The following is a 241,642-nucleotide window of genomic DNA, read 5'->3' on the forward strand; positions in this document are numbered from 1 at the left end:
GAAGGCTTTCTGAATCTTATAATATTCTCACAAAAATTCCACAAAGTGTGGATGAAGCTGAAACTAGAATCTTAGGAAGTTTAAGTGACTCGTTCAAGTGTATATAAATCATAAAGAGGCTACACCAGAGTTCAGATTCAAATCTGCATCATTTTAGAGTCTTGAGTTTTTAACCACCGTATGTACTATCTTTGTTTAGTGGTATGTACTCAGTAAATATTTGTTGAATAGTAAGATTGCTCTAAGAGTCTGGCTGGTCTCTATGGTGTCACTAATACTGACGGTGATAGCAGCCAATATATTTTGATCACTTACAGTGCTAGGCTCTGAACTAAGTAGTGTACGTAAATTAACTCATTTTTACAGCTCGATGAGGATGGTTATCTCCATTTTGGGCAAATTAGGAAACTGAGACTCAGAGAGTCTGAGTAACTTGTCCAAGTTCACACAACTAAATCATAATAAGATTTGGATGAAGGTTATCTTTGAAACAGTAGGCGTCTGTACTCTTGATCACTATATTGTAGTCTCCAAAAAATGAGACTCATTTTTATTTCTGTCCCTTTCTTTGTGCTCTCTCTTTCCTTAACTTGTGATGCTTTTCTTTGTCTATTTCTGCACATCCTGTTCTTTCTGAGAAGCCCAGGCTGAGCTCCTCCTCTCAGACACTGCTAGTTCACACTGAGCTCAATTTGCCGTAATGCTTTTTCCTCTTTTATGTACCACACTATTGGCTCTTCCATTTATATTTTCATAAACTTTATTTGTAGGCAGATCCTCATGTTAAAAGCATCTGATTTAAGATTAGTACTCTGTACTCACAACAATAGACCTGTTTGTCTCTCTTATTTCTGACCAGAGGAGTGGAACAAGGAGCCCAGAAACAGACCCGTACATTTCTGGACACCTAATTTATGACAAAGATGGCCCTGCTGAACAGTGGGGAATAGATGGTTGTTTTAATAAACTGTGCTGGATCAACTGTATATCCACATGGAAAGATGTGACTCTCAACCACTGTCTCATGTCAATACACAAAAATAGGTTCTGTAAAGATCATTAATCCAAATGTTAAAATTAAAACCAGATAGAACTTCATCTAGAAGGTGACAGGAGAATATCTTCATAACCTTGGGACAGCCAAACATTTTCTAAACAGGACACAGAAAGTACTGGGTGAAAAGGAAAAGATCAGTGAGCTGGACTACATTAAAATTAGGAACTTCTGATCATGAAAAGAGAATATATAAGGGAAGAGGGCAAGTTGAGTAGAGAAAGTCCATGAAGTACCTGTAACTGGCAGATGGATTTGTATGCAGAATATATAAAGAACTCCAACAAACCCAGGAGAAAAAGGACCCCTCCCTGCCAAACGGGCAAAAAAAATGTCCCAGATGTAAAAATTGTGAGCTGTATATAGTTTCCTTCTCCCAGTTTCAAATTTTAACTGATTTGTCCTGGATCATTGGCACAACCTGGTGGCTGGCCTTGGGAACTGTCTAATCTGGTGACTCTTGTAGTTTTCTTTTATATGTGGACTGTGTGCCCTTCCTGTCCTATGTCTTCTTCCCTCAGGTGTTTTCTTCTGCCACAGGTGCCTGCTTTCTCATGAACACATGTGTAGCCTTCTTTTCTTTGGGTTTTTAAACTTTAGGTCACTGGCTTAAGACTTTCTCTCTGGCTCTGCGTCTCCTCCCCCCCCCTCCACCGCCCCTTTCCTTTTTCATTTTCCTTTTGTCGCCTCCTTGTTTAACCTGAAAATTTATCATTGTAAAAGCTATCCTAAAGTATCTCCAATTCTTTGGGGAGCATGCTTATCCTGTATGGCTGCAGAGGCAGAATGAAGCCCTGAAGGCTGGAAGTTACCTAGAGAGATAGGGTGACTCAGTTACTTTCCACTTGTCTTATTCTCCATAGGTGACATGCGAGGCAACAAATCAAGTAGAGGCTAGACTGTGACTTGGTCATAGTGTTTATAGAGGGGCCAATCCTTGGGTGAGCGGCTGGATTATGATAATCCCTTCCAATCCCATCACCAAAGCCCCACACAGGCCCTTTGAGGATGTCCAGGGCAGCAGCTCTCGTTGGAAGAGGGAACTAGTGTAATGGACTGACTCTTCCTGTCCTTCCAGTGGGTCAGGGTGGGGCACAAATCTTTAATTTTAATGGTATTGTGTATTTTTAATTTTGATACTCCCCCCTCCCCCTTTGCCACCTGCAGCTCTCAACATGGGGCTGATTGACAGCTGTTGTCCTGAAGGTGTAAATTTCCCTTGTGGCCATTCCTATGTGCCATTCTTTCTCTCAAACAACACCTGCGGTAAAGCTTTTCTCTTCAGCTATAGTCTTTTTTATTTGTTTATTTTATTTTATTCCTTATTCTGGCAGCACTTGCTCCCATTTTTTTCATTGGATATCTATTGTATTTTGAACCTAGCAGGACAGCGAAAACAAACTGGAAGCTCTGCAGGTTTGTTCTGATTTTTTAAAAATGTTGACGATGTTTAAAAATCAAGAGTTTAACATAATAAATCTAGATTTCTGGCTTCTGAAGAACTGGATGATCTGGGCTCTTTGGGTCTTCCTTCGTTCCCATACGGCCCCAAGCAGGCAGAGCTGGCAAGGGGCTGCTTCCCGACGGAGTGGCATGTTTCTTCCACTTGGCACATCCCCTTCCCAGGCTACCCCACTTCTTTATTACCTGCCTGGCCCCTGAAGTCATTTAAATTTGTGATGTCATAAAGTGGATAAAATAGGCTTTTTGGTGGGCTAGCCTAGGAACCCAACCAGTGTGTTTAATATTATTCCAGTGGGGAAGTATTCTCCAACTTTGAATGAATTATCAGTCTTTGCAAATTTGGGAATGCTTATAGGGCACCCAACTAGGATCTGTGTGCCTTGAGTTGCTGGCTGGTGTCTTACACTTCTGTGCTGTCCATTGGCTTAGCACTTAGTAGATGCTTAATAAATGAGATACCTCATGGGTCACTAAGGGCCAGTTACCTGCCTCCCTCCCAGATAGTAAACTGAAACACCATCTCATTGTGGATCAGGCCTTGTCAGTTCCACCTGAGCCTGGATTGCTGCCTGGCTGATCTAGAACACCCACTCTAGTTTGTGGGTCCTATAGAGTTTGGGATCAGTCCTCCCCACAGCTCCCCTGTCTTGAGAGAAACTTTCATGATTAAAGATCTCATCACTGTGGAGTAGGCCGTAATGAGGAAATGAGAGGCCTGCCCTAAGCTTGCTTTCCTGGTTGATGACCGCTGGACTCAAGTTTGTGGCAATTACAGACTGCTTGCATTCCAAACCCTGGATGAGGGTTGGGTAAAAGTTCAGTTCATTCCCTTTAGAGAAAAAACAATTCTTTGTCGTTGGCATTTCAGAGTTGTGACCCAGATCAGTCAGAGGCCATTGAGAGCTCGCGATGTCTGGAGAGTTTGTTTAGTTCCTGAGGCCTGTGGCTCCAGAGGCTAAAGAGAGCCAGTGACCTCCTGGGCTTGAGCTAAAGCCCAGCATTTTCAAGTTTGCCCTGCTTTGGCCTCCCCAGGCCTCAGAAGGTGGATGGAAGGAGCCAGCACCTGCTTTTCACTCCGAAGTTATCTTTACCCCCTGAAATGAAACACTGCACACAGCACCCTGTAAAACTGCTTCCTCATAGGCTCCAGCATGCTTGCTAAGTAAACATCCTCCCATGTTTTTGGAACTGAATTCATTTCTGCTTCCTGGTCATCCCATTCGGGTTTTTCTGTTCTCAGTTGCATGCAAAATCAGGTTAATAGAAGGAAGACCTAGAATTGGGCTGAGGCACCTAAAATGACTATTTTAGTCTTAGTAAAATTGCGAGAAGAGGAACGGGGTGGGGTGGGTGGGGGTTGGGGTCTTGGGAAGAAAAAGTATGCAGATTTAGATGAAAAGTGAAACGAAACAAAGCCTAACAAAACATGGTGTCATCAGCCTAGTTTGCCAATCAGAGTTGATCTGTGCCGGAGCCCTGAGACAGAGCCTTTCCCCAGCACGTTCTTAAGCATGGCTTTGCTGCGATTGTATGACACCGTCAGCCTCTCTCCGTAAATTCCATGGCCGTGTGGGTCCCTCTTCTGACTCTACCTTGCTCTCTCTCCATCTCTCATGATTTACTTGTCTCTTTTCTCTCACTACCACCCACCCGTGACACCTCCATCTCCATGGCACTGAGCAGCCACGTCATTCACCAAGTTCACAGGGTGATCGGCCAACTCCGGGCCGAGATCTACTTCCCTCCATTTCTCCCTCCTGAGGCAGGAGGCTCCCTGGCAGAGCTCAAAGCCCTTTGTTTATTTGATCCTGGGCTCTTGGATAAATCAGGAATGTCCTGACATGAACTTAGGCATGTTTTTCTTCCATGGAGAAGGAAACGACGGCAAGTGGGATTTAAGTAGGCAGAGGACCATTCTGGGGGACTTGCTGTTGTGCCATCAAGGCCACATTCCTTTGGTCATCAGACCAGTAGGTAACTTCTTTATTGGCATGCTTGACCCTGGAGCCCAGAAGGTGTGAATTTGAAGCATTTTCCCCCCTGCTGGGAGCCTGGCACGGACGCTCTGAACTTCTTTTGAAACCATGTGGTGCTATGGTTGTCTTCCAAGTGGTCCTTCTTTCTGCCGGGTGAAACCTTGGCCCAGAGTAGTTGCTTGAAGAAGGCTGCTGGGGACGCAGGATACAAGATCAGGTGGCTGCCTGGCCTCTTTTTCTCAAGTCATCTCCCTGGAAGTTACAAGGTTCTTGATGTGATATACCTTATGAGGAAACTGCCCTGGGACCTGAACATATCTGTCACTTCTAGCCAGGCCTCACATGATACAACTGGTTGTCAGAAAGGTTTGTGGGTCTGTGTTCTTTTGCTGTAGTGACGTGAGAACCCTAGCCTCCCTGGGTCGGTCTGGGTGTAACAGGGACCAATAAATTCATTTCTGAGCCGTTCTCAGAAACATTTCCAGTTCTGGGGGAAGGAAAATGTTGAGAGCGATGTGCTCTGCCGCAGCAGAGACCTGTCAGTGTCCAAAAGCAACCCCAATCAGTCTCCAGAGCATTGCTCGCCCCCGCACCCCCCTCCCAGGTGTGCAGATGTCCGTGTATTACTGTCTCAGGGGCACAGGCGAGGGGGGTTGGAGGATGCTCATCTTACTTGGCTGCCCACCCTGGGGAGAAGAACCCAGTCATTGGTTGCTTCAGGTCCAGGCTTGGCTGTTTCTCTGTTTTGCTGCTTTTCATGTTGTCAGAAGGATCTTCTTGGGAACAAATGACTCAGCAACCTGAATCTCTGGGACTGAGTGGCCTGCGTGCCTTTTGAGAAGTGATTGAAGTGTACACCTAGGACCTAAATTTCTGAGCCCTGGAAGAATGGAGATCCTGACTGGTTTTGTTCTGGATTCCTCGGGCTGCTGTTCAGTTTGGTTTCTGAAATTCCTGCCCTGATAGAGGGATCTCACTCATGGGGTAAGCAGGCAATGTTTTAATTACAGTTTTTGTACTTAGGAAATTCCAGGGAGAAAAAGGCTCTGGTTTGTGGCCAAAAAAGCAAAAAACAATATTTAAAAAATCAGCCACGGTTGTTAAAAACTGGATTTGTCTGTGGCAGAGATGAGATGGTGGTCTCAGGGTGAGGACCATTTCTTTTCTGAATGGCTGGGAGAAGCTCAGATGGCTCAAGAAAAGGTGATGCAACCTTTAGCATGGGATGGCCGTGCCTGGGCTTTGGAGGCTGTCACTCAGAGAGTTAAGCTAGTCTTGTGGCTGCATGGTCCTCAGGGAAAGAGCGAGCCTGTAGGGACCAGGGCCACTAAGCCCCAGAGTGGTGAGGTGTGGGGTAAAAAAACGGGCCGGCTGAAAAGTGTGACCAAAGAAGTAAGACTGTAGGCCCAACTTTTTTTTGCCTTGTTTGACCAGCCTTGGCACTGCCCTCCGGCTCTCCAGGGGAAAAGCTGCAGTTCTGCTCTTGCAACACAAGGAGCAGACTGGAGAATTTAGATCTGCGTCACAGAGCTCAGAGAGAGAGAGAGAGAGAGAGAGAGAGAGCTAGCGAGCTCCGTCGATAGGTCTGCTAGCAACAGCCGTGCTGCAGCAGAGAGAGAGAAATCAAGAAACAAGTCATAGCAACACCGGGCACCAGGTTCTGCCAGCTCACTTGCCAAGCTTTCAGAAATCTGTCGGGGGCCAGAGGCCTTTGGGTAGCCCAGGTTAAGGAGATGACACGCAAGGTGGCACGGGTGGTTCCCGCGGGGAGGATGTGGGGTGGTGGTGGGGGCAGGGGTGGGAGCAAGAGGTTGCGGGGCGACGGTGGAAGGTTTAATGGGACCGAATTCTGGAACATTCGGGACTGCGGCATCTTACGGCTGGACAGAGATTTGGGTCTGCGCAGGCAACAGTGGGTAGTCCGATGGGCTTCAGGACTTGATGGCGTAACCCCCTTCTTCCCCCACGTACGTATTTGCTGGGATTAGGGGCGATGTCTCTGCGTATGTGGGTGCTCTGTCTTTCTCACCTTCTTTCTCGCTTTTTTGCTATTTTTTTCTCCGAAGGAGGATTTTTTTCCACTTTAATTTCTTTTCTCTTAGTGTCAGCTGCTCAAGCCTGACCAGGGTAGAGGAGAGAGGAATGAACTGTCCCGGGCTTCCCACCTGACCTCCCAGCCTTTACCCCATTTCCCTCCGTGGACAAAAAGACAGACAGACAGGTTTTCCAGGTTGTTTGGATGACAAAGTCTATCTATCCACGCAGTTCTTATGGTAAAGGTAGGGAGTAAGGAGGAGAAGTGCCGAGAGGAAGGCAAAAGGGACAGTTTTCCAGGGTTGCTTTATGTAAAGGTTGACCCTCAGACCCAGGCTCTGGTGGGGAGCCAGAAGATAGGATGGGGTGTGGGCTGCGAGAAGTGGGGTGAAGGCGGTGGGTTTGTCACTGCGTAGTTGGGGAAAGTGGTAACTGGTGACGCAGTCACTGTTGCATCTTGTTAGGAGCTCTGGAAGGACAGGTAGTGAGACTCCCGGCGCTTGAGGGGCCAGCTGAGAGGGGTTAAGGATGAGTTGAGAAGGGAAGCTAGCATTTGGAGATTAAATGTCATCCTTTTGGCGTTGGAAAGTTGTTTACCTTGCGCTCTCTGTGTCTCCATGTTGGCACCCTTCCAGTTCACATGTGATGGCCTTCCCTGTACTGCTGCATCATTAACTAAGTGACTGAGCTGGCCTTCTATTGGCCAGGGGAGGGCTCTCACTCCAGACACTTCCTCCGATTGGTGGGTGGGCCAGTGGCAGGTGAAAACCTTTTTTTGATTGGCTAAGGGCAGGGTATCAAATCTGAATTTGCATTTCACTTGGTTAAAGGGGAGGGGGGAGAAGCCCAGCAGCTTTCTAAAATCTCTTTAGGGGTGTGCGTATGCTTGTGTCTGTGCCTGCTTTTGACTGACCAGTAGAAGCCTCTTCCCATGCCTTTTCCTATTTCAGGCACTGTAAGGAAGAAGAGCCAACGGCTCTGCAAACTTTTTTGGGGGTAAGGAGGGGGTGGTTTGGGGTTGATGGGTATGCAGGGGCCTGACCAAATTGGAAGAAAATATTTTTATCCTTTAGTTTGGTGTCAGAAAAGGGAATTTTCCAATCAGCCACACCTCAGTGTTGCGGCAAAATAATTCTTGGCTCCCCTGGAAACGCACAGGCAAGGTAGGGGAGAGCTGCTGCCGCTGCTATTGCACCCTGGGCTTCCTGCTGACTCTGGGCTACTCCCCCGGGACCACAGATTTGCATTGACGTCTGGGCTGTCCAGAGGCCCCCAGGAGCCAGTCGTGAGCTGAGCCCAGTATGGGAAGGACCTGCCTTCTGGAAGCTGCTGCTACCTGGTGCTTGGAAAGGTGAGGATGGGGATCAACCCCAAGAAATTGATCAGAAACTACATCTTTGGGAGGATTTCCAAAAAAGTCAATGGGTGACAAGAGGTTTGGAGGTCCCAGGTTAGAAAGGCTTGTCTGTCTGGGGAAGGAGGAGCGTGAGAGTAAAACTAGGGCAGCCGGCTGTTTGCCTCTGGTTGGGGGAGGGAGGCCTGGAAAAATTGGGGTCCCTGGCTCCCCGGCCTGTCCTTGTTGCAGGTCTCACGTTGGTGGGGAGGGGGTTTCTGGAGCCCTGCACCATGCCCGGTGGCCCCCGCCCATGACTGCGCATCTGGAAGCGCAGTGCGCCCCGGGTCTCTGGCCTAGGACGAGCACCGCCTTCTGGTTACATAACGGAGGGCTCCGCGTGTGCCTTCTCGGCCCTTCCTTGCAACCTTACCTCCTCACTCCCCGGGGCCACAGAGCTGGGGAGGGTCTCGCTGGGGAGCAGTGAAAGATTCTACTCCCTTGGAGGGTAGCTCTCGTTCAGTTAGTGACAGGAGCTAGGTTTGAGGCCAGACGGGACATGCTGTCCCTCTCGGGTGTGGAGTGCAGGCTGTCCTTCCCAACGCCCTGTGTCACAGTGGCTCCCTGGGGGGTCTCCCTGGAGGACGGGATAGTGCCCTTCTTTCCCTCCTGTCTTCTCATCTTTGAGAGGAAGTTTCTGAAGGAAAAGACATAACGTGATCCTTGTGAGAGTAAGGAAAGGTGTGGGGGCCTGGTTGGGAGGTGGTTGACACTCCACTCATCTGGTCTGTGGCTTCCCTCTCCCTGGGTGGGATTAGAATCTTTTCAGACTCCTTTCAACAGCTGCCATTTTGGAAGCATTTCTTTTGGTCTCCGACATGGTGGCGTTGGTTTTTCTGGTCCTGCTGTGCCAGTTCCGCAGAGGGGGCGGGGGGCGGGGGCTGTGACGGAGGAGGGGAAGGGGGGGCAAAAGCGCAGCAGAGGCGGGCACAGTGGTGGCTGCCGCAGTGAGAGGAGGCCCCGGGGCGGGACCGCCCGGTCCCACCCTCAGGCACAGCCCTGGGCAGGGTTCAGGTAGAAGGCTCCCCTGTAGGGGTTCCACTACCTGGGGCCCCGGCTTTGCCAGAGCATGAGCTTTGCAATCCGAAGGCCCGGGTGTCACGCTCCCTCATCAGCCTGGGGCTTAAGGCAGTTCAGGGAAGAGCTGAGTGTGTTGGGGGAGAGTGGAGGCACAGCCATGGCAGCTCACCTCGGACGTGTCGGACCTGTGGTGTGTGTTCTCCAAATGGGCTCTGGGACGGGCAGTCTCCCCACAGGGATGGGGTGTGGGGTCCATGGCAGTTCTGAGGATCTGCTCTGATGGCCCTTCCTCTTTACCATTTTCCTCCTCATTTTTTCCTCCGTCCCCACTGCCAGTTCCAGCTGTAGTCCTCTAGTGAGGCTCCCTGCTGCCTGTCCCTCTTCTCTCCAGTCCCTTCTGCGTGCTGCGGCCATCTTGTCTTTCTTGCTTGGAAATTTAAAATGGTCTCTCATCGTTTTCAGAATAAAAATCCCCTTCCTTCAGGATGACGTTCAGAGCTGTCTGTGTCTGACCCTCGCTTTCCTGTAGTCTTCGCTCCCTCAGTTTCGTCAGATGGATCTTGTATTCCAACAAAACTGGGTGACTTTTTCTGGCTTTTCCTCTGTTTCTCCTAATGCTGTTTGTTTTTCACGCCTCCTCTCCACCTCAACCCCACCTGTGGCAGCCCGCCTCCCTCCAGGAGCCTTTCCTGATCAGCCTAGCAAGAAGCGGTCCTCTTCATCACCCCTGTCCCCTTCAGCCAAACGCCCCTACATCTTGTTCCCCTTTTAGGGAGTTCTGTCATGCTATGGTTCCTGGTAAGTTTTATGTCATCTATGAGATTGTGAGCTCCAAGAGGCTTGGGGAAGAAGAAAGAAAGCAGATACCTATTTGGTGCCTTCTGGTTGCCAGGTACCACGTTAGACTCTCTGATGGTGGCTGTTTCATTTATTCCTCCCCACAGCCCGGCGAGGAGGGTCCCACTTGTGGCTGGTAGGTGGCCTAATCAGGAGTAGAGTCCTGGTCTCTCAAGGCCCTTGTGTTGTTTTCCTCCCCCTCTGAAGCCTCGGTGTCTGCAAAATGCCTATTATGAAGTGGCTCCCCAAAATGTGTCTGAGGGATTTTGTAAGTCCCTAATGCCATCTGGGATTCTAGTGGCTCATCTTATGTCCATGGCCTGGGTCATTACCTGTTCCATGCCATCCGAACACCTCATTAACTCTTCTTCTTTTGCGGCCAGGCTCAGCCAAGATGATGGCTTTTTGTAGCTGAAATTGGTGGATTAAAAAGCTCCGTTATCCTAGTTGCCTTCCTCCTAGAAGAGGAGATAGATTTGGGGTGCATTGTAGCATCTTTGGAGCAGTAAAAGGTCCAGAACACAGAAATCAGTGGAGACAGCAGAGTAGAGGGCAGTGAGCATAGCCATTGGAGTTGGACAGACCTAGGTTTGCATCTTGGCCCTGCCTCTTCTTAGCTGGCTGATCTAACTTCTCTCAGTCCTGGTATCCTCAGTCAGTGAGATGGAGCTGCTACAACCTACTACCCAGAAATGCCTAATTTACTGCCAGGCAAATAAGTTCTCAAGAGATTCTGATGCATTGCTCTTACCCCTGCCCAGTTGTTTATCAAGGACAAAAAAGGAATATGGCAAGTGGCTGGAGAAGGAATGGGGAGAGGGGAGCTTGTGTGCCTTCAGGTGTCATAAGCATGGGCAGGGGAGGAGGTAACAAGGGCCCAAGCTGGTGAGGTAGTGCCTCTCCCCCACCTGGAGTAAATACCTCTTTAACGTCTGCAGCAGGAAAATGCAGAAGAAACGTTGTTTGAGGATAGTGGTGGTGGCAGAGTGAGGGTTAACCAGTGAGCCTTGCTGGGAGTATTTTGATGCCAGGTTAGTTTCCCTTCTTTCTGAATCCCAGCCTTGGCCGACTGGGTCCTGATGACATGGAGTCCCATGGGAGGAGAGCTGGGCACCCTGAAGCCCCTCATCTCCAATTCTGGGGCTGTAGAGCAGAAAGTGACGACAGCCAGTGAGTCGTCAGTTGACGGCAGTGGGGACCCTGGTGATGGCTGCTTTCTTGTTTTTTTCCTCTTTGGAAGATGACTCAGTGTATCGTGAGCCGGGAGATGGAGCTCTCAGCTGAGTGGCCGGGATGTTCTGTCAACACGAAAGCAGCAAAAACAGCTCGCTAGGGCTCTGAGCTGATCATTTGACTGGGGTCATTTTCAGGGAGGACTGGGCAGCACAGGAGGCCACTGCCGGGCGTCGGGGTGGGGGCAACACCAGGTAACTCATCAGGGCTCTGTGGGCCCTTGAATTTTAGATTCTTTAAAAAAAAAATACAGCTGTGTGTGTTACTAAAAGGTTTGGCAACCGGGGTCATTTCTAGTGCTCATCTCACTGGCCCAAATGAGAATCCCTTTGGGATTTCCCCCTGTGGTGCTGTTGGTGACAGGCTTGGTGGTCATTGTCTTGGCTGGAGGCCAAGTCCCTTCTCAGGGTGCAGGTGGTACAGCCAGTCCTTGTGAACGTGGCCCCCTGGACCCCAGGAACGAGTGTGCATCACGGGGAAGTGCTGTCTTAGCAATCCTCGGCTGCCTTCTCCGATGGTGGAGCCATGTCCCCGGCCTTAACTGTAGGCAGCTAAAGGTCAGCCCTTGGGCAGTTGGCTTCAGCCTCCCCTTTCCTTATTTGTTTTAGGTCAAAGCTTATCTCCCCTTCGTCTTCCTCACTGCCTTCTTAGGCAAAGTAGTGGGCCTTGAGTTCTTTACCTTTTGTTTCTTGCTTTTTGCGTCATCATGGCAGCTCAGCGTTCTAGGCTTTTCTTGAATCTGCCGCATTGCGCTACAGGCGCGTGATCCCCCCAAGCCCCGCCCTGCCCCGCCATACCTCCTTGGGAGCAAGAGAGAAGATGGGCCTCTACTGCCACTGAATCTTGGCCAAACCATTACCCCGGCACCTGGCTTCCCTTCCTCTCCTGTAGCTCCCTCAGGCAGTATCTGGAGGCTGGGGATTAAACAACTCGTGTGTGGGGATCGAGGGGCCAGCCTGGCCCGGGAGCTCCCCCTCTGCTTTCCCGAAGTGCCATTTTCCAGTCTCATGCTTTCCCGTAGATGATGCTAACACTGACATTTGTCACTGGGCACCTCCTCCTCTCCCCAAGGACCTCTGAGGGTGACTCATTTGGGATTTCTGGGAGGAGTGGCTCCTGGGCCTTCAGAGCCAGAGGGAGCAGAGAGACCTAACCGAGGTCACAGCAGAGAGCAACGCTGAGCAAGGGCCGGGAGCCAGCCGCCCCACCCAGAGCACAAAGGCAGCCATGGCCCCTCCTCATGTCTCCATGAGCCTGAGCGGAGAGCAACTTGACCTAAAAAAATTGCGTGTATGTGGGTGTTGGATCGTTTTGTGCCTCATAGTTCTCTGATCAGAGCTGTGTCTATCACAAGAGCCTCAATTCTGTACTTCGGAGAGCTGCGTTGGCTCAGGTTTGTTTTCTGGAAGACGTGACAGACAGGCCCTCCTGCATTAGACCCCGTGCCCCCTGGAGCTGGCCTTTCTCCCCAGCCCTGGGTCCCCCTCAGTTTGCCCAGTATTGTCTTGCTTCTGTCATTGGGTGAGGAGCAGCCTCTTAGGAGGGCCCTGATGGGGGTCTTCAGATAAATCGCTTGGCCCTGTGAGCCGAGCCCACCTGTCTCCTTGTCTCTTCCTCCCCACAGGGAACTTGGGAGAGTTTAGCTCCACGAGTAGGTGGCAGCCTCTTTGAGACTCAGACCCAGCTGAGGATGGGGCCGTATGCCGAAGACAGTCGTCATCCTGGCGGAGAGAATAGGCCGTTTGCGTTTATTTGGAACCAAAAAAAAGAAGAAGAAGAAGGTGCCTGGCAGCCCTGGTGCTTTGCGGTAAGTATTTGTGTGCATTCTTTTACATTCTTCTCTTTCTTCAGACATCTGAAGTGGATGGATGTCTATTGAACCCAGTCAGCTGCTGTGCCATCTCCATTCTTATGCACACCCCCGCCCTTCTTCCCCCGGAAGAGAGGACTAGATTGATTTCCTAGTGCTACTGGGGAGCTGCAGAGAGGCTAGAATTCAGTGTTCAGCCCACACACATCCCCCTCGCATTCAGGAGAAGTCGATTTCCCCTTAAAATGGAGCCAGCAGCCCTTGTCCCTGGGCGCAGAGCATTAATGGCCCGAATGGAAGGGCTGTTTGCCCTCACTGCCCCCATCCTGGAGGGGAGGCTCTCAGTTGGCTGGCTGTGGGAGGATAGTCCTTGCCAGCACCTAGCATGGTTCTCTGCCAAGTTCTAGCTCCAAATCTCTGGGCTGGTAGGAACCTAGACTATATATAGCATTGTGCTAAGCAATTCTTATCGGACGTGTCTGCCCTCCCCTGCAGGAGAGGAGCACTTGTATCAGACAACCGGAACCCAGTGTGAGGCATTTCCAAGGGGCCTTTTATTCTGGGAAGGTGTGTGTGTGTGTGTGTGTGGTTCAGAACTACCAAGCTTTTTTCCCTTTCCCCTATTTCAGATGCTGATGGAAAGGTCATGCTGGTCAAGGGCTCTCACGTGGGATGAGGGCCAGGAGGGGCTGGTAGTTCTCCGATGGATATTGGGCTTGGAGGAGGAGAGGTGAGGGACACAGGATGTGTGACTGAAGGCACAATTTTGCCCCACAATAAAGGCCAGCCTCCAGTTTCTCTTCTGAGTCTCCTGTTTGCCTTGCTGTACCTAAGGTTGCCTTTTGCCCTCTCTTCCTATGTTGACCCCTTGCTTTCCCTGTTGTCTGTCATCTCTTCTAGTGCTTCTCTCCAGGACCTATGAGGAGAAGCTCAACCTTGGGCATCCAGAGCTAGGTCTTTTCTCCACCTTCACTCCCATTTGGGGTTTCTGGAAATCTGGCTTTGGGCAGGCAGAGAGGAGTCAGCTCTCAGGAGGAAATAGTGTGGTGAATGAGAGTGAATGAGGGCATGGTCGCTGGGTGGTGTTTACAGGGTGGGGTGGGTTGGATATCTTCCTCTTCCCTCACCTAGGTGCAGTTGAGCCACCAATTTGCGTGGTTCTGTGACCACAAGTGCTGATTGATGTGACGTGATCCCAGCCTTGTCAGAGAATCACCACTGGGCTGCTTATTGGAAACCAGATGCAGCGAGGAAAATAGGATTTAACTCCTTCCCTGCCTCCCAGGTAAGTCAAGTGTGGTCTGGCTCCCCGCTGGCCTTTCCCCACTCCCACTGCCATCTCATGAAGACCATTTTCCTTGGTTAGCAGGGAATCCTCAGACTTCTCCATTCAGAATCTCACAAACAATTGCTCTCTTCTTTCCATTCTCCTATTCCTGACTTTTCTGTGAATGGGGTTAGTAACCAAGAAAGGGGAGGGGGAAGGGTGGCCAGCTGAAGTGATCAGCCTGCTAGGATGTGTGGGAGATATCTGGGGCGCATTGCTGGGTTTGGCCATCAGCAGAGTGCTTGGGCTCCCGGGGTGACTGAATGGAAACTCTCCTTGGCCCCTGACATCTGTAGCCTGAGTTCCTCTGGCCTTAACCCTTCAGTGGCCCTGGGAGCCTGCCTGGAGCCTGGGCACCTCCTTCCCTGGGTGGTCTTGGTGGACCTTCCTTCTTACCCTAGACACCTTTAGCCTTGCTGACAGCCAGTCTAGAGGCTGTGGTCTGGAGTTCAGACCACAGAGTGGGCAGTAGATTTCAGGGCTCTTTCTTGGCTTGGGGGGTTTCTTTTGAGTGAATCACTGTTTTCTTCTAGGCCCTCACCTCCCATTTACAAAGAAAACTCCTGGCAATGGTAAGCCATCATAGAGGCAGCTAAGGTCGAAATGTTTTTTCGCTGCCCCACTTGATGCTGGCCACAGTAATAGCAACAGAGATTAAAAATGACGATGGCCTGCAGAACTGGGGAGATTGGTCGCATTAGAGAAACAATCCAGAAAGCAGACTCTAGGCGCTTGCCACGTCACCGGGAAATCTCTCTCCTATCAGTAGATTACCGCAATGTTCTTGGCCAGGAGGGTCAGTTGGAATTAGCCGTCAGCGGATTTGTCTGGGGCCTAAAGCTAAAAGGAAGGGTGCTGAGTAGGACATTCTGGGCACCTGTGGGATCCCACCACCAGCACATGCTGGTCACCACTGTCTGCTCATATTTAGTGGATGTGAGTGCTTCTGCCCCCCCTCCCCCAACTCCCACCACTACCTGGGGAAAACCGGTACATCCTGCCTCCCAGGATTCCTTCTTCTTTCTCCTCTTCCCAGCTGAGATGAGCTTTTGAGTTGGGTGTCAGCAGCTCTGAGATCCTTGCCGAATGAGGAATCTGGGGCTGTTTGAAAGAGCCCGATGTCTCTTCCTTCAAGGAAGGTGACAAGTCTCAGCTGTGGCTAGGGATGGCTGGTGGTGGTGGGGGGTGGGTTGTACCCGGAAAACAGATAAAGATGAGAGATTCACTTTGGTGCATCTGGGGAGATGAAGAGGAGTGAGCCAAGTCTCTCAAGATGTGCTGTCTAGAGTCTCTCCAGGGGGGCTGTAGAGCTGGAGCCACACAGAGCTACTGACATCCTTAGGGGCCTCGGCCCCCAGGTATGTGGCAGGTCCCAGGCTCTGGACAGCTGCCTCTCCCACTGACACGGCCTTGCCCTTGGCCAGATCATTGACCAGATTTGTAAGCAAAGGGGAAGTTGGTTTTGCTCCTTGTGACACAGTTGTCTCTGGCATCTGGTATTTCCAGAATTGGAGTTGGTGCTTCCCTGGTGATTTTCCTGTTTTTGTCCTCCATCTCATGCTCCTGCCCTCTCTGCCCACCAGCCTGGCCTCTACTGACATGGGCATTATATGTTGCAAGTCAGCCTAGTAGAATAGTTGGCATTGCCCGAGAGGAGGGGCCAGGCGGATCAGGTGCTTTTTTCTTGACCTTTTAATCCCTGAGGTCTGGGAGCCAGGAAGCAGTGTTGGGCCTTTCCATCCGGGATCCAGCAAAGGTTAACAGAGCTGGGGGGTGGGGGTAGAACAGGGCCACTGTGGTTTGGCTAGGAGGTAGGGGGAGGGGCCCTGCCAGGGGCCCTGATTGGTGTGTCCTATTGAGTCCTGGTTTGGTCAGGGCTGTGAATTGTTTAATGCATATTTTGGCTCTGTCCCCTGGCATAAGTACCCCCGAGGCTGCCGCCGCAGCTCTGGAGAGGAACAGTCCTGCGTGCTTGTCACTCTTTTGGGGCACGTTCCATCCCTCTGAGATCCATAAGCCCTTTTGTGCTAGCTGGCTGGCTGTGGGAGGCCCCCATATTGCTTTGCTTTGCTGGGAATTGGAGGAAAGCGTAGATTGGATTTGTTTCTTGCTGGCTCCCTCCACAGGAGCAGTTCGTGGGCTGATAAAGTCAGAGAACCCCTTCCAGGAGCCTGGTGAATACAGTGTCAGGCCTGGGTGGGGTTGGAGTGGGGAGCCAGGATGGAGAGAGCCACCTAGGATTTTCGTGTGTCATCAGACCATGGAAGCAGAGCCAGGAGGATGTGGGTGCTATGCCCAGTGCTCATCCAGGACCGCCCGCTGTGGCCCAGGGTGGCTGTGAGTGTGTCCCCTGTGAGGGAGCCATGTCTGAATGCCTGGAACTGAAGGCGGCGTGGGGGCTAGGTCAGGGTCTGCAGCAAAGCAGGAAGGTATGAGATGGGCCTCTGAATTCTTAGTCACAGCATGTAGTCCAGGGAGAGGGAAACTAACCTTTATTAAGGACCGTGATGTCAGGTGCTCTTGCTGTTTCCCCGCTTTGGGTTTCGCCCCACGGGGTTTCATCCTCAGAACCCTATGAAGTGGGTGTTATCTCCCTTTTATGGTTAAAGAAACTGATTATTAAGTGACTTAACCAAGGCCGCTGCTCTTGGGGAGTGGGGATGTTGAGATTTGAATTGGGTATGTGATTCCAAAGCCTGTGCTTTTTCTGCTGTCTCCATGCCTGCTTAGGCTGAACTCAGACATTCTGGGGAACTAAACCCCCTAGGGGATAGGCAACCGGGAGAAGTGACGTGAACAAGAGTGAAGGAAGGACCCAATACCCAGGGGAGATTTTCAGTGAGCGGGAAAGGCTAGGCCACATTCCTTTTTGGGGTGGCAGGGCAGACAGATACCCTTTGGTATCTGTAGAGAAGCAGGGCTGAGCAAGGCAAATGTATTCCTTCTACAAATATGTATCAAGCCCCTACTATATGCCAGGAACAGTAGTAGCTGCTGGGGATGCAGAACTCAACACAACAAAAATTTCTTTTCTCGTGGGACATATGTCTTAGTTTGGGAGAAGTCACTAAAATAAAATAATTTAAAAGTATATAAAGTAGACACTTATGGAGAATGTGTGGAAATGAAGCACGGAAACACCCATGCATAAGAAGGAGGTCCAGATGATGGTCGAGGCTAAGACGATAGGGTGGGGGAGATCGAAGAGACTGAAGACGGTAAACCACCTGGGGAGTGGTAGAGATACGATCCTCCTCTTTCTTCTTAATAGAGAGGAAAATCCATGGCCCCCGTAGCTTACTGGGACCTGCCCAAAGTCACCTAGAGATCAAGGTGGGAGGAGACATCAAGCTATTGGTCACTAGCAGTTCTTTCCATTAGTCATGGCTGCCCTTGGCCTCTGTATTCCCCACCTTACAAGGTGCCAGCTGGCTTCTCTGCCTCATCCTGGTCACGGTGCTCCTCTCTTGTCCATGCTGCCCAGGGGAGCATTTGGGTTAAGTGTTTGCCGAGTCACTGATAAAATATGTCCCTGCAGGAGGCAGGGCTCTGAGCTCAGCCTCTCCTGCCAGAACGGGTGGTTCAAGAGCTGATTATCGTGATAGGAAGGGCCAAGCCCAGGGTAAGAGAGGAAAAGTCATGTTGTGCCCAAGGCTTGGGCATGCTTTGTGCTTTGAGAGGTTGAGGTAGGTTGGTTGTATTGGAGGTGGGCAGGGGAGGGGGATGTTTTCACTGGTGCAGCCACAGAGCTCAGGGCTTGTTTACTTGATAGAAGAGGTGGCCGGGCCCACGGTGAGTCAGGCCACGTAATGCTGCCCTCCTCACCCCGTCTTTGATGCATGGTCCACCCAGACCCCGGAGACTGTCATCTGCTGTCAGAGTGTCTGATGCTGCCCTGGGCCAAGGTAGGGTGGCAGCAGGATAAGGTGGGTGGGTTCTGGGGGCTCAGGGAGAGGTGGGCAAGGGAAAGTGGGTTTTAGGTGGCTTGGGGTACTGGAGTTGCCAGATCTGGATTGCAGTTCTGGCTCCATTGGTAAACACTCACCTGCTTCCTCGAGGAGCTTTCCTCTTTGGACCTCAGTTTCATACCTCTCCAGCGAGAAGGTTGAACCAGAATCTTTCCTGAGGTTCCTGCCAACTCTGACATTGGGTTTCTCTGGCCATTCGTGGGGCTGTTTATTAGAAGTGCAGGACAAGGAAAACTCGACCCAGGTTATAAGAACAGAGGGATCTTGGCGACCCATTTGAGAGCAACTGGGATCCTTTTTTCCTGAAGAGATGCGGTCTGCCTGAATAGGGTCAGTGGGTAGAGACCATTTTTGAGGGCACCCTAGATGGGGGATAAAGGAGCTGGAGGTTGCGTGGAGGTGGTGGGGCCACCTGGTCCGTGGGGATCCAGACACCAGAGGGCGTGAACTTAGTGCCCCCCAAGGGGCCTGTCTGGACTTGGCCATGGGGGAAGCTGCTGGGGGCACTTGCCATGCAGCAGAGGGTGGCTTGATATATTGTTCTCTAGGATCTGCCCTTTGTTACTCTAAACTATGGAGAGAAAATGGGGCCATGGAGTTGGGGAGGGCAGGTCTGTACATCTGTTCCAGGGTTTGTGCTCCTTTGTCAGGATGTTTTTCTTTATACTTAGCTTCCTTTTCTCATGCAGTTGTTCAAGCCCTTCTAGTTAAAAAGAAAGAAAAAAAAAAAAAAAGAAAAAAATACCTTAGAGCCAGCATTTCCATTTTGGTTTTTTAGTCTTTAGTCACTCTTAATAAAATAGCAAAATTAAAACACACTTTTGGGAAAGCCTGGGGTCCCAAGGCAGTTGTGCTACAGCCAGGCAAGGCCAGGTTGGGGGCTCCTCCATCATGGTAGCCTCGGTTCCAAATAACCACCCCTTCTCCAAGGCCATGTGGCTAGGAGCCCCTGGGCCAAGGGGCTACATCATGTCTTGATAGAGCACAGCTTTTTAAAAGTGGCTGCATTTCTCCAAGCACTATTTGCGTGTGGCTTTGCCAGACTTTTATCTGAGATTTGTAATAACCTGTGAGCCCCCAACCACCCCACAGCTCTTCCCCGATACGGTATAGTGAACAGTGATTGGGGCTAGGATGCAGGCAAGAGAGGCATTGATTAGTAACAATCTTACCACACTTTACTGTGTGATGTTTTACAGTTCTTTTCACATTTGCTAGCTCATTTGCTTCTCATACCACCCTGAGAGGGTAGGTGGTATTGTCCCATAGTGGTTGAAGCTGAACCGGAAAGAGTCTTGCCAAGATCTGACTGCTGGTGCCTATTTTGGGTCTCTCACCCAGGCACCCTGACTCCAGTTGTCATTTCCTTGGGCTCTGGTGGCACCTGCCACTGACCTGTGGGACACGAGTAGGGAGAGTGGGGTCTTGGACGGTTCACTTGATCCCTGTGTGCTTGGATCCCTCCTCCATACATTGAAGGAGGTCAGCAACCTCAGGATGTCCTGGTTCTTGTGTTCTGTGGTTCTTTAGACTTCTTGGGGTGCCTGTCAGACTGGCTTGTACTTTTTGGCTGGGAAGCCAGCCACACAGCATGTGTTCCTGGAGAGGTTTCCTACACATGGAAGCTTCTGGACTATGGCATGAGGTGTGGTGAAAAAGTAATCCCTTGAAAATGCGATGCTTCAAACCATTCCGACACATCTGTGCGGCACTTGCTGCCTGTGCTTTTAGGAGTGTTTCTTCACTTAGAGGCGAGGCCTTGTGGTGCACTCATTGAGACTTTCCAACAGATTTGTAAGGGATGCCCTGAGCTTTGCCCGGTGTGCATGTCGTGCGTGCATTACCTGTTTGCTGGCTAATGTACAGTACCTGCTGGAAGGATTGGCTTGTGTACAATGTAAGGTAAGATACTGGAAACATTGGCATCAGCTCTGAATGTTTGCTTCACGATTGGCTTGAAAAAGTCTGCCTTTCCCATGGAGAGGAAGGTGGGTAAAAGAGTTCTTGGGTGTAAGTTTTATCTGAATACTGATGTAAGGGGCACTGAGGGAGAGCATTGGGCGGGCCTTCTTGGCCGTGTAGCCCTGTGCATGACCTCCATGTGAATAGACCCAGAACTTTTAGAAAGAGAAAAGAAAAGAACTGTTTACCTTTATTTAAAACAGATTTAGCCACGGTGCTTTTGGCTTTGTTTGAAGGCATTCCTTAAAGAAGGATTGGTACTGGACAAGGGGCCAGCCTATGGGGGAGCAGAAAAGAAAATGGATTGAATTTGCAGGAGGGCGGTTTAGGCTGGACGTCAGTGAGAACTGTAGCATTGGTTTTGCTGAAGGTTGCCAAGGAAAGATGAAGCCTGTGTATCTGAGAAGGGGGGCCCTGAATGTCCTAGAAAGGGCCCTTCCAGTCCTGGGCCTGTAGGACTTGAGGTTTGGGTGCCAGGATCTGGGGTGAGCTCTGTGTCTCTACTCTCCGTCTGTCCTTTCTGCCTTTGAGGAAGGCCTGAGCCAGGGGGGCCACAGGGGCATCGTATCTGGAGCTGTAATCTCGTTTACCCTGGCAGAGAGAACTTTTTGGAAGTGACCCTATAGAAACTGAGTTGTTGGCAAATAAAAAGGAGGAGAAAGGTATGTTGCCTCTTATCCCTTCCAGGAGAGGGCCCAGAGCTTGTCAGATCCTGTATTTGTGCTGCCTCCCATTCCCCCAGGACAGTTCCCCTGGCCCCAGGTTGCTTTGCTGGACATTGGAGACTGAAGTGAGTGTGTGTGTGGGCGCTGAGGTGGGAGGTTGTGGAAGCGGCAGGGCCAGGCCTGGTTTGCTGGGAACAAGGCAGGAGAGCGGAGAGGAATAAATATCTCAGGGTAGGCCCACAGCTCTGGGAGCTGCGGGTATTACCTGCTCTGCCAAAGGCACACATGTGTGTTCAGACAGGCGTGCTATTTAGAGGCAAGCCGAAGTCAGGAATAAATCAGTTACTGGCTAAATGTGAATTCCATCAAATATGGAAAATTATATATCCTTTTGTGTTCTTACTACCTATAGAGTCAGCATCGAAAAGCCTGATAGGCTGGGGGCTTTAGGTGGGCCCTGTCTCTAAGCTCATGCTTATTTTAAATTTACTTTTTGCCTCCTGTCTGTGGGATTGCCCACTCTCCTCCTCCCTTAGGCACATGTGAATATCTGTCCTTGCATTTTTGTTATTTATTTCCTGGGGCCACAGTTCTTCCTGTGTCTCCGACATCATTGAATCTATTACTTTTATTTGAAATGTAAACAAGCCATAAGCTCACTCCAGACATGAACATCTCTGAAGCGGAGGCCCTAGCGGCTGCCCACAGAAGCCCCCTTCCCCAGGGTCCTGTGAGTCAGCCAGACCCCTAGGAGATGAGTTCACGGGCGTCCTTGCTGGGTTCCACTTGGCCCCATGTCATGTCTTCTCTTTGGGGTGGGAGTACTCAGGTATGCATCCCCCATACCCTCTTAGCTGTTACTTCCTTTCAGCTTGAACCCTGAATTGTGGCCTTGAGAGTCTGAGGCCACGTGTCACCCTACTAGGTGAGGAGGGGGTGGGGCAGAGAAAGAAAGGGACAGACGGAGAAGAAGGAAACATAGACTCCTGGCTACTGGCCTCTCTCCAAGGCAGGTGAACTCTGTGTTCGAAAAGGAACTCACTTAATCTTCTGGCCCTAATGGAAGTTACTTGTATTTTTCTCTCCCACTCTCTTTTCCCTGCTCTCTCCCTCACCCCCCCTCCCCCAGCCTCCAAAGAATTTAATCTGCTGGACAACAAACAATACTGTTATAAAACTTTGAAAACAAGAGGGCGAGGCCTCCCTGACAAGGAGAAGGGCATGCCGGGTAACAGCCCCAGGGAGCGCGCCAGGCCCGGGATGGAGCCAGGCAAGAGCCCAGTTGGCTGGGTACCTGGCGCCTGCCGCTGCCCAGCCTACCGGGAGTGTCGTCCCCAGTCCAGAGGGGAAGGAACCGAAACAAAAGGGGAAGCAGAGACACGCTCGAAAAAGGGAAGTCGTGTGTGTTCCCCTCTCTCTGATCTGATGAGAATGCACTAGACTGTGAAACTTCCTCCTCCCCCTCCTCCTCCCTCCTCTTCCCTCCCTCCCTCCCTCCTCCTCCCCCTCCTCCCCCTCCTCCCTCCTCCTCCTGCTACTCACTGTTCCTGGTCTCAAGACTGGCAAGCAGAGGTCCTGATAACAGGCTGGAATAGCGATGCAGGCTGTGCAGCCACCAACTAGGCCAGCTAAAGAGGAAGCGGGGAGAGAAGCATGCTCAGAGTGGGCTTTGGACTCTGGACCTACCCTCTGGCCCAACCTCCCTCCTCCCCAGCCAGGGAAGTGGAACATCGTCACGGGGTGTGCCCCAGCCCATGTGCTCCGCCAGGTGTGTGCCCAGGTACTGGGTAGGCTGCCCCTCGGAGGTCAGTGGATGCGCCCCAGGTTTTCCAGTGCGGGCTGGGGGCTGTGCTCTGGGGGGGACATCTGACTTGTCGAGATGCCCCCTTCTTTGCAGGGCGGAGTGGAGGCTGTGCTGCAGAGGCTGGGGCATACCTCTGGAGGGGCTCCTGGGAACAGGAACATGCTTCTCCCAGCAAGCAGGGATGCAGTCCTGTGGAGTGTGGCAAGAGGGCCTAGACCGCCTGGTAGGATACCGTATCTGCTAGTTATTTCCTGGCAGCTGAAGGAAGGGGTGGCCCAACTCGGCCGGAGATGGGGTGGGGAAGCTGGGCTCGGCACCTTCTCTCCTGCCATCCCAGAGTTAGATTTCCCCTGGGACTGAAGCTTCCCTTCTGAGTCCATCTTCACTGAGTCAAGTAGATGGTTTGGGGGTGGTGAGGGAGCAGCATTGGTGGTTTTCTCTAGGATCTGTGTTGGTTTGGACCCATAACTTTGCAGAGGACAGTGTGTCTGTGTAATAAACCATATGCGTGCTCGCATTTCCTTTTGTGGCCCTAGCTTCCTGGAGAGGAGATTGGGGCCCTGCCCATCTTCCTCTGCCAGGGCTGGGCCACTCTACCAGGAGCACCTGGAGGTACCCATGCTCCAGTCTTCACATCAGCCCTCCTTCTCTTAGCTCCCACTGTCTCTTGCTGCCCCCACACCCCATCTCATCCAGGGGGCAAGATGGCCACGGTGCATCCTCCCATCCAGCCAGTGATCCTGACCCAGGGCTTCTGTGCCCTGTACAGGAAGGTTTTGAGACCCAGGATTATGCTGGTAGTGTAGAGGAAGAGACAGAGAATATAACTTTTAAGAAAGCAGCTGCTAAGCCACGTAGACCTGAGAGAAAGCAGAAGAGCTGATGCTGGGCCCCTATGAGCTTGGAGGCAGTTACTCCTTGCCATGTTCCCTGAACGGGCATTGGAGGGACTAATAGGGCCAGGGCATATTATTCCCACTTTGGGATTTAGGGCTGGCCCAGTCACCGAGGCCTTCTGGGAAGTGCAGTGGTCCCTGGATACCGAGCCCTCCGTTTCAGGGACAAAACTGCCAGAAAGGGAGAGGCAGATGGAGGTTTTTGAGGGGCTTTGGGCTAGCACCATGTCCCTTCCCCAACCCCCCCCCCCCCCCACGCCCCTTCATTGTATCACCCTTTCCTCTGATTCATTAACCACTCAAGACAAAATGTTCAGGATCTGGGCCTGGGCTAGAGCTGGGAGTAACAGGAAACTGGCCTGGGCCTTTCAGTTCATACATACAATGGTCTCGAGGGCAGGACCTTCCCCGTCTTTCCCAGGGCCTTCCCCAGGACCCCCGCTCATCAAGCTCTCCCTCACTGCCAGGAGCCCTAAAACCAGCGTTGTCAGTGACAAGAAGATGGATGATCGGGGCTCAGCTTCCGGCACCCCACCCCCACTCTGGCTCGAACTTGCGTCAGTCATGTAAGTAGCTGTGACTCAGCACCCAGCACTGCTGGGTCAGGAGGGAGAAGCCGCTGCCTTGGCAGGAACTTTCTCTGCTGGATTTAAATACATTGTGGTAGTACAGAACCCAGCAAGCAGGATTAGGTTCCTGGGGGGCACATGTCTGTCTGTTCAGTGGGTTTGCTTGTGGATTTCATCAGCAAGCTTCCTCTCCTTCCCATTTTCCTTCTGTGCTCTTTTCTGGGTGTCAACCACGTGCATCTTTGCAGTCTCTGGAACGTAATTTAACCGACAGTGCTTGGGAATCGTATTTAACCCTCAGATGTGTTTTGTTTGGTCTGCACAGGATTGTTTATGGATCTGGTTTTGCATGCCTTTAGGCCAAATGCAGCCCCTCCAGGTCACAGAGTTTCTGCTGCATGCAGTGGCTTCTTTTAAGTTTCCTGCCCAAGCCCTCTAAGCAATTGAATATGCTTTGGCCAGCCTTCCCCAGCCTACTGTCTTTACAGATGAAGACACTAAGGCCCAGACAGGGGGATTGTCAGGCCCGAATCTGAGCGTTTGGGCTTGCAGGAATTACAGCCACGGTGTTCTGATTCACTGTATGGTGACCTCTCCTTACCCTCGGGTCCCGCCCAGGCTCAGGAGTGTCCTGGGCATGAAAGGCCAGAAAAGCCTCCAAATAGAATGGACTGAGTGGACTGGGGCTCCTAGGCCCTCCTTCCCTGCATGTGGCACTCCGCAGAGCTGCCATAACCACTCCTCTGGGTAAGTGGTTTTCCTCCCCTGGTATCCCTGCCAAGCCCTTCTCCATCGGCCAGTTTCCTTGGTGCCACTGGGCCAAGATGGGAGAATCCCATCACCCTTAATCCATGGCCAAATCCTCAGCAGTCTGGGGCTTTCATGAGCTGCCTTCTTAGGGATCTAGGTGGATCCCAGGCTTGGAGCTAGTAGAGCAAGCCCCCTCTAGACCCATCATAAACCACCCTGTTATGTCCAATCAGGGAAAAAATTCCAGCTTGTTTCAGGTTAGAGTCACTGCTCAGCTGACAGAGAGAGAGAACCCTGGTGGTTCTGTTGGGAAGACTGAGACCTGAACAGACCCTTTTTCCCAGTGGGATTGAAAAGATGAAAGATTTGGGGACAAGATGACTCCTTCCCCCTTTCTTCTTTTAGGGTGTATAAAGTGATGCATTGTTAATGATTTCTTATCTCTGCTTCCTGAGAATTAACAGTATTTTAAAATTCATGAGTCGGGGAGCCCAGACTGATTTGTATCTGTTGGTTTCCTCTGTGACAGTTGCTTCCCTGCTATGTAGAGCCACCCTGCCCAACTTTGGGATGGTGCTTAGTGGTGCTTAGAGATGTTAATTCAGTCATCACACTAATAGCCAAAAGAGGAACAGAACTTGAGTCAAGCAGAAGCCAAGCCTAGACCCAGCAGAGGCATTCCTGGGGCAGGGATTCTTGAGCTGAGACCTGAAGGATGATTAGGAGTTACCTGGGGGGGGGGCTGGAAGGGGCCTGTGGAGGGGTTGGGGATGGGAGGTATGGGATTGTTGAGAGTATTCCAGCAGGAGGGGACAAACGTGCAGGGTCTTGTGGGCAGAAGCATGATTTCTAAAAGGACATTTGAGTGACACACCACACTGGGAAGGGGTTTTGTGGCTGTTGGCAATCAAAAGTTGCAAAGGAAGAGTTTGGCTGAAGTAAAAAGCAGAAAAGTGGAGAATTACTAAATGCAGATCTCATCTAACCCCCTCATTTAAAATGATTTGGACCCCAAGGTAACAGTTGCCATTTAATATTCACTCCTGACCTTGCAGCCCTCACAGTTACCTGGTCAGCAAGTCCAGCTGCTGACTGCAGGCAGATTTGGCTCTCAGCTCTCCCCTCTGTGACTGAGACCTTGGAGAGTCCCCGGGCAGCAGAGCCTGGTGGTACTGTGTCAGAACCCATCTGAAATCCATTCCAGGCAGGGCAGGGCAGGTTCACCTTCAGCGTCTTCCCCACGGCCACAGCCATCCTGTGGCCAACAAGGCGCCAAAGATGCAGGGAAGCAAAGCAGTCTACCCCAAACCATTCAGCCCCTTGCAGAAACAAAGCCGTGTTCCCTTCTCTACCCAAGTGTAACGTATGGGCAGCATTATCCATTTCCATGCAGAAGCACTGCCTAGGAATTTCCCCCCTCAGTCTTGCTGACAGTTAAGTTCAAGAACAAAATGAGATGATAGTCAAGCTGTGGAGCAGGCAGCAGTGGGCAGAAGGGAAGGAGCCCAGACTTCTGGAATCAGCCCTGGGATCTACACCATTGATAGTCATGTGACTGTGCCATGTGACAAGCTATTCAACCTCATGAAGGATCCATTTCTTCTGCATAAATGGAAGAAATACCTGCTTAAACAGCAGAACTCTTGGTGTTCAAATTTTATTTCCTTCCCTTTCCTATAGCAACAGATAGTGTTAATTTCCAGAAGCCACCAAAAATATATATATATATATATAAAGTAGGTCTAGATCTAAGGCCTAAAGAATTGGCAGGGAACCTAGATACAGATTCTACTGTGTCTGTTCTTTCTCTTGGTTATGGTATCAGAGGAAATACATATTTTCTTAGCGTCAAACAACCAAAAATGATGGTGCCAATAGGAAAGGAAAAATCTAATTTGAAATATAGTTTGCAAATCTTATTTTCAGCCACATTTTGAAAATAAAACTCAATTCTTGTGTCAGAGGATTGTCTACTTAATGCATTTTTATCTGTTAGATTTTAGAGGCATACAGAGGGTCAAATAAGACCAGATTGCCAGTCAGTGGGGTTGTGTTGTAATGTTCTGACAAGCAGGAGATGGGAAGGGGGGCCCATGTTCTTTCTGGAATGGGACACATGGAAGACTTGCCCTGGTCTGGATGAAACACACCCTTCTGCAGTGGTAGAGCCTTAGAGGCAGATAGGGTGGGTGCTTCCTGAAGTGTCATGAGGTATCTGAAAACATTTGCATACTGTGAAATACTGTACAAATGCAGGGTGGTACTGGTGTAAATATTGATGTGTTTTAATGATGCTTTGGCTATTTTATTTCATCATACATATATAGTAATTTGTAGTAACTGTTTTTGAAATTAAACAACCTGGAATTGATGAGTTTTGTATCGCTGTCATCTGTTTGACGCATCAGCCATGACTTTCATGTTGCTTTGAGCATCACTGTGTAAATCTCCTTTATACCCTCCTAACGGATCATTTTATTATGTCCTGTCACAAGTAGAACTGCAAGAAGGCATTTCTTCTCGGGGCAGAGGCTGGGTCTCCACTGGCCTCTCCTTTCTTCGGTGAGATCCTCTTCTTCTGGAAGCTGGTTTCACATGGTGGCTTAGATTTTTCCATCTTTGTATCTAGCACCATTTGAAATCAGTGTTTTAGGAGTAAGAATTGCAGCACAGCAGAGGGCGGACTACAAAGGAGCCGCGGCTCACGGGACTGGCTCCCCTCCTCTTGCCACCTGAGCTGATTCGAGAAGTCCAGGGGAGAACTTAAAATCAGAATAACCTCCTGAGGATGTTGGGTTTTTGGCAGGATGACAGTGGGGAGGGGTTGTGTTTAAAAGCAGGAGCAGAGGTTCTGATGCTCTGATCACTGGCATGTTGGGGAGGGGTGGGGCATGGGGATTGTACTAATCAATTGGGTAATGGCCATTGGGTATTTGATTGTAATGGAGGAGGGGGCTGTATCCCTGGAGGACATTTCACCCACATCAAACTGTCCACCTACTTCCGGAGGGTGCCCCACAGCATTCAGCTGCTGAAGACAGACTCACCACCCGCATGGCCGAGGTGCAGCCCCAGGAGCGCTCCGGACCCATCTCTTACACAGGCTGACCGATTTCTCCTGGTGTTCAGAGTCTGTTTTTGTCTAGCACCATTTGAAATCGGTTATGATGTAGGGGGAAAAGCAGCAGCAGCCTGGAAGCCTCAAGCCAAGTCTCGTCGGCCGTAGCCTATGGTTTCCTCACAGATGGGTGGGCACAGAGCAGTGATGGAAAAGCACACTTTTTCCTCCTAACTTCTTTAACTGCATTTATGATACTTTATTGCAGAGGTGAGAGATGATTGAATGGGTTTTTAAAAACAAATCATTGTAATTTATCTGATTTCCTCACTTGCCTTTTGCTCAAATGTAGGGCTGTAAATTCTATGAATTGATTGTTGTTGAATTCTGTTAAGAAATACCTGTCTATTCCTGACCTTAATAAACATCTTCCTGTATTCAAATTATCATGCCTGTGTTTTTCCTCTATTTCCCAATCGTAATTCTGTGATAAGTGGGCCCCGTAAAATTAATTTGCTATGCAGATCCTACCTACTTCATAAAGAATTTGAAGTAGGTTATGATAGAAGACAGATTTTAGAAATGAAGCCCATTAAGACAAGAATGAAATTCTGTGAGCCAAGAACTAAAATGAAAGAATAGGGAGGAGAAAAAATGTAGAAGAAAATCTAGGCCAAGGGATGCTGCTTATTGAATGGGAAAACTGACTTTGGTTCCAAATGGGTTGTAGACCTGGCACCCTGCCTGCAAGTCAGTGTTCCTGTGAGAAACTTTTGCTTAACTGAACTTATTGTCATGTGGGCTTTGCAAAGGGAGCAGCACTGACGATTTCTGTTGCTTTATAAAAATACAGGCGTTCTAATTTTGGCTGCTTTTATCAATGCTTGAAGACTGGGTGAGTTGGTTCTGTAAAGGTATTTATTCATCGCTTAGCCATATTTTGACTTGAGAGGGGATCAAGCTTGGGGAATCTTGGGGAATGAGGGCTGTGGCCCCTAAGTTGGACATTTGCACAGGAGGGGCATGGCAATCTTTGAACTACCCAAAGTACAATTATTTCAAGCCAGTGGTTCTCACAGGTGTTTTGCAAGTCAACCACCTGGAACACTCTTCTGAGTCCACAAACAGATGGCAGCTCTGCTCAGTGGGGTGGAGATGCGGGCTGGGGCGAGCGAAACATTTGTTGGGAAAACTCCGCAGTGAATCTGATGCGTGCCCTCACTGTAGCTGCATGCTATTCTAGGCCTATGGATTGAAGAATCCGTATTCTAGTCCCAGGATGTGGTGGGGAGGGGGGCTAATTAAGAACCTAAACTGTATTGCTGTATTCACTTTCCCATCGAGGTAGGCTACAGTAGTATCTACAGGTATGACACCTTTGGGTCTTTATATTACTTAACTACAAATTAAATACTTTTTGATTCAGCTACCATGTCCCAGGCGCCAGCTTAGGTGTTGCAAATATAAAGACATGGATGCTGCCTTTGGAAGGTGAGGTGCAATGATTCTAGTGATTAGATGAGGAAGTGTTAGAAGCTAGAGTATGGCATCAGAGCACAAAAACAATGATTTCAGACATCTATTCCATAAAAAGTTTATGAAGCACCCACTGAATGCTTAAATTTTGAAGAGCACCTCAGTATTAAATCAAGAAAAGCAAAATGCATGCCCCAGGAACTGAGATGACCTCTCAACTAGGATTATTTTGCTTTAGCCCACTGGATGCTGAGAGCCGTCTGCCGAAAATTGCTTTTCCAAGGTGGTTTTTCCTAATTGGTCAGCACAATGTTTATTCAGGAGACCACATCTTGAATCTGGTTTAGGGGGCCATGTCATCAACCTAGATAGATAGTGCTTTGTCAGGCATGGATCCAGCTTACCTAAGTTTTAACAGATTTTTTAGTTGTACATTTAAAAGTGCAGTGGTAATTGATGTGTAGTTTTATTTAGACTGAAGGCACCCTTGAGCCACATGTAGGTTGTACTGGCAAATAATTCCCATCTGTGGAAGTAAATGCTGATGAGTCTTTAGCAAATATAAGACATATCAGATCTTTAACCACTTAGGTGAAACAGAAATGATTAAGTCTAATAGCTGGTAATTCTTATGTAAGATGTGGACTCATGCTTGCAGTTCGAGAAGCTGCTGTATTGTTTTATACTCTAGTAGAGTATCTGTTCTTTTGGGGAGTATAAAAGTTTTTCTTAAACACAAGAAAATTTGTTGTGGATTTATTCTAATATCTAGTGATCCACCTTGGTTCCATATTAGAGTCACCCAATCCTTTAAAATGGTGATTTTTGGGTCCCACCCCTACAGATTCTAATTTAACTGGTCTAGGAATGGGGCATAGACTTTTTAAAAAAAAAAAACATTTCCTCAGGTTCTAATGTGCAACTGGAGTTGAGATCCACTGGTACTGTGGTCTTGCTGGTCTGAGTAGTAACAAATTACCACAAACCAGGTGGCTTAAAACAACACATATTGATTCTCTTACAGTTCTGGAAGCTGGAAGTCTGAAACTAGTTTCATTGGGCCACCCTCCCTCCCGAGGCCTGCAGGGAGAATCACTTTCCTTTTCTTTTCCAGCTTCTAGATCTGCACTGCTTGGCTCGTGACCCATTCCTCTCTCTTCTTCTAAACCAGCAGCAGAGCATCTTGCTTCCACATCGCTGTCTGCTGTAGGATCTTCTCTGCCTCCAATTTATAAGGAGACAGTTGTGATTTTTAGGGTACTACCTTGGTAACCTGGATCATCTTCCCATCTCAAGATCCTTAATCTCATCTGCAAAATCCCTTTGCCATATAAGGTAATAGTCACAGGTTCCAGGGATTGGGGCTTGGATATCCTGTGGGGGCTGTTACACAGCCTACCACAATTACATCACCTGAGAACTCACTGGAAAATTTGAGCATGGTTCAATGGGATCCCACCAGAGGAGTTCCAATAATTGCCCCCCCCCCAACCCAAATACAAATTTAAGGCATTATTTTTCCTAGGAAACTTTTCAGGTAGAGGTGGATAATCAGGTGATGGGTAATTTTACTGAACCCATAAATAAGTGCTCATCTAAGTATCACTAAGAATTTGTCTCCAGAATTCTTGACCCCACAAGCCCTAAACACAGGATGCCAAACCTTTTGCTTGATTTGTTTCCACTGGTTCAGCACAGGGCTTGTCACTGTGACAATACTTCAATTTTAAAAAAATACACAAGAGCTAAATTTTGTAAACCTAAGTGGCTTATCTTACCTACATCATCAGTTTTACTACGCCTATTCAGGTTTTCTTGGGCTATCGGCAGGAATGGGGCAGAAGGGGGGGGGCGGCTCTTTCCTTGTTATCCATACTTGTGGCAATTTGTTCATCTTCGGTGTGTAAATGAAGGAAAAGGGAAAATGGTTTCTTGAATGCAGAAAGTATTTTTGCCTATGAGTGCTGAAGCCCTCAGTTTTCCCAGCTGACCCAAATTCCCCAATATTAAGCAATAAGGAACAGAATTTAACCTTTTTTAAAAATATCTGTTTCACAGAAGTAAAGCATAAAAGAGCTAGTTAATACCAGATCCAAAATGAAGTTTAAAATGGCTTCTGGGAACTCAGGAACGACTGAGACTTCTGATTAAAAATGGTTTGAACAGAGACGAGTCAAATTCCCTCACACTCCACAAGAGGGCAGCAGTGCTACTATTTACAAAGGCTACCACTTCATCTTGTGAGCATCACCTTTTCTGCATGAGCCCAGAATTTGGATGAGCCCAGAAACTGATGAAGGCAAAATTGCTTAGAAAAAAAATACTCACGTACAGTCACTCAGCTTTGCATAGTTTCTGTAAGTTAGTAGGCAAAGTTAAATCCTGTTCTTGAGTATAGGCAAATTTTAAAAATATACAAAAAAGTTCATTCTTGGTTAAGATGTTAGCTGAATTTTCTTTACCCATGCAAAATCATATTCTTGCCTCTCCTAGTTCTCTTGAGCCTTCTTGCAGATGACTTTTGTTGTTAGACACCTTAAAAGCTCTCCTTGTATATCTTATGCTGATGTAAAAAACACACTATAGTCTAAGTCAAGTCAAATGAAGTTTGCTAAAATGCCTTCTTTATTCATTATCAATGTAATTTTCATCCAGTGTCTGCAGTAAACAAACAGGAAGACTGCTTCTCTATTTTTAAACAACAGTGTTTGTTCAGACAGCCAGGGACCAATGCCTTAATTTAAGTATGGGAAATTTCGATGATTTCTTCAGTAGGCCGAATTAATAAAACCACTGTTTTCTTTGGTAAATAAATATGTTTTTACCTTCTATCTATGTACATAAATGGACCGTGAGCCCCGGGAATCACAAATCCAGAGGTTCTCAACCTTAGCTGCACATTAGAATCACTTGGGAAGCTTTAAAAAAACCAGCCATGCCCTGACCATATCATAGGAAAATTACTTAGCAATCTCCTGGGGTGGGACCTGGGCAATAGTAAAGCTCCCTAGGAATTCCAGCGTGCAGCCATGTTGAGAACCTCTGAGGCCCGACTTGAGGGATTGTACAACCCAATTAAAAGTGAAAAGAGCAAATTTTTTTTTTTTTATAGCATAAACAAAACATTATATTAGTTACATAAATTGAATTTTATACTTTCATTGCTGGGGCTTGCTTTTTTTATGTACTTAGCCCTAACCATGCATTAAAAGGATGTGAGAGATACATCTTCTATTAGACACATGTATACAGATGTCTTAAATGTGGCTAATTCAAGGGCAGTTAATAATGAAAGCCTATGAGAGATGGGCAGAAATTAGGAAAAGCTTCACGGAACAGGAAGTAGTTAAGCTGGGCCTTGGGAGATGCATAGGATCTGGACAGGACAGTAAAAGTGTTTCAGCCAACAGTGAAGTAGGAATACAGCAGAAAGCACAGGGCTAAATGGTCTGGCCTGCCTGAGACTAACTTACCAGAAGAAGTGTAACAAAGATAAAACTTGGGAAGAAAAGTTGGGATTTAATTGTAGGAGGTCCTGAAGTATGCAAAGAAATCTGGACTTAATTATCGATTATGTGGTGTCACTGAACATCTCTGAGCAGGAGAGACATGGGAGTAGAGAGGCCGGGAGATACTGAAGTGTAACAGTTAAGAATTAATAAATGATTATGATTACTGAATCATTATATAGATATTTTTAACTTTTAGTTTATTGTAGAATAGCCACAAGTAATACCTGGAATTACTGAACTAGTCCCAGCCCTTGTTTATACTTGCTATTGGAATGGTAACCACTCCACCTTCCCTTGTTTGAATCCATAAAAACCCTAAACTCCTTAGATTCGGGGAGACAGATTTTTAGGCTCATAGGCCATCTGATCTCCAGTTTAGACTCAGTTCCTTACCTTGTGTAATTCTCTTTAAGAAAACTACCACAGGTACAGTGTTCACTTCATACCTCCTAGCAACAAACTCTTTTTCTCTTTGAAATCCCAGTCTCAGGAATTGGTCATTTGAGCACATTGGGCAGAGAACCCCCCGCTTTTGTTCAGTAACGTAAGAGCCTGAGGTGTGGTGAAGGACAGCAATAACAATTATGGGAGTGGGATAGTCAGACTGTCTAATGCCCCAATTAGACAGTCTGATATGAGATGGAACACACTGGAAGTAAGAATAAGCACATCATGACAACTGAAGCATCTCTCAGTGTACAATTTTATTTTTTACCAAATTTGATGAACCAGTTTTCAAAAAGTGATCAATAAAGACCCCTATATCGGGGACTTCTAGCTTCACTGTATATATATATTTGTAGCTTTCTTTTTTTAAACTTTGAATTGTAGTAACATATATACAACCCAAAATTTCCCAGGTGCTTTTCCGTGGCATTTAATAAACTTTCCCCACATTTTTGACAACTTATTTTACAAAGATAATATATATTCACACATATATATCAATCTCAAATATAAATATACTAAATTGAAAAAACTCAAGTTTGAAGCAGAAATTTCTATAAAAGTCAATTTATTAAGCATATATATCATTGCTTGAATAATACTACAATTAAGTTTAAAAAAAAAAATAGTACAGCCATCCCTTGCTTCTTGAAAAGTATGTGAAAATGGGTGTAGTAAAATTTCCATTCGGCATGTACTTAATTCAGAACTACTGTTTATTTCTGCTCAGATTTTATCTTCCTAAAGTATCTCACCAGAGATTACAAAGGGAAGGAAAACTTACAGTGAGCTATAAACATATCTTTATAGAGTGAAACAATATTTATTCTGACCTACTCTTGTTTACCTAATAATATCCTTGTTAAGGTAATGTTCCTTTGACCCAATTTGTGCTTCTAAATATAAAAGTTTGAGACAAAACCCTTACATATATAATTTGAATTAGAAAGGCTGAGTCTTTCTCTTTGCCCACTAACTTATTTCAGTGAGAATCTGCCTGGCTAGTAAAGACTCAGCAGGGGCAGAGGTCCACTGGTGAAGTACTGTCTGAGCTATGCTTACTTTTTTTGTTGCTTAATACAACAAACAACAAATAGGCAAATTAAGTTGCCTTCTCTGAAATACATGCCTTAATTATGACTCTGCCTTTCAGGTTACGTGGAGAGACGTACACAGAGAAAGGTAAGAGGGTTCTCCTAGCGAGGACAACTTACATGGACTAAGTTCCTGATACAATTTGAGGTCATCTGATAAATTTATACCCTACAAAACTGCCTATTTTTAGACGACATGATTAAAGTATGACATCTCTAATCAAGCAGGGAAAGAAAACCACCTATGGCTCAGCTTAGACTCAGTTCTTACCTTGTGGAATTCTCTTTAAGAAAACTACCACAGGTACAATGTTCACTTCACACCGTGAACTGGCATTCCGGGCATGGCTGCCAGAGCCCCCTAACTTTTGACAGAAGTATGCAACCCATTCTGAATTCTTACTGATTTCTTAAGACAGGTTTACTGAACCTGTTTGACACCCAAACAAAAGGTGAAAAACAAATATGATACATAAATTTATTTTTGTATCACCACAGAAGTTATAAAAAAGAATTTTACCTGATAAAGAGAATTTTCCAATAATATCCTTAGTTAAGGAAGTCAAACTTGTCCAAATTGTCAATTTTTAGTATTCTTGTTTTTAATGTTTAAGAGGTGCAGTAGTATATACACATTTGTAAGGATTTTTATAATAATATATAAAGTACATCATAGAGTTCTTAAAAGAATGAATCTTAAGGGTTGGCATTAATCTTTAAGCAAACAAGATTTCAAAGTCACTTTCTTGCCCTATATATACAGTGTTATTTAAGGGAAAATAGGCAGGATGTTTATTCCCAAATGCATATACATTTCAAGGAAGCATCAAAGGATGGTAACTGTATTCAAGCCTCATGAAAAGGTGAGCATGAAAACGTCACAGCTGCACTCAAGAGAGTGAAAAAAAACTACAGAATCATTCTTGTAGGTCTTTACATTTAAACCAAAGCAAAAGATAAATTGATGTACTGGTCTGTAGAAACCATTCAGCTCTTCTCATCTGCTGGCGTGGTTGTATTCTGGCAAGTGGTGTACTCAGCTTTAATCTCTCTTTTCCTATGAGGCAAGGTACAAAGATAGCAAAGACAAACATAATTAAGTACAGAAATTAAATTTCAGAAGCCATTTAGAAAATGGGCAATTAAAAAAAATGGGTTTATAGTATTAGGAGTACCCAGACTAGAAAATAAATGATTATTTTAAAATAATTTCAAATATTCAAACTCGTCTCACTCTAAAAACCCTTTTATCCCTGTATCATGTTTTTGTTTCCCTTCAAAACAATAAACAGAACAGTAGCATATGACATATTTAGTAAACAATTCTTCATTTTGATTTAGGGTCAATGGGAAAGACTGGAGAAAAACAAGTATCTTCTTAAGATCACAATTTTAAATCTGTGGCTCTGAGACAAAACTTAAAAAGAGGTAGAGATTCTAAGAGGATTCAAGTTCACTGATGTCTCATTTATCCCTCACTGTTTAGGAAATCATGTATTCTGGGTAAGAGATTCTTCTAAGTAATAAAGTTTATATCCCACTTTTATTGTTAACAACAGACAGCTTTCTAAAGTCTATTATTCTAGTCCAGCACTGTCCAACAGGAATAAAATACAAGCCACACATGTAATTTTAAATTTTCTAGAAGCCACATTAAAAAAGTAATGGGACAGGAAACATTACTTTTAATTATAACTTAAAAATATGTATATAATTCTAATTTTATATTTTAATACCATATAGCCAAAATATTATCATTTTGACATGTATTTTACATTTTTTCATCTTAAGTCTTGGAAATCTGGTGTGTGTTTTACACTTACAGCGCATCTCCAGTAGCACTAGGTACTTTTGCAGTTCTCAGTAGCCACACAGGGTTATTGGCTATCGCATTGGACAGGGCAGTTCTAGTCCCTGCCTTAGTAAACTAACCATAATAAACAGACTCAAGTCACATCTGGACCAGTATTTACCAGTATGTTCGCCACAGCAAACACTTCAGGGATGCCTCCCCAATGTAAGAGCTAACCGTTTTAATTTTGGATACTTGAATATTTCTCTTTGTTGGGGAGGCCACTGTCACAATAATACACTTGAATTATACCAGTTTTCTAAAGATTAATGTGGTGAGTGAATTAATAGCTTGGCCTGTCACTGAATCCCCGAAGACAAGTGTATTTTTCTAGGCTAATACTTTTTTTCCTGTACTAGTAAAATCCTTTTTCTTTAAATAGAATTTTACACAGAAATCCAATATATAAAAAAGATAAGCATTAACATAAATTTAAAGAAATATTTGATAAAACAATGAAGCTATTTTGAAGATGACAGAAATTTGAAAATGAATTACTAGTTCGTTATATTACATTAACTTTAGCATTTCTTCAATTAACTTCCAATGTTAAGACCCCTTGAAGCTAGACAGTTTGAAAAGTACTTTTCTAGTTGGCTGTGGCCATCAAGATATCTTGAGGCACTAAGGAGATCCATAGGATGGACGGACCCAGGCTATTCAAGTTAGTATGTTTTGCCTCCCCCTTTGCCCCTGTGATCAGAGACACCACTTTGCTTCTACCAGGAAACTGCTCTTCCCATTGGCCTTTGTAGACCCTGCTCCAAACTCTTGATTATAACCTAGGGCAGGACCTTTTCCCAGCTATGCAGACACATATTCTAGTACAAATAGAGGAACACTTCTAATTCATTCCAATTCAAAGACAAAGGTGGCTAAGGGTCTAGTGACTTAAATGCAATGCAATTTATAATTTTTCAAAATCCAAGGATTTTTTCTTGAATATTCTAAAAATATGCTGGTCAAGAAAAACAGATAAATGCCTTTACAGAGTTATTTAAAAGTTTGAATTGAATAAATGTACAAAATTAAGTAAAATATATTTTAATTCTGTAAAAGGGCATTTCTCCCCTGAAACTAAAATTAACTGATTCTGTGATTATTTCTCACAGGGCTCAAAAATTCCCTTATTATTAGATTCACAGTGGCTCTAGACGGTGGAGGAAGCTAGATAGTCTGATAAAAGGACAAGGGAGCCATGACTCTATTTAAGCCTATGTCAAAGCAAAAGTCTGTCTATACATGTTATTTTAAACTTCAAAGAATGGTTTAAGGAGACAATAATTTAAATAAAGGGAACAGGAATCAAACTTTCCTCTTTGATGTGTACTGCCAACATCTTAGCACAGGTTACTGACATCTCAATATCAACCGAATTTTTTTCAAAAGAAAGGATATCAAATGGAAAGAAACAACAGAAACAGATACCTTTTAATGATAAAAACAAACCTTTCTTTCATCTACTTTCTTCTCCGAGATAAATAAATTTTACTTCTCTGTGGTTCTCATCAGTTAAGTATGTGCTGAACAGAGGAAGGGAAAAGGGCTGAATAAAATAGTGACTTCAAATCAAGGAGGGAGTATAGCATCATAAATGGGATAAAATCAATTCTAGAGGAGAATGGAAGTAAAACTGAGAACTTAGGTTCTTAAATTAAGAATAGTGAAACAGAAATTCTGCATAAGAAGCTACTTTAACTTTGAAATCTTACAGCTTACCCAGCAGATGAACAGATTTTAAATTTCTGTTCAGTCTGCTTCCTTTGAAGCCATTTTGCAAGAAGCGAGTTAACAGATTGTTTTAAAGAATAACAAATTACATGAGGAGACATGATCCTGTCTCTAGCATCCTGGATTTTGACGGGATACCGAGTATAAAGTACATCCATGCAATATTGTCTTAGAACTAAATTTTATGACAACTCATACATTTTAAGATGCACATCAACTTCTGCATTGAGTGGTTTCTTCCCACAGAAAATTTAATTTCAACCTGAGGGAAGAACCTTGTAAAATTTACTATATGTATTTCTGGGTTAGATCTAAAAGTCATAAATGTGCTCTCTAAACTAATTACAGAATCTTGTTATGTATTATTTTGGCTAGACAATTTCTGAAGAGTTTGCTGAATGCTCAAGAATTTGAGAGTCAAGTAGAAAAATGTTCAAGTTGATTTGATCCTTAAGTTTTTTTGCTCTATGTCATTATACTCAACCATATGAACTGACCACTATATAGAGGAAATCCAAAACACTTTTGTTACATTTATTTAAGCACAGACAGCTTTAACATTATAAAGTCATTGGATCAGTCACTATTACTATAACATTTTAAAAATAGGTTTAAGGCATACCAAATGAATATCCGTAATGGAAAAAAACAACTATTTTGGCAGCGGTAATAAAAGATGCCAACTATGCAAATAATTCTAATTAACTTAGAATTATCACTGGGTAAGTGAGTAATTCATCTCACTTATCCAGGGATGAATTAATTGGAATAAGGAAAATCATGCATTTACGAAAAAAGAAAATCACTACAAATAATTGAAAACATTTATGTAAACCAAAGGCATCTGCTGGGTGGAACCACACAGTGATGACATGCAATACAGGACTCAAGCAGTAGCCAAGGACAGGGCAAGGGCTGTGGATTCCAAGACCAGAAGGTAGGGGAGAAGGATTAGTTAAGCAAGGAAATGGGAAAGGAAAAGGAAGGGAGCATGTAGATGGACCTGTTTCAGACCAATCTGGATGCTATTCTTTTCTGAGCTGAAAGCAGATTACTTTTTTTAACCTTTTGGTCAGTTTTTCGTCAAGTCATTAAGGATGCTAAATGACCTTAAAAAATGACCGCTTATACTATATTTGTGCTTTGGGATGAAGGCTATAGAAAGGTAATTGTGTTCCCAAAGCATCACAAATACAAGTTTACATGAAATCCATTTGTACCAAGCTTTAACAGCAATTTGGGATTATTTGTAGCATTCCCCCTAGAAATACACAAGTAACTCCATACATTTTACAGTTTTACATAAGGAGTTTCTATGTCAACATTAGCCAATTCGGGGGAAGAGATTATAGAACTCAGCAGTGCAAGAAATGTAATTGAAATCTTCACTTTTTCTTTTTTAACCGCAAAGAAAGCCAAGTATTATCACACACACACCCCTTTTTTAAACACACACACAAATGAAGAGACTTAAAACAATCCAATTTTCCTGAACATGAGAAAAACTTGCCAATAAACTTGATGGTTTTTCTTCAGATTTCAAAAATATGGGTACATCAATAATAGTCTAAGTTACTCAAAGTGTGGTCCACAGCAAAATAGCATCTTCACTTGGGAACTTACTAGAATGCAAGATCTCAGGCACCACCCCAGAATGAATCAGAATCTGCATTTTAACAAGATCCCTAGGTAGTTAATGTGCATATGAAACTCTGAGGAGCACTGCTCTAGACCATAAAGAAGAAAGGCATACTACTCCCACATTAGAGTAACTTCAGCCATTAAAATAATATAGGACCTGAAGAGTTAGATAGGACTTCAATGTCTTGAAGCCAAACAATTCACAAGGAGAAATTTAAATTCAATTCACCCATTACATGTTATGCTGAATTCTAATTGAATATGTTCCTGTCATGGAAAGGGCAATATATCCTAAAAGATTCCAATACAGTTTGTATTTTAGCTCAAAGGTAAGTATGACTTACCCTCCCACCCCATTTTTTATAAACTTCTCTTTTCCAAGTTGTGTTACTGTATACAGGATTAATTAGGTTGCACTGGTTAAAGATATCTCTTCCCAAAATATTAAAAAAAAGTTAACACTGCAATTTTGTTTTGTTTACAAAGAATATGAGGACCCTATGCTGTAAAATGTATGCTTTTTAAAAATCACAAAAAAAATTATTTTTGGAAGCTCAGATTACTATTGCTGTCTAACCCTTAACTGGGGGTAAAATGCTAAGATAGTTGTTCAGCTTTAAAAGACCCAGTAACTGGTAGCTTGAGAGAGTTCGATTAACACTTACTTGGGAATTTTTAAAAATTCTGATGCAGTGATATTTTAAACAAAGGAAACATAAGGATCTGAGCACCATATCTAATTGTGTTTTGCTTTCATTAGACATTATTTCTACACAAACCTTTGGGGCTTGGAAATCAAATTTGCATATCATGTGTTCCATAAATATAAGATATAAGATTAAAAAATAAGGCTTTGTGGGTATTTTAAAAAGATAACCACATAATATGAAAAAAGTTTGAGCTCTTTGTGAGTGAAGAATGTACTTTTATTACATAGCCCAAAACCTGATGATTAATATAAAAGGAAAATGTGTTATAAAACCACAAACATCAAAAGTCGTAAAATTAATAGGTTTGATCTATTTCCTAAGCCCCAGAAGGAAAAAATAAATAAATAAAAAAGCATATGATCTTTCAAAAATTCCAAAGCACTTAATCTTGGGTTATGCTCTATCATTTATTCTAAGTCGCTCATTAAATCGTAAATTCGTTCATTAACATTTAAATTTGGTGTTTAGAAACCCTATTTTCCTTAGAAGATACTTATTTGTACTATGCATATTTGCTCTTCTAAAGCCCCCCATTTTTCATTTTTATAGATCAAAAGCCTTGTAAATCTTACCCCTCTCAGCAACTTTAAGTTTAACCCCATCAGTTTTACTCCAACCTAGTAAATTAAGAGAACATAAGAGGGAAATCAAATAGTGTTGCTTTTAATCCCCCAGCTTAACATGTATAAATAATAACTGTAAATGAGAAGAAATCAAATTGGGTATTTGAATGATATACCTACATAGCTCCTTACATCTAGCTTAGTTATATAGCCAAATGGAAACTTTCTTCATAAAAATTCCAGTGAATGCAAGTGTCGAAAGTCTCCACAGTGAAATACTTTAAACTCAATCTTGGCCCTTAGTCCAACTTAGGAAATAGGGTATGCATAGGGTAGAAAAGGCTCCATAGTGGTCTGTGATTTGAAGAACTTAAACCTCACATGCCACAGATATTTTTCATACACTTATAATAGCTGAAGCACTCCAAGATCATTCTTGTTGCCATGATGTTAAAAGTGGTTGAAAATATATTTGGCAAAGAAATGGAATTCTGAGGGCACACTAATGCAGGCACATTTAAAGAGACTGCATGCAACACAGAGCCAAACATAAGCTGAGCAAAAGCCTGTCAAGGGTGAGAAGGACCAATAAGTCAGAAGAAACATGCTTCAGCTTACCCTCTCTTCTGTCTTCGAAGAAATATGTACACTACGGTGACAATTATCGTAACTCCAACAACTACAAGAAACCAGGAAACAAAAGACTTGTGACTCTGAAAATTAGTTCCCAAGATTCAAAATCTAGCAGAGGAAATGTTGATTACAATTGTAAGAAAGGAATAAGTTTCGTTTTCACATAGAGACAGCATGGAATAAGGGAAATGGAGGCAAAACCAGTTTAAACAAGCCCCAGACAAAGAGAAGAGAGAATCTGCCTGATGTAAAGAGACATGAGGTAGTATCAGAGGCGGGAACTCACAGCAAAAAAATAAAAATTTGGGGGGGCATTGGCTAATCAGTTCAAAATCTCAATAATGAGCTAGTTGGCTCTCTGGGATTGGCTGTACAAATTAAAATCTCAAAAGATGAATTAGTTAGTGTTCTCGGATAGGCTGTAACCTCTGTAGTACCCAGTCAATGGGGAAACAGGGGAGGGACTTGCGAATTAGGAGTAGGAGATTTAAACATCGCCATTCTCTTCCTCTGGCGCGCCAGCCTTCCGCGTGTTTGGCTGGACGCCCCATCTTACAAGATCGTAAATAAATTCTTTTCTCCTCCAGAACCGAGAGAGCGTTTATTCCCTTACAGGTACCACTTTATTTCCGACAACAATTCAGTAGTCAGTAAATGTTTGTTTATTTAAGCACATATACATTTATTTATATTCCATCTGGACCCTTTACTACCTAAATCCAATTCCCTAGACTCATATAAACATTGCAAAATGAGTCAGAGAAGAATCATTGCTCAATTTAGAAAATCACAAGAATATTTGGGAAGTAACTTCATATTACTAAGCACCTTGAAAATACGCACTACTTAGGGTATGTTCTTTAGTGGATCTGTAGAGTATCAAAAGAATATGAAATCACAAACACAAGGTAGTAGTATATCATAAAAAGCCAGGTTTTTTTTTTTCAGATTGGTTTACTTAATCTCAAGCTATAAAAAGTATAGAAATTAAAAACTATGAAAACAAATAATGCACTTTTTCACAGTAATATATGGGGATTTTGATTTAAGTTGTAGCAAGGTTTGGGATACTTACTTGTAGTTATAACGATCACAGCAATGAGGTCCGCACCTGAGAAAAAATAAAAGATATTGAGCATGTATGCATCTCTAGATGGCAGGTGCATTTTTATGTCAATCAGGTCATCTAAAAGTTACAACAAAAAAGAATTTATCGACCTAATTTTAACATGACTACTAATGCAGCCAATTCTTTTTAATGACAGAACCCTTCTAACCCGTTTCCAGGTTCAGGGTCCAAAAATGGATTGGAGGGAGGTGGGGCAAGATGGCGGAGTGGTGAGGAGCAGAATTTCGTTTCTCCCCTAGAGCAGCTGGCAATTACCCAGGAGCTGTGTGAAGCAGTATTTTTGGGGTCTCCAGTAACCAGTCACACATTGGACACAAGTTTGGAATTGGAGGAAAAGCTGAGATTGCAGCGAACATTGTAAGTTTCCCGGACCAGGGGTCTGGCGCCCCTCCCCACCCAGACTTCACAGACTGTCTTGCTGCCAGCTCCCTGAAAGGGGGGAAAAAAAACCCCAAAAAAACAGCAATCTGCTGAGGGCAAGAAGGGAGGCTCAAACCAGCCTCAACTGCAGAATTAATTAACAAATTAATTAACTAACTTTGGGAGCTGGGGTGCTAAAGAAGGGCTGGGCTCCAAGAAGTGGGGGCACGTAAAAGCGGGCACCCATTCCCAGACTCCAAAAAAGCCATTTTTTTTTTCCCTTACATTTTGTCCCTTCTGGCTTCTCACTGATCCCTTATCTTTTTGCATTTCAATAGCCCCCGGCAGGGATGGAACTGAAGCGGTTGGAGAGTAATTATCAGACAATAGCCCAAAGCATATCTTTAAATGCTCTATTCTGACACTGACAAAACTTCCAGGCTGGGGAAAAACGTTTAAAAAGAGACTTTTTTTTTTTTTTCCTTTTTTTCTTTTTCTTGATTTCTACTTTTTTTTTTTTTTTTTTAATATAAAAGTAATATATGTAGTTATTTTCTATCAGAAACCCCAGGTTGAGGGACTAGGCTGGGCTTGGGGGAGACAGAGTACCCACAGTGTCTTTGAATTCCGTATTCACTACTGAAGGCCTCCACCCCCGTCTTTAATTGGCAACTCAGGCTGACCAAGGAATCTACCTGGAGAGGACCCAAAGAAGAGAGAGGAGAAGGGCATAGTGCCCCTGAGAGACAACTGGAGTTCTGAGGATTGGGAGAGTGGAGGGAGGCCCAGCTCAACTGGCAGTCCTCCTTCTGGGAACTCAGACCCCAGGGGCTGGAATTCAGATTCCAGCTTCAGTCAGCCACGCCCCTGACAGAATCAGAGTCACCAGGAGAACTAAAGGCTCCATACCTCCTTACACTGGTGGGGGAGCTGCGGGCTGGCCAGCGCCACCTGCTGGACAGGAGAGGAAAAGCACCAATTCTAAAGGCCTCATAGGAGGGTCTCATTCTTAGGAAAACTCCATACCCTCCCAATGAGACCTGGGCCTCACTAGACTGGAAAAATATGAGTAGGGTCGACCATATCTGAGGAGACCCACTCACAAAAAGGTTACATAGAGGCAGAGCAAGAAACAGAAAAAACAAGAGGGGAAAAATTCCGATCAACTAAATAGAACCTAAGTTAGAGGTCTAGAATAAGTTGAACTGAATAATAGAGGCCAGAAAACAAAGCTAACCAACAAGAAAACCACTAAGTAAAAGACAGAAAACAAGCTCCAAATAAACTAATCAAGAGAATCAGATGCCTAGACAACTTAAGATAACAAGCCATACCAGGAAACACGAAAACATGGAGCAGCCAAAGGAACAAACTAATAGCTCAGCTGAGACACAGGAGTGGAGGCAACTAATGCTAAATAAATTTGATGAAATGAAGGAAGATATAGCAAAAGAGCTGAAGGATATAAAGAAGACACTGGCTGACCATAAAGAAGAATTCATAAACTTAAAAAAACAAATGGCAGAACTCATGGGAATGAAGGCCACAATGGAGGAGATGAAAAACACAATGGAGGGACACAACAGTAGATTTGAACAGGCAGAAGAAAGGATCAGTGAACTGGAAGACGGGTCATTCGAATTCATACACACAAAAGAACAGATGGTGAAAAAAATGGAAAAATATGAGCAGGGTCTTAGGGAGCTGAGCGACAACATGAAACACACAAATATACGTGTTACGGGTATCCCAGAAGGAGAAGAGAGGGGAAAGGGGGCAGAAAGAGTAATAGAAGACATATTCACTGAAAATTTCCCAAGTCTTATAAAAGACAGAAAATTAGAGATTCAAGAAGTACAACGTACCCCAAATAGAACAGATCCCAATAGACCTACTCCAAGACACTTACTGGTCAGATTGTCCAATGTCAAAGACAAAGAGAGGATTCTGAAAGCAGCAAGAGAAAAGCAATCCATCACATACAAGGGAAAGTCAATAAGACTATGTACAGATTTCTCTGCAGAAACCATGGAGGCAAGAAGACAGTGGCATGATATATCTAAGATACTGAAAGAGAAAAACTGCCAACCAAGAATTCTATATCCAGCAAAACTTTCCTTCAAAAATGAGGGACAGATTAAAACATTTTCAGACAAACAGACACTGAGAGAGTTTGTGAATAAGAGACCAGCACTACAAGAAATACTAAAGGGAGTGCGACGGGCTGATAGGAAAAGACAGGAGAGAGAGAGTTGGAGAAGAGTGCAGAAATGAAGATTATCAGGAAAGGTAAAAGGAGAGGAAAAAATAAGATATGACATATAAATTCCAAAAAACAAAATGGTAGTAGAAAGTACTGCCCTTACAGTAATAACACTAAATGTAAATGGATTAAACTCCCCAATAAAAAGACACAGACTGGCAGAATGGATTAAAAAACAGGACCCATCTATATGCTGTCTACAAGAAACTCACTTTAGACACAAGGACAAACATAGACTGAAAGTGAAAGGTTGGAAAAAGATATTTCATGCAAGCAACAACCAGAAAAAAGTGGGAGTAGCTATATTAATATCAGACAAGTTAGACTTCAAAAGCAAAACAATTAAAAGAGACAAAGAAGGACACTATATATTAATAAAAGGGTCAATTCATCAGGAAAACATAACAGTCATAAATATTTATGCACCAAACCAGAATGCCCCAAAATTCATGGGGCAAACACTGCGATCACTGAAAGGAGAAATAGATACCTCTACAATAATAGTTGGAGACTTCAATACACCACTCTCATCAATGGATAGAACATCTAGACAGAGGATCACTAAAGAAACAGAGATGTTGAATTGTATGATAAATGAACTAGACTTGACAGACATTGATAGAACACTACATCCAACAACAGCAGGATACACTTTTTTCTCAAGTGCTCATGGAACATTCTCTAGGATAGACCACATGTTGGGTCACAAAGCAAGTCTCAACAAATTTAAAAATATTGATATTATACAAAACACTTTCTCAGACCACAATGGAATGAAGTTGGAAATAAATAAAAGGCAGAAGGTCAGAAAATTCACAAACATATGGAGGCTAAACAACACCCTCTTAGAAAACCAGTGGGTAAAGGAAGAAATTACAAGAGAAATTAGTAAATACCTCGAGGCAAATGACAATGAAAACACAACTTATCAAAACTTATGGGATGCAGCAAAGGCGGTGCTGAGAGGGAAATTTATTGCCCTAAATGCCTATATTAAAAGAGAAGAGAGAGCAAAAATTGAAGAGTTAACTGCTCACCTGGAGGAATTAGAGAAAGAACAGCAAACTAACCCCAAAGCAAGCAGAAGGGAAGAAATAACACAGATTAGAGCAGAAATAAATGCAATTGAGAACAGGAAAACAATAGAGAGAATCAACGAAACCAGAAGTTGGTTCTTTGAGAAAATCAATAAAATCGATGGACCACTGGCTAGGCTAACAAAAAAAAAGAGAGAGCAGATGCAAATAAATGCAATCAGAAATGGGAAAGGGAATATAACTACCGACCCTGCAGAAATTAAGGAGATAATGCGAAGATACTATGAGCAACTATATGCTAATAAACTAGACAACTTAGATGAAATGGACAACTTCCTAGAAAAGCATAAACAACCAACATTAACTCAAGAAGAAATAGATGACCTCAACAAACCAATCACAAGTAAAGAGATAGAATCAGTCATCAAAAAGCTCCCAAAAAAAGAAAAGCCCAGGACCAGATGGTTTCACATGTGAATTCTACCAAGCATTCAAGAACGAATTAGTACCAGTCCTGCTCAATCTCTTCAAAAAAACTGAAGAAGAGGGAAAGCTACCTAACTCTTTCTATGAAGCCATCATCACCCTAATACCAAAACCAGGCAAAGATACTACAAAAAAAGAAAATTACAGACCAATTTCTTTAATGAATATAGATGCAAAAATCCTCAACAAAATACTCGCAAATCGAATCCAGCAGCACATTAAAAGAGTTATACACCACAATCAGGTGGGATTTATTCCAGGAATGCAAGGCTGGTTCAACACAAGAAAATCAATTAATGTAATACACCACATCAATAAATCAAAGCAGAAGAACCACATGATCATCTCGATTGATGCAGAAAAGGCATTTGACAAAATTCAACATCCTTTCCTGATGAAAACACTTCAAAGGATAGGAATAGAAGGGAACTTTTTCAATATGATAAAGACAATATATGAAAAACCCACAGCTAACATCACACTCAATGGGGAGAGACTGAAAGCTTTTCCTCTAAGATCAGGAACAAGACAGGGATGCCCACTATCACCATTGTTATTCAACATTGTGCTGGAAGTTCTAGCTAGAGCAATTAGGCAAGAAAAAGAAATAAAAGGCATCCAGATTGGAGAGGAAGAAGTAAAACTTTCACTATTTGCAGATGACATGATTCTATATGTAGGAAGTCCAGAAAAATCTACAGCAAAGCTACTAGAACTAGTCAATGAATACAGCAAAGTAGCAGGCTACAAGATCAACACGCAAAAATCTGTAGTGTTCCTATACACAAGTATACACTTGTTGCACAAGAGGAGGAAATCAAGAAAAAAATCCCGTTTACAATAGCAACCAAAAGAATCAAGTATTTAGGAATAAACTTAAGCAAGGACACAAAAGACCTTTACATAGAAAACTATAAGAAACTGCAAAAAGAAATTGAACAAGACCTGAAAAAATGGAAGAACATACCATGTTCATGGATTGGAAGACTAAATATAGTTAAGATGGCAATTTTACCTAAACTGATTTACAGATTCAATGCAATACCAATTCAAATCCCAACAACTTAGTTTACAGAAATAGAAAAACCAATAACTAAATTTATTTGGAAGGGGAAGATGCCCCGAATAGCCAAAAATGTCTTGAGAAAGAGGAGTGAAGTGGGAGGTCTCACACTACCTGACTTTGAAGCATATTACAAAGCTACAGTGCTCAAAACAGCATGGTACTGGCATAAGGACAGATATACTGATCAATGGAATCGAATTGAGTGTTCAGAAGTAGACCCTCACATCTATGGACAACTGATCTTTGATAAGGCAGTGAAGCCGAAGCAACCAGGAAAGAGCAGCCTGTTCAACAAATGGTGTTTGGAGAACTGGATATCCATTTCCAAAAGAATGAAAGAGGATGTCCATCTCACACCTTATACCAAAATTAACTCAAAGTGGATCAGAGACCTAAACATTAGCACCAAGACCATAAAACTCTTAGAAGAAAATGTAGGGCAATATCTTAAAGATCTTGTGAAAGGAGGTGGTTTCTTAGACCTCACACCCAAGGCACGAGCAACCAAAGAACAAATAGACAAATGGGATCTCCTCAAAATTAAACACTTTTGTACATCAAAGGACTTTGTCAGAAAAGTCAAAAGGCAACCTACACAATGGGAGATGATATTTGGAAACCACATATCAGATAAGGGTTTAATATCCCGAATATATAAAGGAATCCTGCATCTCAATAACAGAAAGACAAACAATCCAATTAAAAAATGGGCAAAGACATGAACAGACATTTTTCTGAAGAGGAAATACAAATGGCTCAAAAGCATATGAAAAAATGCTCAACTTCACTGTCTATTAAGGAAATGCAAATCAAAACCACAATGAGATATCATCTCACACCTACCAGAATGGCCATTATCCAAAAAACAGAAAATGACAAGTGCTAGAGAGGATGTGGAGAAAGAGGCACACTTATTCATTGTTGGTGGGAATGTAGAATGGTGCAACCACTCTGGAAGACAGTATGGAGGTTCCTCAGGAAGCTAAATATAGATTTGCCATATGACCCAGCTATTCCATTGCTGGGTATATACTCAGAGGAACTGAAACTTAAGACACAGACATTTGTAAACCAATGTTTACTGCAGCATTATTCACAATTGCCAAGAGATGGAAACAGCCCAAATGTCCATCAAAGGACGAGTGGATAAACAAACTGTGGTATATACACATGATGGAATATTATGCAGCTGTAAGACAGAACAAAGACATGGATCATGTAATAATGTGGATGAACCTTGAGGACATTATGCTGAGTGAAGTTAGCCAGAAACAAAAGGACAGATTCTGTATGGTCTCACTAATATAAACAGACATTAATGAACAAACTTTGGGAGTTAAAAGCTGACAACACAGGCGACCAGGAGATAGAAAGAGGGCAGAGATCTGCCATATGATGCTGAAGGACTACAGAATGTTTAGGATTGATTGCATAGATCCAGATATAGATAGCATAATACTGTGTGATGGTAGCACAGTATTGTAAGTACACTGAACAAAGATTTCTGTGAATAAAGCTGAAAGAGGTGGGATAGGAGAATGTATGACACCAGAGGTAAAGATAGATGATAAAGACTGGGACTGTATAACGTGGCAAAAACTGGAGTGGCCAATGACTGTTACTAAATATACAAATATGAAAATGTTTTTGCATGTGGGAAAGCAAATGAATGTCAACCATGTAGAAATTTGAAAAAGGGATGGTATTTAGGAAAAAACATAATCAAAGCAAACTGGAGTCTATGGTCAACAGTAGCATTGTAATATACCTCCATTAAATGTAACAAAGGCAATACGCCAATGCTAAATGTATATGAGAGGGGGATATAGGGGAGGAATATGGGATTCTTGGTAGTGGTGTTATTTGCTGTCCTTAGTAGTATATTGTATTGTATAACATGTTATTTTTCTTTTTATCATTTTTTCTTATTGCTAAAAAAAAAAAAAATTTTTTTTCTTGTAGTAATCAGTATGTTCAAATGCTGATTGTGGTGATAAATGTACAACTTTATGATGATACCATGAACAACTGATTGTACACTGTGGATAAATGTATGGTATGTGACTATAACTCTATAATATTGTAGGAAAATATATGTATAGGAGTAAAAGTGTTGGAGAAAACATGGTGAGAGGGATGATGCCTCACTAATATGGACTAACTACAATGTGTAAACTCAGAATTGAATCTTAGAACATAGCCTAACGTGGACACAATAATTGTAATAGTCCCTAGATTGTAAGCTCTTACAGCAGTTAACTCTATCCCTGAATTGTAAGGCCTATCTCTAAACTTTAAGATGCTGATCCCCTAGCGTATGTTGTCACAAACATTGGGACTGGTAGTTTGATGTGCTGAGCCCTCAAGCATGGGACTTGCCCTTATGAAGCTCATTACCACAAAGGAAAGTCTAAAGTTGTATGTAATGGTGCCTAAGAGTCTCCCCCTGAGTACCTCTTTGTTGCTCAGATGTGGCCCTCTCTCTCTCTAACTGAGCCATCTCGACAGGTGAACTCGCTGCCCTCCCCCCTACGTGGGACCCAACTCCCAGGGTTGTAAATCTCCCTGGCAACGCAGAGTATGACTCCCGAGGATGAATGTGGACCCAGCATCGTGGGACTGAGAGTATCTTCTTGACCAAAAGGGGGATGCAAAATAAGACGAAATGGTTTCAGTGGCTGAGAGATTCCAAATGGAGTCGAGAGGTCACTCTGGTGGACATTTTTATGCACTATATAGATAACACCTCTTAGGCTTTAATGTATTGGAATAGCTAGAAGCAAATACCTGAAACTACCAAACTCCAACCCAGCAGTCTGGACTCCTGAAGACAATTATATAATAATGTAGATTACAAGGGGTGACAGTGTGATTGTGAAGACCTTGTGGATCACACCCCCTTTAGCTAGTGTATGGATGAGTGGAGGAATGGGAATAAAAACTAAAGGACAAATGGGGTGGGATGGGGGGATGATTTGGGTGTTTTTTTTCACTTTTATTTTTATTCTTGTTCTGGTTCTTTCTGATGCAAGGCAAATGTTCAGAGATAGACTGTGGTGATGAACGCATAACTATGTTATCATACTGTGGACAGTGGATTGTATATCATGGATGATTGTATGGTGTGTGAATGTATTTCAATAAAACTGAATTTAATTTAAAAAAAAAAAAAAGGATTGGATACAAAACCTCACTTTTCATTGTTCTGTGCTATATCTACCACACCAGGTAGGTAAAAGTCATTAGAACAATAAGAAATCATCAGATTAAAGGAAAATAAATTTTAAAAATCTATTAACCTCATCCTAGCTGGTTTAGTTCAGAGTTCAGTCTATTATTTCTTAGGATTTGGTAAGAATTTTCTATTTTCTTCCCCAAAAGTGGATTTTGTAGAATAAGTTATAAATAAACTTCTATTCATCTATCATACAGATACTATTTGCAGAGTCTTCAAAAAGAATACACTATCTTATCATCAACCTCCTTCCCACCCCACCTCCCCCAACCAAGTTAAGACATAGTTCTGGTTACCAAGGAGAGTCCCTCTAAAATTTTAAGTGAAACAACAGGGCACATCTATAAAAATTATGCAGAGAAACTTAAACATGCATTTTTGATTGTCCAGAGAATGTTAAATAATTCTATAAAATCGTAATTCTTAAATGTTTCTGACAATAGAACCTCTTCTAAACTGCTGTTACTTTTACTAAACTGCTACAGGGCAAAGCATAAAGTATCGTGTTGAACTCTGTTCTTATTTTATAAACAAGCATCAAGTGTTTAACATTCTAAGATGGCACTGAATTTACTGGCACACTGACAGTCTGACCACAAGTGTTCAGAGCTAAAGTACATATTAAAAAATTAGCCTAAGGTACATTTATAAAAAGATTAACCATTACTAAACTAGTCCAATAATTAAAAAGTAACAGACTTTTGTATATATCATGAACTTTCACTGTCACCACCCCACCTCCTCATTTTCTTTAACATATAGTATGCAAATTGTGTAAGCCTACATAACAGTGCCCATTGGAGGTTAAAAACTAACTCAACTTATAGTACTTCAAGGCTCATGTGTACAAGATATGAATAGAGAATTTATCTACAAATTATGATCGCAAAATAACAACTATCACGTAGAAAGCAAACGGTGTTTTATGAATTCTAAGCTATAATAACCAGAACATTTAAGAAAGCTACCTCACCCTTGTAGGAATCCTATATTGGGGCACTGGTTACATGCTGCTACACACATACTAACACATCTGTCATAGTATCCGCACTACTTAAAATAACTATATAAATGTCAATTATCAATAATTTGGGACATCATCTCTAACTGCAGATGGCTGGAATATGATATTTTCACGTAGAACTCTAAGGTTTCATCCTGCAGAGTTACTAGTAACCAAAGAATACTAAACCTAGAGGTTTTGAAGATGGTGGTTCTACAGAAGGAGGCACAAATCCTAGAAAAAAAAGGAGAAAAACGGATTAAGTGGAAAAAAAAATAAAGTTTGAAAACCTCTAAATTCATAGGCTTTTTTGATAGTGCCCTTACATCAATCCCCTTATAGTTTATTAATTATATTAATGTTTGTCATCAAAAGTAGCATCATACAATTTTATAAATTTATATTCAACATCATCTTTCTTTTTCCAGCCCACTGACATTTCCTGTGACAATATTCTGTGGTATAGGAAGCAAATTTATCCATATAATAGCCTACGAATTCAATGTGACTCTAAAATGTAAAGATAAAGGAAGGCTTGATAAACGATTTAAAGTTGATCTGGAAAATAGCATGAGTGGACCGGAAATTTCAGAAAAGGAAGTGTTCTGCCTGATATTAAAACATTATAGTACTACAGTAATTAAAACTGTCCGGCATTGGCTCAGGAACAGACAGAGTTCAAAGGAACAGAAAGGAGGCTAGAACACTTACGAATTTAATATATTACTAAAAAGTGGCATTTCAAATCATTGGGGGAGAAAACAACTCACTCAACAAATGGTACAGCTGAGCTTTGAATGTGGTTGTGTGGGATAGGGAGGAACCACCCGTTTCCACATCCCATAATGAATTTCAGATGCACCAAAGATTTAAATGCAAAGAATGAAGTCAGAACAATGGGTAAAATCTCTATATAACTTTAACATGGCGAAGACCTACAGCCTTTATAAGATACGAAACTCACAGGTATTTGAGAAAAGATCAGTACATCCAACTTCCTAATGTAAAACTTCTGCACATATAAATGACCACTGGTAGGTAGCTAGTTAATAAAATATGACATATATTCATGTTGTTATTAAAAAAGGATGGGAACAAATCTAAATATGCACACAATTAAGATCTAAAGTGGAAAAAGTGCAAACTGCAGATAAATATGTACAGATTGATCCCGTATTTGTTTAAAAAAAAGGAAAGAAAAATTTCCAAACTATGTGTTTAACTACATACCTAAGGATGCTGATGCACATGAAACAGATAAAAAGAAAGCCTAAACTATTAACAGTGAATAGCTTGGGTAACGGACTAGAAGGAGAAATGTATGTAATGTTCAAAATTTTGTAAGAATTCATAACTACTTATGTATTTAAAAGTTATAGAAAGAAACCTATACACAGTAGTATAAATAACTTAAAAATGGCTAGCAAAAATGAAGCAAAAAAGAAACTGGAATAAATGTTCACTTCGTAATCAAAGGGCTTTAATTTATAATGAACTCTCACAAATCAACAAGATTTTAGTAACCTAATAGAAAAATGGGCAAAGGACATAAATAACAGCTTATAGAAAATAGAATATCTGCAAAGAAATGTAGGGGAATTTTGTTCAGCCTTGTTGATAATTAAAGAAACGCAAATCAAAACAAGACATCATTTTCACCCATCACCTTATAAAGACCTTGACAATACATAAGTAAGATCAAGAATACTAAACCTGGAGGAGTTGAAACTGGAGGTTTGTGACTCGGAGGAACAGAACCTAGGACAATAAAAGGATCAACTTGATTCTGTCAGTCACCAGCCTTAACAGTATGAACTCATAGCTTTAATTTTGATTTTTAAAAAAGGCTCATTATTTATCAAAATTTAAAATGCGCATACTCTCCAAACTTAAAAATTCTACTTCTGGTTATTTAACCTAAATATATATTTGTACAAGTAAGCAAAGTTGTATGCATAAGAATGTTCACTACAGTTTTGTATTTTATAATGGAAATCCTGGAAATCAATAAATCATGAAAGTAATGTTTCAAGATAAACGTAATTTTTTTTTTTAAACATTGAAGTGGGGCCATACTTCATAATCTGCATCTTATTCTTTTCCACTTGATAGTTCTTGGACATTTTTTCATATTATGGTATTTAGATACACCTTAATACAATTATATGTGTCTATTGATATTTTTTATATATTCTTTCCCTAATGTGATGGTAAGAAATGACTGACACGCTCTACGACGAATTTTGATTTTTGCTATTTTAAAAAAGGTTCCCGTAGTTTCTCTTCTTTATAAACTCTTTCTCACCATGAATCCTCTTCTAAAATCCTCTTCTTTCAAACAATGAACTACATCAGTGTTTCATAAATCTTTAATGAAATACTTATGGGAACTCATTTAAACAGCTTATCAATAAATTTAGTATACCACAGTGTATAATCCCACTAGGTGCAAGTGAGTAAAGATGGATGGGGTCTATTAGTGCAAATTTCACATGCAATCTTAGTTTTATTCACCTATCCCTCTACCAAAAAATAGCTCTTTCTCCCCAAATCCCACAGCACTTAACCACGGTATTTAAGTAGGCTACCAGGTAAAATTTTAGTACAAGATTTATCAAAAGGTATTCTAATTACCATGTTAATATGCATAATTCCTCTCCATTTTTAATGACTAATGTAAATATTGGGGAGATGGGAAACGTATCAACAAATCAGAATCCAGTAACTGACATCTGTTTGACTTTACCACCTTTATCAAACCAATGGGAAACTTAAGCCCATAGGAATGACATTATTTGAGTAACCAGAGCCAAGCTAGGACCCTGAACAGGGACTGCCTCATCTAATGCTCTACATAATATCCTAAAACCCAGGTGAAGAGAGAGACACAGCACTGAAATCAAGAAGATAATTCCTTCCACCGTTATTTGAAGTCTTCAGCAGAGCAGCTGATCAGTAGTCCCTGCAAGAAATCTTCCATTTCATTTCATTAAGAAAGGACTTGTTCTGCCTTTTCAGCTGCTGTGAAATTGGGTTTCTGTTACCAAATAAAATTGCTCAGTAAAGAGAAAAAGAACAACTGTATGAGGCAGGAGGGGTGGGAGAGGGGAGTGCAGACAAACAGGTATGTTCTGGCAATTACAGAACATTCCGGTTTAACGTACATATCAGTTAAAAGGAAAGAAACTGGGTGCACTCTAGGGAATGAAAAGTTCTGAACCAGGAAGATACTCAGTGAAGGTATCAACAGACTGCTTTTTTTAAAAAAAAGTAACTAAAATAGCAAAGCTGATGACCCTGAAAATATACACATTGAAAACAGAAGCCAGATTCTAACTTGCCTCTTCACTAATATTAATTCAAGCAGTGATGTAAATTGTAAAAGCTATTAAGATCTTCCTGTGTGCCAGCCATGGTGCTATGTACCTTACATGCATCCCATTTAAACCTTACTGTCCCTGAGCGAGGAAGGTACTAAATCATTTTACCTGTGAGGAAACACATTTAAAGTTTACGTAAGTTGCCAGAGGTCGCACATCTGTTCTTATCTGCAGATTATGGCAAATAATTTTAGAATCAATATGTGTAACACTAAAATGGCTGTAACAAATTTTCCTTCTCTGCTCATTATCAAAAAAGATAAATGAGTGCAAGATAAATGATTCCTAGTGCAAATCACGAGGAATTTGATTTTTTTTTTTTTTTTTAAATATAAGTAGGATGTTACAAAACCTGGACGACTTGGAATTGGAGTTTTAGTACTGGAAGGAGTCGACAGAGGAGGAGTCGACACTGGAAAACAAAAGAATAACACAGGATCAAATACTTGGGAGTTACTACTGGCACTTTCACCAGAAATTTAAAGGATTTCTGAAAACTGTTAGTAGGATGTTACAAAACCTGAGAGACTTGGAATTGGAGTTTTAGTACTGGAAGGAGTCGACAAAGGAGGAGTCAACACTGGAAAACAAAAGAATAACTTAGATAGGATCAAATATTTGGGAGTTACTACTGGCATTTTTACTGGAAATTTAGAGGATTTTTGAAAAAGATAAGCAGGAAGCTACTAAACCAGAATTATTCAAAAGTGCAGGTTTTGTACTAGGAGGCATCAACAATAGAAAACAAAACAATGGCAAACAAAACAAAACAACAGAAAACAAAACAATGGCAAACAAAACAAATCAAACATTTGGGAGTTATACTCATTTCAAATATATGAAGTATGGCATTAATTCTTGACTTATTTAGATAAAAATTCCCATATTTCAATTTAGTCTGAAAACATGTTATCTACTTTTTATACATAAAGATATTGAACAGAAATTTATATACCTATGTGATGTACATAACATGCTGAAACCCCTATGAAAACATACAAGATCCAACAGCAGAATTCCATATAAATTTTATGTCACACATCTGACATGGAAATGAATACCAGACAGAGTTAAATACTAAAACTGCTTCTTTTCAGTTATTCTGTATCGATGATATTTAATGTCAAAGAAAAGTCTACAAAAAGGAGGAGGAGGAAGAAAGCCATCTTTGTACCTGGAACACACGTTGGAAGTGGGGGTTGCCAAGTAGCATTCGCTCCACAGGTGACTGTGCTGCTGCCTTGAAGGACAAAGTTCTTGTCACATTCAAATGTAACCCTCGCTTTGTAGTGATATGTTGTTCCAAATCCTGATGTCTGTTTTCCATTACTGACTATTGGATAGCTACATCTCACCACTAAAAAATAGAGAAACCCCCAAATTAATGGAAAGTTGCTTTAATGTAGGAAAAAGTAGTGTAAAGTAGAAATTTCCAGTGGGAACAAAGAGAAGGAATGGAAGGCAAGATGTAAGAAAAAAAAATCATGAGTTTAAAATATAAAATATAAAGCACTTAAAGTCCAGTAAATGGATTTAGAAAAATAAAATAACACCCCCATCCAAAAGAACAAATTGTCATTATATTTTGTTGGCTTTCCTAATTTTTTCCCCCTCATCACTGACGGGTTTTGAGAAAGGGCTCAGTACAAGATACAAATGCAAAGTAAGTTCATAAGAAACTTTTAATAGTGTTTAGCTCTAGGGACTTTCTTAAGGTCATGCAGCCATAGATACAACAGTATCCCACTGTTTTAGAAAGGTAGAATTGCTTTTCTGAGAAGGTAACACTCAAGCTCAAATTTAAAAGTTGAGAAGCTAGCCATGGAAAGACATACAAAAATCAAGTTCTCGGCTAGAAACAACAAGCACAGCTGGGATGTTCAAGGATCAGAAAGGCCAATGGAGTTGGGGCAATGTTCTCCAAACCTTTTTATTGCAACCCCAAGTTAGACCCATTTTAGGTTGCAAATTAGTACACATGTATATAAGCCTGACATAAGTTTCAGTTAAATACTTAAGACTTCACATTAAGTGTGCCAGTATTTCCCATTTACTCTATTTCTTAAAAAAGTAAAAATCTGGTCATGACCACTAGATTGATTTCACAATCCATTAATGGGTTTGGGGTGAATCTGGAAAACAACCAACCAACCAAAAACACTGGAGTAGGGTATAGTGAGTGCAAGAGAACATGTTATGGCATCAAATCTAAGCAATACATAAGGGCCAGATAAAATACAGCCTTTTGAGCCATAAGAATGATGCTCTTCCTTCTTTCCTGTGAATCTGAATATCCATCTGTTAGCTTTCTTCATCCTGAAACTTTTAGCAATTTTTATAGTGCAGATCTGCTAGTGACAAATTCTCTCAGCTTTCATGTATCTGAAAATGTTATTTCACCGTGAGTTTTGAATGATTTTTCTTTGATACAGAATTTTAGGGTTAGGAGTTTAGTTTTTCTTTCCATACCTTAACAGACATTATTCCATTGTCATCTAGCTGCCACAGTTTCTTTTGAGAAGTGTCAGTTTTACTTGCCTGCACTAACCATGCCCCGCCCCACCCCTACCTCCCCCTCCCAAATGTAATATGATTTTTTTTTCTCCAATTGGCTTCTTCTATTCTGGTCTTTTGTTTTGAAGTGATATTTTTAGTTTTGTGGGTTTGTTTGTTTTTTAGCTTTTATAATTTATTTATCCTGCTTGGGGTTCACTGATTTTCCTGATCTGTGGGTTGTTGTTTGGGGTCTACTTTGGATAATTTTTGTCAATATTTATTCAAATAATTTTCTACCCTATTCTCTCTCTCCTCTCTTTCTGAAACTCCAATTACATGTATGTTCAACTGCTTGATACTCTCTCATGGAGCTGTAATGTTCTCTCTCTTTTTTTTAAAGTTAGCTTACTGGATGTAACTTACATAGTAAAATTCACCCTTTTAAGTGTATAGCTGTATGAGTATTGACAAATGCAAAAAATCATGTTACTACCACTACAATAAATAAATAGAATAAATAATAAATAAATAGGCTCACTAGCCTCCAAAATTCCCTCATATACTTGTGATCAACCTTCCCTTCCTCATCTCCACCCCCAGCAACTATTGATCTGTTTTCTATCCCTATAGTGTTGCCTTTTCTAGAATGTCACATAAATGGAACCATAGCCTTCTGAGCATGGCTTATTTCACTGAGGTTATAATGCATTTGATTTTCATTCATGTTGTTGCATCAATCAGTAATTCATACATTTTTATTGCTGAGTATTATTCCGTAACACTTTGAATTCTCACCAGTAATGTATGGGATTCCAAACTGCTCTGTACCTTTGCTAGTACTTGGTATTTTTGTTTGTTGGCTTTTTTTTTTTTTTTTTTTTTTTTAATTTTGGCCATTCTGATAGGTATTTATTGGTATCTCATTATGGTTTTAATTGCACTTCTGTAATTGCTAATGATGGTGAGCATCATTTTATGTACTTGTTTGCCATGTATATACCCTTGTTGGTGAAATGTCTCTTCGAATCTTTTGCCCACTTTTTAATTGCATTTTTATTGAGTTTTGAGAGTTTATATATTCTAGATACAATTCCATTATCACAGAAGTGCTTTGCAAATATTTTCTCCCAGTCTATAAGCTCATCTTTTCATTCTCTTAACAGTATCTTTTGTGGAGCAGAAGTTTTCAATTTGTTGATTATTTTCTTTAATGGATCACACTCTTGGGGTCATATTTAAGAAATATTTTGCTAGGTCACAAATATTTTCTTATATATTTTTTTTAAAGTCTTATGGTTTTAGTTTTTACATTTAAGTGAATGATCCATTTCATTAAATTTAGTATGGGTCAAGGTTCATGCATATGCAATTGTGCCAGTATCGTTTGTTGAAAAGATTACTCCTGAAATGCCCGGGCACTGTTGAAAAATCAACTGAATGTATATATGTGGGTCTATTTCTGGACTTTACGGCAGTCCACTGAGTCTGAATGTCTCTCCTTTCACCAGTACCACACTGTCTTGATTATATACTTTATAGTAAACTTCACAGTAAATCTTGAAATCAGGTACTGTGAAACTTCCAACTTTTTTCAAAATTGTTTCTGGCCATTCTATTTTTTGCCCTTTCCATATAAATTTTAGAAACACTTTGTCAATTTCTATAACAAATTCTGTGGGAATTTTGACTGGGATTGAGCTGAATTTATAGATCAATTTGAGGAAAACTGAACATCTTTGTAAAACTGAGTCTTCCAATTCATGAACAGTATACTCCTCTATTTACTAAGGTCATTTTTTATTTCTTTTAGTAATTTTTAGCCTTCATATCTTATGTGTGTTGTTTGTATATAAGTAGTTCATATGTTCTGGTGCAACTATAAATAGTACTCTTAAAAATTTCAATTTCTCATGGTTCATTGGTAGTAAACATACAATTGATTTCTGTATCATGATCTCATACCTTACAACCTTGCTAAAGATTTTAGAATCTTCCTATCTAATGTGTCTGTCTTTTATTTCTTTCTCTTACCTTACTGCATTGGCTAGGACCTCCAGAATAATGTTGAGTAAGAGTGGCGAGAATTGAAATACTTGCCTTGTACATGATCTTTTACCACAAAGTATAATGTTAGATGTGAGATTTTTGTAGGTGCCTTTTATCAGGTTGAGGTATGTGGTTCTCTTTTATTCCCAGTTATATTTATATATATGTTATATTTCATAAGGAAATAACTGAAACTGGAATTGTAACCTATAATATTCTTAGAAATTTGCTAACTACTTGTTAAATTGCACTTGGAAAGTTATCACTGTACTATCTTTCAAAGTATGATTTAACTAGTAGATATACAGGAAATTTCCAAAGTTATTATGAGTTAGAGTACCATAGTTTCAGTCATTTCCTTACAGTGAAATCTAACATATATACAAAAAGGTATAGCTTTCAAATTGCAATTTAACAAGTAGTTATACAACAAATTTCAAGAATGCTATGGGTTATAGTTCCACTATTTCAATTTTTTCCTTCTAACTGTTCTAATGCCCTAGGAACTAAGGAAAAAAAAAATTATATAAAGATTCAGTATTCATAACCCTTTGTTAAATTCCATCTTGTCTGTTGCTATCCCTTCCTCTAGTTTACTCACTTTCCTGAACTTCAGAGATGTCTAGGCAGTGATCACCCTAACCTGTTCATGCTGAAAAGGGGTGTCAACTTTTGGAGAAAAGGGGACATATCTAATTGATGTTCCTGAAGAGGCTATTGCCTCTGGGTTTTGGAACTTAGCAGGCATAGGGGCACTCTGAAGGATTTAAGTTTCTGACGAATAAACTTAGTGAGTGAAATATAGAGTATGGTATTCCTATTAATTATAGTCCCTAGTACACAATGTGTAGATTTTTCCCATGTACCCTTCTGTTGTCAACTCTCTGTGCCAGTGTCATACCTTAGAAGTATATCATGCAAGCACCTATCTATGTTTGTGGTGCTGATCTGTGGGAAACATGCCTTTAAACAATCCCTTTCATTCTTATTCACCTTCAATACATCTCTGATACTTATAATCCCATTAACAAATAATCGTCACCCCTATCTATTACACACCTTTGAATTCACCATCATTAACATATCTGGACATATTAGATTACTCCCCCTCACTAGCTACTGTCTATCACTAGATCCCTAATATTCTTACATTATAAGACTGATTTTACATTGTTCAAATGATTCATTGAAGTGGTAACATATAATATCTCTCCTTTAGCGTCTGAGTTATTTCACTCAGAATTATATCTTCGAGTTTCATCATGTTGCTGTATGTTTTAAGACCTTGTTGCTTCTTACTACTGCACAGTATTCCCTCATACACACACACACACACACCACATTTTATTTTTCCACTCTACTGTCACAGAACACTTGGGTTGTTTCCATCTCTTGGCAAATGCTGCTGTGAATATTGGTGTACAAATCTCTGTTCATGTCACTGCTTTCAAGTACTCTGGGTATATACTGAGAAGTGGAATTGCCGAATCATAGGGTAATTCAGTATCTAGTTTTCCAACAAACTGTCCAAGTGCCTTCCAGAGTGGCTGTATCACTCATTATACAATCCTACCAGCAATGAATAAGAGTTCCAATTTCTCCACATCCTCTCCAGCATTTGTACTTTCTTGTTTGTTAGATGGCAGCCTTTCTTACTGATGTGAAATGATATCTTAGGGTGGTCTTGATTGGCATCTCCCTAATAGCTAATGAAGATAAATATTTTTTCATGTGACTTTTAGCCAATTGTATTTCGTTTTCAGAGAAATGTCTTTTCATATCTGTTCTAATTTGCTAATGCTGCCGGAGATGGATTGGCCTTTATAAAAGGGGGTTTCCTTGGTTACACAGTTACAGTCTTAAGGCCATAAAGTGTCCAAGGTAACACATCAGCAATCGGGTACCTTCACTGAAGGATGGCCAATGGTGTCCAGAAAACCTCTGTTAGCTGGGAAGGCATGTGGCTGGTGTCTGCTCCAAAGTTCTGGTTTCAAAATGGCTTTCTCCCAGGATGTTCCTCTCTAGGCTGCAGTTCCTCAAAAACGTCACTCTTAGTTGCACTTGGGATATTTGTCCTCTCTTAGCTTCTCTGGAGCAAGAGTCTGCTTTCAACGACTGTCTTCAAACTGTCTCTCATCTGCAGCTCCTGTGCTTTCTTCAAAGTGTCCCTCTTGGCTGTAGCTCCTCTTCAAAACGTCACTTACAGCTGCACTGAGTTTTCTCTGCCTGTCAGCTCATTTATATGGCTCCACTGATCAAGGCCCACCCTGAATGGGTGGGGCCATGCCTCCATGGAAATACCTCATCAGAGATATCACCTACAGTTGGGTGGGGCACATTTCCATGCCAATCTAATCAGCACCAAAACATGTGCCCCACAAGACTGCATCAAAGAATATGGCTTTTTCTGGGGGACATAATACATTCAAACCAGCACAATATCTTTTGCCCATTTTAAAATTGGGCTGTTTGTACTACTGTTGTTGAGCTGTAGAATTTCTTTATATACGCAAGATAATAGTCTTTTCTCAGATACATGGTTTCCAAATATTTTCGCCCATTGAGTTGGCTGCCTCTTCACCTTTTTGACAAATTCCCTTGAGGTACAGAAGCTTTTGATTTTGAGGAGTTCCCATTTATCTGTTTTTACTTTTGTTGCTTGTGCTTTGGGTATAAGGTCTAAGAAGCGACCTCCTAATACTAGGTCTTGAAGATGTTTCCCCACATTTTATGGTACTGTCTCTTATATTGAGGTCTTTGATCCACTTTGGGTTAATTTTTCTACAGGATGTGAGGTAGCTATCCTCTTTCCTTCTTTTTCTTATGGCTAACCAGTTCTCCCAGCCCCATTTGTTAAAGAGACTGTTCTGTCCCAGTTCAGTTGATTTGGGAGTCTTATCAAAAATCAGTTGACCATGTATCAGGGGGTCTACTTCCGAACTCTCAATTCGATTCCATTGATTAATATGTCTATCTTTTTGCCAATACCATGCTCTTTTGACCACTGTAGCTTTATAGTAGGCTTCAAAGTCTGGAAGTGAGAGTCCTCCCACTTCGTTTTTCTTTTTTAGGGTGTTTTTTGGCAATTTGAGGCCTCTTTCCCTTCCAAATAAATTTGATATCTAGCTTTTCCAAGTCTGCAAAGTAGGTTGTTGGAATTTAGATTGGGATTGCATTGAATCTGTAGATCAGTTTGGGTAGAACTGACATCTTAACAATATTTAGCATGAAATATTTTTCTACCTATTTAGGTCCTTTTTTATTTCTTTCAGTAAAACTTTGTCATTTTCTGTGTAGAGGTCTTTTACGTCCTTGATTACGTTTCTTCCTGAGTGCTTGATTTTTTTAGTTGCTATAGTGAATGGAATTTTTTTTTTATTGCCTCTTCAGTTAGGTCATTACTAATCTATAGGAACATTACTGACTTACGTGCATTAATCTTATATCCCACCACTCTGCTGGATTTATTAGCTCAAGTAGCTCTGTGGTCGAATTATCAGGATTTTTCAAATTTAAGATCATATCATCTGCAAATAATGACAGTTTTTCTTCTTCCTTTCCAATTTGGATACCTTTTATATCTTTAACTTGGCAAAATGTTCTCGCTAGAACTTCTAGCACAATTGAATAACAGAGGTGACAGCGGGCATCCTTGTCTTGTTCCCAATCTTACGGGGAAGGCTTTCAGCCTCTCACCATTGAGTACTATGCTGGTTGTGGGTTTTTTCATATATGCTCTTTATCATATTGAGGAAGTCTCCTTCAGTTCCTACCTTTTGAATTATTATCAAAAAGGGATGTTGAATTTTGTCAAATGCTTTTTCAGCATCTATCTAGATGATCATTTGATTTTTCCCTTTTGATTTGTTAATGTGTTGAATTACATTAATTGATTTTCTTCTGTTGAACCACCCTTGCATTCCCGGAATGAACCCCATTTGGTCATGGTGTATAATTCTTTTAATGTGCCTTTGAATTTGATTTACAAGTATTTTGTTGAGAATTTTTGCATCTATATTCATTAAGGGAGCTTGGCCTATATTTTTCGTTTTTTGTAGTGTCTTTTTCTGGTTTAGGCATCAGAATATTAGCCTCATAAAATGAGTTAGGTAGTGTTCCTTTTTCTTCAGTTTTTTAAAGAGTTTGAGCAGGAATGGTGTCATTTCTTTTTGGAAAGTTTGGTAAAATTCCCATGTAAAACCATCTGGCCCTGGGCCTCTTTGCTTATGATTGGTTTGTTGAGGTCTTCTATTTCTTCTTGGGTCGGTCTAGGTTGTTCATGTGTTTCCAGGAAATTGTCCATTTCCTCTAAATTGTCTAGAGTGTTGGCGTAACAGTTGTTCATAGTATCCTCTTATGATCTTTTTTTTTATTTCTTTGGGATCTGTAGTAATTATTCCCTTCTCATTTCTGATTCTGTTTATTTAGGTCTTCTCTGTTTTACTTTGTCAGTCTAGCTAAGGGGCGATCAATCCTGTAGATCTCAAAGAACCAACTTTTGGTTTTATTTATTCTATTAAATAGGTTTTTGTTCTCCAGCTCATTTATTTCTGCTTTAATCTTTGTTATTTCTTTTTGTCTACTTGCTTTAGGGTTAGTTTCCTGATCATTCTCTAGCCTCTTCAGTTATTCAGCTAGGTCTTTAGTTTTAGCTCTTTCTTGCTCTTTGACATATGTATTTAGAGCTATAAATTTCCTACACAGCACAGCTTTCACTACGTCCCACAGGTTTTGATATGTTGTGTTCTCATTTTCATTTGTCTCTAGATATTCAGCAATTTTTTCTTTGACCCACTGGTTGTTTAGGAGTGTGTTGCTTAACCTCCATATATTTCTGGAAGATCTGGTTCTTTGGTGGTTGTTGATTTCTAGTTTCATTTCCCTGTGATAAGAGAATGTGCTTTGAATAATTCCAATCATTTTAAATTTATTAAGACTTGTTCTGTGCCCCAACATATGATCTGTCTTGGAAAATGTTCCATGGGCACTAGAGAAGAATGTGTATCCTGGTACTTTGGGATGTAATGATCTATATATGTAAATTAAGTCTAATTCATTATCCTATTGTTTAGGGTCTCAATTTCCTTATTGGTCCTCTGTCTAGTTGTTCTATCTACAGAGTGAGTGGTGTATTGAAGTCTCCCAGTATTATTGTAGATGTGTCTGTTGCTCCCTTCAGTTTAGCCAATGTTTGTCTCATGTTTTTTGGAGCCCCTTGATTGGGTATATAAACATTTATGATTATTATTCCTTCTTGGTGAATTATCCCTTTTACTAATAAATAATGTCCTTCTTTATTTCTTATGACATCTTTCCATTTAAAGTCTATTTATATTAGTATAGCTACCCCAGCTTTCTTTTGATTGCAGTTTGCATGGAACATTTTTTTCCATCGTTTCACTTTCAGTCTGTGTCACAGGGTCTAAAATGAGTCTCTTGTAAACAGCAGATTACTGGGTTATATTTTTTAATCCATTCTACAAGTTTGAATCTTTTCATTGGAGAAGCCCACCCATATCACCTACTCCGCTGTCTTCCCCTGCATCTTTACACTGATTAAGTTTTTTGTTTTGATGGGTTTTTTTTAATTCATATTTATTGAAATATATTCACATATGATGCAGTCGTACAAAACAAAGCGTACATTCAGTTGTTTACAGTACCATTATATAGCTGTGCATTCATCACCAAAATTAATTTTTGAACATTTTCATTACCACACATACAAAAATAATAAGAATAAAAATTAAAGTGAAAAAGAAAAATTAAAGTAAAAAAGAACACCGGGTGTCTTTTTTTCTTCTCCCATTTTTCTACTCATCCATCCATAAACGAGACAAAGGGGAGTGTGGTCCATATGGCTTTCCCAATCACATTGTCAGCACTCATAAGCTACATTTTTATACAATTGTCTTCAAGATTCATGGGTTCTGGGTTGTAGTTTGATAGTTTCAGGTATTTACTGCTAGCTATTCCAATTCATTAGAACCTCAAAAGGGATGTCTATATTGTGTGTAAAAGTGCCCACCAGAATGACCTCTCGGCTCCTTTTGGAATCTCTCTGCTCCTGAAGCTTATTTCATTTCCTTTCACATCCCCCTTTTGGTCAAGAAGATGTTCTCAATTCCACAATGCCGGGTCCAGATTCATCCCCGGGAGTTATATCCTGCATTGCCAAGGAGACTGACACCCCTGGGAGTCAGATCCCACGTAGGGGGGAGGGCAGTGATTTCACCTGCCGAGCTGGCTTAGCTAGAGAGAGAGGGCCACATCTGAGCAACAAAGAGGCATTCGGGAGGAGGCTCTTAGGCACAGTTATAGGCAGGCCTAGCCTCTCCTTTGCAGCAACAGTCTTCCCAAGGGCAAATCCTGTGGTAGAGGGATCAGCCCATCAAACCATCAGTCCCCTATGTCTGAGCACATCAGCAACCATCGAGGTGGGGGAGCCCAACACCCCTGCATTCTCCATCAGCTCCTCAAGGGGGCTCTGCATATTTTTTTCATTGTTTTTTTTTTTTTAATTAACTTATTTTTAAAAATCAACTATATCCAAAAAAAAAATTTTAAAAACATACAATAAAAAAAAAAAAAACATTTCAAACAAACCATAACAAGGGAGTCTAACATGTTCCTACTCTACCCCAAGAAAATAACCTAATATAGCAACATTTCTGTGAACTTGTTCCTACCATACCCATCAGAAATTAACAAACCATAGTCATTCCTGGGCATTCTCAGAATGTTAAATTTACCCACAGTAGCTTATCTGTTCTTACTGGGTTATTGTTTCCCCTTCATTCATTGTTCTCTATTGCTAGTTCCCCTACATTCTACATTATAAACCATTATTTTAGGAGTGTGTTGTTTAACCTCCAGGTGTTTGTGAATTTTCCAAGTCTCTGACGGTTATTGACTTCTAATTATATTCCACTGTGGTCAGAGAATGTGCTTTGAATAATTTCAATTTTTTAAAATTTACTGAGGCTTGTTTTATGTCCCAGCATATGGTCTATTCTGGAGAAAGTTCTGTGATCACTAGAGAAGAATGCGTATGCTAGGATTTGGGATGTCATGTTCTATGCATGTCCGTTAAATCAAATTCATTTATCTGATTGTTAGGGTTTTCAATTCCTTATTGGCCTTCTGTCTGGTTGATCTATCTATAGGAGAGAGTGATGTGTTGAAGTCTCCCATAATTATTGTGGAAATATCCATTGCTTCCTTTAGTTTTGTCAGTGTTTGTATCATGTATTTTGTGGCACCATGATTGGGTGCATAAACATTTATGACTGTTATTTCTTCTTGTTGAATTGCCCCTTTATTATTAGTATGTAGTGGCCTTCTTTGTCTCTCATAACATCCTTGCATTTAAAGTCTATTTTATCTGAGATTAATATTGCTACTCCTGCTTTCTTTTGGCTGTAGCTTGCATGAAATATTTTTTCCATCCTTTCACTTTCAATTTCTTTGTGCCCCTATGTCTAAGATGAGTCTCTTGTATGCAACATATTGATAGTTCATATTTTTTGATCCATTTAGCCAATCTATATCTTTTAATTGGGGAGTTTAATCCATTTACATTCAACGTTATTACTGTGAAGGCATTTCTTAACTCAGCCATCCTATCCTTTGGTTTATCTTTGTCAGATATATTTTTTCCCTCTCTCTCTTGTTGTCCTTTAATGAACCAATATTGAATCTCTTTAGTACTGAAACTTTCTCCATATCTCTCTCCCCTTTCTTTGTTTCTCTGTCGGTAGGGCTCCCTTTAGTATCTGAAGTAGGGCAGGTCTTTTATTAGCAAAATCTCTCAGCACTTGTTTGTCCGTGAAAAATTAAGCTCTCCCTCAAATCTGAAGGAGAGCTTTGCTGGATAAAGTATTTGTGGTTGGAAATTTTTCTGTCTCAGAATTTTAAGTATGTCATGCCACTGCCTTCTCGCCTCCATGGTGGCCGCTGAGTAGTCACTACTTAGTCTCATGTCATTTCCTTTGTGGTGAATTGCTTTTCTCTTGCTGCTTTCAGAACTTGCTCCTTCTCCTCAGTATTTGACAGTCTGATCAGAATATGCCTCAAGAGTGGGTTTATTTGGATTTATTCTATTTGGAGTTCTCTGGGCATTTACGCTTTATGTATTTATATTGTGTAGAAGGTTTGGGAAGTTTTCCCCAACAATTTCTTTGATTACTTTTTCTAGACCTTTACCCTTTTCTTCCCCTTCTGGAACACCAGTGAGTCTTATATTGGAACGTTTTATTTTATTTATCATATTCCTGAGGTCCATTTCGATTTTTTTCCCCATTCTTTTATTCGTTCATTTTCCATTCTGTGGCCCTCAAGGTCGCTGATTCGTTGTTCAGCTTCCTCTAGTCTTGTACTATGAGTATCCAGAATCTTTTTAATTTCGTCAACAGTTTATTTCTGTAAGATCATCTGTTTTTTTATTTACTCTTGCAATTTCTTCTTTATGTTCTTTTAGGGTCTTCTTCATGTCCTTTATATCCTGTGCCATGCTCTTCTTCATGTCCTTTATATCCCGTGCCATACTCTCATTGTTTGTCTTTAGTTCTTTGATTAATTGCTCCAAGTACTGTGTCTCCTCCAAACTTTTGATTTGGGTGATGGGGTTTGGGTTATCCATATCATCTAGTTCTCTCATATGCTTTAAAATTTTCTGTGGTTTCTGGCCTCTTGGCATTTGCTTTACTTGATAGGGTTGTTTCAGAATATGTAGGATGATTCAAAGACTAATCTCTAATTTGTCAAATCTACAGCTTGGTGGAGTGCACTTTCTCTAACTAACCAGCAGATGGCATACACAAGTCACCTATTCCCCTCAAGTCAGTTCTCTCCAACTTTCTCTTTGTGGTGTGTGGGGTCTGATTCTTCTGGGCTCCAACTGGTGCACCAAGTTTGGATGTGTTGTTGGTGCTGTCTGCCCTGAATGTGGGGCACGTGTTTGAGCAGTTAGGGAGGGAGGGCAGCTTTAATAATCAAACCTCCCAGTTGTTCCTGGAGACTTCAGGCTGTTCCAAGAGTCTAAACCTTCATTTCAGTCTCACCACAGATTGTCTCTGCCACTCTCTGCCGTTGACCCACAAGTCCCTGGTATTGGCATATGGTCCCTGGGATTTCCGAGTGCATCCCTCATCCAAGCCGTGCCCTTCTAAGGTCTCTGCTGAGGGAAGGTTGTGCTACGTAACAAGTGCGCATCGTCCCTCAAGGGAAGTTCTGGGCCACTGGGCTGTGTAGGGGTGTTCCCAGCCTGCTGTAAGGATGGCTGTATGGGGCGTGTTAATTTCCCCCTTTCCGCACAGCTCCGCCTTCCCAGCTCTGGGACAATTAGCTGTGGGTGTGCGAAAGGCTACTGTCCACACCCAATATTGTGGCATGTGCACATGTTGCTGGAAACACTTCCCGTCGCACTGAGTTTTTTGGCGCAGCTCTGGGCTGTGGCTCTGGTGCCAGGCAGGAGCATTCCCAGCAAGCCGGGAAGATGGCTGCAAGGGGCGTGGGTTTTTTTCCCATTTAGGCTCACCTCTGCCTTCCTCACTCTGAGACGATTAGCAGCGGGTGTGCGTAAGGCTATCTTCCATGCCAGATATTGAGGCGATCACACAGCCCGTTCCTGCCACATTTCACTGTGCGGTTCTCGCTGCCGTACCTGCAACTGCTTTTGGGTTTTTTAAAAAATAACTAGTCCACCTCCAAATGCCAACCCACGGTTTCCCCACACCGCAGCTTGGCTGCCAGACATTCAGCAGGCTCACTCACTCGTTTCAGAATGCAAACTTCCAGTTTCACCAAGTGCACGGTCCCTGTGGATTTAGCAAAACTTGTCCAGCTGTTGCACTGCTGGAACTGGTGTTCTGGGTCACTTTCTGGCTTTTATCTAGTATTTTTCACAGAGGTGTTTTTTTGCCTTGTCTCTCCTAGCCGCCATCTTAGGTTCTCTGATTACACTGATTAACTTTTGAATGTTGAACCAACTTTGCATTCATGAGGAAAATCCCACTCTGTATATATCACTGGATTTCATTTGCTAATATATTGTTGAGGATTTGGGTACTAAGTTCATGAAAGATATTGCCTGTAATTTTCTAAGCAATGAGTTAAGCTGTATCCCACAAATTTTGCTCTTTTTATTTGTTATGTTTTCATTCAACTCAAAATTTTTTCAAATTTCCCTCCTGAATTCCTTTTTGATCCTTTCATAATATACAATATCTTTGCTATTGACTCTACTTTCATTCTACTGTGATCAGAGAACATTCTCTGAATGATTTCAGTTCTTTGAAATTTTGCTGAAAATTGTTTTATGGCCTAGAATATGGTCTATCTTAAAGAATGTCCCATGTTGAAAAGAATGTATTTCAGTGGTTCTCTTCTTTCAAGGGTCAAATCCCCTTCAGCGTCCCAATGCTTGTGGTCACTCTCCAGTGCCTTAAACAATTGTCCTTTTATACATTTTGCCCAGAATTTATCATTGCTATAGGTAAGAAAGTTAGTCTGATTCAAGCTATTCCATTCGTTACCTGAAGCCAAAACTCTTAGAATTCTTGTGATACAAGATAAAACTTTTGCATTTTTAAGCCAATGTGTGTTGTGACTTTTGTTTCTACTTCAAGCAAAAAAATCCTAACTCATACAAAAACACAGTTCATAACGTATAAACTCAAATGACAGGAACATGTTGTGGGGGTATCTCTTCAACTGGAACTATTTTCTAATTTGCTTGATACACGTTAAATTAAATTAGAAACTAATTTTACTGGAGGAGGATGTACATAATAAGACTGTTTTGTTTACTTACAGGTAAAATTATTTACAAAATATTTTCATAGTATTTACAAGTGAAGACAGAAATAAATTTAAAGGCTATTACCTTTACACTGAGGAGGATCACTGCTCCATTCTCCATTGTTAGAACAAACAAGTTGGCTATTTCCAATCAGTGAAAGTTTATCTGCTCCACTTACAATCTTACAACTGTAAATTACGACTTCACCATATTGATATATATCCTTTCCATTTGAGTATTGTCCATTTTCTATAGTCGCAGGTGGTAAACACAAAATCACTTAAAAGGGGAAAAAAAGAGGATATTATTTTTATATATTTGTCTATATTTATATATCAGAAATAGGACATGAAAGGTCAAAAGGGAAAGTAAAAGATTACGACAGTATTAAAGTTCTATGAACTGCCTTCAATAAACTCACCAATATGATTTCTACAAGCTAGTTGTGACTCTAATAACCATTTAGAAGAGGGTTCTTTGAGAAAATAAATGTATTATTCCAAAGTCATCCATTAATTTTGACATGAACTTTCAGAACAAAACTCATTTTCTTAAGGTATGAAATGCCTATATTTACTGAAAGGCCATACTAAGTTTTGTTCCAGTCAACATAAGAGATACTGACAATTTAATGAAAACTTATGCAAGTGATTAAAAATAAAACTGAGTGTCAGCTGAGAAATGCTTTATAATTTACAAATATATCCAGTCTCTAAATTGATGGTTCACAATAATACTAAGAAATTATGGTATTTTTTACCCTCATTATCATGGGCGTATGTGAAATTTTCCAGAGGCTACTAATTGTGTGATAGCACAAAAACTGAATGCAGAAGGAAATAGAAGAATCATTCCTCTAAACCAGATATTAAATAGATTAGCAAAAATGTAAAACAACAATACTATTCTAATTTTTTTGCTTTGGGAAATTCTTATTTTTCATAAAAAAATATGTCATGTAAAGCACATAAAGAAAAGGCCTTTGTGGTCCTGGTTAATTTAAAAGTGTAAAGGAGCCCCAAGCCCAGAAAGTCTGAGAAATTTTAAAAGTAGAATTTACTTACCTTCACATAGTGGAGGGTCATCACTCCAAGCAACTGTACTTCCAGAAATATCACAATACAGAATTTTGGTACCAATTAAGCGAAAACTAAATGAGAAAAGAAATGATTACTGATTTCTTTATTCATTAACAAGATACACATAATGATGCAGGAAAATTTTCATGGTTGTTTTTCTATACTATGGTAGTTTTAGGGAGAGATTTCTTAAATGACCTATAATGAAAGTGCTTAACTATATTTAAACAAATAAAGAATATCTCCATCTGAACACACACAAGACAAAATCTGTCAGGCTGGCCTATTTGCTGTCTCCTGAAATCACATTACACCTTCATTTCTGTGCCTCTTCTCATGCCATTCTGCTCAATAAGGGCAAGGGCTAAGCAGGGAGATCAGGTTCTAGAGCTGAACTGCCTGGATTTAAGTCCCAGCTCTGTAACTTCCCAGTTATTTGAACTTGGGCAAAGTCACTAAGTGTTTCTCTTCCTCACTCTCTCCATCTATAAACAGGGGATAACAGTGCACACTTCACAGGGTGTTTTTTTAAAATTGTATTTATTTATTTTTTTCATGTAATTTTATTGAGTTATATTCACATATCATACAATCCATTCAAAGTATACAATCAATGGTTCACTGTATCACCACGTATTTTTGTATTCATCACTGATCATTTTTAGAACATTCGCATTACTCCAGGAAAAGAAATAAAAAGAAAAAAGAAGACCTCAAACATCCCATACCCCTTACCCCTCCCTCTGCTTGACCCCTAGTATTGCACTCTACCCAATTTTAAGACTTTCAGTAGAGGTAGGTTAACTAAGACAGTGTAGTATTGTCCCAGATAGATATATAGATCAGTGGAACAGAACAAAACATCCAAAAGTAGATCCATACAAACATGGATGACTATTTTACTTATTTTTTTTTTTGCTATATAGTTATACAATCGTTATCAAAAATCAGGGCTACTGGAATACAGTTCAACAACTTCAAGTATTTCCTTCTGGTTATTCTAAAACACTAGACACTAAAAAGAAATATCTATATAATGAGTCGGTAGTCACCAGTCATTTGTTAAATCCTAAATTTCTCATTTCCACCTCCTCCCTCTTGTTTGATCTTTCTCTCAATCTTCAGGTTTATCCAGGAAGTGACCATTTTAACATTTTCGTGCTGGCAAGGGGTGTTGCCCTCATGGGGCAGAGACATGAAACTGGCTGATGTTCTTGGAGAGACTGCTACGTCTGGGTTTTAGGGCTTATATGGCATAGGATCCATCTGGAGGCCTTAAGTTTCTGAAGAAATAAACTTACTAAGAAAAACTTTTAAAGACACTTAGAGCCCAGTGCACTTTTTCCAGTTTTCAGGAATACTGTTGGTTGGGGCTTGGCATACTGTGGTAGTTTGCAGTATCTGGATAAAGCTTGCATAAGAGCAACCTCCAGAATGACCTCATGACTCTATTTTAAATCTCTTAGCCACTGAAACTCTACTTTTTTCCATTTCTTTTTCCCCTTTTGATTAAGAAGGCATTCTCAGTCTCATGATGCCAGATCCAGGCTCACTCTGGGAGTCACGTCCCACGTTACCAGGGAGACTTATACCCCTGGTAGTCATGTCCCATGTAGGGGGGAGTGTCAAGAATTTATTTGCAGAGTTGGCTTAAAGAAAGAGGCCACACCTGAGCAGCAAAAGAAGTTTTCTGGGGGTGACTCTTACATGCAGGCCTAGCTTCACCATTGCAGAAATAAGTGTCATATGGGCAAGCCTCAAGATCAAGGGCTTGGCTTTTTAAATTGTGAGTCCCCAGTGCCTGAGAGAATATCAGGAATTCCCCATTCGGGAAGTTTAGTAGCGCCACATTTTTCACCAGTCCGTCAAGGAGACTTTGCAAATACTTTTTAATTTTCTGCCCAAAATACTCTGGAATGTATCCAGGTAATACTTTAATCTGTACCGAATAATAAGATCTCATTCCCTATTCTAGGTTCCATGAATTTAGGTTGTTTTAAATGAACTGACCAGACGGGTTATATTAGATAATGTACAACAGAAAATTTAAATTTTGGACAAAATAAATGTCTCGTCCTTTGGTCTCACAAAGAAGTTGAAGTTTTAAAGTACAGGCAATATCATCCTTTACCTCACAGGGTTGTTTTAAGGATTAAACACATTAGCATCTGGTGTACAGTGTGTGCTATGTAAGTATTAGCTCTTACTAGTATTCTTTATATCAGAACATCTTTATAGGCATAGCTCAAGAATACCCCTACAACTGTGAAACCTTCCCTCATGACTTAAATTCACAGTAATCTCTCCTCCTTCTGGACTCTCATAATTATCATGAATATGTCTATTCATTTGCTACTTCTCATTCACTATTATACCTTGATAGCTCTATGTATATGTTGTGTTTCTCAATAAGCCTACAACTTCCTTGAGAAGGTTCTATGTGTTAAACTTTTGTCATCCCTCAAAGTGCCTAGCAGGATCTCTCTATATGACAACTGAATAAATGTCTCAATATTTTAACTTGATGACATTAAAAAATAGTCCTTCACACTACTTGCATATAGTCACAGCTGGCTTTTCCAACAAGGATCACTCCTTTTTTAAATATATACATTATAGTGGATTCCATTTACTCTCTACACATTTTTCATAAATGTCCAGTGTCCCCAATATATAATCTTAAAACTTTATAGAACAAGGGCTAGTATTACGTGCTCAGTGCATCGTTCGAGGTACTTCACTCTCAAAGACAAGTTTTCCAAGAGAGGGATCCTGATTAATATGATGGTCAAGGTTAGCCAGGATAATTTAGTCTGGTAACATCTTACAGAGTTACCTGGATATAAGAATATGTTTGGTTGGCAATTCCACCTCCCACTTCTGTGAGCCCGACTTCAACTCTGAGAGTTGGCATTTTTTAAATAGGGTGTACTTGATTAAGTCACCAGACAAAGTGTCTCTGGATAAAGTCACCAGAGACAACTGCATTCCTAATGCACACAATAGGCTTATTATCACATATAACAAGTATATAATTTTGCTTCCCTTCAATTCAAATTTCTTTCTATTTATTACACCTCTTCCCAGATTCCATAAACAGCTGAGGAGTAGTTTGGCTCCAAGTACAACTTTTCACATAGAAAGCAAAATGAAATAAAATTTATGTGGGTGCAGAGAAGCAAAATAAAGGGGAGTTAGAAACATTTACCTTATTTCTTCTAAGGAGCAACTTACTTACCCCTCATCACAAACATATTCAACCTGTGAACCAAACTCGAGTGTTCCATTTAGCATGTTTACCCTGCCATTGAGAGGTTCTGCTGGAGGTCTACATGATTTTTCTAAAAGAAATAATTTTGAAATTTGGGTTTTTTAAAAACAAAACACATTTTACTAAAAACCAAAATTCTGTATCACTCTTTTGAATTAATGAGAATGTTAAAAAATTTAACTATTATAAGGTCAAACTGAAGATTCACATTTACTCAAGGCAACCAATTACTAAGAAAAAGATTCCCTGCAGAGTTCTCAAATCCTGAAAACATAGTTGCTATCTAACACCTAGTTTTGCATGAGAAAATCGACATTGCAATAGTGGATGATGCACCCTAAAATGTGCAAAAATTTCTAAAGTGAGCAAAAAAAATAAAAACGTTTTGTTTACTTACTCCTACAAGCCTCTTGAAGAGGTGTCCATGTGTTATCATCCTGACAAACAGTAAAGAGGGGTGAACCAGTATTATGACTGTATCCTAGGTGGCAGGTATAAACTATTTTAGCCCCAGGAGCATAACTGTCTGCAGATACATTCACCATCATCATAGTTGTAAATCTTGGTGGAGCACCACAGGAATCTAGAGATAAGAAAACAAGAATGCAAAAATGAAGTTCTGGTATCACTTTAACCAGCCAGGGACTGTTGTGTGGCAGCAGGTAGATCTGACTGCTTAATAAATAGAAAGGTCCTTGGCAAGATGTTAAAGAACTGTTCAGTGCTTTTACCCGAGTGGTGGTAGTTGTGGAGTAATGTGTCTTGATTGCTTCAAACAGCATCCTACTTACTTTAGATTTGTTTAGGATAAACTGAACTTTCATACAACAGTAAATAAGAGAGGCAGCATCAATGTTTCTGATCTTAAAAAATATACATAAGCATGCATTCTTACCCACTTCCAAAACTCATTTCAAAACTCATTGCTAGAGAATTGTGGGAAGATGGTGGAGCAGGAAGCTCCAGGAATGAGTCCCTCCACCAAAACAACTACTGACCAGGCAGGAACTGTCTGAATCAACTACTGTGAAAATCTGGAGTCTAATGGAACAATGTGCAGCATCACATGGAGAAGCGGGAAGAAGAGGCTGGTAAAACGAGGTAAATTCCGGCAAGTTTCACCCTCCCTGCAGTGGCTACCATTTCCCTTCTCCTAGCCTAGTGGCAGGGAGTAGTGGGGACTGGGTATCCTTGCAGCTTGCTCCTGCCAGGGTGAGTTTTAAATACCTAGTCCTCCAAACTCCAGGGGTGTGTGATCTGCTCACAGATCTCTACCTTTGATCAGCCACTTCAGATTGCTGGGGGCCAGCAATGAGGGAGGCCACTGCTCCAACCCCCCACCCCAGGCAAAGGCAGCAGAGGAATCTTAAAGATAGTAAACTTCATCAAAACTAAGAAAAGCAGTTAGAGGGCTGCATTAACCAGGCAAGTGCTAAATTAAGAAAGCACAGCTTTAAAAGCTACAGAAGAAGTTCCTGGTGCCCTTGGTGGCCTCTTCCCCACCCCCTCAATGCAAGATGGAGTGGTTGGCGCACCCACTGTGGGTCCCTGGTACTGTTCCAGCGGAAGCAGAGTGGCCCCTGTGAGTTGCATGTATGTCAGTGCCAGTCTATCAGGTAGATGTATGAGACTGAGCTGGGGAATTTTGTCTTAGGCTTGCCTTCCCAGAGTTTGTCCTGAAAGCAGAGAAGCAGCTTGCAGACAGCTGGGACAGTGTGAGAAACAATTAAGTTGAAGCAGCCTAGGGCAAAGGACTACTTGCTCTAAGTCACTCAAGAGAGCACCCAGGAGGGGAAGGAGTTCGATGTCAAAGGGAGAAGAAGGGATACTCACTTGGACTCCTGTAAACTGTAACCAAGCACAAGTCAAGGAAAAGAAGGAGGCTTTAGGGCTCTGACTCCACTTAGGCTCAGATAAAACAGAGAAGACACTGCACTTCCCATTTTGTCTCAGGTTGATTTTCTTAATGGGAGAGCTAAACTCCCAAGGAAGCCACCAGCTAAAGTACAGCCAATTTACACAGACAGTGAAAGGTGCTTTTTGCCATGGTTTGTTTGTTTTGATTAACTCTTGGAAGAAAATCTCTGTCCTGTCACTAGCTGGACAAAAACTTAAGAAGCAGACAGGAAAGGGACTAAATCTCAAAGTGAATACTTTAAAATATTAAAATGTACAGTATGCAAAAAAAGATTATGAGACGAAGAAATAAGAAATGATGGCCCATCCAAAGGAAAAAAGACAAAAATCCAGAAACCATCAATGAATAGGAGCAGACTTTGGAATTACCCAACAAAGACTTAAAACACACACACACACACACACACACACACATTATTAATATGCTCAAGGAAATTTTTAAAAAAAGAGAAAGAACTAAAGGATATGAAGAAAACAATGAATGAATGATAATGGGAATCTCTCCAGAGAAATACTGGAATAGAAGCACACCAAAATTGAAAAGAAAACTTTCCTAGACAGTTTCAAGATCAGATTGGAGGTAGCTGAAGAAAGAATCAGTGATCTTGAAGACAGGATAACAGAATTGATTCAGGCTGAGGAACAGAAAGAAAAAAGAATAAAAAAGAACAAGCAAAGCCTAAGAGACCTGTGGGACACCATCAAGAATAAGAATATACATATTATGGGAGTCTCAAAAGGAGAAGAATGAAACAGAAGGCATATTCAGAGAAATAATGGCAGAAAACTTCCCAAATTTAATGAAAGCAACAAATGTACATGTTCAAGAAGCCTTAACTGGATAAACTCAAAGAGAACCGGGCCCAGACACATAGTAATCAAATAGTTCAACAGGACAAGGGCAGAGTTCTGAAAGCTTCAAGAGAAAAGCAACTAGTTATGTACAAGGAAATCCCAATAAGATTACGTGCTGATTTCTCATAAGAAACCATGGAGGCAAGAAGGCAGTATTACAAAATATTTAAAATGCTAGAAAAAAAATTACCCATCAACAATTTTATATCCAAGATTTTCTTTCAAAATGGAGGGAGATTTATACATTCTCAGATAAAAGCTGAGGGAGTTCATTACCGATAGACATGCCCTACAAGTAATACTAAAGGGAGCTCTTCAGACTGAAAGGAAAGGACACTAGATGGTAGATCAAAGCAGCCTAAAGAAAGAAAAAAACTCCACTAAAGGTACCATATGGGTAATTGTAAATACCAGTTCTATTGCATTGTATTTTTTGTTATGTAACTCTACCTCTTACTTCTGACAGATGAAAAATGCAAATGCACAAAAATAAATGAAAAATTAATGGTTTTGGACATACAATGTTTACAGATATGATTTCTTACAAGTACAAAAGAAAGGTGGGGGTTGTAGGGGTATAGGAACAGTGTATGTGTATGCTATTAAAGATAAGTTGGCATCAAACCAATATGATTGTTTCTTATGTAACCACAAAGAAAATATGCGAAAAATATGTTCAGAAAGAAATGAGAAGGGACTCAAAGTGGTACAATACAAATATCTCTCTCTCTCTCTCTCTCTCTCTATATATATATATATATATATATATATATATATATATATATATATGGAAATAAGCATTGATGAAAGAATTGAAGGTCAAAAAAATCCAAGAAGAACAGATATGCTATTTAATGTTTTAACGTTCTGGGGATGCCCAGGAATGACTATGGTCTGTTAATTTCTGATGGATATAGTAGGAGCAAGTTCACAGAAATGTTGCTATATTATGTACCTTTCTTGGGGTAAAGTAGGAACAGGTTGGAAGTAAAGCAGTTATCTTAGGTTAGTTGTCTTTTTCTTATTCCCTTGTTATGGTCTCTTTGAAATGTTCTTTTATTGTATGTTTGTTTTTTGTGTTTTTTTTTTTAATTTTTTTTTCATACACTTGATTTAAAAAAGAAAAAAAAAGTTAAAAAAAAAAACAAACAAGGAAAAAAATATGTATTGCCCCCTTGAGGAGCCTGTGGAGAATGCAGGGGTATTGGCCTACCCCACCTCGATGGTTGTTAACATGACAACAGACATAGGGGACTGGTGGTTTGATGGGCTGAGCCCTCTACCATAGGTTTTACCCTTGGGAAGATGGTTGCTGTAAAGGAGAGGCTAGGCCTCCCTATAACTGTGTCTAAGAGCCTCTTCCCGAATGCCTCTTTGTTGCTCAGATGTGGCCCTCTCTCTCTAGCTAAGCCAACTTGAAAGGTGAAATCACTGCCCTCCCCACTACGTGGGATCAGACACCCAGGGGAGTGAATCTCCCTGGCAACGTGGAATATGACTCCCAGGGAGGAATGTAGACCCGGCATCGTGGGGCGGAGAACATCTTCTGGACCAAAAGAGGGATGTGAAAGGAAATGAAATAAGCTTCAGTAGCAGAGAGATTCCAAAAGGAACTGAGAGGTCACTCTGGTGGGCACTCTTACGCACAATTTAGACAACCCTTTTTAGGTTCTAAAGAATTGGGGTAGCTGGTGGTGGATACCTGAAACTATCAAACTACAACCCAGAACCCGTGACTCTCGAAGACAATTGTATAAAAATGTAGCTTATGAGGGGTGACAATGGGATTGGGAAAACCATAAGGACCACACTCCACTTTGTCTAGTTTATGGATGGATGAGTAGAAAAATAGGGGAAGGAAACAAACAAACAGACAAAGGTACCCAGTGTTCTTTTTTACTTCAGTTGCTCTTTTTCACTTTAATTATTATTCTTATTATTTTTTGTGTGTGTGCTAATGAAGGTGTCAGGGATTGATTTAGGTGATGAATGTACAACTATGTAATGGTACTGTGAACAATCGAATGTACGATTTGTTTTGTATGACTGTGTGGTATGTGAATATATCTCAATAAAATGAAGATAAAAAAACACAAACAGTTACAAAAGAAAAAAAAAATATATGAGTTGACTCTTTTATGTGATTTTAGGGAGGTTTAAGGTCACTGCTTGTACCTTAATCAAGATAGCAGGGACAAAAGACAAGACAAAGTAAGGCAGGACAGAAGAAAGTATGCAAAAAAAAATTTTTTTTCTAGAAATAATACCCATGGATACTCAAAATACGCACCATTCTGGTGATTGGATAAGTTTCCTAAAGTAATCTCCCTGTTTATAGAGATTGTTTGAAATGCACATATTGAGTATCTAATTCACCCATTCAACAAATACATATTAAGCATCTAATGGGTATCAGACAAATCTCCAAGAAGATGTACAAATCCCTGCCCTCAGAAAACTTACAGTCTGGGGCAGATAGGCAAAGACTAAACGAAATCATTTCAGAACATGATAAGTACCATAGAAGAAATAAACAGTGAATGGGGAGAAAAAAAAAAGAAAGAAATGAGAAGGGACTTAAAGTGGTACAATACAAATATATCTATATCTATATCTATATAGATATAGATATATATGGAAATAAGCATTGATGAAAGAATTGAAGGTCAAAAAAAACTATAGGACTGACAGACAAAACAGCAAAAATGGCAGTTACTTTAAATGTAAATGGATTAAAGTCTCCAGTCAAAAGGCAGAGATTTAGTATCTTTTTAGGACCCAACTACATGCTGTTTACTAAACTCACTTTAAATTCAAAGACATAAGTAGGTCGAGACTGAAAGGATATAAAAATATCTACACCATGCAAGCTGTAACCAAAAGTGAGCTGAGATACCTACTAATATCAGATAAAGTATGCTTTAAGTAAAAACTGTTAAAAGGAACAAAGAAGGTCATTATATATTAATAAGGGCTGTAATTCAACAAGACATACGATTATAAATATATATGCACACAGGAGAAAGAGAGTTGGAGGAGACTACAGAACTGAAGACTGTCAGTCAGAGTAAAGAAAAGGGTCCAAAGAGAGACAAAAACAAGATATGACATACAAAAGCCAAAGGATAAAATGGTGGAAGAAAGTATTGCCTTTACAATAATAATGTTAGTGGCTTAAATGCCTCAATCTAAAGACACAGGTTGGCAGAATGAATAAAAATATATGATCAATCTACATCCTGTCTGCAAGAGACTCACCTTAAACCAAGGAATACAAATAGGTTGAAAGTGAAAGGCTGGAAAAAGATATTCCACACAAACAGTAACCAAAAAGGAGCTAAGGTAGCTATACTAATATCAGACAAAATAGACCTGAAATGCAAAAATGTTTTAAGATATGAAGGACATTATGTATTAATAAAAGGCAATCCACCAAGAAAAATAACAATCATATATATTCATGCACCTAAACAAGATGCCCTGAAATACATAAGGCAAACACTGGCCAAACTGAAGGGAGTAATAGACGTCACAACAATAATAGTTGGAACTTCAATACCCGACTCTCATCAATAGTTACAATATCCTGACAAAGGATCAATAGGCAAAGACAGAACTTGAGTATGATAAATTAACTAGACCTAATAGACATATACAGAACATTTCACCCCCAAACAGCAGGATATACATTGTTCTCAAGTGCTCATGGATCATTCTCTAGGATAGAACACACGTTGAGTCATAAAATAGGTCTCATAATGGAATGAAGCTGGAAATTGATAACAGGCAGAAAACTGGAAAATTCACAAATATATGGAGGTTAAACAACACACTCTTAAACACTCAGTGGGTCAAAGAAGGAACTGCAAGAGAAATAAGTAAATATCTCGAGACAAATGAAAATGAGAACAAACACCACATATCAAAACTTATGGGATGCAGTGAAGGCAGTGCACCTGGATGAACCTTGAGGACATTACGTTGAGCGAAATAAGCCAGACATAAAAGAACAAATATTGTATGGTCTCACTAATATGAACTAATTATAATGATCAAACTCTGGGAGTTAAAATCTAGAGTACTGGTCACCAGGAGATAGAAAGAGGGTAGAGAAAGGGCAGATGATGCTTCAGGTGTACAGAATTTTCAGTAACTTTGATTGTGAATGTTTGGAAATGGATGGAGGTGATGGTAGCACAATACTATAAATGTAATTAACAGTGTTGAATGTCAGTGTGGTTGGAAGTCTAGGATTGTGTTTGTCACTAGAAGGAAAGAGGATAAAACATGGGACTGTATAACACCGCGAAACCTGTTATGGATGATGACTGTGGTTAATTGAACAAATATAACAAAGTTCTTACATGAACTAGAACAAATGTACATTGCGATTACAAGATGTTAATAATAGGGTGGTATATGGAAAAAAAATACAATTAATGCAAACTAAGGACTTTAGTTAACAGTAACATTGTAATACTCTTTTCATCAATTGTGACAAAGGTAACATACCAAAGCTAAGCATCAATAATAGGAGGATATAAGTGGTACAGCATTTTTTTTTTCCAGAGCAATGGGAATGTTCTCAAATTGATTGTGATGGTGAATGCATAACTCTGTAATTATACCAATAGTTACTGATTGTACACTTTGCATGGATTGAATAGTGTGTGAATAAAACTGTTAAAAAATAATATATATAAGAATGCCCTTTCATGAAGTACAACAAATGTATGCCACTATTACAAGGTATTAGTAATAGGGTGGTACATGGGGAAAAAAAAACACCTATTCCAAACTAGGGACTATAGTTAACAGTAATATTAGAATATTCTTCCATTAACTATAAGAAAGAGTGTGGACCCAGGGCCCAGTCCCCCCACCTCTACAGTGAAGGTAAGTTATTGCACATAGCTGCCTACCTGACCGGGACAGACGTTAAAGATCACCAGACCTCCCCAGGGGAGGGGAGGAGAGGTGAAGAATGTACAAATTGTATCCTAAGCAAAGCACTAAAACTCCCTTCCCCTGATCAACCTTGATAACAAATCTCCGCAACCCTGAGTTACAAGACCCTGCCAAAACTCTGTTCTCACACCCTATGGAATGTCTTTGTACTACCGTTATAAACCACCCCCTGGCATACACACCTCCGCCCTGCCCTCTGCGGAACACTAACTTCCGTTTTTCCCAGCTGGCTGCCGCCGTGAAACCATCTCCTGTTCATAAATTCTAATTACACTCATGTCTAACTCCATGCCTGGCATGTTCTTCAGGCTTGGGGCTGAGCTGGGTTGGAACAGAAAGGTACCAGACCAATGCTAAGTGTCAATAAGAGGGAGGTAAGGGCTATGGGTTTTTCTTTATCGAGCAATGAAAATGTTTCTAAAATGGATTATAGTGATGAAAACAAAACTGCAATTATACTGAGAGCCAATGATTGTGCATGTTAGATTGACCGCATGGTGAATGAATAAAAGTGCTTTAAAAAAAAAAGAAAGAAAAAGAAAAAGAAGGTATGAAATGCTGAAAATACCACTTTGCAGTGACTGAATTCTAAGATGCCCACCCAAAGTGCCAATTCTGAGTCACCTCTGTTGAGGTTCAAAATCATATAAATGAAACAAATAAAAGTAGAATTTAACCACATTTCCTTAGAAGATGGTTTCTTGTATTCAGGGAAATTCATAGTGATGCCGGTGTTTAAAAGATAGACAATATATGGAAATTCAAATCAAATTCTGAAATGCAATGCTACTTTACCTCCCCAAACAGAGAGATTAGATAATGTTGAAGGTGGGTAATGGTCTAAATTAAATTTATTATTAATAAACTGTTTCTTCTTTTTACAGCATTATCATTTTGTACTTTCTGAAAAGGAACTCAAGTTTCTAGTCCTGTCTTTTAAAAAGGCTTCCATTTTAACAATGAAGTTGTTGAATTGCTGTTTGAATCTACACATTTTAGATTAAATATTATAAATAGGATACTTTGTGAATTGTAGTTATAATTTGTTATATAAGAGAATAACTACATAAATACTTTGGAATAGGCAAAATTTTTTAAGCAAGGTATTGAACTGTTTATGATATATATATTAATAAAGTAATTCAAGCATAAGAAAAGAAGAAAGATCTCAAATAAGAGACATAGCCTTGAAACTGGAGAATCTATAAAAAGAACAAACTAAACCCAAGCAAGCAGAAGGAAGGAAGTGACAAAGATTAGAGTGGATTTGGAAACCATGTATCTGACAAGAGACTGATATCTTGCATATATAAAGAAATCCTACAACTCAATGACAATAGTACAGTCGGCCCAATTATAAAATGGGCAAAAGATATGAAAAGACAGTTCTCTGAAGAGGAAATACAAATGGCCAAGAAACACATGAAAAAATGTTCAGCTTCACTAGCTATTAGAGAGATGCAAATTAAAACCACAATGAGATACCATCTAACACCGGTTAGAATGGCTGCCATTAAACAAACAGGAAACTACAAATGCTGGAGGGGATGTGGAGAAACTGGAACTCTTATTCATTGTTGGTGGGACTGTATAATGGTTCAGCCACTCTGGAAGTCAGTCTGGCAGTTCCTTAGAAAACTAGATATAGAGTTACCATTTGATCCAGCGATTGCACTTCTCGGTATATACCCGGAAGGTCGGAAAGCTGTGACACGAACAGATATCTGCACGCCAATGTTCATAGCAGCATTATTCACAATTGCCAAGAGATGGAAACAACCCAAATGTCCTTCAACAGATGAGTGGATAAATAAAATGTGGTATATACACACGATGGAATACTACGCGGCAGTAAGAAGGAACGATCTCGTGAAACATATGACAACATGGATGAACCTTGAAGACATAATGCTGAGCGAAATAAGCCAGGCACAAAAAGAGAAATATTATATGCTACCACTAATGTGAACTTTGAAAAATGTAAAACAAATGGCTTATAATGTAGAATGTAGGGGAACTAGCAATAGAGAGCAATTAAGGAAGGGGGAACAATAACCCAAAAAGAACAGATAAGCTATTTAACGTTCTGGGGATGCCCAAGAATGACTATGGTCTGTTAATTTCTGATGGATATAGTAGGAACAAGTTCACAGAAATGTTGCTATATTAGGTAACTTTCTTGGGGTAAAGTAGGAACATGTTGGAAGTTAAGCAGTTATCTTAGGTTAGTTGTCTTTTTCTTACTCCCTTGTTATGGTCTCTTTGAAATGTTCTTTTATTGTATGTCTGTTTTCTTTTTAACTTTTTTTTCATACAGTTGATTTAAAAAAGAAGGGAAAGTTAAAAAAAAAAAAGAAAAACAAGGGAAAAAAAAAGATGTAGTGCCCCCTTGAGGAGCCTGTGGAGAATGCAGGGGTATTCGCCTACCCCACCTCCATGGTTGCTAACATGACCACAGACATAGGGGACTGGTGGTTTGATGGGCTGAGCCCTCTACCATAAGTTTTACCCTTGGGAAGACGGTTGCTGCAAAGGAGAGGCTAGGCCTCCCTATGGTTGTGCCTAAGAGCCTCCTCCCGAATGCCTCTTTGTTGCTCAGATGTGGCCCTCTCTCTCTGGCTAAGCCAACTTGAAAGGTGAAATCACTGCCCTCCCCACTACGTGGGATCAGACACCCAGGGAAGTGAATCTCCCTGGCAACATGGAATATGACTCCCGGGGAGGAATGTAGACCTGGCATCGTGGGACGGAGAACATCTTCTTGACCAAAAGGGGGATGTGAAAGGAAATGAAATAAGCTTCAGTGGCACAGAGATTCCAAAAGGAGCCGAGAGGTCACTCTGGTGGGCACTCTTACGCACAATTTAGACAACTCTTTTTAGGTTCCAAAGAATTGGGATAGCTGGTGGTGGATACCTGAAACTATCACACTACAACCCAGAACCCATGAATCTCGAAGACAGTTGTATAAAAATGTAGCTTATGAGGGGTGACAATGGGATTGGGAAAGCCATAAGGACCACACTCCACTGTGTCTAGTTTATGGATGGATGAGTAGAAAAATAGGGGAAGGAAACAAACAGACAAAGGTACCCAGTGTTCTTTTTTACTTCAATTGCTCTTTTTCATTCTAATTATTATTCTTGTTATTTTTGTGTGTGTGCTAATGAAGGTGTCAGGGATTTATTTAGGTGATGAATGTACAACTATGTAATGGTAATGTAAACAATCGAAAGTACGATTTGTTTTGTATGACTGTGTGGTATGTGAATATATCTCAATAAAATGAAGATAAAAAAATAAAAAAAAAATAAAAAAAATAAAAAAAATAAAAAAAATAAAAAGCATATACAAATATGTAAAAAAAAAAAAAAAGATTAGAGTGGAGAAATAGAATTAAAAAACAACAGAGAGAATCAACAAAACCAAAAGTTCATTCTTTGAAAAGATCAATAAAATAGAAGTTTTTCAAGGTGAGCTGACAAAGAAAAAAAGAGAAAGGACATAAATAATTAAAATCAAAAATGAAAAGTGGGGCATTACTACCAACCCCAGAGAAATAAAAAGGAATATAAGAGGACACTATGGGCAAATGTACATCAATATATTAGATAACCTAAATGAAAAAGACAAATCGCTAAAAACACACAAACTACTTACATTGATCAAGAAGAAACTGAAGATCTCAACAAACCATTTCCTAGTAAAGAGACTGAGTGAGTAATCAAAAATCTCCCAACAAAGAAAAGCCCAGGACCAGATGGCTTCACATGGAAAATTTTTTCAATTCAGTTTTATTGAGATATTTTCCCATACCCTACAATCATCCACAGCGTACAATCAGTTGTTCACAGTACCATCACATAGTTGTGCATTCATCACCAAAATCAATGTCTGATCATTTTAATTACTTCATTTAAAAAAGAATAAAAATACAAGTAAAGAACACCCAAAACATTCCATCCCCCATCCCCCCTATCATTCATTTAATTTTTGTTTCCATTTTTTCTACCCATCTGTCCATACACCAGATAAAGGGGATGTAAACAACAAAGTTTTCACAATCACAGTCACACCTTGTAAGCTACACAGTTATACAATCATCTTCAAAAATCAAGGCTAATGGGTTGCAATTCAACAATTTCAGGTATTTCCTTCTAGCTATGCCAATGCACTAAAAACTAAAAAGGGATATCTATATAATGCATAAGAATAACCTCCAGAATGACCTCACAACTCCACCTGAAATCTCTCAGCCACTGAAACTCTATTTTGTCAAGAAGACTTTCTCAATCCCACGCTGCTGAATCCAGGCTCATCCCCAGGAGTTATGTCCCATGTTGCGGGGGAGATCCACACCCCTGGGAGTCATTCACATGGAAATTTTACGAAGCATTCAAGAAAAATTAATACCAACCCTACTCAAACCCTTCAAAAAACAACTGGAGAGAAACATTCCGTAACTAATTCTATGAGGCCAACATCACCCTCATAGCAAAACCAGATAAAGATATTAACAGAAAAGGAAATATATACCAGTATCCCTTATGAATATAGATTGACAATCCTCAACAAATTATTAAGAAACAGAATCCAACAGCATATCAAATGAACTGTGCAAATCATCAAGTGGGACTTATCCTACATATGTAAGGGAGGTTCAACATAAGAAAATCAGTTAATGTAAGACACCACACTAACAGAAAAAAGTCAAAACAAAACACAATCATCTCTATTAATGAAAAGGTATTTGACGAAACCCAGCACCCCTTCTTGATCAAACACACACATCACACACACCACACACACACCACATACACACCCACCTAGGAATAGAAGGAAACTTCCCCAACATGATAAAGGGCCTAAATGAAAAACCACAGATAGCATCATTCTCAATGTGGAAAGACTAAAAGCTTTCCCTGTAAGCTCAAGAAAAAAACAAGGATGCAACATTGTATTGGAAGTTCTAGCCAGAGCAATTAGGCAAGAACAAGACATAAACAGAATCCAAATTGGAAAGGGACAAGTAAAACTTTCCCTATTTGCAGACGATATGCTCCTTATACACAGAAAAACTTGAAAAATCCACAACAAAGCTACTGGAACTAATAAATTCAGCAAAGTGGCAGGGCATATGATCAACATGCAAAAATCAGCAGTGTTTCTATATACTAGAAATAAACAATCTGAAAAAGAAATCAAGAAAAAAAATTCCATTTACAATTGTAACTGAAAGAATCAAATAGCTAGAAATAAATCTAACCAAGGATATAAAGGAGTTGTACACAGAAAACTACAAAGCATTGCTAAAAGAAATCAAAGGAGGACTAAATAAATGAAAGGACATTCTGTGTTCATGGATTGGAAGACTAAGTATCATTAAGATATCAATTCTGCAAAAGCATTTATAGATTCAATGTAATCCCAATCAAAAGTCCAACTTTGCAGAAGTGGAAAATTCAATCATCAAATTCATATGGAAGAGAAAGGGACCCAAAATACCCAAAACTATCTTGAAAAAGAACAAAGCTAGAAGACTCACACTTCCTGTTCTCAAAACACAGGTCATCAGCTGATAGAGGGAGGGTAGAGATTGGGCATTTGGTGCTGAAGGAGTATAGAATGTTCAACAGGATTGATTATATAGATCCAGAAATGAATTGCATAATACTGTGTGATGGTAGTACAGTACTGTAAGTATACTGAACAAAGATGTCTGTGAGTAAAGCTGAAAGAGGAGTGCTAGGGGCAAGTATGATACAAGAAGGAAAGATAGACGAAAAAGACAGGGACTGTATAACTTAGTGAAACCCAGAGTGGTCATGGATGGTGACTAAATGTACAAATATAAAAATGTTGTGTTCTAGTTTGCTAATGCTGCCGGAATGCAAAACACCAGAGATGGACTGACTTTTATAAAAGGGGGTTTATTTGGTTACAAAGTTACAGTCTGAAGGCCAAAAGTGTCCACGGTAACACATCAGCAATCGGGTACCTTCACTGAAGGATGGCCAGTGATGTCCGGAAAACCTGTTAGCTGGGAAGGCACATGGCTGGTGTCTGCTCCAAAGTTCTGGTTTCAAAATGGCTTTCTCCCAGGATGTTCCTCTCTATGCTGCAGTTCCTCAAAAAATGTCACTCTTAATTGCACTTGGGATATTTGTCCTCTCTCAGCTTCTCCGGAGCAACAGTCTGCTTTCAATGGCCATCTTCGAACTGTCTCTCAGCTGCAGCTACTCTCAGCTCCTGTGCATTCTTCAAAGTGTCCCTCTTGGCTGCAGCAGCTTGCTCCTTCTCTCTCAGCTTACATACTGCTCCAGTAATCAAAGCCCACACTGAATGGGTGGGGCCACACCTCCATGGAAATTATCTCATCAGAGTTATCACCTACAGTTGGGTGGGGCACATCTCCATGGAAGCACTCAAAGAATTCCAATCTAATCAGCACTAAAATGTCTGCCCCACAAGATTGCATCAAAGAATATGGCTTTTTCTGGGGGACATAATACATTCAAACTGGCACATGTTGTTACATGTGGGAGAACAAATGAATATCAACCTTGCAAGGTGCTGAAAAAGGGAGGGTATTCGGGAAAAAATATAATCAATGCAAACTGGAGACTATGGCTAACAGTAACACTGTAATATGCTTCCATTAAATATAACAAAGGCAATATGCCAAAGCTAAATGTCTATGAGAGGGAGATATAAGGAGGGGACTAGGATTCTTGGTAGTGGTGGTGTTGTCTGACCTTATTATTGTGTTGTATTGTATTGTATTTTTTTTTTCTTTTATCTTTTTTATTACTCTTTTTTTTAAAATTTTTTTTGAAGTAATGAATATGTTCAAGTGCTGATTGTGGTGATGAATGCACAATTATATGATGATACTGTGAACAAATGATTGTACACTGTGGATGACTGTATGGTATGTGAATACATCTCTCTAAAATTGCAGGGAAAAATATGAACAGAGGGATGCAAGTGCTGGAGAAAACATGGAGAGAGGGATGTACCTGTTTACTGTTGGTGGGGAAGTAGAATGGAGTAGCCTATCTGAAGGACGGTGTGGGATTCCACAAGAAGCTAGTATGTGGGTGCCATATGGTCCTGCAGCCTCATCTTGGGGTATATATTTGGAAGACCTGAGAGCAGGGACACAAAAGGACATTGGTACTCTGGTGGGTATGGCGGCAGTATTCACGATTTGCAATACTCCATCCTAAGTGGACATCAACTGATGAACAGAATGGTGAACTGTGGTGTATGCATACAATAGAATTTTGAGCAGCTGCAAGAAAGAATGAAGCTGTGAGACACGGAACTTAGTGAATAGATCTTGAGAACAGCATTTTGAGTGAAGTACACCAGAAACGAAAAGACAAACATTATAATGCCTCACTAATATGAACTATAATATGTGAACTAGGAGAATTGAATCTTAGAGCACAGGTTATCAGGGGAATGCTTATTGTAATAGTCCCTAGATTGTAAGCTCTTACAGCAGTCACATCTATTCCTAAATTGTAATGGTTATCTCTAAATTCTGAGATGCTGAGCTCTTTGTGAATTACTTGGTTTGTCTCTGGAACTTTGGGAATCTGTGTGACACATGAAACTAAGAGCTAGAGCTTGGCAGCTATGAATGTCAGTATTACCTCATACAGCAATGTTAAAAAGCTGAAAAAGAGTTCAGACTTAAATTAGAGATAAGATGGAAGCAGATCTGGTTAGGATAAAGGCAAATCGACCAAACGGTAAAGGATGTGTTTTAAAACTTCAACTGTGTGAGACCAAGGGAGGAGATGTTTATTTGGTGCAGGATCTATATTTTCTGTAGCATGCTAAATAATTTAATTTGTATGGTCAATTTATTCAAACACCATAATTACATGGAACTTTGAAAAGGAAGTGAGATCCGATAAGTTTGTACAAGTTAGTGTGAAATTCCAATACATCCCAAAGCAATTTGGGCAGAGAATGAGGATGTATTTTCAGGGACCCCTGAGGAACTGGGGAAGAATGCAGAAATTAGGACTTCCCCACCTAGGTTGTTACTGGTTTCTTGCAAATGTTGAGGACCGACAGTTTGGTAGGATGAGCCCTTGATCTTGGGGTATGCTCTTGTTAAGCTTGTTGCTGCAAAGGAGAGGCTAAGTCTACTTACAATTGTGCCTAAGAGTCTCCCCCAGAGAACCTCTTTGTTGCTCAGATGTGTCCCTCCCTCCAAGCCCAGGCGGCTGATGAACTCACTGCCCTACCAACATGGGATATGACTCCTGGGGATGAACCTGGACACAGCATTTTGGGGGATTGAGAAAATCTTCTTGACCAAAAGTGGGAAGTGAAATGAAACAAAGTTTCAGTGGCTGAGAGATTTCAAATGGCATCAAGAAGGCATTCTGGAGGTTCTTATGCATTATATAGAGATCTCTTTCTAGTTTTTAGTGTATTGGAATCACTAGAAGGAAATACCTAAAACTGTTGAAATGCCACCCAGTAGCCTTGATTCTTGAAGAAGACTGCCTAACTATGTAGCTTACAGGGTGTGACTGTGTGATTGTGAAAATCTCTTGGCTCACACTTGCTTTGTCCAATGTATGTACAGATAAGTTGAAAATGGGGACAAAAACTAAATGAAAAATAGGGTGGGATGGGGGGGATGGAATGTTTTGGGTGTTCTTTTTTACTTTTATTTTTATTATTTTTATTTATTTTTTTATTTTTTTGGAGAAAAGTGTTCAAAAGTTGATTCTGGTGATCAATGCGCATATGATGGTATTGTGAATAGTTGACTGTACATTGTGGATGACTAGGATATGTGAATACATCTCAATAAAACTGCATTAAAAAATAATAAATAAAATAAAATAAAATAAAAACAGCATACTGCTGGCACAAGGACAGACATACAGTCCAATGGGATAGAACTGAAGAGTTCAGGAATCAACCCTCATGTTTATGGCCAACTGATTTTTTATAAGTGTGCCAAGTCCACTCAATTGCAAAGGAATAGCCTCTTTGATAAATGGTGCTGGGAAAACTTGTGGTCCACAAGCAATGAATGAAGGTGGACCCCTACACATCACACCATACACAAAAATCAACTCAAAATATTTCAAAGACCTAAATATAAGAACCAGAACTATAAAACTTCTAGAAGAAAACAGAGGAAAGCATCATCAGGACCTTGTGTTAGAAAATGGTTTCTTAGAATTTACACCCAAAGCACAAGCAACAAAAGAAAAAAATAGATAAATGAGACCCCATCAAAATTTAAAACTTTTGTACTTTCAAGAACTTTATCATAAAAGTAAAAAGACAACCTACTCAATGGGAGAAAATATCAGGAAACCACATATTCAATAAAGGGTTAATATCCAAAATATATAAAGAAATCCTACAACTCAACAATTAAAAGTCAAAGAACCCAATTTAAAAATGGGCAAAAGACTGGAATGGACATTTTTCCAAAGAAAATATACAACTGACCAAAAAGCACATGAAAAGATGTTCAACATCATTAGCTATTAGGGAAATGCAAATCCAAACCACAATGAAATACCACTTCACATCTACTAGAATGGCTACTATTAAAAAAACAGAAAATTTACAATTGTTGGAGAGGATGTGGAGAAATAGGAACACTCATTCATTGTTGGTGGGAATATAAAATGGTGCAGCTGCTGTGGAAGAGTCTGCTGGTTCCTTGTAAAGTTAACTACAGAATTACCATATGACCCTGTAATCCCACTTCTTAGGTATATACTGAAAAGAACTGAAAGCAGGACTCAGATATTTGCCCGCCCATGTTCATAACAGCATTATTCATAATTGCCAAAAGATGGAAGCAACCCAAGTGTCCATCAACTGATGAATGGATAAAATGTGGCATATACATACAATGGAATATTATTCAGCAATAAATAGGAATGAAGTTCTCATGCATGTGACAACATGGATGAACCTTGAAGACATCAGGGTGAGTAAATTAAGCCAGACACAAAAGAACAAATACTGTATGATCTCATTGATATGAAATAATTAGAATAAGGAAATTCTTCGAGTTAGAACCTAGAATATACCAGGGGCTGAGGTGGAGGTAGGAAATGGGGACTTAATGCTTAAATTGTGCAGAGTTTCTATTTGGGTTGATGGAAAAGTTTTGGTAATAGATGGCGGTGATGGCAGCACAACATTGTGAACATAATTAACAGCACTGAATTATATATTTGAATGAAGCTTAAAAGAGAAATTGTAGCCTATATACATATGTTACTAGAATAAAAATTAGAAACAGAATCATAGGACCATACATCAGAAACAGTAAACCCTAATGTAAAGGATGGACTATAGTTAATAGTACAATGATAAAAATGTTCTTTCATGAATTGTAACAAATGTACAACAGCAATGCAAGATGTTAATAAAAAATAATAAAAAAGCATTGCTGTTAAACAGTCACAAAACAAAAACTCACTGCTCCTCTAAGAGGTCCTCTGTAGTACATAGCACTCTATTCAGATTACTCTTCCATAGTTTGAAACACCAACTTAAAACAACTTGATACTTGAGGCTCAGTCTCCTCTCAAAGGCAAGTTCCTACAGGTCAAGAACCATAGCTTCTTTTTCTACTATGCTCTGTACTCAGTCACTGCTCAAGAAATGCTGTGGTAAGAAATGATTATTAAACAAACATTACGGATTTCATAGATCAAAACAAATACGAACTAAAATATTTTAAAATATAAGATGTCATATGTTTCACATGAGTGAACTGGGTATTTTTAAGTGAAGAGACATCCTTTAAATATAAAAATTTACTACTTTGGATAGTGTTATATGAAAAGATTTTTGCTTTCTTCAACTTTATTTTAAACTTAATTTCATCTTCCCTTGGTGGCCACTGCATCAGCATTTCTTCAGAAGCTCCTGAGGTAGCTATTGTGCTATTTATCCAACATATTCCTACAGTAATGCTACTACACTGATACGCTTTTATGTGATGGTTAGGTTCATGTGTCAACTTGGCCAGGTGATGGTGTCCATGTGTCTGGTCAAGCAAGCCCTGGCCTAACCATTACTGCAAGGGTATTTGTGGCTAGTTAATGAATCAGGAGGCTAATTTATTAAATCATCAACCAATTGGCTGCAGCTGTGACTGATTACATCAACAAAGGGTATATCATCCACAATGAGAGAATTCAATAGCTGGAGTTAATCCAATCACTCAAAGTTGCCAGTCGGTTTCCTGAGGAGTTCATCAAATATGTTCATTGAAGTTGCCAGTTCGTTGCCTGAGGAGTCCATCGAACATCTTCATTGAAGTTGCCAGTTTGCTGCCTGCCCTATGGAATTTGGACTCGTGCATACCCACAGTTGCATGAGACACTTTTATAAAATCTTATATTTATAGATATCTGTTGTTGATTCTGTTTCCCAAGAGAAGCCTAACTGTTCTGGCTTGCTAATGCTGCCGGAATGCAAAATACCAGAAATGGATTGGCTTTTATAAAGGGGGTTAATTTGATTACAAAGTTACAGTCTTAAGACCATAAAGTGTCCAAGGTAAGGCATAAGCAATAGGTACCTTCACTCAAGAAAGGCCACTGGCATCCGGAAAAGCTCTGTTAGCTGGGAAGGCATGTGGCTGGCGTCTGCTTGCTCCCAGGTTGTGTTCTCCAAAATGGCGCTCTCCAAAGTGTTGCTCTTGGGGCGTTTTGTCCTCTCTTAGCTGCAGCTGCTCTCCAAAATGTCACTCTCAGTTGCTCTAGCCATGAGCTCCTTCTGTCTGAGCTTTTATGGGCCTCCAGTGAATTAATCAAAGGCCCATGCTGAATGGGCGGGGCCACACCTCCACGGAAATTATCTAATCAGAGTGATCACCTACAGTTGGGTGGGGTGCATCTCCTTGGAAACAACCTAATCCAAAGTTTCCAACTTAATCAACACTAATATATCTGACCCCACAAGACTGCATTTAAGAATACAGCTTTTTCTGGGGGACATAATATATACACAAACTGGTACACTAACTAAAACATTTTAGAATTTACTTGTTTTTTTAAATAATTTTTCCCCTCTAAGTGGTATCATTTCTACTTCAGCAATTTCTTTTCTTTTTAATTATTTGTGGGCTTGAACACCTAACAAATCCATTAGAACAATGATGTAAAATGAGGTAATGAAGACTTTAAGCCCATGCCAAGGGGGCTTGGAAGAAGACACAGGCTGCTCCTGTGAGCTAAGGACCTAAGGAGATAGACCCATTTTGATGCCTGAAAAGCCTTTTATTTCTTACTCTTTGGATCTTGGTTAGGCTTCTGATTGAGAGACTGGTAAAGAGGACTGTGTGCAAGTCAAATGTTACCCTAATTGCATGTAGTACTCTGAGTTCTAAAGTCTCTCTCTATATGCTATCCAACATTTTATTTACATCATGGCCTGAAATCCACCTATTGGCAACATTTCCACTATGCTGACCTTGATACCTGAATTTTTTCAGTCAACTGCCCCCAAACAGGACAAAAACACAAAGCAAACAAAAAGCCCTAGTGATTAAAAGCACTGTTGAAAAAGGAGATTAATATAGAGTTGACTTTTATTACTAAACTTAAATTTACTGAGCATCCTGGGGCAGACATTCTCATTTTACAATAGGAAAAAAGCTACGGCTAGAAATGCTCTAAAATTTGTTCCAGATACAAATGCATAACACCATTCTAGAATTTCCTGGAACCACCAAGATAGAAATCCAGTAAGAGCATGCCAATGATAAAATCATAAACATAGCCTTTGTTTTATGCATCCAATTTCCTTAATTATCTTGAATGCAGGTAGAGAAGAGAGAGCTCATAACATGATTTTCACATGTGGTACTCTGTAGAAAGAAATGTCAATAGATGGTTCCATCCATTCCATTCAACTAATTTAAGTATTCTTTCCCCCAACATGCATCATGAAAGATATACTTTCAACAACGTACAGAGTTTAAAATTTGGAGTTTGGCAACCAACTGATTACAAGTTTTATTCTATAATAATTTAGTCCAATATTATACTTTTCTAATAATCATATTTCTTCCCTCGATTAGACCACTAAGGTTTTTTTTTTTCCCAATGGGGACTTTCACACAACAGTCTCAACTCCAAGAAATACTACCTAGACTCCTTTCTTCTAGTAATGTAATTCACAATAATATTAAGCTGCAATACTGTACTTTAACAATAGATGCCATTATATAATATGATAGGCTACATTTAGGAAATTCTTTGACATTCCAGGTGAGTTTCAGTAAAGCCAGTTAGTTCTCTCCTAGTAGATCAACAGAACTGTTCACCTTCTCTATACTTACACTTGGGCTGCAGAGTGTTGCTTGTAAAAATTAAAATAACTCTGGCATGCATACACATCCCCATTTCTGCCCAGATTGGTACCACCAGAAATTCACAAAAATCCATGGTGTCTAACCACAACTGGAACTGCAGTGAACCTGGCCATCCTGATCCTTCTCCCACTGTCCACATAAGCTATTTTTAAACCTTCGATGCTTCTTCAAAACAAAGACTCTGTCGTCTACACCTGACAATTTTATTTCCCACTTTCCACTCATTCCTAGGCCCACAAAATCATTTATGTTACTTTTAAAATCATTAAATGGCCTCCTTTTATGAAATTCAGCCCAACAGTCTCTTTCCTTGGTAATTTTAGTTGCCTTCTCTTTGGCTTCCAGGACACCACACTACCCTGGTTTGCACCTTGTCCTCTGGCTACTCCCCCTTCTCTGCCTGATGGGATAACATGATGTTCTTAATGGGTCTGTTCTAGGACCTCTTGCTATTTCACTCTGCAGATCCCCTGGATGAGTATATTTACTCTTAAGACTTTATTACCGCTGATGAGCAGCTGCCTCCTAAATCCCTCTCCATCCTAGAGCTCCAGCTGGTGTGCCAAATCTATATCATCAACTACTTCCCTGCACAGCTCCACTGAGAATGTGTCTCAGGTATCACAAATAGCATAATGAAGCCTGTGTGTGGTCACTTTTGATTCTTCGCACTAACACATGCTCATCAAGCAGCAATTTATATTGCTTCCACCCCCAAAGGCCTGTTAAATTGCTCTACTCTATCCTTTACTTTCATTCTAATTTGAGCCACTATCTTTTCTTGTCTGGATTGCTACAAGAGCATCAGAACAGCTCTCCTTATCTATCTTGCCACCTTCCACCCATTTCATTTTTCACATTGCTACCAGAGTGATATTCCTATGGTATGGTAACCCTCTATCTCTGTGATACTATAACCTCGTATTTCTGTCCTGGGGAAAGCTCTTCCAAGACAGATACCTTTTAATGGCTCCCTCTTCTCTTGAGGGTAAGATCTAAGGCTCCTTAACATGGCTAACAGGATTGTAAAGCCCTTCACTATGCAGACCCTGCTTACTCCACACACTATTCTCAAGCCATACCCCATTACTTGTACTGCACACGAGAGTCATGACCTTCAGCACTGTCGGCCTCTGTGCATCATTGTACGTCAGCCTTGACCAAGAATCCTGCCACTCCTCCCACCAGCTCATCCTTCAGTTTCAACTCAGATGCCACTTCCTCATTGAAGCTTCCTGACATCTCACTCAAAAATCTCAGTTAAGTGCCATGACGCCTGAATTTGTGCCTTTCATACCAGTGTTCGTACTGTCACTATTTATTTTTTATATCCCCTATGAGACTGTCACCTTCTTGAGGACCATGGCTCTTTCATCCCTGCACTTCCAGCACCTTGTCTAGAACTGAATAAGAACCATTACCACTTCCATACTCTTAGGTCCAAACTCAAAGTCTTCACTGTTCAGCCAACTTGCCTCAGATATTTTGCAAATCACGATTCTGTGCCCCATTCTAAGCCTTCAAATATTCTTAATGGTTTAGTTATAGACATTTCCCTTTTTATCAATGTTACTACTTCTTTCAAGTCAAAATATTTATACTTTAATAGTTTAAGAAACCCATTCTCAATTAATGCTATTATTGAAAATAGTGTTTTAACATTATCAAATGTGAACTCCAAACACTGGGAGTTGTCTTGTTTCCTCAAGGATGGTAATGATATATTTCAAAACTTTTTCTTACAATAACAGTGATGATAATTACAGAAATTGCTAGCATGAAGTGCTACCTGTGCCATGCCTTCTTCTAAGTGCTTCTGAACTCATTTTCATAATCATCCTATGAGGTAGGTACTACTTCTTCCCTTCTGCCTTTAAGATGAGCAAACTGAGATTGAGTAAGGTGGGGTCACTTGGCCAGGAATAATACATTTCCTAGTAGATGGCAGACCCATGAGTCAGACCAGGCAACCTGGCTCCCAGGCCTCATATGAATGTAAACCACTAGGCAACACTGCTTCCTATTACCATCTCATAGCTGTAACCCTGCATCTGATGGCAACACATTCCACCTGCACTTTAGTCCTCCAGAAACCATCTTCTCCTGATCCGGGGGAAATTAGAGCAACACAGCTGCAACCATGCATACTGACAGCAACACACTCCACCTGCACTTTAGTCCTCCAGAAACCATCTTCTACTGAGCCCAGGGAAATTAAAGCAACTCTATTTTAGATTCACATTGTGACAAGTCAAATGAAAACACTCAAACTGCCCTACGAGGACAGGTAAGAACATTGTGGTCTGAATCTGATGATGGCAATTATTCATTCCAGACTGTGCTGTTTGCTTTTCACAATTCTTCACTCTGTGAAGAATTTGCCTTGCTCTTTGTTGCTTCTTTGCCTACTGCGGCCATACCTAGAAGCTTGGCAGTCCCCAAGGGCTGCCAGCTGTGTCCCACCTCCCTCTACTCTGCACGCCCTTCCTCCCTAGTGAGCTGCACCTCACACATAATCAACTCTCATCCACCTAGACCTGATTCACACATCACCTCCTGTACAGGTCCTCTTCTGCTTCCCCCTGGGGAGCAGTGAACAGTCCCCTTTCCTTAAGACTCTCCTCTGTCCTGTGTGCATCTCTCAGGTAACTACTGCATGTTTGTGTTTAATACTTAGCATAGCTGACTCCACAGTCTGGATTCTAAGCTTCTGAGTCTCATTTTTCCATGTGGCCACACCACCTAATAGTAGCTATTCAAAAAAACACTTGGTACTCAAAGTACCACTACTTTCAAACACAAAACAATGGTAAAGAGTATACTGTAATGAATCTAATATTGAAAATAATCTTCTTAAACCTTTACGCACTGGAGAGAGGCAATTTGGCCATGTAATTTCTACTATGCCGATCTCCCAGGATTCAGGTAACCTAGCAATTCACCAGACAAGGACTGCTATCTCTTGGCATTGTAATATGCAGAGTAAGGAAACTAAGAAACAACTACGTAAGCACTTATTGATCTTCAAATGTGCTTCTTTAAATTGGAAATAAAGAAAAGACCTGAAAAAGGCAGACAAGACCACAAACAGCCAAAGCTTAAGCAGTCCTCCTTCTGGAAGGGTGAAATTGGTCCTGGAATTTCATAAATGTTTCCTTCTGAGATCTCATACTGTTTGGCAACTACCTTTGAGATGGCAGGTCTCACGTGCACAGCACTGCCTGCTTACAAATCTCTCCCTTCATTAGAGTGCAAGCTGCTCCAAAAACGAAACGTTTTCTTTTATCCCTCTGTATTCCCTGTAGGCACCTGCTCCCCATGCCTAACATAGTTACTGGCACATAAACATAATGTGCTCTTACTTCACTTTCTCTAGGTGGCATACCTATATCTTGATCCTACCTTTCAAACCTTAAACTTAACCTTTCTTATTCTCCTCTTCATTTTTAGTTTTGTTCCCTTCCATGTTGAACCCTATTCCAGTTCCCACTGTGGGGGTTTGAAGCTACATGTACCCCAGAAAAACATGTTCTTAAATGTAATGCATTCCTGTGGGTGTAAACCCTTTGTAAGTAGGTCCTTTGATGAGGTTTTCAGTTAAGCTGCGTCTCACCTCAGTCAGGATGAGTCTGAATCCTATCACTAGAGTCCTTTATAAGAGAATGAAATTCAGATGAGAGAGAGAAAGAGAGAGAAAGCCACAGGAAGCAAGAAGCTGAAACAGAACTCAGGAGAGAAGACACTAAAAGATGCCATGTGCCTTGCCATGTGACAGAGGAACCAAGGATCACCCGCAGCCAGCCCTACAATGCCAGTCTTTGAGGGAGAAAGCATCACCTTGATGATTCCTTGATTTAGACATTTTCCTATCCTCAAAACCATGAGCGAATTAATTCTCATTGTTTAACCCAACAATCTCATGGTATTTGCTTAAGCAGCCTAGGAAACTAAAACACCCACTATTTATTTCAAATAGCACATTCTTTCAAATTCTAGTTTGAAGTCTATTCCAAACATTATTCTTTTCTTAAAATTCCATTTGTTTTCTTCTCCCCACCACCACTTCCCCCACCCCAGCCCCAGCAAAATGAACTTTTTAATGATCGGTAAGAAGTGAGACTGGAATACTGTCAGCCCTGGAGAGTCTACATAAAATAAATCAGGAGAAGATAGGGAGAGGGGATTAATTTTTTCCTGGGTTCTAATGCTCTGCCAAATATTATATGTAATTTGCTGGTACTTATGAGGGATTTTAGGTAGCAGGTGTGTGTCTCTGAGAGATAAGGAGGTCAGAGAAGGCCCCTCTGGGAAGATATCATCCCAACTGAGGATGCAGAATAAGAAGGAGCCTGCTATGCAGAGAGGCAGAGAAAACAGCAAGTACAGATGCACTAAAGCACCAGAATTTGGCCTGTTGGGTGAGCAAAGAGTATTCCCTGCCTCCGGGCAGGTTCCTTTGTTAAATGCTGTCAGAGAATCATGCTTGTTTCATCCAGAGTACTTCTCTTGATTTATAACATATGGGTTAGTATTATATTTTGGTTAATATGTGTCACCCCTAATGAATTTTAGCAAATATTTGTTAACTGTCTACTGGGTGCCTAGCACTGGAGATAATGTACAAAACAAGTCCCTGCTTATATTCATGTCTGTCTGTGTGTGTGTATGTGTGTGTACAGACAAATAATGAAATAAGGTACAGGCAAATAAAAATGGTTTCTGTTATTGCTCACCAGAGTATCTCAGTGTCAGCACAGGACCTAGTACATAAAAGGCAAGCATCTGCTGAACAGTATTAAGCAATGCAGCATACAAACTGTATATGTATATGTAATATGATTCTAAAAAATATAACGGGCATAGAAACACATGTGCATATAAAGACTACAAGGAACCACACCAAAGTAGTTGAGCTGTAGGGGAAAACCAGATTAACATTATTTATTGTTTCTTTTATAGGATATTAATTTCTCACGCGATTTGGCTACCAATGTTTTCTAGGTTGCTTCTGATCTGCCCTAAAATATGACCCAACATAATGAAAGAAGGAAAACAATACCAAAAAGCCATTAGGCAACAGATTTGAATACTGTCTATACTGATTAGGAATGGGATGATGACCCCAGGCAAAACACACACACACACACACACACACAAACACAAAAAACTAACAAGACAAACAAACAAAAATACCCAGCAACTGGTAGACGACTCCTTTGCGGAAGACCACAAGGTCTCACAGGGCAAAAAGAAGCCTTATCACTGAAGGCACAAAAAGCGCGGCACGCCCTTCGGAGCACTCTGAACTCAGGATCCAGAATCTTCTCCGGCGCAAAGCACAACAAGCACGAGGTGCCCTCCCAATCCCCAGTGCCTGCCCCACCCACACAGTGCACTCGGCACCGCTGGGCAGGATCCCCTCCCCTCCGGAGCAGCACTCCCCAGGCAACACAGAGCTCCGGCTCCCCCGGCCCAGCCTAGCTGGCCACGGCATATGCATCGCAGCTCTTACCCGGAGTAACGCTAGGACACTAGCGAACACTCCACTCCCCACGGCCCCGCCCCGCCCAGGGAACAGAAGGAAAACCGTCACTACACGCACAATACCGATACTAACAACCCACCCACCTAGGCATCCCAGACATGCTATCCATCCCGACGTGGCTCAATCGCGGAAACACCAGACCTGCGTCTGCTGCAAACACAGCATGGCCCCGGATAAACAGCGACTGTGCCCCCTGCCCCTGCACAGCACACACCGGGAAAGCTCAGCTAAACACCACTGCAGACTCGGTACCGCCTCAGTAAAAACACCCACCGCACCCACCGCCACGGTATTGCTCAGTCCGGACCACCAAGCAAGCTTTCACCTAAATGCACTGCACGGTGCCCCAAGAATCCTGGCTCAACCTGACCCCGGGTGAGTCCTGACCACCCAGGACGACCCCCGGCCAACCTGGCATGTGCGCTTCCTATCCCGCCCACCAAGCAAAGCTCCCCTCGCCCTGGGCTCCGTTCTGCCTGCTCCTTAGCCCGCTCCTGCCTCGCCGTCGGCGCGAACGCCCTCTCTAGGGTCTTACCGCAGTCTGCAGATAGCAGGAGGAGCACCAGGGCCAACAAAAGGGGTCCAAAGGAGTACCAGGAAGGAAGAGAACTCTCGCGGCGGCGGCGAAACGCCCTCTGCGGCAAGAAAGACGCCATCATTTTTTGGAAATCAGCCCGGAAACCTGAGCCTGAGTAGCAGAGCCCGTCTGAGACTGGTTATCAGACGCAACAATCACCAGATACACAGTCAAGTGCGAGACCCCATGAACGAACGTTGCCTGCACCGGGCCCGGGGCGGAAGTGACTGGTGATACCGGAGCCTGGCGGGGCTAATGGGTGGGCCGGGGGCGGGGCCTCGGTGTCTGGGGCTGCAGGCCGGCCCGCTGACCTAACGGCCTCGAGCTGACGGGGCGTGGCCGTGCCGGTAATCCAGCCCACCCGGATTGGCCGGGTGCGTCTGCTTCTCTCTATTGGGGCCTGAAGATTGCCTTGCTACTCCCACAGCAGACCAACCCAGAAGCGTCACAGTGGCTTCCGGGAATAGCTTTTCACCGTCATAATTGTAAGTGGAGACGGTTACAGCCCTGCCCAGGAAGGGTGGAAAGGAAACTTGAGCTGGCAGGGTTATCATTGTCCCATTTGCAGGAACACTGTATTGAAGTACAAAGCTCAAAGGCCTGAAAATAGAAATCCAGGCAGCGGGTCACTCCAGTTTGTCCGCATTACTCTTACTCATTATTTGGCATTAATCGGACATTATTTAGGGACGGACATTATTTAGGGACATACTTGAGTTTTCCTTGCTTGAGTGTCTGCTAGTGAATCTTCTCACGGTCTGCTGATTTTCAAAAGTACAAGGTTTGACCACTGCACTCCCCCCTCCTCCCATGAGAGGACCCATGGGAAGCTCAATTATTAAGCACATCATGCTGCAACATTGAGGAGCTTGCCTTTGAGCTTCTAAAAGTTTTATTGAAAACGAAATACACAGGCATAAAAAAAAATGTAAGGAGCAGGGTATATGAAGAGCCAAATTCCTGGAAGCAATGAATGCCTTAGTAATTGGGATGGGTAGGAATTGGTTAGATGGAGTGGATAAGGAGGGAGAGCATTTCTGGTGCAACAATCTCTAAGAAGGCTAGGAAGTCAAGAATGAGCAAAATGAATTTGTGGAGCTGTGAAAAGAACCTGTGTGGTGACTGGTTAAAAAAAAAACAAACAACAAAAAAAAGACAAAAAGAAAAAAAAAAGTAGCCTGACTGGTATTAAGAAAGCAAACAGCTGACATTTTCTTCTTCTCCAACTGGCAAATAAAAACCTCAACTAATGTGATTGAACATGTTGGGGGAAATCAGCACTCGCTGACTTTTAGTGGAAATACAAATTTGTAGAGGTCAATTTAGCAGTATGTTAGAAGTCTTTAAATGGACATAATTTAAACCACCAGTTCAACTTTGAGTTTATCCCAAGGAAATCCTGAGAACTGTGAGCAAATATAGTTCCGAAAAACATATAAACCCTAATAAGTATCTAGCAAAAATGTTAAAGGTTTTATGGTAGGTACCTTTATATGATAGAATTCTATGCAGCAAGTATTGTAAGTGATTATCAATGTGAGAAACTGATATAGCCCCAAGTGGAAAAAGCAGACTCCAAATCAGTAATATACATTATAGCATTCCTTTTATTAAAACCAAAGCACCATATTGATGCACATAAAAAGAGAGTAGTTAATAGGATTACAGATATTTCACTTTCTTTTTGCTTTTAAGTTTTCTATATTGGCCCTATGTTACCTTTGGAAAAAGGTAAAGAAATTGTTAAAAAAAAAAAAAAAAAAAAGGAATCCAACCTATGTATCAAGTGCTATTTTGTTCATGAAGTGATGGGATTGGAATTTCTATTACACAGGTTTAAGGTGTGAGTGGATAGTGAAGAAATGGAGGCTCTCTGAAAAAACCTCAAATGGATCTCGTGGAGTTACAACAGTATATACATATTTACTACAATTCTAGATCTGAGATAGAATGAAGACTTTCCAGGTTCACCAAACCATGGAATTTCCTCTTCCTGCCAGACCAGCAATTTTTTTGAATTTTTGACAGAGCATAAAAGACTCGAAGTTTGGAGGTGCTGTGCAAAATAAACACCTTAATATCTTGGATTTAAAAATCCAGACATTCCACAATGGCAACTAATTAAAGGAGGTATAATTAAAGTAAGGAGACTAAATAGGAAACTCAGGAGGAATTATCATTTCAGTTGAGGCTTATAGTTGTGAGAGTGATACAACAATGCCCGGTGGCTCAATGTTGGCACTGTTTGTGAAATCAATCTATTTGCTGTTCTCTGCAACAATAGAAATTAAAATTTCCCTATCCCCAGGCTTTGAAGGATTTTTTTTTCTGAATGTGAAAATTTAAAAGATAGGAATAAAAATAAGACTAATTTCAGGAGCTAGATTAGATTCAAGGTGGTATTTCTTTCAGTCAGTGAAATTTCTACCCCTGGGGTTCATCAAGCCTTTCTTTTCTTTAAAAAAAAAAAAAAAAAAAAAAAAAAAAAAAAAAAAAAAACACCATTAATATAATTGAAGACCTTCACACTGATTTCTTTAACTTATTTTGAGTTGACCCAACTGAGGTTCCAACTGAAAGGTTCTGAGCCTTGTTTCCTATTTTTCTGGACAAGTTCAGTAAGGTACACATAGCATTTTCTTGCCATATCTCCTGTGCTCAGAGAGTTCTAGGCTCATAGTAGACACTCATTATATACCTGTTAAATATTAAATGAAATAAATGAGTCTAACCATCAAATGCATTTACTAAGTCTCTGCCAATTTTCCCACAGCATGAATTTACCAATACAGGGAAAGTTCTGGGAGATTTGATTTTAATCATTTTAAACAACTAGGAAACAAATTTTGATTATCTCTGAAAGGAATGAGCTACAATTGTCTGCACAGAAAAATTTCCAAAATCAAGCTAACTTGTGAAGTGGGACCTACTGCCTATACCTTAATCTCCAGATCATTTCAGTAACTGAGGCCAAAGGGGAAGTTTTGACAGTGAACTCCCTGTGGCCCTGATGTAACAAGACTCAAAATGAGGCAAAAGTGAAGTAGGAGAGGAAGGACTAGTGGTTCCTCCAACTGCCCCTTAAGGGTCTTGTCAAACTGCCAAAGAGAAGAGGAGGAGAGGATGGAGGATATGCCTGTGTGTGGATCAAGTTTCCAGCTGTGTGGTAGACTTCCTTTAAGGCTTTCTGAATGCTGGTGGAGTGGAGGTTGGTATATGGGAATATCATTAAGCAAAGAGGAACTTCTTTCAAATAAATGTAAATGATTCTTTGCCTTGTAAGCCATTGTGTTTACATTATGCTTTTCAGAGGTGAGTGTAGCTGAGTGAATGAGGTTCAGAGTGCTCTCAGGCAAGGCTTTCCACTGTCATGGTGAATCACTTTAGGTATCGTGAAAACCTGAAAGGGAAGCTCAACAGTGAATAGTTAAGCTATCTTTTTGATTTGGCTCTGGGAGCTATGCTAACATCTTGTACCCACTAAGCAACTGCCAGCCAATTGACCTTCATCTTCACCTGTGCCTGATTCTTGTCCTTTTCCCAGCAAAAGAATTACTGTGGTATGCCACTCCCTGCACAGAGATTCTGAATCCTCTCAGGTATAGAGAGAAGGGCATTTCTCAGAAGGAATGCAAATTCATTTTGTTTCCCCTTGGCTTGTGAAGGCTTTCAAAAGTTAATATTATTACCACATTCCAAATATAGATTTGCAAAGACAGACTTGTATTCTTTTCACATTATAATGGTGGAGGCAGAAAATTTCACTTTCATTGAATCATCATGGACTTCAACTTCTCTCACACTGAAGTGTACAAAAAGGCAAACAAAACAAACAAAATTAGGATGTTAACAAGACAAACAGGGACTCAACTGGTCCAGCTCCTGATTCTCTGATGAGAAATTCAAGGCCAGAGGTTAACAGAATTGCTCAATAATACAACTTAAGTGAGGCAATAAAGCATTTTATCCATAGTTAGCATATATAATATTTTGCATGGTAACTGATATAATAGGGTAATAAAATCTCATGATTTTTCTTAAAATCAAAAAGTCAGAGCCATCAGATATTTGTCAGTCATATTGTTCACGGACCTACTAGATTCTGGAAGGAAAACCACACAATTTTTTCTTGTGATGGGGAATTTTAATTCCAAGACAGGCCAATCCCCAAGCATTTAATTTTCTAGTCTTCCTTTAAAAGTTACTTCTTCAAAAACCAAGAAATAATGGAGATTTATTGAAGATCTAGCTTAGCCCAAATGGCACCATTGAGTATATTTTCATATATTCGTGGGTTGTCTTTGTTTTGTTTTGTTTTTTTGTGACCTGGCTATATGATGTTTGCCCCCTTTCTTTTGGATTTCAGTTTTTAAACATTTAAGAACTCTCTGACAAAGGGGTAATTACCCTTTACCTGGGGATAAATCGCATTTTTTTTCTCCTACTTTGTCAGTTGACTTTGCTTATACTCTTTCTTTGCTATCTTTCATGATTTTAAATTGAAATTCAAGTTGATGGATTCAGCTCATTCTTTTTATAGGTGTGAAAGTAAACATGGCAGAGTACACTTTCAAAGCAGCTATCAAAAACATAGACTTACACAGAAGTTAGCAGTAGTCATGTACAAATCTATTATTAAATATCCAGAAAGAGTCTGAGACCATTAGGATGGCCCATAACATGGTCCTTAACAAATTTTCAGTCTGTAAAAGAGCTGGACCATTAAAGACTTCAGGGCCACTTACTTATTAACCTGATAAACTCTTAAAAGTTGTGGTTTTCTAGCTGATTTAGTGTGTTTTGAATCTATACAAAAGTAAGCTAGTTTCCTTTCTTAAAAATTATTTTTTATTTCAATTTGTAATGTTTTTAATCAGAACCTGATACAAAGTACTAGTACTTTTGAAACAGAACTTAAAAGATATCCAGAGCTTCATTTTTTCCAGTAATTTTTCTTGAGTAATCTTGACCCTTCTCCCCAATAATTGTTTAATGCCTTTGTAGTAAAGAGGAATGACTCTCTTTTCCCAGAGCAACTAAAAACTAATACAGCATATATTTCAACCGAATCTGTTAGAAAGCAGTGGGCCCTGCTCTATAAAAAAGGAAACTTTAAGAAAGACATATGTGTGTGTATAAATAAACACATAAATGAAAAAAGATTAGCACCAAATGAATGAAAATATTAACAGTAGTTATCACTGTGGTATAACTATATAACTCATTTGTTTTCATATCTTCCTTCACTTTCCAAACTCTCCTTAGGGAGCCCATTCCATAATATAAGCATTTTAAAATATGAAAGAAAAATAACCAACTTCCAAACCAGAAATCCTAGATGACACCTTCTTCCTTTGGTAAATGAAACTATTTTCTATATCCCAAGGCCAGTCCTTTCCAATGACTTTCAGTGCAAGGAAAGAGGATGAGGAAAACATGACAGTAGTGCAAATTAAGTAGAGGAGACTTCAGTAGGCACTCTGAAAGCTTCTTCAGGATCTTCCTGTGCACAAGTTTGCATCTGTGAAGTAACTTCAAAGGTTTTATGACTCGCAGCTCTTATTCTGTGGAAATGACATGGCTCCTCTCCAACCATCAATAAATACGAGATGTGAAGGAAAGACAGGGAAGTAACCAGATATTTTTGTTTAGATGACAGCATGGTCAACAATGGAGCTATCCAGAATTTACACACTGATAATCATGATGCTAATATTACACATGAATTATAAGTTCATAAGAAGAGTTTATTGCCCTCTGTTGTGGTTGCTATGCAGAGCACAAGAAAGTATGTGTAAATTCAGACACTGAGGAGATAAGGAGGAGATTGATGATTAACATGATCTTTATTCACTGCTTCTTTTGCCAGAGAAAAAGTATCAGATTTTAGCAACTAAATAAAAATAGCCTCATTCCAGAAAACATACAGGTTTCTCTTTAACATACTAAACATTTCTTTGAGTCTCTTCTTCTGAAACATGGTGGGGGCAGGTGCCAGAAATCAGGAACTAATCACCTAGGAGGAGCAGAAGGTGGGTGCACTTTCAGAAGGAGCATGTTGTCCTTCCCTAAACACAGTCAAGATTGCGTGGGGGTGGTGTATAGCCCAAGACATCCAAACACTTCCTTGGCCATGCTGGTGCCTCCTCTTTCTTCATGCCAAGGATCCTGTCCTTCCACCAATAAACGGACCCTCTGCTGAGGCCCACCAGCTCAGCTGAACCCAATTATGACTACCACTTGGATTCCTCATCATTGCTCTCTTTCTATCTCACAAGACTTCCCAAGGTCATCTGTTGCCTGTATCATCTCTGAACATTCTCATGTCCTTCAACACGCGGCTATGCCTTTGGAGTCCGCCTCTTCACCTGTATCACCCACTCTGCTCCTGTATCTAGCCTGGGTGCCTGGGTCTTAAGCTTGATACACACTTTCACTCCTTGTCTACTAAATGTTGCCACAAATGATTAACAGTTTTCAAGTGGAACACCAGTTAAAATTCCAATCTTAAAAAGAAAATTTTGAGACATGATTCATTAAGGACTGCTTAACTTGCCATTAAAAATGCAGTCAACAAGCAATGTACACAATTTGAGGTCTACTTTGATGTAAAGTAAGTGTTTCTAAAATGTTGAGGATAAATTAAATTTTGATAAATTCATTCTCTCAATTTTTTACTGGGCAATATTTCTCTCAATATTTACTGAGCCCTTCTCATTTGCTGAACTCTATGCTCACAGTTTTTGGAAAAGTCAAAAAAGTGGTCTCATTTACAAGAAGTTTATAATTTAGTGTGGAAAAGAAAGTGCACATGAGCATTCTAAATGACTAACGAATGTTTGAAGAATGAATGATTGAGCAAGTGAATAGTTGCAATAGAACTAACTAGGCAAAAAAAAAAAAAAAGAAGTGACGTGAAATGTTACAAGGCTATATGATTGAAATAAAGTAAATAAAATAATGGTATAGAATATTATGGGGTGTGTTTATATAGAGTTTTTAATGACGAGTGAAATGGCTGTCATTTGGTAAAAGTAGGAGGATCTCAAGATAAAACCCTGAAAATATAAAATAATATTCAAAGTAACTTAAGAGTACTAACCATTGGGTAGAGGTTTTTACAGGTAATTTTTATATCTTCTTATTTTCTTTAATATCTATATCTTCAATAATGAGCACAGGTATTATTCTTATAAGAAAAGAGATCTTTTAAAATGGTATAGACAGTGCTGTGACTTCCAAAAGAGACATCACTTTGGGCCGGAGTTGCTCAGGATAGCTTCTTGGGTGAGTGAATGCTGAGATGGGGTAGTGGAATTTAGATAAGAAGAAAGGTGGAAAAAGTGTTTTAGGCAGGTTAACTGACAGGAATGAGGTTAAATCAAGTGTTCTTTAAGTATACTTGTGGAATATTTTAAAAAGGAACTCTTATAAAGAGAACAATCCTCACCGTCACCTATTATTTTGTCTGTTCTTTGGTGCAGCACAGCTGGCCTAGAATCAGTGTTACACAATTTTTCCATCATAGCATCCCAGTTGTAAAGGAAAATGAATGCATCATCCCAAGGGTCTTGGAGGCGCAAGTGAAAGCATCCCAGAAAGCATAGCATTCACTGTCTTATTTTATCTTAAAATCTCCTGCATTATTTGCCTTCTACTCCCTTACACACTTGTATTAATATAGAAATAATGCTATTTTCCCTTCAAACTACTGGGACAACATTAAGAAAAATATTCTTCTAAGAAACCATGCCATTTTCATGTTGTGGGTTTCATCTCCCTTTGGTACATTAATCATGCATCTCCAGGCTTATACAAATGTGCATTTGAGAAATATCAGATGAGATGATCATTAAAGCTTCCAAAAATGAAATAATCCTGAATTTTCAAAATGCAATGCATAGATCATTTGCTTCCATACAGAGTAATGAAAAAGCAAGTTATAAGACCAAAACAAAGTATTAGGAACCCAGATAATAAATGGAGGGCATTGCAACTTCTTTTCTATTGTGGGTGAAAATAGATAATAACCTATATTTTTCTGTCTAGAGAAATTTGAGTTGCCATTATTTATATCATGGTTAACTAACTATAAAATGCCTCTCTTACTCCACACCTTTTTCTGGGGTCCTTTCCACTGTCCTCTGTGGAACTGAGGATTTCTAATGTGTGTATAGATAGGAAATGCTAGATTTAGATCAATGCACATTTATATGAGAAAGAGGTAGGACATACAGAAAGAAAATTTCCTAACAAGTGTGGTGCTTTTGCTTCTCTTTTCTACCTGAGAGGTATACTTCTTTCCAGGACATATGGCACTATTGCTTTTGAAAATTTCCTGATGGGCCTTATGGATAGAAACTTTTAGGACTCCTGGGCATAGCCAGGGTAAGCAAAGGCCAGATAAATTGCTCTGTATGATAAAGAAAGATGGGATCTGAGATTGCAAGAAGCCCAACAGTCAAAATGAAGTACTATGAGAATACAGTAAAAATTTGAACAAAAAGGGAGAATATCTAATGAGCCTGGGGAAGGGTGGTAAACCAGGACTTAAAGGAGGACTAGCCAGTGAGAAATTCCTCATGGTATCAGTTAGGTTAGAAGTTGGTTAACTCTTCCTGTAAAGGGCCAGATAGTAAATATTTTTGGCTTTGTGGGCCATACAGCCTCTGGGTCTCACAGCAACTGCTTATTCCTGCCATTGCAGCACAAAGCACCACACCCAGTTTGTAAATGAATGCGTGTAGCTGTGTTCCAATAAAACTTTATTTATGAAAACAGGTGGCCCACTGGTCATAGTCACAGTTTGAGAACCCCAGGTACAGATGGTTACCTTTTAGTTCAGTGATTTCTAATATTCAGTTCTATGTTGGATGCTGCTTTGGGTTGTGATATAATCTCCCTTTTCACCCCAACTCTTTAAGAAACATTTACGATACAACAACTTGTGGTAAGGCTACTGTGGGTAGGTGGCATGAAGGGTGGGTATTATCACAGGCAGAAGTAGAGGCGGACGGAAAGAAGACAGCAGTCATCTGATGCCAGGTGGAGTGCAGAGGGAGAGAATCCAGTGAAAGTCGGAAATCAGGGGACGAGGTCAATCATAAGTCTCCATAGGATCCTTAAGAAAAACTCAGGGACACTTGTTCTCCCTCTGCACATTTACGGGAAGTGGGAGGACTTGAAGGCACATCCAGGTGGCAGATGCTTGAGTTCCACAAGAAAAAGAAAGCTTCCTTCGTCTCAAAGGTCCATGCATAAGTACACAGAAATATAGGAATGCTTTCAAAAACCAGAGCCCATGCACAACACTGACAGAGCCATCACTCCCAAATCACGAAATATAGTAAGTCAAGAAAAAAATAAGGAGTTTTTAGCTCCTGAAGTATTTTTAAATTCCTTTGGTATCAATGATCCAATGTACCTTGTATAACATCATATTCAAATCCTGGTTCCATTTTTGTATTTGAGTTGCTGAAAACATTTTGAACTCAATATGTAATTTAGATACCTGCTATTTTCCTGATTTGTTTTGCATACTTTGAGGGTGAACACAGCTGTCTTCTTGAGGATTTAAATGGATAATCACTTCTTTAGGGTTTTCATTTGTATTAACGCTGATTGGCAAAAGAGAAAATATCTTTAATCATACACGTTTCAGTTGTGAACAAAAGTAGTCAATAACTTTCATTTTTGTAATTTAGGGTATAATTTGCTACAAGTTCCTGAGTTCTTTGCAAGATATCTAAAATGAACAACATACCAAAATCCCATCTTTCAATACTAAGTAAAAACTTAGACTAGGAAATAATACTAAAATCATTCCATATATTGCATCAGAAAACTCTAAATTGTTCATAGACAAGTGTCTGTTCCTTAAAAACAACAATTTCACTATTTCTAGAATAATTTTGATGAGTAAATTCTATCTACCATGGAATTATGACACGTGGCACAATATAAATAGCTTTGCACTGCAGTCTCACATAAGGCTTTTTCCCCCTAGATTGAAGGTATATGTTCTGTTTTATGTACAAGTAAGATCCACAATAAAGGTATAAAAAGAACTGAAAGTGAAAGGAGTATTTGATCACCTTTTAATATTGATAATAATAATCATGTGTAAATAAAAATAGTTAACATTTTATGACAGTCACCTAAACCAGTACACTGTGTTAAGTGAGGTAGGAACTATTATTATACCCATTTTATAGGCAAGGAAAATGAGACTCAGGATAACTGTGGCTCGGAGTCTCATAGCTATTAAGAGACTGGACACAGGTCTTATTGACTGTAAAGCCCATGCTCTTAACTGATACTGTACACTGCCTCTTTTGGAGTTATTTAATAAACTCTTCTTTTCATATAAATGAAATGATAAATAATACAATACCAATACTTTAGATTTTAAGTATGCTTTAGTATTAAGTATTACAGCTTTAATATTACAGCTTTAAGACTGGACGCACAAAGAGTTGACTCATTTCACCACTTACCATTACTTCTCATCACTCACTTCTGTTTTTTTTTTTTTAATACTCCCCAGTTTATTCTGAAAACAACTTTTACTGATATATATCCAAATGAATTTGAAATTACAGTTATTTCAAGGTACCCAGAAATTACCTATATTCTCCTATAAATGAAACACTGATAAAATAATACAATGTATTATTTAAGGGCTTCAGTATAATAGAATTCATTTTTTCCAGCCTTTTAAACTATTTTTTCCCATCTAAGCCTATATGTAATATTTGACATTTGGGTTATATGTGCATATAAAACATACATTTGTCAAAGTGAGCATAAGATGAAACAGCATACAGTGTCTTTGCTGGATATAATTAAATTTTCAGAGGCAAATTGGTTCAAATGGGAGCAGAAAGCTGACTTCCTCATCAAATAAACTAGATAAACAAAAAATAAGAATAACAGCTAAAGATTTATTCCATAATTTATTCTCTTTCCTATCCTTCTAACATAGGATAGAAGTGTGCACTCTGGGTATGTGACTCATTTATTCTTTATCCTCTCAGGGAAGTTAGAATGATGGCAGCACTAGAAGCCAAGAGGAAGACTGTGAGTCATGGGACAAAGCTGTCATAGGTTGAGGAGGCGCAAATTTAAGATCCATGGATGAGGAAGAATAGAGGGCTGTATAGCTAGGTGGTGTGAGCTTTGAAGGAATGGTGATTAGGTGGTTAGAGGAGTAATGTCCTGGAAGTGGTCTTGGGGGTAATGAAAATGCTGACCCCACCTCCCAATTTGGAAGTACACAGGGTGGGAGACAATAGATAACAGAACTTCAGTGAGTATATATTGAATGGATGGGTTTCCGGTTTGTTAATGGTGGTTAATGTGATCATAGAAAAATGAAGGGAGCCTTTGAAAAGGATAGCTCTAATAGTTTTGTCATGTCAAGTATCATACCAATGATTACTTTAAAGCTTTGTCTGGCTATAAGACAAGAAGGTTGTTTCATATATGATTGAGAACTGATTAGAGCCAGAAACAAGAGGTAAGGTGTCGGGAATTGAATCATAACCTCCACAAGGAGCATGTTCACATCCTAACCTCTGGTACTGTGTTGTGAGCCCATTTGTAAATAGGACCTTTGGAGATGTTATGATTGGTTAAGTGGTGCCCGAACTGAATGGCCTTAAACCAATACGGCTGAAGTCCTTATAAGCAAAGGAAATTGGACACAGAAGGAGAAAGCCATGGGGAGGAACTGGAAGCTGGAAGTCAGTGGAACCAGGAAGAGAAAGGAGAGGACATCACCATGTGATGGGAAAGCCAAGGAACCCAAGGATTACTGGCCGGTCAGAATGCTACCAACCCTAAGAGAGAGCAAGCATTCTAGTCTCTGAAGCCGTGAGCCAAAAAATTCCTGTTGTAAGCCAACCCATTGTGTTATTTGCCGTAGCAGGTGGGAAATGGGCTCTAAATGGAGAAGTCTAAACAGCATTATTCCTCAGTAATCAAAGTATGACTTGAAGTTTAACTTTTGTCACAAATTACTGACATAGTAAATATGCAGTGAAATATCAAAATGTACAGATAACAGCATTTTTTCCCTAGTGAAATGTCAAGCCTGTGAGATTTAATCACAGGAAACACTTGCGAGTTTGTGTGGGTGGATAGGAATTTTTTCACTAAATCTCAAAATGGACAGATGGCTTTATATTAATATAATTTTCTTATTGTCTAATAACGCAGAAAAAAGTCAAAGGAAACATTGCATACTGTTTTCTCAAGAGATACTGGCTCAATATGCTGAAGTAGCTAAGACAAATCTAATAAAATATGGAAATCAAGAAAAAGAATATTGAAAGGGGAACAAGAACTATTATTTCAGCTTTATACTATATGCAGTTCTGGATACTGAATTTTGGTGATACAGAATCAGATTCAGAAATGGGCAACTAAAATTATCAAATGAGTAGGCATAAAGGGTTCAAGATTTTGAACCAGACATCTGAGTTAAAGCCCTAACTCCTAACAACTTCACACTGGGGTGATTTTAAGCAACTCTGCACCTCTCAGCAATTTCCTTGAGCAAACTCTCCATACCTTGGAGTCTTCTTTTCTTTGGGATCACAATATTATTGGGTTGACCTATCTCACAGGGTTGCTCTGAGAACCAAAGAATAAATGGTAAAGCATTTTTGTAAACAACCTGTTGCCCAGACGTTTACTGTCACTATACTTATTATTAATCTTAACTGCTATACAAGTGGAGATCCAAAGTCATTAAATAAAAAGTATTTTGAGTGCCTATAGGTGGTCCCTACTCAAAAAGAGCCCATAGCCTGGGGAGGGGACTGTCAAGGAGGATGGTAGAAACCAAGAAGTCAAGAGAAAATCAAGTGTGGCTAGGGCAAGAGAGGGGAACACGGTGATTAGATGGCCTGAATCTGAGAAAGCTGAGGACTTAAAGGTCATGTCAAATCATCGACAATGACATCAGTCCACAACAGATTTGCTCACCAAGTTCAGTGTTCATATGTTAGAACAATGAGCATCCTTGAAATCTGGGGTAAGTTTAGGATAAGTTAAAAATGTATTATTTAACTCAGTAGGGAGCTGTAGCAGAATTCCCTGAGAAGAATGGCAGCTACATCCATCAAAATCCTTCCGTCTCTGACTGCAACACAACCCCTGGAAGATATCACTAATTGATCCCTCTGGATTCAGCCTTAGCATCCTTCCAACACAGCACTACAGACCCTGACAACCAACAGATCAACTGAACTTTAGTTTCCCTACATTTACTGTCTGGCCCATTTACTGGCATTTGTAGCTGGCATTTCCCCTGCTGACATCACTTACTGAGCACCAGGTCCCACCCTCCTCTCTAAACAGGGCATGCAGAACTAATCTTCTTTACTGAAAAAGCATAAGCAGTCTGAAGATTTACTAAGAAATAAAATTATACAAAAATAGAACACACACACAGAAGGATTTCACCTTTTTAAAGTCTCAAGACACTCCTCAACGATGCCCACCTTACCCATCTTATTAAATATTGCATCCCCACTCCCCCACATTCCCAATCCTTCTTACCCTGCTTTATTCATTTCATAGCCTTTATCCTCCTTTATTATATTAATTAATCAATTCACTAACAACTTAAAATTTTCTGTTTATTGTCTCTCTCTTGCCACTAGAATGCCAGCTCCATGAGGGGAGGGGTTTTTGTCTGTCATCTTCACCATTGGATGCATAACAAGCCTTAGAACAGTCCCTGGCACAAAGAGGTGCTCAAAAAATATTTACTAAATGAATGGATGTACTAAATACCACTTAAAGGAGATACCATAAAAGAAAAAAATTATGTTTTTCTGAATTGTTTACTGTCTCAGAGGTAGACTTCAGCCTGTACCCTTCTTTGCCTGGTGGGATCTTGGGTCTCCCACAGAGCATGCCACCTCATTCTATAGTAATGCTATCTCTACCGGAATGTTTTGAGGCTCTAGATAAACTGCTGTTCTGGCTGGAGGACCACAGATGTCCTCTCCGCTCTGACATTTTTTGTATCTCATGTGGCTTCCTTCTTCTTTATCACGAGGAAGTTTATGCTCTTCTCTTCATGTGAGAAAAGCCTGAGCTCCTGATAAAGGATGATCAATCCTTCCTACATAGCCACACCTACTTAGCTTATTTGAAGCATGACTGAATGATTAATCAGCGCGATTGCATCCAAGAGAAGGGACTTCTTCACTTTGATTATTTAAGTTTAATATCCCCCCAATTTTAGTTTTGCATTATTTCTAAGATGAAAAATATGGCATTTTTGTTATAATAAAATACTCATTATCCCAAGAGTTGAAATAGGCTAAAAATAAAATTTAAAAAATATTTTATTGTGGGTTATTTGAATGTTTGGGAGCTTATCTCCCTCACCTTTGAGACCATAATTATTCTTCAATGCCATGTTCCTGGTTGCCACTAGTCAAAGAGAGAATGCCACAGGCATTACATTTCCACAGAATGTGTCAAAAACAGGAGGTATGTTTTAAAAGGTGGGAAACAGGAAGAAATACTATATGACTTGAGGTTATTTCAATTAGACAGGAAGACCCAAATAACCATTTCTAAGGACACAATTTTTGTTAAATGGTTATTGAGTGTTGTTTATGCCTGAGGATGACTAATAGGAGGAAATTAGCTTAAGTTATGTGGGCAAAAGAAATCAATAGTCAGACTTGGGAATTTAACCCTCCAGTTGACTAACAAGGAATGGGCCATAGAAGATAAGGAATGAAGTAGAAGATAAGGAATGAAGTAGTTGGAAGGGAGAATGAAAGAGGTCGTCTTGCATATCTCTTAGGAGGAAGAGATAACCATTTGCACTGGGTGGTTTTAACCAGAGACTGGTACAGAAATAGAAAATTAGAAGTCCTGACTTCTTTAATTCAGCCTTAGTTAAAATAAAAAAAAATTTAATCCACAAATTATAGTGGTTCTTAATGAGAAACTTCAAGGAGAAAAATTTATTGATATAAGAACTTTTGCTAAGGTAAAGTACCAGGCTAATTACTTTTTTCTTTTTGTATTGAAGAAGGATAAAGAATATCTACATGTCAAGCCATAAAATATAGAGAACATTAATTAGGAAGGATAAAGATTTAACTTATGTATAAGTATCTACTAATTCTCTGTTTTATCATGAAATTGAGTTCCTTACTATGCTGTTTGCAAACAGTTCTATTGTGATATTCAATTTTTTAAAAAGTTCGTTGTCATCCCCTGTGAAATATCAAAACTTTAATTACTGTAAAACTTATTGTAGAAAACTGCATTTCTTTAGAATATTTGCTTTAGAAAAACAATGTTATAAACTCAGTTTTGCAGAATGTTAGACTTTGCTCATCAGCCTTATAACATTTATCTCACTGACTCTGACCTCAGTGATCTTGTTATAATTAAACCAACCAGAGCAAAAGTTGAGTGTATTCTCTTCCCAGTCAAAATTTAGTGTGACCTTAATCTTTGCAAGTTTAAAAAGTAAATTGTATTTATAAAAGATTTATTTTTTAATACCCAAAGCAAATTCTCAACTCTTCAACCCTGGCAGCCTGTGCTCTGTGCCAGTGGGTCACACAGTCTCACTTTTAGTGACATGATAGGGGCTGGGGATGGAGGCCATTGCGGGAACATCTCAGCAAAACTAGGCTATCAACTCCTACCTCAGTGCCTATTAAACATTTCCTTCCTCCTCCTTTGTCTTTGTGTAAAACTCTTCCTTTTAAAAATTCTAAGCTTTTATTTTTTGATTTTAAACTTTTTTTTATTAGAGAGTTTTACAAAAAAACCATGCATAAAATGCAGTGTTCCCTTATACCACCATATCGTTAATACCTTGCATTAGTGTGGCACATTTGTTACACTTCATAAAAGAACATTTTTAGAACTGTACTATTAACTGTAGTTCAAGGTTTCAATTAGGGTTCACTATGTTTTTAACAAAAATTTTATTCTAGTAACATATATACCACCTAAAATTTCCTCTTTTAAACACATTCAAATATATAATTCCATGCTGTTAATCACTTTCACAATGTTTGGTGGTGACAGTAGTACAGCATTGTGAATGTAAGCCTTTTTTTTAAAAAAAAAAAGTGTGTTTACTCTTATACATATTTCCTTTACTGTTTATCCCTCTGTATTCATAATGTGCATCAAGAGCCCTCTATAAAAATTACTGCATCTTTTAATGCAATAATGGATTTAAGGTTTTTTTTTTTTTTTTTACTTTCCTTTTGCTTGTAAGAGGAGACAAGTAGAGACATAAACATTTTTGAAGAGAATAATGGCTGAACTTACCCTTTTTTATACTTTAGAATTATCCAACCAATGATGGATAAAATAATGAAGAACACACCAGAGAAAATGCCTAGGCAGTAAAACAAGGAAATTCAATGCAAGGAAAATATAACCTAGAGCTTTTAAGTACTCTTAAGGTCTAGTCCCTCTAGAGGTTGCCAATGAGTTTTTTTAATGCAACTATAAATTCTGCTTTAAAAAAATAACCTCCCACAGGTTTATCTTTCAGATTTTCCCCCACTCCTGGTTTAATCTAGAGCAGTAGTTTTACTGTCACAGAATTATGGTTAACGGGTGAGCACAGCAGTTTTGCAAACTTTAGTCCAACAGCATCCTTTCAATAAGACGGTGAGAACTGGACTGAGGCTCCTGGGCTCCAGCTCTCTATGGTCCTCCTCTCGTGTAATGTGTAAGGGACAGGCTATTCTGTGTAACACATTCTATTAATCCCCTTTGAAGCAGACTCTATCACAAAGCCACTCCCATTACATAGGCAGATCATAGAAAAGGGCTTGGAAAACTGGTCTTTGTGGCTTTCCATTTGTGCAAATGGGCAGAACTGCCATCAGAAGTATTTTCCCAGGTTATAAACCTAAGAACAAGGTGCATTCTCCAGTCAGATGTAAATAATCAGTTTTTAACCTTGAGGAATGATCATTCATTCATAATGGTTCAGAGATAAAGAAACTTCCTTGAGGAATAGTCACTCTATATACATACAAGGATACCAGCTTCACCACACCCTGGCCTCCATTTATCCTTATTTTTTCTAATTGAATTTACAGTGTAAGATGTTTTGATCTCTCATTTTTACATTTTGTTTACTGTAAGTGAATACTTACTGTTAAAGATGCTATAGTTCCTCAGCAATCCCTTAATAAACTTACCAACTAGGAGAGCAACACGTGAGGCTAAAAGGAAGACAAAATTCACAGAAAATTAGTCTGGCACATGACATGGTCAACAGAAGCTCTCGGCCAGAAGCAATTCACCTTGACTTTTTTTTAAAGCACAGTTTAATTTTTGTCTTATATAACAAGCCATTGGTTTCACATAAACAATCTCATTTTATCTTGTGCAATCAACGAATCCCGATTTTTCTTAATATTTTTGCCATAAAAATACTATGATCACAGCAGAAAATTTATAAAATGGAACAGAAGAAAAATACTACACATAATCCCAAAACCCTAAAATATTTTGGTATATTCCCTTCTGGTGCATTTTCTCATGCGTCTAAGTTTTTACATATTATATAAAAATATAGAAATGAAATTACACAGGGACAAAACAATATAAGGTACTCTAGTGGATGTATCACAGTTATTTAATGATTTATATCATACGTTTAAGTTGTTTCCACTTTTCATTGTCATGAAACCCTTGAAAAAATGCAAAAAATACTTTTCATATTTTACATTATTTCATTAGATAGGATCCTAGGAGGTCTAATTGGCTTGAACATTTGTATTATTCTCTACATATATTGCATAATTGTTTTTCACAAATGTTTTAGCCAATTTACAATGGTATCTTCAACATACAAGGATATTGGATATCATCACATCCTTGCTTTTTATTGGGTATTCACATAAAAAATTTTTTAATTGCTTTTAATTTAATGGGTAAATAAAAGTACCTTGTTCTTTTTTTTTTTTTTTTTTTTTAATTTATTCGGTTCTATCTAGGTTAAACAGTTTTGATATATTTATGTGCCAGGGTCAAAAAGCAGGAACTCCTTTTCTCCCAATCCTGCATTCTAAAATAGTTGATGCTTTTCCTGTGTTTCTGTCAAGGGCTGTGTTGTGCTGAACAAGGTAATGGACAGAAGTGAAGAAATTCCATACACCTTTGAAAAGGCATGGAAACTTTTGTGAGCTAAGAAGATCCAGAAAGTGAGGGGAGCAGTAGAAGACAGATAAGCCAAACTGGACTGGAGTTTATGAGATAAAGTCTGGGTGAAGAGATCAAAGCAGTTCTGGGAAAGCAGTTATTCTAACGAACCAGACCTTGGAGGAGATCAATGGGTAAAGTGGATTTTCTTCTTTAAAAAATCTGAGAGATTCCAATAAAGTCTTCTCTTAGTCTTCATATCTTTCCTGGAGTTGAATTTATTTTTCTTGCATGCAAAACATGCTTGTCAGTTTTGAGGCAGCACTATTAAACTTGTGTTTCATGTATTAATTGTTATGTCATGTTCTGGCTCAAGGGGAGCTCAAGATCTCCCTCCCTTGACTCAAAAGAAGAAGATCAGAGTCAAGTCTCTGACATAATTGGGCCATTGCAATGGGGGGATGTGGTGGATCTAAGAATCCCAAGTAATTCTCCATTCTGTTATGCTACCACTATTGGATTGCTCCTCTCTCTCAATCCTCCCTATGGTCCTTTATTCCAAGCTTGGACCACTTCCCAATCTACTGTTCCCAGCTTCCTTTTTAGGAAGTTCTAGGGCTGGTATTTTGAGCAATTTGATAATTCTGTTTAATTTGATAATTCTGTTAAAACCGATGTGCCAGTTTGGGACTATTATGTACCCCAGGAAAGAATATGTTCTTTTGTTCCTCTCTGGTGGGTGTGTACCTATTGTAGGTGGGATCTTTTGATTGCATTGTTCCCATTGTGGGTAGGACCTTTTGATTAGATTATTTCCAAGAAGGTGTGACCCAACCCATTCAAGGTGGGTCTTAATTAGTTTACTGGTGTCCTCTATGAGAGGATAAAAGGCAGAGACATTCTGAAAAGAGCTCAGAGAGATGCTTAGAGAGAAAACACCCAGAGCCGACACAGACCCAGATGTTTGGAGATGCTAAGCTAAGAGATGAAGCCCAGAGTTTGCCCTGGAGAAGCTAAGTGAGAACCCATATATGCTTGAGGAGAAAGCCACTGAGAATCAGAAGCCAAAGGCAACCCAACCTGGAAGCAAAGGACCAGCAGACACAAGCCACGTGCCTTCCCAGCTGACAGAAGTATTCCTGATACCATTGGCCTTTCTTCAGTGAAGGTATCTTGTTGATGACTTAGTTTGGACACTTTTATGGCCTTAGAACTATAAATTTGTGATCTAATAAACCCTCATTGTAAATGCCAATCCATATCTGGTGTTTTGCATTCTGGCAGCCTTGCCAAACCAGAACAATAAATATTCTACTTTTTTTTTCACTCCAGGCTTTTCTATGGTTTGACTTTCATAACTTTTAACTAATTATTAAAACTGATTATTTATTGCAAGCTACACAGAAAGGTTTTAAGTGTGTTTTTTTTTCCAGTGTTAACTATATTATTTGATCATTGATCAAATAGTTTAACATTATATGTACCCCAGAAAAGCATGTTCTTAAAGTTAATTCATTCCTGTGGTGTGAACCCATTGTAAATAGGATCTTTTGATGAGGCTACTCCAGTTAAGGCGTGACTCACCTCATTCAGGATGGGTCTTAATTCTCTTACTGGAGTCCTTTATATAATGGGATGAATACACAGAGAAAAAAGAAAGCCACAGAAGCAAGAAGCTGAAAGAAACAAAACCTGGAAGAGAAGGGAGAGACCAGCAGATGCTGCCATGTGCCTTGCCATGTGGCAGAAGAGCCAAGGATAGCCAGCAGCCAGTCTTTGGGAAGAAAGCACCTGATGATCCCTAATTTGGACATTTTCTCAGCCTCAAAACTGGAAGCTTGTGAGCTAATAAATTTCCATTGTTAAAGCCAATGCATTTCATAGTATCTGCACTGAGCAGCTTAGCAAACTAAAACAATCATCTTTCCCTTTCCTATGGATTAATGATATCTCGGTTATATTTTATCTGTATGATCCTTGTATTGTTATTTATAACAACATTTATTTTATTAGTATCTATTTTGTTCCACTTATTTATATGTCTGTCTTGTGCTGGTGCAAATTGATAAATATAGTGTGACTTTATGTTTTGTTTTACTATCTGGTAGGATTGATTCTCCAATTATCTGGATTTTCCATCACTTAAAGCCAGATCTTCAGTATACTCTTAAGGCATTCCATCAGTTAACCAATAATCTTTATGCCAAAGAAGTGAATATAATTTGATATTAATGAGTGCCAAGTTTATAATTCAGAAATGTTATTTGTTAATCAGATTAGCTAACATATTTAAGGAATTAACTGTAAAGATGAAACTTGAACAATCTTGGTATATAACTGCATATTATAAATGAGTCCTAAAAGTTGAAGGTCAAAAGTCTGGCACTAACGTAGATTAAGAAAGATTATTCATGATTATTTTGCTCACCCATCACTTGATGTATACAAACTCACTCCTTAGCATTTTGTAGCCAGCAGAGTGCTCTCCTTCTCAGAGCTCAAGGCACATGCTTTCTAAATCTGCTGTATCCCACTGTATCAGCCTAAAATCCTGCAGTGTACAGCAGTGAGGAAGACCAGATAGCTGCTCTATGCAGCTTGGAAGGCAGGTGGTCCCTGACTCAAGCTGAAACATTCCTTGCAGGCCTACTCTATCACCAATTTGCTCTTGGCTTTTAAGCCCCACAAGCCCTAAACAAATCATTTCTGCCTGATGCATGTAACAATAGAGTATAACAAGAAAGGTGCAGAGGGAATCCTGAGGGGAGATGGATGGAGCGAGCAGTATGAGGAAGCCAGGCTTGTCTTACTCTCACTGCCACTGTTTTTTCCCAGGAGAGCTAAGGGCTCATAGTGTTCTCCTTAGCCCCTAGCATGCAACCACAAACACCACAGTGTACTTGATGCCTGTGTGGATCAATGAATGACCCGTCAACATGAGTGGGTAGGCCCTACATTCCTTGCTCTTGTACTTACATGATTTACAGATGGCCAGAGGAGGGTCCCATCTGTCATCCTCCTGGCACTGGCTCTGGGAACTGCCTTCCAGAGTATACCCATCTTCACACTCCAAAGTAACATTTTCTCCATAGTGGTATACTTTTAAAGTCTCCACCTCTTTCCGGATTCCGTTCATAAACTCTGGGAGGCTACATTTTACCTCTGAAATTAGAAAAACCAGGAGACAATTGATGTTTTATTGTTAACTGTTAGTTGAAAAAGCCATAATAGAAAAGATCTCAAATCTACTTGGCCCTCAACAAAGATTGGCTCTCAATCAAGAATTATTGACCTCCCCCAAAAACTTATGATTTAAAAATCTCTGACTTTCATTCCTTGTGTAAAATAAGGGAATATGGAATGTGCTGCACATCTACTTTTAAATTATTAATAACTCTGCACTAGAAAAGTTGTAGAAAATTTAGAGTTAACCATGTTGTAGCCGTGGATCCACTTGGGCTTAACCATAAGGAAACAGAATATCATGTTAACATGCCCTAGATCTACAACACATACCAGTTATTTCCCCTCTTGTTTAAATACATGTTTCTGGCGCATTTCTATATGTGGAACAAATAAGTTAGTAAATCATGTTTCTGAAATTAAAATGACATTTTTTCTATTTAATTTACTTTATCCTTTTAACTCTTCCCTTATTTTGTTTTCTTTTTCTGCCCAGCCATCATCAACGTCTCCTTTTCAGTTGCAATAGTCTCAAAATTAGTCTACATTTTTTTTTTCTTTTATAAGAACCAACAAAGTAAAGTGGTATTTCTCAAAGTGTGGTATGTGGACTTCCAACATCACTATCCTCTGGTGGTTTGTCAAAAAGAGACTTCTGGATCCCACCTCAAAACACCAGAATCAGAATCCATGGTAATGGAACTTACGAATCTGCCTTTTTAATGAGGTTCCTGTGTGATTTTGAAAATTCTAAAGACGGGGAACCACTGCTATAAAATGTGTTTGAACAGGACAGTTATTAAGACAAAATGAATTTTACATAAATGAAAAGAAAGCAGTTGTCCAAAGAATAGAATATTACCCTTTTATTTTCAGGATATGAACTTTCACAGTCTTAATTCATACCATTAATTTTTTCAATATTCTCTGAATCTTCATACTTTATGCAACTAAAGTAGAGGGATGAACTTTCAGGAATCTGCAGAGTCATAGGAACTCTGTATTTTGTACATTCCATTCTTGCAAATAAATAGAAGAAAGTCAGTGACCCTCTCTGGGGTAGGCCTCATTTTCTTTTTTTTTTTTTTTTTTTTTTTTTTTTTTTTTTTTAATCATCATTTTATTGAGATACATTCACATACCACGTAGTCATACAAAACAAATTGTACTTTCGATTGTTTACAGTACCATTACATAGTTGTACATTCATCACCTAAATCAATCCCTGACACCTTCATTAGCACACACACAAAAATAACAAGAATAATAATTAGAGTGAAAAAGAGCAATTGAAGTAAAAAAGAACACTAGGTACCTTTGTCTGTTTGTTTGCTTCCCCTACTTTTCTACACATCGATCCATAAACTAGACAAAGTGGAGTTTGGTCCTTATGGCATTCCCAATCCCACTGTCACCCCTCATAAGCTACATTTTTATACAACTGTCTTCGAGATTCATGGGTTCTGGGTTGTAGTTTAATAGTTTCAGGTATCCACCACCAGCTACCCCAATTCTTTAGAACCTAAAAAAGGTTGTCTAAAGTGTGCGTAAGAGTGCCCACCAGAGTGATCTCTCGGCTCGTTTTGGAATCTCTCTGCCACTGAAGCTTATTTCATTTCCTTTCACATCCCCCTTTTGGTCAAGAAGAGTTAGGCCTCATTTTCTATATCTCTACGATGGGAGGGCTGGGAGGACTAGAGGATTCCTGAGGCTCTCAGTCCAGGGGAGTCCCCATGGTCCTGTGAGCAGGGCAGCCCTGGGACAACTGCTCCTGAACACGAATCAAGGGCATGTCTGACGGCCCTCCTACCTCATCCCTGCCCTTAGCCTGGGATTTCTAAAAGAAAAGACTGGAAAACAAGCAAAAAGAAAAATCATTTACCTTATAGTTTTGTAAAGTCAAAAGAACCACATTTAGAAGGAGGCAGTACAGAGTGCAGTGGCTAAAAGCAGAGGCTCAGGTCCAAGCTCACACCTGGGCCACGTGACCTGGACCTGTAACCTCAGCTTCCTGCTCTGTAAGATCGCAATAATAATAATTCCACCTCCTAGGATTCTTTTGAGGACTAACACAAATAATTTTTGTAAAGGCTTCAGTACCATGCTCATTAGTCATAGCATATTATTTCCTGTTCTGTAGCTTTTTAGAACATTGCCAACAAATCGTGTGTCATTTTTGCACACATAGACAAGAATAAAGGAAATATTTCCTGGAAACTCCTACCCTGGAACAAATTAAATAAACTCCCACTTTTGGTCATGAGGACTACAATGAGACTCCAAACTCAGGAATTCCAAGAATTAATTGCTGTCTGGCTATTTTGCTCATGACATCACCTCACTTTAGGCTTCTCTTTTCCTGACAAAGTTTGCTTCTAGTCCCTTATTTACCTTTTAAGTCTATTTGTGAGGACTACCTGTGGCCCTCTATGGGCCTTTAGAGCTAAAAGATTCTATTAGTTAAAATCCAATAAAGTATTCTAAGTTGCTGTTTGATGTCTGCTGCATTACTGGAAATTCTATAGGTTCTTCCTATTACCCAGTAAGAGTTAAGATCCTTGAGCAGACTTCTCTCCTACTTCCTCTTCTGCTTTTCTACCCCCCATTCAGAATTGTTTCCCTATCCTCTCAGAAACAGATCCCTCAGCCATAGTAGTCTCAATTTTCCAAAACATTACCCCTGCAAGAAAAATGTCAAAAAAACGAGGCACCTTTGCAATAATGATCAAGTTGGCTCCAGATTCCCTGGTCTGTACAGAAAATGAAGGCCTTCCCCACCAACAGGTAGCCGGGGTCACAGATGTAGTTGACTGTCATCCCAGGTAGATACGGAGATGCACGTCCAAGGTGGTGCCCATTGGGGATCTTGGGAGGGTGTGGGCAGGCTGAGAACAAGTTCCCACACAAATGCGTGAAAGTATATTCAATGAAACATAGAAGCATGAACAAACCAGCACATCCAGTAATATCTCTGACTCTTAGAGACACACAAAGACCTAGGGCAAGCAGGTCCCAAGCCACTAACTGCTAACGGATCAGAGGAAAGGCTGATTCCTTAAACCTGGATCTCAGTTCATACTAATGATCCTCTGCATTCAGTACCTAGAAAACTGTATCACATGGGGTACCACAGGGCTCTCTGAGCTACCAATTCAACACTGTTCTTTCCTCGATGGAGGATGGAGCTCGGGTGGACAACCAGCCACAAATGAACCTATAACTGTCTGGTACTGTTATTTAAAAGCATAACTTTAAATTCCACTTCTCTTCAGTCATCCTGAGTTCCCTTTGCTAAGGTTAAGGTGAAAGGTTGATAAAGTGCACAGTCACCTGAGAATATTGTAGACAAAATATTCTCTACAAAATCTGAACCTCACTGATTCTCATCACTCTCCACCCCTTCTGTCGTCACCACCCCACCCTCCTCCCCCAGTAGGAAGAATCATCTGAAAACTCCCAAGTGTGACATTCGTTGGCACATCTAATACCTGTCTGTCATTCACTGGGCAGGCAGTTCTCTGACATTCATAACAAGCCATGTTTACAAGCAAAATGACTATCATTATAGAAACATGGAGGTTCTTGCCTAGATATTCTGACTCGGGTGGAATATGGGGAAATAAGCACTGACCAGTAGGAACAGATCGTTCACAGCGAGGGGCAGGGCCGCTCCATACCCCGTTCCCTTGACTGTCGCTTGTGCAGCGGATGGTGCTCTCCCCAATGAGGCTGAAGGTCATCCCTCGGTCTGGGTGGGGGTCACATGAATAAGATATTTCTTTTCCATAGGGAATGTCTCCCAGAGGATTTCCTGTGTGTTTCCCATTAAGGATAGCTGGGGGACTTGGACAAAAGATTTCTAGAAAGGAAACAAGAGCTTTAAGTTCCATCAAAGTTTTAAGCAAGGTGATGATATGGTAATGGTGCCCTGTGATGTACTGTGAACTGAATTTTTTTTCTGTTAGAAAGACCATAACTAAGGTGGATAGAATTTAGAAATGTAAGGCTCTTGCTGAGAAGGAAGTAACTGAGGTGAGCCCTAAATTTATAGTTTAATACACTCAACTCTTCTGGACCCTCAAACAGCTAAGTTTTTAACCACTCTGGAAGGTAATTAATTGGTTTATTCAACAATTGGTTTAACAGCTTACTTTATGTCAGGTATCCTAAGAATCCTAGATTGACAATGAGGTCAGGACAGACAGGGTTCTTTCAGCTCTCAAAGACCATAAGTTCCATGGAAATCATGGTGAAGTTTATTAAACATGTACTATTATCTCCAAAAGATGTAAATGTTTTGATGACTCAAGGCACTTATCATCAGAACTAATATCAGATATCCAATAGTGCCATCAGAATACATTTGTAACTATAAGGCTCTTTATAATCAGGTTAAATGACTCCAGACACTTTTTTTTTTTCTTCTGGCTTTCCTTTCTTCCAATCTCTCAGCTGTCTGTTTTTTTTTTTTTTTTTCCTTGTATCTTTTTGGAGCAATTTCTTCCCTAAAATTAATTTGATGCTTCTAATCTGATATGTATTTAGGAACAGATACCTAAGCTTTTGCGAGAGCTTTTGTATATTAAACAATGATTGACCTCTCATGTCTGGATTTTATCTATCTGTTTGAGTTTATTCCAAGTTTATTTATATGTTTATTTTCAGCTTCATGTGTCTATGGAAGATTGAGCTGTTAGACAGCTGAGTTTCATAACACACATTGAATGTTCTTATAAAGTTACACCGCAGTGCTCAACATTAGATATACAGATTGATTAACAGCAAAATATTTTAACAAAATCCAAATTAAAATGAACTTTTTTCCCCAATCATCAGGAGAAAGGGATTAATAAAAAGTCTTGCCTTGTTCTAGTAAGCAAAGTGGGATAAATAAGTAGTGTTCTGGTATATAAAACACTGACTTTTTATCTATCAACTTCTGAATGTTGGTGTGCTTGATTTAAGTAAGTGGTCTGAAAATTCAGGGTGCCTCATTGTTTCAAATATTGATTCACCACCACTGCCACTGCCAGTCCCCCACTCCCTAGCAACATACTAATTTGTCATATTACTCCATTTTATTTTCCCAATAGCACTTATCAATATTTGTCATTTTTATATTCTCATTTTTTGTTTACTTATTTATTCTCCTGTTCATTGCTTCTCTGCCTGACTAGGAAATAGACTCCATGAGAGCACGGTTCCATCTTTCCTACTCCTTACACTTTCCCCAGGGCCTAGCACAGGGGAAGCCCTCCCTCAGTAAAATGCTATGAACTAGATAACAGTCTGAAAAACTAGTTTAGATATGTGAGAGGATAAAAGGACAGAAAATTTAGAGAATTACTCCTTGGTGGTACAACACACTAGAAAAAATATAAGGAGAGACATCCAGGTTGTCTATTATTCCTTCTACTCACGTTCACAGACAGGAGCACTGCTATTCCAAAGGCTTTTCTTTCCAACCAGGACACAGTGACTAGCAGAAGTGCCTTTTAATCGGAACCTTAAGAAAAAAAGAAGTAGCGAATCAGTGAGCGATTCTCATCTTTCCTTCATCTCTTCACTGATAGACGTTCAGCTTCCTCACTTTAGCCTAAATACCATTCAATACTTCTGCTCAGGTCCAGCTAAAAGTCTCAGATCATTTGAGAATTCAGGAACTGGTAGAAACTCAGAGGCTTAAATTATTCTAAAGGATCACAGTGTCCTGGGACTGGCAAAGCAATCACAAGTAGAATGCTTCATCATCTACAGAGGATGCAGAACACAGAGCCCTTCTCCCTGGGAATTAGACCCAACCCCTTCGGAGGTCACCTTTCACATCTCACTTATTCTCATAAAAAGAAGAACAGGTCTCGGCCTGGGGGAGCAAAGCAGAGCACATCTGGAAAAGGGAACAGGCATTGTTGTTCTAGCTGCTACGTTTTTAATGGGCCAAAAGGAGTCCCACAGAAGCACAGTGGACCAAATGTTCTAGAAAGGAAACAATGGTACGGGGGAGCTGCTTTGCAGAAAGTCACCCTGAAATGTCCAGTTTACTGTGGAACCTATTGTCCTGAAAACTGCTGATCATTATTGGGTGGCAGACTTTGTGTAAATGTCGGATTCCTTAGCACATATTAAGAGCAACTGCTTCCCTGCACAATCTTTTTTTTTTTTAATATTCATTTTATTGAGATATATTCACATACCACACAGTCATACAAAACAAATAGTACATTCGATTGTTCACAGTACCATTACATAGTTGTACATTCATCCTCAAAATCAATCCCTGACACCTTCATTACCACACACACAAAAATAACAAGAATAATAATTAAAGTGAAAAAGAGCAATTAAAATAAATAAGAACACTGGGTGCCTTTGTCTGTTTGTTTCCTTCCCCTATTTTTCTACTCATCCATCCATAAACTAGACAAAGGGGAGTGTGGTCCTTATGGATTTCCCAATTCCATTGTCACCCCTCAAAAGCTACATTTTTATACAGTTGTCTTCAAGATTTATGGGTTCTGGGTTGTAGTTTGATAGCTTCAGGTATCTACCACCAGCTACCCAAATTCATTAGAACCTAAAAAGGGTTGTTTATATTGTGTGTAAGAGTGTCCACCAGAGTGACCTCTCGGGTCCTTTTGGAATCTCTCTGCCACTGAAGTTTATTTCATTTCCATTCACATCCCCCTTTTGGTCAAGAAGATGTTCTCCACCCCATGATGCCAGGTCTACATTCCTCCCCGGGAGTCATATTACACGTTGCCAGGGAGATTCACTCCCCTGGGTGTCTGATCCCACGTAGCGGGGAGGGCAGTGATTTCACCTGCCAAGTTGGTTTAGCTAGAGAGAGCACTGCTCAATCTTGTTACCTCTGCCTGACTGATAGCACTTGCCACCAAGACTACTAGATTCACATAAACAACTAAATAACACCACCTAAAACAAGAACACTGGCCATTATGATGCCAACACCAAAGCCCATTGCTGATGTGAAGGTATACAACTGGACTGATACTACTTAGCCTTACACTATTACGTATCCCACTATTCATTGGCTTTAAGTTTCCTGAAAAAACTCTTGCATAACACCGCATTACAAACCATTTTTGTATTATATGTCAAATGTTTTCCTAACAAACCTTCCATAAAATTAAGTTTCCCTACCTCCAAATAACTGTTTGCCCATTCACTTCAGGTTATAACCACAGATTTAAGATCAGTGGTTGTATTTATGTTTGTACTTGACACTATGTGTTACATATACCATTTTCTCTTTACCTACTGATAGTGGTGCCACTGAGTCCTTGTCCTTATTTCAAAAATACCCTTCCAGAAGTTGATATCCCTGGGGCTTCTTTTCTACTAGACCAGCTCTCTTTGGGGATTAGCCCCAAACCCCAAGAGTATCTCCATCAAGCACTCAGTCCCTGTCCTCTACTCCAGGTCACACTCACCCTTCATTGCAGATGAAGGACACTTTTGCCCCAAGCTGGAGATTCGGGGGAGAGAGCACCTGGCCATTAGGGAGTAGCTGCAGGAAGTCATCACATGATTTTACTAGGAGAGAGAGAGAGGAAAAAAAAAAACAAAAACAAGACAAAACAAGGAATAAGACTGCTATGGGAGGGACAAAGAGATTCATCTGCAAACAGATAAGCATGTAAGCACCTTCACATCTGGGGACTGCAGGGCTCCAGTCGCCCTGGGGCGTACAGTGCAGAGAAGCAGCTCCTCTGATGTCGTAGCCGGGCTCACAGCTGTAGATCACTTCCTGCCCAGGGGAGAAGTTGTCCTTGTCGCCTGGGGTATGCTTACCGTGCAGGATTTCTGGAGGGGGCTGACACACTGTGGAAAGGACAGATCCAAATTACTTGTTACTTATGGGAAAATATCTTTCGGTAAACGCCTGTCAGGGAGTTAGAGCATCTTTATTATACAGTGCAGATATTAGAAAATATCCGGTAGTTCAGTATCCTTGTTTCACTGATGAGGAAACTGAGGACATAGAGGCAAAGTGGTTTATTCAAGATCCTTGAACTACTAAATAGCAGAGCTGATTAGAACTTAGGTGTCTTCAACACCGTGTCTGTGTTTTTTTACTAAAATATGTTTCTAAGGCTACAAGGCAGAAAGAAGGTTTCTTTTGCTTTCAAATACCAGCCATCCAGTACGGGACTGTAAGTACTGCTGGCTTGTCCCTTCCTTACACTTCCTATAAAGGAAGACTTTCAGGCATCATCTTTTGCACAACAACAAGGGTCACCTTTGCCCAAGTCTCATCTAACAGAACCCCCAACCTAGCTTCCTGCACAGTCTCTCATGCATCGCCTTCATCAGTTCTCTGGGTTGCTCTTTCAGTCCCTGTGAGGTTGAACCTCGAGCCTCCTCCCTGTCCCTAAGTACCAGCCTGGGTTCTTTCCACTCCACTGCTGGACCTGCCATTTCAGCATTAGACAAGAGAATCCATGGAGAACACAATCCCCTAATGAAAGCTACAGACTGTTTATGAGAGACTATGTTGCTTAGAGCATATTTTGACTCAAATTTTGGCTGCCTCCATATACAGCCCAACTGGTGTGTGCTTAGGGCATCAGAATGCATTGGGGAGAAAAATGAAAAAAATTTTTTTTGTTTGGATTTGAGCAAGTAATTTCCCTTTTCTAGGCCTCAGATGTTGCAGTAATAAGATGGGGAGGGGGGAATTGGAACAGAATTATGGCAATCTAAGCCCTTTTTTAATCTGATGCTACAATTTCAGTTTCCGTGGCCCATTTGCCTGCTGACCCCCTCTAGTGGTAGATACATTATCATCATTATCATACATTACTATTCATCATACTATTATTATTGCTACTACTATTACTATTACTATTACTACTACTATTACTATTACTATAGTAATGTATTACTATTCATTATCACTGGACTCTGGAGTCAGAAAGGCTCTGAATTCCAGGACTTGTCCTGTTAGTCTGTTAGTCATTAGTTCTGTGACCTTTGTTTAACATCAATAAGACTCAGTTCTGTCAATTAAGATGAGATTATGAATATTTCCTGCCTCATGTATTTGTTATAAATAGTAAATTAAACATGCATATAAAATGTGTTTATCACAGATGAGGTGCATAGTAGACCATTTCTTTTTGACAATTACTATTGTCAGAGATAATAATAATAACAGATAATAGAACTAGCAGATAACAGATCATAGAGCTGGCATCATGCTTAGTGTATTTAGGCCAATTTCATAATCCTTCTACATATCCACACCTAAACACACATATTTCTTCCTTAATTCTGACAACTTCCATCATTCATCACTCCCTAGCCCCAACAAAGTCTCAAGCAATCAAACTCACCCCTGGAGCAGCTTGGTAACTCAGGCACCCATGTGTTGTTGGCCTGGCACTGCACGCTGCTGGGCCCCTTCAAGACAAAGCCAGGCTGGCATCTAAACTTCACAATCTCTTTTAAGAAAAAAGGACTACTATTTCCTGACACCCTGATTCCATTTTCAACTTCGGGAGTTGTGCATTTATTAAGAGAAACACACTGAGGAGGAAGACTGCTCCACACGCCAAGTTGGTTGTCTTTGCTGGTACAATAGATCGACTGCGCTCCTTCGAGGTCAAACAGCTTTTCTCCTTTTGGCCCATTGTGGCACCGATAAGTTACCACCGTTCCATATTGAAAATGCTTCCCATTGCTGCTGTAGAAGTCTCCATTGGATATGGCTGGGGGAGGCTCACAAGATATACCTAAGAAAATAGAGTGTGTAATAAACAACAGCTTAATTCTTTTTTACTATGAATTTAAATAACAAATACAAAGAATCAAATGCCTTCCAAAACTGTAACTGATTGAAATTTGTTATTTTCTTCTAATTGTTAATAATCACTTTGTTTTTTTACATAGTTGACATTTATTTAGGTGTGTGTAATATGGGTTCTACCCATAATATTTATTTCATGTAAAAATATTCATGCATTAATATGTGTTACATATTTGTGATTTTAAGTGGATAATCTATGTTATTTTATTATAACTTATTAAGTTATTTACCTACTCCTGGCCTATTTTTTCTACTGATTATTAAATGACATCTTTGCAGGTTACGTACATTACTTCTGGCACTACTCATCAAGAGAAAGAGAGAAAACAAAAATAGGAAAGGTAAGGCTAGAGAAATGAAATAATCACAGATTCAAGGGTAATAAAATAAATGAATACTGTGTTCTATCATAGGATAAGAATTTAGAAAATTTTAATATGTGACTACAGTTACATACCACATACACACACACAACCAATATTTAGTCCATTATATGTTTATTGACCTAAAAGCACAGTAGAAGTGAAAGCAGATTTCCCAGAAGACAACTCCCTAAAAAAAGTGCCAGGACTAGACAACTTTTAATAGGAAGTTGATAATTGCTTGGTAATTCAAGTTTATTCAGGGAGTATTTCTTGGACAGCAAAAGAGGCACCTTGCATAGTTTCACATTTATTTCTTTGAATCTTTAAAAATCAATGTTATTTTCTTTTTATGAATATTATACAAATCATTGTAGAAAATTTATAAAATATGGACAAGAAAAATAAAGAAAATGATAATGGTCCAGTGGTAAGTATTTCTAACCATTTAATGTATGTCCTTTCAAATATCTATGTGTGCACACATATGTATGTTTTAGATATGGTTCTTACAATATCATATTTGATAGTTGAATAACACACACAAACACATACACACACACACACACACATACTATCTATTTCCACTTGGCTGTGGTGTCCCATACTCTAATTTCTCATGATATGCTTTTCTTTGTTATTTTAAACTTTTTATTTTGTAATACTTTCAAATTTACAGGACAGTTACAAAAATAATGCAAATCCCAAACAGAGAACTCCAACATACCCCTATAAGATACCCAGATTCACCAATTCCAACACTTTGCCACATTTGCTGTACCATTTCATCCATCTGTCCATCAGTCTATCAGTACATCTATCTGTTTAACCACCCATGTTCTGAACACTTCAGTATAGGTTATATATATTGTGTTCTTGAACACTCATAGTGCCATGTAAATTTCCTAATAACAAGAATATTCACTTGTGTATCCACCTTAAGTGCGGGTATCAAGTTTAAGAACTTTACCACTGATATAAAGCTTACAGTCTGTATTACAATTTTTTCCATATGTACCAATAATGTCCCTTTTAGCCTCAGGCTCTGTTCACATTTCTTCATTCTTTGCTCTTTCTGCTCTTCAGACTGGATAATTTCACTTGTCTTATCTTCAAGTACACTGGTTTTTTCTGCTACCAGCTCCAATCTGCTGTTGATTCCCTCTTGGGAATTTTTAATTTCTGTTACTGTGATCTTCAGCTCTGTTTGGTTTTATCCATGATTTCCATGTCTTTATTGAACTTCTCTTTGTGCTCATCTATTGTTTTCCAGATTTCTTTTAGTTCTTTATCCATGTTTTCCCTTAGCTCTTTGAGCATATTTAAGGCCATTTTGCAAAGTCTTCATCTGGTATGCCTGAAGTCTGGTCCTCTTTGTTCATGGTTTCTAATGTTTAATATTCTCCTTTGCCTGGGCCATTACTTCCTGTTTCTTTGTATGTCTTGTAATCTTTTGTTGAAACCTGGACAATTTGATATTTTAATGTGTTATCAGTGGAATTTTGACTCTGAGGTGTCTGTTCATTAAGCTAGTGTTTCGGAGCTTTCCTGGAATGCCAGGAAATAACCAAAAAGAGAAAGAAATAAAGAAAACATCTTTCCCAGTCCTTGAGGCTTGATCACTGGGAATAGTTCTCCTTCAGGGCTTTTTCATAGAATGAGTTTATAGAAGAGTTCAAGGCCAAAGCTTAGGGGCTTCCCTGATCCTTTCTGCACAGGGGTCTTATCTTAGGGGTGCATACGTGGCCCTGGAAATTCCCCCATTTACATGGATAGGAATGTCCCTTCTTCCCTAGGGAACAGTTTCCTTACAGTTCAGGCACTGTACTGTATATCCTACAGTGAGCAATCCCTCGGCCCAGGTAGCATGACTTGACTGCTTTCGATGTCCTGTAGGAAAGCTCTGAGAGTCACCTTCTACATGCAGGGCAAGATCTGGGACCTTGAGTCCCTCAGGCCACCACCAGACAGATTGGGCCAGACATACATGCTCCCAGTATGTGCACAAGGGTTACTCTGCTCCCTCCAGTACCAGGACCAGGAACCCACACTGGAAGCATGGGCCAGCTCTGTGCCGAGCTAGTGAGGGGTTGGGGAGGAGCTAGCTCGGGTGCCACAAGATCCTACTGCTTTTAAGTAACCACCTTTTCCTTGATTTTGCATTTGCCCTGTGACTTCACTCCTTTAATTGTTTTCTGGAGTTTTGTGAAAGATGTTTTTCTGCCTGTACTTACTGGCTGTTCAAAGCTTTGGTGGGGGGTGGAGACTTAAAGCATTTCACTCTGTCATTTTGATCAGGGTGGGCCTTCCTCATGGGATGCTGTTGATCCTTTCTTAAGGTACTTATTATAGTCATTTTTAATGAGCCTTATTTCTCACATTAGCTTATCTTCAAACCATGCTGAATATTTAGGTTGTTTAACATTTTCAACTATCATAAATAATGTTCAATTGAGTATCTTTGGAGTAAAATCCTGGAAATCCTGGAAAAATTCCATCAGTGTCTTCTTGGGATAAGTTCATAGAAGTGGAATTACTGGGTCAAAGGGTATTTACATGAAGGCTTTTGTATATATTGCCAGTGGCCTTCCAGTATTTGCACCCATTTTTACTCCTACCAACTCTGTGCGTGATGCTGATTTCTTTACACCTTCAATTCTTTGCCAATTTGCAATCAGTCATTCTTCTACGTCCCTCAAAATTTTGGAGGTTCACTATTAAATATCACATAGAAAAGTTGGAAGGTCAACTAATCAAGAACAAATACTACTAAGAATATGAGCCTAAAAGAATTGTGAAGGAAGATCAGAGTTTAGAATGACAAGAGGCATGGGGAAATTGCTAAGGATTATAAAAATTGTCCTTTTTGCTGTTCAGAGTAAGAATAAAAAGGAAGGAAGTGGCCCATTTCTTAGGATCATAATGTATTATTCACAGTTGGCAGTCAGGTCTAATTTTCTCTATCATCTTTAAAATTTACCCACTAAGGGGAATGATTTTTTTATAATGGAAAGAATCAACTATCAAAGTAGGAAAGTAGGGCTATTTTAACAGAGTTCAAGCCCATGGTTTCAGGTATCGACTCCTAAGATAAAGAAAAATCAGGAGAATCATGCAGCACATGGCTCTTATTGTACAAATATCTGAGGACTACTCTATTCAACAAGGATTAGATTTATCCGTTGTAACTCCAGGCACAAATCAGGATCAAATGGAGGGTTTTATGGGGGAAAATATTTCAACTCACTCTCACAAATGGGTACTTCCTTATCCCAAATGACATTATTTCCTGAGATGAGACAAGTAGCAGATCGAGAACCAATGAGTCGATACCTAGAAGCCAAAAATGAAAAATGATTATGCACTTAACACGCATTTCTCATTTAAATCATCACTTAGAAAATAATAGCAGGTAGACATTACAAATTACAGGACAGATTAAAGTATGAAAGAACTAAGTAGGAAGAAACCCCATCTCCATCTGCAAATTAGTCCTTTAGTTCCAACGACAAGCTTTAATTCTTAACTCTTTAATCAGACTTCTCTCCATATTCTTTCCTGGTTCATCACAACTGAATGCATTTCCCTTATCCAACACTGGACATTTTTGTATTTGTCTTTAGGGAAACTTTTGCCTATGTGTACTTCCATCTAGGAAATGAGCTCCTTGATTATCAGGAAAGATGTCTTTTTGAAATATGTAACACCCTGTAGCATCTAGCATAGAATTTTCAATTATTGGGTGCTCAGTAAATAAATAAACAAATAAATAAAATAAACCAAAAACTGTTGAATGAAGGACCAAAGGAATGATGTCTTCACCTTAAAGATTCAGTAAATGAGAGGCAGAGGAAACCCAATCTGGCTTGCAATGGCTAATCATCCCTACATTTTAAATGTATAAGGAAGGAGTTCTTACCCACTGTTTCATAAACCATTCAGAGAAGGCCACAAAATTTGGAACATTTCATTATAATTTATTTTTTATTTATTAAGTAGCTATACTTTACTGCAAGAAATGTCTCAATGAATGCTAAGTGAATCATGTGTTGCAATGTCAAGTAGGGCTAAAGGTGATCCAAGTAGAGGTTAAGGTGTATAATGCAATGTCAGTAATGTTGAGGTGTTTAACAGAAGAGTTGAGAACTTTGCCTCTTGATTATGTAAGACACGGGATCAGACAGTAACAATTTGTGCCAAAGACTACTAGTGGTCCCTAGCATCTAGTCTTCTCTTCCTTAGTAATAGAACCCCTTGTTTTAACTGGGTCATTGGCCACCTTCAATAAAGGCTTCATTTCTCAGTTTCTCTTATAGTTGGTTATAGTTATTTGATTAAGTCCTGGCCCAAGGGACAAAAGTGGAGTGTCTTGTGCAATTTCTGGAAAGTGTCTTTTAAAGGATGGACATTGTTTTTGCTTCTTCCATTCTTCCTCTTTTTTGAGGAGGACAGGGAAGTAGAACCCAGGCTTCTGCTAATCACAGAGTCATCATATGAGACCTGGACTACCTACATCCATGGTTTTTAACCTGTGAGAGATGTAAACTACTATCCTATTTCAGGTCCTGTTACTTCATTTTTTGTCTCTTACAGCTGAATCTTATACGAATTGATATACCAGCTCTTCCCACAACAGCGACACAAACCTAGAGGGATCTGTGTGAGCACGATTCAACAGCTGAACCACTTCTATGTTGAGGTTGTGATTGAATCTTACTTATTGTTAATGTGTTTAGTGTTGGCTGTGTTTTACAGTATTTTCAAGTGTGCCAATAAAAGTTTAATCTTCAAAATTGCTGCAAACATACAAGTTGAGAACTACTGGAGTAAGGAAAGAAGATGATAATCTCTCCACTACAATGTGGTTCTTTTTGCCTGTCTCCTGTCATAAACTTAAAAGTTGCCTTAAGAGCACAGGATCAGGGATATCCTGTAATTTTGACCTTATAGTGGCTGCTTTTAAAGTGCTCACTATCACCATCTAAGCTAGTGCATTGGAGTAAAAATGTGAAGCAAGTTCCAGCCTACATGAGGTTGCAAAGGAATGAACATTTTTGAAGATGCTATGAGACACCGAAATGATGCAATCATGATTGCATGTAATTTTTCATATTGTGACCTGACCCGATTTCACATTGTGTGAAGTTCATTTATTGAAGTCTACTCCTTAGTTCTACTGGGAATTATAAATTGGGGCATGCATGAAGCTCAACCATGGTCCAAAAGAACCCATGAATTCCCTCTCCTGATAAACAACTTACACATCATGGAGAAGGGTGCCTAGACATTGGAGAGCCCATTAGGCAAGGGCCAAGGATGGAGAATGGAGTGCTGGGATATTGTAACATTCCTATCTTTTTGTTTTTTTCATGCCCCTTGAACTCTTTAAGAGTGCAATCTATGGAGACATGAAATAGTCTTCAAATTGTTACAGGTGGCTCTCAGATTTGATTCTGTGGAAGACCTGGGTTTTTTTTTAAAGATGTCAGATGGGTTCAGTTATCTTTAGAAAGGGCAGCTGGTTAAATTGGACCCAAGCGCCGATTCCACAACTTTGAAAGAATCTGGAAAGTATCCATTACTGCCACTATCCACACCATGATGTCTCAGGGTTATTAGGGCTTATATCCCCATATTTCTCTCTGTTTCTATGCTCTTATGCCCATACTGAGCAGGTCAGAGTTCTACCAACAATACTCAGCGGCACACCCAAAACCTTTTGGAGGTTTCGGTAAAAAATTCATTCACATCCAAGTATTTTATGTGTTTAGTAACTTTACTAAAGATTTGGAAGGGATCACATTTTAAAGAGTGTCTCATAGACATCTTATTGGCTCTTCTTTCCCTGAACCTCCTTTTCTGGAATCATATATATGGAAAATTAATAATAAATATCCCTCTCTTCAACAGAATTGTCCTACCCATAGTAAGCCCCTTGGGGTTCCTACTTTTTCTCCAAGTAGTTTCCCAAACAAATGCAATTCCTTTCTGAGAGGATGAGTAAGTTTTTACCTTCTTTTAATGTGATGAAAGTTCACTAACTTCAAAGAAGGCTTGAGGATCCAGATCTTAAGGCCTACATAAAGAGGAAAGCTTTGTAGATTTGGGGCAGAGGCTATGCACAGTTTTTAGACTTTTGGAATATATTATCAGATTACCTTTAACAAATCTTTGATCATCAGTGCCCCTTTCACTGAGCCTACATTACTACGAGATTTTTGTCAATTTGCAAAATTAATAGGTAAAAATGGCATTCCCTTTTTATTTTAATTTGTATTTCTCTTATTACTAAGTGAAGCCACACTTTTTCATGTGTTTCTTAGAGTAATTCCATTTTTATTTTGTAAGTTATATGTTCATAATCCTTTATCATTTTTCTGCTTGGGTGTCTACCTTTTTATAACTGGTGTATAAGGGTTCATTTTGTATTTTTCTTCTGTTTGTTGTTTGCCTTTAAATTGTTTTCGCATTTAGAGAAGTTTTCAATTTTTTTGTTTTAAAATTTACCAATCTCGCTCATAATAGAATTTTTCCTTAGTATATATCTATAAAGGTCTCAAATCAAAACCACATTTGTGTATCTATTCATCTAGTTCTTTTATGGTTTTATTCCTAACATTTAATTTTAAATCTATATGGACTTTGTTTTGAGGCAGGGGTCTAATTTATCTTTTTGTATACTTGCATACTAATGAATAATTGTAGTTTTCCATGCCTTGAAGTGCCATTTTTGTCACTGCTAAATTCTCAGAAAAACTTGTATCTTTTTCTTGGGCCCAATATTTTGCTCTGTGTCTATTTGGATTTGTGTCTCTAGTTTGCATGATATCAATTATTTTCTTTTTAGAATGCATTTTAACATAACTTCTGTTTTAAAATATGTTGTGTGTTTCAGTTTGCTATACGCTATCATTATGCAAAATACCAGAAATGAATTGGCCTTTATTAAGGTTATTTATTAGGTTACAAAGTTACAGTCCTAAGGCCATAAAAGTGTCCAAACTAAAGCATCAACAAGAAGATATGATCGTTTGCTCCTGGGTTCTGGTTTCAAAATGGTTTTCTCCAAAATGTCTCTGGACTTGTCTCTCTCCAACCATCTCTGAGTGTCAGCAAGCATCTTGGTCTGTGTTGGCTCTTGGCTTTTCCCTTAAAATACTCCAGTGAACTAATCAAGACCCACTTGAATGGGCAGGGTCCACACCTCCATGGAAATAATTTAAACAGAGTTCTTACCCACAGTTGAGTGGGTCACATATCCAGGGAAACCCTCAATCAAATGTTTCCACCCAACAAGATTGGGTTAAAAGATTATGGCTCTTCTGGGGTCCATAACAGTTACAAACTGGCACATTCTGTTTATAAAAACATCCCTCCTGTTATTATTTCAGGAAATTTTATTGGTGAGTCTCATGACAGTAACAGTCATCTTGCCAAATTAAAAAAGAATCCCATTGGAACTCTGATTGGAATTACATTAAATTTACATATTAATCGAGATAATTAACATCACCACAAAAATGAAATCTTCTTTCAAATAAAATGTTATATTATGTACTTCTTAAGCAATTTTTATTACTTCCAAAATGTTTTTAAATCTTCTCCTTCTAAGTACCATGTATTTCTCGTTAGATTTGTTCTAGATGATTATTTTGCTACTATTATTAACATTTCCTTCTATCATATTCCAGCCGGTTGTTATTTTTATAAAGTAAGGAATTAATCTGAGTATTTATTTTTTACTGGATAGCTTATAAATATTTCCAATTAGTTCTGACAGTTTCTCAGAAAAATTTTAGGTGAACAACCTTCTGCTTGTAATAATAAATTCTTCAAATATATGTAATTTTGCATGCAAGTGAGTGTGTGTCATTTTATTGGTTTGAGTTTCCACAACAATTTTGAATAATAGGAAGGATGCCAAGTATTCTTTTCTTTCTCCTAACTTTAATTATATGCCTCAAGCATATTTCTAGATTTTAACCGTTAATTATAATATTTTTGGTTGATAGAATATATTTATCTGGCTTTAATGAAAGATATGATATAAAATAAATTAATGGATTTCCTAAATCTGAACTATTTTTGGAATAACCCTAGTTGTTCATTTTGCATTTAAAAAAATTGTTTTCACTTAATATTTGATTTAGAATAGTGAGCCAAAGCTGTAGGTTCTTTTTACTTGCAATCTTTGGCAAATTTTAGTACAGACATAATTTTCTTCCTATGCTCTGTAACAGTTGTTCCAGTTTGCTAATGCTGCCATTATGCAAAATACCAGAAATGGATTGGCTTTTATAAAGGAGGGTTATTTGGTTACAAATTTACAGTCTGAAGGCCATGAAAATATCCAAATTAAGGCATCAACACAAGTATACCTTCACCTAAGGAAGGCCAGTGGCATCTGGAAAACCTCTGTTAGCTGGGAAGGCATGAGGCTGGTGTCTGCTGATCCTGGGTTGTGTTCCAGGTCCTCTCTCAGCTCTTGTGCATTCTTTGAAATGTTCCTCTTGGGGCATTTTGTCCTCTCTTAGCTTCTCCAGAGTAAACTATCAGCAAAAGTCTGCTTTGAACAGCAGTCTCCAAAATGTCTCTTTAAGCTGCTCTCCAAAATGTCCCTCTCAGCTGCTCTGAGGTCCTTCTGTTTGTGAGCTCTTTTATAGGACTCCAGTGATTAAATCAAGACCCACCCTGCATGGGTGGGGTCCATATCTCCATGGAAATAATTTACTCAAATGTTTCACCCACAGTTGATTGAGTCACATCTCCATGGAAACAATCAAAGGATTCCAACCTAATCAACACTAATACACCTGCCTCCACAAGACTGCATTAAAGAACATGGCATTTTGGGGGGCATAACACATCCAAACTGGCATACAGTTTAAATAATATTCAGATTATCTATTTCTGGAAGTATAAAAGAAGTTACAAAACTGGGCCAATTCTTTTTTTGGAAATCATTTCTATGTGAGTGTTTAAATATGTCCACAAATTCTTTGCTACATCTCCCTTCAAGTAATAGAGCCTAATTCCCCTTCCTTTGAGTGTAGGCTGGACTTAGTGACTTAATTCTAATGAACAGCATAAAGTGGAAGTGTTGGTGTGCATAAAAGGCACTCTGATGTTTCTCTCTCTCTTTCAGATTGCATATTTTGGCAGAAGCCAGCTGTCATGTCCTGAGCAGTGCATTGGAGAGGCCCATGTGGTGAGGAACTGAAATCTCCTGCCAAAGGCAGGTGAGTGAGCCTTCCTGGAAGGGAATCCACCAGGCCCAGTCAAAACTTCAGATGACAGCAGCTCTGGCCAACATTAAGGACTGTCATCTCACAAGGGATCCTGGGTCAGAAACACCCAGCCAAGCACTCAGGGTTTCCGGACTCTTGGAAATTGGGTCAGATAATAACTTTGTTGTTTTAAACAACGAAGTTTTGGGGTAAATTGTTACATAGCAATAGATACCCAATACATTCTTTGACTTGTCCAACTTATTCTTTTATAATGGGTTTATTAAGGGTTTTACTCTTTTTTTAGGTATATCCTGGTAAATAATATTTTCCCTATGGAAAAACACATTTTAAGAATATTTTCAATTTATTAGGCTGGAGTTATATAATAATATTTTTATAAAGTATAGAACCTCTTTAATATCTATGTTTATATTCCCTTTCTCATTCATGTGCATTTCTAGATTTGTCTGTGAAACTACAACTGAGCAAGTTTTGTTTTAATTGGTTACTTTAAAGAACCTGCTCTTAGGTTTATTTCTCATTTTTGTTGTTTCCTTTTTCCTTATTCATTAATTTCCTTTCTTTTTTTAATCCCTTATGCATGTATTTTTAAACATTTAAAAATTCTCAAGTAAAATGTTTTGTTCATTTGTTTAAATTTTCTTGTCAAATAAACTGAAACTTTCTCTAAGGACAGTTTTGGCAGCAGCACATTTGCATTAGCTTTCATGGTGAAAAAGCTTACTAATGCAGGTTTTAGCATTACAAAGATCTTTGAGTCAGACTGGCGTGTTTAAATTCAAACCTCAGCCTCTCTCTGGGCAAAAGAGTTAATTGCCTGTCTCAGTTTTCCCTTCTGTAAAACGGGAGTGTGCTGATTTGAAACTGTTACGGACCCTACAAAAGCCAAGATAATGGCCTAGGTAGAATAGAGTGGGACTGATGACCAAAGGCAGTTTTTTTTGCGGGGGAGGGGGCCAGGAAGATTTAATCTATATCTTTTTCCCCCTAATTTTGCTGTGGCAGCTGAAAAGTAGTACACAATCTTTAACTGGTCCCTCCAAGTTGAGGCAGTGGCTTCTAGCATGGTTACCTGTCCCAGGCAAAAGTCAAGACAAGAAATCTGTCAATGTCCTCACTCTGTGTCCACTTTAATGGTTATACTTCCCAGAGATACTGTTATGTTTAAGATTTGCCTTCAATCCCCTGTCTCAGAGTCCTCCAACTCATCTATAGTACTTTCTGTTCTCAGCTATAGGTGTTTGTATGAAAACTAGCATTTTTTTCCTTTTATTTATTTGGTAGGCTAGTCCTTTTCATTGGCTGAAGGCCTCCCCAGTCTTCATGGGTGCTACATTTGATAAGAGCATGGTACCCTCCCCTAGTTTATAACACAGAAACAGACTTTTCCTTCTTTTTCACATTCCTTTGGTCACGTGTCTGTGATCAAGCCACCATATCTATCCAGAAGTCCTACTGATGACTTTTTAAAGCACAGGTGGTGATAGTCTAATTCACCTATTTAAGTCAGGGTCAAGGTTGGTATTGGTGTCCTGAAACTCATATTCAAGAGATAGTGCTCCCAACTCACCCATCATTACAAGTATAACTAACTGTTGATCCAAACTGGGTATCTGTGTTTATATGCACCATGCCATTGAAGGGCTCTGGGGGATTTCCGCATTGCTTTCCTAGGGGAAAGAAGCAGAATTTAAAGTTAGGTGTAGAGTTCAATTTATCTTTGCTTATGAAGTTCAAATGCATACTGAGCCCATATAGTTCTGATTGTTCTACAGAATTGCTCACTTTGAGGACTGTGCACAGCCTCAGAATCAGGAACTACAAAGCACTGATTTTAAAAAGACCACCGTGTATCCCTTAATAAATGTCATTTATGGTTACAGAGTTGTGCTCTGATCCCAGCAGTTTAAATCAAAGGCCTCAAAATTTGGGTGTCTCCCTTATTTTTAGCCAAGAATAGTCACAGCTATCCATTTTGTTTGTATGTGCCCTTGATTCATTTCTTTCATGGTTGCAGCCATCAAGGTGCCCTCCAGTGAATGGAGACTTTCCCTCCAACTCCTTTTAAAGAGTCATTCCCTTGATATTTAGTCAAGGTACAGAAAGACCAAGCAATAAGAAGGGATGACCTCCAAGAACACTGTCCATCTAAATACCTTTGGCAAACATAGATGTCCTGATTCTAAAATTTCAACAAATTAAATCAGATCCTACAGATGTTGGACTGATACAGAAGAGCTCCTACTTCAGAGGTACTCACGTTTACACATGTTTTCAGCACTTGACCAGTCCAAGTTTTCCTGGCAGATGATAGAGAACAACCTCCTGACGTAACCAGGGCGGCATTCAAACTCCAAAGCTGTCCCAACTGGAAACTCAGACTCATCTATCAGGGTTGCAGGCTTGGCAAATGGAAACTGCTTGGGGGGTTTACAGTGACCTGGAGGCCGAGATCACAGGAATATTAACGTTGGCAGAGAGACTTCCACCCCCTCCTCTTTCTCTCAAATTAAACTGACAGACCACAGAAACAGAGACTTTTAATAATGGAAAAAGGATTTTCTTCTCCTGCAAGTTTCCTTCAGATGGTGTTTTCCAACATCATCTACTCGTAAGGAAATTTTCACTACATGGAAGACCATTCAGCTTTTTGGTCTTTCTTTTTTTATTTGACCAAAGTGAGAGCTTTGGTTCATAGCTTCATGTTTCAGGCCACCTATCAGGGTGACTCTATCTAGAATTAATCACTCATATCCTCATTATTGGTCTTAATGCACCCATGAGTATCAAGACACAGTTATGTATTTTACCGTCTCTCTGTCTACTCTTCCCTATCCATTCTCAGTGGTGTCCCCATAAGCTGCCTGTCACTAGAGCAGTCAGCACTCTTCCCCTTCCGATGCTAAGCCTTACCTTTAAGGGCAAGGATAAAACAGACTAAGCCATCAAATAGCCTCCTGTAAGCTACACCCTATTTATGAAAGCGTAAGCTTGCAGCATATTTTCAGATTCTGAACTCAAATACCTTGTCTTTGGAGGAGAATACCTCCATCTGGCCCTTCAGTAGGCCTGGGATGTGACCTAGGCATCTGCATGTAAAGAAATCTCACCAGATTCTGATATGTGCCACCCAGTTAAATGCCTTTCATCATGTGTAGGCTTTTCGGATTGTGTTGTTCTTCCCTCTCAGGGCTCTCCTGTGATTGATGTGGTATCCCAAATCTGGTGCTGCCTCTCCCAACTAGTCCAGCTTCTATGCTTTGTAAGGCTTATAGTTGGGTCTAATGGACTGGGAAACCCTCTCCAATCCTTAGGAAGAAATGGCTTCTTCCATTTTCCTTGCTTCTTCTCACCCCCATAGTAGAAGCTTTTAAGGGCAAAGACAAACAGTCTTAAGGTATAAAAGACAAATGTTACTTAGCCCATTCAGGAGAAGACTAGCTAAAGCCTCAGCTAAACAATATCTGTTTTGCCAGGTTTGTCCTTCGCACGCCCATGGATCCCTCAAAAATTTGTGGAGAGTGTATATCACTCATACTGGTATTGGTCAATCTTCATAAGCAGTTGTTTTCTTGTCATGTGCACTGAATACATTATTCTTCCTGATTTACATAATTTGCACCTTACAGCCCTCCTTTTCCCTCCCTCTACTCTTCCTACCCTGCCCTCTCCTCCCCACTCCACCAGCAAGAAGTGTTATTAGCATCTCACCAATTCAAAAACAGCGCGGCACTGCTGGAGCTCATCTGTTCTAGCTATGTCATACACTTTCGCCAATTTCACTTTTGACAAAGTTAAACTTACAAGCAAACACCACACTCCTATTATAGAAATATGAAGGCTCTGATCTGGATATTCTGAACCATTTAAGATATGCAGAAGTGGGTACTGACCAGCAGGAACAGATCGTTCACAGCGAGGGGCAGGGCCGCTCCATACCCCGTTCCCTTGACTGTCGCTTGTGCAGCGGATGGTGCTCTCCCCAATGAGGCTGAAGGTCATCCCTCGGTCTGGGTGGGGGTCACATGAGTAAGATATTTCTTTTCCATAGGGAATGTCTCCCAGAGGATTTCCTGTGTGTTTCCCATTAAGGATAGCTGGGGGACTTGGACAAAAGATTTCTAGAAAGAAGACAAGAGCTCTAAGTTTCATTAAAATTCCAATCCGAGGTGATTCTACAATAATGAGGTGCTATGACTATGTTGCCAACTAAACAAAACCTTTTTACTTTGGGAAAGTATGAACTGAAAATTTAACATATTAGGCCTCTGCTGAGATGGAGCTAAATGAAACAACACCCAAATCAATGTCTACTACAAAAGTCCAAAAGAAACTCAAGAATTCTAGATTCTTCATATAGTTAAAGTTTCTGCATAATTGAGACATTATTTCTTTAAAATAAATTAAAAATCTCTTTAACCATATTACGTGGAAAACCATCCATTCATTCAACAAACTTATTTTTGAGCACTTATATGATGTCAGGTACTATTTTAGGCACAGGATAGAAATGATCGTTGACATCAAGGATCTTAGTCCTAGGGAAATGTTTCTAAAATATATTTATACATTTACTATAAGTCTACCAGTGATATGATCTTTTTTTGATGACTTAGGGCTGTTATTCTCAAAAAAAAAAAAAAAAAAGAATGATTACAGTAATGGTGTCACAATGAAATAAAACATACGCCATACTCCTGGACATGCGTCAAAAGTTTCAAGCATGCTAAGTTTTCTAAGATACTCATTGCTTTTTACTTTTTCTTTCTCGGAAGAAACACTCATTTATTCCTTTGATTTTATATTTTTGAAACACCTCCTTACCCATTCTAATTCTATTTGGATTTGCTAAAAAGATACTGCAGAGTCAAAGAATTATGCGTAAACTAATGAAAGCCTTGCATAACTTAACCAGTGTTTACAGTCTACTAAATGATTTTAGGTATATCTTTGGTTTATGAGAGTACATTTTTCTTCTTTCATGCTTCCTAGCTGTTTTCCAGGAAGGTTAAAGTTGTTGCACAGCACTTTGAAATATGCAAGCTGTATTTATCAAGTTTCATTACAGAAATCAGTACAAGATGTCCAAATAATTTTAAAACAAAGTATTCATTTGAACAAATTTATATTATAAATATGTATTTTTCCATAGTTGTGATCTGAAGATGAAGCAACATCCTCTTTATTTTAGCAAATAAAGAAACAGACAGACTGGAGGTATTGGTAGTGTTCATGTATGTAATATACTATTTTTCTGCCATCTTAAAAGAAAAACAAAAACTTCCTTTATCCCACTTTCCTTTTCAGCTATAGCCCCACTTCTCTATTCCCTTTATATTGAAACTCCTCACAAATGTTGTCTATGATCTGTCACAATTCCTTCCCTTTCATTTTCCCTTGAACTCATTCCAATCAGGATTTTGCTCCTACCCCTCAACCAAAACTGCTTTTGTCAAGGTCATTTATTACCTCCATGTCGCTAAATTCAATGATAAATTTTCTGTCCTCATCTTATTTGACCTTTCTGTAGAATTTCACACAGTTTATCAGCCCCCTCTCTTTAAAAGACTCTTCAGGTGGCTTCCAGGACACCTCATCCTCCTGGCTTTTCTCTTCCCCCATTGACTGCTTCTTAGTGTCTTTGCTGATTCCTTCTATTCTTTACAACTTCTCAATGTTGGATTGTCCAGGCTCAGTACATAGAGCTGGCCTCTATTCATACTCACTTGCTAGGTGGTCTCATTTAGTCTCATGCTTTCAAATATAAAGTACACTGACGACTTCTAAACATCTGTGTTTAGCCTAGCCCTACTAAATATCTCCAATTGAATGGCTAATAGGAATGCCAACTTATGTCTCAAACTGAACTTTCGATTTTTCCCCCATTCACAAACCCAATCTTCACTCATTCTTCTCCATTTCAGTAAGAGGAAACTCCATCTTTATAGTTGCCCTGGCCAAGAACCTTGAAGTCATCCATGACTCGTTTTTTTTTGGTCTCATACAGTATATCTAAACCATCTGCAAATCCTTTCATCTCTATCTTCAAAATATCTTGAGAATTTGTTTACTTCTAATCATCTCCCAGACTGCAATCCTGGCAAACTTCTCTGATTAGATAGTTGCAATAGCCTCCCAACTTGTACCCTTAGCTGTGCCTCCAGATTTGCTCAGCTGCACCTGCCTTTCGGGCCCTCAGTTACTCTCTTAACACCACTGGCTGTCTCAGCCTGCCCAGGTGTGAGAGATGGGCCTCTGCACTGCCTCCATTGTGCCCACTGCAGTGGAAGTCATGGCAACTCCAGCATCCAAGCCTGACCTCACGGGATCCATGGAGGCTCTGGCTCCATCCGCCACTTCTGGAGTTAGATGAAGTGCCATGAGGAGGAAATGGGTTCTGGCTTTCCCAGGGTCTGCCCAGGGGGGCCAGGTAACACAACCTGGGTGGGGCAGACAGGAGACAGGAGACGGGAAGGATCCAGCAGATGAATTGCTTGATCGTTCTCTTCCTAATGAAGGTCTTGGCTCCATAGGGCCTCTTCAGAGATGTCCTATGTCACCAAACAACCAGCTGTGTTTTCTTGTGAAGCTTATAGCCATATCTCAGTAGCACAACATCTTTCATCAATTTGTTTTCCTTTCCTCCCTGCCTCTCTTTTTATTCTCCTTCAGCCTTGCTGCCTGGGTTGCACCTGCCAATAAAGCATTATACTGTAAGCTGTGCCTCTGGCACTGTTTTCCGGTGAATCTGGAATTAAGATATACTCCTTTGCAACCCAGTTCCCCCTAGAGTAGCCAGAGTGATGCCATTTACAATGTTAGATCATGTTACTTTTCTACTCATAACACTCTGATGACTTTACATGTTGCTCAGAATGAAACCTAAGTTCTGACAAGATACGGGGTTGCTCCTCTTTTGTCATCTCCTACAACTCCTGTAATTGCTCACTCTGCACTAGCCATATTGGTTTCCCAGAAAATATCAGGAACAGTCATTTCATAGAAAATGCCAGGAACATTTCTGCCTTGGGGCCTTGTACTTTCTGCTCCATCTGCATGGAAAGTTCTTCCTCAATCTATTCATGTTGGTAGTCAATTTCCATCCATGCTCAAATGTTCAAAGACTTCCTTGATCAGCTTATTTAAACTGGAAACTTTATTCTTTCCCTGGCATTCCTTAACCCCCCCCCCCCCATTAACAGTTTTATTACATTACCCTGGGATTTTTTGTACATAAAACTTACTATTATTTGAAATTGTCTATTTATGCATTTACTTGCTTACTCGTTTTTGTTTCTTTGCTTGGTCTTTTCCCCTGCACCAGAATATAAATCACATGGGAACAGGGACCTAGTCTGTCTTGTTTACAGAAGAGCAATTCCAGGGCCCAGGACATGTGGCAGGTGCTCAGAAAATAAGTCAAAAGAATGAGTACGTGAATGAGTGAATGCTTAAGGAAAGGATAGAAAAGTTAAATTGTGGCAGTTACTTTTTGGCATGAAAAAAAAGAAAAAATTGGCATGACATTATGTCATTAATTTCTTCACCTTTGAAGTTTCTCTCCTTGCTTATAGTATTTAATATGCTTGAATATATTTACAGGATAGAACCTGTGCCAGTTTGGATGTATTATATCCCCCAAAACGCCATTATCATTGATGCAATTTTGTGGGGGCAGACTTATTAGTGTTTATTAGGTTGGAACCTGTTGATTGTTTCTGTAGGGATGTGACTCAATCAACTGTGGACAAGACTTTGGATAATGTCCATGGAGGTGTTACCCCACCCATTCAGGGTGGGTCTGAATTAAATCACTGGAACCATATAAATGAGCTGACAAACACAAGGAACTCAGAGCAACTGAGAGTGACATTTTGAAGAGGAGCTGCAGCTAAGAGAGGACAAAACTCTCCAAGAGCAACATTTTGGAGAATGCCATTTTGAAACGCAACCTGGGAGCAAACAGATGCCAGCCACGTGCCTTTCCAGCTAACACAGCTTTTCTGGACGCCATTGGCCATCCTCTAGTGAAGGTAACCAACTGTTGATGCCTTACCTTGGACACTTTATGTAACTGTGTAATGAAATAAACCCTCTTTATAAAAGCCAATCCATTTCTGGTGTTTTGCTTAACAGCAGCATCAGCAAACCGGAACAGAGCCCAAACCCCCTGATGCTCAGGATTATTTCCCACCCAAACATTCTTTGTAATTTTCCCAACAAAGAACTATTTCTATCAAAAAAAAAAAAGAGAGAGAGAGAGAGATAAACAAAGGTATAGACATTAGATAGTTTTGTGGGGCAAAACACATTCAGAAAAAGAAAAAAACGGGAAAAATTCAGACCTTAACAGGTATTTCTTCTACTCACGTTCACACACTGGAACACTGCTATTCCAAAGGCTTTCTGTTCCCACAGAGACACAGTGACTCACAGAACTGCCCTTTAAATGGAACCTAAACAACAGAAACAGTGAACAGGTGAGTACACAATTTCTCTCTTCCCTTCATTCACAGGCTTCCTGCCTTTCTGCTAAAAAAACTTAATTCCTAAATTAAAGTCCAGGTCAAAAGCTCACTTCATTTGGGTTCTGAGCTTCTAGATGCTCAGAAACAAAAGCATTTTGGAAAAAATGCAGTTTTCAGTGAGGGGCAAAGCAATAATGATTGGCAAAGCTCACTAATCAGACAGGCAACATTCTGCTGGCCTAAAGGGACAGAAACTTAGACTGGTGTGTCCTCGGCCTGGTCCCGGCCCTGCAGGAGTCGTCTTTCCCTGACTGCTCTCTGAGAGCCCCTTTTCATCAGTAGCAGCCACTTTGCCCTTTAAAGCAAAATGCAGCATTTCCCTCTCTCAGACAGTGGATCGGAGGAAAACAGCTTCTGGTTTAGGTTGGCAAAATGGAAAGCATTAGGAAAGAAAACTGAGGCTGTTCTTGTCACCACATTTTTTTTTTTTTTTTTTCAGTTTTATTGAAATACATTCACACATCATACAATCATCCATGATATGCAATCCACTGTCCACAGTATGATAACATAGTTATGCGTTCATCACCACGATCTATCTCTGAACATTTTCCTTACATCAGAAAGAACCAGAACAAGAATAAAAAATAAAAGTGAAAAAAAAACACCCAAATCATCCCTCCATCCCACCCCATTTGTCCTTTAGTTTTTATCCCCATTCCTCCACTCATCCATACACTAGATAAAGGGGGTGTGATCCACAAGGTCTTCAAAATCACACTGTCACCCCTTGTAATCTACATTATTATATAATTGTCTTCAGGAGTCCAGGCTGCTGGGTTGGAGTTTGGTAGTGTCAGGTATTTACTTCTAGCTATTCCAATACATTAAAGCCTAAGAGGTGTTATCTATATAGTGCATAAGAATGTCCACCAGAGTGACCTCTCGACTCCATTTGGAATCTCTCAGCCACTGAAACCATTTTGTCTCATTTTGCATCCCCCTTTTGGTCAAGAAGATACTCTCAGTCCCACGATGCCGGGTCTACATTCATCCCCGGGAGTCATACTCTGCGTTGCCAGGGAGATTTACACCCCTGGGAGTTGGGTCCCACGTAGGGGGGAGGGCAGCGAGTTCACCTGTCGAGATGGCTCAGTTAGAGAGAGAGAGGGCCACATCTGAGCAACAAAGAGGTACTCAGGGGGAGACTCTTAGGCACCATTACATACAACTTTAGACTCTCCTTTGTGGTAATGAGCTTCATAAGGGCAAGGTCCCATGCTCAAGGGCTCAGCACATCAAACCACCAGTCTCAGTGTTTGTTGTCACCACATTTGAAGTGTTCCTGAATGAGACTTATGGGGCCATGCTGGATTACTGATGCGTAAAGCCAAATTAGCTAGGAAAAAGAAAAACGGGTGAGAAGAGAGGGTTCTTTGGAGGAAATCATTCTAAAACATCCAATTTATTGTAGGATCAATGGCCTCCTGAATTGCCTCTGGTGCTTATTGGGTGGTTATTTGATGCCTGACAAGAAGTCCTTGGAATCTATCCAGGGCAACTGCTTGGTTGTCCATGCTTTTTACTTGCCACATGGAGCTGGAACATAACACCGAGACCATTTAGATTCACATAAAGAGTTAATGATGTTATCTGAAACATCACCATCAGTTGTCATGCTCCCACCATCACAGCCCAATTCTAATAAGAAAATACATAATTGGATTAAAAATTACTAATAATCTTTTATCCCTATTCCAAATTTCACTACTGGTCGATTTAAAAGTTTGCAGAAACAATCTTTTTGTGTTACTTATTTTATAAAAACTTTCTCTGATATATTAAACTTTTAAAAACAATCCTTCTAGAATATTTATTTCTTCATGCTTCCAAACTACTATTTATCCATTCTCTTAATGTTCTCCCTATATGTTCAAGACCTATAGATATATTTCTGCTCTTCAGTATATTTAAAACTTTTCCCCTTTATTTTATTTATAAAAAATTAAAAAAAAATTAATCTCTTTTCCCTTTTCAACACGTGGATTGGTCCATCTAGTTTTTACCATACTTCCCAATCATTGCTTCAGATATTAGACTCTGTTAGTGCTTCTTTTCCACTGTGTCAGCCCTCCTTTTTGGATAAATCCCCAGTGCCCAGGATGTCATCAACCAGCACTCAGTCCCTGTCCTCTATTCCAGGTCACACTCACCCCTCATTGCAGATGAAGGACACTTTTGCCCCAAGCTGGAGATGAGGGGGAGAGAGCACCCGGCCATTAGGGAGTTGCTGCAGGAAGTCATCACATGATTTCACTAGGAGAGAAAAAACAACAACAGGAATAAGACTGCCATGGGAGGGACAAAGAGATTCATCTGCAAACAGATAAGCATGTAAGCACCTTCACATCTGGGGGCTGCAGGGCTCCAGTCGCCCTGGGGCGTACAGTGCAGAGAAGCAGCTCCTCTGATGTCGTAGCCGGGCTCACAGCTGTAGATCACTTCCTGCCCAGGGGAGAAGTTGTCCTTGTCGCCTGGGGTATGCTTACCGTGCAGGATTTCTGGAGGGGGCTGACACACTATGGAAAGGACAGATCAGTTAGAATCTAGTTCTTTCCAGCACAGGAATAAAACACATTCATTAGTCTACAAGGCATGAGGTTCTTATCCTGGTGCTGGCTATCCAGTGTAGACTTATTAGAATAGGTAAACTTCTCCATCCTCATATTTCCTAGAAAGGCAATCTCAGTTTACAGCCTTGTCTTTGGATGCAAAGATTGCCGGGATCCAACCCTTATCTAACAAATTTCCCCTCACGTGTCTTATTGCCCTCCTGTGACCAAAGTACCATCATATATCCACCTTTATCTGTTTTTCTTCCCAGCTGCTCTCTCAGTGGTTGTACAAGCCTGACAGCAGTTGGTGGAAGAACTATAACCTCCATCTCTGTCCTTATGTATTGACCATAACTCTTCCCAGTCATCTGCCTAGCCAGCTATTGCAGCATAAAAAGACAGGATCAGCCACTGAGAACAAAATCCCCTAAAAAAACCAGTCCTTATAATGAGAGGGCATATTGCTTAAAGAGTATTGTCTCAAAGTCTGACTGCCTCCAGACACAGCTCTTTGGATGTATGCTCAGGATATCAGAACTCATTTGAGCTTCAAGCCAATCTTTACCTAATGAAAGATCTGTTTGCCATTGAGCAAGTTACCTTGTTTGCCACTGAGCAAATTACCTTCACTTCAGATTCCTAATTATTAAATGTAAGAGGTGGACAAGAAAAGACAAACTCAAAGGTCTTTGTCACTATTCTGAAGTTATATATCTGTTCTCATGGCACATAATCCAATCATTCCCTAGACTTGTAGATGCCCATCGAAATATGCCAAGACCAGAGGGTTTAGGCTCTAATCCCGGGTCTGCCACTTAGTAGCATCTGACTTGGACAATTTACATAATCTCTTAAAGACCAAGCTAACTTCTCTGTCTAATGGAGATAAGAATAGCACTATTGCAAGGGGTTGCTGACAAGAGTGAGATAATGCATGTAAACTGCCTATCACATGGCTGACCATAGAGAAAGTACATGTCAATCTTTGATATAATTGAGAGATATTGGAGCTGAGAATTGTTCATCATGAAACGCCCAACGAAAGCAAATACATGTACTTCCAGCACATGCTCACACATCCCTTCTTAATGTCATGCTTCTTCCCAAGGAAATCTACTCTCCCACACTGCCCACCACACCAAAGTAAATGCTAATCTCCTGATTCAACAACTCCTCTCTCCAGGCCCCATCAAAGCCTCAGGCACACTCACCCCTGGAGCAGCTGGGCAGCTCTGGCTCCCATCTGTTTTGGGCCTGGCATCGCAAACTGCTGGGTCCTTTCATGACAAAGCCAGGCTGACATCTCAGCCTCACCGTTTCATGTAAGGAAAACAAGCTTTTCTTCTCAGACACCATCATTCCATTTTCAATGTTTGGAGGTGTGCATTTATTAGGTATAATACACTGAGGGGGAGGGCCGCTCCAGACGCCAACGTAATCATCTGTGCTGGTACAATATATGGACGGCTGGCCCACGAGCTCAAACTGCTCTTTCCGTCTGTGTCCCCGATTGCACCGATAGGTCACTGCCATCCCGTAGTGAAAATATTCTCTGTTGGTGCTGAAGAAGTCTCCATTGGTGATGGCTGGGGGTGGCTTACAAGGAATAACTGGTAAAGGGAGGGCATGTGAAATGAGACTTAATGTCTTAAAGTTACACTTAACTATGACTTTTGGCAATCAGTTTAAAAAAATAACCAAACTTCCAAAAAGCAAATATACACAACTTTTCTGCTCTCTGCTAATCTTTGCTAATGTACAGTCATCACAGCTGCAGATTAAGGAATCACTAATGCTGCTCTTCTCAGTTAACATTATTTCAATAAATCTTTCCTTATATTATTGCAGTCCACATGTTTCTCACTTTAAATGATATTTTAACTGTTATTTCACCAACGTTATTTCAGTTCACTCCTTATAGAAGGCATTTGGCTTTGATCTATTGGTTATAAATATTGCATAGCATATAGTATAGCATTTTTATCAAATAGTAAAAAAAAAACTCACAATGCTCTAATACAATTAATAAGAAAGAAGAGCACAAATATATAATATTACACAAGATAACACAATAATCACGAAGTCAGAAATAAAAAAGTAACTGAATTGTGCATCCTACTCTATCCTAATAGTTTCGAAAATGGGGATATTAAAGGCAAAGATATGTTTTACTAATGTTGACTCAAGAAAATGTAGAAAATTTGAATAACCCAGGAATGTAGAAGGAATGGAAAAATGTATTATAAATGCCAGTACTAAAAAGATATGAGGCCAAGATAGTTTTGCAAACAAATTTAACTTAATTTTCAAGTAACAGATAATTCCTAGGCATTTTTAATATTTCCAGAGCAGGTATAACTAAAAGTAGGCATCCATTTATTTCTTTAAACCTTTAAGAAAATATTTAGAAATGTGCATATTTATTGGAAATTTATAAAATATGGACAAATAAAATCAACTTTAAATCCATTATCTAGAAAGAACTGTTAATTATTTAAGGTACAATCTTTTATACACGTCTACCACTTATATATTTTTCTAAAATATCTTTGTTGATTGAATAATATTCTGGAGTGTTTCCATTTGGAAGAGTTACTACTCCTCTCTAATGCATTATTGAATTTAAACCTTTAATATTATTTATTTATTTTTTTTTTTACCAGAACTCATACCTGTCCCTTTCATTAGATTATTTCCAAAGCAGTTTGGACCTGTCAGCATTTTAAGGGATATGGCCATTTCTCCAAATATCAGAAGGATACTATTTCCAAGGGATGAGATTTATTCTTTGTAATTCAGGGGTCATCCTTCGGATCAACAGATGTGATAAATCTGGAAAGAGATTTCAACTCACTTTCACAAACTGGTGCCTCGTCGTTCCAAATGACAGTGCTGCCTGAGATGACACAATCGGCGGATGAAGAACCAATGAGTCGATATCTAAAGGCAACAAATGAAAAATAATTATGCTGTACACATTCTCTCAACTTCTTTATAGCATGCATAGGTGGCAATTCTGACAGTTTGCTGTCTGAACAAGGACTAGCCTAAACACTACCTATTTTTACCTCTTTTTTTTTCTTATTATTCTTTCCTATTCTCTTACTATTGAAATAGACATTTTCTTTCTAATTCCTCATGGCACACTCTGATTCTCAATTTCTGGGCTTCATTGTGGACTACACCAGACACCAAAATAAAGCAATATATTTGTATACTTGTTTGACAATTTTCTTCTTAAATTCTTTTTTCCCTATTATTTTTGCTATCTGTGGTGACTTGGAACTATGTACCCCAGAAAAACATATTCTTCATCTTAATCCATGGCTGTGGGTGGTAACCAATAGTAAATAGGACATTTTGATGAGGTTTCTTCAGTTTAGGTGTGGCCCAACTGAATCAGGATGGGTCTTAATCCTATTACTGGTGTCCTTTATAAGCAGAATGAAATTCAGACACAGAAGAAAAGCCACTGGAAGAATTCAGAAATCAGTGGAACCCAGAGAAGCCAGGAGAGACTGCCTTGGCCATTGCCATGTGACAGCAAAGCCAAGGACCAAGGATAACCATCCGCCAGCACCAGAACACCACAGTCTTGAGGGAGAAAGCATTGACTTGATGAAGCCTTGATTTGGACATGAACCAAAAAAATTCCCATGGTTTAAGCCCACTCATTGCATGGTATTTGTTTTAGCAGCCAGGAAGGTAAAATGCCATCTTTTTTCTTTTTCTTTCATTTATTTGCATTTTCCTGATATACATATATATTTGTGACTGCCGTATCATTTTTAGGATTGTGTCTTATAAATACCACAAGATTTGATGTTTTCAATCCTATTTAGAAGATTTTCTCTTTCAACAGGGAGTTTAAAACTCACGCTTACTGAAATAAAAGGTATGTTTGATCTTGCTTTTGTCATCCTCATTCTTTAGATTACCTCTTTCATTTATTTCATAATGTCCAGTGATGAAAATTCAGCAATGAATAAAACTGAGACTGCCCCAAATATGCTGAGGCTTATTTATGGCAATAGAGAGAGAGAAATTCCTTGCTATTCCTTTTTCTTCCCTCTCTTTTGGTTTAGCTCTTTTAGTTGTTCTTGTGATTTGGCAGATACATGGCCTATATTTGTTCCTTCAGGAATTTCATTTCATATATGTTCAATGCACACACACACACACACACACACACATAAATCTTTTTTTTCCAAATTTAGTGTTAAAATATTTATACTCTACCAATCTCCTATGTAATATAAATCTAGCCTATTTTATTTACTATACCCCACTTCCTAGTTTTATAGATATATTCTATGACTTTAGAGATTCCTATTAAATTTTGATTACATTGGCAAATTTCATTTTTAAGAATTAGTTCTTCCATTTTTTTAGTTTCATAACTTTATTTTTTAAAAATAAATGGCCATGATTTTTTTAACCATTTTCCTACTTCATTAGTATTTCTTTTGTACTTTTTTAAAAATTCAGTTTTGTTGAGATATATCCACATACCCTACAATCATCCACAGTGTACAAACAAGTGCTCAAGTACCATCATATAGTTGTGCATTCATCACTGCAATCAATTTTCGAACACTTTCCTCCCCCCCCAAAAAATAAAAATAAGAACAAAAGTAAAAAATAACACCTAAAACTTTCCATTCCCACAATCCCACCCTATTTTTCATTTAATATTTGTTCCCATTTTTCTACTCATCTGTCCATACACTGGATAAAAGGAGTGTGAGTCATAAGGCTTTCAGAATCATGCAGTCACACTGTATAAGCTATATAATTATACAACCATCTTCAAGAATGAAGGCTACTGGGTTGCAGTTTGACAGTTTCAGTATTTCCTTCTAGCTATTCCAAAACATTAAAAATTAAAGTGGGATATCTATATTGTGCATAAGAATACCCTCCAGAGTGACCTTTCGACTCCATTTGAAACCACTCAGCCACTGAAACTTTATCTTGTTTTATTTTGCTTCCCCTTTTTGGTCAAGAAGATTTTCCCAAATGATGCCAGGTCCAGACTCATCCCCGGGAGTCCAGATGCATCCCCACATTGCCAGGTGGTTTACACCCTTGGAGTCAGGTCCCACGTATGGGTGAGGGCAGTGAGTTCACCTCTCAACTGGGTTTAGGGAGACGGAGGCCATATCTGAGGAACAAAGAGGTTCTCTGGGGGAGACTCTTAAGCACCATTATAAGTAGGCTTAGCCTCTCCTTTGCAGTAACAAGCTTCATAAGGCCAGCCCCAAGATTGAGGGCTTGGACTACTAAATTGGTAGTCCTAAATGTTTTTGAGAATATCAGTATTCCCTCAGGTGGGAAAGTCCAACATTTCTGCATTTTCCCCAGTTCCTCAGGGAGGCCTGAAAATACATTTTTATTCTCTGCCCAAATTACTTTGGGATGTGTCAGGATTTCACACTAAGCTGTACAAACCTACCAGATCTCACTTCCTATTCAAAGTTCCATGTAATTATGGTGTTTGAATAAACTGACAAGTTAAATTATTTAGTGTGCTACAGAAAATACAGATCCTGCACCAAATAAACATCTCTTCCTTTGGTCTCACACAGAAGTTGAAGTTTTAAAACAATTTGTCCTTACCTTTTAGCCTTGATTTGCCTGAGTTCTAAACAGATTCACTTCATTCATATCTCTAATTGAAGTCTGAACTCTTTTGCAGCTTTTTAAACATTTGCTGTATGAAGTAATACTGACCTTCAAAGCTGCCAAGCTCTAGCTCTGTGTTTCAGGTGTCACACAGATACCCAAAGTACCAGAGACAAACCAAGTAATACACAAAGAGCTCAGCATCTCAGAATTTAGAGATAACTGTTACAGTTTAGGAATAGATGTGACTGCTATAAGAGCTTACAATCTAGGGACCTTTACAATAAGCGTTCCCCTGATAACCTGTGCTCCGAGATTCAATTCTCAGGGTTTACACATTATAGTTAGTCCATATTAGTGAGGCATTACCATGTTTGTCTTTTTGTTTCTGGCATACTTCACTCCAAATGCTGTCCTCAATGTCCATTCACCTAGTTGCATGTCTCACAACTTCATTCCTTCTTGCAGCTGCTCAATATTCTATGTATGCATACACCACAGTTCACCATTCTGTTCATCAGTTGACGTACCCTTACGCCAACTCTGTCCATTGCAAATGGTGAATACTGCTGCCCAAAATACCAGTGAACAAATGTCCATTCTTGTCCCTGCTCTCAGTTCTTCCAAGTACGTACCCCTTAAGGAGGTTGCAGGACCTTATGTCACCCACATACTTAGCTTTTGTGGAACCACCACACTTTCTTCCAGATAGGCTACACCATTCTACTTCCTCACCAACAGTGTATATCCCACTCTCCATGTTTGTATCCTTCTGTTTATCCACCCCCCTGCAGTTTTATAGAGATATATTCACATACCATACCATCATCCATAGTTTACAATCAGTTGTTCACAGTATCATCATATAGTCATGCTTTCATCACCACAATCAGCACTTGAACATATTCATTACTTCAAAAACTTTTTTAAAAGAAGAATAATAAAAAAGATAAAAGAAAAAATAAAAATACAATACAATACAACACAATAATAAGGTCAGACAACACCACCACTACCAAGAATCCTAGTCCCCTCCCTCATGTCTCCCTCTCATAGACATTTAGCTTTGATATATTGCCTTCGTTGCATTTAATGGAAGCATATTACAATGTTACTGTTAACCATAGACTCCAGTTTGCATTGATTATATTTTTTCCCAAATACTCTCCCTTTTTCAACATCTTGTGAGGTTGACATTCATTTGTTCTTCCACATGTAAAAACATTTTTATATATGTACATTTAGTCACCATCATCGTTCACTCTAGGTTTCACCATGTTATACAGTCCCAGTCTTTACTGCCTAGCATTCTCTTTCAACTTTACTTACAGACGTCTTTGTTCAGTGTACTTACAATATTGTGCTATCATCACACAGTACTGTGCTATCCACTTCTGGATCCATACAATCAATCCTGTTGAACATTCCATACTTCTTCAGCATCAAGTGCCTGATCTCTACCCTATTCCTATCTCCTGATTACTTGCGTTCCCAGCTATAACTCTCAAAATTTGCCCATTAATGTTAGTTCATATTAGTGAAACCATAAAGTATTTGTCCTTTTGTTTCTGGCTAACTTCACTCAACATAACGTCCTCAAGGTTCATCCATGTTGTTATATGTTCTGTAACTTTGTTCTGTCTTACAGCTGTGTTATATTCCATCGTAGGTATATACCACAGTTTTTTCATCCACTCGTTCATTGATGGACATTTGAGCTATTTCTCTCTCTTGGTAATTGTGAATAATATTGCTATAAACATTGGTTTACAAATGTCCATTTGTGTCTTGGCTTTCAGTCCTCTGAGTATATACCTAGTAACGGAATTGCTGGATGATATGGCAATTCTATACTTACCTTCCTGAGGAACCACCACACTGCCTTCCAGAGTGGCTGCCCCATTCTACATTCCTACCAACAGTGTATAATTGTGCCTCTTTCTTTACATCTTCTCTGGCACTTATAAATTTCTCTTTTTTTAATAATGGCCATTCTAGTAGGTGTAAGATGATATCTTATTGTGGTTTTGATTTGCATTTTCTGAATCATCAGAGAAGTTGAGCATCTTTTAATGTTTTTCAGCCATTTGTATTTCCTCTTCAGAAATGTGTCTGTCCATGTCATGTACCCATTTTTAAATTGGGTTGTTTGTCTTTCTATTGTTGAGTTGCAGTATCTCTATATATTCTGGATATTAAATCCTAATCTGATATGTGGTTTCAAGTATTGTCTCCCATTGCGTAGGCTGCCCTTTTACTTTTCTGACAAAGTCCTTTGATGTACAAAAGTATTTAATTTTGAGGAGATCCCATTTATCTTTTTCTTCTTTCATTGTTTGCACTTCCTATCACAAGATACTTAAGATATTTCCCTACATTGTCTTCTAAAAGACTTATGGTTTTAGCACTAATATTTAGGTCTTTGATCCATTTTGAGTCAATTTTTGTATAAGGTGTGAGGTAGGAGTCCTCTTTCATTCTTGTGGTTATGGATATCCAGTTCTCCAAACACCATTTATTGAAGAGGCTGCTCTGTCCCAGTTGAATTGGCTTGACTGCCTTATCAAAGATCAATTGTCCACAGATGCGAGGGTCTATTTCTGAATGCTCTATTCAATTCCATTGTTTGGTATATCTATCTCTTTGGCAGTAACATGCTGTTTTGACAACCGTAGCTTTGTAGTATGCTTTGAAGTCAGGTAGTGTGAGACCTACCACTTCATTCTTCTTTTTTAAGATACTATTGGCTATTCGGGGCACCATGCCCTTCCAAATAAATTTGGTTATTAGTTTTTCTATTTTGGCAAAGTAAGTTGTTGTGATTTTAATTGGTGTTGCATTGAATCTATAAATTACTTTAGGTAGAACTGATATCTTAACTATATTTAATCTTCGAATCCATGAACATGGTATATGTTCTTCCATTTGTCTTAGGTCCTCTTGATTACTTTTAGTAGTGTCTTGTGGTTTTCTGTGTATAGGTCTTTTGTTTGCTATTGCAAATGGAATTTTTTTCTTGATTTCCCCCTCCTGTTTCTCATTACTTGTATAATTACTTTTTGAACCTTGCTTCCCATCTGGTCAATGCTTCACTTTTCTTGGATGCAGTGCCCTGGTTTCCAGCAATGGCACAGATTTTTCCTTAATCTTATCATACCTGTGTTTATTTCAACTGGGAACTAAACACCTATATTCAAGCCTTTTAAGAGCAGGTAGTAACAGCCAAGTTCTCCTTTCCAAGTTATGGATAGAAGGTAGAAATGCTGTTTTGGAACTCATGAACCAAGAGATGTTGCTGTGAACTTACCCTTTATTACAAGAATAAGTAATTGTAGACCCAAATAGGACATCTGTGTTTATGTTCACCATGCCATTGACGGGTTCTGGAGGAGTGCCACACGATTTACCTATGCGAGAGAAACAGAAGTTTTGAGCCAGGTAGAGTAATCTGAACTTTGTTAGTTCATGAGGTCCTGGCCTGACTATAGCTCCTGAAGAACATGTGCAGTTCTGATGGTTTCAAGATTTTTCCACCTTGAAGAATCTCACCAGATGGCTTCAGGGTCAGTCACCTGCTAAGCACCACTTTAAAAAGACTACCCATCCAATCTATCTCATCCCCACCTTGTCCCTCTGATCAAAATGTAATGGTTGAGAGAGGATTGTGGGAAGATGGTGGAGTAGGGAGCTCCAGGACTCAGTCCTTCCACCAAAGCAACTATTAAAAAGGTAAGAACTGTCTGAAGAAACTATTTTGAAACTCTGAAGGCCAGAAGAACACCGTACAGTATCCAGGAAAGAATAGGAGGAAGAGTAATTGCTCTTTCCATGCCGCAGCTACTGGTAACCACCCCCACTTTCTCCTCAGGCTACCCTGGTGTCCAGCCCCAGGTGAGTTCACTGACAACAGAAAGGAACATAAAAATCCCCTTCTCCAAGACCAGGATTGGACAAGGCCAATCAAGTATCATGCAATTTGATTAGTGAATTTGAATCACTGAGGGACTGTCTCTGAGAGCAGCTATTGTTTCAACCTATCCTTGAAAAAGTCTGCAGTGGCTATTGATTCAATCCAGTCCAGACAAAGGCAGCCCTTCCCTGAAATGTGCAGTGGTGATGGAGACTTAAAGATGCTGCCATTTCCTCAGGGCTTTGGGGAACAGTTAGCTGAAGGGCTACATTTGTTGGGTAGGTGAAAAATGCTCATTTTTGGGAGCCATCAGAGAAGCTCTTGGCACCCTACCTGATCACCTTCCCAGGACATTTTGGAATCAGTCTGTTTCTCCTCTAAGTCCCTGGCCTTACTATTGCTAGGAAAGACTGTCTTGGGAAAGTCCATTTTGCTCTGCAGCTCATCCCAGAACTTGCCATCCAGGCAAAAGCAGCTTGAGACATTACAAGGAGCATTAGAAATTACAGAGGCAGATAGGCTGGGACAAAGGCCTGCCAGCTTCAAACAGAGGGAGTTCTGTCTCCTGGGAAACAGAGGGGAAATCCAAACTCCTGTAAATAGGGGAACTCTGAAACAACTCCAAAGCAAAAGCCCAGGACAAGACAGAGCACCAGAAAGACAGTGAAAACCCTGCACACAACATTCACCTTGGATAGTCTTTGCTGAAAGGAAGGCAAAAAATCAAGAAAATCTCTCTGTTATCACCAGATGATTACAAAATCAAGAAACAGACATCTCAGGGAAATAAAAATCTCAGAATTAACATTTTAAAATATTAACACATACAGTGTGCAACAAAAGATTGCCAGACAAACTAGAAAACATGAAATGATAGCCTGTTCTAGTTTGCTGATGCTGCTGGGATGCAAAACACCAGAAATGGATTGGCTTTTATAAAGGGGGTATATTTGGTTACATAGTTACAGTCTTAAGGCCATAAAGTGTCCAAGGTAATGCATCAACAATCGGCCACCTTCACTAGAAGATGGCCAATGTGTCCGGAAAACTGGTGTCTGCTCCCAAGTTCTGATTTCAAAATGAACTTCACCCAGGCCATTCCTCTCTAGTCAGAATCTCCTCTTCAAAAGGTCACTCTCAGTTGCTCTTGGGGTATTTGTCCTCTCAGCTTCCCCAGAGCAAGAGTCTGCTTTCAAAGGCCATCTCCAAAATGTCTCTGTAAACTGCAGTTCCTCTCTCAGCTCCTGTGCATTCTTCAAAGTGTCTTTCTTGGCTGTGGCAAGCTTACTCCTTCTGTCTGAGCTTATATAGTGCTCTAGTAAACTAATCAAGGCCCACGCAGAATGGGTGGAGCCACACCTCCATGGAAACTATCCAATCAGAATCATCACCCGCAGTTGGGTGGGCCTCATCTCCAAGGAAACACTCAAAGAATTACAATCTAATCAACACTAATATGTCTTCCCACACAAGATTACATCAAAGATAATGGCGTTTTGGGGGACATAAAGCATTCAAACCAGAACACAGCCCATGCAAAGGATGGGGATAAAAACCCAGAAAACTCCAACAAAGATGAGAATGTGGACATACCAAAGTCTTTAATAAATGATCTTAAAAATGCTCAAATATGGTGGTGTTGTCTGACCTATTTATTGTATTTTATCTCAATTTTATTTTTTTTCTTTTGTTTATTTGGTTGTCTTTTTTTTTTTTTGCATTTTTTTTCTCTTTGTTTTCTCCTCTCCCTCTTTCTTTGTGGAAGAAATGGAAATGTCCTCATATAGATAGTGCTGGTCAATGCATATGTAAGATTCGACTGGGAACTTTTGATTGTTCACTTAGGAGGGAATGTAGGTGAGTGAATAAAACTGTTTAAAAATAAACAGAGGGATACAAGTGCTGGAGAAAACTTGGAGAAATGGATTTACCTAATCACCATTGGTGGGGAAGCAGAATGGTGCAGTCCATGTGGAGGGAAGTTTGGTGGTTCCACCAAAGCTAAGAATAGGGTTGCTACATGGTCCAGAAACCCCATTAGTGGGTATATACTTGGAAGAACTGAAAAGAGGAACACAAATGGACATTTTCACAGTGGGCTTTGTGGTGGCAGTATTCACAATTCACTAATATGGAAGTGGATGGAAGTGGCCTAAGGGTACATTGTCTGATGTACAGAATGGTGAAGTGTGGTATATACATACAATGGAATATTGAGCTGCTACAAGAAGGAATGAGGTATACAACTAGGTGAATGGACAATGAGGACAGTATGTTGAATGAAATAAACCAAAAATGAGAAGACAAACACTACAATTCCTCACTAACATGGACTAATTATAATGTATGAACTCTGATAATTGAGTCTGAGAGCATAGGTTTTCAGGGGAAGGCATATTGTAAAGCTTCCTAGATTGTGAACTCTACAGCAGTTACATCTATTCCTGAGTTGCAGTGGCTATTTGTAAATTCTGAGATGCTGGACTCTTTGTGTACAACTTAGTTTGTCCCTGGAAATTTGGGTAATTATGGGACACCTGAGACTCAGAGCCAGAGTCCGGAAGCTATGAATGTCAGCATTACCCCATACAACAAATGTAAAAGAGTTGGAAAAAGATTTCAGGGTTCAAGTAGCAATATGAACAAAATGGACTTGGTTTGGATCAAGGTAAATCAAACTAAAGGGTAAAGGACAATAGTGATGGTGTTTTAAAACCTCAACCTCTGTGTGAGACCAAAGGAAGAAATGTTTATTAGGTGTAAAATATATATATTTTTTATAACACACTATACAATTTAACTTGTATGGTCAGTTTATTAAAACACCATAATTACATGGAACTTTGAATAGGAAGTGAAACCTGCTTGGTTTGTACAGGTTACTGTGAAGGCCTGATACATCCCAGAGTATTCGGGCAAAGAATAAAAAGGTATTTGCAGAGCCCCTTTGAGGGACTGGGAGAAATGTGGAAATATTAAACTTGCCACCTGGGGAATTACTGATTTTTTCACAAGCATTGGGGCTACCAATTTAGAAAGCAGAGCCCTTGATCTTGGGGCTTGCCTTTATGAAGTTTGTTACTGCAAAAGAGAGGCTAAGCCTGCTTAAAATTGTGCCTAAGAGTCACCCCCAGAACTCCTCTTTTGTGGCTCAAATGTGGCCTCCATATAAGCCCACTCATCAGGTAAACTCACTGCCCTCCCCTCCGGACCTCCACAACGGAACATGACTCCCAGGGGTGGAAACCTCCCTGGCAATGTGGGACATGATTCACAGGGATCAAGTGGCCCTGGCATTTTGAGATTGAGAAAGCCTTATTGGACCAATAGGGGGAAGAAAAATGAAACAAAATAGTTTCAATGGCTGACAGATTTCAAATGGAATGGATAGGTCATTCTGAATATTATTCTTATGTTATATATATATCCAGTTTTAGTTTTTAGTGTATTGGTATAGCTAGAACGAAAAACCTAAACTGATGAACTGCAACCCAGTAGCCTTGATTCTTGAAGATGATTGTATAACTATATAGCTTACACTGTGTGACTGTGTGATTGTGAAAACTTTGTGGCTCCCATTCCCTTTATCTAGTGTATGGAAGATGAGAAGAAAATTGACAATAAAAAGTACATGAATTGTAGGCAGGGATGGGGGCATGGGATATTTTGTGTGCTCTTTTTTCTTTAATTTTATTCTTTTTTTCTGTGGTAATGAAAATGTTCAAAAATTGATTTTGGTGATGAATGCACAATACAATGGTACTGTGAACAATTGATTGCATGCTATGGATGATTGGTTTGTGAATATATCTCAATAATACTGAATTTTAAAAATGCTCAAGGGATATTATCAGAGAAGATGGTGGCATAGAGAGGAGAGGAAGCTAGTTAGTCCCCGGAACAACAAATAAACAACCAGGAGCAACTAGTAAATAATTTGGAATAACTACTGGGGGACAGATGTGACTGTCCACACATCATACAACAACCTGGATTGGGAGTAATGCCTGAGATCACAGCATAAAATCTGTAAGTAAAACTGTGTACCCAAGCTGAGAGCCCCTCCCCACATGGCAGCCCAAACTGCAAAGCCTTGCTGTGATTGAGAGCAGCACTCTCTGAACAAGTGACTATACCTCAGCCCATCTCCAACTGAGGTTTTAACTAACAAATGTTGGCTGCTCTATACAAGCTATGAATCCCCAACAAGCAGATAGAAGCTTTTGGTGATGACTGACCTTGGAGAGCTGGAGGACCTCTCTGGGATGGAGGGGGTGCCCAGAGGACCAGGTGGTATCTCTGGCTGATGGGTGGAATGGAGGGTGGCCATTGACTGGCTCTGAAGGGGGCTTTCTGTCCCTTTTTCAGTTCAGTGGAGAAAGCCTCAGCCATTTTCTGTTCCCAGTGCTCTGACCCAGACAAGGGTGGAGATAGCAGAGTCAGAGAGACTATTCAAATGTAAATGGTATCTCCCCAGGGGGTGTATCTTCCCTAAGAGGGAAGAGGTGGTGCCAAGCTCTACTACCCACCTTCCATTCAGAACCAGACCCTAGAAGCTGGGGGAAAACTGCCACAGGCCACACCTCCTTGCACCAGTCTAGAGTGACGGGCTGACAGGCACCACCTGCTGGGCAGAAAGCACAGTGGCTTGAGGCCTCACAGGGTGTATCAGTCTTCTAAGACACACCCTCAGGGAAACCTATTTTGCTTCCCTCTGAGACTTAAGCCTGTTTTGGTCTGGGAAAACCTGATTGGGGTAACCAATGAAACAAGATGCCTAGACAATAGAAAACTACAACCTACACTAAGAAAAATGAAGTTATGGTCCAGTGAAAGGAACAAACTTACACTTCACCTGAGATACAGGAATTGAAACAACTAATACTAAATCAATTCCAAAAGTTTAGGGAAGATATGGCAAAAGAGATGAAGCATATAATGAAAACACTGGGTGTACATACGGGAGAAATCAAAAGTTCGAAAAAGCAACTGGCAGAATTTATGGATATGAAAGGCACAACACAAGAGATGAAAGACACAATGGTGACATACAACAGCAGATCTCAAGAGGCAGAAGAAAACACTCAGGAATTGGAGAACAAGAAACCTGAAAGCTTACACACATAAGAACAGATAGGGAAAAGAATGGAAAAATATGAGCACCATCTCAGGGAATTGAATGACAATATTAAGTGTATGAATATATGTGCCATGGGTGTCCCAGAAGGAGAAGAGAAGGGAAAATGGGCAGAAGCAATAATAGAGGAAATAGTTAATGAAAATTTCCCATCTCTTATGAAAGACATAAAATTACAGATCCAAGAAGCGCAGCATACTCCAAACAGAAGAGATCTGAATAGGCCTACGCCAAGACACTTAATAATCAGATTATCAAACATCAAAGACAAAGAGAGAATCCTGAAAGCAGCAAGACAACAGCGATCCATCACATACAAAGGAAGCTTGATAAGATTATGTGCAGATTTCTCAGTAGAAACCATGGAGGCAAGAAGGAAGTAGTATGATACATTTAAGATATTCAAGAGAAAAACTGCCAACCAAGAATCCTATATTCAGCAAAACTGTCCATCAAATATGAGGGAGAGGTCTCAAATACTATCTGACAAACAATGAGAGAGTTTGCGAACAAGATATCTGTGCTACAGGAAATACTAAAGGGAGCAGTAGAGACAGGAAAAGACGGGAGTGATAGGTTTGGAACACAAATTTGGGTGATGGTAGCAGAGCAATGTAAGTACACTGAAGAAAGATGACTGTGAGTATGGTTGAAAGAGGAAGTTTAGGAGCATAAGAGACACCAGAAGGAAAGAAGAAAGATAAAGACAGGGACTGTATAACTCAGTGAAACCTAGAGTGCTCAATAACTGTGATAAAATGTACAAATATGTTTTTACATGAAGGAGAACAAATAATGTCAACCTTGCAAGGTGTTAAAAATAGGGTGGGATTGGGGAAAAAATACAATCAATGCAAACTAGAGAATAGTTAACAGAAACATTGTATTATGCTTCCTTTCATGTAACAAAGCCAATATACCAAATACAAGGGAGGGGTATGGGGGCTTTTGGCATTGGGGATGTTGTCTGACTCTATTATTGTACTTTAGGTTAACTCTATCTTTCCTTTTCTTGCTTTTTAGTTGTCATGTTTTTTTTTCTTTTCCTTTTTCTTTTGTATCTCTACTTCTTTGACTCTTCCTTCTTCTTTGTGGAAGAAATGGAGATGTCCTTATATAGATAGTGGTGATGATGGTGAATACATAGATGTATGACTATACAGGGAACCATTGCTTGTTTACTTAGGACAGAAAGTATGGTGAGTGAACAAAACCATCTTTAAAAAAATGGATTGATGAAGAAAACTCAAGGGCACTACATGGAGTGAAATAAGTCAGACACATAGGGACAAATATTGCATGGTTTCTCTGATATGAACTAATTATAATATGTAAACTCATAGACATGAAATATTAGTTACTAGGATAGAGAAAGAGGGTAAAGAATGGAGAGCAGTTGGTTATTAGGAGCAGAATGTTCAACTAGGTGGAACTTAAGTTTTTGGAATTGGACAGAGCAGACAGTAGCATGTTATTGTGAGAATAACTAACAGTGCTGAATGGTGTGTGAATGTGGCGGAAAGGAGAAGCTTAGATTCATGTATGTCACCAGAAGGAAAGTCGGACGTTAAAAGATGGGAATGTATAAAACAGTGAATCTTGTGGTGGACAATCTCTCTGATTAACTGTACAAATATTAGAGATCTCTTTCATGAACTAGAACAAATGTATGACACTATAACTAGAAGTTAATAATAGAGAGGTACATAGGGAAAAATATTCCTATTACAAACTATACCCTACAGTTAGTAGTATTTTAACATTCTTTCATCAAGAGTAACAAATGTAGTATACCAATACTATGAGTCAATAAAGGAGGGGGGGTTGTTAGGGGTATGGGAGGTTTTGAGTTTTCTTTTTTTTTCTTTATTTCTTTTCTGCAGCAATGAAAATGTTCTAAAAATTGAAAAAAAATTGTGGTGATGGATGCAGAACTGTATGATGGTACCACGGGCCACTGATTGTGCACTATGTATAATTGTATGGTATGTGAACAATCTCAATAAAATTAAAAAAACCTAATGGGTTAAACAGGAAATCACAAGCAAAATTAGGAAATATCTTGAGGTGAATGAAAATGAAAATACAACATTCCAAAACTTATGGGATGCAGCAAAGTCAGTGCTGAGAGGGAAATTTATATCTCTAAGTGCATATATTAAAAAAGAAGAAAGACTTCAAATCAGAAATCTAACCTCTAAAATGAAAGAACACAAGAAAGAAGAGCAAACTAAACCCAAAGTGAGCAGAAGGAAGGAAATAATAAGGATTACAGTGTAGATAAATGAAATAGAGAACAAAAATGAAAGATGGTTCTTTGAAAAGATCAATAAAGTTGACAAACCTTTTGCTAGACTGATAAAGAAAAAAAGAAAGAGGAATAAATAACTAATTAGAGATGGAAAGGGGGACATTACTACTGACCCCACCAAAATAAAAAGTAATACAAGAGGATAATATGCCTTTCAAATTAGTTAACTTAGTTAAAATAGACAAATTCCTAGAAGCACAAAATTACCTACATTCAAGAAGAAATAAAAGTTCTTAAGAAACCAATTACTAGCAAAGAGATTGAATCAGCCACCAAAAGCCTCCCCAAAGAGAAAAGCCCAGGGCCAGATGCTTTCACAAGGGAATTCTACCAAACATTTCAAGAAGGCTTAACTCCAATTCTGCTCAAACTCTTCCAAAAACTTGAGGAGGTGGGAACACTCCCTAATTAATTGTACAAGGCCAATATCACCCTCATACCAAAGCTAGATAAAGATATCACAAGAAAGGAAAACTACAGACCAACACATTTTATAAATATAGATGAAAAAAAACCTCAACAAAATACCAGGAAATAGAATCCAACAGTATGTTAAAAGATTCATACACCATGATCAAGTGGGATTTATCCCAGGCATGCAAAGTTGTTACAACATAAGGAAATCGATCAATGTAACATACCACATTAACAGAATGAAGGGGGGAAAAATATGATCCTATCAATTGATGCAGAAAAGGCATTTAACAAAATCCAGCACCACTTATTGATAAAAAAACACTTAGAACACTAGGAATAGAAGGAAATTCCTCAACATAATAAAGGGCATATATGAAAAAGCCCACTTACTTAACGGTGAAGATTGAAAGCTTTCCCTCTGTTATAAGGATCAAGGCAAGGATGCACACTTTTACCACTGTTATTCAACATTGTACTGGAGGTTCTTTCCAGAGCAATTAGGCAGGAAAAAGCAATAAAGGCATCCAAATGGGGAAGGAAGAAGTAAAACTTTCCCTATTTGTAGATGGTAGGATCCTACATAGAGAAATTCCTGAAAAAAATCTACAACAAAATTCCTAAAGCTAAATAAATGAATTCGGCAAAATGGCTCTGTCCTAGTTTGCTAATGCTGCAGAATGCAAAACACCAGAGATGGATAGACTTTTATAAAATGGGGGTTTATTTCACTACACAGTTCTAGTCTTAAGGCCACAAAACGTCCAAGGTAACACCTCAGCAATCGGGTACCTTCACCGGAGGATGGCCAATGGCGTCCGGAAAACCTCTGCCAGCTAGGAAGGCAGCTGGCATCTGCTCCAAAGCTCCGGCCTCAAAAAGGCTTTCTCCCAGGACGTTCCTTTCCAGCAAGCTTGCTTCTCTTCAAAACATCACTCCCAGCTGCACTCAGTTTTCTCTCTTTGAGTCAGCTCATTTATATAGCTCCACTGATCAAGGCCCACCCTGAATGGGCGGGGCCATGCCTCCATGGGAACATCTCATCAAAATCATCACTCACAGCTGGGTGGGGCACACTCCAAGCAAATCTAACCAACACCAAAACTTCTGCCCCACACAAGACCACAAAGTTAATGGCATTTGGGGGACACAATACACTCAAACCGGCACAGGCTCGGTACAATCAACTTGCAAAAATCAATAGTGTTTTTATACACAAGAAATGAACAATCAGAAGAAGAAATCAAGAAAAAAATTCAATTTACAATACCAACCAAAATAATCAAATACCTAGAGATAAATCTAACTAAGGGTGTAAAGGTTTTGTACATAGAAAACTGCAAAACACTGCTAAAAGAAAATCAAAGACGACTTAAATCAATGGAAGAACATTCCACGTTCATGGACTGGAAGACTAAAGATCATTCAGATGTCCGTTGTACCCAAAGCAATTTATAAATTCAAGGCAATGCCAATCAAAACTCCAACAACCTGCCAGAAATGAAAAAGCCAATCATCAAATTAATATGGAAGGGTGAGGGGCCATGAATAGTTAAAGCCATCTTGAAAAGGAAGAATGAAGTTGGAGAACTCACACACTGATACTAAACTTACTAAAAAGCCACAGTAATCAAAACAGCATGGTACTGGCACGAGAACAGACAGACCAATGGCATCAAAGTGAGAGCTCAGAAGTCAACCCTCACATTTATGACCAATTGATTTTTTTTTTCATTTTTATTGAGATTGTTCAGATACCATACAATTATCCAAAGATCCAAAGTGTACAATCACTTGCCCCTGGGTGCATCCATCACACTTCATTTTTGTTCAATTTTTAGAAACTTTTCATTACTCCAGACAAGAAATAAAGTGAAAGATGAAAAAAGAAAAAAAGAAAAGGAAACTCTAATCCTCCCCTATCCCTAACCAACCCCCCTCAATTGTTGACTCGTAGTATTGATATAGTACATTTGTTACTGTTTATGAAAAAATGTTGAAATACTACTAACTGTAGTATATAGTTTGTAATAGGTATATAGTTCTTCCCTATATGCCCCTCTATTATTAACTTCTAATTGTATTGTCATACATTTGTTCTGGTTCATGGAAGTGATTTCTAGTATTTGTACAGTTGATCATGGACATTGCCCACCATAGGATTCAGTTTTATACATTCCCATCTTTTGACCTCCAACTTTCCTTCTGGTGACATATATGACTCTGAGCTTCCCCTTTCCACCTCACTCACACACCATTCGGTGCTGTTAGTTATTCTCACATCTTGCTACCAACACCCCTGTTCATTTCCAAACATTTAAGTTCATCTTAGTTGAACATTCTGCTCATACTAAGCAACCACTCCCCATTCTTAAGCCTCGTCCTATATCTTGGTACCTTATATTTCATGTGTATGAGTTTACATATTGTAATTAATTCCTATCAGTGAGACCCTGCAATAATTGTCCTTATGTGTCTGGCTTATTTCACTCAGTATATTGCCCTCGAGGTTTTGTCATCAAACCATTTTTTTTTAAATATGGTTTTGTTCACTTACCATACCTTCCATCCCAAGTAAATAATCGATGGTTCTCTGCATGGTCATACATTTATGTGTTCACCACCTTCACCACTATCTATATAAGGGCATCTACATTTCTTTCACAAGGCAGGAGGGAGAGTCAAAGAAGGTAGAGAGGCAAAAGAAAGAGGAAAAAAAAATGACAGCTAGGAAGCAGCAAAAGGAAAAATAACCTTAAATCAAAGTAGAATAAAGAATCAGACAATACCACCAATGTCAAGTGTCTAACATGCCTCCCCTATCCCCCCCTTTATCTGCATTTACCTTGGTATATCACCTTTGTTACATTAAAGGAAGCATGATAGAATGATTCTATTAGTTACAGTCTCTAGTTTATGCTGATTGCATCCCTCCCCCAATGCCTCCCCATTTTTAACACCTTGCAAGGTTGACATTTGCTTGTTCTCCCTCGTAAAAGTACATATTTGTACATTTTATCACAATTGTTGAATACTCCAGATTTCACCAAGTTACACAGTCCCAGTCTTTATCCTTCCTCCTTTCTTGTGGTGTCTCACATGCTCCCCACCTTCCTCTCTCAACCGTATTCATAGTTACCTTTGTTCAGTGTACTTACATTGTTGTGCTACCATCTCCCAAAATTGTGTTCCAAACCATGCACTCCTGTCTTCTATCACCCTGTAGTGCTCCCTTTAGTATTTCCTGTAGGGCAGGTGTCTTGTTCACAAAGTCTCTCATTGTCTGCTTGTCAGAAAATATTTTGAGCTCTCCCTCATATTTGAAGGACAGCTTTGCTGGATATAGGATTCTTGGTTGGCGGTTTTTCTCTTTCAGTATCTTAAATATATCACACCACTTCCTTCTTGCTGCCATGGTTTCTGCTGACAGATCCACACATAGCCTTATTAAGCTTCCTTTGTATATAATGGATTGCTTTTCTCTTGCTGCTTTCAGGATTCTCTCTTTGTCTTTGACATTTGATAATCTGATTATTAAGTGTCTTGGCGTAGGCCTATTCAGATCTCTTCTGTTTGGAGTACGCTGCGCTTCTTGGATGTGTAATTTTATGTCTTTCATAAGAGATGGGAAATTTTCATTAATTATTTCCTCTATTATAGCTTCTGCCCCCTTCCCTTCTCTTCTCCTTCTGGGACACCAATGATACGTACATTATTGTACTTTGTTTCATCCTTGAGTTCCCGGAGATGTTGCTCATATTTTTTCATTCTTTTCTCCATCTGCTCCTTTGCGTGTAGGCTTTCAGGTGTTTTGTTCTCCAGTTCCTGAGTGTTTTCTTCTGCCTCTTGAGATCTGCTGTTATATGTTTCCACTGTGTCTTTCATCTCTTGTGTTGTGCCTTTCATTTCCATAGATTCTACTAGTTGTTTTTTTGAACTTTTGATTTCTGCCTTATATATGCCCAGTGTTTCCTTTACAGCCTCTATCTCTTTTGTAATATCTTCTCTAAACTTTTTTATTTGATTTAACATTAGTTGTTTAAATTCCTGTATCTCAGTTGAAGTGTATGTTTGTTCCTTTGACTGGGCCATAACTTTGTTTTTCTTAGTATAGGTTGTAATTTTCTGTTGTCTAGGCATGGTTTCCTTGGTTATCCAAATCAGGTTTTCCCAGACCAGAACAGTCTCAGATCCCAGAGGGAAGAAATATTCAGTATCTGGTTTCCCTGCAGGTGTGTCTTAGAAAATTGTTCCACCCTTTGATGCCTCAGGTCACTGTGCTTTTCTGCCCAGTAGGTGATGCCTGTTAGCCTATAATTCTTGACTGGTGTGAGGAGGTATGGCCGTGTTCCCCCAGGCTCTGGGGTCTGGTTCTGAATGGAAAGGGCCCCATCCCTTTCCTCCTAGAGAAGACAGACACCCCAGGTGGAGGTCATTAGCATTTCAATGGTCTCACTCTGCTTGTGGTGTCTCCACCCCTCCCCCAGTCACAGCCTTGGAAACTGAATATGACTGGGGCTTTCTCCACTGAGCCAAAAAAGAAACAGATAGTCCCCTTCAGACCCAGTCCAAGGCGACCCTCCGGCTCTCCAAGGTCAGTCGTCACCCAAAGCCTCTGTCTGTAGTGAGCAGTTCACACTCGCTACTTAAAACCCCAGTTGGAGCTCAGCTGAGCTATATTCGCTTGCTGGGAGAGAGCTTCTCTCTGGCACCACGAGGCTTTGCAGCTTGGGCTATGGGGGAGGGGGTCTCACGACTTGGATCCGCAGGTTTTACTTACAGATTTTATGCTGTGTTCTCGGACATTCCTCCCAGTTCAGGTTGGTGTATGATGAGTGGATGGTCTCATTTGTCCCCCCGCAGTTATTCTGGATTATTTACTAGTTGTTTCTGGTTTTTTGTAGTTGTTCCAGGGGGACTACTAGCTTCCACTCCTCTCTATGCCGCCATCTTGCCCCGCCTCCATCCCAATTGATTTTTTTTTAATTAAATTCAGTTTTATTGAAATACATTCACACAGCATACAGTCATCCATGGTATACAATCCACTGTCCACAGTATGATAACATCCAACTGATTTTTGACACAGGGGCAAAGACCACTCAATTGGGAAAAAGTCATCTCTTCAACAAATTGTCCTGGGGAAACTGGGTCTCCATTTGCAAAAGAAAGAAGGAGGACCCCTATCGCACACCACATACAAAAATCAACTCAAAATGGATCAAAGACCGAAATATAAGAGCTAGAACTACCCAATCTTAGAAGTAAATATACAGAAGCATCTTCAGGACCTTGTGTTAGGCAATGGTTTCTTAGACTTTACACTCAAAGCATAAACATCAAAAGAAAATATTGGTAAATGGAATCTCATCAAACTTAAAAAATCTGCATTTCAAAAGACTTTATCATGAAAGTAAAACAACAATCTACACAATGGGAGAAAATATTTGGAAACTACATGTCTAACAAAGGTTCAATATCAACAATATAAAAAGAAAACCTTCAACTTAACAACGAAAATACAAAAAAATCAACTTAAAAATGGACAAAAGACTTGAATAGATATTTCCCCAAAGAAGATATACGGATGACCATGAAGCATATGAAAAGATGCTCAGCATCATCAGCCATCAAGGAAATGCAAATCAAAACCATAATGAGATACTATTTCATACCCATTAGAATGTCTGCATTAAAAAAATTGGAAAATAAGTGTGGGAGAGGATGTGGAGAAATAGGAACACTCATTCATTGCCGGTGGCAATATAAAATGGTGCAGCCACTTTGGAAAACGTTTGGCTATTCCTTAGGATGCTAAGTATGGAACTACCATATGACCCAGCAATGCATCTACTCAGTATATGCCTAAAAGAATTGAAAGCAGGAACTCGAACAGATATTTGCTCACTGATGTTCAGAGTGGCACTATTCACACTTGCCAAAAGCAACCCAAGTTTCCATCAACTGATGAATGAAAATAAAATGTGGTATATACATACAATGGTATATTATTCAGCTTTAAAAAGGAATGAAGTCCTGATACATGTGACAACATGGATGACATTTGAAAACATCACGTTGGGTGAAATAAGCCAGGTGCAAAAGGACAAATATTGTATGATCTCACTGATTTGAAACCAATAGAATAAGCCAACATAGTCAGAATCTAGAATATAGGTGTACCGGTTTGTATATATTATGTCCCCAGAAAAAGCCATGTTCTTTCATACAGTCTTGTGGGGGCAGACATATTAGTGTTAAGTTGGAACCTTTTGGATTAGGTTGTTTCCATGGAGATGTGACCCATCCAACTGTAGGTGATAACTCTGATTAGATAATTTCCATGGAGGCATGGCTCTGCCCATTCAGCGTGGGCCTTGATTTAGTTTACTAGAGCACTATATGGGAGCGCAGACAGAAGGAACTTGCTGCTGCAACTTACAGAGACATTTTGAAGATGGCCGTTGAAAGCTAGTACGCTTTGGAGGCACTAGCCCAGAGTTGCCCCAAGAATTTAATACAGAGACATTTTGTAGAACACCATTTTGAAATGCAACCTGGGAGCAAGCAGACACAAGCAGCATGACTTCCCAGCTAACACAGGTTTTCTGGACTCCAGTGGCCTATTGCTGATGCCTTACCTTGGACACTTTATGGCCCTAAGACTGCAACTGTGTAACAAAGTAAACCCCCTTTATAAAAGCCAATCCATCTCTGGTGTTCGGCAAATGGCAGCATCAGCAAACAGGAACAATGGGGGACACAGTGAGGTTAGGGAATGCTAAATTAAGGCTTAAAATGTACAGGGTTCCTTTTGGAATGATGGCAATGTGTTGGTAACAGATGGTGTGACGCTAGCACAACATTGTGAATGCAGTTGATAACACTGAAATATATTTCTAAATGTGACTAAAAGGGGAAATGCTAGATTGTATATATGGTAAAGGAATAATAATGTTTTTAAAAACCCGTGGAACTAAACTACACAGTGTACCCGATGTTAAACCATATACTTTAGTTAATAGTACACCTATAAAAATGTGCTATCATCAGTTGTAACAAATGTTCCACACCAGTGCCAAGTGTTGGTGGTGGGGTGGTGATTAAGAAACCTATTTTTATGCACGATTATTCTGTAAACCCAAAATGTCTTTAATAAAGAGGTAAAGGTTATTTATGGCCTTGTGTCTTACAGTGTATTTCAAAGTTCTCAAAACCAGGGTTTTTCTTCCCACATAGTTATTCACACAGAGTCAGTGTCTTTTCACAGTTTTTATCTTTTTCCTAAATCATTCATTATATACTTGTTGTTGGAGGGAGAGAACTCTAGGGAATAGAGATTTTCCCACAAATATTTCTTGAAACAGTTACTCTCATGGAATGAACACTTCAAACAATAATCACGGATGTCCTACAGTACCTACTCTTATACCCAGCTCCTCACACTTTTGGCAAACATAGGTTTCTTATCTCCAAAATGTGAAAAAGTTAAATAAGATCCTACGGATGCTTTCACAGACACAGGAATGCTCTGACACAGGATTACTCACGTATACAGGTGGTGTCGGCACTTGACCAGACCAAATTATCTAGACATCTGATAGAGAACGACCTTCTGTTGTACCCAGGGAGGCATTCATACTTTAAAGATGTCCCAGTGGGAAACTTAGTTGCATTGGTTTGCATTTTCAGCTTAGCAAATTGAATATGGTCTGGGGCGTCACAGTGACCTAGAGGCCAAGAAATCAGGAATATTAATGTTAATAAAAAGATACCCAATGCCCTTCCCTTGTCTCTTTCTCTTGTTAGATTTGATGCCAGTACAAAATAAATTTTTACTTATGGAAAAATAATTTCTTTCCTTAGAAGCCACCTTGGGGGTGGGGGATTTACATTAGCATATGAGCATCTGAAAATTTACTATCTGGCAGATTCTCTTCTCTCTCATAGTTCCTCAGTGACCATTGTGTTACACTAGGACTATCCTCTCTTCTACAGTTTACTTTCTATTTCCTGTCTTGTTTCCCTGAGGGTGGGTGACTTAGGAGGGTGATGTCTCAGGAAACCTTCTCCAGACCTTATAATGTACAGTCTGTTTGTTCTGTACTTTTTCTCTTGAGTTCCCTTTGCTTTGCCTTTTCTTTCCACCAAACTGGGAAGACTTTGGGCTAAAATTAATGTGAAGCAAAGGGGTAAGTAATCCTTATTTTAATTTAGAAGTTAGCCCACATGCTAAAGGGAATCTTGGTGGTTTGTCTACAAGAAAGCCCCATTTTCAAGGAGAATACACAGAGATTCTCTAGCTAAATGTATAATTAATGTCAAATTAGCCTAGCTTTGTTTTTGCTTCCCTCTAAAACCTGTGGAGATGGAAAGATTTATGCTAGCTGAGTGCCATAGGTATTTATTTTTAATTCCGATGTTTTGTGAATATTTTTCTTATTATTATCATTAACCACCTTCCCACCACTGATTGTCTGCTTCTCCATCAGCAAAGGTCATCAGAATCTCTTATGTTGACAGACCTTAAAACCATTTTTCACTTGTTTGGTATTTAATTATGTTGAGTGCACAAATGAATGCCACACTGGAATTACAGAAATATGGAGGGTCAGGTCCTGATGGTCTGAACCCACCTGGGATGTGGTGAAGTGTGTGCTCACCTGGAAGTCCACAGCGAGGGGCAGGGCTGCTCCACGTCCCGTTCCCTTGACTGTCGCTTGTGCAGCGGATGGTGCTCTCCCCAACGAGGTTGAAGGCCATCCCTCGGTCTGGGTGGGGGTCACATGAGTAAGTGACTTCTCTTCCAAAGGGAAAGACTTCCAGAGTTGTTCCTGTATGTTTTCCATTATGTATAGCTGGAGGACTTGGACAAAAGATTTCTGGAAAGAAGGTGAGCTCTCAGTTTCATTAAAGGAGATTTTACCAGTGGAATTTCTTACAATAGAGTTCTGTGAGTAGTGCTACTAAAAAACACTAAGGAGTGGACAGTTTAATGCATCAGGGCTTTGATGAAATGGACTAAATGAAGTGTTCTCAATCGAAGGATACTGCGACAGTATAAAATAAATTTGCATATCCTGAATTTCCAAGTAGTTAAATTTTTTGACTCACAAAGAATTTACAGTTTTAATTAAGTACTGAAATTCTGAAGAAAAAATAACCATTTTGTTGGGAACTTGATTAATTTATTCAATTTATATTAGCTGAGCATTTATTTGATGTCAGCCACTCATCAGAGCCCTGGGAATATAGCTGTGAACAGCACACATAAGGTCTTTGTTCTCCAAGAAGCTTACATTCTAGGGAAATCATTCTAAAATGTATTGCATGTGTACTAGTCACCTAAAATAGATCAACCGTTTCCCTGGTAACACTGATATTGATCATCAGTATCAATTTTAACATACTGTGTCATAATGAAATGAAACATGCATAGGCCAACCTAAAAACTCTAAACGGATTCAGGTAGCTTTGCTTTTTAAAAATTTCCGGATCTGTTTTATTTTCTCTTCACTTTCTGCCATGCTTCAAGTTGTTACTTCTTTCTGATAACAGCTGTGGTTTTAGAATAGTCCCCTCCTCACTTCCAGTTGGCATCTCTGATGAAGCTTGGGATTTGGAAGAAGCTACCTCAACTAGTAAGAGCTGTGTAAAAGAAGAGAATGCTTGGGAAATCCAAGCAATCACATTTCTAGTGCATAATATCTTGGAAGCAATTAACAGTGTTCCTTCAAGAAATATCATGTTAATTGGGTAGCAGAGTTCGCTAAGTTATGTTCTTACCAAGTTTTAATATAAAAAGCATCATAAGATATCCGACTAGATTTTAGCAACATTTTAAAAAAAATTTGATTGTTTTAGAAAACATGTTTTCCAATATTTAGGTTCACAGATGAAGCAAAGTCCTATCTACTCTTGGGGAAAATAGAATTGGGTAGAGTAGGAGGAATTAGTAGTGACTCTATACATATTAGATGGATTTATAAACTCAGCTTATTAATTTCTGATTCTTTCAGTATCATTTGTTTAGCTGCATGTTTTGAGAGGTTATGGAACCTTAAACTGTCTATTGTGTCTAAGACTGCTCCCCCCTTTATCTTCATTCCTGAATTTACCTGATTTATTATCTCAATAGCATTTGATTTATTGGTTTCTTATTCATCTCCCACTTGATTATAAGAAAACATAAGGACAGGATATTAGTCCAACTCATTCATGCTGTATCTCTATTGCCTAAAAGAACATCAGGCATGTAGTACGTGCTCAATAAATAATTGTTGATTGAATGAATGAATGTTTAATATTTAGCAAATAAATAGGAAAATTATAGAGTGGTTATACATTAAGCACACAACAAAAATTAAAAAGAAAAAAGAAAGGAAGTAAAAAAGGAAGGAAGGGACAAAGGAAGGAAGGAGGGAAGAAGAAAAGAATGAAGGAAGAAAAACCTGTCAAGGCTTTATATTATTTAACCTCTCCAACCCAGAAGCAAACTATCACAGGACATAGAACAAATAACAGAAATTGATCTGATCATTCCCAAAACACATGATACACACATTGATCCATAACAAAATACTATTACAATGAGCATTTCTAGATCAATAATTTAGATTAGACAACAGAAGAAAGAGAAAAGGAGGGGCCATGTGTCAAAATACTGAACAGATTCAGGGGAGAGATTGAACTGCAATGCTATTTCTTTTACTCACGTTCACACACAGGGACACTGCTGTTCCAAAGGATTTCCATTCCAACCAAGACACAGTGACTAACAGAACTGCCTTTTAATCGGAAACTAAAGAAAAAAATGTTAGGTGAGTTGCTTCAACCAAAATGTCATTAATTCATAATCAGAGGCCCAGTTAAAAATCTCAGATTTTGAGGAACTGAGACTAGCAGGTGGCAATAGTGCTTGAGGTCACATCACTCTGAAAAAAATCACAGCCTCCGAGGAGGGGCACTGTAGACTGGCAAAGTGCTGTAACTGGACACATAGTGGTCCCAGCTTGAGCTGAGGAAGGCAGTATTGGCAGAGCTACCATCTCCTTGACCTGAGCCCCAGACCAAGAGAAGTGAATCTCTCACTGATAATTTACTCATTCTCTTATTGGAAACCCAGTCTTCCAATGCAACATGCTCCTGAGTCTGACACTGGAGCAAGAAAGATTGCTCCCAGTTTGGACTGAAAAAGCAGAGAATATCTGGTAAGAGAACAGAGATTGTTCTTTTTGCCTCTTTATTTGTGATGCCTCTAAAGGAGCATGTAGAGCTACTAAAGATCAAAGTCGAATATTTTAGGAGAAAAGAAGGGAGAGAAGACTTTTTGGATGAAACCATCCAGAATTCTCAGTGTATATGGGTCGCTGATGGCCTCGCACTTCTTGTTGGTCCTTACTGGGTGCTGGTATTCGATAAAAAAAATGCTTACTCTTACACTTTCACTGTAATTACCCACTTTGCTGTTGATTGTTTAAAAAGTCTCCTGAAACAATTCTTGAATGATCCTAGCAACTTGTTATAAACTTTTTGTTACATATCAAAGTTTTTCAGACACTTTTCAAATACTCTTAAATCTTTCTACTGGCAAAATATCATTTATTCTTTCACTTAATGTGTCACCTATATATTCAAGACAAGTAGTTGTATTTGACTTTGAACTTACCATTTAATACATCCTAGTCTTTCCTCCCTATCTCATGTTTTGGTTCCACATGTTCTTTTTTCTTATTTCCCATGTACACTTCCAAAAGTTAATCTCCTTCATTTTTGTTTACCACACCAAACCCCCTTTTGGATTAGCTCTTGATCCCAGTTTCAATGTGAAATGGACCAGGCATGTTCACACGCACCCTTCATCACAAACAAAGGACACTTTTGCCCCAAGCTGGAGATTAGAAGGAGAGAGCACACGGCCGTTAGGGAAGTGATCCGGGAAGTAGTCACATGATTTCACTGGAGGAAAAAACAAAACAAAACAACAGACTTAACGCTGGGTTCTGGAGAATAAAGATACAAGCTAAAAATCTCAAACTACATGAAAGTTCTAAGTACCTTCACATCTGGGGGCTGCTGGGCTCCAGTCACCCTGGGGCGTACAGTGCAGAGAAGCAGCTCCTCTGATGTCGTAGCCGGGCTCACAGCTGTAGATCACTTCCTGCCCAGGGGAGAAGTTGCCCTTGTCGCCTGGGGTATGCTTACCGTGCAGGATTTCTGGAGGGGGCTGACATACTGCAGAAAGAAGGCCAAAGTACTGTCAGTTGTGGGAAAATACCTTTTCCTAAGTGCTAAATTGGCCAGGAGAATCTCATTATGGGGTCTGTATGCAAGGAAAATATCTAATAGTCTATCCCCTTCTATTTATTGATGAGAAAACTGGACAGAGAGGAAAGGGAACATCTTGCTAAAAGTCACACAGCTGGTACATCGCAGAAACGTGATTGGAACTGGGGTATCCTCAACACTAGGTCACTGATTTTCATCTAAAACACATTCCTAAGAGTCCCTGGCAGATCACTCCCTCTAGAATGTTTCCTGTTCATCCAGTACACAATTGTTAGGAGTGATAGATTTTTATGCCATTGTACTTAACTTTCTAGAAAGGCATCACCAATGTACAGTTCTGCCTTTTAGGCAATAAGAAGTGCCTGTACCCAAGTCTCAGCTGACAGATTCTCCAACCACCTATGACACTCCAGTGCAACAAGCAGAATTCATACATCGATTCTCAGCTCTTTTCAATTCCTCTCTCAGTGACCACCTGGCGTGTGTTGGTGGAGAGCTATGAGTCACCTCTTTACATTCTACATAGCAAGGTACTCTTTAGTCATTCATTTCATTCCAATGAGAAGATGGGCCACAGTCTTCTAAAAAACTGACAATCATCATATAACAAGAGTGTGTACTGCATATTGTTACTTGTCTTTGGCTGTCTCCTTTGAAAGTTGGTTTTAGGGAATCAAAACTCATTTGAGTCTCAACTAATTTATATAAAATTGAAATAAAGTGAAAAATCATTTGTGTTTGGCTTTTAGCAACTCAGTATCTCTCTCTGGACTTCAGTTTTCTCCATTATAAAATGGGGGATTTGGACAAGAATAAGTGACCCCCTTAAGGACTCTGTAAATACTCTTGTGTTATTATATCCATTTTCAGGGCTCATCACCACTTTCTCCTGACTAATACGTGCACTGTGATGGGATAAGTGTGTTGCTGATTCAATTTCTGCTGGCACCTGGCCTCACCCTTCTGTAATCTCCAATGGCTCATAGGGCTGGAAGGCTACAAACTACAGTTCTTTGTCTTCCTTGCTAGCTGGGTTCTGGTTAGGTTCTGCCAATTGGAGGCAAATGTGCCCAATCAAAAGTCAAGGAGGTGATAGGAGTGGTTCTATTTTAGAGGCACCTCAGGCAGTGTTTTTGGGTCTTGTGTGGCAGCAGCAACTTCAGTTCTGCAATGCCAGTGACATTGGCTCCAACAACATCAGCTGCGCGATGGCAATGGTGATGGCTGCTGCAGCATTAGGAGCAGTTGAGGAGGTGCATGTCAAGGGCAGGGGGTGACCATTTCAGCAGCGACTACAGGCCCCTGTGTGCTATCCCAGCAGTCACAGCCCACTCTGGTCTCCAGGAACCTTGCCTTCTTCCTTTGGCTCCTCCTGCCCTTCCAACTTTCCAACCTATCACCTGCATTGAGTCCATCACCCCTAGAAATATCTAGAGTGTGTTTTGATTTCTTGACTGAACACTGATACACGAGCCATGGCTCTGGAGGCCAAGAGACCTGGGGTTCTGTCTTCAGTCTTCAACTTAGTATCTGTTAAATCTTGAACAAGTTATCTAACCTCTCTAAACTCAGGTTCCTCTGTAAAAATGGACAAGAATAGTAACTGTCTCTTATGTTGGTTTTAAGGATGAAATGTTTACAAAGCCTTCCTCATAGTGCCTGACAAGGAGAATCACTCACTGTGTATTATGTATTAGCTCATGGATAATTGATAGATGATGGAGGCAGTACATGTTCAGCTAGTGCTATGTCCCCTTTTCTTGAGGTCCAGATTTAGCTTTGCTTCGCAATGCAAACACACACACACGCACACACACGCACACACACAAACACGCATGCACACCTTCGTTGAATACTTCTTCCCAAGGAAATCTACTCACCCACACTGCCCACCACACATCCTTCCCCCAAAGCAAATGCTAATCTCCTGACCCACCAGCAACTCCTCGTCTCCAGGCCCCGTCAAAGCCTCAGGCACACTCACCCCTGGAGCAGCTGGGCAGCTCTGGCTCCCATCTGTTTTGGGCCTGGCATCGCACACTGCTGGGTCCTTTCATGACAAAGCCAGGCTGACACCTCAACCTTACTGCTTCATGTAAGGAATACAAGCTTTTCTTCTCAGACACCATCATTCCATTTTCAATATTTGGAGGTGTGCATTTATTAGGTATAATACACTGAGGGGGAGGGCCGCTCCAGACGCCAACGTAATCGTCTGTGCTCGTGCAATATATGGACGGCTGGCCCACGAGCTCAAACTGCTCTTTCCGTCCGTCTCCCCGATTGCAGCGATAGGTCACAACCATCCCGTAGTGAAAATATTCTCTGTTGGTGCTGAGGAAGTCTCCATTGGTGATTGCTGGTGGTGGCTTACAAGGAATAACTGGGAAAAGGGAGGGAATGTTATATAACACTGTATTTAAATAACTAGTGAAAATAATCCAGTGAGTCACTAAACAGCAGGTATTTTTATATCCATTACTTACTTTACTTTTCTTTACAAATGGAGTTGGTATTTTTTTTCCAATTCAGTTTTATTGAGATATATTCACATACCCTACAATAATCCATAGCATACAATCAATTGTTCACAGTGCCATTCTTGAAAATGAGTGTATAACCCTGTAGCTTACATGGTATGACTGTGTGATTGTGAAAACTTGTGGCTCACACTCCCTTTATCCAGTGTATGGATGGATGAGTAGGAAAATGGGAACAAAAACTAAATGAAAAATAGGGTAGGATGGAGGGGATGGGATGCTTTGGGTGTTCTTTTTTACTTTTAGTTTTTATTCTTATTTTTATTCTCTTTGGAGTAATGAAAACATTCAAGTTGATTGGGGTGATGAATGCACAACTATATGATGATACTATGAATAACTGATTTGACACCATAGATGATTATATGGCATGTGAATACATCTCAATAAAACTGAAATAAATAATAATTTTAAAAAAAGAATCAAGGCTACTACCGTGTTGCTGTTCAACAGTTTCGGGTATTTCCTTCTAGCTATTCCAATACACTAAAAACTAAAAATGGATAGCTATATAGTGCATAAGAATACCCTCCAGAATGACCTCTTGACTCCATTTGAAATCTCTCAGTGTATGAAACTTTACTTTGTTTCATTTTGCTTCCCCTTTTGGTCAAGAAGGCTTTCTCAATCCCACAATGCCAGGCCCAAGCTCATCCCTGCAAGTCATGTCCCATATTCCCAGGGAGATTTACACCCCTGGGAGTCATGTCCCACATAGGGGGGAGGGCAGTGAGTTTACCTGCTGAGTGGGCTTAGAGAGAGAGAGGCCACATCTGAGCAACAAAAGAGGATATTGGCTGGAGACTCTTAGACACAATTATACATAGGCTTAGCCTGTCCTTTGCAGTTACAAGCTTCATAAGGATAAGCCCTGAGACTGAGGGCTCAGCCTTCTAAATTGGTAGTCCCCAATGCTTGTGAGAATATCAGTAATTCCCCAGATGGGGAAGTTAAATATTTCTGCATTTTCCCCCAGTCCCTCAGGGGGGCTTTGCAAATACATTCTTATTTTCTGCCCAAATTACTTTGGGATGTATTGGGGTTTCACATTAACCTATACAAACGTACCAGATCTCACTTCCTATTCAAATTTCCATGTAATTAAGGTGTTTGAATAAACTAACAGTACAAGTTAAATTATTTAGTGTGCTACAGAAAATATAGATCCTTCACCAAATAAACATCTCTTCCCTTGGTCTCACACAGAAGTTGAAGTCTTAAAACACATTATATATAAAAATATATATAAAAATACAAGTAAACATCTTTATATATCATAGAGTGTTTCTTTTTGATTTTTTTTTTTTTTGTGGCTAAATAACTTTTCAATGTATAGATGCACTTCTAATTCTGCATGGTTATTTTATGTTTCTTAGGGAATTCTTTAGAGTCTCAACATGCCTCTTTCCTTCTAGTAGATTGTATTTCCAAAATGCAGTCTGAGACATGTATACATTTAGGTTACTTGAAAGATTTTACTATCGTAAAGAATGCTGCAACAAAAACTTTACAGCGAATGCCTTGCAAAAATATGCATTTATTTTCCAAGTCTAAATTCAAAGATTTGGGTCAAAATATATGCCCATTTTTGAGGTTCATAGTACACAGTGCCTTTCAAGAGGCTTTTTGTTCACTTTCACTTTCACCAGTTGTAAATCATTCTTCCACAGCTTCACTAGTCTTGGAGGGTGTCACTTTTAAAAATCTTCATTACGTTACCAAGCAGAATGATTATTATACTGGGGATGGTAGAACCAACATATCTTCAGGTAAATTGAAGTAAGAATGTGATTGAAAAGCTTTTATGAATTTAAGTGCTGAGGTTAAGCAAACACATATCTTGAGATAATGAAGACATTAAGGAAAGAGTTGCTAGGAATATTATGGATGTTTTTGAGAACATTACACCTATCTTCAGCTATCAGAAGGAAAAAATACACAAAAGGAATTCAATCAAGAAGTCTGTAATTCTGGGGGATATTTTGGGTCTGTCGAAAAGGTAATAGGAAGGAATATTTCAACTTACTCTCACAAATAGGTGCCTCATTATCCCAGGTGACAGTATTGCCTGAGAAGATGCATGAAATAGAGGAGGGACCAAGGAGTCGGTATCTAGAGGCAAAGAATAATGAACCATTAAATTCTAAATAAACAATTAATCTCCCCCACTTAATTAGTTACTTCCAAGAGATAACAATCTTGGAAAATTCAAAATGACAATTTCCACTTGGCAAAGTACTATCATGTTTCCAAACTTCATATCTTTCTTTGGACTTTTTGAGTTTCTTCATGCCTTCTTAACTGAATAAGATCTTAAGACACATTTTTATATCACTCAAGGGAAATTATAGTTATTTCATTCTAATCTCATTTCTTTAAGATTGTACAAGTTTCTTGAGTGCAGGGAAGACGTCATGCATACTCATATGTATGTGTATGTGTATATTTCCTTTATACTATTTTAATATCTTGCAAGTTTTGCTCTATGAATAAATGGATGGTGGGCACTTTTACCAATAAAATTCATCAAAGTGAAACCAAAGGCAATACAACCCGACAAAAACCAACTGAGCATTATTTCATACCTAAAATGTCAAAGGCATCTATATTCATAAGTCGTATTGATCAGAAATTTTCTTTTCTTGTTATATCTTTATCTGGCTTTGGTATTCAGGTGAAAATTAAAGACCTCAACAAAATACTAGCAAACTGAATCCAGTAGTAGATTAAAAGAATTATATACCATGATCAAGTGGAAATTATCCCAGGAATGCAAGGGGGGTTCAATATAAGAAAATCAATTAATGTAATACACTGCATTAATAGAATGAAGGGAAAAAACCTACATGATCATCTCAATTGATGTAGAAAAGGCACTTGACAAAATCCAGTACTCCTTCTGATAAAAAAAAAAAAACACTCAGAAAATTAGGAATAGAAGAAAATTTCCTCAACATGACGAAGGGCACATATAAAAACTCACAGCTAATGTTATACTCAATGGTAAAAGACTGAAGGCTTTTAAGATCAGGGACAAGATAAGAATGCTTTGTACTGGAAGCTCAAGCCAGAGCAATTAGGCAAGAAAAAAAGGACATCTAAATTGGTAAAGAAGAAGTAAAACTTTCCTGTTTTGCAGATGATACAATCCTATATAAAGAAAATCCTGAACAATCCACAACAAAGCTACTAAAGCTAATAAATGAATATGGCAAAATGGTGGCATGCAAGATCAACATGCAAAGATCATTGGTGTTTCTGTGTACCAGTAATGAACAATCTGAAAAGGAAATCAAGAAAAAATTCCATTTACAATATTAACTGAAAGAATCAAATATCTAGGAACAAATCTAACCAAGTATCTAAAGGAGTTATATACAGAAAACTACAAAGCATTACTGAAGGGCATTTCATATGCATGGATTGGAAAGCTAAATATTGCTAAGATATCAATTCTACCCATAGTGATTTACAGATTCAATGCAATCTCAATCAAAATTCCAACAGCCTTCTTTCAGAAAAGGAAAAGCCAATAATCAAATTTATATGGAAGGGTGGGGCAAGATGGCAGACTGGTGAGCTGTATGTTTTAGTTACTCCTCCAGGAAAGTAGGTAGAAAGCCAGGAACTGCACGGACTGGACACCACAGAGCAATCTGACTTTGGGCATACTTCATACAACACTCATGAAAACGTGGAACTGCTGAGATCAGCGAAATCTGTAAGTTTTTGCGGCCAGGGGACCCGCGCCCCTCCCTGCCAGGCTCAGTCCCGGGGGAGGAGGGGCTGTCAGCTCCGGGAAGGAGAAGGGAGAACTGCAGTGGCTGCCCTTATCGGAAACTCATTCTACTGATTCAAACTCCAACCATAGATAGACTGAGACCAGACACCAGAGAATCTGAGAGCAGCCAGCCCAGCAGAGAGGAGACAGGCATAGAAAAAAAAACAACACGAAAAACTCCAAAATAAAAGCGGAGGATTTTTGGAGTTCTGGTGAACATAGAAAGGGGAAGGGCCCTGAGGTGCATATGCAAATCCCGAAGAAAAGCTGATCTCTCTGCCCTGTGGACCTTTCCTTAATGGCCCTGGTTGCTTTGCCTCTTAGCATTTCAATAACCCATTAGATCTCTGAGGAGGGCCCGTTTTTTTTTTGTTGTTTTTTTTTTTTAATCCTTTTTTCTTTTTCTAAAACAATTACTCTAAGAAGCCCAATACAGAAAGCTTCAAAGACTTGCTATTTGGGCAGGTCAAGTCAAGAGCAGAACTAGGAGAGCTCTGAGACAAAACGCAATAATCCAGTGGCTGAGAAAATTCACTAAACACCACAACTTCCCAAGAAAAGGGGGGTGTCTGCCCACAGCCATCATCCTGGTGGACAGGAAACACTCCTGCCCATCGCCAGCCCCATAGCCCAGAACTGCCCCAGACAACCCAGTGTGACGGAAGTGCTTCAAATAACAGGCACACACCACAAAACTGGGCATGGACATTAACCTTCCCTGCAACCTCAGCTGATTGTCCCAGAGTTGGGAAGGTAGAGCAGTGTGAATTAACAAAGCCCCATTCAGCCATCATTTCAGCAGACTGGGAGCCTCCCTACACAGCCCAGCAGCCCAGAACTGCCCTGGGGGGACGGCACTCACCTCTGACATAGCACAGTCATCCCTCAACAGAAGACCTGGGGTGCACGGCCTGGAAGAGGGGCCCACTTGCAAGTCTCAGGAGCCATACGCCAATACCAAGGACTTGTGGGTCAGTGGCAGAGACAAACTGTGGCAGGACTGAACTGAAGGATTAGACTATTGCAGCAGCTTTAAAACTCTAGGATCACCAGGGAGATTTGATTGTTAGAGCCACACCCCCCTCCCTGACTGCCCAGAAACACGCCCCATATACAGGGCAGGCAACACCAACTACACACGCAAGCTTGGTACACCAATTGGACCCCACAAGACTCACTCCCCCACTCACCAAAAAGGCTAAGCAGGGGAGAACTGGCTTGTGGAGAACAGGTGGCTCGTGGACGCCACCTGCTGGTTAATTAGAGAAAGTGTACTCCACGAAGCTGTAGATCTGATAAATTAGAGATAAGGACTTCAATTGGTCTACAAATCCTAAAAGAACCCTATCAAGTTCAGCAAATGCCACGAGGCCAAAAACAACAGAAAATTATAAAGCATATGAAAAAACCAGACGATATGGATAACCCAAGCCCAAGCACCCAAATCAAAAGACCAGAAGAGACACAGCACCTAGAGCAGCTACTCAAAGAACTAAAGATGAACAATGAGACCATAGTACGGGAGATAAAGGAAATCAAGAAGACCCTAGAAGAGCATAAAGAAGACATTGCAAGACTAAATAAAAAAATGGATGATCTTATGGAAATTAAAGAAACTGTTGACCAAATTAAAAAGATTCTGGACACTCATAGTACAAGACTAGAGGAAGTTGAACAACAAATCAGTGACCTGGAAGATGACAGAATGGAAAATGAAAGCATAAAAGAAAGAATGGGGAAAAAAATTGAAAAAATCGAAATGGACCTCAGGGATATGATAGATAATATGAAACGTCCAAATATAAGACTCATTGGTGTCCCAGAAGGGGAAGAAAAGGGTAAAGGTCTAGGAAGAGTATTCAAAGAAATTGTTGGGGAAAACTTCCCAAATCTTCTAAACAACATAAATAGACAAATCATAAATGCTCAGCGAACTCCAAATAGAATAAATCCAAATAAACCCACTCCGAGACATATACTGATCACACTATCAAACACAGAAGAGAAGGAGCAAGTTCTGAAAGCAGCAAGAGAAAAGCAATTCACCACATACAAAGGAAACAGCATAAGACTAAGTAGTGACTACTCAGCAGCCACCATGGAGGCAAGAAGGCAGTGGCACGATATATTTAAAATTCTGAGTGAGAAAAATTTCCAGCCAAGAATACTTTATCCAGCAAAGCTCTCCTTCAAATTTGAGGGAGAGCTTAAATTTTTCACAGACAAACAAATGCTGAGAGAATTTGCTAACAAGAGACCTGCCCTACTGGAGATACTAAAGGGAGCCCTACAGACAGAGAAACAAAGAAAGGACAGAGAGACTTGGAGAAAGGTTCAGTACTAAAGAGATTCGGTATGGGTACAATAAAGGATATTAATAGACAGAGGGGAAAAATATGACAAACATAAACCAAAGGATAAGATGGCTGATTCAAGAAATGCCTTCATGGTTATAACATTGAATGTAAATGGATTAAACTCCCCAATTAAAAGATATAGATTCGCAGAATGGATCAAAAAAAATGAACCATCAATATGTTGCATACAAGAGACTCATCTTAGATACAGGGACACAAAGAAACTGAAAGTGAAAGGATGGAAAAAAATATTTCATGCAAGCCACAGCCAAAAGAAAGCAGGTGTAGCAATATTAATCTCAGATAAAATAGACTTCAAATGCAGGGATGTTTTGAGAGACAAAGAAGGCCACTACGTACTAATAAAAGGGACAATTCAGCAAGAAGAAATAACAATCGTAAATGTCTATGCACCCAACCAAGGTGCCACAAAATATATGAGAGAAACACTGGCAAAACTAAAGGAAGCAATTGATGTTTCCACAATAATTGTGGGAGACTTCAACACATCACTCTCTCCTATAGATAGATCAACCAGACAGAAGACCAATAAGGAAATTGAAAACCTAAACAATCTGATAAATGAATTAGATTTAACAGACATATACAGGACATTACATCCCAAATCACCAGGATACACATACTTTTCTAGTGCTCATGGAACTTTCTCCAGAATAGATCATATGCTGGGACATAAAACAAGCCTCAATAAATTTAAAAAGTTTGAAATTATTCAAAGCACATTCTCTGACCACAATGGAATACAATTAGAAGTCAATAACCATCAGAGACTTAGAAAATTCACAAATACCTGGAGGTTAAACAACACACTCCTAAACAATCAGTGGGTTAAAGAAGAAATAGCAAGAGAAATTGCTAAATATATAGAGACGAATGAAAATGAGAACACAACATACCAAAACCTATGGGATGCAGCAAAAGCAGTGCTAAGGGGGAAATTTATAGCACTAAACGCATATATTAAAAAGGAAGAAAGAGCCAAAATCAAAGAACTAATGGATCAACTGAAGAAGCTAGAAAATGAACAGCAAACCAACCCTAAACCAAGTAGAAGAAAAGAAATAACAAGGATTAAAGCAGAAATAAATGACATAGAGAACAAAAAAAACAATAGAGAGGATAAATATCACCAAAAGTTGGTTCTTTGAGAAGATCAACAAGATTGACAAGCCCCTAGCTAGACTGACAAAATCAAAAAGAGAGAAGACCCATATAAACAAAATAATGAATGAAAAAGGTGACATAACTGCAGATCCTGAAGAAATTAAAAAAATTATAAGAGGATACTATGAACAACTGTATGGCAACAAACTGGATAATGTAGAGGAAATGGACAATTTCCTGGAAACATATGAACAACCTAGAATGACCAGAGAAGAAATAGAAGACCTCAACCAACCCATCACATGCAAAGAGATCCAATCAGTCATCAAAAATCTTCCCACAAATAAATGCCCAGGGCCAGATGGCTTCACAGGGGAATTCTACCAAACTTTCCAGAAAGAACTGACACCAATCTTACTCAAACTCTTTCAAAACATTGAAGAAAATGGAACACTACCTAACTCATTTTATGAAGCTAACATCAATCCAGTACCAAAACCAGGCAAAGATGCTACAAAAAAGGAAAACTACCGGCCAATCTCCCTAATGAATATAGATGCAAAAATCCTCAACAAAATACTTGCAAATCGAATCCAAAGACACATTAAAAAAATCATACACCATGACCAAGTGGGGTTTATTCCAGGCATGCAAGGATGGTTCAACATAAGAAAATCAATCAATGTATTACAACACATTAACAAGTCAAAAGGGAAAAATCAATTGATCATCTCAATAGATGCTGAAAAAGCATTTGACAAAATCCAACAACCCTTTTTGATAAAAACACTTCAAAAGGTAGGAATTGAAGGAAACTTCCTCAACATGATAAAGAGCATATATGAAAAACCCACAGCCAGCATAGTACTCAATGGTGAGAGACTGAAAGCCTTCCCTCTAAGATCAGGAACAAGACAAGGATGCCCGCTATCACCACTGTTATTCAACATTGTGCTGGAAGTGCTAGCCAGGGCAATCCGGCAAGACAAAGAAATAAAAGGCATCCAAATTGGAAAAGAAGAAGTAAAACTGTCATTGTTTGCAGATGATATGATCTTATATCTAGAAAACCCTGAGAAATCGACGATACAGCTACTAGAGCTAATAAACAAATTTAGCAAAGTAGCGGGCTACAAGGTTAATGCACATAAGTCAGTAATGTTTCTATATGCTAGAAATGAACAAACTGAAGAGACACTCAAGAAAAAGATACCATTTTCAATAGCAACTAAAAAAATCAAGTACCTAGGAATAAACTTAACCAAAGATGTAAAAGACGTATACAAAGAAAACTACATAACTCTACTAAAAGAAATAGAAGGGGACCTTAAAAGATGGAAAAATATTCCATGTTCATGGATAGGAAGACTAAATGTCATTAAGATGTCAATTCTACCCAAACTCATCTACAGATTCAATGCAATCCCAATCAAAATTCCAACAACCTACTTTGCAGACTTGGAAAAGCTAGTTATCAAATTTATTTGGAAAGGGAAGATGCCTCGAATTGCTAAAGACACTCTAAAAAAGAAAAACGAAGTGGGAGGACTTACACTCCCTGAATTTGAAGCTTATTATAAAGCCACAGTTGCCAAAACAGCATGGTACTGGCACAAAGATAGACATATAGATCAATGGAATCGAATTGAGAATTCAGAGATACACCCTCAGATCTATGGCCGACTGATCTTTGATAAGGCCCCCAAAGTCACTGAACTGAGTCATAATGGTCTTTTCAACAAATGGGGCTGGGAGAGTTGGATATCCATATCCAAAAGAATGAAAGAGGACCCCTACCTCACCCCCTACACAAAAATTAACTCAAAATGGACCAAAGATCTCAATATAAAAGAAAGTACCATAAAACTCCTAGAAGATAATGTAGGAAAACATCTTCAAGACCTTGTATTAGGCGGCCACTTCCTAGACTTTACACCCAAAGCACAAGCAACAAAAGAGAAAATAGATAAATGGGAACTCCTCAAGCTTAGAAGTTTCTGCACCTCAAAGGAATTTCTCAAAAAGGTAAAGAGGCAGCCAACTCAATGGGAAAAAATTTTTGGAAACAATGTATCTGACAAAAGACTGATATCTTGCATATATAAAGAAATCCTACAACTCAATGACAATAGTACAGTCGGCCCAATTATAAAATGGGCAAAAGATATGAAAAGACAGTTCTCTGAAGAGGAAATACAAATGGCCAAGAAACACATGAAAAAATGTTCAGCTTCACTAGCTATTAGAGAGATGCAAATTAAAACCACAATGAGATACCATCTAACACCGGTTAGAATGGCTGCCATTAAACAAACAGGAAACTACAAATGCTGGAGGGGATGTGGAGAAATTGGGACTCTTATTCACTGTTGGTGGGACTGTATAATGGTTCAGCCACTCTGGAAGTCAGTCTGGCAGTTCCTTAGAAAACTAGATATAGAGTTACCATTCGATCCAGCGATTGCACTTCTCGGTATATACCCAGAAGATCGGAAAGCAGTGACACGAATAGATATCTGCACGCCAATGTTCATAGCAGCATTATTCACAATTGCCAAAAGATGGAAACAACCCAAATGTCCTTCAACAGATGAGTGGATAAATAAAATGTGGTATATACACATGATGGAATACTACACGGCAGTAAGAAGGAACGATCTGGTGAAACATATGACAACATGGATGAACCTTGAAGACATAATGCTAAGCGAAATAAGCCAGGCACAAAAAGAGAAATATTATATGCTACCACTAATGTGAACTTTGAAAAATGTAAAACAAATGGCTTATAATGTAGAATGTAGGGGAACTAGCAATAGAGAGCAATTAAGGAAGGGGGAACAATAATCCAAGAAGAACAGATAAGCTATTTAACGTTCTGGGGATGCCCAGGAATGACTATGGTCTGTTAATTTCTGATGGATATAGTAGGAGCAAGTTCACAGAAATGTTGCTATATTAGGTAACTTTCTTGGGGTAAAGTAGGAACATGTTGGAAGTTAAGCAGTTATCTTAGGTTAGTTGTCTTTTTCTTACTCCCTTGTTATGGTCTCTTTAAAATGTTCTTTTATTGTATGTTTGTTTTCTTTTTAACTTTTTTTTCATACAGTTGATTTAAAAAAGAAGGGAAAGTTAAAAAAAAAAAACAAAAACAAGGAAAAAAAAAAGATGCAGTGCCCCCTTGAGGAGCCTGTGGAGATTGCAGGGGTATTCGCCTACCCCACCTCCATGGTTGCTAACATGACCACAGACATAGGGGACTGGTGGTTTGATGGGTTGAGCCCTCTACCACAGGTTTTACCCTTGGGAAGACGGTTGCTGCAAAGGAGAGGCTAGGCCTCCCTATGGTTGTGCCTAAGAGCCTCCTCCCGAATGCCTCTTTGTTGCTCAGATGTGGCCCTGTCTCTCTAGCTAAGCCAACTTGAAAGGTGAAATCACTGCCCTCCCCCCTACGTGGGATCAGACACCCAGGGGAGTGAATCTCCCTGGCAACGTGGAATATGACTCCTGGGGAGGAATGTAGACCTGGCATCGTGGGACGGAGAACATCTTCTTGACCAAAAGGGGGATGTGAAAGGAAATGAAATAAGCTTCAGTGGCAGAGAGAATCCAAAAGGAGCCGAGAGGTCACTCTGGTGGGCACTCTTACGCACACTTTAGACAACCCTTTTTAGGTTCTAAAGAATTGGGGTAGCTGGTGGTGGATACCTGAAACTATCAAACTACAACCCAGAACCCATGAATCTCGAAGACAGTTGTATAAAAATGTAGCTTATGAGGGGTGACAAGGGGATTGGGAAAGCCATAAGGACCACACTCCACTTTGTCTAGTTTATGGATGGATGAGTAGAAAAATAGGGGAAGGAAACAAACAGACAAAGGTACCCAGTGTTCTTTTTTACTTCAATTGCTCTTTTTCACTCTAATTATTATTCTTGTTATTCTTGTGTGTGTGCTAATGAAGGTGTCAGGGATTGATTTGGGTGATGAATGTACAACTATGTAATGGTACTGTGAACAATCGAAAGTACGATTTGTTTTGTATGACTGCGTGGTATATGAATATATATCAATAAAATGAAGATTAACAAAAAAAAAAAAAAAAAAAGACATAATGCTGAGCAAAATAAGCCAGGCACAGAAAGAGAGATATTGTATGTTACCACTAATGTGAATTCTGTGAAAAATGTACAATGTTTTATACTGTAGAATGTAGGGGACCTAGAGATACCAATTAGTGGAGGGGGAATGATAATCTAATAAGAACAGATAAACTATGGAGGGTAATCTCAATGTTATGGGAATGCTCAGGAATGATTATGGTTTGTAAACTTTCGTGGATATAGTAAGATCATGTTGGAAGCAATAGAGTTATTTTAGGTTTTTTTTTCTCTTATTCCTTTGTTTTCTTAGGGGTTGTTAATTTTCTTGGGGTATGGTAGGAACATGTTGGAAGCAATGTAGTTATTTTAGATTATTTGTTTTTCTTACTCCTCTGTTTGGACATGGTTTATTAATTTTCTTGGGGTATGGTAGGAACATATTGGAAGCAAAGTAATTATTTTAGGTTATTTGTTTTCCTTAATCCATTGCTTTGTTTGAAATGTTGTGGGGTGTTTTTGGTTGTTGTTTGCCTGTTTGTTTTTAATTTTTTGATAAACAAAGTTAAAAAATTGAAAAAAAATCAGTAGAAAAATGGGAGTAAAAACTAAATGACAAATAGGATGGGATGGGGGGATGGTTTGGGTATTCTCTTTTCACTTTTATTTTTTATTCTTATTCTGATTCTTTCTGATGTAAGGAAAATGTTCAGAAATAGATTGTGGTGATGAACGCATAACTATATGATCGTACTGTGAACAGTTGATTGTATACCATGGATGACTGTATGGTTTGTGAATATATTTCAATAAAACTGAATTAAAAAAAAATTTATATGGAAGGATTAAGAGGCCCTGAATACCCCAAAACCATATTGAAAAGGAACAAATTTGGAAGACTCACATTTCCTGATTTAAAATCTACAGTAATCAAAACAACCAACACAAAGACAGACATATAGACCAATGGAATCTGTTGAGAGCTCAGAAATAAACTCTCACATTTATGGGCAACTGATTTTTGACAAGGGTACCAAGTCCACTCAATGGGGAAAGAATATTCTCTTCAACAAATAGTGCTGAGAAAACTGGATACCCATATGCAAAAGAATGAAGGTGGACCCTTACCTCATACCATACACAAAAATCAACTCAAAATGAATCTAAGACCTAAAAACCAGAACTGCAAATTTCCTAGAAGAAAATGTGGGAAAATGTCTTCAAGACCTTGTGTTAGGCCATGGTTTCTTAGACTTTACACTCAAAGCATGAGCAAAAAAAGAAAAAAATAGAAAAATCAGACTTCTTCAAAATTAAAAATGTTTGTGTATCGAAGAATACTATCAAGAAAGTGAAAAGAATACAAAATGGGAGAATATTTTTGGAAACCAAATATCTGATAAGGGCTTAATATTAATAATATACAAAGAACTCCTACAATTCAACAGCAAAAAGACAAACAACTTAATTAAAAATGGGTAAAGGACTTGAGTAGACATTTCTCCAAAGAAGATACACAAATGAACAATAATATTGAAAAGATGCTCAATATTATTAGCCACTAGGGAAATATAAATCAAACAAACAATAAGACACCACTTCACACCCCTTAGAATGACTACCATTAATAAATGAGAAATAAGTGTTGGCAAGGATATGGAGAAATAGGAACTCTCATACATTGTTGTTGGGAAAATAAAATGATGCAATTACTGTGGAAAAGATTTTGGGTGTTTCTCAGAAACTTAACTATAGAATTACCATATGACCAGGCAATCCCACTTCTAGATATATACCCAAAGAAATTGAAAGCAGGGACTTAGATAATTGCACACTGATGTTCGTATGTGCATTATTCATAATTGCCAAAAGACGGAAGCAACCAAAGTGTCCCTCAACAGATGAGTTCATAAACAAAATGTGGTATATACATACAATGGGATATTATTCAGCTATAAAAGGAATTAAGTTCTGATACATGTGACAATATGAAACTTGAAGGCATCATGTTGAGCGAAATTAGCAGAGAATATTTTTGGAAACCAAATAGGATAAATATTGTATGCTCTCCCTGAATAATTAGAATATGGAAATTCATAGAGTCAGAATCAGAATACAGGTCACCTGAGGCAGGGTTGGGGAGTGGGGAATGGGAGTTAGTGCTTATGGGTGAAGAGTTTCCATTTGGGGTGAAGGAAACATTTTGGTAATGGATGGTGGTGATGATAGCACAACATTGTGAATGGAATTAAAACCACTAAATTGTACACTTGAAAGTAACTAAAATGGGAAATATTACTTTGTATGTATACAGAATAAAAATCTAAAAAACCCACAGAACTGTACAACATAAAGAGCAAACCCTAATGTAAATGATGGATAATAATCAAATGTAACTAAGGTACCACACTAATGTAAAATATTAATCATATGGAAAACTGTATGTGTGAAGGGCATGGATTTGGAAACTCTAAATTTTCTGCATGAACCAAAAAATTTTTTTAATACTAAGGGCAAAATAATGTTGAAGGCAGTAATTCTCGATTAGTATGCCGTAACATTTGGAAGAATTCATGACATTTATTTTCACTTCGAGTGAAACTCTCTACCATGATTGAATGCTGGGCTGATTTAGGCATGAGAATGATGTAAAGTAGGGCCAAACTTGATACCTCTACAAATTAAGAGGAATAAAATAATGTCAAATAGCAGTTATATGTTTACTGGTACTGCTGAGAACTTTGTCTTATGAAAATATAAGAAAATATGGCAGCAAAATAGTGCCAAATAAAGATCTAATGAATGGTGAGATAACAGTGCATGTTTTTGAAGAAACTTAAAGCACTATTTTGTTGTAGTATTTATTTTGTTGTAATTATTAATACTTTTGTATTGCTTTCAGTTTTTAAATGCTTTCCAGTACACTACCTAAAATTAAATTATTCTAAATTGTGCTGCAAATGTGCTCACAAACAGAGAACGAATGGAGTAAAGAAAGTCTGCAGCCCTTCCACTGTATGTGCCTTTCCTTCAGCCTGTTTGCATTAGGAGCAAAGGATCATGGAGACCTCTCTTGGTTTGGACCACATAGATATTTCTTAGATTGTTCTTGTTGATTACCTAATTGTGGAGGTTAGAGAAAAATTGTGAAACAAGTTCCAACTTAAGCTGTCAATTTTTCTCCCATACTATTATTTTGTGTTTGGTAATGAATACATCATGACTCAAAAGGTAACTTTAGTATTCACCAATCAGAAGGAAGTTGTAATTTATTAAACTTTTCTTCCAAAGTAGATTCAAGTAATTGAGCAATAATGATTAGGCCTCTTCCAGGATATTTAGGAGGAAATAAGGAAGAGACATAAGACCCATGCTACTAATTTAACCACCTTGGGGGAGAGGAATCAGGAATTATTGAATTCATTCCAATATGTTACAGCCTTTGCATCCCACCCTGTCTTTCTGAGTCTCCCAGATAAGACAGAGTTGTGGAATCATACAGGCAAGCCGTGGTGCAGGAATAGCCATGACCATTTCATTATAAGAAACCTCTGGGTAAACATGTCTAGATATTTGAGAATCTTCTACCCAGGGCCCAGTGTGGGACAGTGGATGCCTGGGATATTAGTGCCATTTCCACATCCCCCACCCCCTCTTTTTGATATACACCTTGAACCACATGGATGTGTTAGAAAAGAAAAATTTTAAAAAGAGAAGTGTGAATTATTTAGGTTAGTCCTTAGAAGTCTTTTGTAGGAAGTACCTCCTATTGGCAACTTAATAATAACTATTTTAATTAAAGCTTTAATTTTGAGATAACTAAATAAATTAATATACAGCAGTAGGAAATAACATAGAGAGCTCCCTTGTGCTCTTTATTTCCCCCAAAGATAATATCTTGCATAACTATAGAACAATATCAAAACCAGGATAGCAACATTGACACAATACATTGATTTTGCTCAGAGTTTCTGTTCCATTTGTAAAATCACAGGTGTGTATTTCTGAATATGTGTATTTAGTCTTACGCAATTTTTTCACATGTGTAATTCATGTATCTACCACCACAGCACAAACCAGAGAAGGTCCATGACCACAAGGACCCCTCCTGTTGTCCTTTTATAACCACACTGACTTCCCTCCTAGACCCCTCTCCCCGTCCTTATTCCTTGGCAACCACTAATCGGTTCTCGATTCCTACAATTTTATTTCAAGGATGCTATATAAACGGAATAGTTCTTTATGTGACCATTCAGGATTGGCATAATTCTCTAGAGAGTCATCCAAGTTATTGTGTATATCAGTAGTTCATTCACTTCTATTGCTGAGTAGTGCTCCGTGGTGGGGATGTACCACAGTATGTTTAATGATTCACCTGTTTAAAAGACATCTGGGTTGTTTCCAGGTTTTGACTATTATGAATACAGCTACTATGAACATTTGTGTACAAGTTTTTGTATCGTAATCACAAGTGTTCATTTTCCTGGGAAATTGTTGTGGTGTAAGACAATTGCATGTTTAATTAAGAAACTGCCAAACTGTTTTCCAGAGTAGACGAACCATCTTACCTTCCCACCAGCAATGTATGAGTGATCTAGTTTCTGTGCAACCTTGCCAGCACTGGATTTTGTCACTATTGTTTATTTTAGTCATTCTGATGTGTGTGTAGTATTTTCCCATTGTTGTTTTAATTTGCATTTCCCTTTCCCTAATGGCTAATTGTTGAATATCTTTTCATGTAATTATTTGCTATCTGTATATCCTCTTCAGTGAAATATCTCTTCATGTCTTTTGCCCAAAATATAATTGGATTATAATTGAGTTTTGAGAGTTCTTTAAATTTTTAGAGTAGTCCTTTTTTCAGACATATTCTAGATACCAATCCTTTGTCTAATATGCAGTTTGCAAGTATTTCCCAATCTGTAATGTGCCTTTTCATTCTCTTAATAGGGTCTTTTGCAGAACAAAAACTTTTAGTTTATCAATTACAGTTTATCAGGTTTTCCTTTTATGGGTCATGCTTTTGGTGTCAAGTCTAAGAACTCTTTGCCTAGCCCTACATCCTGAAGATTTTCCCCTCTGTTTGTTCTAAAAGTTTTATAGGATTCTGTTTTATATTTAAGGCCAAGATCCATTTTGAGTTAATTTTTATATGAAGTGGGAGGTTTACATTTGTGTTCAATTTTTTGCCTAAGGATATCCAATTATTCCAGCACTATTTGATGTTTTCCTCCATTGAATTGCATCTCTTCAAAAGTCAGTTGCAAAAAAATAAAAATATAAAAAGGCAGTTGCATAAAGCAATGTGGGTCTATTTATGGCTTCTCTTGTCTACCCCATTGCTCTATCCCTCTATCACTACCACACCATCTTCATTATTGTAGCTATGTATTAGTCTTAAAATCAGGTAGAGTGATTGGTCCCATTTTATTCTTTTTCAAGATTTTTCTAATTATTCTAAGGTTTGCACCTTTCACATAAACTTTTGATTAGTCTTCTCTGTCTACAAATACCTTACTAGAATTTTAGTAGGAATTTCATAAAAGCTATAGATCAATTTGGAAGAGAACTGACATCTTCACTAGATTGATTATTTTAATCCATGGGTACAGTACATCTCTCCATTTATTTAGGATTTTAAGTTCTTTCATCAGCATTTTATACTTAGCATACAGATCCTGAACATATTTTGTTATACCTATACTTAAATATTTAATTTTCTTTAGAGTGATTGTAAAAGCTATTGCATTTAAAATTTTGGTTTCCACATGTTTGTTGCTAGGATATAGAAGTGTGACTGTTTTTGTGTGTTGGTCTTGAGTCTTGTGATCTTGCTGAGCTTACTTTGAGTTATAGGAGATTTTCTGTAGACTCCTTGATATTTTTTACTTAAACAAGCATATTATCTGCAAGTGGGGACAGTTTTATTTTTTCATTTCCTATGCTGAATAAGAGTGGTGAGAGTGATATCCCTGCCTTGCTCCCCATCCTAGGAGGGAAACCTTGAATTTTACTGTTAAGTATATTCTTGATTATAGATTTTTTAAAATAGATGTTCTCTATCAGTTTTGAGGTAGTTTTCCTCTATTCCTAACTTATTTTGAGTTTTTATCATGAAGGTGTGTTAGATTTTGTCATGCATTTTTTGAGTCAATTGATATGATTTTTCTTCTGTAGCCTTTTTATATGGTGGATTACATTGATTGCTCTGCAAATGTTTAACAAGGCTTGCATACCTTGAATAAATTCCACATGGTCACAGCATATAATTCATTTTACATAATCTTCGATTCGATTTGCTAATATTTTATTGAGGATTTTTGTGTGTAAATTCATGATATATCTTTGTATATAGTTTTCTTTTTTTGGTACTTTCTTTGACAAGTTTTGTAACAAGGTAACAGTGACTTCATAAAATTAATTGGCCATGTTCCCACTTGTATTTTCTGGAAAAGATTGTGTAAAATGGTGCTAATTCTTCTCCAAATGTTTAGTAAAATACTCTAGTGAAGCCGTCTAGGCTTTGGGATTTCTTTTTCAGGAGCTTTTAAATTACAAATTCAATTTTAAAAATATGGCTATAGAATTATTTCATTGTTATAGAATGATTTAGGTAATCTATTTCATCTTGGTTGAGTGTTGGTCCACATTTAGTTTCACTATGTCTTCTTGGTGGATTGGTACTTTCATCATTACATAATATGTTTCATTGTCCCTGGTAATTTTTGCTCTGAAGTCTACTTTACCTGATAGTCCTATCACCCTCGTTTTTTGTGTTAATGCTAGAATTAACATCTTTTTTCCATCCTTTTAGTTTTGGTGGACCTACTTAGGGTGTTGTGTTTGAAGTGAGTTTCTTGTAGACAGCATATAGTTAACTCATTTTTTAAAAAAAATCTATTCTGCCAATCTCTGTTTTTTCAATTGGTGTATTTAGACCACAGCATATAAAGTAATTATTCATATTGGAGGGCTTAAGTCTGCCATTGTTTTATTTGTTTTCTGTTGGTTTCCTTTGTCTCTTATTCTTCTGTTTCTCTTTTCTTGCTTTCTTTTGGATTACTTGAACCTATTTTTTTTAGGATTTCATCTTGTTTTATTTAAACAGTTTAAGCTTTGTATAATTTTCCTAGGGGTTGCTCTAGATGTTACAATATATGTACATAGTTTATCACAGCCTATTGATATCAAGGCCTTACCATTTTGAGTGAGGAATTGAAATCTTACTTCCATTTAGTCCCCTTTACCCTCTGCACTGTTTAAACAAAATTGTCTCAGATATTTCCTCAAAATACACTTAGCATACAACTGATGTTAAAATTTCTGCTACAACCATCAAATATGACTTAAGAAATTCATGAGGAGAAAGACAATCTAAATCATTACCCTGTTCTATTTATTTCTTATGTGAAGTTCCAAGCCTTCCTCTGTTATCATTTCCTTTCTGTTTAGAGAGTATTTTTTAACAGTTTTTTTTAAGGATAAGTATACTAGCAACAAATTCTATTAGTTTTATTTCGTGAGAGAATGTCTTTGCTTCCCCTTCATTTATGAAAGACTGAGTAGATTCTACTGACATATCTTCAAGTTCACTGATTCTATCTTTTGTCATCTCTACTCTACTATTGAGGCAATCCAGAGAGTTTTTTTATTTTGTATATTCTAATTTTCCATTCCATAATTTCCATTTGTTTCTTACACTTGTCCAGCTGTGCTTGAGATTAGGCAATTATGTTTAATTATGGGATTTTTAAATTAGATCATTTCACCCTCACCTAAAGTCAGGTTCGCCAGCCATCACTCTTAGCAATAAAGATATATTTTGAGCTTTACCCATCTGACTCCTCAGTTAGTCCAGAAATCACGTGGTGAAGAAATACATTGTTTATAGGAATCTCTTAAATCACAAGAAATATATTATGAATGATCTCAATGTTTTATTGGCAGAATAATTCCATCACACAGATGGACCATAATTTACTTAACTAATTTTCTATTGTTGAACAGTAGGATGCCTTCCAATTTATTACGCTTCTGTGTTTAGAACTAAAGGGCTCCATAAAAGAAATGATTGATAAATTTGATGCTTGGGAAAAAGTCTACTGCTAAAATGTGCTCTAGAATATTGGTATCAATTTACATTGCTACCAGGAGATTATACCAATCTCATGTCCCTGAACTTCATTAATAACAGCTGTAAGTAGAGAGTTGTTCCATTTTGTTTACTGCTATATACCCAGCTCCTAGAATAGTACCTATTGATAGTATTTGTAGGCACTGAATAAATAGTTTTGGATCGATTGTTCAAATAGCATAACATTGTTATTTTCATTTACATTAATTTTTTTACTAGCATGACTAGATTTTTCCAAATGTACAGATAATTTGCACTTTTTTCTTTTGTAAATTGGCATTTCATTTCTTTTGATAATTTTTCTGTTCAGGTGTTCATAATTTTGGTAAGGGTTTTTTTTTTTGTATTTTTTTTCTGCTTTTTATTTGTGTGTAAATCGCTTTTAGTGGTTGCATATGATTTGACTTTTTAGTCTATTGACCTTTCCGTGGATTCTGCCTTGCTTGAAATGGACCCATTAATTTAGAATTATCCCAAATCAAATAAATATTAAATTTTTTCATTTAGTTGTATTTATTCAGATTTCACTTATAAATTTTTGATCTATATGGAATTTGTTTTGGTGTATAAAGTGAGTTAAAGATCTAACCCAATTTTTAATTGAAAAATTAGTTAGCTTATAGCTTGAAATCCCACCTGTCTCATATAAGAGTCTTTCATAAATTTCGATTTATTTCTGGGCTTCTTATTCTGTTCTTTTGAACCACAACACTGTATTTAGAAATGTAGCATTATAAGCTATTTTAAATTATTTTAGTTTTGTTATGTGTTTTAATAAGTAGCACTACTAGCCTCCTTCAGTATTATTTTTTGAATTAAAGATGTTGAGGATTTGAACAATGTAATTAATAATTATATATTATTAATATATATTAATAAATCTAATCTAAATTTAATCTTTAATTAGATTGCTTTTCAACTTTGTACTCTAACATCAGAGAATGTACTTTTCTTTTTAATTGTATGGATTATTTAAGAAAATTAGTAGATATAGTAGTTCAGATTGAAAACCTCAAAAAATTTGATTTAGTCTCTGATTAAAATGAGAATGATTAAAATGAGAATGATCTCATTTTTAAAAACCTATTTCCAAAAGGGAAAGATGAAAATATCCCCAATCTTGCTCATTTTCTGTCTCCATACGTGTGTAAGCACACACGTATACACACACACACACTTATATGAAAAGAGTGTAACATCTTCTTCCCTCTCTTCTGATACATGGATCAACTTTTCTACTTTTCTTTGTTACGTTGGAAGTTATATGTTTAAAAATTTTATCCATTAAAAATACATATGAACATGTTTTCTCCAGTTTTCATGTCAAGAATGAAACACTGACTATAAATCTAGGTCTTGAAAAAAAATTCCTTAACTTCTAGTTTTCTTGTTACACTGTGTGATTTAAGATTATACTTATATTTTAATAATTCCTCTTTAAAGAAATTAATTAAATTACATATCCACATTAAAAATAATGAATTTTATAAATGTGTTTTGCAAGTTTTATCCCTCACTGATAAGTTTTTATACCATGTCATCCTAACTTTTGATTTTTTTTTTTTTTTTCATTTTGGGTAGACTGGAGTTATCCTTTTTCCAGGAAATATACCTACTTGAACTAATTGGTTATTCCTACCTTGTCTCTCTGTTGCTCTTGCATATAAGCAATAACTTGGATTAGTATAGAATATTTTAGGGCACAATCAAACACTGTGAATTAGTGTTGAATGCTAGGGAAAAATGTTTCTACTTCATTCATGATATTTCCTTCCCTCCTGTGTTCAGTTCAAACCAAACATCTTGGAGTCATCCTGACTCCTTTTTTTTTTTCTTTTTTTCCAGACTCAACATGTGGTCCTTCCACAAATCCTGTTATTTCTACCTTCAAAATACATCTTGAATGCAGTCCCTTCTCACCACCCTCACATTAGCCTGGGGTGTCTCAATCTTAGCCCTACTGACATTTTGGACTGGATAATTTTATGTTGTGGAGAGGACATCCTGTGCATTGTAGGATGTTTAGCAGCATCTCTGGCCTCTACCACTAGAAGCCAGTAGCATCTTCCAGTTGTGACAAGCAAAAATGTCTCCAGAGACTGCCAGCTGTCCCCTAGGGGCAATATCACCCCAGGGTGAGAACTACTGCTCTAGTCTCAGTCAGGGCCGGCCCTCGCCTCGACAAGACAACAGCCTTTTGCCTTGTTTAATTTACCGGTTAACAACAGATCTTTCATGTGACAGTAAAGTGATTCTTTAAAAATGTAAATCAGATCACATCACTCCCTTGCTTAAAATAGAATAAAATTTGAAGTCTTTACTGTGGTCTGCATAGCCCGCTATGCTTGGGCACTGGCTACCCTTGAGACCACTTTTCCTATCACTCTTCTCCTCACTCACTCTGCTATGGACACACTGGCCTCCTAACTGAACCTTCTTAACTCCAAGAACATTCCTCCAACAAAACTTGACCCTTGCTGCTCTTTCTCCAGATAGGCACATGCCTCAGTCCCTCACATTGTACAGGTTTCCAAATTTTACTCCCTGGAGTTATCTTCTCTAATTACTCTCGTATAATAACACCTCCATTGCTCTATATAAATATGTATTACACAAATGCATAAATATATGCATAAATGTATAGACTAATATGGTTTCATAGATCTGGTGCACTTTTGAATATATTTGCAAATTCAAATTTGTTAACGTTTTCTTAGGTCCTCATATTTGGAAGGAGGTAAATGTAGTGATTAAATTTAGTTTTTAAAATGTACAAGTTCATATTTCTAGGGTAACCTCCAAATGAATAGAAATAGAGATTATAATTTCCAAACGAGTAGAGGAAATGTGTAATAAGAATATAAAATTTAATCACCACTAAAAAGTATATAAAGTGTGAAAAACACAAATAAAAACAGTACAAATAGAAAATACAAAATAAGATGGTATGATTTATTTTAAAATAATAGTAATTACATTAAAAGTAAATAGATCAACAACTCTAGTTATAATGCAAACATTGTCAGACTGGATTAAAAAATCCAACTATAAGATGTATATAAGAAACTCTCTTCAAACATAATGATACAGCAAGGTAAAAAGTAAAAATATGGAAAAAGTTACAGTATGCAAAAAATAATCAAAAGAAAGCAATGTGGTTATATCAAATATATAATACAGACTTTAAGTCTCTATCAAATAGCTTTTAAGTTAAAAAGCATTACTAGAGATAAAGAACAACCCTAACTAATGATAAAAGGTTTAATAATCTAGAAAGATATGCAAGTATCAAATATGTACGTACCTAATTATATAGCCTCAAACACATAGAACAAAAATGGACAAAAATGCAAGGAGAAATTGACAAAGTCGTCACTATAAGAGTTGCTACCCCAAGCCTGTTTCAGTTTGAGTGTGATTCCACCCAACAACTGTGAATACATAATAATTTCAAGCACCCATGGCACTTTTGGAAAACTGGCCATAAAGGAAATTTCAAATAATTGGTATAGAGAACACCTTCTCAGACCACAAGATAATTGGCTTAAAATTCAATAGTAAGAAGAAAATTAGACAAACTTCATTTATTTAAAAATTTAAAATATTTTAAATAAAATAATCACCAAGAAATTGAAAAAAAATTTAGAACAGAATAATAATGAAAATATGGTGGATCAAGATTTGTGGGATGAATTTAAGAGAAATGTAGAGACTAATTTATAGCCTTCAATGCTTTTATCAAAAAAGAAGAAAAGCTAAAAGTTAATGAGCAGGAGGAGGGGCAAGATGGCAGCATAGAGAGGAGTGGAAGCTAAGTAGTCCCCCTGGAACAACTACAAAAAACCAGAAACAACTAGTAAATAATCCAGAATAACTGCGGGGGTACAAACGAGACCATCCACTCATCATACACCAACCTGAATTGGGAGGAATGCCTGAGAACACAGCATAAAATCTGTAAGTAAAACCTGCGGATCCAAGTCGTGAGACCCCCTCCCCCATAGCCCAAGCTGCAAAGCCTCATGGTGCCAGAGAGAAGCTCTCTCCCAGCAAGCGAATATAGCTCAGCTGAGCTCCAACTGGGGTTTTAAGTAGCAAGTGTGAACTGCTCACTATAGGTACGCATCCCCAAAAAACAGACAGAGGCTATGGGTGACGACTGACCTGGGAGAGCCGGAGGGTCGCCTTGGACTGGGTCTGTAGGGGACTATCTGTTTCTTTTTTGGCTCAGTGGAGAAAGCCCCAGTCATTTTCAGTTTCCAGGGCTGTGAAGCAGAGAAGGGTGGAGACAGCACAAGCAGAGAGAGAGACCATTGAAATGCTAATGACCTCCACCTGGGGGCTCTGTCTTCTCTAGGAGGAAAGGGGTGGGGCCCTTTCCATTCAGAACCAGACCCCAGAGCCTGGGGGAACACGGCCATACCTCCTCACACCAGTCAAGAATTATAGGCTAACAGGCATCACCTGCTGGGCAGAAAAGCACAGTGACCTGAGGCATCAAAGGGTGGAGCAATTTTCTACGACACACCCACAGGGAAACCAGATACTGAATATTTCTTCCCTCTGGGACCTGAGCCTGTTCTGGTCTGGGAAAACCTGATTTGGATAACCAAGGAAACCATGCCTAGACAACAGAAAATTACAAGCTACACTAAGAAAAACAAAGTTATGGCCCAGTCAAAGGAACAAACGTACACTTCAACTGAGATACAGGAATTTAAACAACTAATGCTAAATCAATTCAAAAAGGTTAGAGAAGATATTGCAAAAGAGATAGAGGCTGTAAAGAAGCACTGGACATGTATACGGCAGAAATCAAAAGTTCAAAAAAACAACTAGTAGAATCTATGGAAATGAAAGGCACAACACAAGAGATGAAAGACACAATGGAAACATACAACAGCAGATCTCAAGAGGCAGAAGAAAACACTCAGGAACTGGAGAACAAAACACCTGAAAGCCTACACGCAAAGGAGCAGATGGAGAAAAGAATGAAAAAATATGAGCAACGTCTCCGGGAAATCAAGGATGAAACAAAGTACAATAATGTACATATCATTGGTGTCCCAGAAGGAGAAGAGAAGGGAAAGGGGGCAGAAGCAATAATAGAGGAAATAATTAATGAAAATTTCCCATCTCTTATGGAAGACATAAAATTACACATCCAAGAAGCGCAGCGTACTCCAAACAGAAGAGATATGAATAGACCTACGCCAAGACACTTAATAATCAGATTATCAAATGTCAAAGACAGAGAGAGAATCCTGAAAGCAGCAAGAGAAAAGCAATCCATTACATACAAAGGAAGCTTAATAAGACTATGTGCGGATCTCTCAGCAGAAACCATGGAGGCAAGAAGGAAGTGGTGTGATATATTTAAGATACTGAAAGAGAAAAACCACCAACCAAGAATCCTGTATCCAGCAAAGCTGTCCTTCAAATATGAGGGAGAGCTCAAAATATTTTCTGACAAACAGACAATGAGAGACTTTGTGAACAAGACACCTGTCCTACAGGAAATACTAAAGGGAGCACTACAGGGTGATAGAAGACAGGAGTGTGTGGTTCGGAACACAATTTTGGGAGATGGTAGCACAACAATGTAAGTACACTGAACAAAGGTAACTATGAATACGGTTGAAAGAGGAAGGTGGGGAGCATGTGAGACACCACAAGAAAGGAGGAAAGATAAAGACTGGGACTGCGTAACTTGGTGAAATCTAGAGTATTCAACAATTGTGATAAAATGTACAAATATGTTCTTTTACGAGGGAGAACAAGCAAATGTCAACCTTGCAAGGTGTTAAAAATGGGGAGGCATTGGGGGAGGGATGCAATCAGCATAAACTAGAGACTGTAACTAATAGAATCATTGTATTATGCTTCCTTTAATGTAACAAAGGTGATATACCAAGGTGAATGCAGATAAGAGGGGGGGATAGGGGAGGCGTGTTAGACACTTGACATTGGTGGTATTGTCTGATTCTTTATTCTACTTTGATTTAAGGTTATTTTTCCTTTTGCTGCTTCCTAGCTGTCTTTTTTTTTCCTCTTTCTTTTGCCTCTCTACCTTCTTTGACTCTCCCTCCTGCCTTGTGGAAGAAATGTAGATGCCCTTATATAGATAGTGGTGAAGGTGGTGAACACATAAATGTATGACCATGCAGAAAACCATCGATTATTTACTTGGGATGGAATGTATGGTGAGTGAACAAAACCATATTAAAAAACAATGGTTTGATGACAAAACCTCGAGGGCAATATACTGAGTGAAATAAGCCAGACACATTAGGACAATTATTGCAGGGTCTCACTGATAGGAACTAATTATAATATGTAAACTCATAGACATGAAATATAACGTACCAAGATATAGGACGAGGCTTAAGAATGGGGAGTGGTTGCTTAGTATGAGCAGAATGTTCAATTAGGATGAACTTAAATGTTTGGTAATGAACAGGGGTGTTGGTAGCAAGATGTGAGAATAACTAACAGCGCCGAATGGTGTGTAAATGAGGTGGAAAGGGGAAGCTCAGAGTCATATATGTCACCAGAAGGAAAGTTGGAGGTCAAAAGATGGGAATGTATAAAACTGAATCCTATGGTGGGCAATGTCCATGATCAACTGTACAAATACTAGAAATCACTTCCATGAACCAGAACAAATGTATGACAATACAATTAGAAGTTAATAATAGAGGGGCATATAGGGAAGAACTATATACCTATTACAAACTATATACTACAGTTAGTAGTATTTCAACATTTTTTCATAAACAGTAACAAATGTACTATATCAATACTACGAGTCAACAATTGAGGGGGGTTGGTTAGGGATAGGGGAGGATTAGAGTTTCCTTTTCTTTTTTTCTTTTTTCATCTTTCACTTTATTTCTTGTCTGGAGTAATGGAAAGTTTCTAAAAATTGAACAAAAATTAAGTGTGATGGATGCACAGCTGTATGAGGGTACCCAGGGGCAAGTGATTGTACACTTTGGATCTTTGGATAATTGTATGGTATCTGAACAATCTCAATAAAAATGAAAAAAAAAAAAGTTAATGAGCAAAGAAATTAGAAAATGAACATGAGACTAGAGTGCAGCAAAAGCAGATGGAAGAAAATAGTTAAAAGCAGAAATGAATGCAGCAGAAAGTAAACATATGATACAGAAGATTAAAAAAAGCCAAGGGGTTCTTAAAAATGACTTCTACAGTCGACTGACAAAATGGATTAAGAAAAAAGGCAAGACAAAAGAGTATAATAGTAAAATGAAAAAAGGGCCTTAACCATAGAATTAGAAAGATAATTTTATGCTACTTTGAAGACTTAAATGAAAAAAAAATTTAGAAAAATATAAAAATTTGTTTATGAAGAAAGAGAAAACCTTAATCATTTTATAATCATCAAATATGTCAGCTATTAAAACTTTTCTCCAAAAGAAAATATTGATCCAGGTGGTTTTACAAGTGGACTCTAGCAAAACGTTATAGGAAAAAATGATTCCAGTCTTATACAAAAAGTTCTAGAAAACAGAATAAAATAAACACACTTTCTTCATATTAAAAGGATAAATAATCCAATTCTAAAGCCAGACAGGGACAGAATGAGAAGGGGAAATTGTTAGGCCTGTAGTTCTCACAAACATAAAAGAAAAATTCAGAAGCAAAATATGATCAACTAAATCTAGAAATATATGGAAAATATTTATTGTAATTACAGACCAAATTGCTCATATCATAAATCAAATGTTTTATCTGGTCACGTAATTTACCACATTAACAGATTAAAGGAGATAATACATTCATTATCTTCTATAAGGAAGCCAAAAATATAGTTTAAAAAAGTTCAGAACTCATTCATGATAAAAGTTTCATTGGGTTTCTTTCATTGGGTTCTATTCCTGATTTGCTAGATCCATAGAGAAACTCTAAAGCAATCATCAAATTTAATGTTATGCCACTGAAAGCTTTTCCTTTTGGGATTGAGAATGAGACAAACCTGCCCTCTATCAGCATAACATGATAGTGGAGATCACAGCCAGTACAGTAAGGCAAGAAAAACAAAGAAAAGGAACAAGGCATCATGCAAGAAGACCTAAATAGATTATGCATGGTTTGGAAGACACAGTATTATAATGTTATAAATTCTCTGCAAATTGATGTAGAATTTTATTGTAATGCTGATCAAAATTTGTATGGGAATACAATGGGCAATTGATTGTCAGTTATCAACATGGCAGATTTTAAGTAGCATATAAAAAATGGAATGCAGTAGAATGAAAATAAGAGTGTTTTGTGTAGTAAGGGTAGGTATTTTGCAACGTGTTTAACATGTTTTCATTGAGATATAATTCACATACTGTAAAATTCATCCTTTTAAAGTGTACAATTCAAAGAGTTTTAGTATATTCACAAGGTATTTGCAACCATCATCATTATCTAATTCCTGAACGTTTTCATCACCCCCAAAAGGAACCCTATATCCATTAGCAGTCACTTCCCAGTGTCTCCTGTCCCAACCCCTATCACATTTCATATGAATGGAATCCCACAATACCTTTCGTGTCTGTCTTCTTTCATTTAGCATGATGTTTTCAAAGGTCATTCATGTTGTAGCATGTATCAGTACTTCATTTCTTTTTTATGGTTGGATAATATTCTATTATATGAATATACCATATTATGATTATCCATTCATCAATTGATAGACATTTAGATTGTTTCCACTTTTTTGCTATTATGACTAATGCTGTTATAAAATTTGTGTACATGTTTTTGTAATGGACATATGTTTTCAGTTTTCTTGAGTATATACCTAGGGTGAAATTTCTTGGTCATATGGTAACTCCATGGTTGACTTTTTGAGGAACTGTCAACATGTTTTCCACAGTGACTGCACTGCTTTACATTCTCATCAGCAATGTATGAGGGCTCCAATTTCTTCCAATCCTCATGAACACTTTTTATTGTCTGTTTTTTAGGTTATAGCTATTCTAGTAGGTGTAAAGTGGTATCTCATTGTGGTTTTGATTTACATTTCCCTAATATGATGTTGAGCGTCTTTTCATGTGCTTATTAGCCATTTGTATATTTCTTTTGGAGAAATGTCTATTCAAATCCTTTGCCCATTTTAACTGGGTTATTTGTCTTTTTATTGTTGAATTGTAAGAGTTTTTATGTTTTCTGAATACTAGACCCTATCAGATCTATGAGTTGCAAATATTTTCTCCTGTTCTGTGGGATGTCTTTTCACTTTCTTGATAGCCTCCTTTAAAGTGCAAAAGCTTTTAATTTTGACAAAGTCCAATTTACCTATTTTTCCTTTGGTTGCCTGTGCTTTTGGTACTATATCTAGGCAGCCATTGCATAATCCAAGTTTTCTTCTAAGAGTTTTAAAGTGCCAGCACCTCTGGTCTTTCTTGGCACCCTTGTCAAGTATCAATTTGTAATAAGTGTATAGGTATACTTCTGGATTCTCAATTCTATTCCATTAACCTATATTCAATCCTTATGTCAATACCACATAGTCCTGATTACTGTAGCCTTGTAGTAAGTTGTGAAATTGGGGAATTATTTTGCAAGATTTTTTGGCTATTCTGGGTCTCTTATACTTTCATATTAATTTTAGGATCAGTCAATTTCTGCAAAAGGATATTGGGATTTTGGGATTTTGGTAGAGATTATATTGAATCTGTAGATCAAATTGGGGAGTATTGCCATCTTGACAATATTATGTCTTCTAATACATGAACACAGAATGTGTTTCCATTTATTTAGGTCTTCTTTAATTTTATTTCAGTGATGTTTTATAGTTTTCAATGCATAGTCTTGAACTTCTTTGATTAAATTAATTACTAAGTATTTTATTTTTGATGCTATCATAAGTGGAATTTTTTCTAAATTTGTTTTTGGATTGTTCACTGTTAGAGTATAAAATGCAATTCAGTTTTATATATTGATTTTGTATCCTACAACCTTGCTGAGCTTTTATTAGCTCTAATAGTTTTATTATGTGTGTGTGTTCCTTAAGATTTTCAATATAAAAGATCATGTCTTCTGCAAGTAGAGACTGTTGTATTTCTTCCTTCCAATCTGGATGCCTTTTATTTCCCTTACTTGTCTAATTGCCCTTGCTGAAACCTCCAGTATAATGTTGATTAGCAGTAGATAAAGCATTTGTGCCAATTTTACATTATATAAGTGTGTGTGTGATGTGTATGTTTGGGTGTATGTGTATAGGTTTGTATGTGCTTAGAAATGTATTTCTTAGCTGTGGGTCATGGTAAAATAGAGTTTGAAAACCATTGCCCTAGAGAAATATTTGCACATGTGCACTAGGGAACATGTATAAGTATGTTTATATTAGGAATGCTTATAGTAGCAAACACAAAACAGTGCAAAAAAAAAAAAAAAAACAAAACTAGAAACAATGGAAATATCTAATAAACAACATAAGAACAAATGAATAAATTGTAGTATATTCATGTAAGGGAATGCCATTCAGAAGTTGAAAATGAATTAACCACAACCACATGGATGAATGTCATAAAAAATTAAAATGAAAACAGAAGTTGCAGAAAGTAAATATAAAATCATGCCATTTATATACAATTCAAAAACATGTAAAGCTAAAACTATATGGATTAAGCTTATGTGTGGGAAGAAATGGTAAAGAAATGCAAGGGCATGAAAAATACAAAATTCAGGATGGTAGTTGCTTATGAAGGAAGCAGGGGAATGGAAATTGGGAGGGATTCACAGGATGCCTCAAAGGAACTAGAAATGCTTGTAAAGGTGGTGGTCTTACATTGAAGTTCCTTTTATTGCTATTTTTGTTATTTCAATGTTGTATCATTTTCTGTGTACTGTAAGTAAGCAACAATTAATAAAAAAAAAAGTAAAAATAAAGATATAAAGTTCTTATATAAGCACTTCTTTCCTAGATTGGTTGTCTCCCCCAAAGATAAGCCAAGAGTAAGCCCCATAGCAAGATTCCTGTGCTTTCACTTTGCCCGTCACACTCAGGAGAGGTGCCATGACAATCAAGATGTGCTTGTTCACCACATTCGCTCCATGACCCCAAACAACTCCGTGGTTCTCAATTCTCTCCCATCCACCATCCATCTCCAGCTCTCATTGCTTTGAGGTAAGGACACTTGCATGGGTCAACTTGTGTTTTGTTTCATTTGCTCCTTTGGAGAGCTGTTCCTTCCCATCTGGTGAACTCCTCACTTGGTTTTAGGTACATTAATATGGCATGACCCCATCCCCTAGTTTTCAGCATGGATAAAGGTTTTTCCTATTTTTAAAAATATTTGTTTAGTCTTTCAAGGGGAGTTAAATGACTGAATTCAAGCCACCATCTCTATTTAGAAATCTTATTGCTATTTTTTAATGAATAGGTAGTCTAGCTCTCCTATTGGTATGGCGACTCTAAAATTGACATTTCAAACAATGCAACTTCCAACTCACCCTTCATTACAAGTGTAATTAACAGTTGATCCAAATCGGACATCTGTGTTTACATACATCACGCCATTGATGGGTTCTGAAGGAGTTCCACATGATTTACCTATGGGAAAGAAGCAGAATATTGAGACTGTACATAGAATACTCTGAATTTCTGTTGATGTGTAAAATATCAACCTAATGGCTGTTTACTGAAGAGCGTCTCTAGTTCTGATGGTTCCACAGAATGTGCCACCTTGAGGAAGCTCGCTAGACTGCTGCAGGGTTAGCCACCTATTAAGTATCACATTCAAAAATACATCCCCTCCAAATCTGTCCTGTCCTCACTTTATGCTTCCTGGTAAAAGGAAAAATTTATTTATGACCAAAGTACTATCCTCTGTAATTCAATAAGTGTTATTCAAAGGTCTCTAAACCTTGGATTTTCTCCCTACCACATTATAAAGATATACTTTCTTTCCTGTTCTGAGTCATTCATTACTCAACTTCGGCCATTAAAACAGGAGATTTTAGTGATTGGGGATTCACAATCCTGCTTTGTGATGGCCATTGCTCATGAAATGAACTTGTAATCAAGATGCCAGGAACTCAAAGCAGTAAGAAGACAGGATCTGCAAGAAGAACTCTCACATGTACTATATACCTTGGACAAATTTTTAAGTCTTTTATGTCTTAGTTCCAAAATTTCAACAAATTGAATCAGATCCTACAGATGCTTGACACAGAGAAGCTCCTACTTCAGAGTTACTCACGTTTACACTTGTTTTCGGCACTTGACCAGTCTAGGTTTTCCTGGCAGGTGATAGAGAACGACATCCTGAAGTACCCAGGGCGGCATTCATACCTCAGAGCTGTCCCGATGGGAAACTCAGACTCGTCAATCACATTTGTAGGCCTGGCAAATGGAAACTGTGCTGGGGCCTTGCATTGACCTGGAAGCCAAAACCACAGCACCACCAAAGTTAAGTGCTACCCCACTTCCTCTTTCTCTCCAAAATACTTCAGAGATGTAATAACTTCACAGATGTGACTAAAAAAGACAAAGAACACTTTAATAATGGCAAAAGGACTATAGCTATCTTAGAGTTTTATCAGCATCCGCTTATAAAAATTTCCTTGCTGTTTTGAAGGCAATTAAGCTATATCTGGTCTTTTACTGAAGGGAAAACTCCACTTCGTAGCTTCAAATCAAATTTTAGTCAATGGGAAAGTGCCTGTGCTCAGGCTTCATCCATCCCATCCTCATTTATTGTTCTCTGTACTCGTGTGCTTCACCATCCATCTTCACACTCATCCACCCAGACCTGACAGGCTTGTGAGAAGACTTTACAAGCCTCCTCTGTGGCCCTTGACAGCAGTGGCCCTAGTTGTAAGTGTGTTGCCAAGTCCATCATTTCAACACAAGGACAAAACAGAGACCCGACATCTTGAGCTACACTTCCCTTGATGAAAGCACATATTTTCTGATGCATATATTGAATTAAATACTAGGCTCAATCACTTCCCCTCAAGGCCTAGTAGGTTTAAGTGAAAGGAATACAGATACCAGTTAGAGTCAAATAATATGTAATTAAGAAAAAAATATTTGCCTAAATAATATGATTTTGTTTTAGTTTGGAAATATTTTCTCTTTTGGTTTTTCTGCCTACATTTGCCACTAATCAATTCAAATTATGGAAGGTAGATTGAGGCCAGAGGTGATCAATTTATTGGTCTTCAAGGAACCAAATTTCGGCTTTGGTGATTCTGCTTATGTCTTTATTTTTATGTTCTTGCTACTTTCTTTGAGTTTATTATCCTGTTATTTATTTTAAGCTTCTTGAAATGATTACTTAGGTATTTTATTTTTCAGCTTTGCATATTTTCTAAAATAAGGGTGTAAGACTATTAATTTTATTCTAAGCATAGATTAGCTACATCCCACAAGTCTTGATATATGTCATATTTTCTTTTTTCAGTTCAAAACTTTTTATAATTGCCATCATGATTTCTCAACTGTCCCACAGTTATTTTAAAGTGTTTCGCATGAGTTACAAACATTTGTGGATTTTTTTAGTTGTATATTTATTATCGATTTCTATATTAATTTCAACATGTTTATGAATATATTCTGTATAATCTTAACCTTTGAAATTGGTTGAGGCTTATTTTATGACCCAGCATATGGTCAGCTGTGGTAACTGGATTCTGTGTATTTGTAAAAACTGTATGTTCTGCAGTAGTTGAGTGCAGTGTTCTGTCTGGGTCAGAGAGGGCTGGTTTGTTAATTATATTTGTTCAAATCATCTAGATACTTATTGATTTGGGGGGGGGTGTCTGTTTATCTTGCCAGATACTAGAAGTTTGTGTTAAAACATTCCATTTCATTATACATTTGTCAATTTCTTCTTCAAATTCTGTAAATGTTTCACTTGTATATTTTGAGGCTATGTTATGAGGCTCATGTAAATTTAAATTGCTTTATTTTGTGGTAGATTGATGTTTTTATCAATATAAAACATATCTCTTTATATCTAGTAGTTAATCTTGCCTCAAATTCTACTTTGTCTACTTTGTTTTAGGGTAAATAAAGAACAAATAGTAAGATGGTAGATTTAACCCCTAATATGCTAATAATTATATTAAATGTAAACACACAATGCTAATTTTAATGTAAAGATTGTCATAGTGCAATATTTGCCAAACCAGCTTCCTTTTTGTTAGATTTTTGCATGATATTTTTTCCAGTATTTTATATTCATCCACTCTGTTTCTGAATATATATATATATATATATATCCTGTCTCTTTTCCATGCACCATATAGTTTTATTTTTAATTTAGTATGATAGAAGTCCCCAAACTTACTCAACTCACAGAGCCCTTAGAGTCTTTCTTTTTTTCCTTCCTCCCTCCCTCCCTCCCTCTCTCCCTTCCTTCCTTCCTTTGTTTCTGGTTTCTCTCACTTAGCATAATATTTATTTTTAATTATTATTGCTATTTTTAAATTAGAGATGTTAGAGGTTGTGCTGGTTTGAATCTATTATGTACCCCAGAAAAATCATGTTCTTTTAATCCAGTCTTGTGGGGGCAAGCCTATTGTGGGTGGGATCTTTTGATTAGACTGTTTCCATGGAGATGTGACCCCACCCATTCAAGGTTGGTCTTACTTAGTTTACTGGAGTCCTTAAGAGAGCTGAGGCAGAGAGACGCTGAGCTCATAACCATCACAGACCCAGACGCTTGGAGATGTGGACAAAAAGATGTTTGGATATGCTAAGCTAAGAGATGAAGCCCAGAGTTTGCCCTGGAGAAGCTAAGAGAGGACCCACAGGCACTTAGAGAGAAATGCCCTGGGAGAAATAAGCAAGGATGCACAGGAGCTGAGAGAGAGAAGCTGAGACAGAAGCCCAGAGACATTTTGGAGAAAGCAACAGAAATGAGAAGCTAACCCCAGGAGAGGTCCAGCAGACTCTGGCCATGTGCCTTCTCATGTGACAGAAGAACCCCAGGTGGCATTGGCCTTTCTTCAGAGAAGGTAGCATCTTATTAATGACTTAATTGGAACATTTTCATGGCCTTAGAACTGTAAATTTGTGAACTAATAAACCCCATTGTAAAAGCCAATCCATTTCTGGTTTTTTGCATTTCAGCAGTTTCAGCACTGAAACATAGGTTTACAGAAAAGTCATGCAAAAAATAGTGTTCCAAGATATCCCCCTACTGTTGACATTTTGCATTAGTGTGGTACCTTTGTTACAATTGATGAAAGAGTATTGAAATACTGCTATTAACTGTAGACCATATTTTAGCAGTAGGTGTATTTTTTTCTCAAGCCACTCTGTTATTAACACCCTGTAACAATATTGTACTTCTGTTATAATTCATGAAAGAACATTCCTATACTTGAGATATTAATCACAGTACAGCATCCACAACAGGGTTCATTGTTCATTGTGTTATACAGTTCCATGTTTTCTCTTCTAACTTTCATTCTAGTAACATAAACAACCCCAAACTTTTCCTTGCAACCACATTCATGTACATAGATCAGCACTGTTATTTACACTCACAATAATGTGCTACTATCATCACCATCTGTTATAGTTTGCTAAAGCTGCTGGAATGCAATATACCAGAAATGGGTTTACTTTTACAATAGGACTTTATTAACTTTCTCAGTCCATGAAAATGTAGAAATTAAGGCATCAAGATGATGATACCTTCTCTGAAGAAAGAATGCTGGCATCTGGGGTTCCTGTGTCAGATAGCAATGCATATGGCCAGCATCTGCTGGTCCTTCACTCCCAGGTTTCATTGCTTTCAGCTCCCGGTTCCTGTGGCCTCCTCTGTGAGCTTCTGTGGGTCCTTGTTAGCATTTTCAGGGCTTTTCTCTCTCAGCTGTCTCTGGGTGCTTCTGAGTTCTATGGTTTTTTCCTGTCTTTTATCCTCTCACAAAAGACTCCAGTAAAGGATTAAGACCCACCCACCTTGAATGAATTCTCAATTGAAATAACCTAACCAAAAGGTCCCTCCCACAACAGATCTGTACCCACAGGAATGGATTAAAAGAACATGGTCTTTTTTGGTGTACATAACAGCTTCAAACCAGCAAACCATCCATTTCCAAACCTTTACAATCAATGTAAATAGAATTTTGTACAAATTAAGCATCAGCTCTCCATTCTCTACCCTAATCTATCCCCTGGTAACTGATATTTTAGATTATATCTCTGAGTTAGCTTATAATTAGTTCATATCAGTGAGCTCATATGACATTTGTCCTTTTGTGCCTAGCTTATTTCACTCAGTGTAATGTCCTCAAGATTAATCCACATTGTTGCATGCAATAAGACTTCATTCCTTTTTACAGCTGAATAATAGTCCATTGTATGTTCCGGTTTCAATAGCTGACAGAATGCAAAATACCAGAAATGGATTGGCTTTTATAAGGCTACAAATTTAATGTTCTAAGACCATAAAAGTGTCCAAACTAAGGCATCAACAAGAGGATACCTTCACTGAAGAAAGGCCAATGACCTTTGTCAGCTGGGAAGGCATGTGGCTGGTGTCTGTTTGTCCTTTGTTCCCAGGTTGTGTTGCTTTCAGCTTCTGATTCCAGTGGCTTTCTCTTTAAGTGTCTGTGGATTATCACTTAGCTTCTCTGGGTAAACTCTGGGCTTTATCTCTTACCTTAGCATCATCAAACATCTTCCTGCCTGCATCTCCAAAATGTCTTTGGGTGTTTTCTCTCTAAGCATCTATTTACCCCCTCATAGAGGACACCAGTAAACTAATTAAGACCCACTTTGAGTAGGTGGGGTCACACCTCCATGGAACATCCTAGTCAAAAGATCCCGCCCACAATAAGTCTGTCCTTACAGGATTGAATTAAAAGAACATGGCTTTTCTGGGGGATATAGTAGATCCAAACCAGCACCTGTGTATATATCACATTTTGTTTTTCCATTCATCAATTGATGGACACTGGATTGCTTCCATTTTTGGCAATTGTAAACAATGCAACTATGAACATCAATGTGCAAATATCTGAGTCCTTGCTTTCAATTCTTTTGGTTGTATACCTAGAGGCGGAATTGCTGGGTCATGTGGTAATTCAATACTTAGCTTCTTGGAGAACTGCCAAATTGTCTACCACAGAAGCTGCACCATTTTGCAATCCCACTAGCAATTAATGAGTATTCCTATTTCTCCACATCCTTTCCAACACATGTAATTTTTTGTTTTTTTTTTTAAGTCATAGTCATTCTGGTGGGTGTGAAATGATATACCATTGTGGTTTTGATTTGTATTTCCCTAACAGCTAATGATGTTGATCATCTTTTCATATCCTTTTTAGACATTCATATATCCTCTTCAGAGAAATGTCTATTCAAGTCTTTTGCCTATTTTTTTAATTGGGTTTTTTTTTTTCTGTGTTGAGATGTAGGATTTCTTCATCTATTCTGGATATTAAACTTTTATTGGATATGTGGTTTCCAAATATTTTCTCCCATTGAGTAGATTGCTTTTTTTACTTTCATGATAACATCCTTGGATGTACAAAAGTTTTCAATTTTGATGGGTTCCTATTTATCCATTTTTTCTTCTGTTGCTTGTGCTTTGTCTGTAAAGTCTAAGAAACCATTCCCTAAAACAAGGTCCTGAAGATGCTTGCCTATATTTTCTTCTAGGAGTTTTATAGTCCTGGCTCATATATTAAGGTCTTTGATCCATTTTGAGTTAATTTTTGTATACAGTATCAGACAGGAGTCCTCTTTCATTCTTTTACATATAGGTATTCAGTTCTCTCAGCACCATTTGTTGAAGATGCTATTCTTTCCCAGTTGTGTGCATGACAAATTCAATAGGCCATAGATCTTAGCATCTATTTCTGAACTCTCAATTCTATACCATTGGTCAATATGTTTCTCTTTGAATTAGTACCATGCTGTTTTGACCACTGTAGCTTTGAAATATGCTTTAAAGTTAGGAAGCGTGAGTCCTCCAACTTTGTTCTTTTTCTAGATGTTTTTGGATATTCAGGGCTCCTTACCCTTCCATATAAATTTGATAATTGGGTTTTCCATTTCTGCAAAGTAGGCTGGAATTCTGATTGGGATTGCATTGAATCTGTAAACTACTTTGGGTAGAATTGACATCTTAATGATATTTAGTCTTCCAATTCATGAATATGCAATGTCCTTCCATTTATCTAGGTCTTTGATTTCTCCTAGCAGTGTTTCATAGTGTTCTGTGTACAAGTTCTTTACATCTTTGTTTAAATTTATTCCTAGATTTTTGAGTCTTTTAGTTGCTATTGTGTTCTGGTTTGCTAATGCTGCCTTTTCACAAAACACCAGAAATGGATTGGCTTTTATAAAGGGGGTTTATTTGGTTACATAGTTACAGTCTTAAGGCCAGAAAGTATCCAAGATAAGGCATCAACAATCAGATAGCTTCACTGGAGGGTGGCCAGTGGCATCTGGAAAACCTCTGTTGGCTGGGAAGTCACGTGGCTGGCATCTGCTCCAGAGTTCTGGTTTCAAAATGGCTTTCTCCCAGGATGTTCCTCTCTAGGCAGCAGCTCCTCTTCAAAATGTAGCTGTAGCAAGCTCACTCCTGTCTGAGCTTATATGCTGCTCTAGTAAACTAATCAAAGCCCATGCTGAATGGGCAGGGCCACATCTCCATGGAAATTATTTAATCAGAGTTATCACCTACAGTTGGGTGGGTTACATCTCTGTGGAATCACTCAAAGAATTACAATCTAATCAACACTAATACATCTGTCCACACAAGACTGCATCAAAGATAATGGCATTTGGGGAAACATAATACATTTAAACTGGCACATATTGTAAATGAAAAATTTTTAAATTTCCTCCTCATATTGCTCAATACTAGTGTATAGAAACACTACTGATTTTTGCATGTTGATCTTGTACCCCACCACTTTGCTGTATTCACTTATGAGTTTTAGTAGCTCCATTGTTGATTTTGGGGGACTTTGCATATACAGGATCATGTCTTCTGCAAATAGTGAAAGTTTTACTACTTTCCTTCAAATTTGGATGTCTTTTATTTCTTTTTCTTGCCTAATTGCTCTGGCTAAAATTTCCAGTACAATGTTGAACAACAGTTGTGAAATTGGGCATCCTTGCCTTGTTCCAGATCTTGGAGGGAAAGCTTTCAGTATTTCGCTATCGTGTGTGATGTTAGCAGTGGGTTTTTCATCTATACCTTTTATCATGTTTATGAAGTTTCCTTCTATTCCTTATGTTTGAAGTGTTTTCATTAAGAAAGGATGATGGGGGAAAACCTAAGATGGTGGCTAGATGAGACAGGACAAAAAAACACCTCCATGAAAAATACTAGATAAAAACCAGAAAGTGACCCAGAACACTAGTTCCAGTGATGCACCAGCCAGACAAGGTCTGCTAAATCCACAGGGACTGCACATTTGGTGAAACTGGGAGTCTGCATTCTGAAATGAGTGAGTGAGCCAGCTGAAAGTCCAGTGGCCACACTGTGGTGTGGGGAAACAGTGGGCTGGCATTTGGAGATGGACTAGTTCCTTAAAAAAAAAAAGCCCGGGAGCAGCTGTGTATACAACAGGGAGAGCCACGCAGTGAAGCACTGTGGGAGTGGGCTGGGCCAATGCCTCAGTGTCTGGCGTGGAGGATACCCCTTCCCACACCCACTGCTGATTGTCTCGGGACTAGGGGAGCAGAGGGGAGAAAAAAAACGCACCCCTTGCAGCCATCTCCCCAGCGGGCTGGTGACACTACTGCCCGCTGCCAGACCCACAGCTCAGAGCCGTGCCAAGAAACCCAGTGTGACAGGGAGTCTTTCCTGCAGCACCGTGCACACTCCACAACACTGGCCGTGGACAGTGGCCTTCAGTGCACCCATGGATGATTGTCCCAGAGCAGGGAGGGCGGAGCTGTGCAAAAAGGGGGAAGTTAACATGTCCCATTCAACCATCTTTGAAGCGGGCTGGTAGTGCCCCTGCATGGTCCAGCGACTCAGGGCTTCCCTGGTGGGCTGGCGCACACTTGTGATGTGGCGCGGCCCTCCCTCAGCAGAGGTTCTGGAAGAGCACAGCTGGGAAGGGGGACCCACTCGGAAATCCTAGGGGCCCTATGCCAATACCAAGGTCTTGTGGGTCAGTGGCAGAGACAATCTGTGGCAAGACTGAAATGAAGGCTTAGGCTCTTGCAACAGCATTAAATCTCTGGGAACATCTGGGAGGTTTGATTATTAAAGCTGCCCTGCCTCCCTAACCACCCAGACATACCTCATATTCGGGGCAGACAGCATCAACAACGCACCCAAATTTAGTGCACCAATTGAACCCCACAAGAATCAGATCCCCACACATCACAAAGACAAAGTTGGGGAGAACTGACTTGATGGGAATAGGTGACTCACGGACGCCATCTGCTGCTTAGTCAGAGAAAGTGTACACCACCAAGCTGTAGTTCTGACAAATTAGAGATCAAGTAAAGCAAATGCCAAGAGGCCAAAAACAACAGAAAATCTTAATGCATATGATAAAACCAGATGATATGGAGAACTCAAACCCAAACACCCAAATCAAAAGATCAGAAGACACACAGTACTTGGTGCAATTAATCAAAGAACTAAATATAGACAATGAGAGCATGGCACAGGATATAAAGGACATAAAGAAGACCCTAGAAGAGCATAAAGAAGAAATTACAAGGGTAAATAAAAAAATAGATGATCTTATGGAAATAAAAGAAACTGTAGACCAAATTAAAAAGATTCTGGATACTCCTAATACAAGATTAGAGGAAGCTGAACAACAACTCAGCCTCCTTGAGGACCACAGAATGAAAAAATGAAAGAATAAAAGAAAGAATGGGGAAAAAATTGAAAAAATCAAAACGGATCTCAGGGATATGATAGATGAAATAAAACATCCAAATTTAAGACACATTGGTGTCCCAGAAGGGGAAGAGAAAGGCAAAGGTCTGGAAAGAGTATTCAAAGAAGTTGTTGGGGAAAACTTCCCAAACCTTCTACACAATATAAATACACAAAGCATAAATGCCCAGCATACTCCAAATAGAATAAATACAAATAAACCCACTCCAAGACATATTCTGATCAGACTGTCAAACACTAAAGAGTAGGAGCAAGTTCTGAAAGCAGCAAGAGAAAAGCAATTCACCACATACAAAGGAAACAACATAAGACTAAGTAGTGACTACTCAGCAGCCACCATGGAGATGAGAAGGCAGTGGCATGACACATTAAAAATTCTGAGAGAGAAAAATCTCTAACCAAGAATACTTTATCCAGCAAAACTCTCCTTCAAATTTGAGGGAGAGCTTAAATTTTTCAGACAAACAAATGCTGAGAGATTTTGCTAATAAAAGACCTGCCCTACTTCAGATACTAAAGGGAGCACTACCAACAGAGAAACAAAGAAAGGAGAAAGAGATATAGAGAATTTCAACAGACATATATAGAACATTACATCCCAGGTCACTGGGAGACAAAATCTTCTCTAGTGATCACAAGATCTTTCTCCAGAATGGACCATATGCTGGGACATAAAACAAGCCTCAATAAATTAAAAAAAAATGAATTTGTTTAAAGCACACTCTCCAACCACAATGGAATTCAAATAGAAGTCAATAGCCATCAGAGACTTGGAGAATTCACAAACACCTGGATGGTAAAAATGAGGGGGAGATGAAAACATTCCTGGATAATCAAAAGCTGAGGGACTTCATCACCAGTAGATCAGTCCTATAAAAAATGCTAAAGAGAGTTGAGCAGGCTGAAAGGAAGGGACACTAAACAATTGACTGAAACTACATGAAGAAATAAAGATTTCCAGTAAAGATCACATGGTAAATACAAATACCAATACTACTGTATTTTTGAATTGTAACTCTACTATTTACTTCCTATAGGATCTAAAATACATAAACTGTAATGATAAATCAGCGGTTTTGGACTCAATGTAAAATATGTAATTTTTGACAAGAACTACATAAAGGTGGGGGAATGATGGAGTATAGGAACATAGTTTAATGTGTCCTATTGAAGTCAAGTTGATATCAAAGAAAAACAAGATTGTTATAGATTTAAGAGGTTAAATTTAAGCCCCATGGTAAACACAAAGAAAACATCAGAGAATATAACCATAGAGATGAATAGTAGAGTAGGGGTTCCGAAAAGTGGGGGAAGGGGCAATGGGGAGTTAAGAAATGAGTGTAGGGTTTCTGTTTGGGGTGAAGGGAAATTTTTAGTAATGGATGGTGGGAAGGTGATAGCATTGCAACATTCTAAATGTGATTAATCCCACTAATGGAATGCTAGGGAGGGGGTGGAATGGGAAGAGTTAGGCTGTATATATGTTCCACAATTGAAAAAAAAAAAGACAGTCTAAATAGATGACAATTAAATGCCAAGGATGATCCTGGATGGGATCTGAGGATGGAGGAGAAGAGGCTCAAAGGGAAACAGATGGGACATAAGAAAAAAAAAGGAAATATAGAATGTAAGCTTTGTATGAATGTTGAATTTCTTGAACTTCTTAGCTGTGCCTAATGGGATTGCATAAAAGAATTTTCTTGTTCATGGGAAAGGTATATGTGAATTATATTGTTTGTTCAAAGATGTGTGCAGCTTGCTTTCATATGTTCAGAGGACAGAGCAATAGATGATGGATGATAGATAGGGAGGGAGGGAAGGAGGGAGAGAGGGAGGGAAAGAAAGAAATGGTGGTGTGACAGGATTTTAAAGTTGGTGGATCGGGATAGTGGGGGAGGGGGGGTCGGGTTATGCTGGAGTTCTATGTATGGGGTCTGTATTGTTTTTGTAACTGTTCCTGTAAGTCTGAATTTATTTCAAATTAAAATTTAAAAAAAAGAAAAAGAAAAAAAGAAAGGATGAAGGATTTTGTCAAATGTCTTTTCTATGTCATCTGAGATGATCATGTGTTTTTCCCCCTTCATTTTGTTGATCTGATGTATTACATTAATTGATTTCCTTATGTTGAACCACCCTTGCACACCTGGGATAAAACCCACTTGTTCATGGTTTATAATTCTCTCGACTTGCTATTGGATATGGTTGGCAAGTATTTTGTTAAGGATTTTGCTTCTATACTCATAAGAGAAATTAGTCCGTAATTTTCTTTTCTTTAAGTTTCTTTATCTGACTTTGGTATTAGGGTGATGTTGGCCTCATAGGTAGGTAGTATTCCCTACTCTTCAATTTTTGGGAAGAGTTTGAACAGGATTAGTATTAATTCTTGGAATGATTGGTAGAATTAATCTGTGAAGCCATTGGGATTTTCTTTGGGGGGTTTTGATGAGGTCATTCAATCTCTTTGCTTGTAAATTGTCTGTTGGGTCTTCTATTTCTTGTAGAGCCAGTGTTGGCTGTTCACATGTTTCTAGGAATTTGTCCATTTCATGTAGGTTATTTATTTTGTTGGCATATAGTTGTTTATAGAATCCTCTTGTGATCCTTTTTATTTTTGTGGGGTCAGTAGTAATGTACCCCCTCTCATTTCTGCTTCTATTTGCTTCTTCTTTTCCTCTTTGTCAGTCTAGCTAAGGTTTTGACCATTTTATTTATCTTTTCAAATAATCAATTTTGGGTTTTGTTAATTTTTCTATTGCTTTTTTAATTCTCAATTTCATTTCTTTCTGCTCTAATCTTTGTTATTTCTTTCCTTCTGCATGCTTTGGAGTTAACTTGCTGTTCTTTTTCTGGTTCCTCCAGGTGTGCAGTTAGCTCCTTGATTTTAGCTCTTTCTGCTTTTGTAATGTAAGCATTTAGGGCTATAAATTTTCTGCTCAGCTCAGCACTTTCTTTGCCACATCACGTAAGTTTTGATTTGTTGTGTTCTTGTTTTATTCATGACAAGGTATTTACTGATTTCCTTTGCAATTCCTTCTTGGACACATTGATGGCTTAAGAGAGTTTTATTTAACTTCAATATATTTGTGGGTTTTCAGTTCCCTGCCATTATTGATTTCCACCTTCATTCCATTATGGTCAGAGAAAATGGTTTGTATGATATCAATCTTTCTAAATTTATTGAGATTTGTTTTGTGACCCAACATGTGTCTAATCTGGAGAATGATCCATATGCACTTGAAAAGAATGTATATCCTGCTGTTTTGGGGTACAATGTTATCCATATGTCTCTTAGGTCTAGTTCACTTAACCTATATTCAGAAAAGTCCATTTTGCCTTCAGATGGTCCAGCCGACTGAAACTGGATTGCTCATAACTGTTCTTACCAGACTTTCTGTGGCTGTCTCTCTCCCTTTTTTGTTTCTTTCTCCAAGATCCCATTTGTATGCAGCGTGCCTCAGCAGCTTGTCTTCTACCCTGGGTCTCCACAGACTTATTCCCTGTGCCTGGATATGCATGGAGCCCTAACTAATGGCTGTGATTCAGTCTACAGTCTCTGTCCATGGTGCAGGGCCATGCTGCTTCTGTGTGGCTCCCAAGCCCCATGGGACTGAGTACAGGGGAGGAGAAATGGGAATTGACCAGTGGTCCAGAAGGATTTCTCCTACCTCAGATTTTTCTGTTCCCATTGAAAATTTTTTTAAAAATATTATAAATGTCCCACAGTGCCCCTGAGAGTCCACTGAGAACTCAGTATTTGGTTTGGGAAATGTGGCAATATGACAACCTTTGTCTTTACATTGGAGTTGTCGGTTTACATTTATAATTATTGTTATATTTGGGATTAAACTTAAATCTTACTAGCTGTCTTTTTATTCCTCCCACCTTTTCTATGTTCTTTATTCTTTTCTACTTGAGCTTCTTTTTTATTATCAATTATATTTATTGTTTCATTCTGCTATTTTCTTTTATTAGACTATTAGTTATATATTATTTTACTCTTTCTTTTAAGGTAACTGGTATCCTTAACATTTTTAACATTTATGCAAAAAGGTGATAACTTTCAAAGTATGATTTATCAAGTAGTTATATAGGAAATTTCCAAGAATATTATGGGTTACAGTACCAGAGTTTCAGTTATTTCCTTACTGTAAAATATAACATATATACAAAAAGGTGATAACTTTCAAATTACAATTTAACAAGTAGCTATATAGCAAATTTTAAAGATGGTATGGGTTACATTTCCACGATTTCAGTTCTTTCCTTCTAGCTATTCTAATACCCTAGCAACTAAAAAATAAAGAAAATTATATAGAAATTCAGTATATAGAATCTAATATAGAATTCAACACAGGATTATGAATATCCTTACCGTATTAACATATAATTAACATATCATAATTTCTTCCATGATGCAAGAATCATGGAACATGCTATTTCCATTTATTTTCCTCCTGTCTTTTATCATGATCAGTATTTAAACTCTACATATATTTTAATGCCCCACTAGTCATAGTTAATGTATACACCGTACCCTGTTTTTTGGGCTGTGGGGCTTTGCTATAAAGATGGACCCTAATGGTAATGGATTCTCTCACCACATTCAGGAAGATTTTAAAAATGTTTGTAGAAAGGTGTGGTATGGGGATACTCCCCTCCCCAACAAAGACATCCATGTCCTGATCCCTGGAACCTGTGAGTGTTACCTTATATGGTGTGCTGGTTTGAATCTACTATGTCTCCCAAAAAAGCCATGTTCTTTAATGCAATCTTGTGAGGGCAGACTTACTGGTTTTTTGATTAGGGTGGAATCCTTTGATTGAATTTTGCCGTGGAGATGTGACCCACCCAACTGTGGGTGAGATCTTTTGATTAGGTTATTTCCAACAAGGTGTGACCCCACCCATCAAGTGATTAGTTCACTGGAGTCCTTTAAGAGGGCCCACAGAGAGAAGGAGCTCAGAGATTCTGAGAGAGACATTTTAGAGAGAAGCTAAGATATGTAATCCAGAGTTTGCCCCTGGGAGAAGCTAAGAGCCAACATAAACCCAGACTTTTGCTTATAAGAGTATATTTTTTGCTCAAGAATGCAGAGATAGTTTGGAATGAGTCCATTTTGTTGGTAAAGCCGTGGGAGACCTCTATGATGAGTGACCTCAGGGCTCTCCTGAATGAAGTCTCTGAGAGTCCTCCTGGACCTCTGCACCTGGAGATGGAAGAGCTCTATCCTCGAGCCCACAGGAGCACTGGCAAATGGGAGAGTGCTTGGAGAAAATGAGCCCAACTAGTCCTCAGGCCTGGATGTTTGCTTAAGTTGCTTTTTTAAAATGGTATTTCTATTTATTATAGTCCCTAGTATGCAATAGATAGGTTTTCCCCCCTTGGTTGCCTTTTTTTTAAAAAAAAAAAAAAGTGGTTAATTTGGAGTGTTTCTGCTGATAATGCCTTTAATCAGAAGTAGGGGTCCTATTCTGTGCTTCCTACTTAAGCAGAAGATGATGGTCTGAGGAAGCTCAAACTTTTTGTTTTTCTCCAATATTAGACAGCCTTCTCCCTGTCAAGATAAAAAAGATTTCTATCACTCCTCTCTAAGGTTCATTACATCCTTTTGTAATCCTTCCATCCTTCTGCCTCATTCTCTGACCTGCTTTCTATTACTACAAATTGATTTGACTTTCTAGAATTTCATGTAAATGAAATTATTCAGTCTGTATCTTTTTTGGGGTTCTGACTTTCACACAGCATAATTATTTTGAGATTCATACAGGTTGTTGCATATAGAAAAATTGTTTCTTTTACTTTTTTCTTACCAATACTCAATTGTATGTGTATACCTTGATTTGTTTATCCATTTAACAGTTGAAGGACATATGGATTGTTTTCAATTGTTGGTTCTTACAAATAAAACTGCCATGAAAATTCACATACACATCTTTCTGTGGACATACGGTTTCATTTTTCTTGGGTAAATACCTAGGAGTGAAATGGCTGGGTCATACAATAGGTGTATGTTTAACTTTTTGATAAACTGCCCATCTGTTTTCCAAAGTGATTGTGTCATTTTACCTGTCCATGAACAGTGTATGAGAATTCCAGTTGCTTTAATTTATTGTCAACACTTGGTATGATAACTGTTTTCAATTTTAGCCATCCTAGTGGGTGTAGTGTTATGTTGTAATTTTTGTCTTGAATGCATAGCCCAACTTTCAGATACTCATGATTCAAATCTTCTGTTCAAGGCAGGTGATTTATTCTGTGCTCTAAGTGCAATCTACTCATTATTATTTCCCTTTGTTTAAACATACCTTGTCAACCAGGAGGACAGTCTGCTACCCATTCTGCATATTTTATACTTTGATGAAGGAAACTGCAAATGTTTTGCTTAAACATCTCTGTAAATTTTTTTAAAAGAGCATGGACTGTCAAAAAATATTTTTAATGAATTATGTATATACATTAATATGTTATCTACATTTTATATATATAGACTAGAAATTTAAAGAAATGTGATACCAATGAAATAAGCATTTTACATGCCTTGCTAATCATGATGACTTAGTACCATCATTAACTAACAACTCAAGGGACAAAATACAGTCAAAGTGAGTTCCTCTGTTAACAATAGTGGATGTAAAGCTATATTTCAACTAGTCTGCTTGATACTTTGTAGGTTTTTTGGTTTTGTCAACTTTTGGTTAGTTGTGATTGCAGTGACAATGTTTCTTTCTCTTATGTCTCTGATAAAGGGCTTGCTTAAGTGTGTGTGTGTGTGTGTGTGTGTGTGTGTGTGTGTGTGTGTGTGTTGGGGGTAAGGGTGTCAGCTGTACCATTTTTTAGTTTGCTTGAATTGGCATTATTAGAATTCCTTCACTCAGTATTTTTATACAGGGAATTTTTGACATTACCTGTTGAATCTTGAAAGTTATTATATATATGTAATATAAACCTTACATTCTACTTATCTGAGCATCTATAAACAGGAATACATCACAATGCACAGAAAGCAAACTGGTACTTCCCTTTTTCTACCTTGCAACCTTCACAGAGCTTCTCAAGGATTACTTAGTAACCAAGTCCTGACATGAGGCCCAGGTGAGGGCGCCAGACTCCACATAATAGTAAACGCTGTATTAATACTGCTTAGTGTACTACATTATATATATATCTATCTCCTGGTCAATCATCTGGAACAGTGCTTTTTAGATTCATTCTTTAAGTGCTGCTAAAGCCATGCTCCTTCTCATCCTTTCTTGAACATTGGAACTGAGATTTCCCCTGTTTCAGTCATCCTTTGGGCCCAGTCCTACAACTTCCCACATGGGTTTTTCCAGGTTATAATACACTGTCACTTGCATGATCTCACCTGATTTTCACAATAACCCTCTCAGGTGTCAAGATGATAATTATCTTTATTTCATACATGTGTATACTGAAGGTGGGGATGGTAATTGATTTGCTGTGTCCAATTAGTAAGTGACAGAGGCTGGAAACAGCACCCTGATCTAATTAAGGTGACTTCATAAAACCATGCCACCCTACTTCTATGTACATACATCTTAAAGACATGGCTCTCTCTCATCCTACTTTAAACTCCAATGAGCCATGCAAACTGTACGCATTCCCTCCACATTTTCTTTAATTACTTCGGCAAGTAAAATTTTGATAAGTTTTGTTTAGGCTGTTTCACATTTGGCTGTTATTGTGATAACCTCAATAAATACTTATTGCAATTAGAGTTTGTGATTGCCCTATAACAGTGACTCAAAAACAATAAGAAGGGGACCAGTTACTCACAAGAAGCACAAAAATTTCTAAGCATTGACAACAGATGTCTTAAACTTACTTGCATGTTCCTCTTCTGAAAATAAGATTTAAAGTTTTATTGCATCTCTCTCTACTTGGCAGGTTACTTTCTGATGTCTAAGGAGGCAAAATGTTAATAACAACCATGGAAACTGTTTTCCTCTTTTCTTGCTCCCTTAGAAGAGAAGGTACAATCAAATAATGAATGCAAACTTTCTAATGACAGAGAAGAGGTAACAGGGTTGTTAGGGAAAGATTGGGCAAGAATAACCAAGATTGTCACTTTAACTGACTATGCTTCCAATGAGTCCAAACAACCAAGAAGACTTTGGGGGAGGCCGAAAATAAGAAAAGAAGAATTCTAATTGAAGATGTTTACCTAAACGTCTTTGAAGTTAAGAGGAACGGAAGGAGGATGTGGTCTCAAAATTTCCATAGTAGTTATAATAGGCTTTATTTTGAAGTAAACACATTTCTAAAAAGCAAGGATATGTAAACATCTCTACAGTCCCTGGTACCTGCAACTGAGGATTCTGGAGCTTCACAGGCTTTCGTAACCTCAAATGCCTGGCGTGGGATCTGTCTTAAACTAGATGCTCAAAACATGCATGCTGATGCTGATGGGGTTGGTTTGGAGTATGGGGGCAGTATAGGACCAGACAGAGAAGTTTTCAGATAATAATTTGGGGTCTGGCCCTAAACACCAAGGACTGCTAGTCCAAACATCCTTGTGAGCACAGTGTAGTGGCAGCAGTTGGGGAACAGAAATTGACAAAATGACAGGCACTGTTAGACACTTGACTCCCTTCTGCCATTTAAGTGGCAACTCCATGAAATATAGATTTCAGTACAGGTGTAGTCAGTTTCCTCACAGTTAAGTTTTTAGCATTAGAATCGAGGTTTGTCGAATTTCCAAACCTCCTTTCTTTTGCTATGATCTGCGCTACATGCTGCTACAGTCGATCCAGGTGGTTAATATACAAAGGCAAAGAATTTCGTGCAGCACTGGCTTAGCATCTGCGCCCTCCTCGGCGCTGGGCACAACTTAACGCCCGCAAGACTGGGGAACTCAACTCTTACCCAGTCTTCCCGCGACGTTTAGGCAACTTAAAGCAATACTTAGCACCTGAGCGCTCAGCACACCGCAGCTGCGCGCTGCCCTGCTGCGCCCTGGCCGCCTCCCCAAGCCAGCTGCATTCTTACCCCATGCCGCCGGCAGCGCGAGCAGCCCCAGAACTACGAGGAGCGGTCCTCCGGAGCAGAAGGACAGAGAGGGTGCTGGCAGCCGGAGGGACTCTGGGCTCCTCGGAGAAGAGGCCCCCATCCTCGACCAGAGCATCTGGAAAGCAGAATGAAACCGCGAAGTCGGTGCAGCCGGGAGAAGAGACAACAATCACCCTGCTGAGGAGGGGAGTGAAGTTCCGGGACAAAAAGCTTTTGACCACAGCTTCCTCTTAATGGGCAAGTTCTTGTTTACTCCTTATTTACGTTGTTGCTTGTTCTCAGAGATTACCCTACGGACCCAAGTACAGGGGTAGAGACCTGGCTGTGCTCGAGCTTCTTGATGCATTCCGTGTGTATGGATAGGCTGCTCCAGATGAAGGCGTGGGTTATCGCAGCCGCACTTCCCTCCCGTCCTGCCTGACCTTTCCCATTACCAAGAATCCGTGTGGGTAGGTCAGCTAATAAAATGCCTGCTCTCGTGTTGAAGCCACAATTGCTGGCAAGGTGTACAGTATGCAGGGAATGTGAAGAAGCACGGTCTGTCGAACTGAGACATCCCAAGCCTTATTAAAAATCGTGGGATTTCCTGACTACCAACCCTATCCCACCTATCCCAAGTGGTGCTATCAAAAATAAGAAAAGGAGTGAGTAAGGGCTTTTTGAAAAGAAAGTCTTGAATGGAATTCCTGCTTTGCCACTGTTTGTTCTTCTAAGCGTCATCTATTAAAGGGGTGGGGGTGGGGGAGGGTTGGATAGGTTAATTAGTTGTGAGGCTCAAATGCAAGAAGGCATGTAAATAAAAATCTCAGTGCATTGCCCAGCCCAAAGGAAGAACCTTTTTAGAAGGCATGAATCACTCATTCTTTTTATTCAGTCAGAGTATTTATGTAGACTGCTATGTGAAGCCTGGGTACACGGTGGTAAAAACAACAACAACAAACAAACAAACAGATGTAGCCTCTGCCCTTGTGACCTGGTGGGGGAGGTGGGCAATAAGCAAGTAAACACAAATAAATATATACTTACAAATTGTGGTAAATTCATTGGAGGAAAGGAACTGGGTGCTGGGATTCCCTCCGATAATCTAGTTTTAATCACTTTAACAAGCTGAGCAGATCCATTTTAGGTAAGGTGATCAAGGAAAGCTTATTTGAAAGAGGTGACATTTAATGACCAGAAGGACCTGGCCATCTATGAGCTGGGGGAGAATATTCTAGGTGGAGGGACCAGCAAGCACAGTGGCTGTGAAGTTAGAAAGAGCTTGCTCTGTTCTAGGAACTGACATAAAGTGAATGTATCTGGAGCACACTGATGTAATTATTAACATAATTATTTGTTAATGTAATTATGCTAATGATTACAGTCATAATAATTATTATAGTCAATATCAAATAAAAGAAGACCAAGGAGGAATGTAAGGAAGATACAGAATTTAGAAATAAGGAAGCCCCTATGCAGAATAACCATTTGAGTAGTGTCAGGAGAATGGAGAATCTCGATGAAGCCAAAAGAAATGATAGTGAGGCTGAGAGTGTACACCACTCTTCCCAGAAAGTTTGCAGGGATGTAATTCCTGTCAGTCAGCCTCAGTTTTCTCTTTGAGGGAGGAAAGTAGTTCATTCTCTAAGAATGAGGAGTGGGGATCTTGAGGGTGGTAGAACGCTTGAGAAAGGGAAATGTTTACAGCAGGCTTTGAGGGAAGAGAAAGGTTTGGGGAAGGGAGCTCACTAAGGATGAGTAAAAGAATTGCTTAGCAGCACTGGGAAGCACAGAAGCTGGATATAATGCATTTTAGAACCAATTACAAATAGAACCAATTAACAGAATCAAGCTCTTTCTGAAGAAGTGCTGTGAGCGTGAGCATGAGAATAGGGGAAAGCAGGTGTGATGGTTTGAAGCTGTATGTGCCCCAGAAAAGATCACATTCTTTTAATCCATTACTGTGGATATAGACCTATTGTGGGTGCGACCTTTTGATTAGGTTATTTCAGTTGAGGAGTACCCCAGGGTGGGTCTTAATCCTCTAACTGGAGTCGTTTATGAGAAGATAAAAGCCACAAAGAAGCTAAGAGAGGAAATACAGAGAAGCCCACAGAAAAAAGCCCCAGAGAAGCAGAGAGAGGAAGCCACTGAAGCCTTAAACTGGAAACAAGGAAACCCGGGAGAGAGAGACCAGCAGATGCCAGACATGTGCATTGCCATATGACATAAGAGTTCATGTATTGCCTGATGATGCCTTGATTTGGACATTTTCACAGCCTAAGAACTGTAAGTTTGTAAATTAATAAATTCCCATTTTAAAAGCCAACCCATTTTCAGTTTATTGCATTTCATCATCTTTAGCAAACTAAAACAGCAGGTTTCTGTTGATCCTGGGTTTGGGACAGATGTGTAGTCTCATTAGAAAGTCAAGTTTGAAGTGGAATGTTCAAATGACCAAAATGGTTATTTCTAGGCTCATCTGTGTAGTTACCAAGGTGTCAATTGACGACTATACATTAAGAGCTACTGATTTGTAATTTTCAACTCCTAGGGGGGTGTAAATTGTGTTCCATTTCAAAAACATTTTTTCTCCGTTTTCCTTAAGGCTTATATTTATTTTGCCTCCATTCCAGACACTTAAAAAATACATATCTCAATCTTATGTTTTCTGATATTAGGTGACAAATCCAAATATTTGTTGAGGGGTCTACTTATATTGCCATTCAATGGAGAAGTCAGAAATTGTATCATAATGTGGAGATGGTGGTCACTGTGCAACTAGGCTTTTGACCCATAGGTTTCCTGGCACCATATGAACTTGGGATTCTTGTATAAATGAATGTAGGGGAGGAAGAAGAACCAAATAATGATTGAGATTGAATTTCCGCTCAGACATGTAAGTGGTGGCACACAGAAGATCATATATTAAGAAACTGTAGTGCCTTGAATGCAAGTGTGGTGGACTAAAATTTGTAGCATTATATACTCCTCAAAGATTTTGTGACACCTGCTGTCAAGATTTCTCCTTTTAGAAACAATCTTGTCCTTTTGGTCCCACACCCTAATTTTTTCCCTGACTTTCTGATTTCTTTTTTCTTTTTGGATTCATCTTTTCACTCCATTAAATGTAGATATTCCTCTTGGCTCACTCTTTGCCCTCTGCTGCTCTTCACACTCAGTAGACGTTACTTGGGTTTTCTCATTCAAACCGCTCTGGCTCTCTGATTACATCTCCAAGTCAGTTGGTTTTCTCAGACTCATAACAATATACCACTCTGTCTACCGGTCATTTCCACCTGACTGATTCACAAGCTTCTTGAAACTTCTTGAATCCCCAAACTGGACTAATCTTCACCGTCTCCCTCTACTCCAGCTCCTGTTTTTACATCTCAGCAAGCTGCACTGTCGCCATTGATTTACTTGAGTCAGAATCAGGCGAGTCAGTGATCTACCACATCCAGTACCATGGATTCTACCTGGTTCGTCCAGACCATCTGCCCTACGGACTGCTCCACTGCTGCCTTGGTCTGGTCCTTTCTCAGCTGCCAACACTGCAGTTATTTCCTAACTGATTCCTTGCCTTCACTTTGGCTCCTTTTGGATTCATGCTATACACATTACTAGAGTGATCATTCCAAAACACACTTTATTACTTTGCTCCTTAAAAATTTTCAGTGGTGCCTCAAAGCATTCAAGATAGTGTTTCAGTATCTTAGCCTAGCGTGTAAGACCTTTCCACTCTGGCCACATATGACTTTTCAAGATTCATCGCATGTGACTCTCCTCCCTCCCACACTCTTATTCTGCATTCCAGTGACATTGAAGTTGGTATTATTCTCCCCCATACTCTCCCCCCAACCCCCACACACATCCAGTCTTGGGCCAAGTTAGATTCTCTTCTTGGAGTTCTGATAAGACTTTCTGTTTATCACACTGAATTTCCACATTGTTTAATCAGTGCCTGGTTGTGTCTGTCTCCTGCCCAACCCCTCAACACCCTATAACTCCCCTGAGGACAGGTGGTAGTGCCAGACACTCGAAGGTATGCTTCCTAAAGCAAGCAAATTCTATAAAATGCCAGTTCCAATTTAGTATGGATGCAATAGGAAAGTGAGGTGGAAGGAGCCTAGGGACGTAGCAGTTCACAAAGGGCCTATTATCCCAAAGGCAATGAGAAGCCATTGAAGGATGTTTTAAAAAAGGAGTGACTTAATCAGATTGGCATTTGAATATATTCTGTATGGAAACTGCATTAGAAAAGGACAATAGTGGATGGGGAGACCAATTAGGAGACTTCTGCCATCCTCCATGTGAGAGGCTTGATGGTAGCCTTGACTGGGTAGTGGCAGTGGGAATAAAGTGGACAATTAAAGATGTTGGAGGTGCAATGAACAAAATTTGCTCATGGATTGGATTTTGGTTGCCTCTTTTCTTAAAGTTGATGGTGAGAAAAAGAAAGTAATCAACAGTCAGCCCCAGGATTTGAAATGAATAGTGGTGCTATTAATTGGACTAAGAAATACGGGGTAGGAATGAGTTTGGGGTATGGGATCAAGAATTTAAGGATGAGAGAAAGGGGGAGGTGTTGGTGTTGTAGGCTGAATAACGTCCCCCCCCCCAAAGATGTACACGTCTTAATTCCCAGAACCTGTGAATGTTACCTTATAAGGCAAAAAGGGACCCCACAGATGTGTTTAGTTAAGGATCTTCAGCTGGAGAGAGTATCCTGGTTTATCCGGGTGGGCCCAATGTAGTCACAGAAGTGCTTGTGAGAGGGGGGCTGATTACAGAGGGAAAGAGATTGGAGTGAAATGGCCAAGAGCTATGGAGTGTCAGCTGCCTCTAGAAGCTGGAAGAAGTAAGGAGAGGATTCTTCCTTGGAGTTTCCAGAAGGAACCAGCCTGGCTGGCACCTTGATTTTAACCCTGTAAGACTCATTTGGGACTTGGGACCTCCAGAATTGTCAGAAGATAAATTTGTGTTGTGGCAAGCCACTAAATTTATATTAATTTGTTACTACAGCAATCGGAAACTAATATGGGGTGAAGGGGATGGGAGGAGGATTCTCCATTGAAGGAAAACATTAAAGGGTTTTTTTTGTTTGTTTGTTTACTTAAACTGAGAAAGACTGGGGCGTTTCCTCAGGGGACAGCTGGAATTTGGTGAAGGCTAAGAAGTATGGGAATGTTCTAGGAAGAGGCTGGGAATATAGGTACTTCACTGATGATGAGGCTGGCCTTTCAGGAAGGTACAAGAAGAGGGCTTTTGAAAAAGGAATCACAGGAATTGATGGGCCTGTCTGGGGAGAACATGTGGAATAAAAAATGTAAAAATAAGAATAGAAATATGAATCACATTCATGCAGGAGTTCATAACCTATTTTTCTATGTTATAGACTCCTTCACCTATCTGCTCAAGCCTATGGACCCCTTCTCAGAATTGTGTTTTATCCATGTAATAAAGAACATAGGATTACAAAGGAAACCAATTATATTGTAATATAGTTCTAGCCATGGACTCTTGGCCTCAAAGACAAGAACCCCAGATTTATGGATTGGTAAAAACAAAAGTCATTTGTTTCTAAAGCTAGGGTTGGACATATATGTGGAGAGTGGAGTAATTTCAAATATCAAGTGCTGTAGAGAGGGAAATAGGACATATATAGGGAGATTGGAGTAATTTCAAATATCAAGTGCTGTAGAGAGGGAAACAGGATGAGCATTGAAGAGATATTGTAGCAGATATTTCAGTAAATGTTTTAGCTCTTTTCTCCTCCATGCATAATTGTGATTCATGG

General features: G+C 39.3%; 2 protein-coding genes and 2 long non-coding RNA genes across 18 annotated transcripts; 2 read left to right on the forward strand and 2 right to left on the reverse strand.

The window, feature by feature from the left end:
* Window positions 1-6,299: 6,299 nt before the first annotated feature.
* LOC119526041 lies at window positions 6,300-27,663 on the forward strand. Of its 6 annotated transcripts, none has more exons than XR_005215075.1 (6): window positions 6,300-7,879; window positions 12,636-12,818; window positions 13,451-13,551; window positions 13,953-14,106; window positions 17,921-24,009; window positions 24,565-27,663. It is a non-coding gene; the product is annotated as an uncharacterized LOC119526041 (long non-coding RNA). The 6 variants fall into 6 exon arrangements; XR_005215074.1 differs by having other exon boundaries at window positions 17,921-22,770; window positions 23,865-27,663; XR_005215073.1 differs by having other exon boundaries at window positions 17,921-22,770; window positions 23,911-27,663.
* A 5,830-nt stretch (window positions 27,664-33,493) lies between these two features.
* On the reverse strand, window positions 33,494-102,642 carry CD46 (CD46 molecule). 6 transcript variants are annotated; one of them, XM_037824823.1, is made up of 13 exons: window positions 102,342-102,642; window positions 75,529-75,714; window positions 75,099-75,201; window positions 71,846-71,931; window positions 70,866-71,060; window positions 56,613-56,795; window positions 55,791-55,850; window positions 53,772-53,816; window positions 52,248-52,292; window positions 42,555-42,590; window positions 41,465-41,525; window positions 37,651-37,724; window positions 33,494-35,406 (listed from the first exon to the last, which is right to left on the reverse strand). In XM_037824823.1, the coding sequence occupies exons 1-12, from the start codon at window positions 102,463-102,465 to the stop codon at window positions 37,658-37,660; spliced, it is 1,191 nt and encodes a 396-aa protein (XP_037680751.1). In that variant the 5' UTR covers window positions 102,466-102,642; the 3' UTR covers window positions 33,494-35,406; window positions 37,651-37,657. The 6 variants fall into 6 exon arrangements, with proteins under 6 accessions (XP_037680751.1, XP_037680752.1, XP_037680754.1 ...); XM_037824824.1 differs by having other exon boundaries at window positions 37,630-37,724; XM_037824826.1 differs by lacking the exon at window positions 37,651-37,724 and adding an exon at window positions 40,856-40,900.
* A 3,565-nt stretch (window positions 102,643-106,207) lies between these two features.
* CR1 (complement C3b/C4b receptor 1 (Knops blood group)) lies at window positions 106,208-236,210 on the reverse strand. Of its 5 annotated transcripts, XM_037824814.1 has the most exons (31): window positions 235,843-236,207; window positions 218,197-218,376; window positions 217,448-217,547; window positions 188,505-188,590; window positions 185,923-186,321; window positions 183,708-183,884; window positions 183,506-183,608; window positions 182,366-182,451; window positions 180,314-180,532; window positions 179,201-179,380; window positions 163,186-163,285; window positions 157,108-157,193; window positions 155,465-155,863; window positions 154,041-154,217; window positions 153,852-153,954; window positions 151,541-151,626; window positions 147,064-147,291; window positions 145,431-145,610; window positions 144,741-144,840; window positions 137,167-137,252; window positions 133,085-133,483; window positions 131,394-131,570; window positions 131,180-131,282; window positions 129,149-129,234; window positions 127,360-127,587; window positions 126,440-126,613; window positions 123,522-123,707; window positions 119,600-119,623; window positions 118,713-118,782; window positions 111,895-112,000; window positions 106,208-108,399 (listed from the first exon to the last, which is right to left on the reverse strand). In XM_037824814.1, exons 1-30 carry the CDS (start codon window positions 235,976-235,978, stop codon window positions 111,898-111,900), a joined length of 4,761 nt encoding a protein of 1,586 aa, XP_037680742.1. In that variant the 5' UTR covers window positions 235,979-236,207; the 3' UTR covers window positions 106,208-108,399; window positions 111,895-111,897. The 5 variants fall into 5 exon arrangements, 4 of the variants coding, with proteins under 4 accessions (XP_037680742.1, XP_037680743.1, XP_037680741.1 ...); XM_037824815.1 differs by lacking the exon at window positions 106,208-108,399 and having other exon boundaries at window positions 111,132-112,000; window positions 127,360-127,476; XM_037824813.1 differs by lacking the exon at window positions 106,208-108,399 and having other exon boundaries at window positions 111,132-112,000; window positions 235,843-236,206.
* LOC119526046 lies at window positions 138,520-145,218 on the forward strand. The gene is made up of 3 exons (XR_005215078.1): window positions 138,520-138,618; window positions 143,065-143,158; window positions 145,188-145,218. It is a non-coding gene; the product is annotated as an uncharacterized LOC119526046 (long non-coding RNA).
* Window positions 236,211-241,642: the final 5,432 nt, after the last annotated feature.

Source organism: Choloepus didactylus, chromosome 2 (assembly GCF_015220235.1).
Source record: "Choloepus didactylus isolate mChoDid1 chromosome 2, mChoDid1.pri, whole genome shotgun sequence".
NCBI lineage: Eukaryota > Metazoa > Chordata > Mammalia > Pilosa > Megalonychidae > Choloepus > Choloepus didactylus.

Coding starts and splice junctions, on each gene's coding strand:
- CR1 (XM_037824814.1), bottom strand. CDS start 235,978: ATGCTCTGGTCGAGGATGGGGGCCTCTTCTCCGAGGAGCCCAGAGTCC. Junction 188,591..217,447: donor AATTACACTTGTAATGAAGG/GTGAGTTGGAAG, acceptor CTTTGCCTCTAG/ATACCGACTCCTTGGTCCCT. Junction 179,381..180,313: donor CCCTCGCTGTGGACTTCCAG/GTGAGCACACAC, acceptor CTTGGCCTCTAG/GTCACTGTGACGCCCCAGAC.
- CD46 (XM_037824822.1), bottom strand. CDS start 102,465: ATGATGGCGTCTTTCTTGCCGCAGAGGGCGTTTCGCCGCCGCCGCGAG. Junction 55,851..56,612: donor ACTTCCAACGTGTGTTCCAG/GTACAAAGATGG, acceptor TTTGTTTTCCAG/TGTCGACTCCTCCTCTGTCG. Junction 42,591..52,247: donor ACCATCTTCAAAACCTCTAG/GTTTAGTATTCT, acceptor ATTTTTTCTCAG/GTGCGGACCTCATTGCTGTG.